This window comes from Antennarius striatus, chromosome 15, assembly GCF_040054535.1.
Source record: "Antennarius striatus isolate MH-2024 chromosome 15, ASM4005453v1, whole genome shotgun sequence".
Taxonomy (NCBI): domain Eukaryota; kingdom Metazoa; phylum Chordata; class Actinopteri; order Lophiiformes; family Antennariidae; genus Antennarius; species Antennarius striatus.
Genome location: NC_090790.1, coordinates 10311673 through 10600030, shown reverse-complemented (window position 1 = coordinate 10600030; position 288358 = coordinate 10311673). Strand labels below are relative to the sequence as shown.

The following is a 288358-nucleotide window of genomic DNA, read 5'->3' as shown; positions in this document are numbered from 1 at the left end:
TTGCCAGAGCATGTCTTAATTCTTTTTCATTTTTCTATATATTTTTATTTTTGTAGTGAAGAATGATTTTAAGGTGACTCTAAATATTGGTAATCTTCTCCATATGTATATCCAATTAACTTTTTCCGCGATACAATATTGGGAATAAATGTACTTCCACTCAACAAAAATAGTAAAAATTTATTCATTCACTTAAATTTTGAAACCCTGAAATTCCTATTGTGTTTTTATCTTGCGCAAATTTCTGGTCATGAGACTCATCAGCTTCATTCAGCCTTATTAAAGTAGACCAGGGATAGCTGGGATAGCGGTTGTAACAATGAATGAATGAATGAGTAAATGAATAAAATCGACCAAACAGCAACACGACGTCATTTTCCACGCTTCATTGAGAGAGTGACGAGTTAGTCTCACATTATCACCATGCCTCCGAAAAAGACGCAAAAGTTTGAGAAAACCCAAGTGACAATGACTGCTTCCTGAATAAAAAACAATCCCAAGTTAATGAAAAAAAAAGAGACAGGTTTTACTGTGAACAGTACAGAAGAAGATGCAGAAGAAGCTGAGCGAAACCCAGCAGAAATATGACATTTGTACCGCAATGGACGCGATTGTTTCCATGGGTGAAGCACGGCTAAATGTTAGTACCCAAGACAAAATGCAGCTTACAAAAAGTGTGTGTAGAGAAGGCTCTGTCAGCTTGGTGTAGTGCTCCACAGGAGAATATATGAATTAAAACTATTGAGTGAAAGCAAGAGGGGAAAAAACAGTATTACATCTTTCTTTACTTCTTAAACTGTCCATGATTACGTTTATGATTACAACAATATGTAATTTTCCTGTTTTTTTCCGTTTTACTGAAACAGTTATGACGTCGTTATTGATAAAATTGTTAAAATTAAGTTTGTTTAGTTTTTATATTATACTATTAGCAAAACTCAATCCTTGCATGTATGGTTTCTACTGTATATTCTGTTATTACTTCGGGGATGAATAAACGTCATGTTGGGATACGCAAATTTTTGTTGAAGAGCATCCCAGGGATGCACTACTTTCTTGAGCCAAAATGAACTTTGCTGTAAGACTGCAGGTGTATAAGAATCTTGCATGTCCAGGACATTCTATGTTGAAATTAAGTCAGTAAGTTATTTAAATTATTTATTAAATTATTTAAATTATTACGTTGTCTTGTAACCACATATTATTCATTAAATAAACACTGGGTTTATTTGTGATGCAGTGTAATTTGTTTTGTTTTGTTTGCATGCAATTAAACACTCCCCTCTCTGTCTCTCCCTCTACCAGCAAAGTGCCCATGTTTGGTCTTGAGGCTATTTTCCGTAATGGCGTTCCTGTTGGTCACCTGCGACGTTCTGAATATGGCTTCTATATCAACAAAACCATTGGTTATGGATATGTGCGTAACCCCGACGGAGGCGTGGTAAATGACTAAAACACACCTAAACGTTCAGTGCAAACTGTATCCCTGTCATTGTCCTCTTTTTTTCCAGCCCTGGAATGGATATAATTATTCTGGGTAGAAGTTTCCAACAAAACCACAACATAAACACTAGAAAAGAAAGCGTGATAAACCTGACTTTAGTAAATATCTTGATGCGAGAAAATGTGTGAGCAGAGAAGTTATCTGACAAATGCTTTTCCAGTTGGAATATTCAAAAATAAATGAGCTTCATACTTTTTTTACATGTCCCAGTTGCATTGTGTCAGCTGATCTCAAATTATTCTTTTTAGTTTCTTCTAAAGTTTTATCTCCTTTATCCCATTTTGTCATTTTTTGATTTCCTTCCTGTTTTTTTCTTCCTGTTATTTTCAGGTGAGTCCTGACTTCATTAAGAGTGGTGAATTTACCCTGGAGAGGATGGGAGTGACATACAAGGCCAAGGTCCACCTTAAATCTCCATTCGACCCTGAGAATAAACGTGTCAAGGGCATTTATGCTTGAAAAAGACCTCATGTCAATAAACCAGATGAAGAATGAGTCCGAGTCTGAGAGGGACTTCTTTTAATATTTTCTTATATAGTATTAAGCTCATTGTGATCTACAGGGATTGGCATCTCAAATGATGAACATTGTACTCATAATAGTGATTTTATGAAAATTGACGTGATATACTTTTATGGATGGTTTCATATCATGTATGAAGATATCAGACTCAGTCATGTCGTTTCTAGGCACCATGTTTTTATACCTACTCTTTTATCAGTCTTATTTCTTAATTCCAGAAAAACTTGTTGAATGCTGAAGAATGCAGTGTGGTTTAAAGTGTCCGGTCTCCTGATGTTGATTTAATGAGTACAACCAGACCATAAATTAGTCACTAATCCCTTTGTTTTGTGTAAACTTTATTCTCTGGTGTGTTTCACATTCAACATTAAATGTTTACTGATGTGGAATGAGTCACATTGCTGGAGCTTATCCCAGCCATCCATGGGCAAAATGCAGGATACTGGACGCTAACTCATTGCAGGATCTATTTGTTCTTAGTACAAAAGTACATTTCAGGACTGTATTGTAGGACTTGTGTATCTGAAACAAACGGAACTTTAAATAGAATTTTTTCAATGAAAAAAAATGCACTTAAAAACATGGACCTCAACAAATTTGATTTAAAAAATGCGACATGCAATCAAAAATGTTTTTTGAAACTGTTTCTGTGACTGTTTTAAAGCTAATTGCCAACAAAATATTGCCTTATTGCATTATTTTAGAACAGCATTAGATAAATTGTATATTCCACTTAGAAATGTTCTTAAATTGTTCAACATTGTTTACATCTATTTACATAATGGATCTTATAGATGATCAAAAAACTTTATCACACAGGGAACAGCAGCCAAGAAGTTTGTGTAACTGTTTATTACTTCACTCTAAGTTGTATGTCATTTCATAATCAGCATAAAGTGTTGATTATTCTGAATGTCAATGCGTAGTATGGAATGAATCATTTATTAATGTAGAATGAGTCATTGATTTAATCACACTATTAAATTAATTCTTATAAATGACGTTTGTCCATGGGTATATTCTGTTGCAAATTATAGCATTTCTCATAAGCGTGAATATTTCAAAAGTGCTGACTTTAGCCATTTACGTCAATTTTTAAATGGATGTTTTAATGTGACTGTTTGTGGTAATGCTCACTTCTGAACTGGCAACTCATCCAGTGTCAGCTGAGATGGGCTCCAGCAACCCCCCTGACCCACCTGAATAACATGAATTCTAAACATTTTTAATACATTTCATGCATCCAGCTGTTTTCTTGCCATCACCTCATCTTCAGCCACTTATCCGCTTTGTGGGTCACGTGTCTGCTGGAGCCTATCCCAGCTTGTTAGAGGTGAGAGGAGGGGTAGACCCTGGATAAAAGGCCAGCTCATCGCCAGGGCTTTTGAATATCTAAATAAAACAATGTCAGCTTTATACCATATATCCATCACACAGACCAAACTAAGTACAATTTTGATAGTTGTTGTATTCCCACATAACAAAAACTTGTGTACATAAATATAAATCAATACAGTAAATGACTGTGTGAACACTGCTCATACATTACTTCGGTGCCTCAGTAATACAGATCTCTGTTAATCAGTGACTACGTAGGAACTACAATAACCAGGTGTAGGGTCATTTGGCTCAGGTGCTGGGAGGTATTCTGTGTTCTTATGAAAAACTCAATATAAATTAAAAACATTATTTTGATACAAGTCAGATATCAAAGTGGTTCCGACCTTGAGGATGCAGTCAAAGGTGGAAGCTGAAGTTATGGCAATGTGCCCTTTTTAAACAGAATGGAGATCCTAGTTGTTTTGTCTGTCTACACTATACTGTAAATACTGTCTGGTTGTATGTAACTCTTGATCACATGGAGACTTTATTAAGTGACTTTATTAAGTTTATTAATGTTTCAACTATTTACTGTCAGTCACACTGAGGCCTTATCAGTCATACATTAACATACACAAAACTAGAAATCAGTCCCCATTACAGATACTAACTTGACCTAGATACATTTATGATGATCTGGAATTCCAGTGCGTGCGTGGGTGTGTGTGTGCGTGTGTGTGTGTGCGTGTGTGTGTGTGTGTGTGTGTGTGTGTGTGTGTGTGTGTGTGTGTGTGTGTGAGAGAGAGAGAGAGAAAGAGAGAGAGAGTGAAAGTGTGATCTGATTGTTTTTCTGTGTCCACTGGGACCTTCCAGACCTCACTGTGGATAATTGGCTACAGGGAATAACTGGATGTACGGCTTCTCAGTCACTTTGCGTCTGTCCTGGTATTCTGCATCTGTTCTGTCGCTTGAGACTCATTGTGCGATCAAACAGACGTTTAAGAACCCTGTTAGGTAACTGGATTATTGTGTTTGGACAACAATAAGTCGAGTGTAAGTGTTCTTACGGAAATAATAAGTGCTTACTTTTGAGCATAGACTGTACTTGATGTTATTCATGATTGTATTTGTTCTTTTTCATTGTTGTATGGTGACCGCGAATGCCAAAAAAGGACCTATGAACAAACCGGTTATTATTATGATTATTGTTATTAACCATAATGAAGTTTTTCTCTACCTTTTCTGTTCTTTGGTAATCGGCAATAGAACATAGGCTGTTTTCACCATAACACCTGTTTTTGACCATTAAACTGAGAAAAAGTCTTTTGTGACACCTCAAACATCTTAACAGCAGTTTCCTTATGTAAAATAACAAAACGACACGGAGAAATTGTTCTTGATGGTATACCAACAATTTATTTAGAAACACATGACAATGCTTGACATCTTAACATGATTTCTGCCGCTGATCGACACAGCAGCTGGGGTGTTGGATTTCCACCCATTCGTGCTCTCGATCATCTCCGTCATTTTTTTTTTTTTTAATGCAGTTGCGTAATCCTATAGCCCACAAGGTTCCATGGCCTTCTTAGGGAGAACATTTCGATGGGTGTCGTCGGCAGTGCGGTCTCCTGTGGCCCCTTTGTGCAGGACGACTGCCCGGTCCTACAGCTCAGAGCCCACCAAGGAGAAAAGTGTCCCCTATGAGAAGACGCTCCAGCAGGAGGATGGAGCCTCCTCTGGACCTACTAAACCTTTACCCAGGTTAGTCTAGTGGATTGGAAGATGTTTGCTATGTTCTCTTTTTACTTTTTGTGTCATTAAATACATTTTGTGTTCAACTCTTCAGTACTTTGTGCTAATATAAGGAGGCCATACAAATTCAGTTGTCATTTATAATCATCTGCAAGGAGAATATGTGAACTTGCTGTAGTTGAGTCATCATTATAATCACTCCTTGAAAGTCCTGTTATTTGTCATCTGCCTCAGGTCCGCTGATGTTGTGGTTATTGGAGGAGGCAGTCTGGGCTGTCAGACCATTTACCACCTGGCTAAAATGGGAGTGACAAACATAGTTCTGGTAGAGAGAGACAGACTGACTTCTGGCACTACGTGGCACACTGCAGGTAACAAACTAAAAGACACAGACAGGTCATAGGAGTGTTTGGAGCAAATTGTAAAACTCAATACAAAAGCTAAAGAATCTTGTCTTAGATATAGTTAAAAAAAAACCACTCAAAATCCACGTGGCTACAGAACCAGTCTTACTACAAAGTCCAAAGGTATCTAATCTGTTAAAACTATGTCTAGTTTAAACCGGAGGTTGTTCTTTTCACTGTTGAAACGTAGTGTAATGTGTTGTGTTTCATTAGTGATACTTGACAAGATGTTAACCACATAGCTGGAACACATACGTCACTTTTTACAAAATATTAAGAAACAGACTGTTTTCCTCCAAATCTCTCCTTCTGTTCTCCCCACTTCTGCATCCCGTCATAGAAGTACCCACCTAGATCCCACGGAGATATTGCAATGTCAGTTTATTGCTTGAAATTTCCCACACACACATATGATTTCTACTTCTACCCACAATATTTGAACTTTTTCTTCAGTCTTGATAAGCTCCCTGTACATTTTACAGAACCTTTGACTTAGTATCAGTGACGTGAGGTCAAGGGAGTCAGGTGAAGCACGGCCTCACCTGTCATCATAAAAGAAAAGAAAAAAAGAAAAATGGAAGAAATACATTACATTTGTACTCAAAATTGCTGAATTTTCACATATACTGCTGAAATACTGAGAAGAGACCTGTGGTGAGGCACCATCCAGCCGAGCCTCACCATGGATTGATCAATGGCTTGACTAGCTGTGCTGGCATGCTATACAAGTGCGATCGTAATGCTATCTCTCCATATGTTGCTATCAAACATGTTTGCTCTATGAACTAAATTTCCATAATTTAGCTAATGTATTTAATGTACAGTTTTTTTTTTGTCAACAACTGTATGTGTGTAACGTCTTTCTTGAGTTGAGTGGTCCTGAAACCGCACGGAAAAGGCATGAAGTGAAGCACACAGTTCTCGTGCCGCATGGTAGGGGGCGCTGGTGATCCCAGGGATACGGCCGAGGATATACTGTAGTCAGCGCGTCAAGCACAGCCATTCATTTGTTTTCCGCTCGCCTTGTCTTACTATAAAAATGGAGGATTACATATCTCACCTCAAAATTTGTATGTGTAAATAATTCTACTGAGACTTTAAAAATAACCCACTCACTGTTGCTTATTAAATGGTGAATAAAGTACACTGTAGGTTCATATTTTTGTAAACATGTTCATGTGATTATGATGAAGTCAGTGCCTCACCAGCCATGAACCTCACCACACGTCACTGATTAGTATGTCACCTGCACACATTCTCAAACCTTATGGATGCCTTCTTGTGATTCTTAGTATGTTACTCACTTTGTGTGTCTGTTCACCAGGTCTGCTGGGGCAACTCCGTCACAGTGATGTGGAAATAGAGCTGTTAGCCCACACCAAAAAAGTTGTTAGCCAAGACTTGGAAGAGGAGACAGGTATTCACACTGGCTGGATCCAAAACGGAGGGCTCTTACTTGCCAATAACAAACAGAGGCTGGACGATTACAAACGCCTCATGACGGTAAAGATTGGATTGCTTGGCCTGTAGGCTTTTATGATGAAAATATGGTGGGTAAAAGAATGAAAGGCTTAGCATACAGCATAATTTAAGTACAGTACTTGAGGGATATGTGTTACTGTTGTATTTTCCTGTACATTGTATGAAATATGTACCTGTTTTACATTTTTTTCTACTAACAGCCGGTCTGCAAAGGATAGAAATACTAGCTAATCTTTAACCAGTAACATTCAATCCTATTCACTCACACGTTGTGTAGCGGCTGCACATTTGGACATCAAAGTGCATAGAATGTGTGGTGTTGCTGTCCTATTTAAGACTAAAAGTTTTTCCTACTGATAATCAGCAGAAGAGTTCATCCATTTGTGGTGCTGTGTTCAAGTCAGACTCGTTGATTGTGCATAATGTCCACAAGGAATTTGGCACTTTTAACTCTGAAGCAAACAAATGAGCTGCAATTAAAGAGTACATTAATAATTTCACTGAAGTCAAGGCAGATCAGACATTTGGATAATAGTTAACTTATATAACATCAGTATAAGAGTCCTCAGACTGAGGTCCATAATCAGATAAGATGCCTTACATGCACATTCCTCACATGCACGCTGTCTCCCTGAACTCAAACAAACATTTCTCTGACAAAAGTAACATGGGTTACACCAGGGCTCACACGTTTCTCAGCATGGGAGCTACTAATAAAACAAGCAAGTCAAAATCAAATCAAATCAAATCAAAAACTTTATTACAGACTCAAGGTCCAGATATATTTTAAAAAAAAAAGACATCGCATAAATACCAAAAACAAATTCATGATTACAAATCATCTCCACTGAGGGCCTCCCCCCCTCAGTGGTTCCCCAGTTTTGTGGGGAGGGACACAATGCCACTCAGGACCGCTCAGTGGGAAAAGCTGACGGCTGTTGATCAGGGATGAGAGAGAGCACAGGACCAGAATATGTCGACAGGGAACTTCCACTGAGTATTCCCCGGACTGATGTTCAGTCTCTTGATAATAAGATGAATGTGCTACATTCCAGAACATGCACTTCACATGCACTGAATTGATCATTCCAAATTGTTCATAGTTGCGCATGCTTTTGTTCGTCTTTTGTGTAGTAAGAATAAAGGGGATTAACTTTATTAATCCCCTTAACAGATGAATTACTCTTTTCACTCTCTATACGTGACTTTTCTTGTGTCAGATACATGATATATATACCTCTCTAACCTCTCTGAACACACACTCTGACTCCCACCTGGCTTGAAACCTCCTGCTCTCAGCGTCCACCTTCCTTTTAGCTATTTTTGAGGAGGGGAGTAGCTAAATTTAATCTTCGTTCTGACTGCTGATAAACAATGAAACCAAAGCCGGCTTGCTGCAGTGACTTCTCCTACCGTTGCATTGTGGGTAATGTAGTTTCTCGCCTGCGGGCCTTGACTTTGACATACAATATGTGATTTAGATGGTTGAACAGATACAGATACAGATAATGGTGCTCTCGCTCATCCTTACTAGCAACCCCTGTGACCCACGAAAGCAGACTAGTCTTTTGTTGCAATTGGCACATTTTTTAAATGCATCAAATTCAGAACTGCCATAAAATATTCCAAAAGCAATAATATTTAGAGAATGTAAATGTTCTCTTCATGCTATTTTGAAATAAATATGGTGCTCCAATATTTTGTAAGCATTACACTCTTTTTCGTGGTTACATATTTTGGACGGAACTATCACTGTTACAGTGGTGAGACAGAATGAAAAGAAAGGTCATCACACTTTGAATTTCATCCATGTATTCAAAATTCTTTAAAGTTCAATAGAATTCAAAATAAAGGTGCAAACAATTAAGTTTTTTTTTTAAAGTCTTAAATATTTGTGCTGTAACTATTTTGAAGAAGTTGATATTGAAATTGTATTTTGTCGCTATTTGATTATTTTCTAGCTTGGCAAGGCGTATGGTATCGAGTCTCATATCCTGTCGCCTGCAGAGACTAAGGACCTTTATCCTCTGATGAAAGTTGATGACCTGTGTGGATCACTTTATATACCAGGGGATGGCGCCATGGACCCAGCGGGGGTGTGCACGGCCCTGACCAGAGCTGCCACTGCCCGGGGAGCTGTGGTAATGGGAGCTGGTCTGTCGACTTGTGTAGTTCTTATTGGAACAGCAGTACATAATATCAAAATTTTTAATTCTTCATACACTCCATTTTCATTCATTGATTCATTTTTGGTAACTACTTATTCTGTGGTGGGTCTCGTCAACCACACAGGAACAGGGAGAACACGGAAAAGTCTCAGGTTGTCCCAACACACCTGCTTGGTTTGCTACCTAAAGTGGTGCGCTACACATAATTATCACTTGTATAATGTATATTTAGACCTGAATTCTAGTTAGCCCAAGAAGATCAGGTGTTAGGAGTTTGAAAACTGACGATATGCAAGTAAAATTATACACTAGAACAAGAACAGAAAGAGAAAGTTTTGAATTTAGGATGTACATGAGGGCTGACAGAAACAAGCTCAGTGTTTCTATTAATGTTGCATTCCAGTGGTGTCAGAATACAGTATTTGGAATGATTAGTTCCTAAATGAAAAAAAGTGACATTACACAATTAAACTCAAAGGTTATTCACACAAGTTGCTGACTTTAACATATTAATTGCAGTCACATAATGGATGAAAGTAAATATTTGTTTCGTATTTAGAAACCTTTTATCAATTACCAGAATAAATACCTTTTTAAATGTATTCATAAGTATGGCAATCAACAGTGGTAAAGAAAACACTCAAGTCATCAACGAATGAAAAGAAAACTGTGCTACTCTGTCATCCTGGACAACAAAGGGGCGGCAGTAGCCTACAGGCCCCTTGTGTGTGTGTGTGTGTGTGTGTGTGTGTGTGTGTGTGTGTGTGTGCGTGCGTGCGTGCGTGCGTGTGTGTGTGGGGGGGTATGGGCCTGTACTCACATATACGTACTTATATTCGAGTTTGCTATAGTGGAAAGGTAATTTCCCTTACGGGGCACAATAACTTTCTTTTCATTTCAAAGAACTTTTCAGGGACATACTGCACATACCAAGTGTGCAGATCATTATCTGAAAATGCAAAGTTTGAAAAGTAAAACCTTGCTACTTGCTTTCTTTCTAATGCGCAGAGGGGAGAGACTGGTTTTAAAAAGAAACCTGACACCACATAGATTTAGGAGAAAATGGACTTATTCATTACCTCAGGAACAACTAAGCTTTTTACGTTATTAGTTGTAACAATGAGCTTTTTCCCTAGTCGTCATTTGTTTATTCTTCTTCACTCAAGTTTTGGTCCTATCTAGAAAGAAATAGATGACAGAGGAAACTGTTTTTAGTCAGAGACTATACTATCACAAATAAGTTATCACCACAGTATGTCCTCAGCTTAGTCGCCATATCCCATCAGGAAAACCATCATTACTTTGCTCTTTCAACCAAATGACTTGAGGCTTCAAAATGGTATTCCACAAACCAGTTGATTAGAAGGACTTCTCTGCACATTGAAAGCATCAACAACAGTCTCAGCATTATTCCCATGCTGCATATTAATAAGTCCATGCTGTCCTCTTTTAATAAGGTGATCGAGAAGTGTCCTGTGACTGGGATCCAAGTGAGGACAGATGACTTTGGTGTCAAGAGGGTGAAGGCAGTGGAGACCCCTCATGGAACTATTAATACACCCTGTGTGGTGAACTGTGCAGGTGAGATTATAGATTGAAGTTGAATAAATAATGACTTACAAACAATTCAATTTATGAATAACCTCTTGAAACCAATCATGTTCGTATGTTGAGAACGAGCTGTCTTTATATATTTTTTTAATATTTTAAAGTTTATGGAATGATACATACTGTGTGTTACACAAAGGTGCGTGGGCTGACAAGCTGGGGAAAATGGCTGGAGTTAAGGTTCCTCTTATTTCGATGCATCATGCCTACGTGGTGACAGAGAGAATTGAAGGGATACAGGTAAGACCTCAGTGGGTCACACCTGTGCAGCTTTTTTTTAAAAAATTTTTTAACCCACTGCGTAGCAGCAGGGTAGTTTAAACAAGCATTCATTTGGCATTCATTTGATAATGACATTATGGGTATTTCTGCAAACACATGTGTTTTTGGACTCATAAAAAGTGGTTAAGCATGACTTTTTCTTGTGTTGAAAATGATCACAAAACCTGCCTTTCATATTCAATACCAGTTTTATACTGAACCATACAGTCGGTGGCGCAATTTAAAATTGTTTTACTGTAAAAGAATGTTAATTTAGCTGTCTTTTTCAAAATAAGGCTAGATTAAACATTGTTAATGTTTATGCTGATTGAAAACGGTACTGTATTGTAATTTCCAACACCTTAACTCTTTTAGACAACATACCACAAATACACTTTTTCAGTGAATTTCCTTTTTAATTGATGTTACACTGGAATTGCAATTTGACTCAAATACTACAATATCTCAAGTAAAATAAACATAAATAAACATACAAAAATACAACAGGCAAAGAATGGGGCACCAAGAAGCAACAACATCATACACACGCTTCAATACTTACATCTCACAATGCTTGATTTATAGTGAAAAAAAAAACATGGTGCAATTTTCTCTGGGATTAATAAAGTATCTATCTATCTATCTATCTATCTATCTATCTATCTATCTATCTATCTATCTATCTATCTATCTCTATCTATCTATCTATCTATCTATCTATCTATCTATCTATCTATCTATCTATCTATCTATCTATCTATCTATCTATCTATCTATCTATCTATCTATCTATCTATCTATCTATCTATCTATCTATCTATCTATCTATCTATAAATCTATCTATCTATCTATCTATCTATCTATCTATCTATCTATCTATCTATCTATCTATCTATCTATCTATCTATCTATCTATCTATCTATAAATCTATCTATCTATCTATCTATCTATCTATCTATCTATCTATCTATCTATCTATCTATCTATCTATCTATCTATCTATCTATCTATCTATCTATCTATCTATCTATCTATCTATCTATCTATCTATCTATCTATCTATCTATCTATCTATCTATCTATCTATCTATCTATCTATCTATCTATCTATCTATCTATCTATCTATCTATCCTCAAAAAATTAGGACTGTACCCTACCTTTCCATAAATTCATCATCTGCCTGTAATAAGTCTGCATGACTCACAGGGGGCACTGTGACATTGTAGATTTCTGACTATTGGTTTAGGCTGCTGAATCTTTGTGGGTGATGAGTGTGTATACTTATATAGAAGAGAATGGGGGAATGTTGCTATTAATTCTACTGTACCTATTTCAATATAACTTTGTGATTTTGTTGATGTTATGTTGGATTTAGATAGTGGACATATGCGTATCTTCCCTTGTCCTGTGGGTGACAGTGATTTAAAGGATTTCAGTGTTATATAATTTAAAGGGAGCTTAACCAGCATTACTGCGACATCATGTACACTTAGTAGACATTAGCCCCATGACAAAATGACAAACAGGAACACTATGCCTTCAAGAAATCTGTTCACACCAGGATGTTTTTTTTTTTTTTTTGTCAGACCAAGCAACTGAAGTATCTGTGTGCAGTGGTTTTTCCAAACAGTATCAGCACCAGGGATTTAATGATTAATGTTGAAAATGGGACTTACTAAGTTGAACTGGTTCTTTATCTTATATTTTATTTGTTCTCTTGTTTACTTTTGAATGTCATGGGAAAAACTGGGTATCTATTATCTAAATGGACAAGCAGTACTGGTATCAATGTTGATGATATTCTGATCGCAAATTTCCAACTGCTCCCAGGATACTGCTAGACTTAAGGTTCATATGTGTTTTAAAAAAACTTAAGTGAAAAACTAATTTTTTCACTGTGGGATCTATTAAGTTCTTCTTCTTTAATAGCTATGGTTACTTTATATGTATTTAGAGGTACAGTTACTTCAAAATTTTTGGTCCAGCACTCAGTGTTGTTCAAATGTACTACATACTGTACTCACCACAGAGAGGGAAAGACTACTTTGGCTTTCATTATAAGCAATGTGCTGTTTTCCCAAATGTCAGCTTGTTCATTGGTATTTTGGGTTTTTACCCTGAGACCCACTTGACTTTTGAACAGCACCACTCAAATGAAAGAGAAATGACACAACATACTTAGGGTGTAATTATGTTTCTTCAGACACCAGTTTTAGCAGGAATTTTGGCTGTGACTCAAGGAAACTAATGCCGTATTGTACTAAAGTTTATGAAACACTTCCTTTCATATAATAAGGTGTTAATGAAAATTTGCGTTTTTATCTAATATGAGGTAAATTTGAGATAATATAATCAATAGGTTAATGTTATCATTTTAGTTTGATTTTGATTTAAATTTTAATCTGCAGTGTAAAATATATGCACAGCTGAAATTCAGCTTGTATGAAGTCAAACAAAGGTATTATTATTATGATGTGAGTGAATACTTATTTAAATGCAGTTATACCTGCTCTATAGCTTCTAGGAAGTTACGCTAGATGGTGGTTTATCTTTGATGCTTTAAAGTGTAGCACTTTATGAACAGGTAAGGCAATTAAGACTTTAAAATGTGTGAACATGAATCAATGTATTACTTTCCTTTAATGTTTGTGCAATAATTTATCCTGTACAGAATATGCCAAATGCCAGAGACTACGAGGCATCAGTGTACCTGCGTCTCCAAGGTGATGCATTGTCCGTTGGTGGTTTTGAACCCAACCCCATTTTCCTGGATGAGGTAAGCTAGAATTCTCTAAATAAATATTACTCCTGTTTGTTATTTTCTCCACCAACTTCATCTTCTTTCCTTGTTCAATATTTTATTCTGAAGCTCCTAATCATTTAGCAAACAGGGTGTCATCTATGGTAAGAATTACTTGCACATGTTAATTCCGGAAGGCAGATAAGTCAGCATAAAAATGCCCTAAAGCAAGGGCTTAGAATAATACCACCAGACACCCATTAGACAGTAATAGAAGACCCGATGACATTTTCATTTACATATTTTATTTTAATTTTAATTACTATTTAATGTTTGCGTAAATAGCGTATTTCTAATATTTTTTGACAATGTACTGGATTTCTGGAAATCTCAAATATTGTCTCCCAATATTTGATAATTTGTCTAGGAGGTTTGGTCGTAAGCATCTCTGACATTTTTTCTTGATTGATTAAATTAACCTTTAATTTAAGCAATTCATTAATTTCTTTCAATTTGACTAACAAAAGTACAGATAACCAAATATTCACCTGGCCAGTTTTTGTTGAGGGGACCAGTAAATTTTTCTTTTGACACGTCTTCCCTGTCAGACTGACTTTGTGATATTTTTCCAGTCTGGCTTCTTGTCTTTCTACAGAATCTTCAGCGGTTTTACATTTTAGAGTATTTCTTTGTGCAGAAGTATTGTTTCTTTGTTCTCAAGCGTTGAACAATGCTTTGATGTCTTGAGGGAGATGGAGAAAGAAAGGAGATAGAGAAAGGAGTATTAGCAGAGAGACACTGAGCACACTAGAAGACCAAGTTATGATGAGTAGAATTGTTGGCTTGAAAGGGATTGAAAGAAGTTTAGTTTCCAGGATAAAGAACTATACTCCGGGTCTTGCAGTTATAATTATGTAGATCACATTTTGTTCATATGAAACAACTAACATCAGCTCACACATTCTGTAACATTTGATTTCCACCATACTTAAATTGGTGTGTTGGGCTTTTTGGATATGCGGCCTGTTAGATTTGTGTAGGAGGAAGAATTTTACGGAGAGACAGTCAACATTGCTTGGTGTGACTTGTAGACAGTTTCACTTTGGCCCAGCTGACAAGAAGGGAGTTATGGAGGTCCAACTGTGAGTAAATTAAAATTATGACAAGGGACTGCAAGGAAATTTGTCTGATTTGACAAATGTTGATTCCCTCGTGTGAAATAGTTGACAAATTGGACTGAGTCTTTTAGGACCGTGTTGTGGCTATAGTCTGATTCAAAGTCTGCAGCAGCCCTAAAGACATTGTTGTAGGGAATGCTGCAGATATTACCAACAAAACAAGTTATTGTTTGCTTTATGTAGTTGGTGTTTTCATTTTTTGAAATTGAATTTAAAAGGTAAAAAGAATGGGACATTTTGAAATGGAATAAGGTATCTATAGGTAAGGTATCTATAGGCAACCTTCCTAGTCCGTTCGTTCGTCTGTCTGTTAGTCCACCAAATATCTTTGCAACTGTTGCAGATAGAAAGATGAAACAAAAAACACATTACTTGGGCGGTGAAGGGGATGAAAATGAGATTATGACCCTGACCTTGAGAAAACTAGGTCAAGGTCAAATTTTAACTTTTGTACACTCAGAAACTGGATAAGATAGAAAGATGAGGGAGAAGGCCAGTGTGAGTAAGACCGTGGATCAAAGTTACTGCTTTGATCTATGAAAGTAGGTCAGAGCACTAGCTTTTATCTTTGACCTATGCAAGCAGGTCAGGGTAAATTTTTAAATTCAGGGGTGTCGCGGGATGTTGCAGTCTTTGACTGCATTGGTTCTTGTTTGTTGTTGTTGTAGGGCAAGAACAAGACCCCCTGTAGTTTCCAGTGGGTCTCCACCAATGATCAAAGTGAACCTAGGTAGAGGAACTTTGGAAAATTATCACAAGGGAGGTTGTGTATTGTGGTGTAAAAAGTTTGTCTCTCTGTTAAAATGCGTGAACGCTGAATACATTTTAGACTCCTGTGTTTCGTTGGTGTTACAGAATGAAACTCTCACATACATTTTTGCTTCATTGGATTTAATTGACATTTGTTTTTCCAGGTGTCTGATAGTTTTATCTTCCACCTGTTTGACTATAACTGGGATGTATTCACACAACATATTGAAGGTGCGGTCAACAGGATTCCTGTTCTGGAGCAGATAGGCATCAAGTCCACTGTTTGTGGACCAGGTACACAAACACACACGCATGCACACACGCATGCACGCACGCACGCACGCACGCACGCACGCACACACACACACACACACACACACACACACACAGAGCTTTTTTCAGTTGAAAAACAACATAAAATTATCTGGAAAATATGTCATCTTGTTGGTTAGCCTGTATATCTTAAATTTCTTATCTATAATGTGTTCTCACTGTTTTCAGAATCATTTACAGCAGACCATAAGCCACTGATGGGAGAAGCTCCGGAGGTCAGGGGCTTCTATTTGGGCTGTGGTTTCAACAGTTCTGGTAAGTACTCCAGCAAAGAAAAAGTTTCAGAATAAATGGATGACAGAAGAAACATAAGAGAAAGATGAGCACAACACAAAGACAACAGAGAAGGTAGATATAAGATTGTCAATATCATAAATTGAACCTAAAACAGATGATGTGTCTCACAGTTGTATGCTTTCAAGTATTATTTGGCGTATAAGTAATTATTGATAGAACACAAAATTGTAGTGATAGTGAGGTCAAAGTGAAATAATTATCTGGTAAAATATAAAAAGACAAATGGCAAAATTGTGTTTTTCCCCTAAATTTGACCAAGTTGTTGACAGTCTCAAAGCACAAATGGATAACAAAGTCCATGGACATACAACAACCCAAGTCATTCCATTACTTACTGTGGGAGCTTTGACATGAGACAGGGAGGGAAATGTATCGCAGCCATCTGAGAGAATGTAGAAGATTGGTAGCATTAAGGGTAAAAAAAATTCCAACAGCCCTGACAGGTAGTTATAAGAGAGGAAAAGACAAAAGGTTCAAGTCAAAGGTTATGAACAAAGCAGAGCTGCAGTACTAGTAAGCAAGCATACACAAAGTATTTTTCATATTTGTCCTGTAACTTTGAATGTAGAAGTGTTCCAAAACATACATTTTGTTAAAAATCAGTTATGCCAAAACATATTCTGCATGAAATTAATATTTAATTCTTTATTTAATAAAAATGCGAGCCAGACTAATTGCTTCAATGTGGATCAAAACATGAACTGAATTTGTGGGTATCTAACAGTCTGAATCTCATCAGAGGAAGAAGGTTGACTTACTGGACGTCATGTAATTATAATTAAAGACCCATGGGTTAAAGCATAATTCTTCAGCAGAAAAAAGATGCAGCTAAAATGTGAATCTGAATTGTGAGAGAATTTAAAGAAACCAAATGAAGTGGTGCTCTGTAAGCCCTGCACACTGAGCATATTTTATCACAGAAATACAATGGTTCCACACAGGCACTCTGAGAACACCAGAGCAGTTTGCCAAGATGGCAGAAAGATTGGTGCCACATTACAATTCGTGTTAACATTTTGATCATGTAAAACTTGTTTTTAACTAGAGGAAATAAAGTTAACATTTTTTGGAATAAACATAATGTGTATGCTCTTGCATTGGTAGATAATGAAGAGAGCATGAATTGTGAAGTTGTGTTTTTTTAAGAAACACACACACACACACACACCCACACACACACCCACACACACACACACACACACACACACACACACACACACACAGTAATAATCTAGCATGTAATAAAATAAAAGTGAGACTCCTTTCAGTTTTCTGTATGTCTTTTTGTTTCTTCTGGTTTTTTTTCTCAGCATTTTTGGCTCTAGGCATACAAAGACAGTAGAGATAATTCACTGCAAGCTCAAACTCAAAGTCCACAAACTCACTTTACGATATCCCTAAAGTAGTCAAAATCTCCAGGTTTGCCTGGAGCTCTGTCTACACTGAGACTGTATGTGTTGCTTAGCAACTAAAGTTGCTTATTATTTTTCCGTCCAGTATCAGATAATCATGCTGAACTGTTAATGTCCAGTTTGTTCATTTATCCTGCCCATGGTTCTTTATTGGTACTAACTGCTGTTAATTGCACTGCACAAAAGTACCAAATCGAATTACTCTGTCTTTTTCTACCCTGACCTACTTGCGTAGGTCAAGGATCAAAGCTAGTGCTGTGACATACTTTTATAGATCAAAGCAGTGCTTTGATCTGTGGTCTTACTCATGCTGGACTTTTCCCTTATCTTTCTATCTTATCCGGTTCCTGAGTGTACAAAAGTTTAAATTTGACCTTGATCTCGTTTTCTCACGGTCAAGGTCATCATCTCATTTTCATCCCCTTTGCCACCCGAGTAATGTGCCTTTTGTTTCATTTTCCTATCTGCAACTGTTGTGAAGATATTTGGTGGAGTAATGGACGGACGAACCGACAAACACACGAACACAAACATCATCGCTTTGAAGCGGGATGTGGAAATGGATCTGTGTTTCTTCGCTACATAATTTCTTTTTTATATATCATCAAATTAGATGTTCATTGGTTTCAAACAGATGGTCAGGGAAGAATAAATGAGCAACAGAAGTGGAATGAAGACGCTGATAATCTCATCTTCCTGTTGTTCTTGGGTGTAAAAAATTATAGGAGACAAATTGATTTCTGTTCATTTGCAGGTAAAAAAAAAGCTATCAAGGAAAATACAAAAGTATTTCTGTGACTATTTTCCCAAAAATATTTGGGATATTAGACTTAGAAAATATTTTGAGTGTTTATCCTGAGTAGAAAGTTACTCTTTAAGACTTATATATTGGTAAAGTAATGCTTTGCAGTAAACAAGACATTTTAATCTTTCTCTTGGAGCCAAAGACAAGTATTTATTTAAGCCATATTAATTTCTATGTTCAGGTGATAAAAACTCTGGCATGTACTGTACATGTAGTCTTTATGTGACTCAGACTCACCTGAAAATCAACATTCTTACAGGGGTGTTATGGTGGAGGAGGATAAATACAATTATATATGTTGTCTCCCTCTTGTAAATCTTTATTATTGCTAGTGGCGTCACTGTAAATGAGTGGGGGAGAGCAACTATCTTAAAATAATCTGAGAACAATGGAGAAGAGAGGAGGGGGTGGTAGATAATGTTATGCAAAGGAACAAATGTTTGAAAAGCATAAAAGAACAATAATAGAACGAGTTACCAATGGCAGGGAAGGAAAGAGGAAGTGCAAAGCCACATGAGGTGATGATGAGAGGAGTGGAAGCATGAGCATGAGGGTTTACACACAGATACACTCTCACACAACAGTTTGGTAACCTAAGGTGACATTATCAGTGCCACTGCCTCCACATTGTCTTGGGAGAATTCAATCATCACCGCACCCTCCTCCCTCTATCCCTTCACTCCTGGCCATCTATCCATCTGTCCATCCATCCTGCCACTTAAATGTCCTGGAGGGGAATTGCCCACAGGTGAATGAGAGATGGACAGAGAGGGCGATTGAGATGGAAGGATTAAGTAGGGATGCAAGGCTGTGATCCTGCGTTGTGAGGTTTTACTGATAGTACAGTACATACACTTTTAGCACACACAAGAAGATGGTTGCTAATAGGAAGTAGCACATGAACACATGAGAGGTACGGGACTAGATAGAGAAATATTTTCCAGTGTTCATTTGTTTGTGACGTTGGTATCAGATAGATTTGTCCGACTGCTGAGGTCCGGTTGCTTAGGGGCAGCTGTGAGCAAGAGTCAAAAGATGGAAGGTCAAAACAATCCTCTGTAAGTCATGTGACGTATACGGTAGCTGTACCAGGGGACAAATGACCGTTTTCCAGATAAAGGAGATGTGACAATACTCCAGAAAGGCATTCACTGGGGAGGTCTACCATTTTTTTCTTCTTTTATTTCCCGACTTCATTTTGTTCATTTTGTTCATTTTGTTGGACCTAGTAATCAGAATTAAAAAGTTGGAAAGTCACTGCAGATAACAGTAAATTTCAAATGTTAGGTTGACTGATTGATTGACATTGATTGGGAAATTGATATTTTTACTTTTAATGTGCTAGAAAAATAGTGAAACATCGCAATCACATCGAAGTCGGTCGCGAATGACTTTAAATACTGTAATCATTGAAAATGAGGATTAATTAGCTAACTAAATTTTAAATGAATGTGTTTAGCGGAACGTCACTCTGACCTCTTTTTAATAACAAGTTCTATATCTTCTGTCAGGTATGATGCTTGGGGGAGGTTGTGGTAGAGAGCTGGCTCACTGGATCATACATGGCCGCCCTGAGAGGGATATGTATGGTTATGACATCAGGTACAGTGAAACACACAAAGGATTTAAGCTGTGGAGTTTATTGCAGAAAGTGTTAATATGGCGAAACCGTATAGTGCATAGTGTCTAGCTTTTGATAGACATTTAGTCAGGGACCAGCAAGGACCTTCGCGACCTTCTTCTCTTCTTCTTCTTAAAAGAATATTGACGAAATTTTATTAACAATAGTGTTTTATAATGATACTGAGTGATTCTGTGTCCGATCTCAGGCGTTTCCATAACTCCCTTAAAGATAATCAACGCTGGATCAGAGAGAGAAGCCATGAATCTTATTCCAAAAGATACTCCGTGGTGTACCCGTTTGATGAAACGTTAGCCAGTCGCAACTTAAGGAAGGACCCTTTCCATCAGGTGAACGTTTTGATTTCCACTGCAAATGTCTAAATTGGGTCTTTCTGGGATATCAAGGAAGCAACTCTAATAAATTTTTTGTGTGTGAATTAATTGGAATCGTTTCAACTATGACTAAAGTTGAGGCTTTTTCGTCTGTATATTTTAACCATTATTTTTATAATAGAAAGCAAGAATGAAACTAAGAATGAATGTATGGTTTATTGGTCTAAAGATACACTAATAGATATACACTGTATAATCTTACTATGAAAATGCACTAGAGTGTTTTTAAAATAAAACATTAATTGGCTTCTCCATCTGCTCCAGTATATATATATATATATATATATATATATATATATATATATATATATATATATATATATATATATATATATATATATATATATATATATATATATATATATATATATATATATATATATATATATTTAGTTATGATATTAAGTGACATTGGGGGCTTTTTCCAAGCAAATGTTAGGTAGGCAGAGCTTATATTTTCTGGTGTAATATGAAGGTGGTGTTATATATCTCCCTCAGAAGGTCACATAGACCACCTGAAAGCTAATATTTGATAACTTCTATCTTTAGAGAGTGTGTGGCTAGTTCCTGTTATCCTCTGCTTTTTTTTTTCCCTCCACCAAATATCCTTATTTCTAATTTTTCCTGCCCACCTATGACCTCTACCTCTTTTGATACTAGTCTCTTTCTCTCATACTTTCTAGCAGTTTCATAATACATGCATTTTGTTGCTCATACTTAGGTTTTTTCTTCCCGTGGCTACATCTGTTTTGGTTCTTGTAACAATATGTGCTCTGTGTTCGATAAAATCTTTTTAAAATGTATTTTATTTGACTCAGTATCCACAGCATGCTTTTGGCTAAGCGTTGTAACCTTGATAAATCACATCAACTTGTAAACAATGTGGGACACAGGTGTATGTTTTTAACCTAGTGTCAGGAGAGAGTGTGGAAGAGTTTCATGGAGACAGAGCCATTTATAACAGATGGTTTGGATCTAAGAGGGATAGATGAGACGGATGCCATGAAGTTTGTTGGAGAAGTTTGTTGTTCCTTGGTAGTGGAATGACAAACCAACTTGGAGGTCTTTGAGACAACAGGCAGTGTATGAGAGGACAACAGCAAAGTGGACCATGCAGCTACTGGCTCTGTTCTCAGGGAAGGTGGGGAGAGCAGTGTCCCCTAGGTGGGGAGAGCAGTATCCCTGAGGATAAAGTGGGCAGTCGTGGATCATATGAGGATCACTGTTAGAGAGTCTGGGGCGCCATGTTTTTGCTCAGCTGGCAGGTGCAGCCACTTGAGATCTCATTTGGTGATGGGAGGATCATGGGGCATGTTGGTGCTAGAACAATAATTGAGGGGTTTGTAGCAGAGACTTCTCCATACTCCAGTGTCATCACCCATCACCCATCATTATCGTTATGTGGCAGGCAGAATCCCCATCCGTCAGTTCAATACCAGTGCCCTGCAGAAAGCAACTCCCTGCCTCCTCAGGGCTCTCCAGCTTGACCGGTAGTCCTTCCCAGTCATAATTCTGCAGTGTTTTTTCCCACCTCAGGATCTTACCAGTACAGGCTCTGTTTTCAAACGAGGAATTGTACAAAGTGAGTGAAGACATTTTGACAGGAGAGGTACACGCCCGATTGTTGATGCTCAAAAACCATTGAGAAATTACTTTCCCCATGGCTTATTTTAACTCAATGTCTGTTTTCATCAGGTCTGAGGTGTAAAATTGCACAATACCAACTAACCAACCAAATGAGGTTTACAGGGTCAAACTCCAAACAGGACTGTACTGTTGGATCTCAGTGTGGTTTAAAATCAATTTGTCAAGCTAGTCTTGAATTGAGGATGCTAAGCTGGACCTAATCTCATCTCTGAGTGTTCTTGTTTGGGTTTTTTTGACTCTCACGTCTTCTCTGCTTAGGTTTACAGGCAAGCATCTGATGCAGGCAGACAGCAGTTAGCTCTGTATCTTCTCCCCAGTACCTACATTTATTAATGGGATTTCTGCACATAAGACAATAAATGATACACTTAAGTTTGGTCGTCGATGTGATTCAACATCATTTCCCTTCTTCTCTCGTCAGAACCTCTTAAAGGGCATCTCTATCATATTTTATGCATTAATGACCCACTTAGCTTCCTTTTCCTGTTCCAGACTTCGTTTATGTTTAAATGTTGTAATTTCTATCACCACTCATGCAATTAGTCAGTCATTCAGAAGAGATTATTTTCACATGACTTGTATTGGAAATGTTGTCAGTGTATTTGTAGATCATGTCTACTGCTTTTGTAGAGACTGATCTAATTCTCTCTCTGAAGCCTTTCGTTTTGTTTTTTTAAAAGCATTTTTGCAGAACTTCACGAAAGCATAAAAGCATAGTTACTTTCATATGGTGTGTAAGGTTGTGTGCTTCACGCCATGACAATAATTATTATGTTAATGGTACTGCTTCAAGTGGCAGACTTTATTTTTAAATAAAAAACCCCCCACTGCATTGAATTTTCTGCATATTTTTATAATTCACCACCATTTGTAATTAGTCAATTGTGTTTATACATAAACAGAATTTGCTTGCCATGTTTTTTAGAAGAAGAAGAAGGAACTTTATTGTCATTATACAATTTTACAATCATACAATGAAATTGCGAAGTCAGATTGAGAGTTGGTCGGGCTATGGCATTCCTGAGTGCGCTTACCAGTGTTGGCCAAAATGACCTAAGGGGTCCTTACATGTCTGTTTTTCATGATGTCGGAGGGGAAACAGGAGTACTCGGAGAAAACTCATTCAGACACGGAGAAAACACTTTTGTTCTAAATGTAATTTTTAAAACTTGGAGATTTAAATCCAGATATAGACTCTCAGGTTATAGACTTGTATCCTCAGAGATGGTGTTACTGGTTGGTCCAACTCCCCATTGGAAGCCCACTGAACTCCTGCAAATTGCTCCCTGAGGGCCATCACCTTGTAACCAGCCTCTCTACTGCTTGAAAGCCTCAGATAAATGCAGAGTATGAAAGGGTCTAATTAGTGTATTATAAATAAGGCTCTATCCTATGTATTATGCACTGAAGAACTTTGGTCAGCCATGGAAGCTCTTCCTGTGTAAATAATGAGACTAATCTATTTTTTTGGAGACAAGGTGGGATTATTTCAGAACACTAACAGGCCATCTTTGACACTCACACATTTTCTCCACCCGAGTAGCGTGGATGATAAATACAGCTCGGTGTGGGAAGTTCTGGCAAGAGACAGGTAGCTGCCTGCTAAGAGGAGAAATACCTACCCACTGTGGGCAACTGTCAGTTTTAACAAGGGGAATGGTGAGCACTGAAGCATCTTATTTCAACGCTGGTCAAGAGATCAAGAATTAACAAGAGAAATATGTTACCAACAGTTTGTGCAAGAAGAAGGATTTTATCATCACTTCCTTCCATTTTAATTAGGTTTGAATTGTTGAAAATTTCCCAACAAGATTCCCAAAGAATCTTGTGCTGAAGTCATAAGATAAAACACTATACCTGCTGCGGGGGGGAGCTGCAAAAAATTACTTATGCTGCTCAGATTCAAACATTGCACAACCTTGCGGTTCTGGGTATGAATGGTTGAAGTTGCTGATTATGTAATAATACATAATGAATAAAAAATAAAAAATAATATTTTCTTATTAGAAATAAATCCATTTTTTAAATCAGGCATGATTTTATGCTGCTGTTACAAAGTAAAGACTGAATAAATTGATTTTTTTTCTGCTTTGTCTTATGTGGAATTGTTTATTTTAGGTGTTGCTGGAGCAGGGCTGTGTGTTCCAGCAGCGAAATGGCTGGGAAAGACCAGGCTGGTTCAGCAAAGAGGGACCTGCTCCAGTGAGACCTCACACACATATACTGGATACCAACGATTTAGTTAGATGCCTGTACCATTTTTTCCTGAAGGCTAGCTAAAGAGAAACTATTGGATCAGACTTCCCCACGGCTTTGTCATCATATATTTAGAATTTAGAAATGCTGTTTAATTCATTATTGTCTGGTTCTTCTTTTGTCTTTATTATTGTAAAGGTTAAAGACTATGATTACTATGGGGTTTATGACATTGAGGAGCATGTTGATTACAAGTACCGTGACTTGCTGGCCAGAGAATACACCTTTGATTTCCCTCCACATCATGATGTGGTAAGTGTTCAAGTGTCATTTCCAGAACTGAACTGACACGTGATGCAGTATCAAGCTTGCAATAATTAACATAATGTCAAACAGTCTGCATGCATTTTGTCCAACCTTGCAGCCTTGTCCATTTCATCAAAGCCAATCTGCACAGTTGGCATACCATTGTTTCCTCCACCTTCTGCCAAAAATCTCCCACATTAATCCTGCAATATCGTGGATGGACTGCTTTGGTTTCCAGCAGAATAATATTATTAAATTGCACACAATGTCTTGCTTTGTCAAACGATTATGGGTCAATAGATATCAGGGCCAAATGAGTATGAACTCTCCCTGATGGGATCATGGCTTACATTTCATAGAACGTAGCAGCTAGTAACATCCACAGGGGTTGGCCTGAACATCAAAAACCCTAAATTATTTCTGGCATTTTAATTTCATGGTTGTAATGAACAATTTTTTTTGAAGGATATGGCTCCAAATTGTCATTTTTTTCATGTTTTGCAAAGAGAAGCAGAAACTGTGTTAATTTGAGGGTTTTTCTTTTTCAATACAGATTAAGAATGAGTGTCTCTCATGTAGACACAGTGTTGCTGTGTTTAACATGTCCCTCTTTGGGAAGTTCTATCTCACTGGACCAGATGCCAAAAAGGCGGCTGATTGGTTGTTCACTGCTGATGTCAACAAAAAGCCAGGTCAGTCTGCTGCAGCATGAAATTTATTGTATGTACGCATAAGCAATACAGTCCACTGATTAAAGAAGTATAATTAACAATACATTCTACTGTATTGTCTCTCCAAGTAGTTGTAGGCAAGGATCCTCAATTACAGGCGAAGGTGCAGTTTAAAACTAAATTGATGAATTCATCAATGAAGGGTAGCATGAGTAAAAACCCAAGTAAAACTATTTGAAGTGAAATTGCAGTAAAATACAGGCAGTTCATCCCCTCATAGCGAGGAGAATGAAGGATAAACAAGAAGGGATTCTCTCTCCTCCCGCTACTGGGACTTCTCTTTTGAAGATTGTTTACGATGTGTTCAAAAGAGTCTGACCTAAGGTCACCAAGGCTATGATCACCAGGCAGCACAGAACCTGGACAAAAAGATGTACCACAAGAGTTCCTGTGTACTATTATGCTGTTTTGCCATCATATACCATCAGCAGCTGCCACAGACAGCTTACAGAAAAGGGAAATACATGAATGATCCATGACAGAACAAATATCCCACAGGAAACAGGGAACAACAATACAAAATGTATTCTTATATGCAAAATTTGAGCACGGTTTTGCGACCATTTCCTAGAGAGTGATGACTTTCCATAATAAGTGTAAAGAATATGAGTTCAGCTCAAAAAAATCTTTTTTACATGTACATGTTGACGCAAAACCTGGATTATGCACAAATGATCTATCACAAACAACACTGACCTCACTTTCAGGTTTACTTATATTCTGAAGGTTGTATCTGCTGGGTTCCTAGAGACTTCACACTTTAAATCACAGAGGTCTGCCAGGAGAACACAGTGTTGATGTGTTTTCATGTGTTTCAGGCTCCACTGTGTACACCTGCATGCTGAATAAGACAGGGGGGGTGGAGGCTGACCTGACAGTGAGCAGACTGGAGCCTGGGGCTGCCAACCTGCCTCTGGCACCACATTCTGATGGTGAGAAACAGAGTGTGTGCATCAGTGCTGTTTCATGACTACCTGCTCGTCTCTTGTATTTACAAGCATTATTACATTATTTTATCATTATTATTACAATTATATTACAAGCAGAAATACTGAACCAAATGCTTCTCAAGCAGATGGAGATGCGCAACACCTAACCTGAAATTTTCTATTTGTCATGTAGACTGGAAAGCTGTTTAATAATCACAAGTGTGTGTTGGAAGTGGTCTTTCTTTTATCATATTTTTATCCGTAGAGACAAAAATAATCACAGTTTTTATTTGTTTTTCTCATTGGTGGAGGCAATCCAGTACCATGTTGTATTCAAGTGTTAATGAAGGGGATCAACTCCATATGTGCCTATCCCTTTAGGCGATAATTGAACTATCCAGTTCAGTGAATTCAGTCACCTTATAAATCGCATTTTAAAAATTTAAAATTTCATTCCAAAAATAAGTATAAAAATGCAACAATATAAAAATGGACCTGTAGCAAAACAGGAGCAGAAGTACAGAGTGGGTATTAAAACTAATTCTGTCTGCACTTCACTTTGGCTCCAGGTGGGATGAAGGACCTTTTTGGATTTCACATCCAAAGTGCTCCACAGAAAAATACTTTTGGTTATATATCTTGATATGGTAGATCTCTACATTATACAAACAAAAGACTCAAAAGAAATACTTTTCTATACATACATTTTCCCTTATTTTCAAATAGTTGCAAATAGTTTTGCCTGATTTTCAAATAGTTGCAGAACAACTATTCAAATATATAATTTTGATGTCATTGTTATGTGCTGTCGACAACATGTGGCTGTACTTAAATCTAAATGTTAAATGTTTCTCTTGTGCTTCCCCCAATGACTCGATTCCTTTTCTACCTTTGTTCCAGGTGATGTCTATTACTTGGCTACTGGAGGTGCTGTGGCTGAACACAATTGGACCCACATTAAAACAGTTTTGCAGGACCAGGGCTTTCGCTGTCAGCTGACAGACCATACAGAGGACATGGGTGTGATCAGCATCCAGGGACCCAAGAGGTGAGATTTAACAGAATTTGCTGATGAGATTTGTTTTTTAAGTCAAACATTAAAAAACAAATACTTCATACCGCAATACTAACTGAACTCGAGGTGAAAACATCAGCCATCAATTATTAAAAAATACACCACAACTAGAGGATTCATTCGTAAACAAACATGAAGCAGGACCTGTAGAGGGATGGAACAAACCACAACTGAACACAAAAAACTGAAACAAGTCAAACAAAAAGTTGAAACAGAGCACAAGAAAAGACTGGAGGTATAAAACAAAACAAAAACAACATATACAACATGAACAAAAAAGAAACAGAAAAAGCAGAACCTCCAAAATAAAGAACCCAATAACTAGGATCAGAACACATTGTAAGCTGTTTGGAATATTTGCCTGGAGTTAAGACAAGACTGAATTTCTATCTCTGACATTTAAGCTGTTAAATTAAATAAAGTATGTTCAGCTGACTTTATGTTATATATCATGACATAATACATCTACAATTACACATTCCACATTCCTGCAGTAGGAGGACTGAGAATAGGGCTGTAACAGTAACAAGTCATATGAATACTGTTAAACATAGACTGTCGGGTTTTTAGCTTAATTGTTTTTTTTTTACCCTATGTTAACCAAAAATCAGCAGCTGCTAAGATGACATTTTTATTGGCGTTTACTCCCTTGACATTAAAACTGTTAAAGATGAGTGTCTTCTCCTGGACAGACAACGGTGTAGGTAAGGTCCTTAGACAATAGAGAATCTTCTGCAGAGCAAACATTGCATTTTGTCTAATTAAGAAAAATCTTGTGATTTTTTGAATATTTTGGAATCGAGGAATAAACATGTCATTTGTGACGAGACATAGTCCGGTGGGTTTTGGCTTCGTCCCAGCACTTTGAGTTGATTTCTTCATTTGTGGCTGAGAAATTATGTAGTGCAAATATGATTACAATACAGAAAATTTAGGCATAGATGTAGTCCAATGTTGTCACTTTGTTCTGCTTTCCCACAGCTTTCCAAGGCCTACCCAAGCTGCCTTCACCCCATCTCATTCTCTGAACTCCTATCTCTTCTTCCCAGCTCATGTCCTGTCCTCTCTACATCACCATTCTCCATCTTTGTTCTTCCCTGTTTCCGGCATCAGGGTTAGGCCAGCCTGTGTAGGCTGTGTCGATTTCTTCTCCTGGAGGCTTGTCTTATCTTACTTTCTCCCAAGTTCCTGTTCTTGCTTTCCCTCTTTTAGATCACATACTGATCTCTCCTCCACACTCCTTTTTTTTCTCAGCTGCTTATTTTTAAGGTCCACTTTGTTTCTTTTCTAATGTACCTTCTGCTTTTGTATCTTGATCACACCAGAAATCAAATGTTGGGGTAAATGACATACTCTCAGTGTCTGGGTGTTTGTCAATTGTCTGCAGATATTTCCTCATGTTTGTGTGTATGAATGGATGATACAAACAAGACACAGCAATTCAATTATCCTCAGCTGTTCCACTTTGTTTCTGCAACATATGAGGATTGGCAGGAAATCAGCGCTCCTCTGTTTGGGTTTTTGTTTTCTTGAAAACAAGGCGGATCCCTCAAAGACAGAGAAAATTGCAGCATCTATTGAAACAATGCATTTTATTTCTCCAAGAGATGATTCATTCTCTAGAGAAATTGGAGTGTGTTCACTCTTTCACATTTTCTGTTAAGCAGCTCATCAGCTTGGTCCAAAGAGCAATTAATAAGCTCATACAGTATGTGGTATTCTTTTTGGGAATTATGGGATTACTAGTAAGAAAACGGTATATGTGTTTATTCATAGCTAACCATTGTCAACCCCCCTACACACACACACACACACACACACACACACACACACACACACACACACACACACACACACACACACACACACACACACACACACACACACACACACACACACACACCATTCAGTCCAGTTAATTATTTTCATTCTCGGGACCAGTGAACAAATTAGAGAGAACAGAAAGTGGGGATGAACCTGAAGGAAGTATTGGCGTGTGCATAATAGCACATACATGAGTGCCTGCAGACATGAATACAAGCAAGAAATGTTTACTCAGATACGAACCTATCTGTGAATGCAAAGCTGTACGTCAACTATGACCAAATTGATTCGTTTTTAAGAAAAGAAAGGGGCACCCACACAGATGCACAACCATGCACAGTACACACAAATGTAACCTGGACCCTTCCCCACATATCAGGACCCTGGCGTCCTGCCCTACTGTTCAAAAATATCTTCTAGGAAAAGCTTCTACCTGCCCACTCACAAACAAACAAGTAGCAAAGAAAGCAAAGCTTAGTAGTTTTTATCTGTTGACTCATCTTTATGTAATATTGATTTTAGTGCATGAGTGTGTTTGTGAGATGAGATGGGGCTGCTTTGACACAGCAAACATAATGAATGCTACATTACACAAGTTTTGTGGACCTTCAATTTTTTTGATCTTTGTAAAATGAAGGAAGATTAATCATCTGTTCTTCTGTAATAGCTTCTTCTCACAAACTACACATAGCATTAAAATTAATATTACTAATTAATATTATATTATATATTATTATTATTATTATTATTATATTATTATAATATTAATATTATACAGTATTTTGTCAATCATGAGTAGATTTACAGCAACCACGATATGTAAATTGACCATGAAACAACGTTTATTATATTTTGATACAATAATTTACACTATTCTGAGTTAATTGTAATGTACAAAACATATAGTGTGTGATTGTGCCATTTGCAGGAGATGATCTTTGATATCACTCCATAATACGTTTGGGAACATATGTTATTAGCATTTTATTGACCAACTGCCTCTGAAATTGATGTTTCTGTTTCTGTGTGCAGTCGAGACGTCCTTCAGGAGGTTCTAGATACTGACCTGAGCAACGAAGCTTTCCCATATGCCACACACAAAGTTGTCAACGTGTCAGGACATCAAGTGAGATTGCGAATATAGTACACACATTTTGACATCAATCTCTTCCCTGCTAATTTACATAAATAGCAATTGAATTAAAACATTACACGCAAATCATATGATCCCCTTTACATCTCTCATCCAGGTACGAGCTATGCGTCTGTCATTTGTTGGAGAGCTTGGCTGGGAGCTGCACATTCCAAAAGACTCTTGCCTCCCGGTGTACCACGCTGTCATGGCTGCTGGTGCAAAGCATGGCATCATCAACTCAGGCTACAGGGCCATGGACTCACTCAGCATAGAGAAAGGTAACTTTTAGCAAGGGGTAATAAAAAGTCAGCCCCAACAGAATAAGTACATGTAGAGAATGAGCTACAAATCAGCCTTCAATAAACAGTCTTCCACCTTTCTTTCAACAGTCATCACAGTTGTTGCCTCAATTCTTTTTACATCTCTTTATCAGGGCACAAGCACTGGCACTCTGACCTTCGTCTAGATGACACACCCCTGGAAGCGGGGCTAGCCTTCACCTGCAAACTCAGGAGCTCGATCCCATTCCTTGGCCGTGATAGCCTGGAGAAACAAAAGGAGGAGGGGCTGAGGAAGCAAATTGTCTGCTTCACCATTGATGAGTCAGTAAAAAGCCTGAGCTTCTTGGTTTTAAAATGGTTCAATTTCATTTAGCACAACAGGAAATGCTAAAAATGTGTAAGAGTATTTTGTTCCATTTTAATTTTCAGATATTTCTTTTGACTGTTAAGGTTGGTCTCTTTCACCATAGCATATAACCAAAAAACAAATTGTAAACACCAAACTCATAGAACTCAGGCGGCTCCACGCACCATCAGTACCTAATACCAACCAAGAGCCGCGTTAATATCAGAGGGGCTTTAAATAAGTTAGTCCTATGGGAAACAGGACTAACTAGCAGTAGCGAGCTGACACTCTGCGGAGGTTTTCTCTGTGAAGAGCCCTAGAAGTGAAGGAAGGTTGTGTGGGCTCTCACACAAGTGACCACAGGTCACCTGCTTTTCAAGTGTTAATAGAGATGTCTTCAGTAATGGGTTTTGGAAAGTGAATAGAGTGAAAAGGAACAGGAGGCAACTCTAGGCTCAGCAAAGGAGGAAAGTCATACACTGATGAATTTGTTAATGTCTTGTCTCTTTGTTCAGTTATAATGTTTCTCTCTCTCACTTTCTCGCTTACCCACCAGGAAAGTCCCCATGTTTGGTCTTGAGGCTATTTTCTGTAATGGGATTCCCATTGGTTCTCTGCGGCTTTCTGAATATGGCTTCTATATCAACAAAACCATTGGTTATGGATATGTGCGGAACCCCGATGGAGGCGTGGTAAATAGCTAAAACACACTTGTGCATACACTGCACCCTGTATCAATTGTTTCGTAATCAGTCTAGTCTCTGAGCTGTCATAATTTTTCCCTTTTTATCCCATGTTCTACCTCATGTTTCTTTGTCTTATATTTTCCCAGCCTTATAGTAATAACCCTTCTTGTTTACAATGTTTTCAGTTAGACGTTGAGAAAACATATTGATACTTCAAATCTTTCGTGAAAAGAAAACCTGCAAGTAGGAGAAATGACCTCACAAATGTTAATCTGTAATATATAATAATTTTCTGAGGACTCAATGAATGACAGATTGGGTTCATGCTTATATATCTTATGTTTATGTTTTCAAAAAATTTACCTTAAATAATACAGGTCCTTTCCTACTCCAAGGTCTTGTAAAAAAATCAACAAAACTAATTATTGGACATCTAATTTTCACTTTTCACTCTCATCCCCACGGCCTCCTCTTGTCTAAAAAATGTAACACCCATCTTTTTTTTGTCATTTTCTTATTTTCACCCAATCCCTTTCTTCCTGTTTGTTTCAGGTGACTAATGACTTCATAAAGAACAGTGAGTTTACCCTGGAGAGGCTGGGAGTGACCTACAAGGCCAAAGCTCACCTCAAATCTCCATTTGACCCTGAGAATAAACGTATCAAAGGAATCTATACTTGAGAAGGACACATATGATGTATGTTTGGCTTGTTATCTATGTGATTGATTACAAGCTGACTAGACCATGAGAGTATTTTGAAGGCTTGTTGGGGAAAAGCAGGATGAATTCTTGAATGTAGTTGGTAGTGTACAAATAGGAATCAGTGAGTCAGGTCAAACTGATATGTACGTTGATAAAATCATTTTTAATTGCCAAGTTTTTAATACGTATTGTGTGACAGAATAAATCATGCAAAGGCTCAGGACAATTTTGTATAAGTGTGTGTAAATTACACTGTAAACCCTTAAATGTGACAAAATGAAAGCAACCCAAATATCAACATGAATTTCTGTCTTTTTTCCGTCAGACTGTGATCCCGCTTAAGTCATCAACCAAATAACACGGAGCAAGATAATATTATTTCATGTCTTAATGATGATAACACACAAAAACTTAAGTAGTACAGTATCTCAGCAGGGGCCTCATGGTTTGGTGACCTCTCCTCTGGCTGAAGCATCTCATAATGCCCCCTCCTCCTGCCTTTGCTCAAACTAGGTGTCTGTGGGATCATCTTGCGGGGAGACTTCCTCCCTCACAGGGATAGCGAGGTTTGTCAAGGGTGGAGGTAACCACTGGTATGGACTGTTTGTCCCACTCTCCCTGGAGAAACAGACATATGGTGTTGGTGATGGAACATTTGGTAAAGCTGGTAAAGTCCTTGATGTTGAGAGAGCAGCAAGTCCCTGTGCAGTTTCACAATACACTATATCAAATGATAAATACGCTCAACTGTTTTAGGTTCTTACTTATTGTTGAGTATTATATAGACTCAACGTCAATAAAGAAGAAGAGACTGTTGCCTTTCCATTTTACAAGACCTATCTTGGAATCATATATGTATCAGTGTGTTTGTGCGAAATTATTATCTTCTCAGCGTGTTGCCAGTTGATCTAACAATTATTTCCTGCTTGCGAGGTTTTTGCTAATTACCTGAAACTCAATCTGTTTGGTTTTGTGTTTTTTGATGTGTTTTGCTCTTGCACAATTGACCGTCACCTTTCTCTGACAAAAAAAATTACCAAGACTTCAATATTCCTTTCGTCTGTCAGTGACAGATTTGCTCTGATCAAAACCTGAGCATGTGTTTTAGTTTTTGCAAGTTAACAAGCTGTCCCTAAAGCTGGTCTATGTACATCTCTTGTCTGAACTGGTTTAATTGTTGGTTAAACTTGCATGCATGAGTCAGAACTTACTGGAAAGAGAGTCACACTTGACTGGTTGCAGTGCATGGAGATGGGAGCTGTGCTGTAAAGAGAGTTCAGCACTTCTCCAGTGAAAGAGTCCCACTGTATTTGAGAAAACTGCTCTGTCACACTAACTTCACTGCAGACACACTGGTCATTTCCATGGAACCTGGATGGTAAGGAGGGTAAGGACAAAAGGAAAGTCAGTTGGGGGCGGGGGGTAGTTTAAAAGACTTAGAATTAACAACAGGAGAAGACGGTTTCACTTTCAGAGACAAATCTGGTTTTTCAGATTAAAAGAGGTCATTAATCTGGCTCCCTGGAGCAGCAAAGGATGGAGCCAGCACTGAAACAAAAAGATGCTTAGTCATACAGTAGATGAAGAGAGAGGTGCACAATGAAAAAGAGAATGAAGTATGCACATAACAAAATAAAAAAATGATTGAGAGCGAAACAGATGGTTTGCATGTGTTCTACCTGTTAATGAAGCTGAAGAATTTCTGCAGGTATCCCTTGTCAACATGGGTCTTGCAGAGCTCCAGTTTAGTTCGAGGGTAATAGTGGATGTAGTTAACACACATTTCCTCCATGATCCCAAACCCTCCCTGAACAGACATAGGAATATGGATGAGATGGGGCAGACCGTGTAGTAGAATGAAGGAATTATGGTGAGTTTGAAGACAAAAGATGAAGAGGGATTGGAGGAAGCAGAACTTGTGCTGTTCATGGCATTGCTCAACGTTAAGCAATATAACAAATGCATTGAGAGGCTGATGCTCACCACAGTAGGCTTGTTCCTATCTTCTGTGTTGTAAGTGCATTTTGTTATGAGGACATCACCCTGCAGGATCAATCATGAACACACCATCAGCTCTTTTTTTTTCTTCCAAGTTTAGAAACAGAGGACAAAAGATGATTCAAGGTTATGACAGAAAAGCAGATGTTCAAAGCAGACTTATATTTCATATAAGCACCTCATACATTAGAGAATATAATACCCTTTTTCAAAACAACTTTATACTTACAGGCAAAACATTTACCATTTCCCTCAGAACCCGGATTGTCTATACGCCAGAAGAGAAAACATACAGAATGTTCAACACTGTTCTCCAGAATTCTGTAAGATGTACAGGTAGTCCTCAATACACAAACACAATTGGTTCAGAGAGGCTGTTCATAAGTTGAATTGTTTGTAAGTTGTTACTTACTAAATTTCAACTTATAGTCGCCATTTAAGGTCATTTAAATGCCTACGATTCTAAATATGAAAGTACTATTCCTTAAGACTCACCAAAATCAATACCAGGACATAAAAACAAAACCTAAACTAAATCAGACATTTGTTCCCACATCATTTAGTTACAATTATGATGTGGGAATAATCATTGTAACTAACGATTACAATGACAATATATTAATTAAGAATAATAATAATGAATCCTTTGTAAATCCCTATAGCGTGTAGCATGTAGTTTACCTTTAGAACAAAGGAAGAAGGGAGTGAGAAATAATTGTCGGTCAGAAGCAGAGTTGTCATCAGAGGGATCATCACCACTACCACTACCTACACTACCCTTTACCCGTTATCATCCATGACAAACGGTAAAGTATCCTAGGTATGAAGCTGGACGCTCTGAAATGCTCAGAGATAACAAGAAACGATAAGAAGAGGGGGTGACAAGAGTTGGTGATGCACAAACATCGCAATGCTGCTCCGGTAGGGGTTATGGTAGAAAGGCCAACTGCAGGAGAAGAGTTGATAATGGTGGCGTGAGTTAGTTTGTATCTCTGAATGTTCGTAACCTGAGAACTACCTGCACTTGTTCTGATATATTTGGTGAAATGAATCCAGTCCATTTTATCCAAACATCTCCAAAAAAATTAAGTTAATAAATGAATATAAAAACAGATTTCCTTGTCCAGATAAAACAATGGTTCCTTTTGATGTTTTCCTTGAATGCAGCTTTCCACATTATTAGGTGTGTGTGTGTGTGTGTGTGTGTGTGTGTGTGTGTGTGTGTGTGTGTGTGTGTGTGTGTGTGTGTGTGTGTGTGTGTGTGTGTGTGTGTGTGTGTGTGTGTGTGTGTGTGTGTGAATCAGTTAGCTTTGCTGAGAATGGTTTAATGAAGTCCTCATTCGCGTAATGAAGCTGCACAGTTTGAAACAATGCTGCCAATCAGACATATTAGTGTGACATCAACAATGGCTGGAGAATTAGTCGAAGCTGCTAGCAGATGTTTTGTGTTTCAGTGTGTGTGTTTGTGTACCTGTAACAAAGCGACAACAATGCTCTCTCAACATTGTTAATGTCAGTTTTAATTCTTTATTGTATGAGGTCTAAATGACTCTTATAATTGTGTCTATCACTATTGTTTATTCTTAAGTATCTCAAATTTCTGCCAGGGGAACATTTCCTAATAGTCACTCAGATAATTAATAATAATTAAATTGCATTGTTACATATGCTACATATGTTTTTATTAAAATCATAGGTCATGTGCAAGCCTTATATGAAAAGTATAAATTAACGCAAATGTGTGCCAGAGACACAATGAATAAGCACATTATCGTTTGTTTCCCACGCCATTTGCACTGCAACGTTTTTTCAAGGGATCCCTATGCAAATGAATACATAAAAATGATAGTGAACGCTGAAATAGTAATGCCAAGGCAGTAGTTGATGGTGAAACTTTTCAATATCACCAAAGAATGACATCTTTGTAGAAATTCAGCAAATCTAGATGGATACATAAAACCCAACAGAGCGTGACAAACAGTTCGATGCTTGTTTTGTTCTGGCCATTGTATATCATCAATAAGACTGGTGGGGTGGTGTCTTTCAGAGAAGTTGATTTTTGTCTATTCACATGACAGTGATAGGATGGCATTCTCAAAAGATTAGATTCTGAAAGCCTGTTTTCAAAAGTTGTATTGTGTATTTTCAGGCTCTAAAAAGGCTGTCTTTGTGCAAACAAATGTTGATCAAATTTTATTTTTCTCAGTTTTTTTGTTGAGATAGTTTTCATGTCGATAGTTTCTTTCAATTGAACTCTTCATTCCTTTTTTCACAACCTTCGTCCATTTCTCTGACTTTGAGTGGCGTTTCACAAAAACATGTTGAAAGGGTTTGAGTGGATCTGATCATTAAAGGCAACTTACAGTAATTATTTTATTTTCTTAGGCTTTGTGAGATAGAATTTATCTCCCCGTTTCTCTCTATTATGTATAAGCCTGATGGACTTTGATTCAACTTGGTAGAAGTTGGGCTCATAGCAAGGACTTTCCAAGACACTTTTTGAAAAGAATGTTTTTCCCCAGCGGGGCAGAGCTCATTTTGATGTTCTTTCCCACATCCAGTGTGATATGAGATAAAATGCACAAAGGTGGATTTCTGTATTGAACTTCTCTGGGTACCCTTAAGCCCACTGCTTCTCACCTGGTAGTGTGTACTGAAATGCTTGTCCTCCTGTACCATTTCCAGCTCTTTACTTCCCCTCACCAAAACTGTCCTCACCCCACGTCCCGCCAAGTGTGTGTGCAGCTGGGATGCAAAAATATAGATTCCTCCTGGAGGCAAAGCCTAGACTGACAAAAGGGCAGATAGACAGCTTGTGCTTTTCAGACCAAAACTTAAATGAATGAAATATGAAATACAGCACCAATCCAAACTTTGTCCCAGCTTTTGACTGGTTTGTGACAATCTTAAAATATTTGTCCAATATTCCTGACATATTAACCATAAATAATAACAATAATGATGCTGCTGGTTTTTTTGTGTTCACACCGTCTGAGTACACTTGGAGGTGCAATATCCACTGAGGTAGAAGGTGTGTTGTTTGGGTGGTATGGCCATAACAGGAGTGTAGACGAGGCCGAGCTCCATAATTCCTGCATCGTACCGCCTCAGACTGGGGGTGTAATGCAGCCGTATCCCTGATGTGTCACGACGGCCTGTATGAAGAAATGTTAGAATATGTTATGCACAATCAAAGTCATACATGACACCAGAATGCCAGCCTGAGTTATATTGCACTGAACCAGCCTAACATACAAATGAGGTAAAAATGTACAGTATTTACCGTGCATGTTATTTATCTTCAAAATAAGTTGAATTTGTGATGTTAATATATTGTGATGTCAAGTCAGGAGAGTGACTAAAGTCTCACAGAAACACAAGTGTTTTGTCCAGTCCTGGTAAATACACATGCTGCAGCATTTTTAACTTCTAGGGTTTATTTTGAATTGAAAGAAAAAGCTGCATTGTAATCATTTGGCTGAACTAGTGAAAAGATGGAGAAAAAAATGTCAGCAGCTTAGTAATATGTCTGACTTGTTCTGGTGAATTCAAGGAACTTTAGAGGGAAAATTTGTACAATTAATCATAATTGAAAACAACTAAGCTAAAAAAAAAAAAATAGAGTTATATGTTGAGAATTAGAAAATGTATGCATGTAGTGAATCATAGAGGTGAGATCAAAAGTTATATCTGAAAACTGACAGATAAACCTGGCTCTCATCATGGAGGGCTTGAGTGTGTGTGTGCGTGTGTGTGTGTGCATGTGTGTGTGTATGTTTACATATGAACTTCATGTACCAGATATAAGGAGAGGGTTGTGGTAATGGACCTCCAGACGAATGAACCTCGAGGAACCTGGTCCACCTAGAGGCAAGCCTGCATCAGGAGGATAGTAAAACGCCTGGAGGTAAACACACACACACACACACACACACACACACACACACACACACACACACACACACACACACACACACACACACACACACACACACACACACACACACACACACACAAACACATATTTAAACAAAGACACTTCTTTAGATTCAGAAGTGTTTTTTGAAAAGGATCAAACGATAGAATCACACTATGACCTTTCTAAAAGCATCCTTTTCTATGGTGTTTGATAATGACATCCATTGTTAGAGGATGTCAAAGAGAAGTAGCCCACACACACAAACCCCTGGGGCAAAGGTTTCCTCAAGTGTTGAAAGATATGGAATCACTTGAGTCTTGATAGGTGTTTCTAAAAATTTCCAGATGAGAACATGTCATTTCACTCACAGCAGGACGTCTTAACCTGCAATTATGAACCCACCTGAAGGCAGCTTCACGTCTGCCTTCAGATACCATCACTTATCAAAGTAGTCCCTGCATGTATGTCTGCTTGCAAACTCCAAACCACCCACATCATTTAAAATGACAACAGTACATTGAACTGAACAAGATGTTCTAAACTGATGTTATTCTATATTATGGAAGGACTTCAACTCATCATCAGTGTCTTCATTCCAGAAGACACGTCTACTAATCCCACATGTCAGTAATGGAAGAAATAGCTGCATAACAGGAAAATGAACAGGGATGTTCTCTCCCCATCACACATCTGCTTTTCTGATGTTGTCCTCTCCAGTCCTACTTTGACGGTGTCAAGCATTACTGTTATTCTCCGATTTGAAACTTTCCACACTATGTTTCCCTCTTTCTCATTTTGTGATTCTTGTTGTGCGAGACTACATTTCCCTTCCGTGGTACAGGGGAGAATGGAACAGCACCGTGAGAGGTGATGAAAGAGGCCTGAATATTTCCCACCTAATCTTGTCTTCACCGCTCACAGCTCAGAGAAGGCATCCTGCTTGTTTTTGTTTGGCTTGCAGATAATCCAATCAGAGAGGGGCCAGGCTTGCTGCGATGCAGCAGAAAGCCAAGCAGAGAAATATGGTGACAGGCTCTCCATTCTGTCCTCTTTGCTTTATGTGTTGAACAGGCAACTTGCTCTCTCACTTGGTCAGTCCACTTGTTGGTAGCCATGGTACATTAGTGCAATTTAGTGGCCAACAGGGTGATGTTGGAAATGTATGTTTCTTCTGCATAGAATACTTAAGGAGAAGATTACTGCAAGAAGGTAACCTTTTTTTTTAATGATGACAGGTTTGTAGCCAAGATTCAATACGATTGTAAGATTCAATAAAACCTCTTGGATGCATCTGATTCTGTGCCTTCAGTTATATATAAATGTGTGGTTTTCATGTTTGTGTTGAGCAGATTTGTGAATGTTTGCATGTGACTATGCTTCCCACACACAGACGCTCTCCAAGCTTAAGATAGATTTGTGCTGCATGTAGGATCACATTTGCAAGGTTTTCAGCTCACAGTTTTAGACTTTGTGATCACTGGTATAGCAGATCTTATTCCAACTCCTTTTTTTAATTAGACACCTTTTATGCGTCTTGAAATTTGTGCTTGTTTATTGTACAAATTTGCTGTTATTTTATTTATTGTATTAGTGGAATGATCCTCATGAGGATGAAAGTGAGAAGATCTGGGTGGGTGTTTTTTTCCCATCATACCTCTGCTCCCATCGCCCAAGCAGCTAGGACATGGCGGCAGAAGTTGAGCTTGTTCGGCTTCATCTTGTCGTCACAGGAGCCGCTGTAGTCCGGGACGTTGAGGATTTCCGGAGAACATTCGAAGACTTCGATGTGGTGTACAATGGCCTCATTACCTGGAGTTATTGCTGGCTCATACTGACAGACACAAACGGACATGGAAATAGAAATGGGATAAAGTTCAGAGTTCAGCATTAGCATCAGTTGACGCTGTCAGGTAGAAACCTAACTCCAAAACATTGGTTCCTACTTATACCTGAGCACCACTTATCCCCAGAAGACCCCATCATTAATTTAATTTTTTTTTAAAAATATCAGGCAGGTTGTGATAGAGTTTTCTAACAGGTAGCCTACAGTCTACATTGATGTCACTAACTTTCACCTGAAATGAATTGTCTGCAGTCTCGATGTTTGTGAATGTCCCCATGCACATAAATGCATTGTGCGTTTGTTTCCTGCTCAGAAGTTCACAGAGATATGGATAAAAGAAGGATGAAACGCTGCAGATGACACACTGACAGGAAAGCTGAAAAGACCACATTGAAGTCTGACATCAGAGCAAATTGTTCACTCAGGCTGATATTTACTGAGTTATTTTGACATGACGTGTAAAATCTTAATCTATGGGGTGTTAATGTTACATTTTACACAGTGTTCGCATTGGGCTCAATCCTCTTGTCATGTTGGTGTGATCGTCCCTCAACCACGGTCCTGAACCTAATTAGGACATTTTCCGCATTGTGGCCAGCACCGAAAATGAAATGTTTCATGTCTTTTTTAAGATGTCTGTGAAGGTTCCAAGTGATCCAGATCATGGTTATCTAAAGCTGTTTAATCAATTCACCTTTTAAGTTTATATTAAATATGAATGTTCAGCTGTCTGGAATTTACTTTCATACAGCCAACCATTAACCTAAAAAAGAATTAGGCTTGCTGATCGCTTTATAAAATTTTTTTTTTTGACAAATCATACCCTATTTAAATCAATAAGGAAAAATGTATTGATGGCATTTATTTGTTGCGCTGTTGAATTGTTGAAATTAATATTACTTCTCTCTAACCATGGCAGAGAGTAATAAGTAATAAGTAATGGCAATGCAGCTCTTGTTTTGTGTGGTCAAGCAGGGAAAGAAGGAACAGTACCTGCTTGTGAACGATCATCTTTAACACCCACTTTGTTGTGTGTAAATAAACTCTACGTTTTGTGTTTTTGATTTTTAATCATTTATACCATAATAATGTGGTTCTTGGGCATGTTTTCAGGAAGCTTCTGTATGAAGCACCAGTAAGTGGTCTCTTGATTTGGTATGATGACATTTGGCGCCAAGACATCCAGTGTCAGCACATCAGGAGGCAGCGTTGGTGAGGGTGTGTTCGGGCGTAGCATCAGCACTCTCTGCAGCCCGGTGTGGACTCGGGACAGGTTGAGAAGCTCCAGCGAGAGAAGCGGTTGATCCAAGAAGCCGTAGATGATGTGCACAGTTCCCTCCTGGTGCACCAAAAGAAAAAAGGGACAAAAAAAGCATAAAGAACTTTTCATTATGTTGTCATGGTGACGGGCACTTGTTTGGTAGCTCCAGCTCGTGAAGTCTGGAGCAGTACCATGGCAACCATAATCACTGATAATGAATGCTTTTGTAATTGTATTTCCATACATGGAACTACATTCTCTCATCATTAGGCCTACTACTTTTATTGTAAGCACTAAAAACAAAATGAATCTATCACAAGACTGTAGACACACACACCCTCCTACACACATGAGCAGAGTGCTAGTACACTGTCATATGTTACCATGTTGAGTCTGCTCCTTCTCGCCATCTGTAAACTGTCAATTTCTGCCAGTTTTTAAAGACGGATATAATTTGCCCGATGCAGCATAAAGTAATATGTGTGAATGCACCTATATCGATTCTCATGTAACAATAAATGTCAAGCATCAGCTCAGAGAGGAAAATCCTGCTGCAGGTCAAACATTATTTGCTTAGTGATTCTCATATACTGTACTGTAGCGTCCTTTTAAGTTGTTGACCAGGGCTGGTTCTTGACAGCGAAAACATTCTGGCACATTGACTGAAAATACAACTCTTTTTATGTCAATTAAAGGCCAACAAAGATTTATTTATTTAAGAATAGAGAGATATTGTTAACATAATTATCTATGGAGTTGTTGTTACCAACCTAACTGTGAAAGAAAAGAAACGTGTGCATAATTTAGCAAGGGTTGAAGCAGATTAAATGACTAAGCACAACAGCTATATGTCACTCTGAACCTAAATTAGTGTTAAATTGCTCAACTAATACAAACTAGTTCTTAACTAAACTGAACATCACTTCACTATGATTTAATTTATTTTTTAAATATTGTTGCAGACACATGGCTAATGAAGGACGACATCTGCATCCTTTCACAAACTTCATGACGCGTCATATTTTTAATATATATTCATCATATACAAATAACCAAACATACCAGGAGTCCCAGTCATGATGCTACATTACTTATGCAACCTCCAGTGTTCCAACCACACAAACCTAGAAATCCACTGGCCACACTTAAATGAACAATTCTGACCAATCGGTGTGACTGACCCGTTACACAATGAGCTGGTTAGTGCACGCCCGAAGTTCGAAGGCAAACACAAGCCAGTTTTTTTATTTCTATTTGCTGATGCGTGGGTATGTTTGTTTTGTCTGCCAAGATGGCAGCTGTGCATTTCTAACACACCCAATTTTTATTTGAGCACATCACTGTTTCTATTTAGAGTAGAGATATAATATTAGTATTGTTGGAAAGGGCTACTATTTGTATATTGATTGACTCATGTTGTAAAATAATTTAGAACAAATTCCCGCTACAGCGGACACAGCGGCAGAAAATGAAAATGGATAGTCTTTGAAAATGGAATGCATTGGAATATTATACATTATGAGCAAACAATAATTTGACAATGTAAAGAGATGTCCAATTATCTGTTTATGCTAGAAAATATGGGGTCAGAACTGGAGTTAGAGGTAAAAGGAAAATATATGAAAATATCTTATTTTAGGGACAAATGATACTGTAAGTTATTTTTCTGTCACAAACACACACACACACACACACACACACACACAGTGTAGAACAGACTGTTCACACCTCGATGACGTAGTCTCTGGGATCACAGGTACTGAATTGTCTTCTGAAGAGAAGAGAGTATCCATCAGGCTTCTGTTTGGCTTCGATCAACTCGTAATCTTGTTGGCTGTCCAGTGAAACATGGCCTTTGTCGTCGCTCCAGGCATCCTGTCGTAAACGACAGTCAGTAAAAAAAAAATTAGAGCACATGTAGGATTCGTCACGTTTTCTCATGAGTGGAAGTTGATTAATCTTTTTTAATTGTGTGTTTAATTAATTTAAGGCAAAGCTCCTTCCTGTTTTAACAAAGCTATGGTTTGGCATTGTCAAGTGGATTTCACACAATCTTTTCATTCATTCATTGAACTCATTGGCTGTGTGCCCAATTAAAATTTATACTTGAATTTTGTTCTAATATTTTTAAAGAGTGAGAGTTTGTTAAGACGCACAAGAAGGTTTTGTGTGTAAATGTCACATGTCATATAAATATCAAAAACAAGAAAAAATTAATGCATTCATTTGTGAATAATTGTGATTTAATTTTTAAAAATGGTCTCTTTTTCTAGCCCAGCATGTAGAGTGAAACTCTTCCTCTCTGCCAGGAGGCTTTGGAACAACTCAGGCTTTCCACTTCTGTAATGTTTCTCACATTCTCATCTGGCAGAATAGCACCAAAGATCTCTATTTATTTCTGTCTCCCTCTGTGTCCCTCTTATGTAACTGTTCTTCACAAATCACAAGGAGTCTGAATCCAACAATTCTGAAAATACATACAGTATAGACAAATATAAAATGTGGCCAGTAGGCCGATACAGTCTGCCTTATTTGTCTTTGGACAGAACTTGAACTCTGCAGATGATTGTGAGGCAGCGTTGTATTTGTCGTTTACGTTTTGGTTCTATTTAAAGTTAAATTGAAATTAGAGAGGGTTTCTGTTTCAGTTTTCTGAGAAGATGGAATGTCCATTTGGTTACTCTAAACATTCCCACATAATTTTATTGGATCTTTTAGCAAACAATCCAGTGTTGTTACTCTGTAGAAAGGTTAACATGTGCACAGGGCTCTCCTGAAATGTAGTTAGTATTGTTATATAATCTTCAATTGATTAAATGGCATCTGCTATGACTAACTGGCACCTGCCAAGTACCAGCTGGTAGTTCTTAGGTTTCATACATAATAATTTTACATAGTAAATAGTACTGCATGCCAAAAAAGAATCGTAGATGTCATCCGTGACAGATGATGTTTGAGACTGTCTGTTAAATAATATTAAAAAGGTTAAGCTAATGTCTTCCAGGACTGTGAAAAAAGTTATTTCTAACAAAATTATCCAACAAATTTAATACGGTACATGAAGATCTTGTTGAAGTTGTCAGGTTCAGTGTTAATGTAGGTTTCAACTTAAAAGAAATTAGCAGGCAGCTGGTTGAGTAACACTAGCTGCAGCTGCTGCAGAGGGATTCGACTTTCAGGGTATAAAACCTGTTTTCATATGGATATGGTTCATTGGATCTTTAGGGTGGATATTGCAGCTGTGTTGAATTTTTGAACTGGACATAGTTTTTATGTGATCACTCAATGTTGTGTATTCTATTTGTTGTTTATTATAGCTGCCAAGTGATGCCTTCAATAAATCTGCTGCCACTCACCAAACTGAAGCAAAAGAGAGAGAGCTAAAGAGAAACAGAGAAAGGGACAGAAAGACAGGGGTGGGGGTGGGGGGAGGTCAGGAGCAGTGACCAAGGCAACTGAGGTAAGAGAGACAGAAGGGAAGACAGGAGGAATGGGGCTAAACAGACAGATAGCAGGGAGGAGGTCATGGGTTTTCTCCAAATCTCCACTCTAGTATGCGAGCGATGAAACAATGAGAGGCAAAACTAGCATAGAAATACTACATTTATGTAAGTTACATCTAAAAAGAATTGAAATAATTACAATACACAGAAGCACAAAGTACTATGTGTATATAATCTGAAAAATGGCTGATAGACATAATACATCTGCCTGCTATAAATCATCAGGAAGAAGAGTACAGCCTCTGGTGTCCTGCTGGTGCCCTCTGGCTTCAGAAATTCCTGGCAGAGGATTCTTTTTGTGTTTTATCTCTGCTGAGTTAGTCAACAAAATTTTACAAATCAGAGTAGACAGCTATATTCTACTATGATAACACACTCATGGATATTAGCCAGCGGTAGATAGACATTACCATAGTAACAGACAGACAGAAAGACAGACAGACAGACAGACAGACAATTGAAAATTTATTCCAAATTTTCAATCAGAGTAACTGTAGTCAGTCGCTAGCTCCATCCTCACAGTTTTAGCTATTATTATTCTGATTATTATTATTATTATTATTATTATTATTATTATTATTATTAGTTGTAGTAGTATTATTATTAGTAGTAATAGTAGTAGTAGTATACAATTTCATTAATTGTAATTATTGAGATTAAATACTGATACAGTACATGTAATCAATAGAACGTTCACTTGAAATTCTAGGAATTGACGAGCGGTAATTTGCTGTCATCAGTTATTCTAATTGTAGATAAGAAAATAGACTAAATTCATATAAAAAAGATGTTGTCCATTGAAAAACAAACAAAAAAGTCATAAAAAATTGTTTTATTTAATTTTAACCTGACCCTGTGTTTCTCTCTGTGCTTAAATCAGTAGGTGATCTGGGTGAAAGCATGTCGCACAACTTGTAATAAATTTAAAATCCTCCATTCCTAATCATCCACCTGTTGATCAAATGTCAGAATTACTTGCAGCTTCTATGATAATAATGAAAAACATATAATATTTTCTGACTAAAAAAGTTTTTCAAAAGAAGGATTGATATAAATTACCATGAATTTCCAATGAAAAGCAACATGAATGGGATTTTTAAATAATTTTTCAAAAACATGCAAGAGGAAATTTCAGCAAAATAAACCTTCGTGTGGGATTTGTGTGACAAAATTAAGCATTTTGCACATTTTAATCAGGTAGAATTCAATTTTGAAATGATAATATTTCCACACGACTCACAGATGATTACACATTGTGAAGCTGTGATTGCAAAGAAATTCAAAATTACTAATCTCACACCCCAGATGAGACAGACACTATGCCACCCCTTAAGAGCCTGAACCTTCATGTACCAGTAATTCTCATGCATTTTAAAATCTGAGGTATGAACTTTACATTTCCTGTTTGATAATCTCGTCGATGTTTTGTGTCAGTCCGACAACTCCCCATATTCTTTAAATTTTTGATTTATTGAAACATTTTACAGTCAAAACACGTTTCATTGCTTCCTACCCCAAAGTAGCTTTTAGTTCCTGTGTTCCAGAGCACCACCAGGTCAGCGTTGGTCAGCTCCCCACGGTCAGACATGCCCAGGAACACACCATGTTTGAGGTCTGCAACCTTCAGCTCCATGTAAACCTCCTGGTTGGCGTAGCTGATGTTCCAGGCCAGCTGCAGCTCCCCCAGAGGGTCAAGGGGAACGCGGAAGGGCATGGGAAGAGGTGGGAGACGGTAGGACAGGTTTGATTTTAGGCTGGTGACTTCAACAGCTTTGTTTGGTGCTTGATATGAAGCCACCAAAATGACCATGAGCGCAGCCAGGGCGGTGAAGTACATGATGGTGATGTCCTGAAGGCGAAGGTTCTTATTGTAGATTCTCATTGCCGCAATGATGGAACTATCAGCAGCGGGTCATGGATGGATTTTTTTTTAAATTCTCTGCCGGTTTTCCTCAGAATCTCAAGACAGAGTTGATCTTGAGTTCAGTCTAGAAGGTTTGTTCAGTTTTACAACAGTGCTGTAGAGGTTTGTATGTCCACACGGAAACTATTTCTGCCTCCTTTTGCCTTGTCAGCCCTGCTTTACTTTCTGGCCACAGTAGACTCTGTGTGTCCCACGCAGTGGTTAGGAGAGGTTGGTTATTCTTCTCTTCCCATGTTTTCTATCGTCTCAGGTTCTTCTTTTCTAAAACGTTTGACTTTCTTAACTGACTTTACGGATTTTTAGCTTTCTCTGTTTCCCAGTCCTTCTGGGTCCTGTCTCTTTCCTCTGAGTAAATGCTCTATCTCAAAATCCTCCCTGTTTTTTTTTGAGACACTCCTCCTTTGTGAGTTGCCTGTTTTTATACATCCTAATGGAATTACATTTGTTGGGGAAAATTGGATTGTATCCTTTAAGCCCTGGGGTCAACCATGCTTCTCCACATCTGCCAGCTTCTAATTGATTCAAATTCAACCATGGGCATTATCAGCGACAATCGACTTAGACTAGCTAGACTTTATTGCTCGCTCCATCTCTGTCCACTTCCTTTTAAAGAAAAATTATAAAATTATATATTTTTTTGGTTTGGTGAGCATGAATCATACTTTTTTCTTGTATATTTCCTAACAATAACTTTAATTTTAATGCGCACACACACACACACACACACACACACACACACACACACACACACACACACACACACACACACACACACACACACACACACACACACACAAGCAATCTCTCACCTGGCTTTCTGGATAGCACTTGGGGAAGCATAAACAAGGCGTTAATGCATTAAACCCTTTCCTGGAGCTGCTGCCTGAGGCTACAGGGGACCTAATCAAGCTGTCAGTTATGACTCGCAAATGCTAGAGGAACACATTTGGTTTGGCCTGAAAGGTTATTATAGCCTCTATAAAAAGGTGTGTATGCTTGTGCCCATATAGTCATGTCTGGCAAATTACAGCAAAACCTTTTTGTTTTTTTTTTTTTCATTTCATTTTAAATGTAACTATGACGCTTGATGTGAACATTGACTTGTATTAGAGACAGCAGAAAATCAGAAGGACTCCTGCTATTGGTCTTTAAAAAATAATAGTATTGTTCATAATGGCTGACTGTCAAACTGTCATTCTGGAACATTTGAATATAACAGAGACATCATGAATATTATTAGTGACACCGCATCACCAACACCGATCACAAGTGTGTCATTCCAGACTAATGAGCTTTAGAAAGACAATTAAAGGAATATTGTGATTTGAAACGTGGAAGCAGCAAATGTGTGTGAGGTCCTCTTCAGTTATGCAGGCTGATAGTGGGAAACATTATGGGTTAACAGATTAAAGAAAATGTGTTTAATTACTCTAGAGTAATTGATAATTTATAAGAGTACTGCCAGTTTACAAATGCATATGCAGATGCAGACATATTACCACAGCCATTGCTGCTTTAGTTGGACAAGAGTGCAGCTGAAATCTCCCAGTGCTGCCATACAAGTTTTGCAGAAGCCAGTACATATAATAATCATAATTACATGTTAATGCTATTTTTTTTTGTCTAAATGTGAGGAGACATGAGGTTATTTAAGACAACAGTGTGCTGCATGGTGAGGCTGATTTGAGGTTTATTGAACAGGCCTGAGCGAAATAATATGTGTTTCTGCAGCAGCATCAGTGGTGTTGCACAAAGCACTCAGCTTTAGCAGGGAGAAGTTATATTACAGAATAAAATTTCTAAATGAGGATTTTATTTATCAAAAACAATGAAATGCTTTGCATGTGCCATTTCAATGATCTGCAAATCAATGCATACTGTTTTTATTTCCACTTTTTTTGTGGGAATAAATTGATAATGAGGCTGTTAACCATTAGTTAATAAGTAGCTACCAAGCAATTTTGTAGAGCAGTTATTTATGACGAGTGAAAAACAGGAAAAACTTCTGACTCACAAATATAAAGTACTTACCTTAAAAGGAACAATAACCATTAGATAATGACGTAATGAAGGATCATTTGTTCAAAACTATCCAGCCTATTACTAGATTTGTTATATGACGTCAAACAATTGAATCCTGCCTCTGGAAAGGTTTTGGTTCTGTGCGGAAAACAGAGTGATAGAACAGAAAGACACAGACTGGTTGGCTAATGTAATAAAGACTCCCTGGGGCACAAAAAGAGACAAACATCCTTGTCATGTCTGTTGCCTTCATGTGAAATCAATATTTTTTTGTTTCTATCCCTCTTTATCAGTCATACCTTTGTGAAAATCGCTCTCGCTTACATCATCTCCCACACGCTTCTTTCCTTCTCACTTCTCTTATATGCTTACACGCTCACTTCTTCTTTGGCTGCCACTACTGATCTGTCAGCGAGCGTAAACGAGACATGATGCCATAAAGTTGTCTATGATCCGGAGGGAATGACAGAGAAGGAGGGGGTAAGAATGGGGGATGGAATCCGATTTGGAGAGAGGATGATGGTCCTTTGTGTAATCTTGTCTGTGGCTGTTTATGCAAAAAAAAAAAAAAAAAGTAGATATCTGACATTATCCTACTTTGAACAATCCAGATATGGCCTCCAACACTTTCCCATAGTGCTTTGCTGTACATTTGGGGGAGGGTTGTGCATGAATACACAAACAGCCACAATAATTCTGAAACAACAAACAAATGATCCATATCTCGTAAACGTAGTTTTTATATTTTGTGGGGATTCTTCCTGTGTTGCTATTTATGTTATATTTTGAGTGTGATTGTATTAATGTGTGATCAGTCTGAACACTGATTTCGACACAGTCCTTGCATTTGCAGTTTTGTGGTGTTGATAATTGGCCTTAGTGGAGTATATACTGCCCATGTGACCTTTTTTTGTAATGAAGCTCTAGTGTAAGTTCAGTGAGGAATGCTTCGCATTTGCAGTCAGTCATATCCAACCAGAGGCACAGCAACACCTTTTAATTGCCAGCCTATAATCTTGCTGTTGCTTTTTACGACTCTCTCTGGTTCTTTAGTGCTTGTATTTTTGCAAACCCTCACCATCACCACACTCCATCTTCAAAGATGCACCTTCTTCATCATGCACGGGTTCATTAGAGTCTCAGCCACCACCGCCAGTATCTGGGCTTTAAACAGGATATATACTGATACAGGTATACAGATATACAGAACATCAATCTCTATCTCCCTTAAGAGCTTCAAATACTTTGACACCAAAGACTTTCCAACATTCAAATCTTCACATTCATTTGATGTGATAAATGTCCTCATTTCTTTCAACCTCTAATCTCTGACTGAAATGTAATTCTTCTACACTGAAGATTATCTCGCTTACACTTTTTAAAGTTACATATTCTAATTGAGTTGTGAAGTTTGTCTCAAATGTTTACAAATACCAAATCGCAAATTATGCAAGACGAACAAAAGACGCCCATTTCCCTGTCACAAACACAGTGACAAGGAAATTTGCATCTTTGAAGAATCTGGTACCACAACTCTTATAGGCACAGCACCAACAAAAAGACTGCTTTCTAGTTTTTGATGTTGTGTACACACATTGAAAGCTTCATTGAAAGTCTGACATTGAATCTTATTTTTGAACCACAAAAGAGCCATAGGAATTATTCACAGTGAACATTATAGAGCTCATTCAAATCAAATCAAGTATTCATTAATTCTAAACTACTGAAAATACATGACATCATAAGCTATAAAACTGCTCAACTCACCTATAAAGCAGCCAATAATTGTTTCCCACAAAATATATTAGTACAAATTCAGCATAACAAATCCTACTACCAACTTAGAGGAATCACAGCATTTTTACAGAAGAAAGCAAAAACGACACTAAAAAACATTTTCATTATCTTTTACTGGTGTCAAACTTTGGAATAAACTGGACAGCAAAGTTAGGAGTCTAGGGTCTCTATCTGCCCTTAAAAAAGCTTTCAAAAACTTGACTTTGCAAGGTTATATTTCTGACACAAATGATGGTTAATATCTCATATTTTTCTGGCTTATTAAACTACATGTGTCATGCCCATGGAAAATATCACTATGACCTTTGTGCAGCAAACAAGATGGTAAAGGGATAAAGACATGTGCAAACGCACACGTCTATTGGAATGAATGGACAATTCAAAACAACAATGTACTAAAGTCAAATTTAAATGTGATTTGTAATGTATGAATTTGCTCGATGATGTGTTGTAATGAGAGAGATGTTGTGGATTCAGGGGACGGGAATTTTACAAGCCAATGGCTTCTACCCGTCAATTCTTTTTTTTTTTTTCCTTTTCGGATGTTGTTGTTGATGTTCCAAAACTGATGAATGTGAAGTCTGCTGTAATAACATGTCTTGAAAGAAAAAAAATAAACGGACTAAATAAATAAATATTTTCAGAAAAGAAGATGAAATAAAGCAGAAGCGTAGTGTAGATGATTTAAGCTGCCTTTTTTACCCTCTTACAGCAAGAGTGGGATGGTTTGGATAAAAGAAGATTTCACCTCAGCATGACTGTCAGGGACCAAGCAGTAAGGCAATGGACACAGGAGGTTTTTTGTCAAAAATCAGGCTTTTTTTTTTTCAATTTCCCAAAAAAACAAACAGTTAACAGAGGAGTTTAGCTAAACGCGGTAAAAGAGGCCCACTAAATATAACTAGACTCCAACAAAACTCAGAACGGAGGCAAATGAATGAACTTAACAGGACAAAAACTGACCTGCCAAACAATCAGAGGATCTTAAATACTAGTTAGGTCAAACTAAAAATTAATACAGAGGGGGAATTAAATGGCCACTATCTTCTTAACTGGCAAAAACTCAACGTAAATACCCAGATCCCTCCCCCGCCATGACACAGTAGGCTGTGGTACAGTCCAATAAAGCCTATCTGAGCCCTCGGCCACGCCTTTGCTGTACCAGGATATAAAACTCCAGGTAACTCAAAAGAAAAGAAATACACGTTAATACAAACATAATTTGAACTGCCAGTGCCCAGATGTAATACTGAAAAATATGAAAACTGAAATATTGAGTGTCTAAAATGATATGTTTAATATTGAGGCTTGTGACTGCAAAATAAAAATGTACTAGTGGTGAGGTGTGGATAATACCATGTGTGGATGGCCATCACAATCCAAACACCTCTATCTATCCTATAAATATTTCAACACACCGCACTACCAAGCTAGGTCTATATCACCTCTGTGAGTATGAATATTGATTGCAACTCACACTGCTTTTCTTAACATTATCTAAAACTTCCATTTTTCTGATCTGGAAAGGTGGGGGTGATCTGATTCGATTATTTGAGGACACAGTGAGTTAAAAGTTTGGTGAACATAAAAGGATGAATGAGAATCAGAGAAAAGGAAAGAAGTTGTAAGTTCAGGTTCAGAGGCTGACAGAAGAGGAAATCTGTGACAAAAAGACAGAAGCAGAGATCCCATGGCGGAAGTAGGAAACACTCTTTCACATCAATGATTGCATCCACATGTGTCATTCAATCAGAGACAAAGAGATGGAGACAGAATGAAATGACAATTGACAAGTTAGGTGCATAGAGAGAAAAACAATCCTTCCATGGACAGTTGTGTTCATCGTCCTAATGGAATTTAATGAAGGTTTTGTTCCAGACAGGGAGCAAGTTTGTGTTTCCACCATAACTTCAGCAGTCGATGAGACCAATGTCTTGACTCTTATTAAAGAGTTGGTTGTTGCCATTAATATACTTTATATGCCTGTATGTAAGCAGACATATTAATGCTGTAGTATCCCTGTTCCTGCATATCAAACTGGTGATACTACCATGGACCTCCTAAGATTCATCTATATGGTGACATTAATACTTTTTTATGAAACAATACAGTGCACCCTCGTTCTTTGCGGTTAAGGCGTTCCAGAAGCCACACGCGATTAATGCTCTGTTTGATTAATGAAGTTTAACAAGAAGGCCATAAATATTTGAATAGATGACCCTTGATCAAGACAATCCAGCCCCCTGATAGGGATGGCATATAAACATGTTTATTGCATGTTGATGGGCAGAAAGGACTCATGTATGTTCCCTCTTCATATATAAACAGATACACCCTTCCTTATGCGATCTATCCATCGAGGGTTTCATTCTTCCATACTTTATTTACAGTGACATCAATAAAACTGCAGGCAGTAAAGTGTCAAAGGTTTCGACATCAATAATGTGGTAACAGATGGAAGAATGTTTTCGTTTCAATTTTTTCTTCTTTATTGTGTCTGGACACATTTGTTTTGCCTTGCATGAATTGTAGCCACACTGTCCTCAACCATCCTTCTATTTAAGCTCTCTGATTATGGATTATATATGGAATTAATTCAGAAAATCACCATCTCCTTTCATCTGTCTCCTTCCATCTCTGTGTCTGTTTTTTTAGCTTAGAGCATAAATGGGTCTGAACAGGCTGCTCTAAAATAAGGATTGTTAACACGCAATCTCAAACGACTGGTGTGCCAACTAAAGGAATGAAAATGTGTTTCATTTTAAGTCTAGGTTTGGATGAGTTGTCCAATTTTAGTAATGCTGATAATTTAATTTCTGGTGATCCCAAAGTCAAACGCGAGGAAATAGGATGAGTTGAACATTTTCACCGAGGTACTCAGAGAGCACAAAACCAATGGCAATGTCACTCAGTTTGTTGTCCCCCCTGTGAAGATCACTTCTTAATGCAATTTGTGGCCAGACTTCCTTCTCCCTGTGGCACTCCTTGTTATTGTAAACAAATCTGTAATGGAGCTCAAATCCACAGTGCCATCTCCTGTTTGGAGAACTGCAGATGCACTTCTTCTACTCCGCTCCTCTTGTTGAGGAAATTCAAGCAATGAATGGAGAATTTTATAATTTTAATGTATGATGATCTAGATCTTGATCTGTATCTAATGGGTAGGTCCTTGGGCCATACCCAAGTGCAGCAACAACAACCTGAGTCCCAAGTGTTTTATAAGTCAAGCAAAAGTCATTTCATTATCCGATCAATTCCGCATATTTTTCCACTTTGTGCATGAAACAGTGATGGTAGATGAAGATTTCTGAGGATGAAACAAAACCAGATGAATTATATACTCCTTATTTTGAACCATCCCACTTTGAAACCTGCATAAATAACAAGTGCAATGACGTGACGACACCTGACTGTTCATCAACAATAGATGAGGGGAAGAAGAGGGGGGAAAAAAATGCAACATTCTCTAATATACATGATTGGATGGTTGGATGGAAGGAAGGAAGGAATGTGCTGGAATACATTAATTCTATTTAATTTTAAAAAAAAAATTCCAATCAACTTCCTTATGCCAAACAAACTTCTGCTCGGAAATGCAAATGTCGCGCCCGTGTTTTCCTTCTCCCCCTTCTCTCCTCTCTCCTCAGCACCCACGGCCAATCTGAGCCTGTGACTAAAGCGTCATCTCTCCGGCAGCACACTCCAGGCTGCGTTCAGTCAGCGGGTCTGCAGGCGCTGAGAGCCGCCTCTGAATTTTAAGCGCATTTGCACTCGTCTCCGCGCAGTGGCGGACGCCTCTGCAGAAGTACGGACATCTGACTATAGTGCAGACCAGACTAGGACTAACAGGACACTCCACTGACCGACAGGCTTGATATCTTGAAACATGGGACGCAAAGACAGCGAGACGTCGGGAGGAGAGTGGATCGCGTAAAATAGATTGATAGAAAGAATGGCGCGAAATTAAATGATCTGACCGCGCAAAACCGGAACAGAGCTGCAACAAAATACCTGACCTCGACCGACTCGAATGGTGGGGAAACTGCTCGTTGAAATTGAGATGTCGAGATTTTCGAACTGCCCGTCTCCTCCTCCGACACACATGCTGCCGAGGCTTCTGACGGTGGTGTTTGCGTAGGAGTGTGATTTGCGACAGCCGCTGGTGAAGCAGCCTCTACTTTTCCAACAAGTCCAGACAAGCGGTGGATGGACTAGTGTGTGGTTGTCCTCCTGCTCCAAGCTCATCTTTACAGAGATTTTATTATTATTATTATTATTATTATTATTATTATTATTATTATTATTATTATTATTATTATTATTATTATTTCTTTATTGGTTCGTATTTGGGATTGTTTTTTCCTTCCAGTCTGGAATTGGACAGTGAACAGAATGTGTCAAGAAAAGTAGTCCAGACCAAAGACTCACAATCATTTTTTTTTTTTAATCTAAAGAAGGCATCTCGTATTTTTTTTGTTTGACAACAGAAGCGGGGATAGAGCCCCTTTTGCCGATATTGGAGTCTTTTTTTTAATTTATTGCTGATTTAATTCAGTGATGGACACAAAATATATCCGGCAGAGATCCTGAGCTCAGACACACCACTACCCTCGATGTGACCCTTCGAATTTCTCTTATCTCTGAAGGTAAGACCCCCCTGCCCCCCAGCCTCAAAGACAGGAGGTTAACCTCCCTTCACTTATTGTTGACTCAGTTATTTTGGTTTTAATATTACCTAAATAAATAAATATACGTTTTGAATCATGTATGTTCTGTCAAGTTCAGCTACAGTAGATAGATAGATAGATAGATAGATAGATAGATAGATAGATAGATAGATAGATAGATAGATAGATAGATAGATAGATAGATAGATAGATAGATAGATAGATAGATAGATAGATTGATTGATTGATTGATTGATTGCTAGATAGATATCGCCCTTCTTCAGTTACTCAATTCAGAACCATGGACAGCACCACTTTGGGTTGTAAACCGTATTCATAATTCAATCCACAGTCCAGAGAATTAAGAATCTGAGTGTGTTTTTAGAATCTTCACTTGAACCACATCCAAGATACAGTTTTTGGAATTAACACAAATAGATGTGAAAACATGCAGACAGATATATGAGACAGGGAGGATTAAGGGGAGGTTTAGAGAAGTGCTTTGTGAGACAGACTTGCTGGCTGGCTTGTTCGCCACATGCTGACAAAACAGCATGGCTTGTGAGCCACAGCTCCTGTCACCAACTGTTAGTCGTGGCCACATCCAAACTGCTTTTTTTAGACTGGTTGGAGATGCACCTCTAACAGTTTGGAGGCCTTGCAACAGGAAGTACATTTCCAATGAATCTGGTTAAAATGAGAAAACATTTGAGAATGAAAACCTACCACCACAGTGTGTGTTTTGGATGAGGTGATAACAAACCAGATAAAATGCACATCCATGAGTGAGATGAGGAAGATGAAGTTCTTTTTTGTAGAGAATTGAGACAATATTTAGTTCATCCAAACTCAGTACAGTAAATATTTGAAAAACATGCAAAAGGAAAATAACTTTGTAAGAATTAAAACTCTGCTACCCTGTTCCAGTCCAATGCTCAGGCTCACTTGCACACTTGAATGATTTAAAAGATGATACTTATCATTAGTCTCTAACAAGCTTGTGTGTCTGCAGGAAGGAGTTACTGGATCAGTTTACCTCAGCTGAAGTGTTGCACCTCTTCCTCATGCACTGAAAAGTGTGAAATCAAATTGTGCCACTTACAGATGGGTGACGAATTAAAAGAGCAAAACCTGAATAAATGAGGAGAGGAATGCAGTGTGTGCAGGGACTTCATACAATGTCAGTAAAGTTGTGAATATGTTTGTGAATCTCTGTGCTATTCAAGGGACAACACATCACAACACTTTGCTGTGTGTTTCACTTTGTTTTAAAATTCCCAGAGTGGAAAAGAGGACTTTATGTTTCAGGCTGCACACTTAGCTTTGTGCACCAGTGTCGTCTACTATGTGTAGAAATGCAAAGACTTTTGTCAGTAGTTCGTGCCTTCCGTTTAACATTGTTAGGAGTGAATTTAAACTCTTCGAAGAAAGTATGACTTCATAAGAATAGAAGAGAGAGAACGATGACTTGTACTATATTTTTGTTGTGCACTTGAGAATGTATCAAGATAGACATTAAAAAAATGTAAGCATATGTTCTTAGAAGGCACAAGGAAATGAAACAGAAAGGCGGGGCTTGTGTTCCCATGGCGACTTCCTCAGTGACCCTTTGAACAACCTTGGCCCTGTGGGAGATCAGTCATACTGTTGTGTGCACACAAATACACACACACACACACACACACACACACACACACACACACACACACACACACACACACACACACACACACACACACACACACACACACACTGAAATCCCCCTCGAAGCATGACTATGAGTGACTGTGTGCTTCTTGTCTGCTGCTGCTCTTCCAGCCTCTCATTCATTACAGCGGGAGAGAGACGAGGAGGAGGAGGAGGGAGCTGAAGGACAAGCAGATGAGTGGGATGTGAAAGCAAATTTCAAAGACAGATGGGTGATGAAAAAAGGTGTAGAGAAAATAAAGCATATAATAGAGGGAGGAAATGAAGGAGAAGAGGAAGAGGAGGGAAGATCTAAAAGCCAGCCTCATAAATGTAGACACATATCGGCTTAATTACCTTTCAAATGTACCATCGAAGGGGGGGATCATGAGAGATCCACTGTGGGGCTAGATAAAGAGGAGAAGTGGAGAGAATGAATTGAGACTGGGGGAGGGAGTATGGCTGCCCAGTGATCATGTTAAACAGTCACCACCAGCTCCTCCCTGCCTCCACCCATCTCTCCTCCCCTCCCCCTCAGCACCATACAGTCCTCTTCCCCTAGCAGCTACATGCTGACATGCTCACACATCACGCTCACTCACAGGCGGGTTCCTGCACAGACACCAATGTCACATCCAGCCATGAGCATTCACACACATGCACACACACGTTCTGTACGTACACAGGTCGTTGGTTGGCTGCCCTCATCCCAATGAGTGATCGTAAAAAACAACAACAAGCTGAAGCTCATTTCAAAGAGTGGAGGCGCAGTTATAGAAGCTGGGATGGAGGACAAGAGCAGGATAATGAGAGGCAGCAACAGGCGACAGCTTCAGCATCACATTTATCTGCCAGTCTTCATGATTTGAACTGTACCAGCAATAGTATTTGGTATTTGTTAATACGGTAACCAGAAACCTTCCCTGTCCGTGTGAATTTAGTGCAACTGTGAGGGTTTCTTTGCCAAGATGGGCCTCATTTCCATAGTTATGCCCATGATTCATTGTGGGTACTTCTTATTCAGCAATATTGTTTGATGAGATCTGAGACAGAATGGCCTCACCACACACATTTACATATCAGGAGAGCTAAAAATGAGTTGTCAGAAGATCAAATGGGTTGTAAACAAGGATCACTGGGTCCCAATTAGCAAATTAGCTTAGTGTGATTGAAAAACTGTGTGCTTACAATAAAGGTAAGATTGGAAAGATAATCCTCAAGGTGACTTTTCTAAGGCAATCAGTGTTCAATATGGACAAGCATTTTGGGGATTTGCTCATAAGACTGCTCAGCATCTTGTGTAATCTACCTAAGTGTTTACACAGTGTGTTTTTAATTTTACTAAAATCTTACGTTAACGCAATGGCTTGACTTTTATCTACAAGTATAACTTTCAAGCATTGTCATCACAAAGACTAGATACAGCCCAAAGCAGTTTTACTCAGTGCACACCACAGGGTTTTCCCAAGTACAGCTTTATATTACTTAATCCAAAACCAAAAAGTGATTAAACAAAAAAGAATTTAAGAACAAGCAATTTCAGCAAGGTCAGGGCTCACTCTGTTATTTCAGATTGTTATGGATCACTGCATTCATCCCACTTAACTCAACGATGAGAAGCATGCAGTTTTCAGTCTGATAAAAGTCAGTAAAAGTGCAGCGACACTTGAACTTTGAAGTGTAAACCACCCGCTCAAACAAAAAAACAGAAAAAGCAATGGTAAAATGTCAGTCTGTAATAGCCTTGTCTCCATAGTAACTGAGGCCCCGGTCCTCCTTTTACACACTCTACCTCTTGAAAACTGACCATTAGCACTAACCGCCGAGCAATTATGAGCTTTGAGCCTTCAACACATTTCCTTCGGTCATCTGTCCCTCTCATTAAAAACACACATCCAGCCTCCTTCTTCATTTTGTTCTCAACATATTTTCACATCTATCTACTGCTTGCATCCTTTCAGTGTTCTTCTTATCATGCCTTAGCTTTTCCTATCTACACCCAATAGGGACTTTCATCCACACTGTCTTTGGTCAAACTGGACCTCATCTATCTGCATGTTTGCTTCCCTGTTGTTAATGATGCATGTTCGCTGTGTCACTTGCATGAACATTTATGCCTGGGAAGATGAACAACATGTAAGAAGATGAAAGCAACATGTAAATCATGTGTCCTCAGATAAGAAGACGATTGTATATTCAGGGATTTAAGATGTGCATAACTCTAATATTTTGAGATAAAATTCTTTTCTGAAATAATCTGGACCTCATCTGTATAGTTGATCTACATCTTTTAGAAGAAACTGCTGCAGAGGATTTAATCAGATTCCTTGATCTCCGTGTCAAAAGTCCTTTTGTCTGCTTGTAGGTGGGAGTAGTGGTCAAACGGCTGTTTAAAGAGAGGGTAAGAGAGTAGTGGAGAAAAGACCGGAGACAAAGACAGCAAAGTTAATGGAAGCAGAGGCTAAACAGAAACAGAAGGTCTCCTGGGAAAAAGACGTAGAGTGAACAGGCGGAGATAAGAAGTGAGACAGTGCAAAGCAAGTGAAAGATACACCAAAATCAACGTCATGAATGGAAGTGTGCCAGAAATATGGATGGGAATATAAAAAGTGGGAAAAAGTAAGAACAGCAAAGCTGTCCTGTACCCTACAGGAAGTCAAGTTTTAACATGCCAGAATAAATACATTCACAAGTAAATTCCCATTACACAAACATTCATTGAACTGCTGCTGAGGCCTCCTCTCCTCTCCTCTCCTCTCCTCTCCTCTCCTTTCCTCTCCTCTCCTCTCCTCTCCTCTCCTCTCCTCTCCTCTCCTCTCCTCTCCTCTCCTCTCCTCTCCTCTCCTCTCCTCTCCTCTCCTCTCCTCTCCTCTCCTCCCAGCAGCAGTGAGTGCTGAGATAACCAGGTTATGATGTCATAAGACCTGACCTTCGTTACACCACCTCTTGTTTCACCAGATTCACTGGGGCATCTGACTAGTGTGTGTGTGTGTGTGTGTGTGTGTGTGTGTGTGTGTGTGTGTGTGTGTGTGTGTGTGTGTGTGTGTGTGTGTGTGTGTGTGTGTGTGTGTGTGTGTTTCTGTTATATCTAAAAGGGGACATAAATCAGGCTACATGGTTGTGCTATGGGGACTAACCTTTGTTTCTAGGGACGAAGCATGAATCTACTTCATGTGAATCATTAATTGAAGCATGAAAAGAAAGTTAAGATTATGGTGAGTCTTTAGGAAATTAAAGTAAATCACTATAATGTCCTCTGCTGTGATGGAGGAAATGCAAACTTGAGTGTCTGGAATATGAGTACTTATCCCTCTGATACTTTGTGGTAAATTGTTATGCATAGATTTAGATGAAGTATCAGATGAAAGATCCATTATCCGTCAGGAGGATGTTATGATGGATTACGTTTCGTGTCCTGGACTGCCAGAACCTCATCGCTCTACATTCAAATAGTGCACAAAAGCAATTTTCTTGTCTTTCAACCTCAGTCGTTTAAGAGGTTTACAGAGTGAAGGACATCATGTTCATCTAGAAAACATTAAAAAGCTTTTTTTTACTAGATGCAGCTGACTTTCACAACAACTATCAAGGACTGTTGATCAATTTGGTAAGAACAAAACATGTTTTACATGTTCTCTTCAGCTGCACTTCAAAATAGAAAAGATATGAAATACCACAAAAGATGATATCCCACATATACATATACAAAATACATTGTATGATTTTGGTGGACAGACGAAACTGGAGAACCCAGAGAGAACCCACACAGACATGGGGTGAACAAACAATCCCCACACAGAAAATGTTCAGGTCCTTGCCAAAGTGCAAATGTCTTTTTATTCATGTAACTGATACAAATGCTAGACAGAGCTGCTCATTAGAGCCACTTTGCCATCTATAATAAATGATTAAACCCAATATGTTTCCAAACAAGAACTTATTTACATGAGTTTACGCTGCTCACATTTTATCATATCTCATTTGGCAGTTTATGTGAGACACATGGAGATGCTTCAAGATTCATTTTCAGCAGTCAACTCAAACCACTCTATCTAATTAAACCAGCCCCCGGTGCAGAGCTGAATTCTTTTTGTAACATGCTGTTGCTTGAGGAGGGAAAGCAAAGTGAGAAAATCTTAAACTGGAATGATCTCCTTGTCAAGTGTCAAGCAGAAAATTTAATTTAATGTTTTCTTTTTTATAATTTGGGGAGAGGAAAAGGTATTGAATTCATCTGAGGGCTCGGTATGGCTCTGAATAGATCGTAAAGCCGGATGGGAGGTTTGGTTTGTGCACATCCTTAAATATTATCTCGTTTTACTGTCTCGAAGGGTTGACTGAAAACGGTATTATCTGCTCAGTGTTAGTATGTATTGTGTTTTTCACACCAGGAAGCCCTAAAAAAGAGAGCCCTGAGTGTCACAACCAACTGTCTCCTGTGTCGCTGTGGTTTCTCAGCAGATATGAGCTGAACTTACAAACCAGGGGAGAATCGCTTAGAGCTCCATTACAGTAAAACAACTGTATGTTCATATGCGGAAATAAAGCATCACAAGGCGTGAGCTAAATCAGCTTATTTGTTTGTTACAGTTCATTATTGCTAATACGAAAGAGCCAATAGTTTGCAAAAATATCTCTACAGATTTGATTTCCTGCCTGGGAGATGTGGTCTGATCATGTGGGGATGCTGTTGAGTTGTAGCTTTGCCTTTGTGCAGCACTAAGCAGAATGTTTGTGCTATTAGAATGAATCTCCTTGAGATGCTGAGTGTGTGCGAAAGAAGGGGAATATGTGTGAGTAATAAATAATTTCCTCAACATGTAATCACACAAAGACAAACTTTACTATGACCTAAATACTAAATGGAAGCATGAGCATGAAGTCAACCCAGTCTTTATTCTCAAGTAAAACATCATTTATGCAGTTGGATGTTTTATTAACAATATGTCTATGGGTCTTGACACACTATGATGACATTCATACATCAGGTGGTGCTTTGGCCATTGACTCTTTGCAGCAGAGATAGAAGATTTTTAGAAGATTTGCTGTGCAAACAGGGCTTATTAATGACTGATCTTGTTGTACCAGAAGCAGATGAATCAGAGACTATAAGATAGATCCTGTCAACTTCCAATATCTATTTAAATATTTTTTCAAGCTAATGGATTTCTCTATGTCAGAGTTTGTCATTTTATCTAGATTTTTCTTCAAACATACTCCGGCCGTTGCATTTAGAACCAAAGCTAGCGCTTTGTGCAATTTCATTATTGTTTTAATATGATTTAATAGATTAAATCCTACACCATAACTGTCGCAGTGAAAACCCTCACGTGTCCTCATCTTTCCATGACGGTACCCAGAGCGAACCAAGGACACACTTTATATCACTCGCATCAGTCATTTTCAGGGCTACAAAATGCTCTTCAATCCATAAACTCTGGAGTTAAAAGAACTGCAATATCTCCAAGCCAACTTTAGCATCTGCTGGTGCAAGATTACAGCCTGTCACAGACAGACTGGTGCTATTATTTGCACAGCAGAGGTTAGAGCATTGCGTGGCAGACGGGAGGAGCAGGAAGTGTGGTGACAGTCTGGTAAAATGTGATTGTATGCCATTGTTGTAAAAATTATTTCAAAGTAAAAGCATGTTTTTTATAAACATGCAAGGGAAAAGATATGTTTTTCAAACAGTGTACTTATATGTAACAAAGAGTACTACAGATGCAGTATTTGATTTGAGGAGCTGCATTTTGTTTTTGTAGATCTGGAGAAAGCTTATGACAGGGTGCCCAGGAAGTCTGGAGTGGCAGAGAAGTATGTTAGAGCGGTGCAGGACATATATGAGGACTGTAAGACAGTGGTGAGGTGTGCTGTAGGTGTGACAAAGGAGTTCAAGGTGGAGGTGGGACTGCATCAGGGATCAGCTCTGAGCCCCTTCCTGTTCGCTATGGTGATGGACAGGCTGACAGACGACGTTAGACAGGAATCTCCATGGACTATGATGTTTGCAGATGACATTGTGATCTGCAGTGAGAGCAGGGAACAGGTGGAGGAGAAGCTAGAGAGGTGGACGTTTGTCCTGGAAAGGAGAGGAATGAAGGTTAGCCGCAGAAAGACAGAGTACCTATGTGTGAATGAGAGGGACCCTAGTGGAAGGGTGAGGTTACAGGGAGAAGAGATCAAGAAGGTGGAGGATTTGAAGTACTTAGGGTCAACAGTCCAGAGCAATGGAGAGTGTGGAAAAGAGGTGAAGAAGCGTGAACAGGCAGGTGTGTGCAGGCAGGTGTACAAACCTGTGGTGAGACCAGCGATGTTGTTTGGTCTAGAGACAGTGTCACTGAGGAAAAGACAGAAGACAGAGCTGGAGGTACCAGAGATGAAGATGCTGAGGTTCTCTCTGGGAGTGACCAGGAAGGATAGGATCAGGAATGAGTACATCAGAGGGACAGCACATGTTAGAGGTTTTGGAGATAAAGTCAGAGAGGCCAGACTGAGATGGTTTGGACATGTCCAGAGGAGAGATAGTGAATATATTGGTAGAAGGATGCTGAGTTTTGAACTGCCAGGCAGGAGGCCTAGAGGAAGACCAAAGAGGAGGTTTATAGATGTAGTGAGAGAGGACATGAAGGTAGTTGGTGTGAGAGAAGAGGATGCAGAAGACAGGGTTAGATGGAGGCAACTGATTTGCTGTGGCGACCCCTGAAGGGATAAGCCGAAAGGAAAAGAAGAAGAAGAAGTACTTACGTGTATATGTGACACTTTATTAAATGCTATTTGTTACTTTTTATGTACAAATCAAAAATTGTCAGCTTCTTATGTTTGTCCCTTGCAACCTTTGCATGAACACACAAAAAACACATATACTTTAAGGTGCTATAATTTCTTTTACAATGGCTTGATAAGAACCCTTATCTGAGCGCAGCTATGACTCATGAAAACACCCAGGTAATGTGATTTCTTCTCTGATTACAGCACTTAATTGGCAAACAATACCAGGGATGACTGTTCCCACCGGGGACTTAGGTGAAAACAGATGATAGTCGGAGTAGCTCCCATATGATTACGGATGCTGGAGTCACAAAAAGGATTTTTGTAAAGAGAAAGAAGAACAGATTACAGAATGTTTTTTCACCTGTGTCTCAACAAAGAGGATATAACAACAATGAACATACTGTAGTTTCTAATACATTTAAAATATTCCTCATGGTCCTATTACAAAAAGAAAGGACAAATAATGCTTTAAGCAATGTATAGTGGCATTATAGACTCTCATTATTGATTGTCTGTTGTGTCTATTAATGCAGGGTGCAGGCTTTTATGTAATTCATCTCGAAATATAGTTTTTAGTACCTATATTATTGTGTGGAGATTTTTTTGCAAATAATGTGCAGCAGCAACATCACTTATTTTCCTTGTATCAGTATTAACTGCATTGATGTTACCTGCAATTCAAAAGGTGGAACAAAACCCTTTCAAATCAGTCAATAACTTGACAGCACCACATTGGTGCAACATTCCCAGAATGGATTGGAAGTGCAGAGGAAAACCTTGAATAGAGATGCACAGCACGTTTTAAGTTACAGCATTGCGTCTTACATCAGCATGCAATTTGAACTGGAAGAACAAAGAAGGAAGGTCATTGGGATGGATGAGACATTTATCCAGCTGTACAATTAGATGAAGAGACCCCAGATCAGGTGAGTTTTTTCCAAACGTCATGGTGGTGCTTTATTTACACTACCTTGGAAACAACCAGTAAGAGTGGCGATTACAGATCATTTCCAGACAATAAGATGGTTAAGAATTTTTCCTGGGTTCCAAATCATTGGTACACAAGAAAGCAAGTTTTCCTTCATTTCCAATCATAAAATGGAGTTATATGACAGATGATAGAACCTGTACTTTAGACCTAAGACTAAATTCAAGTAGACATTTATGTCTATATTATAGGTGAGTTCTCTGGATTCTCCCTGTCCCATAAGCTTTTTTGGATTTCCAGACTCCTGATTCAAGGTCACGATGTGCAACAGTCTAATATGAGCTAGTGCCCTTCAGTACATGTCAGAGGAAGCAAAGTTTTGCCGGAGGTTAGCTCTGCCTTGTCATTAGTCTTAGAGATGGGTGCATGGACCCAAGGAAACAGCAGCAAAACACATTTTTGTGCATCTGGTGAAATCTTATGCCGGAACAGGGTGAGCCAGGGGCAGAATCAAGTGACACTTTTGTCGGGGTCACTGCAGCCAGACAGAATAATATTGCAACAAGGCTTAAGGAGACATTTGTACGCTTATTAAAAATGTGTACTTCGATGTATTAGTGCACAAGTGGTGGGCTGGTGAAGATTTCTGAGCGGCTGTATTACCACATGCATTGAGGCTTAATGGAGATTAAAAATGAACATCCAGTCAAATCAATGTCACACCACTACATCATGGATGAAGCTCATATTTGTGAATTGAACTCCTTGTTGGTGTTTAGCCCATCCTCTTCATCTTGGTGAATGTTTGAACATGTGCATTTTCATGAGTATAATTTGTTTCTTAAATTGTACTGACACACTGATATTCCATGCATTTGCCAGCCTAGAAATTAGTTTTTGAGCAAATCGATTTGATTAATATTAATTAATTTGAATGAATTTCCATTACTTACACTGAAGATCATTAATCTTTCTCAATTTGAATGTTGTAGTGAAAACCCTCTTCTCATCTGCGCTCATACAAATATGTGATATAGTTATTTTATTCAATAGGGAAGCAAATGATGTCAGTCATAAAGTCTTAAAGGAATAGTTCAGCATTTATTGACTTCCTTTCAGCGATTGAGAAGATCGATTCTCTTCTCAGCGCAACTAGCACAGACCTTGGCTTAGCAGGGCCATTTACTAAGTGTGAATACTGAAAGCTGGAAGAGACAGAAGAAAAAAAAAAGCATCTGTCATCATGTCTAAGGCTCAGTAATTGTGATATAAGCTATATTTCATTTGTGTTTTTCAAAGCAATTACAGTCTGTAGCTATTTATTACGACAGCCTGAGGACAGTGATTTCATGAGGTCTAGTTATTACAGATTAACTGTTCATTAGAAATAGTTTGAGCATTTAACTTCAACTAGAGCCACTTCATTATGGTTTGTCTTGATTAAATTAAATATGCATATTTCTTCACTTCCAGGGTAGGTAGAGTAACAGTGGCACTTCATGAGTGTTATAATGCATATGTAATGCAGATGTAATGCATGTGGCATTACATCTGTATGGTGGAGGATGTTGGACTGTTCTGCAGGACACCATTCAATACATCTTTAAACATAAATAAACTGCTTGTGTGTAATTTCCGTGTGTGTGTGTGTGTGTGTGTGTGTGTGTGTGTGTGTGCCACGTCGTATGTGTGGAATCACTCTTTGACAGCTACAGCTGTAATGGAGCTTATCGCATTATTCTTGGAGCATGTTATGGTCTCTTTGTGTGACTCGAACCCGCCACCTACTGCGTGCTTCTTCCCCATTGAGCTGAAAGCCTGTCAACAGCCATTATTCCTAGCAAGACCTCTGTTGTGATCCCTGCCATGTTTCATCAAAGCACAGTAGTTTATTCCAAAGCCAACTGTCTAAGCATGTTAGCTAGTACTAAAATTACTCCATTGTGTGTGTGCATGGCCCCGCTGTTATTCTTTTCTTTTTTTTGGCTGCTAACCTCTCATCTTTCTTGTGTGTGAACACCAGCGATAGGAGCCGGGCCGACAAGCTTTCCTGTTCCAGGGCTAATTCACAATGGAGCCTCAGTGGCATGCAAATGTGTGTTTAAATAATTAACACTGTTCGTCACCTCCTTGACACACTGATTGAGAAAGCTGCAGCAAATGCATGTTTCTTGCTCAACATAATAATAGACTGTGTCCACATATCTATACATTCTGCTTGTGGCTATTCTGTGTTACATCACTACTATTTTACACGTAAATATTGTGCGTGCACCCAGTACAGAGAGGTCAGAGGTTAACTGTTGCACCATGTTAACCAGCAAGTTGCTAACTGTGGCCGACCATTTGGTGGGCAGATAGGAAGCATCCAGAGGGACTTGAGAGCATGTTTAATGAAAACAGCTTCCTGATGGAAACATGGTTGATGAATGTATTGACAGCAAACCAAAACCGTTTAGAGCTTAATCGTCAAACGAAACACATGAGCTGAAAGATCCTAAAGCTGAGGGGAGCTGCAGTTTCGGATCATTCATATTGCGCTTGTCACTAGAAATTAGCCTTTTTACATTACGCATAATGATCTGATCCAATCATAAATGCCTATCAATACTTTAACGCTTGGTAAAGATTTAAGTCAAGCCAAAACCATGACGTGATAGGCCCTTAAAAGTTGAGATTTGGTTAACAATTCATGATGGGTTTGTGTCTTTATATTAGTTATTACCTATTTGATTGTTATTTGTACATATTCTAAGTTATTAAATTTGAAAATAAAGAAAAAAATAAATGAAAAGAGCTGATTTTCGTGACATCTGTGACTCTCAATGTCACCTAAATGTCAGGTAAGTTTCCCTACAAAAATGTCCCTGAAAGAACTGCAATCCCCTTTTAATTAAATACCATTTTAATTCAAAGCCTAAAATACTCTCTTCTTCTTGCTCCTCCATATTGATTTATGTGGTGGCTTGTAGATTGGATTAAGGGCCATTTGTATTTCAGCCTGAGAGGAGAAGAGCTGTTGTGTTTATAGACAGGACAGGGTAGGATAGCTAATGCAGAGACAGTTGTGTATTCTCTCTGGAGAAATATCACACAAGTTGCCCACAAAGGAATCCAACATGGGTTAGAGATGTTTCAGAGTCAGAAGGTCAGAGCTGCCAGTCCCTTGATGAGTAGGCTGTGGTATGTTGATGGAGAATGATGAGCATTACAGGAAGTGGAGGTGGAAACCGGAACACTGTCAATATAAATTGCATTCTGGCCAAGCAGGAAATAGTGTGACCATTCATTTACATTTACCTCAGAGCACTCCATAGTTTGTGTCAGCAGTGCTTCTCTATTTCTACTGAGTGTGTCCACGTCACAGTGGAGTTAAATCTTAACAACACAGGCTTGTACTGCTGTGTGCTTGCTGCTGATAATGGCTTGCACCACTGAGTCATAGCTTAGCAACAAGCATGCCGGCCTATTTTTGGTTTCAGACCATTATTCAAAATGAAATGTGATGGTGTATTCTATGACACACACCAGATTGTGGATGTAATTAAGGGAATAACACATCTGTCAAGTATCTGCGGGGTTTCTCCCTAATATACAGTGCACTGTAAGCAAGTTACTGAATCTGGATGTTTTTCCTTCACTTTTTATTTTTTTGTTTCGTGAGTAGTTTGTTGCAAAAAAGAAATACTTCATGTATCATTCATGTAGCATTCTTAATCTTTGCACAATTACATTTGTTTTGCATAAAAAAAATATGTATTCATGTCACAAACAATTACATAAAATTAAATCTGCAGCGTTTACTCTAGTTGCATTTTTCTATTCAAAATGACCGTGGTTCCTTTCACAAAATAACAGAAGAAGTAAGAATCAACAGAATTTCTATGACTGCACACTTAAGGTTGTGGGATACTGTTATATTTGAGTAGTAGTTTTGACAGTCAGAATGACCTTACAATGTTTTTCACGAATCCACATCACCCCCAAGAGTAAAATAACTATTTAATGAGGTAGAGACTGAAGGGGGGTAATTAAAAGCAAGCTTTGATTTATTCAATTAAGGAGGTCAGTGTATTTTCAGTTCACATGCAGACATTACTCTAATGAATTTTGGCTTTTAAGGTAGTGGATAGGAATATGTGCTGCAGTTCTGTAGACTTTAATGAATATGTCTGAAGCTCAGGGATCAACATCTCTGTTTGTATTTCCTGTGAACTAGTTTGAGGTCACAGACCAAATACATCTGTCCAGTCCAGTTGTTTCCTGCTTATTGATGCAACACAGTTTGCGATCTTTCTCTCGATCTGCTCTGTGCAGTTAGTGTGATGCTGCTCTAATTCCATTCTTTTCTGCACCCCTTTTTGCTGAATCAACGCTAACTGCTGAATGACATTGTTCTCACCCTGTCATGTCCTTCATCATTTAGATCATAAGACTGCTTAGATTTGCCCTTCACCCATGTATCTAACCACTCTGTCATGAAGAGATGCATTGGGTTAAGAAGTCATTGCTTTCAGAATGTTGTTTTGTTAAGGCTGACGACCACTGCCTATATATATATATATATATATATATATATATATATATATATATATATATATATATATATATATATATATATATATATATATATAATTTAAGCTCAAGAGGAAAAGGACATCCAGATTGCTGTCAGTCCAAAGTTAAAAATCCATCATCTGCGTGAGGTTGTGTCGATGTACATGTTATGATTAACTTGCACATGATTAACAGGCACTATGCTGCCATACAGTAACATCATCGTTATTCCTTCAAGAAAATGAGTAACAGAGCTGAAAGGACAGGATACTAGAACACCCGAGTCAGTATGAAGATTGAATTTGACAGAATTAGAAAAAACTTTTAGAAATGTGATAAAGGCCTCAAATTGATGGTGAAAATAAGATCTTCTTCTTTTCCTTTTGGTCTAGCCCTGTCCTTTGTATCCTCTTCTCTCACACCAACTACCTTCATGTCCTCCCTCATTACATCCATAAACCTCGTCTTTGGTCTTCCTGTAGGCCTCCTGCCTGGCAGTTCAAAACTCAGCATCCTTCTACCAATATATGGTGAAAATAAGATAAGACATTAAAATATGTTTGAATTTGAATTGAGAAAATGTTGACTCTTCAATGTTTTTTGCCATATCTATGTTTGCACTCATAAATGAACTGTATTTGATGTGCCTGTATTTTACCATAAACCAGCAAGTTTTCTGGTCATTCATTAATTGATGGGTATGAGTAAATGGGATTAGGTGTTTGTCAATCCTGTTTGTTTGCATGGAAGAATATCACAATAATCTCCAAATCGCCTTGTTTTCCTCTGTCATTATCAATCTTTATCTTTTTTCTCCCACCCCCTCCTCATCTCCATGTGCTTTGCATCCATGTTTGAGTTCACCCCATCAATCTTTCAGGCCACTGGCTTCATCCTCTCATCATTTTGTCTCCCCCTTTCATATCCATTTATCAATTCCCTTTCTCTGCATATTACTCGGTTCATCCTGACCTTTCTCTCTCTCTTTCTCTCTCTCTATCTCTCTATCTCGCTCTATCTCTCTATCTCTCTCTCTTCATATTTGTTTGCCTCTCATTCTGTCTTGTTTTGTCACCTCCCGCAGACACTTCAACTTTCCTTCCTCTTTTCATCCATTTACATGTCTTTGGTGTTGGATTATCTCTGTTCACATTGAATGCAGCTTTCCCTCTCCCATACTTCATTTTTTCATGTGTTCCAGCCTGAGACTTTATTATGAGTCGCTTTTGTAGAATGATTCTATTATATGTCCTCTAACTACTGGATAATTCAATAAGCACCTCTGTGATGACACGTAGTTATAATCTACTTAATGAAGCCACTGCACTGAAGAATTGTGTGCTTTCTCTTTTTTATTTTCATCTGTCACTATTCTTTACACTCCTTCCCGGTTCCATTCCACCCTTTCTTTCCTTCTCTTGCTCTCTGCAGGGTGTTGATGGAGAGCCATTCGAATGACAGCCGGGACAGTGGTCATCACTGGTGGAATTCTAGCTACGGTTATATTACTCCTCATCATCGCAGTACTGTGCTACTGTAGGCTGCAGGTGAGGCCTTACTTACTTATGTTTCTTATGTTTTGCAAGTCGGCAAACATTTCATCACACACAGAGCTCAAACCCAACCCCTTTATGTCATTGCTTTCCAGTAGTTGGGGATACAAATCTTTGGAACCCGGAGCCTGATGACCATCAAATTCAGTACAGATCATGATGAACTTTACGGGGACAGTCTTTAAATACAAAGGATAAAAAAATGTCAAGACTAATACACCACTGTGTGGTATAATACCCAAGTTCTGACACTTTTAATTTCATGCCAGTTAGTAAAAGAAATAAAATGGTATCACTTTGCTTTCAGCAGCACCTCTGCCTCAGTCTGAGCACTCTTCTCTACAAAGTCTGAAAGTTAAGCAAATGATTCCTTTGATCCACATCAGCCGCATTACAGATTTCACTCTCATTTTCTCATAAGGAAATCACATAGTGGTATTTTTTTTTTCTTTTTAAGTCAGTCTGGTTTTCTGTGGAATTTTGAATCGATACTCAGATTACTGTCAGTGAACAAAACGAACAAAATGACAACATAATTGAGTGATTATCCCAGCATGTGGGTTTACATCTGTTAACATTATACTGTGAAAGTCTTTTTCACATCATCAACCTGCAGTGATGCACTGGAAAGACTTTCTTGAGAAGTAGAATTGTACAAATTCAGTTTTAATTGGACCGATGTTTACTCCACTTCAGTCCATTTGTTGAAGCAGTTATTTTTGGTGAGTGTAGAGAATTTCTTTGTACAGAAGAAGACTTGAGTAGTACCATTATTTCATCTAAGAAGTTTCCAGAAGTCAACTACTGTAATTATTTTTCCAAAAATTGTAAAAGTTATGCTTGAATTTAACTTATTTTCCCAAACCTGCTTCATCTGCTGCAGCTGAACCTGTGTAAACCTCTAGAAAGTTAATATCAGAATGCATTACACTCCTCTGGGCCAAAGTGGTTTGAATTTTAAGAAATGATTGAGCAGCTGCACCGACTACCACTGCTTTTATTACAAGACCAAATTTGCTGCTGACAGGTCTTGAATACCAAATTGTATTCACGCTTGTGGGATCTTTTTCTCAACACTTAAGATGGAAACTGAAGCACTGGCTTAAGCTAAAATATGCATACGATTTAAATCTCACTGGCTTAAACTACAGACATGAAAAATATAGAATTTTCCTTGAGGGAGCTTAATGATGATTTCATCAAAGAATAACAAATTCCTGCTCAAGCACAAAGTTTCTGAAGCTCATTATGAGTATTTTTACAGGGTGCCCTCTGAACACTCTTTTTTAATGGGTGCAGTGAATTTGCAGTGTTCCGTGTTTTATGTGGACATCCAATTAGCACTGATAATAAATATAAATGAAGCAACAAATTAATCAGTTTATCCTATACTGACAAAGAAAACTCTTATCCTGGTTGCACAGCTGTCACACACAGCATTGTGTGTGAGTTCCTGATGGTCAGCCCTGAAATACTACAGAAACCACCACATTTCAATGCAGCTCTGCATTGGAAATGACAAATGTGATACCCGTACATCTAGACATAAAAGGGCCCTGAAAACAAAACTTATTTCAGTTATCCATTATTAAAATACAGATGTTATATCTAATTTAATATCTTACTGCCATATCATTTGCCCAAGGGTGTATTTCCTGTATGGATCAGATAGCAGGACTACCACGCAAGTCAGGTTGCACAAGATTGATTGTTTGCGTCTGCAAATCTGCAGATGCATCTGCAACAAAAACACCCCACGTGCCGAAATTCATTGCATATTTGTCAGTATGAGTGGGCAGTTTGAGCAAAGGAACTTGCAGCAGCTTTAGGACAGTCCCCACCAGCAACAACCGCAAAGCTATTGCAACTGCATCTTCAGCCTGTGGCTAGTGCTTTTCTGAAGCAGTCCACTCAAATAAATGTGGTTGAATATCTGTGTTAGCCAAAATATTTTTAAAGGTAACCGTAGCAACTGACTTTGTTCCTCCTTCTTAGGACAGAAGTTACAACCATAACCTTTCTGTTGATTCAGTAGGTCTAATGCTTATAGTATGGGACATGTTTTCACACCCTGCAGAGCAAACTCTGAACTTTAGTCAAACCTCCTGTGTCCTTGTGCATCACAGACACAGCAGCCCACACAATGAGCCCCCAAAAGGGGATGTCTCCTCCAAATATGTAAAATCCAGTCGAAATATGCGTCACTAATAGATACCCCTCATTCCTTGGGGCGACATGAGGCTATGCTTAAAAGCCATCTTTAGTCAGCCCGAACAAGATGTCGATGTCCCACTACTGAGTATGTTTTGTGAGATGAGAAGTGAGATGAGAAGGGGATCTTTTTTTGGGAGCTGCAGCAGAGATGCCGCATGTCCCAAAGATAGTAATGGATGAGCAGGAATTAGAAGTTTAAATTGTGTGGTCCTTTCCAATTAGAACCTATTATGATATAACAGTCTCATATTTCACAGCAAAAAGTGGTCATTAAGCAGAGCTTTATATGAGTTGGCAGGATGCAGGGAATTAATCTGAAAACTATATTGTGTGGGCCAGAAATAGCCCAAACAAATTCCCAAATGAAAACACTGGAAAGCATGCTCATAATTATTATGGCAAGAAGGCTGACCTATACTTTATTGTGTGGATAATAAATAGAAGATAATGTACCGAAGAATTAATTTTTCTTGGTTATTGCTAACACCACGACCATGCAGGCTTCTCATTTTTGCTCTATGATTCTTTTTAACTCCCTCCCTCTCCACCATTTATCTTACGTTCTACATAATGATGTACCTTAGTGCTTTGCTATTCTACCTTCTTCTCCTCCATTCATCTTCTCCCTATCTTCTGCCACCAGTATTATTGTTGCAAGAAAGAGGAGTCCGAGTCGGAGGAGGAGGAGCCGGACTTCGCCGTGACGTCCCATCTCCCACCGGTGCACTCCAATCACAACATTGTTGCGGCGACGGCTGCTGCTTCCTCCATCCCGAATGGTCCTGCACTTTTCTCCACCCCCCCTCTGGCGAGGAAACTGACCCGGTCGCAGACCTTCTGTCCGTCCTGCACACACTATGAGCTGCCTTTTTACCTGCAGCCCCCTCAGCCACAGATCCACCATCAACCAGAAGGCTACAGGAACGGAGGTGACCGGATTAGCTACCGCAGCGTCCAGCAGCAGGATCTGGACTTGCCAGTGCCTGTGAACATTTCTAACTATCGTAAACCAAACCTTGCCCGGTCGGTCACCATGCGGGAGATGTTCACACGCAGCTGCAGCATCAGTACTGATGTTTAGCTGAGTGAGATTGGACCGCAAGTCTGTGATGACCTAAACTGGACAGGGCTTGAACCAGACTATGTTTTTGTCATCTTGACCAGTTTAATCCAGTTTAGTTTGGTCTGATGTAATCTGGTTTCGTTCTACTGGTCGCATCATGTAGAACGGAGGACTTTAATGGCTCTCAGGACAGGATCTTCAAAAGTGCACTCCTCAGGTCTAGGACATCACACATGGGCCTGTGGAGAGTTGAAGCTAACAAAAGAAATTAAATGATTAATAATACGAACTCCTTCCATTTGCTTTGTTGATTTTGAATGGTTCTTTTTTAACAATAAGAATGAAAATTATTTTGATAAACTATGTGTTGCCCTTCTTTCTCTGAATTCTTCTATCCTGAAAGCTAAACACATCCCTGCCATGTCACAATGACATTATTGGCAGGCATTTTCTCTCTGCCATAGCTGCTACAAACAAAAAATGGTTATGTAAAGTTAGGTCCCTCCTATGATGGGTAAATCTGTCTGCTCCTCCATCTACAGATTACAGAGATTATATGGGGGATGTTGGGTTTCAACTGCCACCCACTGACATTTTGGATAAACTTAACTTAGGCCATACTATTTGAAGACTTAAGGGCTCACATAATACAAAAATCCCTTCTTCCTTTCCACATCATTTCACGGAGGTCTTTTGTTAGATGGAGGCTGGTTTCTCTGAGCATTTGCCTACAACACAAAGTGTATATACAGTATACTAAACTTCAGCAGACAAAGACCTCTCTTCTTGCAGGCAGGATGGACCAGGTGCCAAAAGAAGATGGATTCTTGCATTTTCGTGCATTTGTGTGACTGTGCTTGCATGCTTGTGTGCGTGTCTGTATGTGCGAGTGTATGTATAACTCAGTAACTCATAATATACAATAAACACAGTCCTTCATCCCTACTGTATGTATAACAAACCCAACAGTGGGTTGCAATAACAATTAAAACATTTACTATAAAGGGTGAAGGCAGTGTATCGGCTCCCATATGCCACTTTAATTTTATGTTACAGCTAAAATGGACCGGTCCATGTGTTGGGTTTGCAGGTATTTTCTAATGTTTGTTTTACTGACTGATGCCGTCACACAGGCTTGAGGTGTAGGTGCTGCAAAAAAAGTTTTTACCATAACTATTAACTTTACCATGTCATAGTCATTTCTTGCTCTTAATTGGAATTTAATTTTGTGGATTCTTCACTGCATTTGTTTTGTTGATTCATGAGATAAATATTAATCCACTTTCAAAGGCACATTTAGATATGTAACTGTTTATAACATACACTCCGCTCTCTGTTGATAGAGTAAGGCATGTTTTATTCTTGCTCTTAGGTACCGATAAAGTTTCTTCATGGAATTGTTTCTGCAAACGTGGCACACGATTCATGACTGAAATGATCAATGATCATGTTTTTTATAGAAGAAATGCTAAAGGCTACATGAGGGGCGTAAAGCTGGCCGGATCGTCCCTTTTTACCCTATTCTCTCCTGTTCACCCTCTTTCTTTTCAACGAGTCTATTTGTTTTCCTAAAGGGTGAAACCAAAATGTGGTGTTTGTTTATTTTTCCTCTTGTGACATGTTGTTCCCCGCGATGGAATCATGACACATAGGATTACACACAGTTCTCAGTGCTATTTTCATCTTATGTTTAAAACAAAAATGTGACAGTTGCACAAGAAATGTAGTGCCATAAAGAATTATGAGAATTTATTATTATGATTATTATTATTATTAAATATATTGATATTAATATTACTACAAGTGTTGATTCAAATGCAGTGTTGCTTTTACCCTACAGTATTTGAATTACTTGTTTTATTTTATGATCTATTTTTTCGGACTCAGTGCAACAGAAACGTTTCTGTCATTGTTTCTAATGTATAACTAACAGACAAATTGTTGCTAATAAAATGGTGTGAAAATTGTCTTCTATATTTTTTATTGCTTCCAAGTTTGGGAAGTAAGCACATTGTCATAGTAACTTCATTTAGATGACAACCATTCTGTCAAATAATTTGCAAATTTAAAATTTTGTCAACATTTAGCTTCGGTTGATCTAATGTTTTACGAATTGGCCATGACTGTAATGAGAATCTGTATTCCCTCAGTATGATCCCTCAGGATGATGTTTGTTTGTTTCCTGCTGTCACACACTGTTTAATCAAAATCATGGCACATTTTCCTGGATTATTATATATAATTAAATGCAGATCAAATATCTGCTTGGTGTGCTATATGATTTGATATCAGAAGAAATCTTGCAGATTCGTTTTAAAGTATAAGCTACAGGGTTTGAGATACAAATTTACTCATCAACCTGTCTGTTCTTTTTTTAAGTAAGGCCATTATGGATTGAAAACAGCATATGTCAATTATTTCAGCTCAATGACAAAAGATATTGTTGTAAAAATTGCTTTACAATCTTCAACAGAACCCTTCCATAGAACCACTGCCCTTTAATCATCGCATCTCTCTGTGACAGCAATTGATTTTGTTTGTTCATACAAATACCTGGGCATCTGGTTAGACAACTCACACACATTCGAAACACACATCAACATAGTGCTAAAGTTAAATCATGAATAGGCTTTCTGTATTGCAATACATCCTCACTCACTACTGGTCAAAATGATACTTCTCCCCATTTTAGATTATGCAGATATCATTTACAGATCAGCCTCTAAAACCCCTCTCCACAAACTTGATGTTATCCCCCACTCTGCTCTCCCTTTTGACACTGGAGCTCCAGTTCACTCTCACCACCGTAACCTGTACTCACTAGTCAAGTGACACTTGCTTCACTCCCACAGTGAAGGGTGACTGGCAAAAACACCTCTGTATCTTTACTCACTTCTTCAGTTTCACAGTTCTATCCATACTTGGCATTTGAATAGTTGAATTAATCTGGTTATCCCTAAAGTCCGTACTTCCTTTGTTCGCCCCTTTTTCCAATTTTCCACTGTAAGCCACTGGTATCCATTCCAGAATTTATTTAAACTTAGCTTGTTTATTCCAGTTACTGCCTACTTGAGTGTGTTACATGTAACATATTACTAGTGTAGATGTTTTATTTTACGCTCTGTATGAATAAGTATTTGTTGTTTTTGTGCTGAATTTTTAATGCTGCCTCTTGGCCAGGTTGTTATTGTAAATCAGAATAATTTCTCAATAGACTTACTTGGTTAAATAAAGGTAAGAAGTTAAATAATTTTTTTTTTAAAAATACAGATACAATAACTTTAAGTACGTTAGTTAGCTTATTTTTGTACCTGGAACAGCAGTCAAACCTGTTCCAGGTGCATGTTGGACTTCGGCAGGGCTGCCCTCTATCACTGGTTCTGCTCATAATCTTTATGGAAAGAAATTGTAGGCGCAGCCAGGATCTGGAGGGAGTCCGGTTTGGGGACCAAAGGATTTCATCTCTGCTTTTTGCAGACGATGTTGTCCTGTTGGCCTCATCAAACCTGGACCTTCAGCATGCACTGGGACGGTTTGCAGCTCAGTGTGACTCAAGTTAGATGAGGATCAATACCTCTAAATCCGAGGCCATGGTTCTCCACCAGAAAAGGGTGGTGTGCCCTCTTCAGGTCAGTGGAGAGTCTTTGTCCCAAGTGGAGGAGTTTGAGATTCTTGGGGTCTTGTTCACAAGTGAGGGAAGAACGGAACACAAGATTGACAGATGGATCGGTACAGATGAATGTATGGATGGAAGTAAGTAAGGATAAACATTGAAGACATTAATACACAGGGACGTCTTGTTGCCTTCTTGTCCAACATCAAACTTATCAAAGCTGCATCTGATAAAATCTGTCTGCATAAAGATCCATTTAGCCATGATGCGATCAGGTGAGATCACTGACAGTAAATGTATTTGAACAGAGTAAGACACAGAAAGTCCCAATGAAAAGCCACCAGCACAGAAAATCTAAAAGGTAAATTTAGAGCCTTTATTTTAACAGTAAACCGAGTCAGCCAGAAAAGCCTGCGTGCAACCATACAATAGGACAAACAACTGAGAGATATTTCAGAGAGGAAATGGAGGTAGTTATTAGAAGGATGAGTCAGAGGAATGGAGGAATTAGAAATAGCACATACCACATTATGCACAGACAGATGGAGGCGTGGAGGAGCTGAAATCAAATGGAGGCCTCTTTGGCACACACATGAATAGCCATTTTGTGATGGCATAAATACAGCACGACTTCAAAAATGAAATCCAATCAGGTTATGATGGATTTCCTTTGAATGAAATACATCCAAACTCCCACCTATTTCTACATGAATTTCCAGTCCTGTGACATGCAGTTACTGTGGCACTATTTTTATGTGAAAGACAATTGGGCTGAAAATATATTTCTGGATTCTTTTTACTGTCTGTTTCTTTTGCGTTTAATGATACAACGACCACTTGTGTTATCACATGGGATCTCAGTTTCAGGTCTGACATGAAAGTGAGACCTGGAAGTGATTCCTGGAAGGCATCTGCATTGTCCACTCTAAACACCTGATGTCTGGTTGAGGTGCATCACTTCTGTTTTAACTGAGGTGTTGACGGGTCCAGTAAAGGCTGTCACTGTCTGTTCAGTAAGAGTCTGCCTCATAACTTTAACAACCACCCAATCTATCACATGCTCCCCGTCACCTTGGCTCTGGCCCCAGCTCTGACTACTACTGGTACAGTAACAAGTCGGTTACAGCTTCATGAGAGCAGAGCAGGCGCTCGGAAGTCACGTGAGACATTAGAGACCACTGACAGATTAACGCCTGGCACAAATCAATGACCACCACACTCACATCCAAGCGACTTCAGCAGCTATATATCTTTATTGTAGCTGCTACATTGAGGATGTACAGATACTCCTGTCCTAAACAACTTATTAGAGGATCAGGACAAGTGGAAGGGCAACAGGAGCCACGATGAAACATGAATAAAAACATCATGGTAGTCCTTCACACCCATGGCAATAATAAACGCAAAGAGAAAAATAAAAGCAGGAGCTTTCAATAACACAGAAGTCCAATATATCAATGTTTCCATGCTGTCACACAAAGGCTCTTCCAGAGAACTAGGCAACAATATAAACAATACAATCAAATTATTTTGATTTATTTCACAAATTCTGGTCACTGGGCAATTTACTAGAATGAAAATGAACAGCATTTCGGTTTTATTGCTGTGGAAATGAAATGATTAAGGTAATAAATGGCTTAATACAGACATCAAGAGTGGAATATGAGCATTGTTTACAAAGAGTTGGTGCTCTTTCTAATTTTACCTGAAGAGGTGGTGGCTGGTCAGTTAGATATCAATCCTGTCAATAGGAAACATTTATGTCTTTTGTTCAAGCAGATATTAAGTTAAAACAAACAGGCAAACAAAAGGCAAACAACCACAAGACACTCTTGAATGGATCTTGAACAATTACTATTTGTCTTTATCAGTGACAACTTACAGGTCAAAGACACATTTCATATACAGAATGTACTAAACAGGGTTCTGTCTATCAGTTCCGTCCCTTGTTTGTCTGTTGTCTCTGTGAGTCCATGATTCTATTGAACGACTGGTATACGGGGTATGGATTTCCACACTGCTTCCAGATCTACACTACAGGATAAGCTCTATATGTTTTGTTTTTATTTTTGTAATATTTCTTATTAGTTGCATTTTTGTATTTGTTTGCATCAGTGTTTGTTCTGCATGCATTTGAGTACACTCTTACACGTGCTCTGTGAATTATTTAGAGGTGTAATCTCCTCCAATATGAGCAGAGCTCGTATAGCTCGACCACTGGAAGCGTATCGATGTTTTATGACATGCATTGAATCATCCACCCCTCATCCTGCTGCAGTGTGGTTTCTCCCTCTCTCATCTTTTCACTGAGTCTCATGTTGTGTCCTGCTTTCCAGAGATCGCAGTCACATCTCCCAGCCTCCTTTAGGTTCTACTGAGAATAACTCATATGTGTATTAAAGTTAAGACTGAAAACTATTGTGAACTTGAGCCCAATGAAGACTGAGATGATAAATGAGTGTAGGCAAGCGTAAGTAATATAGAAAATAATATGGCTCTATGAAATAAAATAAAAAATAGAACCACACAAAGAAACCTGTCCTATATGATGACATTTAAAGCATCACTGCTGGTATATTTTTACATTTTGACACATGACACATGAAGAAGTCATTCGCAATATGTTATAGAATTCACAGACACACAGAGATAGCATCCCTCACAAGTCTCTCCTTCAACTCTCACACAGCACATGCAGAAGCCATTAGCCATACAGCCCAGTATGTGTAATCTTGCAATTTCTAAAAAGAGAAAAGGCTATGTCTCTTGTCTGAATTTTTCATTCAGCACCCTTCTGGCCTCTGGATAACAACTGATAAATAAGCAATGAATCCTGTGGACATAACGCAGAATGGATATGTTTTTATGTCCTCCACTCCACACTCCAACGCCAGCTCTGCTGGATACACATTTTGTCCTCCTTTCTCTTTGTATGTCATTCTTTTCTTTTCTCTATGGACACTGTCTTTTCTTTGTGCTTGACCACAGAACCGTACTGGAGGTTACGATTCTGGATGCATATATGTTGAAAAGTGTGTGTGTGTGTGTGTGTGTGTGTGTGTATGTGTGTGTGTGGGTGTGTGTGCGTGTGTGTGCGCGCGCGTGTGTGTGTGGACTTAAACGGTGACCTTTTGTCTGTTCAATCCACAACCACTCCAGATTTGTTGGTGCCTTTGAGTCGATCTGAGAGGCATCATAGGTGTTCTGCAGTTCAGAGCAGCAGTTTAGCAACAACAACATGGCTCCCTGATTACAAAACATTCTTATCAGTCAACAAGTGTAGGAGAAAGAGAGAGAGAGTTGGTATTGGAAGGCTGTAAGAGATGAAGTGCCTATGTCATTTCTACATTGACAAACTCCAGTCAAACATACAAACATTTGTGCAGGCAACACATTCCACAAGGCAGGAGAGCTTCAGACTGGCTTTTTAGTTCCTTCTCCTTTCTCTTTCTCAGCCCACTTTTTGGCAGAAAGTTGGCGTTGTAGTTCCTGTGAATAGTCAAAAAAAAAATGCCGCTCCACTTTTTCCTTCTTCAATATTGAGATGGTAGACTAGCAGATAAGGCAAACGCACCTCAAAAATGTCATAATGAAAAAGAAAAAGTCCTCCTCCTAGTCCGTATGAAAGTGTTTGTGAAAGTATGAAAGTTTTTGTTTTCTTACTTGGTCCAGCTCCCCCACCCATTTTTATACTTTTCCTTAAGCTAAACAAAACACTGTGAGCTGAAAATTGACCTCTACAAGAATGAATAATGAATAAAGAATGAAGAAAAGAATGAATAAAATAACAAATAAGCACTTAATTTGAAATCTGTGTCATCAATATTTGACGACACTCAATCAAGTTGGGATTTGATGAAAAGGAGCATTTAATTTTAGTTTTGAATCTTAAAAAAATCTATGTCGAAGACAGTTGTGTATTTTGTTGCAGGGGCGGTGAATAAAATTAGCCGGTTAAGCAGTCTAGCTTGTAACACCACTTTGTATAATAAACTGCATATATATGTATGCCAGGATTCAACTGCATCATGGGAATCCTGTGAGCAATAAATGAGAGTAGTAATAAGTAACACAAAGAAAAACAAACAGCAGCAAAACCAGCAACACTTGAGTTTATTGATGATCTATTGTGATAATACTTAAGGTATTGCATCAGTGCCTAGTCTGAGTCATCTTTCCTGATTGTGTGTCCTGTGTGGTACTGGATCATGTTCCATCTCTGTGTGATGAAGTCAGGTGAGCTGTGGACTTTTCTCATCTCAGTCAGTTGACATTAAGGAGCTCAGCATCTGCAAAACACCAAAAATATAGTAAATACTTTTAGATGTGCAGATTAGGGATGTTACCTATTGTTGCTTTTTGCATGAAGACATACAACTTGGCAAGTACTTTTGTCACTTTTTTCTTCTGAATGAACACCAGAATTTAAAAGTTTTGCATTTCTCTTATTATGTCTCCTTGATTAACTCACCATCTTTCACCACGCCACAGTACTCCTCACACTCAGCCTTACTGTAGAACTTGTTAGCATTGGCTTGGCAAACATTGGCTTTATAGGGCACACACAGACCCGCAGAAGCATCAAAGGCCCAGACAGGTGGCTGGCCAGTGCAGCGTTTGGGTACCATAGGCAGACGGCACACAGCTGGTCGGACAGAAAAAAGAAGAGATTGCTGGATTTTGCCTCAGGATCACAACGGGCAACAGATGAGAAACTCAAGCTTGGCAGGCATGTAGGAGATGTTTAGCTTCAGATCTTTTCACCAGGAAGCTTTATAGAGTTTTTTTTTTAGTCAGTCAGTCAGATGTTGTAAAGTTTGAGTGAGAGAGCAGCAACATTAATCACCATAATATATCTTCCATATATGCTTAGCCCCATTAAACACAACAGTATGTGTGTGGGGGTTGGTGAAGGCTAATGTCTCTGTCACTGCACAGGTTCTTAAACTGCATCTGCATGAATTTGGTGGGCTAAGTTCTCATCAGCACACACAGTCCCACAGTTTCATCTGTCCACATTTCACCTTCAGTGCGGCATCTCTGCAGACATTCTCTCTCATCTTCAAAATTGTTCTGGTTGCCCAAACAACCTCCATACTTGAAGATTTCGCAGCTCATTGAGGTGGAGTTGTAAAAGTATCGCGGTAATATCCCGAAACATGGTCCTGCGTCTGGTGCTGCTTTACATGCCTCTGTGTGGAAGAGGGAGGCAGCAAGATAACACAAGAAACAGCCATTAGCTGCAGCGTCGGAGCCTGGATCTCCAAATGCAGTTTCACCAATGAGCCCTAGCAACCATATTATTCAATTGAGTGAGCTCATCACTTACTGGTTCCATTGAAGAAGGGTGAGTCATCACCAGAACCCTCAAGGTCTGTATCAGGTGCAGAGTCCACCACGTCTCTCCTTATCCGCTGCAACACAAAAAAACTCAAGTTCAGAGTTCTTCCTCCGCATTTGCTATGTTCTTTGATTCGACTGCAAGCACATTAAGTAGAGTGTCTGTCACCACCGAGGCCTAGTCAGGCCTAGTCGACATTCAAACACTTAACAATTGTGGCGAAAATCGATCGAGTAACTAAGGAGGGAGGAGGCCATTGAATTCTAGGGTGAATCTGGAATTTTCGGTTTTTGTAACATCGGACGACCCTTCATTTAAAATCACCCTGAAGCCAACGATTTTGATGCTGCCAGTGCCTAATTGGAATTTAAATGATTGGAATTTGATTTATCTGAAGGAGACTATCGGACCTGGCAGAGGTAGGAATTCTACTGAGTGCACTTTTCATAGTAAATGTTACAGACATTCCTCAGTAAGAAATATTGCCTGTGCTGATAATGACAACACTGCTAAAAATGATTCATTAGTAATTCTTGTAAAATAAAGCAGAGGTGATTTAAATTACCTCAAAAGGACAGAAATACAACAAATATGTCGCCCACTGGATTATTGGATTTAGGTTCTATTAATTCCCTGTATTAACAGGACCTGAGGCTTAGCATAACTATTGGGTCTTCCACCTGCTGTCCAGGAACACATTCACAACACAATGGGTCCTGAGTGGACCCTCATCTTCCTGAACAAAGATTTAATGCATCTAGTTTATTCATGATATACAATATGAGATGTGGAGGCAAAGGTCACTTCAAGTGGCTGATAATAAAACATTTTCTATTGGCTTTGGTGCTAAACTCCATCTTCCTGTTGGCTATGATAATACAGACATTACATCAGTATATAATATGTATAGTATGTAATATGTGTAATATTACATCAGTATATGTTGAGAATTTTATCTTCATCAGTATTTTTTTCTTTTATCGAATAAAAGTTTAACACACACAAACAAGTAATTAAGGTACATGAATGGTCCTAAAGTGGTTGTCACCATTGTCAAATTTCAGATATTAAAACAGTAATGCATAACCACAAATAGCTACAACAGCATCATCCCGAAAAGAAATACAAATATGATTTTATGATACATTAATTTCAAACACCACTAGAACGAATGCTCGTGAATTAAAATGACTCGTGGGAAATTTCCAGGACACGCCAAGAAGTAAAAGCTCTTCATAGTTTTGTTCATCTAATTAATTCCGACATTGTCAATTTGTAAAACTGATATATTTGTAAAACTCCTTCTAAGCCACTATGGTCAATGAGACCATAGTGGCTGATATGGGAATCAAAAACCTGAACAACCTTTGTCCAGAATTCTGTGACTTTAATTCATGAAAGTCATACGAGGTTGTATTTTCTGTTCAAATGTAATTCCTTTTCAGCCATTAACATATTAAAGGTTTCAGAGCCTCTATGTTAAGTCTGCGAAACATTATGTAGGGGGTAGTAGTAGGTAGATAGTAGGAAGTACCAACCTGCGTCAGGAATTGGGATTTAGGGAATGAAGGAAGCCCCTGGATAGTCCAGGTCCATCCCAGGACCAGCAGGGATAAGAGAATCACCGTCTTCTGCATCCTGTTCGCCTGTCTGTCTGCTTGTCCCTGAAGTCTGCAACACTGAATCCCAGGTACAAGTCCACTCCTTACCCAACTAAAACCCTTTATCAACCCTTTCAAGGAGGACAGGACATCGACCTGTGTCGTGTATACACTTTATATGTACTAACTCCCACAGAAAAGCAAAAACAAACAAGTAAAAGAGCAAAGTTCTACTTGCCTGACTCTCACTTTGTGCTCTGAATTGTCTGGAAACAGATATTTAAATATTGGATATCAGTAAATCAATACGTGTCATGATCTGACAGTCTAATGAGTAACAACTTCATGTTTCATCTTGTGCTTTGTGAATATTTAAAATACATACATGTGCAGTTTTTTTTTTTGGAATTTGAAATCAACATCATAAAAAACTAGTAAAAATATGCATTGACATTTTCTTCTTATACATCATCTGTTTATTTTATAATAAACAGATCAAAACAGATCAATCAATTAAAGAATGTTGAAAATATATATTTGTAATTTGAAATCTAGGTTCAACTAACACAACTAAATAATAACTAAAGCTAATTCATCTTCTATTTATTATAACACAGAAGTGCATTTGGGCCCTCATTTGTCACTTAGCAGATATTATGTAAAGCAATTCAGTCAAACACATTCCAGCAGGAACTAAAAGTTTCTGGTAACACGTAGGTCATATAAAATAATTCATGGTTTTCTTTTGCAACTTTACATAACTTAAAATAGAGTTTGATGTTCAAAGCATTAGGATTCCAAAATAGAAGACTGATATATAGCACTGCCATGTTGTATTCAAACAGTATACAATATAATGTATCTATAGGAAGTAAAAACATGCAAAACAGTGTTTTACCAACTTATGATAACGATTTATTCTCAGTGTAATATCATGTCAGCGTGGTGACTGTGTGTGATGACGCTCCACTTCATTTAGCTCTCATCCTGCAATGGAAGACCTGTGTTAATGTGGGCGTGAGTGCTTGTACGCTCACAGTTGCATATATCTGTGTGTTGAAGCCAACTGAATGGAAAGAGCACCAGTCAGGTCAATCATCAACAGTATCAACGCTGTAACATACAACAACGTCCAAAGATCTGTGATTGGTAACACCAAGTGACTTTGTCACTAAGGTAGTAGATCTAAAACTGGTTTCCTATGATGTCAAATCAGTCTTGACCTGCATCTCCATCACAAAAGCAGTAACAACCGTTTGAAAACAGTGTATATAGCATCACACTGTGCCTCATGACTAGTAATAGCCAACCACTGCAGAATGCAAACCTTCAGGTACATAAATTACACCTCGGTTAAAATCAAAATCCAGGAAGTGGAAGGATTCACAGAGATGTCAGGAAAAACAACTTGGCCTTTTTTTTTTGACTGTGCACTGCAGATTGGCAGGAATGGAACCCTCAGTGTAGAAGTGTTCAGGAAACCCACCCACACTCTCACCACCATCTACAACGCAAGCTAGAAGTTATCAAGACCTGACACCGTCTGGTCCAAAATAAGAAGAAACATACCAAATAATTAACATATGGATGTCCCAACAGGCCATTGGTTAAAACCACCAGAAGACCCAAAATAAAGGCAAGTGAAAAGATGCCATCAAGCCCAATGTGGTGGGGACATCAGAAATTGAAATGGATCTCTAATAAACACAACATCAAAGTCGACTTAACATTCACCAACATCCTGACAGATGTTTGTTCACCCTAAAATAAGACACCCAGACAAAAGCTGATTGGTGTAATGTATGCAGGTCAATCCAGTGAGGACTGCCTAGACATGTACTGTACATGGAGACAAAAAAAATAAAAATCAATCAACAATTCAATCAGCTTTTATTTGTAAAGCGTATAATCACATTAACAGATATTTGGAAGTGTTTTTACAGACAGAGAAACCCAACAGGAAAGACAAGGGCCATTCGTTTGACGATAAAAAGATATACATCTTGGCCAAGGAAAACAGAGGGTTTGGAAGGTTAAAAGCCATTAGTGTAAAACTCTAGTGGCCATTCCTCAACAGAGGAGGAAGTCTCCCCCATCAGCTGTCCTCCACATATAATGTAGTTTTGGGTTCCCTCCCCAGGAAGCTCAAACAAAACAACAATCATTCAAATAACTTTAAGGTGACTCTGACTTCCTGGAAGTCTACAACCCATAGGTGAAACCTGCAAGACTGGGTTTCAACAGCTCTCTTTATGACTCAACCTCCACCCCCACTTTGTTAACATTATCTGAAACTAGCCTCTTGGATGAGAGGTAACACATCTTCAAGCTTTTCTTGCAAGTCTAGTTGACTTTTTTCAACACAGAGATCTACCATAACCCACATGGCTGAGAAGAACATTGCAATGGTTCTTGAAGTTCATAAAATGACACCAATTAGATATTTGTCTCCTGATGTCTCTTGCCACATTTTTAATTATTCTGATTGATTAATACCACTAACATTTAACATATGGAAGCTTGAAATGCCCTTGATAGCTGACAGTTCTACTGCCAAATATGTGTTTTTGGGGCAAATGGTGTTTCAGAAGTAGGTTAATTTTCAAGCAAAAAATTGATAAGTGTATTTGATGTGACCTTCATATGCTGATTTGGTCTGACCTGATTGAAGACTAAATTTTACCAGTGTCATCCTCTCGTATGGATATTACAGCGGGCACGGCCAGAATCTGAATGACAGAAACACAAGTTTTCTGGAGCAGGTGATTAATTCCTCATGCAAACAGATGCCATAGTTTTAACATGTAATTTTAATCTAAGAATATTCTGGTGTGAATCCCTGACCTGAGACTTTGTCACCTGCTTGCCTGGAACACATTCACCTGAGAAGAGAATGAGACAGAAGGCGGTGTACCTACGTTGGAACGCTTTTATCATATTTGTAATGCCAAACCTGTGCAGTTCCTGCATGTATGTGTCTGTACCCGTCATCTTATTGATTATGATCACACCGTCGTTTATTCCATGTTGTCTGACCAGTGTTTTGAAGTCGTCCAGCACAGCAGTTGTCACATTCATAGTTCGACCTGAGGAAGATAAAGTTACACTATAGCTGTGTTCACATCACTAGGTTGAAGAGATATGATTCCAGTCTTGATGTGACACATGTGTGTGCGCCAAGATCGATTATTTAGATTTCAGACGACAGATGAATTGATGTGAGAGCGGTATGAAAATGACAAACAGAATGACAAACAATGACAAGCAAAATTTAATTCAGTATTGTTAGGCTGTATAAAAACATCACTCACTATAAAGCTTGACTGTGGTGGTTTTGATTTCCAGTGGTCTTTCTATGCTAATCAGGACCATCATTGCATACTCATCATAGTTGGTATGAACCACAAAGGAATCAACATCTGCTCCAAATCCTGAAACATTTTCACGACATATTGCTTGACAGATTTGTCAATTCATGTTATTTTTAGACAAAGATTTGTGCTTTAATTCAACATCACAAAAAAAAACTTGTTACCATGACATCAGGACAGAACTGCAGAAAACGTACTTGCAACGTGATGGAAGAATTGTCCTGGAGAGTCGGTCAAATCATAAGTGGTAGATGTCTGCTTACATGTTCCATTCCTGCATGAACAAAAACATAACATGTGTGCAAACACGATACGTGTTACAAGGAACACTTTACACCACATGTGAATAAATGTAATTCTGACCTGTAAGTGGAAGACATCAGTGTGAAATTTCTCTCAGAGGCAACATGCTTCAGCTCCAGTGCCAGGATGATGGGGTTGACTCTCTTGCGCTGCATGTAAAAAGGACACGTGGAAACCACCACCGTCTCATACCACGTCCCCATGAACTGCAAAGGAAATAGAATATTTGTTTTGAGGCAAATATAGGAATTACACACATAAGGAGTAACACACAGCTGCTCATAACGTAATGTTATACTAACAAACTAATATTAAATTATAATAACAAAGTAATATAGAAAAAAAACACTCACCCTGCTTAGATCAAAGTTTTCCTGTGGGAGGATAAGAGGTGCCGGGACTACAATGACCACTTGGAGGAAACAGGCCAACCCCACAACCAGTATAGACACCATACCTGCTGACTGCATATCATCAGACACCCAGAGGCCAACTAGAGATTTGATTTCCTTCCAGCTACACCACAAAATCTCATGTGGCAAAATTCTGACTATCTGTATGTGTGTTTGTCTGTCCTGCCCCGTGTGAGTGCATCACAGATTTTCTGTGATCCTGTGTGTTTGTTGACCCCTATAGCATTCATCAATCAGCAGTGGACTTCAGAATTTGAAGCTTAAACAAACAATCAATATCACAGATGAGTTGCTGGAATAATATGTATTTGTCAAAGTGTTGTAAAGGGTGCAAAATTTCATGTTGCCTAATTTTACACTCGGTGCCTTTAGTAGAACTTCTCACTGTGTCCAGTTCATAATAGTTGCATTATAGATCATTTGATATTAGTGTATATTGTTGGCTTTAGAAGCAGGCAGCTCTTCATCAGGAGACGTGAAAGAAAGCTCGGGTCTGGACTCTGTGGAGAACATCTGCCCCCTGGTGGCCATATGAGGAATTGCACTTGCAGTGTGAACCATTCCTGATCACACATCCCAAAATTTATTTGAGAGAGTCTGGAGGTTAACATTGTTTTTTATTCACGTATGTCAAAACAGTCAAACATCCCAGGTGATTCTATACAATAGGCTCAGGGGACTATTCAAAGCTCAGATATTATTCAACAGTTTTATATAAAACAGTTTTACGACTAATAAAAAACATCAACCACACTAAATAAAACACTTTAAAATTACTGTTTGTTGTCCCTGGGGGTCAGTATGGGAGCAAAGTAGAAGTGTTGTACAGAAAATAGAATGATGAGTATTTTTTAGCAACTATTTGTTAATTATCATCGTGAATCTGAAACGATGATTTCTAGGAAGAGAGACAAACTTATGTAGTATTTCATGCTTAGAAAAATTGCTGCACAGAAAAGAAAAGCTCATTTGAATATGCTGCCACCCTCGTCTTGGGAACATTAGGCGACCTGTGGGAAGTCACAAAATGTTTTAACCAAAATTGTGTAGTACTGAACTCCCTCACACTTCCAAACGTACATATTTTAAAGACAACAAACACTCACTAATGTCCAGATGCTGATGGTGGGCAATTTTCTGTTGGCCAGAATACACAAAAACTATGAAAACTTCAGTCATACACTTCTGTTTGTGTGCGTGCGTGTGTGTGCGTGTGTGTGTGTGTGTGTGTGTGTGTGTGTGTGTGTGTGTGTGTGTGTGTGTGTGTGTGTGCATGCGTGTGCATGTGCGTGTGTGTGTGTGTGGTGTGCGTGCCTGTAGAAGTGTGTGTGTTTGCCCTATTTTACCTGCAGGAGGTGGAGTTAGAATAGAATCACTGGAGAAACCCTTTGACAAGGCGAAGGCTCTAAACCTCTGAATTACACTATTTCTCACAGTGTGAGAGCGACCTGAGAAAAAAACAGAGAGACACATAATGTCTAACTTCAGGGCACACTTTTAAATGTAATGTAAATGTATATACAAATGTGTTTGTGCCTCACCGTAAAGTGCCACCTGTGTGTATTCCCTGTGAAAAACCTTGTGTTTGATGACCAAAGCATAGTCAGTGTAATTTGTGCTCACCACTGTGATGTCCTTCACCATGTTGTGACCTGATGGAAAATAACATTAAATTAATCCAAACATTAACATTGTATTTAAATATAAACTTATGATGTGAAAGTATTGGGTTTATCAGAGATGCTTAAACACCTGTGATAATGGTGTGTTTCTTGAATATTTAACACAGTGTTCATGTCATTAAACATTGTGGATGTCAGACTCTGCCAGGCTGATTTATAAGCATAAATACAGACGGTGACAAGCTTGTTGTACTGTCTCATTGTTCCACTGCATTACATAAGAACTAATCGTCCAAACTCAAGTGAACAAAGAACGGTGAAAATCTTGATCATATTGCCTGTCTGGACTTCTTCTGTTGCAGGTGGAGAATTTACACGTTGTGTATGACTGCTGTGAATTCTAATCAAATATTTACATTGTCTAATAAATATCAAAATTATAATCAAAAATCAGAATTCCTTATTAAAGACACAACCCACTATTAAAGTGAGGAAAAATTCAACAAGTAACCATTTTAGTTCTTAAATAGAAAAAGGCAACACTTCAGTACAATACTGTTGAATGTAAAATAACACTGAATAATATGTAACTCCATGGCATTATAATATCAGTGTTTTACCACTCACGTGTACTGAAGTAGGTAAACTGTCCAGCCACATTGGTCTTCTCATACTGGTACACCTTAATCCGACAGCCTGCTGGTCTGAAGCACACACCACAAGCACACTTCATCTTTTCTAAACCTCACTTCTTACCCCTGACAGTCAAACACGTACTCACGTGGCGTCCCACATGGTGAGGTTAGCATTGCCGTTTGGCAGTACGGTGATGATGCCCACAGAGGCCTTCAGTTTGTCTCTGTACGGGACAAACTTCGGAGAATCATAGGCCAGACCCACTCTGTACCATTTTCCTGCAAACTAAACACATATAAACACGCATAAACACACACACACCCACACCCACACACACACACACACACACACACACACACACACACACACACACACACACACACACACACACACACACACACACACACACACAAACACAATTAATTTGTCATATTAACGAAGATTGTGGTGATTAATTCATCTACCATTTGACAACTACCTTTAGTTTTTTGTTGGTTTTTGTTCGTTTTTACATGTTCTGAAAGTAAAATTTTCTGAAGCTTCAATAAAATGTCAGCAGTTTGTTTATTTTTAACTATTAGACAGGTGTTTTTCTCTCTGTCGACAAATCTCAGACAAAAAATTGTCCCTAGAGGTTAACTTATTTTCTAAAGTAGCTGAAGACACTTTAATTTTTCGTTTTTTGTTGGGTTTTTTGTTTTTTGGGTTTTTTTTATTTTGGTGCCTTAGTGAATAGCTATTTAAGTCACAAAGTATAGACATTGGAAAAGCAAATATTATTTTTCTTTCTGAACCATACCATGTTGTGGCTGCTTGTTTTGGATGCAAGTGTTTAAAAGTCTACATTTTTAGCCTAAAGGGCCCCAGCAGGGGACCAACTGAGCTTTATTTGTACTACAGTGCAAATTCTGCCGACCACAGCATTTCTTCATATCTGTACAGAGATTCCTTTAACGCCGACCGGATGAAGGAAATGTAAATGTTGAATCCTGATGAAACACTGACAAATAACACCTGCCTCCTTGTTCATACAGATCCATTTTACCTGCAGCAACATGTTCTAAACATTGCTTCATGTCTTGCTTGTTGAAAATTGATGGGAAAAAAAAAAGATGAAGTCAGGATTATTTCAAGTTTTACTTAATTTTTCATTGATTCATTCCATTAATAAGTCTGTGTGACCTTTTGATAAATAAAGATGAATACATTAAAATGCTTCTACTAGTTACCTATTAAACTGGTCTTGCTTTAAAAAGGAACTATTGATGCTCTACCTAACGTTGGTCACCGATTACCTCTCTTAACCTCTCATGTCCAAAAATGGAAAATCACACACACACACACACACACACATGCACTCACAAAGCAGGTTGTAGCTTGATCGACAGCAAACAAGAGAAAAACAAATGATAGAAAACGAAACGTGTTTCCACCTTACCTTCTGCAGGTTGAAATCTCTCTGCGGCCTCACATCTGCATGAGCCACCGTTGCACACATTACCATAACAACGGTAACGACAGCGATCCTCATGGCTGTGTGGAGAAAGTGGAGCAACCAGGTGGATGGATGGATGGATGGATAGACGGATGGATGGATGGATGAATGGATGGATAGATGGATGGATGGATGGATGGATGGATGGATGGATAGATGGATGGATGGATGGATGGATGAGCTGGTAGGGTGAGAGAGGATATCTGACCCGAGGCTAAAGCAAAGTGTAGGCAGTCAACCGATGCAGGTGCAGAGTGGCAAAGCCTGTGGCAATGTTTGTTTTTCTCTTATCCACCCACCCAGTTGTCAGCCAATCATCTCTGGGGATCAGGGAACACTGAACAAGTGTTGAAGATGTGTGGTTCCAAAACAGCCCCGACCTGAGCCTCACTTCAAGTAAATGCAGGAATTTATCCCGCTGGTGGTCTCTCTTCATCAGCTGGGGGTCTTTGCGACATACCAAAGAAGAAGAAGCTTATAGTCAGTCAATAAGTCAGAAAGTTGAGCTCCGATGAGACGAACAAGTGCAGTTCACTGAATAACAGGTAGTAATGTCACAAATACACAATATCAATATTTCAAATAAATGCATGATAAATATTTAGATATAAAAATAGTCCTTTAATAAACCACAACCAACACACTAAAGCATAATTGGTACTTTTGTATTGTACTCATTCAAGGTGGAAATAATTTCTAGAACTATAACTATTGTAAATAGCATCAGGAAATGAAAATAGTGGTGTGCAAATCGTTTACATTTTTAAAACATCAAGTATTTTTCACCACAGCTAGGAAGAGTACAGCCCAGTCGTGAAAAACATGTTGACTCTGCTACACTTCCAACCACAGATATTCACATGTGATGTATTCTGTGTCACATTAGCGTTTCTACAATATATACATACACCACATTTAGATGAAATGTTTACAGGCCTGAGACCACTTCAACCAATGAACAGGGTAGTTTTTCTGCCACTGGAACATTTTATAGCCATCTTTATGGCATCTAAAGTGGAGACCTTGAACGAGACGTTATCCAGTCATGTTGAGAAGACACTCACTTTAACCTCTCTTTAGTCAAAGCATCTTCTGCTAACCCCACCCAACTACTGTTTGTTCATAAACCTAACTAGATCTCAAGGACAGTCTAGCGTCAACATACAATTGAGATTAAATCTTTATTATATATATATATAATTACAGTATTAAGGAAAGTTTGAGGGGCCAAAAAGCAAAACTAAATAAATATCAATTTCTCAAAGGTTCATTTAGTGCCAAGTTCTTAAAAGTGCAGCGGAGTGAGCATGAATACAACATCCCAAAATAGAAGACTTGCTACTGAAATATCAACCATCAATTTTATTTACATTTATTTAACCAAGACTTGCTTCACTGAGATACAGAATCTCTTTGAAATCAAGTAAACTGTTGTCACCAATGAGAATATCAGGAAAGGTTGTTCAATGTTTTGGATGGCAGTCGTATTTGTTCTTCTTAGAGCAACTGAGCTATTGTTACTGTTAAAGTTCACTTTGTGTTTCTGCTGCTGCAATAAATGAAATGTCTGTCAGGTAGTGCTGGTTCCTGTGGTGCTGGTTGAGTTTATTCAGGGTTGGATGAGGCGGCTCTTATCTTGTGCTGCCTGGCAAGAGCAAGCGTAGTGGAATGACCCGAGATGACCTGTGCATTTGCTACATGTTATAACAAAACCCTTAGTGGACTTGTATTTTACATGATTCTCTGTTTGGACGACATCGCAATGGTTATATTTGCTTTAAATGTCTGCAAATACATATACAATATACAGATTAAAAACATTATGTTAATCTGCATTCTGTTCCAGTTTCGTTTAGGGTTTCTCTGAAAACCTGTGCTAAATATTTTGGCAGGAGTGTACAAAATTAATTATTCACATGCAGAACAAAAAATAACATTCCCTGTGTTTTGACTGCTTGCATGTGATGTCTGTCCAGTTATTATGGAAAGAGAGACTCTAGTACCAGTGAGGTTGGTTTAATAGCTTGGCATTGTGAAAATAAGGTAGTGAGCTCTGGCCAAAGGAAAGTGGAGTGCATGAACAGACGGAACAGGACATTTATGATGAAAGTCCTGTGTTTGCAACGTCTCACCGTTGAGTCCCGTAGAGGTATCTGATCCAGCCTTCATCAGAAGGAAGGTCATCAGAATTATAGTGAGTAATGAATCTTGGGGTCATCTCGTGTGCATTACATCAACGCTGCAGTGAACTTTAGTGTCCAAATATAATATATGTGAGCTGAGTCTTTCATGTGGTTGAAAGGCTGGTGGTGCGGTGTAACCTGTATGGCTGTCAAGCATGAGACATCTATTTCAACCAACAGACTTGTTAATTCGTTGGTTGAAATCGATGTCCACTCATGTTTGCACAAAAAACAACAACAACAACACCAGTTCTCAACTGTTTGGGACAATATATGTGTGAATTTTAAGCCAAATGTCATCCTAAACCTACAGAACTATTCTTTTGGTGTATGGATAACCAGATCATAAGCACACTTCATAAAAAAAGGTGCATATACTGTTTTCTATAAATTTGATGAGCTGTACCAAATAAAAATTAAGTTAGACTTTCTGAAATGTAGCCATGTCTTACTGAATTTACATTAAAAATAATTTTGTTGTAATAAATTGATTGAAATTATTTTTAAAATGCTAATACGTTTATGTAGAACTGAATGGTTCAAGCCCCAAATCTGCTGCTCTCTCATCCAAGTCATCAGAATCAATGCTGAAAATTTTCTGGACCTCACTGCCTTTTTCTTGATTCATGACTCAGCTCTTAAAAGGCTACCTAATAGTTTAAATTTAACCAATAAAATCTATCTGCATCATCTGAACACTGCAATAAGGCACTGTACAAAGAGCTAGAAAAAAAGTGGGAACACAATCAGACACCATTTGAACAATTTAAATATTTTTTATTAATAATGATTTTCCTTTTGTAGCACTGTTTTTATTTCATTTTATGCACACGGCATACAGCTAGCTGTAATGAACAAGAGGACATCAGTGTGTGTGTGTGTGTGTGTGTGTCTCACACACACTGCACACCTCACAGACCTCCCCTACATACTCTGCACAAGCCGAGACCACTTGAGCACCGAGAAACAAAATAATTTAATAAAAATCATTCACACACATAGGCAGATAAGAATGAACATCTTTCCTTTTTGTTGCACTGCCCGATGTTCCTGAGGAACACAACAGTGACTCAACAACGACAACAACAACAGCAAAACAAAAAGTGCAAAAAAATGAGACGTGTTGATCAGAGGCATGAGGAACAGGAAGACCAGAGACACTGATCTTAGCTGAAGTCTAGCAACGGACTGATGTTTATGAGGCTTCCTCAGAAAATACTAGATTTTTGAACTCGGTTCAACTTATTTTATATTTCACTGTAAGAACAGTTTCAATGTTCTTATTTCAACAGAGCAACTAAAAATTTGACTTGAAATTTTGGTTCAGACATGGAAAAAAGCACTCTATTCTCTATTTATAGCATAGATCAATTCTGCAGATCAAACATGCATTATTAGATCATTCATCTAAATACTGCATGGCAAAAAGATGGTAAAATTAATTAGTTAGGAGGAAACAGCGCCCCCTGTGGGCAGGTGCCCCCATAGATATGTAACTGCACGTCTTCAGCTGTTTATGCGCTTGTTTACCTTCTAAACAATATTTATTAGCTGGTAAATTACAAACTGGCTCCAACCTGACACATATGACAGTTGTGATCCAAAACAGACTCATCTTAGTGCTTTTTTTGAAATTGATTGTCCCACACTTGAACATTAATCCCATTTTTATATAAAAAATGACAAAGCTATGATTTAACACAAATAAAACAAAAGCCAACACTTTTACCCACAATCAAAGTATAATTAACAGTTCCTTCAAAAAAAATTTATAGTAATTTAAAATTTTTAAAAAAGGTGAAAATAGAAAAATGGAAACTTTATTCAGAGTGATCTTCTGTGAGGCTGTTCAAACCCAACCTCTCGGTCACAAGCATCATGACAGCCAAACTGTGTTCCCTTCGAAACATAAATCAGACTTCTCCACATCATCAACATCATTGGTCACTCATTTGCTCTTCCAGATGTTCATGAGATTTCACACTCATCATTAAAGAATAAATACAAGTGGGAGACAAATTCTATGAACTAAGACCACAGAGGAAGCAGGAAGGAAACTTCAGTTTCTGTCACAACTTTGTTGGTCTTCCCAACTACTAGAAATGACCTTGCCGACTGCAACTGTCGAAGTCAACTCAGTCAGTGCAAAGTATGAACTAAGAAAAGTCACTTAAACATACTGTGAAGCAGTCTTCACAAGACAAAGTGGCCAACAAGCAATAGTCTTCACAGGACTTGTTATCTAACCACTGTTGGTGACGGTCAGCTGGCTGTACTGTAGATGTCTCAGGCAGCAGCAGCACAGGTATGACAAGCATTCAAAGAGTAATGACAAACTACACAAACAAAAATCAGCGAAGGATATGTGAAAAGAGGTTATGAAGGTTAAGCGGGCATTACCAGAGCTGATGAACTTAACTGCAGAAATCGTTTCTCTATGAAATGCTGGAGGGACGCTAATCTGAGATGGATTCATCTGAAGGGCAGCGCAAGATAGCAACAGCAAGATAATTCAGACATGGCAGAGGAATAAAAAAGCTCTGTGCTGATAGAGATGGTGAGAACCAAATGGATGGAGCTCAGTGGGACGGAGGGACACAGACAGGCAGAGAGAGAAGAAACAGGAATCAAACAGAATGGAATGGAATGAAAGATGGCAGAAAGATGACAAAGGCTTGGTGTGAAGGTGCTGACTAAATTAAAACATGGGACAACAACAGCTATAAGACAAACCAAGAAATACATGGCAAACCGTCATGTATTTCAGGACAAATTAGGCTTACAGCTGGGACAAAGAGAAGATGAGAAGCGACTGAGAAATGGAAGATGTCCTGGTTACACATCAACACAAACTCCTTCTGCACCCAAACAGATAAAGGTGTGGGTTTCTGGACTGCTGTGGATTCTAACCAGAGGATGTTGAAAATACAAGTCAGGCTACAAAGATTTGGGCCGGCTTATGAAGGATACTAAGACAGCAACAGTCAAATGAGAGACGATGGCAGAAAGAAGCTGTACGAAGGCTAGAGCCCGACGTGATGGGAATGATACTGCTTGTGAGCCAGGCTAGTGAATCTTGCAAGGTGAACTTACAGTAAGGCACAGTGCTCTGCTAGTGATCAATGCTCCTTCATGCCGTTACAGCCTCTGATGACAGCAAATGCAAACAACAGTCGAAACACGGGTGTGTATTCTCTTCTTCTACAGATCAATTTCAGCATATTCCTTCCACAGCAACGTCAACACGTCCGACTTTTAATCTTTGGATCTTTCGGCTACATCTTCTCTCCTTAGGACCCAAGTATTGTTGAAAACATGTCCTCAGATTTGGTGCTTCTCTCTTCGGTCAGCGCGCCTTCATATGTTTTATAATATACAAAACACACAAAAACCTGCATAATACAATCACACAAACACACTGCATGTGAACAAGTCCTGTTTGTGGAAATAGCCCTATTATTTATTAGGCCAGGGTTGAAGCGGTCAGACCACGTGACTCTGTGTTCCAGCAGCTGATATAAAATGCACTCATTATTTCTGAGACTCCGAGATATACTGAAGCACGGTAAGACCAACCAGATGCATTTGCACTATAATAAAAAGGTAAAGCTTTCAAAATATAAATAAATTAAAACTACATTTTCTCAAATATGTGCGCAAACACTACAACTTCAAAATATCTTTGTGTGATGCAGACTCGAATAAATAAACAAAGCTTTGTTTTATATTAACTCCCTGTATGGTGTGGCTGATAATTGCACTGCAAATGCAGGAGCCCTATTGCACTTTAGTGAATCCTTGAGCTTCAACCACTGGTCTAATTTTAACAACCGTAACGACATGTTACGAGTCAAAGGCTTTCCAGAATCTTTCACATTCTTATATTGTTCCCTTTGACAAGAAAAACAAAAGAAAAATCAAACACCTCTCCTCACTTTCATCTCCAGGTCTGTAGGCTAAGGGATGGAAATGAGGACAGGAACACACCTGAAGTTGTCACACTGGTTTTATCGCTGCCGGATTTTTGTGCAGGTGAAGTCGATGGTAGGAAGGCCAGTCTTTCACAAAAACATCTTCGCTGACAAACTGATGAACCGATAGACAGTTTAGGTCTTTGCGCGTCCCTTTTATCCAACATGTAATGAATCCATGTTCCTCCTGAGCCTCCTTTGAGTCTGAATTTATCACATTTTTGCCTTCTGGATGCCAGGTAACCTTCTTTTTTTTCATTGCATCCCTTGAAGTTGTAACCCCCATCAACCCGTCTGGTTTGACGGACCAGGATGGATGTTTGAGAGACTTGCATGGGTTAGGGGTTGTGTTGGTATGAGGAGGGGTTGTAAGTTACCAAAGAGACCTGTAAGGTACGTTTGTGGCTCTCTGTGTGTTCTGAGGTAGCGAGAGGAGTTGCCAGGGAAATTCAAGGAGGGAGGGATGAGTAGTGCTGCGTCTTTGCATGCGTACGTGTATGCGTGTGTGCGTGTGTGTGGCTTGCATGGGTCTATTTTTAGGGGGTTTCAAAGATCAAAGTGGTTTTAGGTGATACAGTGTGTGTTTTGGGTGAATGCATGAATCCGTTGACATTTGAGTATGGGCGCATGGAGTGTGTATGGCTATTACTTTATGTGTATTTCTGAATATGGGGACAGGTCTTGCATTTAGCGATCCAGGTCACACAGATTTTTTTTTTTCCGTTTGTATCAGTGTGTGTGCATCAAAGCGTATGCCTAATGCTCAGCTTGGTCATCACAATTTGACTTTCCCCAACAGTATAGAGTGGTAAAGCTCCTCGTCCAGCCGTGTATAGCATCCTCTTCTGGAATCCATGAAGTACAGTCTGTCTGACACCGCGCTGGGGTCAAAACCGTCCCGACGCAGTTCCATCTTCTGAAACTTAAACGTTCCTGAGGAAGAGTCAGAGACGTTATGTTAGCTTGCCATTTTGAGGTTTCCAAATGAGCTATGTTTTAGAATTAGAAAATTCATTAGTAGCAAAAACACCATTTCACCTGTCTTGTTGACTTCTGGGAGGAAGCGAAGGAACACGGGTCTGGCATATGGAGGGAGCACCTTCTCCATGTCCTTCACAAACTTCTCCAAGTCAGTCGAGTGAGATGGATCGGCAATGGCTGCCATCCCAGCCTTACCTTCTGCTCCTGTGCACACAGGAAAAAGGATGTTAGAGGGCGACTGCAGAGGATTGATGTCAGACAGGTGTTTGTGAGGCCATGAACGCCAGGCAAAACCCTGCTTACATCTTTACACAGTGTTGTGTGTTAGTGTTATTACACCGTTGAAAAAAATGTGTTCAACTGTTGCCTGGTGCAATCAGTCGAAATCTAATTTGTCATTTTGTATGGCAAATTGCTTTACCCATTTGGAGATGAATCAAGTTATCTCGTCATAAGGAACAGGAAGTGGAATCTGTTCATTGTCCTGATGTGACTCACTCAGCGCAGTGAATGTGTTCTACAGTTCATCTTTAAATATGACAGCATACGCAATCCTGGAATTCATTTCATGTCAGAGTAAATCTAGAACACGCTGCACTCATGACAATTATGGAGTATTCCCTCCCTCGCTACTTTTACGCGCATGCTATTGGTTGCCAGCATCCGTGTGTGTGCGCTGCGTTCCGAGACTCACGGTTCCTCCCGCAACTTTTCTTTAATACAAAAGTGTTTTAAACAGTCTGTGACCCATGTTGTTCTGTTGTGCATGTGTTACCCTGAGTTGGCCTATGTGTGTGTGTGTTCTGCATGTGTTTGCGAGACTGGGAAAGGGGCGTGAGAGCGAGAGTGCGATCGGGAGATCGTTGGCAGTTCTTGTTTGTTCCTTGTTAAGACTGGATGCAAAATTAAGACCGTTCAAGGAATATCGTGTGTGTCATCCTTGCCCACCATAAGACACACCCAGGGTCTTATAAGTCTATAAGAACGTGGGAAAAGGTATTCGAGAAATAAGGTGGTTTAATATCAGTACGGGGAGGGTTCATAAACGTTTAAATTACTGTAAATAATAAAATATATACAGTATTTGGTCGCTATATCGCAGAATTTCATTTTTCGAAGGTGGTCCTGGAACGCATTAACCGTGAGTAACAAGGGATTACTGTAGTATTTAATACTTGATACTGTGTATGCCTAAAGATATGTCTTACCTGGTACATCCACTCCATAAACAACTACATCATTCATGTCCAGCAGTCTGCTGAGGGTTCCCTCCACCTCAGTTGTAGAGACGTTCTCTCCTTTCCAGCGAAAAGTGTCTCCGGTGCGATCCTTGAAGTACATGTGTCCGTATTCATCCATGATCAGTACATCACCTGGTGAGAAGGGAGGGGTATCACATTCCTTCAATCTGCCAGCATCAAACACAGTGACTCACTTAAGATGTGTATGAGCCCAACCAGAGAGGTAGGCGGTGTCCCCCTTCTTGAAGACACTGTGAGCGATCTTCTTGCTGGTTGCAGATTGGTTGACGTATCCATCAAACCTCCGAAGTGGGTCGTTCTGAATGATCCTACCAACTAACTGGCCTGGCTCGCCTAAAGAGAGAGACACATAAGACATTAGGAATACAAAACCATCATTTATGTAAAGTCAGATTACCATTTTTACACACAGTATATTCTTCTAAACCAGTGCTTCTCAATTAGTAGGGGGCCCGGCGTGATGCCAGTGGGGGCTGCGTGCGTGTGACCCTGGGGAACATGCTTTTTTTTTTTTTTTGGCCGTACTTGAATAAAGTGTAATTACACATCCCCTACAGTAGGTGGCAGTGGCGCTCTCATTGTCAGGTGTGCGCAGGGAGTATTTGCTCGAGGAGCCATGAAGAAGCGTCTGTAGCGATGAGCTTGACTGTGACCACGGACCGGTGTGTTTACTGTGTCTAAAAATGCTGACAGCGGACAGCTTGAAGCCTAATAAATTAAGTCCTCACTTAAAGACATTACAAGCCAATCACGCCGATGGAGTTTTTTCAGCAAAAACATGCAGAATATTGCCAACCATCATCCCGCTTTGTGAATGCTACTTCAGTAAGCCAGCGAGCTGTCAGCATCATATAAGGTGGGGTACCAAACTGCTCAGAGCAAAAACAAAACCCCACACCATAGAGGAGCTGGAACACTGAGCAGGAGCTGAGAGTTCAGTTTTATGCTTCAAACCCGAAAAGCTGCGCACTGCCTAAACGAACTCATTTTAGCCATTAATCCTGACTTCCTTATTTTGATTAAAAAAAAAAAAAATCAGTACACATTTTATTTATTTTTGTATTGTAGGTTAAGGTTTTTATATATATTGTGCTCCTCAGTTAAGGTTGCTGAACCTAATTTTATTTATTTTTTTATTTAATAATTTTATCTAATTATATTTTACAATACCAAATGGTGCAATAAGTTGGTCAAATTTTTTTACAGTTTAAAAAAGTTTCCTTTTTCATTTTGGGCAAATTAATGCACTTAAATCTTTCTGTTATTGACAAAAAACGGTAATAAAATTATTCTTTGTCATAAATTGAATTATATATATTTTTTTCTTTAATGTTAATAAGGATACAATGTTATGCAGAGGTATACTTATAACAATTTTATAGAATAATTACAGGGTATATCATTTATAGTCACGGCAGAGAGTGCGGGGGCACAAATTGTTTTCCTAAGAAGCACTACTCTAAACATACAGAACTAATTCATTTTTATTTGATATTTAAGTAGAATAATCAAAATATCTGCACATGTGCCAACTTTTGCTTGCAGTCTGAATACAAGCTGAGGGTCCAAATTTATTCTGATGCTAATACAGTACATGCGCTGCCGATGGGATTAAGTGAGCAGGCGTGTAACACTCCTGAGGTGTGATCAGTAAAACATTGGTCAGTTTACCAGCTGTGTGGTCGTAGTTTAATATGAGTTTATAGTAAACCTACCGGGTTTACAGGGAATACAGATGCCATCGGGTCCCCTGATGAGCTCCATGGTCTCTTCATCAACCCTCACTAGTCTGATGGGGTAGACGAAAGGTACAATCTGACTGTTGAACCCACATGCTCCAACCTAAAGCATCAACAACAAAAAAATGTCAGCAACAACAAAGTTTTCGCCATAAAATGAAAATAAAACACCAATACTGCAGGGCACTTTCACACCTTGTTATCGAAGTTGCCCAGGCTACAGTTACACTCTGTGGCTCCATAGAACTCTGCAATCTGCGGGATATTGAAGCGGTTCATGAATTCCTCCCATATAGACTGGCGGAGTCCGTTACCCAGCGCCATGCGAACCCGGTGTTTTCTCTCTGTGTCCCTAACTGGCTGATTCAGCAGGTATCTGCAGATTTCACCGATGTACTGCACAATCTAGACAAGAATGGAGCAGGACAGTGGTGATTTATTCCAAGCTTGCAAACATGAATATGGGATTTAAAGTGATAAATTACGTAATATCATTAAGTGAAGGAATGATTTTTTTATACAGAGGAAAAATTTGTATTTTTTGCTGAACAGTGAGGTTGCAGAGCTGAATTATATTCCACGTTATTCTTACAGTGCAGTTGTATTTAACACAGTCGTCCCAGAAACGCGATGCAGAGAACTTCCTTTTGATGACAACAGTCATTCCGTGTAATATACACTGGCCCATCCCCACAATATTACCTGGGGACAAAAATGCATCATAGAATTTTAACTTCAACAGGGCAATACACGAAGACATTAGCTGAAGCAGGAAAATAACTTCTTCACTCTTCATAAGAGCTAATATTCAAGTATACCTGTCTCCATTTTTATTTGAATTTTGCAGTTTGAACCATTTAGGAAATTAAACATGACAATAGCACCGTTGTTTTTCCCCCCGGCATCTTACTGTCATGTAATGCATTTACTTGCTCAATACATGAATCTATTTGATTTGGCAGATGCCAACTCCATCAGTGGCCAATGGCTGAACAGCCTCCACCACTCAAACTGCTTGACTGGAATTACTGATTTTGAGGAAAAAACTTTTTTTCCCCACAAAAACAAAATTGATAATTTTCATAGTCATTTATTATTTTATTTGAATTATTTGTTCATCGAAAGATTTCTTCCACCAGTGTTTGTTTGTTGGATGGGTTTTCAAGAGGGAAACTGGAAAGACTACTAAGTAGATTGATACTTTGGAGGAGGATGAGTCTTGGACCAGATCAGACTCCATTAAATGTTGGTGTGGATCCAGTAACAGGGTTTTTTTTTCTGATTAGGTCTCAGATCAAGACTTCCTGACATGAGACAACATTGAATATTGTTAAATCAGACAGTAACAATAACAATAATAATTTTACCTGCAGAGTGGTAGAGAGGAAGGCAATCATACAACACATCATCTGTTTTCATTCTGAAGCCATAAAACACCAAGGCTGCCATCCGGTAGTACCTAAAATCCAGAGTGGCGTGAAAAAGGCAAAAGAAAATGAAAAGTCGAAACCAATCCAACTGGATTCTAAGGATCGACAAATGAATGGGTTTTTTTCCATTATTCCAGAACTTCCTCTGCATCTATCGGTAATCTGTGCTGCTCCTTCCTACCTGCTGTGCACCACAATAGCAGCTTTAGGCATCCCAGTGGTTCCTGACGTGTAGATGTAGAACAGGCGATCTGAAACAGAGCAGAACCGACAACATTCACATCATAAACTAAACATTCTATCGTGTTTCAGTGTAGTTTTCTTAGAATAAACAATTTGCTGAATGATCAGTTCTGATCAACTGAATGATCAGTTCTGATCAACTGCGCGAGACTAAACACTTTATTTTGATCTAAAAGGCTTGGCTGTCTGATGGACTTGTGATAAGCAGATTGGTGTGTATCTGAACATGCATACATGCATGTTCACATTGTTACCCACCTTTATTAAATGTATTCTGAATAATCAAATCCATCTGTCTTGATAACAGGTATAATTTTTCACATTGGATGAAACTCAGCTGCTCTCTATTTAACCTTTTATTATCACCATGACCTGGATGACAGGATATTGACACATGGCCAAAGGTCGAAGGCTTTATTGCTATAGCCAGTGTGGCTGATTACACTCAGTAGCAAAAGCAGAAGTGACTGAGCAGGTAGGACCTGATTCATCACAATGAACTAAAAATAGTGGTTGACACAGTGCAGACAATAAAGAATAAATAATAACAGGAGACAGTTTAAACTGAACTACTTTTTAAACACAGTTCTCCTCATCTGCTCCCAAGTCCTCACCGATAGAAGGTGCTGTTCATGCACAGATTTTACAGTTTGTTTGGGACAACAGTGATTTAATTTTAAAATTAGAATTTGTTATGAGTGCACAATTATTCATGACATAAACAACATTTTGTAAACTTTGTAAAATGTGTGTTACAATCCAGCAACACTTGAGAAACAACGGTTTTACGTTAGCCGCCCTTCCTCATGCAACCCTCCCAATTTGTAAGAGTTTGGGAGCAACAGACCCTAACACATATCAATGTGGATCATATATCAATGTAAACATTTACAAATCTCATTTATCATTTACAATGCATGAAATATTCATTTGTGACCTGATACTAATTTGTCTCCGGATGATGGGTGTTTCTTTCTCACAGTCAGGTGTTTGACACATATCGCTGTACAGAGATGGTTTTGGTTACTGAAAACAAGGATTCAGACATCAAACATGTTTCTGTGAATCTCCGGTTCTCACCCGTGAAGCAGCGCTGTGGATGACTCGGCAGATGAGAGGGGGTCGCGTCCAGCAGGGGCTCTAGGTGTTCGGTTCCTGTGGGGACTCGTTTGGGGTCCCAGTCTCCACAGCAAAATATCTGCACCGCTTTCCCCATTGAACTGTGGACCTCACCCACAGCTACGACAGCAACAAACACATCAGAAAAAATCAGACAATATAATCTACATGAGACTTCAAGTACTGATAAAATATGGAATATTTTGTATAGAGACAAAGAGAATAAGTGAAACAACAAATTGAAACATTTTTACCCTGCAGAAACTACAGTTTATCTTAATTTGACAAAATTAATACCAGCTTATTTTAGCTTTAGAGTCATTTGTTACATCATAACTGATTTATTTCTATGATCATGTCTATTGAACCTCTTATCAGTAAATTCTCTTATCATCAGACCTTGAACTCTGCAGACTGATCAGACATTTCTGTACTTCCCATCTGTTTCCACTACTTCTCTCCTTTCCATCCATCTGCCATTTCAAAGCTACATTGAGTGATATAAAGGAGACACCTCCTCTAAAACCCATCTAACTTTTATGTCGTCTATTGCTTCCTGCTCACACCACTCTCTGCTCTCATCAAACAGGAAGCACAGCAAAGCTCATCAGCGTAAGTCGATGCAGTAGCTGCTGAGACAAGCTTCTGATGTTTAACCATGACCAGATTGTGTTACCGTTCAACAATCACAATACACAAATCCTCTAGATGCTTTCCTTCCTGTCCTTACCATCAGCCAACTCAGAGCCAAACACCACAGCTTTGGCATTGGAGATGGTGACGCAGTGGACCAAGGCCTCCAGTCTCAAATTGAAGTTGATTAGAGCAGCCTCCACTCCGATCTTTGCCATGCCGAGCCAGAGGCCCACGTACTGGGACCTGTTCTCCATGAAAAGGGCTACCACATCGCCATCCTGAAGAGAGGAGAAAAAACACAACAGAAGCTTGTCAGTGTGATTACTATTGATGAATGACATGTTATATTATTTAAAGGAACGGTATGGAGGCTTTTACGGATTCCAGCACTGGAGCTGCAGATTTCAGCAAGAGAATACACCTTGTATCACCCCTTCCCGTATTAAACATGTTGAAAACACAAATTTGCTGGTGAAAACAATACACTCCAAAAGGCCCTTTTGAGAGCCAGTGCTTGATTTGTCCTCTCTGTGCTACTGTAGATAAATTGGGATACAAAAAAAATTAGTAGCAGAGGACTTACTGCCTCTTTAGACATCAGAGGTTCATTTTCAGGTCATGAAACACATTTAATCTTAGTTACAGGTGATTCTTCACTCATAAAATTATTAATTAGAAAACTTGTCTACAAATAGATCTCCTTTTTTTGCACAAATATGAACTCATAACAACCTCTCTCCCAAGATACAAATGACAGAATTATTAAAAGTATTCAGTTTTGCTTTATCACTCTGTGATGGTTTATGCTCTATGGAATCCTGTTTGCACTCACCTTGAAACCCCTTTCCAGCAGCAGGTTAGCCACTCTGTTGGAGTACTCATCCAGCTGTCGGAAGGTCCATCTCTCCCCAGTCCCTTCGGATATCAGCGCCGTTTTGTCCCCGAAGCGACGTACCGTTTCAGCAAAGATCTTGGGAATCGTGTTTTTCTCCCTGAGGTGTCGTCTGACGTTCATCCTCACCTTAAATAATACACTTGCTGCACTGTAAAAAACAGGATGATACCATTGAAAGGAAAAAATTGCAAGCATGCACACATACAACAAAAACCTTAGCTATAGCAGTAGTATAAACGATGCATTATTTGTAAAGCATGCAAAACCCTTAGTAATGTCATTGAAAATAAATGGGCAGTAAACCTACTTTGAGGATCAAAGTTAACCAACTTGGGTTGTTTATTACCAACACTGTCCAGAACTTAACAGCAGTAGACGTGGATTATTTTGACAGACATGGACAGCAGGAATCAGGGAGCAAAGTCTTCCTAAATTCAAGGATCTCTTGATAATTTACATTTACGGTACAAAGGCACAGATATCAGCAATGAACAGTTAGATTGGATTAGATTAGATAGTAGGATGAATTTTATGTCAGAATCATAAAAAACAGAGAGTATTACTCATGGACTGCAGGTCAGTTATGTTTTATGATTATGAATTCACTATTTGGCACAACCATGAAAAGATTCTAGAACTATACAACACGTTGATTTATAAGAACTTCAATGTGCAGGTGAGTGTCTGAGCGAAGCTGGAACTGCTGTTACAGGTAGTTACTGATTACTTAAAAGTAATTAAAATCAATTAAGCCATGTATTTAGTGGGTTAATTGTGCAGTGATATATTTTATGATTTCTCAGGGGATTAGTTTCATGTTGATCCACACAATCCTAATTTATTGTTGCGGTTTTGTTACATTATTATTTATGTTTTGCTGAATGTTTGATTGCCTGCAGGATTACAGAAGAAATGCAGTCCTGATTTTAATGGGACTTGGTGAAAGGGTGTAACATTAGAATAATACTACATTACATTAGTGAACAAATCTGAATCCAAGATTCAATTCACAGGCAGTGAAAAGGATTGAGTTGCCGGTTGGCATCTCCTCTCCTCAGCTCAGCAGAGCAGCTGTGGTTGAGTGAGCTGAACAGTGAATGAGGAGAGGGATCAGCATATGTGAAAACAAAGCATAAACTGGGGGGACAAAAAGCTCTTTCTGCATGTTTCATGAAGTTGTAAAGTGCAGCAACACCTCCAAAATCCACCCGGCAGACGGAAGCCATATGGCAGGATATTGTGTGAAATCAGATAAGGCAGACATCAAACACACACACCTGCCGCTTTTAATACACCTGAAACACAGACCGAACAGACCAAGTGATGCAACCTGTTGACTACATTTTTATCATATAACCTGACCTCTACCCTCTGCCCTGAGGAGGAACACTACCAACATAGCAAAACAACAATAATTAGAAGATCTGAAAAATAAACAGACTGTCCACACACCAGCAAACAATTCTAATCAATAAGTGATAAGTGACAATTGAGTTTTGATGTTGATGCTTAAGATATGCACAACCATAATTTACCAATACTTCTAAATATACAGGTATATCCATGTACAATGGTTGTAAAAGAAGAATTGCAAGAAGTTCATTGCTTCAGCAGAGGTATGCAGTCCCCAAAGTGCATGACCACAAAAAAGCTGCTTGGAGCTGCATGAAGAATAGTTTTAATCAAACCAACTTCATTTTCCATTATTTGATTAAATACATATAAAATATGAAATTATTAAATTCTAGGCCTGGTCTCTCCATCCATGTCTATGAGTGGAGTTTTGTACTGGAAACAAACTGTCCTGCACCATTAAGAAAAAATTTTTTTTTTAAAAACCAGTTCCATCAAACAGATTTTTGAACACATAATAAATTACCTAATGACAATCTCTGACATTCACACAAACCACAATGTGTAAACTAGAGGCTGGTTTCCTTTACAAAGGCAAGAAGTTGTGAAAGTACAGCTGACTGTCTAAACGTCTCAGCCTTTAGACAGTGCTTTGTGCACTAGGAAGTATCAATGCGTTGAGGAAAAAATTAATTTTTATCCCTCAGGGTTCTCATATAGCAATAACGAAAGATGTATGGGGCCAAGGGACCAGAGGTATACGTACAGGTAGTAAGTAGACTCATGCCTAGTTTACAGGACATATTTGCAGACGTTAACAAATGCAGAAAATGCTGTTTTACGTGTGACAAGGAAGTTGTTAAGGGTGTCATTTTTTTAACTCAACACCACAGATCACAGAGGTGGCTCAGCAAATACACACGAGGAACTTTAATGAACTCAGTACAGCCTGCAGCACAAACAAAACCGGACAACATAACGTTCCATCATTGTTTTTTTGCCGTTATTCTGTCCATAAGGATGGCAGGAACAGCAATAGGGACTGACTAGCGTCACTTTTTTTGTTTATTTTTCTTCTGCCCATTGGTGTTATCAGTGATTTCAGTATGGAGTCTGTTTTCAAAAGGTTGCATTTTCAGTCCCTGAAAATGTTGTTCTCCTGTATGGCAGCAACAAAATACACAAAGACAACAAAAGGTTTCAGTTTTTTGGGGGGCAAAACATTTGAAATGTGAACGTTCCCTAAAAAAAACTTTTTAATCACAAAGAAGCAATCTTCATTACTGATAAGGGCACTGTGGCGTGTAATTTCTTAAAAAGATAGCCTTCCTGAATTTCCTGTTCTACTAGAGGAGACTACTGAAGTACCAAATACCAGAGTATTTACGACCTTATGTAAATATTGACTTGTGCTGGAAGACGTAAAATATTTGCAGATTCCCCGGTGTCTCTTTTTTCCTTTTGTTTGAAACATCTCACAACCAATACAATTTCCTCCGAGATTAATAAAGTATCTATCTATCTATCTATCTATCTATCTATCTATCTATCTATCTATCTACCTGCCATGGCCTAAATGTTCAAAACAGACATGACATGAATACATAACCTACTGCTGAGATGCACAACTTAAGCCTTGTGATTGGTTCTTCAAACAATCATTCACATAACTGCAGCTGCAGAAATAAGAATGCTTCACCTACCCATGTCCTTCCAAGCAACAATGAGGAACCCAAACGTAAAAATAAAAAGGATTTACAATGAAATTCTTCATGTCATTCTGAGCTTAGTCACTGTTTTAATAAATAATACTAGCCTGTTATGAGTCAGTCATAGTTGAAGTCCATAATATTCAGTTTAGAGGGGACAAATTATTCTGATTTAGTCCAGCATAACTCAATAATGTCTTTCTTTATCAATGGACTGAGAAAAGACCTGCAGATTACAGCTCTGTTCTGATCTCTCAACTTAGCAAATTCTGTGTGTTAAATGTGAAATTTGAATTATTTATGACAAAAATATATTTCTGCTGAATGATTTTTGACACAACTGGATTTGAAGGGGGAGATATTCCGCTTCTCTCGCAAGCATGTCAAATAAACACAGCAGGAATAGCCTTTTGCTGGATCCAAGCTTGAATGTTCACATGTGCAAATTAAGCCTCAAAGTCAACAATTTATCTTTGTTCTTATCTTTTCCCTCAAATCCAATCATCTGGAGTGCAGAGCCGATCATAGAAAATGTGTTAGTGTGAAAAACTTAAAAATGTGACTGTATTTTGATGATTTCCCCTTTTGATAGCAGACAATACAGACTGGTGTAAAATAAAAAATGTAAAAAAAAAACAGAAAAAAAGACTTCAAGATCTTCTTGAAGGAGTCAGAACATCATTCCTATTCAGTGATTTGCTGGGTCTCATTAACACTGAAACTTTGCCAAAACACACACACACATGCACACAACATCCTCACGCTTACTGTAAGTCTCTTCTGATTGTTTTGGCAAAGATCTGCAGGAACCTCCATCCTCCACTTCCCAGGTAGAAGATGAGGATGGCCGGAAAAACCTGGTACCAAGGCAAGCCCAACAGGAGCCTCAGAACAAACAGGAGGGCCGTGCAACAGGCGAGACGCATCATCCTGAAAGAATGCATGCAATTAAATCGATACAGATGATATCAGCAGTCGTTGACAGCTGGTCACACACATCGCTCGTCGTCGCTCTTTAGTCTTGCCTGTGCATGTGATTGCTGATAGAATTAAACCACAACAGTTTTCCATGAAGACATTTGCAATATACCAGTAGATTTTATGGACAATTCAAATAAAGGAGCTGCTCCAAAAAATTCAAGATACGGATTTTTTTTTTACACCATGACCATCTCTTATATATTTAAAGCACAACATAAATTTAGGATAAAACTGATGCAAGTGTGTGTAGTAAGAGAGAACCCCTTATTTGAGCGATTAATGATAAACATTAGGAAAACTATTTTTTTCATGACACATAAATTGATATATTTTCTTGGAGAACTGGTTCATTTGACCTGATCTCTAAAATTCTGTAGGATAATTAAAGAGGTGAATAAATACTGCTTTTCCAACTTCATTGAACAGTCTTTAGTCTTATCTTTTTGAGGATAATCGTTCACCCCTTAAGTTGACTTCTGTTTGAATGAAACCTGAACTCATATCTAAGTGACAGCTCACAACAACGTGTGCTGACACACACACCAGAGAAAGATGATCCATAACACCACTGATTATCTATTCATTAGCCTCTGGAAGAAAAAAAAGCAGTGTAGAATTCCAAAAAGAGCAGGACATTACTGGACTCAGTTTTAAAACTTCTTGACGCAGCCAGGGGACGACTGTGCTACCCGGAAATTTAAAATATGTGGAGCATCATATTGCGGTAGTGAATGTGGAAACGATTGCGGGCCAACCCACTGCTGGTGAGCCTACGCCTCAGGAACCTGCCATGTGCGCTTCTATTCAGGGCCTTCAGCACCTATTGGTGCCGGATTTACTGGACTAACCTGACGTCTTAGTTACAGGCGCGTCAGGAAATCAGGGTGCGCAAAGGCTTCAGGCGAGGAAGCGTAAGGACACTGTAACAGCACGATGAAAGCCGCATGCTTGAATACACTGCCCACGTTCACGACCTCTTGAGAATAAATATACCTTGATTATGAAGGATCGAGTGTCGTCACTCCAAAGCCTGACAAAGGATATTTTGGAGCCAATACCGGGTTCCCTTCCTCTTTCTCCTACCGAATATAACCGGGCTCATACGTGAAGTTGCGGGGGCGCACAGACAGCTTGGGCTGTGGCTGGGATGGCGGGTTTTTTTGCTGACATACCTTGCACCTTGCTAAAGTCGTCAAACATGTAGAGAATTCTGGAACGGTAAAGTCGTCGTGCGCGATTCCACCTTGATCGGCTTATGGGTTAGCCCGGTCCGCTCCTCACAGCAGCTCGGCCCGTCTTGACTGAGGCTCAGAGAAACGCTCGGGGAGACGCACGGACTGGAGACTGACGCACGCACCGGGTTACCCTCCCGTTGTCAGTACCGCAACGAGACGCTGCTCCGGCGGGTCTGGCGTCAGATTCGTTTTGTCACGCAATTCGACTTTGACCCTGCGATCATAATCCCTTCATGGCCACAGTCGTCGATACATTTTTCTGGTTCATCGTGGCCGATAAACTCGATGGCAAGCGTAATTCAAATGACCTTAGAATTTTCGTAGCTGCCTCCGCCCACCGCCGTCAACATCCCGTGAGTGTAGGCGGGACCAGTGCTGACGGGCGGGTGCCTGAGCCAATAGATGATTGGTATTATCAACATGTCATCCGGTAGGGGCGGGGCTTCCAAGGCTGCTGGGGAGGAAATGCGGTGCGGCCATGAATGTGGTCCGGCCCCCTGCCTGCTGTAGCCAGCAGCAGTTCAGCAGCCTCCACCCGGCAGTGATAGACGAGCTTCGCCTCCGCCCCGAGGGTCCGCCTCACCGCGGCCATTCATTCACCTCCAGCTCAGCCACACAATGGGTTTAATTAAAGACGTGTCGTGGGTGTCGAGAAGCCACGGCTCTTTAACGCGCCTGTGGTTACAGTGAAACCGAAATATCCTCCAGCTGAAGCTGCATTTCCTCCTCCAGGCTATAAACCAGTCCATGTTACCTGCACAGGTGCCAAGCATACAGGCCAATAGGGTCACATGTCCTAAATAAACCACAGAAAAATTCATTTGGGCCCAAGATGTTGATACTGAATGAAAGTACATCCTGGATCCAGATGATGATTCTAATCAGCACCAAAAATGTAATAGACTGATCACAAAGATATACTGTACCTTTCAGAAATGTCTGATCAAAGTCCTTTCAGAATGCCCTGAGACAGTCAAACTAAAACCAACCGGTGCTGAAACACAATTTAAAACAAGGATGACAACATTTTCAGCTTTCTACGAGCAACGTGTCAACTCCCAAAACACATTTCATTGACAGGAAAGTTTAAAACACATCACAAACAGCTGCCTTGTTTGTTTCCAGTGGTTTGGTGAGTTCAAATTAAAAATTTGAAAAATGAAGATTTTTTTTTTTTTTAAATTTTCACACAGTTCCCTTCATTCAAAGTACAGTATAGGCTGTCCTGTCCCCAATTTGGGACTGTAAATGAATAATAGAATTTCAAGATAAAACAGAACGAGCTTTGAACTGCAAATGAAGTAAAGACACAAACTTCATCAGACACTCAAGAGGGCAGAGCGTAATCTATGTTCGTGAAGACACATTATCAGCTCCCTTCAGACAGATAAGAACACACCCAGCGTATAATGCCTCTATTCTGTTTTCTTTGTTGGGTAAATACTGTATACTATGCTGGATTTTGATGTAAGCAAACAACATTGGGGGCTCTTTAAGAATACAAAGAAACTCAAACATGCTTGTAAAGTTTCAGACGTCCCCATGGAGACTGTCAGGAAAATGAATGAGAGTTTACAAATATCCAAACACTTTTTAAAAGTGGCACAAGATGACCTGACCTACTGTGACTATTAACTTACATGCTTGCAGAGCTTGTAAGACTGCGATATTTTTAACTTCAATATTTCACAATGTTTCAATGTCACAAAATCGACATAATGAGGAAGTATTTCTTTAATTTTCCAGTATGGAATCAGAGGTAACACTACAAATGGAAACAAATGTACATTACGGTTAGCTTACAAAGTGCATAATATTATATTAGACTTATACAAATTTTGAAGTGTGTCCTCTGAGAGTTTAGAAACTTAACAGAATTTAAATTATTGCACAATCAAGGGAGGCCATAGCCCGTCTAATGTACAAATACAGTATTTGTGTTCTGTAAAGTCCTTGACTAGTTTGCCTATTTCAAATATCAGGCCTGCCTGATTGACTAGTACCTTTCTCATTTAATCAAGGCCATACCCATCAATCAAATCTCTCAAAGAAAATGTATTCGTGAAAGCACCTCCATTACAAGTTTAGGTCACATTTATCTTCCTGTGGAAACTTAAGGTTTTTCTTTTTCTCCTCAAGTCCCCTCTCCTAAAACCATCTTCCAGCTGTATCTTCACTCATTGGTTCCAGTCTTTTTTTGTTCAGTCGTCAAGCTCCAGCCCGAAGTGGCCGTAGAGATCTCGAGTGGTGGTCCCCCTCAGTGCAGCTGCAAGACAGAGCAGAGTGGGGGTCAGTCCCCTCCAGCAGATTACAGCGTCTACTCCCTCTGGTCTGTATTTCAAACAATCTGCACGATGTTGAACAGACCAAGATCATGGAACCACGCACATTAATCACAACGCAAGGCTTGTGCAAGAGCTGCACACAGTAGTCTGATATTGCTAGGGAAAGGTAAAGCTTCCAATTTAATTAATTTCTATCATTAAAATAATGAGCACCATATACCTTCTTAAACATCATCTAACACATCTGACAACTTATCTCCGCTAACTAGCATTAGCATCAAGAAGCTACACTGTGCTGTGCCTGTTTCACATGAGAACATTCACCTTCTATGGAGTTATAGCATTTACTGGTACAGCATGTTAATATGTTGGGCTGTTAGAATAGCTGCATGAACGGATATTTGATTTATCTATAATATAAAAAATAAACTATGATAAATCCTAGGTGATCGTGACATGACCTCCCCTTAAGGAACTCTGTGGTGATATAAACATCTTTAATGTATGAAAATGAGAACATTTTAAAGACAAACAAAATCATTTCTTTCCAGATATGACAATGACCTTAAACCCCACCGACAGACTGACAGATAGACACGGCGATGGACAAAGAGACAGTTGTCTTTGGAGGGTACTGTAGGGCATCTCCTCTCGTCTGCCGTTTCATTCAACAGCCTGCCTACCCACCTCCTCCCTCTCGGAATAACAGCATGCAACACGACTCAGTGTTTAAGTTTAAAGTGTGTATGTGTGATTGAGAGAATGTAAGACAGAGAGAGCGAGAAGGGAGGCAGAGATGATGAAAGAATGTGTTTGTGTTTGACAGTTTGTGAATGTGGACTGTGTAGATGCGCCTGTATGACAGAGACGATATATGTGTCTTTGTGTGAATGACAGTCATTGTGTCAAAGGGGAACCACCTCTCCTCACTAAGTCATTATCATCCTGATTCACCATTGCACTGAGAGAGAATTTAAAGAGATAGGAAGCTTTTAACTTGTAGAAATGTGTGCTGTTGACATGATTGTGCAACGTAAGTACATCAAGTGAGGAGATGTCCATATACTGTTTGACTCCACACACAAACCCAGACATGTAAATGTAGGTAAAAAGTCATATTTGTTATGACACACATGCACAGACCATAATGTGACTTGGCTGTGTTTCTCTAAAACAGCCCCTACCAGTGTGGAATGTTTGAACCTCTCCACATGTCCTCAACCTCACACAGTTGCCATTGCATATGCAGAAATTTATTTCAAAGGAGTACTTACAAAAGATCTTTACTCATTGTTTCCTATGTACTCATACGGGTGTCACAAGACACATCATTCTAGTATTTACGCAGTATCACTAGAGCTGAAGGTTGAGTTGAATGTTGAATCTTTGAGAATAAGGTTGTTCCTGATACTGCAAGTGTTGCTAAAGTTTATTTTTACCTCCTTAGACCTCTGTTTGTCTCCTTGAAGCAGGTGACGTGATGCCAACAATCCTAAACGTGGAACGCTGGCTCAATGTTTTGACCTCTCACAGAAAGAAAAATGATGATTCTGCAGTCTGCAACTGGTCTTCTGGCTGTAATCCAATCAGTGACTAGCTAAGTAACCTTGCACAAATAGTACTGGAATTTCAGCTAAATTGAAAATCTCTAATGCATTCATCAGATAACATCCGAACACAGTGCTGATCAATAACAGTCAGAATATAACTTTTAGAGACATTTTCTTAGATGAGGCAGGGGATATCTGTATGACCTATCTGGACTAAATAGGAAAAAAACATTAACCATTACATTGTTCTGTTAAGTTTCCATATAAAGGTGTTGAACGGTTTAAGGGAAATGCAAAGGTGTGTAAATGCAAATGTGATCAGCGCTGTGTAAATACTGTCCAAAGTCAAATAAAAGACTGGCCCTGTTTGCAATCAATCCAATGGAGAGGGAGGAGAGTCTCTGCTGTCCTCTGGTGGCTGTATGTGGAACAAGTTGAATGTAAAATAACTTCAATCCACATTCATGAGGAACTGAATTTCCAAAAAGTCTGTACTCACTCTCTCCAGTACATAAACGTTTTTGAAGGAAAAGAAAGTGTTGCACCATGGAAACCATCATCTGAGACCCATTCCACACACAGATTGAGCAATCGATCAACCTGTAGCCATGCATTTGTGTGTGTTTTTGAAGCAGCCTACTGTATCCACGTTCATGTTTTTTTTTTATCACACCCTTCAGCAGTTTGTTTACTTGGTCCTTGTTGCACAGTATAGTATAACTCATGCAGTGTGCAAAGTTCATGCTATATTGTAATGCATGAGGCAAAATGCAAAAATATGAAACACAAACAAGTCATTCAACACAGGATTTGAAAACCCTGCAAAAAACAGGTGTAAGAGACAGAAATTTGATCTGTTTGTATTATTCGCATGCGATGGCCACCAGCTGTAACATCTCACTAAGCTAAAAATAAAACCATTTATAAATGGGTGACTAACTTTAATCCTGTCTGATTAATCGAACCAAAAAGACTGGATGTTTGTTACAAAACCCTACCTATGGACTCAAATTCACATCAACATTTAATTAGAAACATTTGAACTTGAAATGTTACCTCGGCCCTATACATTCTATATTACGAGAGTTATTTAAATCCACATGTGAACATTTCTCTTACCAATGCGACCCAAGAGTGACTGTCCAACGTCTTTGATGTCATTGTATTCATGAAGCATATCAATATGACTCTCCAGCTCCTCTACTTTGTATCCCCTGAATGAAACACAAAACACAAACAACCGATCTGTATCTGTGCAATATGCTACATGTAATGCTAATTCACAGGCATGCACACAGACAATTCTCTCAGAATTCTATGTGGCCACGAGTATTTATACTTTGACTCAGATAATAGATCTGCACACTTTCCTCTACTGCTCAACCAATAATATTTAACTTGGAGCTACAAGACAGAAAGACTTGAATGCCAACACACACAGCTGAACTCACTCAGCCTCCAGCTGAGCTATCTCTGCGTCCAGCTGCTCTGTTCTCCTCTGCAGCTCTGCCACCTCCTCCTCTGGGCTAACTTTAGCACTCTGGAGGACTTGAAGCTGTAAGATGCAGAGCACACAACTATGATGAGGTGTGTGTGTCTGTGTGTGTGTGTGTGTGTGTGTGTGTGTGTGTGTGTGTGTGTGTGTGTGTGTGTGTGTGTGTGTGTGTGTGTGTGTGTGTGTGACAAAGAGAGGGTACACTTACAGGTGATTTGAAGTTGGAGCGCACCTTCTTAGAGAGTGGAGTTCTAGACAGACGGAGGGATTCACTGTTAACTACAGCAGATAGCAGTAATAGCATGACTATAAACCTACTGTAACAACTTGCTACGTGTAGATTTGTTCTCCTTAGATACTGAACATTTGTCAAATGAAGCCTGGTCTTGATCTGCTATTTTTTACAGCTCATTAAAAATACTAATCAAGCAAAAGATGACTCAATGGACGACTGCAACTACATGCAACATGCTATAAATAACAGATAGATAGATAGATAGATAGATAGATAGATAGATAGATAGATAGATAGATAGATAGATAGATAGATAGATAGATAGATAGATAGATAGATAGACTGATTGATAGATAGATAGACTGATTGATTGATTACCGATTTATTACAATCAAATTTTCAGTTTCCAGACGTATATCATGTATGTGCGTTAGCGGTGAAGCTGTTACCCCTTCAGAGCTCCATTCTTCGCGTCCCTCTCCTCGGGTGTCGCACTGACTTGCTTAAACTCGGACTGGACTGAAGCTGGACTGTTGTTTGCGCTGCTTTGGATCTCAGCAGATTGATTTACGCTCATACTGTCTCGAGTTATGTGATCAAACTCAACCTAAGCACGAACACAGAGAGAATTTCTTGATTCGCGGGTGACGTCAAACAGACGCTGGATTGGCTCTTCCTCTTCTACACATGTTGTAAGGAAGTTTAGTATCTGAATACTGCCACCTGCTGGACCGGCATATATATGACAGGCAGACAGACGGGCGGACAGACAGACAGACAGACAGACAGACAGACAGACAGACAGACAGACAGACAGACAGACAGACAGACAGACAGACAGACAGACAGACAGACAGACAGACAGACAGACAGACAGACAGACAGACATTAATGATAGATTGATAGACACACAGTAATTAGAGATAAAATGTTGTAGACATTTGTGTTTCGTATTGTGTCACCTGAGTGGGTGTTGCTTTGGTTGTGTTATTTTATTGCTATTAAATAATTTAAAGGTCATCATTATTAACAACATTGCTGTGATATTTTTTGACACAGCACTGGAAGTTGCGGGATCAATCTCAGAGCCAATTCCAGCAAAACGAACCACCATCATTATTGACTGGAAATAACCTGGAGGGGGCAATGTTGTTCTATTTATTGGTGACATACAGTATTTAAACACTCAGATAAGTGTACATACATTCATACAACAGAAATATCAGCAGCACAACAGTAATTTTGTCGCTCCTGGTTCATTATTTCATCAATGTGTACAGGACCTGTTTTCTAACTGCTCAATTTGTGAACTTTATTTTAGAGCTAATGAGTCCTACAATGAGATAAAATCACCACTACTCCCTGTCTCCCTTTCTCTTGCTCTCTTCTCTGAAGGAGCCAGGCTTCCTGCTCTTAGTTCCCAGAGTTCCCGGCTGCTGGCAGTAGAATGCTGGGAATATCCGGAGAGGAAGGGGAAGTGACATCACAGCGGTGACCTTCCGTACCAGGCCATATTACCTGGTGCTGGCTGAGAGCTACAAACAAGCACAGACATATGTATACACGCAACTAACCAGAAATACACAGAAGCCTATTTGACAAATGTCTGTTTTTCCTTATGTGGGCCTTCTCCCACAGTTCCTGACACTGGTGAAGATGAGAATTCGCCCAGTAATTTGACTGACATCATCAAACGATGAACTGCTGTCAAGTCACGGCCCTCATGAGAATAAGGATTTGGGAACAGCAAAGCAGCCGGGTTTAAAATAAGATTAGAGGGATAAGCGTGAGAGCAATTCTAGTTCTGGGGCCATGGAGTTTGTTTCAATTTGTGTCTAGAGCTTAGACGGGAAGACAGAGGGACGGGAAACTTTTCCTAAGAGGGACATCCTTTAATTAAATAAAATACAATAAATAAATAATTTGGCAAAATTCTGATTTTTAGCATGAGAAAGTTATGTGAATGAATGTTTTTTGACAATGAAATTGTCACTACCAGTTTTTAATTTGGCTGATTATAACAATAAGAGGGTAATATTAATATTTTTTATTCTGTGCATTTAAAACAAGTAGATATTCACACTAAGATATGTGAATTTGTATATTAGATGAAAGTTCTGCACATGAGCTTATGTATATATTCATCTCAATATCTATATTGATCAGTTATTTACCCTGGTTGCTGCTGAGATAGAATGATATATTTTACAACTTAAAATTTTCTTTGTTTATTTGAATTGTTAAGATTTATTGATTGATTTATTGATGTTTTTGATGGTCTGCATCAACTCTCTGGTATTTATTTGTATCTGCTTTGTGTTACAAAGTTAACTGAGAGTGCTGGCAGTTTAAAGTAACTTTAAATGGACTGACATACAGCTAAACATTGGCCTTCAGCATGTCTAGTTCATTCATTAGATGCACACATTACATGACACATACATGCAAACCCACATGTTTTACATAAACACAGACACACTAAGACACAAACATAAAGCAAATTACACATGAAACAACGTATGTCTGTAGAGAAGAAGGGTTAGAGTAGATAAGGAAGTCAGTGAAATGAAAGAAAGGAAGGATGGGAGAGAATAAGACAAGGAATAAAGGAGGTGCAGAAGTTGCTTAATGCCCAATCAGGAAGGGAGGGAGGGAGATGGAGTCCAACGAGTTGAGGTGGGAGGGAAACGAAAAAGACAAGAGTGTGTGTGTGGTGGAGACGTCATTATGAAGGATGACAAAAGAAGAAGGGATTCTCTGGTCAGCTGCTGCTTCTATCTATTGTCCTGCTGACAGAGGACCCCCTTCCAACACACACACACACACACACACACACACACACACACACACACACACACACACACACACACACACACACACACACACACACACACACACACACACACACAGATTATTCTCTTTCATTGTGCATTGGACATCACTTTTTTTTCCCTCTCCAAGTTCAACTCTGATTATATGGCTGACCAACTGGCACCCCCGACATTTAAAGACCCTGCGAAACCCCCTCCTGAAATCCCAGCTGTGTCACCCGAGCATGAAAATGCTTTTCTGAAAAGTAAGTCTGAGATCCAACAGATGTTTTCTCCAAAAGGAACTAATCCAGAAAAGTGGTTCAAATGTGGGACGAGAACTCTTACATGTTTACTCAAGTAGAAGTAAGTTCAGTCGGGGAAGCTTGTGCCGAAAACTACAAAAGTAAAACTGAAAAAAAAGAAGAAGCTTTGCTTCTGAAATGAAACAAATTGATTAATTAAATAAGGACAACAGCCACTCACACCCCCATAGATATGGGTGAGTGGTTGTTTGTCTTTCATGTGGCTCCACAACACCTAACATTAACCCCTAACCTTAACCCGAACTCCTAACCCTAACATAACATAACCTAACCCTAACGGTGTCGTGCTCGGAGTGTCCCCCGCCTTTTGGCCATAAGTCCACTATAATTGGCTCCAGCAACCCCACATACACACACACACACACACACACACACACACACACACACACACACACACACACACACACACACACACACACACACACACACACAGAATATGGCCACTCTGTCATCCACTCTCATGCATAGACAGACAGACACAATAGGAGATCAGGGACATTCCTTTCCCCAGGTGGCATAAAAGAGATCAATGGCATAATGGTCTCCAAAGCAATGACCAATGATCATTAACCCCGAACAAGTGTTACCGTCTCATCCCCACATAGCCATATAGCCATTGTGAGACTGATGTATGTTTATGTAGACACTATTGTGTGAGAAGTCTTTTTTTTTCATGTAGAGCTGTTTAACTGCTGGATGTGTCATCTTGAGGAAATTGGAAAATTGGACAAGAGCATATATAGCCAAAGATGTTGAAAAGATGTGCTCAGACAAAACCTAAATAACATATGGAAATTTAGATCTGGTGTATCTGTATTTGGATCCACGTCAAATTCCACCCACTCATTCACTACCCTTAATATACCAGAGGAAGATCCTAAATTCAAACCTGATTTTAAAGAGGTCTATTTTTACTCAAACCCCTTACCACTGAATTTCATCCGCCCTGCAAATTTTTGTTAAATCCTGCTGTTAATCCAATTAATCAACTAACAAACCCATGAATGGATGTATGTAAACATGTTCCCTTCATGGTCAAGGTTATAGTTTGTATTACAATACTATTAATCTAGTAATAATTATCCCTGTGATAAATATGACAATCATTATTCATTTTTATGAGAGTTGACACTGATATTTCAGGGGGTTTTTTCTTCTTCTTTCATAATTTTTCTTAAGTAACTAATTCTTGTTTATCTGATTATCTCTTGTGTTTTCTTGATGAAAAAACTCCCACATATTTTGTGGGTTGGTATTTGTGAGCATGTGCAGTCTGGTATGAATCAACATAAAACTGCTGAGTGCAAAAACTTGAGAAACTTGCTTCAGCTGAGACATGAAAAGCATTACGAGTGTTTGAGTATTTGCAAAGGTACCATCCATCACTTAAAGTTAAAGTTAAGATCAATAGGTACCTCAGTCTGATTTCCATCCGATGTTTTCCTTCTCCCTTCTTCACATTGAACACCCCAACAGCTCTTCATGTGTCTCCTCAAGGCCCCGACTCCAATGAATCCCTACGTGTGTGTGTGTGTGTGTGTGTGTGTGTGTGTGTGTGTGTGTGTGTGTGTGTGTGTGTGTGTGTGTGTGTGTGTGTGTGTGTGTGTGTGTGTGTGTGTGTGTGTGTGTGTGTGTGTGTGTGTGTGTGTTGGGAGGACAATGGGCAGTAAGGGGGCTTGCTGAATGGGACCATTGAGTCTGCTCAGCCAAACAGAAAAGCATCTTCCATCTCACTTCAAAACCCACAGTTTCACTCTGTACAACCAGGTCTTTATTCTTCTTAATTACTCTCTGACATACAAGAATACACATATGGGCTCACACACGCACACACATACACATACGTACAATGAAGGTATGTTTACACTACTCACAAAAAAAAATACAGGCAGTGTTAGATCACAGCAGCTGATCCTTTCACGATACCCAAAAAGGATCAAACACCTGTTGTGAATTTTGATGTTTCACTGATTGTTAGAGAACAGCAAGAAGTGCAAAAAAAGTGCTGAAACATTGAACGGCAGTTTTTGCACAACTTGCTGTTCTCTAACAAGCAGCTAAATGTCAAAATTCAAAACAGGTGTTTGATCCGTGAATGAACAAATACATTTCCTGGTTCAGTCAGAATTGGAATTTAAACAGTCCTGTAAATGCTGTTCACATTTTTATATCATTCATCACTTGGTGATGAATGCCACTCAACTCCAAGTATATTTAAGTGAAGTGATGGGGACCCAAGTGTCATGTCAGAGCACTGGAAACTGTTTATATCAGACTGGACAATATGCTAAACCGCCTGCATGGGTACCTGACCAAACCACCAGACACAGACGCCATTGTCTTGCGTGGACCAGGGACCATATACGCTGGACGAGGTACCAGTGGGCCTCAGAGCTGGTAAAAGTTGATTCACAATGAGCAGAAATGATGGCCGCCAATAATGTTGTTGATGACAAGGGAAGCGCTCTACATCCGCCATAGTTGTCACCAGTCAACCCTGTAGTGGTGGTGGTGTTACATTGTGAGTAGGAGTGTCTGAACTGCCCTACACTTTATGGATGGTACAATGACAAACCCATTCTACCTGAATAACATCATTGATCCAGCCATTGTGCCTTGCCACGAACAACACAGGCCTAAATTCATCTTCATGGATGACAATGATCCAGCTTGTCAGGGACCTTTATGGAAGTGGTCGACACTTTCCACGGACCTTACTCCCACGGAAAACCTATGGGTCGGCTGAGTCACCGTGTACAGGACTGTAACTGTGTACCCTAGAACCGCAATGACTTGAGGGCTGCCCTTCAAGAATAGGGCAGCCCTCACAATAGGGCAAACCCACTTTCCACATATCATTTTGTAAGTTTGTCAGAATTCTGCGCTTTTGTATCCCCTTAGTCAATGTATGGTGTTTTTTGGGTCAATCAGATGAGATGTGTCTATAGTTTTATCAAAAACCCACCGCTAGAAAGAAACAATCCAACAAGTGTATAAGGAGGTTAATTTCCAAAGCCATTTAGCAGCTATTGTCTTTGCTGTAATAGAAAAAAATAGCCATTAATGCCTTTGACACTACATGCATTATCGGCCTATTCACTGAAAGCTTTTTAACAAGAGGTATTATCGTAAGCAGCCTGTCAAGGGCAAAGACAAAGGCAGCGAGCCTTTACAGGGATAAACGCTGTCACAGAGTGCAGTATCACCAACAGTTTTGTTACTGTTAGGCCGGGCCATTTAAACTCCTCCGAGCTCGTTAGCCTAGAAAAAGCCCCGCAGACGGCTTGCTCATTGTGTATCCGGCACACTAAATCATTGTGTGGGAGGATAATCCATACAGGGTGATTGCTACACCCTATCGTGTACCACATTAGGACGGTAGGATTGTAGGTACAGACAGACAGGTTGGTTGATCACTCCCCCCAAATCAATAATTGATCAAATCTATTTGTTTGACACTAAATTTGTTATGAGAAACAAACACAGCTCCTCATTCATCCTCTTCCCACATGGCACGAAGCAGTGTGTTAGAATGGCCGGACATTTAACACGCACATGGACAAACAAAGGGTGCAGGAGATGTAGTGTTGGAATTGTGTGCATGTATGTCAGGAAGGCTGGGATGGGGTGGGGGGGAAGAGGTGGGGTGCGGGCAGGGGGGTGAGACTCCATATGGGTGCCCCACCCTTTGCATCCCTTCTGTATCCCCATGCAAACAGACAGATGTCAAATGGGACGTTCCTCCCTGGTGGGGCACAGGGTCATACTGCACAGGGGTAAATAGCAGAACAGGAGGGACAGAGAAATGCCTTCTTGCATCCCCCATTACCATCCCCCTCACACACACAAACACACACACACACACACACACACACACACACACACACACACACACGCACACATACACACACGGACGCATGCACACACCCTCTCTCTCCTAAAGACACACCAGAGGCGATTTGTACACATGCCAGCAGAAAAAAGCTGCTGACACAAACATGCCAATACACATTCATGAGGCATGTAAAGAACAGTAATGTAACCCTTTACAGTCTCATTAACAAAAGTAGCTGCTGTATTAGATACAGACATTAGAGCTATTAGGATAAAACAATGTTATACAGACATCAAGTTCAATAATGTTCTGTTATTGTTTTTTTTCTTTGCATATTTATATCAATATATGGCATTAGCCCACTTACTCTTGATTTAAGCCCAATGCAATGTTTTATACTGTCAGGTCAAAAATATGTGCCGCCCCCAACCTAGGTTGCACCAATAACTTGGAAATCCAGTATAGACATTGTCATACATAAGTTGACGTTTTTAGCTGCCTGGGTCACTCTAAGAGGAATTTCAATTTTTATAAAACACAGCTGAAAGAGTTTCTCAAAAGTTACGTAAAGCTAAGTGGTATGTTTGAGCTTGAAGACAACACAAGCGGAAAAAAATCAGTCAATATGATAAACCGCAACTACAGCCTGCAGAAAAAATTAAACATAATGACGCTGGGTTAATTAGATTAGCATCGGTTCCAAACTATTAGACTGCATTGTTTAAATAAATGTAGCTAATCTACTGATGAAATAATAACATAATGAAGATTGGTGTGTTTACGTGGGTAAAGAATGGATTCTATGTGTCAACCACAGGAATTACTGATAAGTGTGTGGTGGTACGGTCTGCAGTCCTACACAAAGCAGGGGAATGAACACACACACACACACACACACACACACACACACACACACACACACACACACACACACACACACACACACACACACACACACACACACACACACACACACACACACACACACACACACACAGAGTTCTCTGTGCTGCACCCTGAATGGTTATGCCTGCAGGGCAGGAGTAAGGTTACTTTACGTACTGCACTTACGGCTCCCTTTACCACCAGGATATAAAATGCATTTGAATGAAAAAGAGGGGAACAGAGGGGTGGAAGGAGGGGTGAGAAGGGGGGAGTTGCTGGGGAGACTCCCTTTGTGTAACAGGAGGTCTGTTGATGCTCTGGCATGACTATGGAGATGGAGGAGCAGGGTCACTCTCCCTGTGCTCCCTCCCTCTGTCCCTTTACTATAGGCTGGCTGCTGCATCTCTCCTCCTCATCCCTCCCTCCCTCTTTCCCTATTAGCATAGCAGCTGCCTGATACAGGGCATAGGGTGGGGAATGACCAGGTTGCTCTGTGCATATGTGTGTGAGGGTGCTTGTCAGAGGGAGGGATGTTAGGGGGAGGATGGCGGGGGATCCAGTCAATGGCGGTCCGTCTGGCTGGTGAATAGAGGCTAAAGCAGGCCCCCGCAAGCTAGACAAAGGAGCCGGGAGGGAGGGAATGAGGATCGGGGTGTGCAAGGGAGATGGAGGGAGGAGGGAGGGTGGAATAATGAGGCAGTGAATGGACCGCCTTGTCACTACCGCTATGGAAAGAAGCACAGAATGAACTGGAAGAATGAAAGAAAAGTTCAAAAAGGAGCGCGGAGGGCAAGGAAAAGACCGGCCTGACCACCTGTCTCCCTCTCTCTCCCTCTCTCTCTCTCTCTCTCTCTCTCTCTCTCTCTCTCTCTCTCTCTCTCTCTCTCTCTCTCTCTCTCTCTCTCTCTCTCTTTATTTCTTTTACTCCCCTTCTTACTCACAGGCAGACCTCAGGGAAGGGGTGTTCACTTGATTGTTTTTTAGCGACAGACATGTTTTTGTCTTTTGAAAAAAAAAAAGTGTTGTATCAGCAGGATTTAAAGCTCATTGTCACCCACCAGCAGCACTGACTCTGTGCTGATTTCACAGACAGCTCCTATGGTCTGAACCTGCAGATGAACTGTTCCTATGCTCCACTCTGAGATGAATTGCACAGATAATCATCATAGTATAAACCTGTAAATGATTTCCCACAATGATTTCATGGAAAATGTGTCGATAGCTTCCAAAATGAGGCTGAGGGATGCAGTTATGAAAACTATAAAGAGAAATTGTTTCCAAGAAAACCCCGAAATTGAATTGAATTAAACATATTTATGTGTATAATTATAGTTTGCAACATAGACACCTGTTCTGCATAATGCTGGGTACATTCTCTGACTTTTTTCAGCTATAGATAATAGTTTGGTTGATTTATGCCTCTTTTACATCCATAAAATCACAGACAAACAGTATCTCTTCAGAGGATTTCTACTTCTTCCACTAACTGTCAGTCATTTCACCTGAAGATGATGTAATCAGAGCTACTGACTGGAGAGTGTTGTGGGAGGCATAAGAATAGTCAGTGCATCAATTTCCTATCTTGTATCTGTAATTGGCTGTTGTGGCACTTGGAATATAGCAAAGTTCATATGTGTTGTGGACTCATTTTAATGATGGAATTATTTCAACTTTTACACTTACATTATATGGAACAGGCAATAATTTCAATGTTGTGTTCAATTTTGACTTTAGTGATAAACTCGACAAACTAGAGAGAACATCCAGTTACCCAAACACACACAGTAGGAATCATCACAGATATATGGATATATGGATATATGCAATTTCCTCCGGGATTAATAAAGTATCTATCTATCTATCTATCTATCTATCTATCTATCTATCTATCTATCTATCTATCTATCTATCTATCTATCTATCTATCTATCTATCAGATGTTTTTCCTAGGTTTGTGGGTTAGCATCATCCTATAATTAAAAATTGATCAGATGAAGAGGTGAAACTGAAAGTCACTTGTTGAGATGAAACAACAGCTCAAAATTACCTGAGTCTGTTGTTAACTTCTGCAATTCAGAGTTTTGGCATTTTCTGAAATCCTTGGGTTTTAGATGACCCAACTTTGTTTGCACACTAACAACGTTAAAGATCAGCTACTGAACACAAGTGAATATTCCACCAACTTTTTTCTACTTTTTACATAAATAGAATATGGAATATCAAAACATAGTTAAGCACATTTTCTCTAACAGGGTGTGTGCATTGTGGAAAAGTACACAATGAGACTGAAATTCAACAGTTGATTGTGGAACTTGTCCCAGATCCATTTTTGGAAGAATTTCAGCTACATTAAGTGACTGTTAGCCATCATGGTAACAGTTATTAAAATATGTAAGGTGTCCCTAAAGAATGCATAAAAAAATAGCTACAGGGTTTGACAGAACTCCTGGTGTATTTAACAGCAAACATTATCATGTCACAAATGTGAATAATGTTTTATTTCACTGAGTATTCTGTAGTTGTTAACCAGTTTAATTTGAACAACTTTGATGACGCTTTTAAAAAGACAAAATGATGTGAAGTGGGGGAAAAGATGTGGCTGGAGTCAAGACAGGGCTCGTGAATGACTCTTAGGTTTGATTTCCCCGATGTCTTAAAGTTCCACAGTCTACATGTAAAAGATGCTTGGCATGTATTAGTCGGACAGCAGTCGTGTCGTTATCAAAGCTTGGATTATGTCCAGAAAATAAATAAATAAATACATAAAAATATCACAAGTTAAACAAAAGCTGTAATAAAATGAAGATATCCTCATTCATTCATTCATTCATTTTCTCAAACCGCTTCATCTGCTTGCACAGGTCGCAGAAAATGAGAACATAAAACCCAATCAAATTTTGTATTTTGCTTGTTTCGCAAGATGTTTGGTTGATCTTATGTTTTCTGGACCAAATGTAACCCTTCAAATGAGGGTTGCGAGCATAGATATGAATATTTTATGAGTCAATGAACAATAGCCCTTTGAATGGAGATGGAAGACAATCACACAGATGCACTTGATTGCAGCCGCTGTAACATCACTCCTTAAGATATACTTTACTCAACTTATTGACAAACTATAAAACAGACAATAGATTCACTAACACGAGAATGAAAGTGTTAACACTTTAATGTATGGTCTTTTTATGTTGTCGATTAATTTCTTGACACAGCTCTCTTCAATTTAAAGGACCTGATGAGATTCTACCCTAAATTGTTCCGGTTGGATTTTCCTGTCATCATCAAAATTCCTTCCCAAATACCTTTAGTTGTCTTCGACACTGTAACAGGTTGCCACATGCACCGGCCAGACCAAGATGAGTGAGCAGAGCCAAGGCACATGAAGAACCTATTAGGGGCCTTGCAGCCAGCAACAACCCTGGGAGGCCAGCCAACTCAGTGGGTGAACAATAGGGAGCCGAGCTCAACAAAAACATCCTGAGAAGTGAGAGACTGGGCGGGAGAGAGGAAAGGATAAGCGGACAGCATGCCAGATAGCCTGTTCAGCCCACCGTGGTATGAAAGCACACAAGGACTGGCGTATATATGATCTAACTTTCCTCAAGTTTGGCAAAACAAATCATTGGGTTTGGTGGGCTTGGTTTTGGTGGGTGCAGCACGTTCAAGGCGAGTTCATGATTGGTTCAGCTGTAGCCAAGAAAGCCGCGTTAACAGAAGCTCTCACTGCAAAACAAATGGCCTGATATAAGATAGTCATTTGCAAAAAAGCTAAAAGAAGAACTTCTGCACCGATACCTATATTGCAACTGTGGTTAACTGCAGGTCAGCATCCAGCAAATGACACAACATGAACAGGTCTGACATGTCAGTGTTAGCTGCAACTCAGAATGATCATGAAGAAGAAAAAGAACCAAAGTCAAAGTTTTCTTTAAAAACTAAGAGTCATGGACGCAATGCAAAAGACCACCATATAAACCACTGCACCTTGTGTTTGGTCAAATAGCGAGGTAAAAAAAAAAAAAGGGAAGACAAACCTGAAATCTGAAAAAAAAATCATCAGCTCCCGTTGGCAAGTATAAAATGCAGGAGGGAAAAAAACAGTACTGGAAGTCAATCCTGCTCTTTTACATTTTTGACTATATGAACATGTGAGTGTCGCCCAACAGTTCAGGCAACCATATCTGGGCTTATCGCATGTGTCGCTTCAGGAAGTTGGATAACTAAATATTTCACACACAAAAAATAACAAAGAAATATGCTGCAAATAAAGAAACAGCTTTCATGCAAAAGAAATCATTTGAATGGTCTTCACAAGCAGGTATAAGGCTCATAGGAAGGGGTTTGTGAAAGGAATGAAAAAGAAAACACATGCTGCAAAAACAGGTTGTTAGCAGAGAGCTACATTGTAGTGTAAGGATTCGGGCTCGGTTGTTAGAAGGGCAGCACAAGAGGAGTGTGAGTTGGAAAGTTTTTGAGTGTGTGAGGGTAACATAAAACCAGCTCTCCCACAAAACACACAGGGGAGGGGGCCCTTCTTTAAACTGAACCTACCCACAATGCAGTGGGCTCTTTTATACCAACAGTGAAAGGATGAGGCCAGATGAATGACAAAAGGAGAGAATGGGGATCTGGGCTGGGCTCGGGCTGGAAGACAGGGGAGGGAGGAGGGTTGGAGTGCAATTCCCAAACCAAAGTTTTCTCTGAACATTGCAGAAGGGTGGGAGCAGAAGGATGAGGGTCTGCTCTCGCTCAGGGGATGAGAAAGAAATGTATGCATACACAGAGGATTTGAATTTAATGATTTCTTTACTCGCTTGTACACAAACGTACAAAAATAATACAGCACTCATTTCCACATGACATCACGTCATCATCACAGTGTTACAAACGTTCAAAAATAAAAGAATACAAAAAAAAAAAAATCAAACATGATGGAACATCTGCATCACTCATGAAAATCAGCTGTTTCCTCTTGCTTGAAATGAAGCAAGACCAGAAACACATCTTGGTCCAAAGAAGTCAGCACTTTTTTCTTTAAAAAAAAAAAAAATCTTCTTACTCATGTACACCAATCCGGCAGCCGGCTCCTTACGTCATAAATGTTATGACCCTGGTAAGCCAAACAACCACACAATCGTGCAAGTTTTTTTTTCATGTTACAATGATCTTACCATCAAATGTATTATTCCCCTTTCAAATAAACAGGAAGACAGCACTTCAGAAAAGAAAGTGCTCCATGATATCATTATCATCAGCATCAGCTTTGATATATATATATCCTTATGTATATATACATACACCCAATCACAGAGATACACACATCTTTGTTTGAAAAAAAAAACACAATGTTTTTTCCCCACAAAGTAACACATGCATTAGGACATTATCACCTGGAGCATATATTTATACAATAGTATTTTGTTGTGTTTGTTTTTTTCTATTCAGAAAAAAATTCAAATGTTGACACATAAAAGCCAACTTCAACAACAGTCATCAGTGCAATATTCAAAGAAACAAACAAACAAACAAAAAAAATCCAGAAAATAAACCATCAAGTTTAAGACAAGCGATGCATATTTCATGTGTTGCCTGATACCAATCTATACCTTAATGTAATGGATTTATCGCTTCAGCTACTTGTGGTTGTTCCAGGTCAGTCTGGATGACTGTTAACAACACAGCGATGTGAGGGTGGAGGTGGGGGGCATGAGAAGCACACAATTTCCCATACACACACTCACAACACACATTGATTAAAAAAAACAAAAAAAAACAAAAACACACTCTGCTTCTCATGTGAGCCAGTGCTGCTGTGAAGCTTCTATACAACTATTGGCAATTTGAGCAGTAGGATTAAAAAATATATATCATCAACTTTAACAAAACATACAAGCAGCATTGATACAAATGTTAGGGTGCCATGACTTTTAAAAAAAATGCAGCAGGCAACTTTATGAAACCAAATTCCTTTTTTTTTTCCTTTTCTGTGGCATCCCGCGGCAAGTCATGTGTTGTTTTTCTGAAGCATTCATCGTCCAACAGTAATTGGGTCCTGCTCAGTAGTCGTTAACTCTTCCCAAGCCTTGGCTCCTGCAGTTGTCCCGTACAAACACCGGGGGCGCACAAGGCTCCGCGTTTTTGTGCAATAAAACTCTGCATTTCTATGTCATGCAATGCAATTCCATTATGTAAGAAAGAGACAGAATTAAACAGAAGTCTGAATAACACATACACATACAGAGAGAGAGAGAGAGAGAGAGAGAGAGAGAGAGAGAGAGAGAGAGAGAGACAGAGAGAGAGAGAGAGAGAGAGAGACTCCCTTGCAGAAAAGGTAAAAATAGGAAATAGATGCTTTGCTTGACAGGATTTGTTTGGTTGTGTTGTAGAACAAACTGACCCCCAATGAGGATGCAGGATTGTGATCCGTTACATCTTCTGAATTGAAGTCCATCATGTCTGTAAGGCTACATAGCAAATCACAAAAACATACTGGCATGTGGATGATCACAGACACATTGAGAATCACTGCAGGCTCCACGTAGCTCGGCAGAGTGGTGAGAGAGAGCTGAATAACACGAGAATACTTTATAGTCGAGGTAGCTGGCAAAAGGCAACCAAGTAAAGTCATTTTGATGGAAAGGGAAGAAGAGGAGGAAGATGGGGGGGGGGGGTGATTCTACAGGTGGTGATGATGGCGTTGGTATATGGGGTGGGTGGGCAGCGGTAGTGAGGGCAGTGGCAGATCTACCTTCACATGGGACAGTTTATACTACGATTCGGAAGCAGCTTGAGTCTAACCCTTACCCCCTAACCCCCCCCCCCCCCCATGTAGAACCACAACATATCCAAAAAATGCATCTTCTTAATGTACCTTCATAAATAAAAATTTACAAAAAAAAAAACCACACAACCTGCTTTCACAGTGATAACTAGGATGTTAATAAAATACTGAATGGAGATTATAAAGTGAATTCCAAATGTCTTTTTTTTTTTATTTTTTTTTTTACAAAGCGAAAGCAGCGGGGTTTTTTCTTGTCTTTCTTTCTTTTCTTTTTTTTGTCATAACACAACGACCACTGCCAATGTGGTCGCGCTGGCGTGAGCAGTCGGATGCCAGCATGGCAAGATCTGCAGAGCGCATTCAGCTGTCTCTTCTTTTCTTGTCAAAAAAAAACAGAAACAAAGTAAAGCTATTGTTTACAGTACTTCACAACAATGATGGAGACGATTGTTGTTTCATAATTATTACACACCTGAAGCGTGCTGGATAGCCATAATGCCACTCTTTGAGTAAAAATAACGAATCCATGAATTAAAGAAAACAGACCTATTTGCAGCCAACAGAGGGCAACCCTTCTTCTCTTGTTCACGCGTCTTCCCTTTCAGATATTCCAGCATGCAGCCATATAACATCAAGTGCCATATTTAAATAACTTAAAATGGGTTTTACAAGTGAACAATGAGGAGCAACAGGTCAACTCTGATGCCCCTCCCGACAAAAGAGACTATTGGGGGAGAGGGGAAAACTGGGCCATCTGCACTCTGGAGACCAAACACACACACGTGATACACAGACACTGGTTTCTTCTATAGTGGACGACAAGATCTACTTTACACATTCAAGAGGAAAGCTTTAGTACCAACAAACTCACCGAAATGGCGTTTCTTTAAGATTTGTGTTGAAGCGCTGTGTATGAACCATGCAGTGCTCTACTCGCGAGTACACAGAGGGCCCCGTTTGGTTTACAATGAAGGAAATGTGCAGGCCTATTTTCCTTTAATTCTTAATATATTTTGGCACAACTATGAAGATAATGGCAGTTTTTCTTTCCTTTTTTTTTTTTTTTTTTTTTTTTTTAGAATAGCCTGGATTTCCCACGTGTTGCAATTTTATGTTCGTTTTCCACTTGATGATGTTCTATTTTTTTTATTTTCTTTTAATTTTACCTGACAGCAGAAACAGATCACCGGGCCCCAGAGGAGTACTTGGCCTTGGTGATGAGGTATAGCACAATGTCTTGGTGGCCCCCGAACGCGGCGATGTGTAAAGCACTCCACCCTTCCCTGTTGGCCAGCCGAATATCTGCACCGAACTTCACCAGCAGCTTTACCAGTTCCAGGTTGCCGTCAATGACGGATTGATGCAGGGCCGTTTGTCCTTCTGGCCCGAAGGAGTTGACGTTGAACTCGCAGTTTGTCATGTTCTGCAGCAACGAGTGCAGCTCCTTGGTGTTTCCCTTCTTCACCGCCTCCTGGAAAACCCTCTGCGGCGCGGAGCAAGTCGACACATCCGCCTGGCTCATGGTTGCAGGTCGCTGGAGGGTGGGAAACCAGTAATCCTGCCTGGGATCTAAAGCTAAGGGTCTCTGGTCTGGTGACAATGCCACAGTTAGACTGGAGTATAACCAGTTAAAAGGCACTTTTTTAAAAGTACTGAAACAGAAGAGGAGCGCTGTATATATCCCAAAAAGGACAAGAGGGGAAAATAACACACGTGGTGTGAAAAAAAAAGTTTAAATTTGAGAGCTCCTACAATCCCTAAAACACAAAAAGGGTGCTTTTATGCGATCCCGGGTGTCTGGATGTGGTTCTCCTTCGTAGCAGCAGCAGGTAGTCTCCAGCAGCAGACTGAGGACCGAGTCAACTCCGACTTCACCTGGGATGATTGGATATGTGACCACTATCTCCAAAGGGCAGTCTCCGCAGGTTTTCCTTGAAATGTCCGACCTGATTCCTGTCCTCACGTCCTGGTTATATGTCGCTGCTCATGAGCCCAGGGTCTCTGGAGAAGAAGAAAACACAAGACATGACCGCATGAATCCCGATTCCTCACCGACGGACCGCGAGAGGACCCACATTCCGCCACATCCATGTCAAAGAGGAGAAGTCCTATGCGCTTTTACGCACGGCACACTGTCTTAATCTTGCCCCTAAACATACATGTAAGCGTAATCCACTGAGAATTAGTCACTTACCTGTGACAAATGGACGGGTCCGTAGCGACGAAATCGATACAAATCCTCCGTGGCCCGGTCTGTGTCTTCCGCGGGGTCCGTGTGAGTCTCTGCCTTGCGCTGCGCTCTTGGGTAATATTTTACGCGTCCTTTATTTGCATGACAATGCCATGCCAAAGAATCAACTGTGCAGGAATGGGCGGAAACCCATCGAGGTTATAGGCTGCCGGCTCGATTAGAGGGAGGGATCAGGGTCCGGTAGGGAGGGGGGGCGTGGTGTATCAAGGCCAAGCCAAGTGCTGCTGGAAAACCGCCGTACAAGCCGTTGAGCTCTGGGTCCGATCCCCGGGGGCTGAACCCAGGAATCGGTCTCACTGCTAGAGGTATGGCTCTGCCTCGGTTGTAAACTGTTGAGAGAGCGGAATGTAAAGGACCATCTACTAAAGTGACATCAGCAGGAACCCATAACGTCCATCAAGCGTCTCCACATGACAGCGTCGGAGGTTTATTTGTTATGTAAAGTTGACTTAAACAAAACTAAAGAATCGCTCTGGGGTTTCAAAACGACTGCCCCATCATTGAAAACTTAACACGGGACATTATGTATGCTGTTAAATGTTGGCTTGAGTTGAAGGTTCCTCAAAACAGTTCTGTTATGGCTTTTTATTATCGACCGAGTCAATTCCCTAAATAAAACAATAAATACATTCCAATGATGACTCGCAGATGACACTGGAGATTAATCAAAACAGGGTTTTATCATTTGGTTAAGCATGGCTGGGTCATGCTTATGTCTTTGGAGATTTATTTAAGATAGGTGCAAAAATATGTGATGGTATTCATGCTTGGGTGTGGTTCCAGCTATATTGAACGGTCCAACTTTTTTTTTGCAGTATGAACCTGAAAAGGTCTGGTGTCAGAGCCCATTAACAATGCTGGCTGAAGCCATGTGCTCGTGTGTAAAATTTATTTCAGATTCAGAGACTACTGGTGTCATTATACGAGCTGTACTCTCCAGATGGTTCTGGACGTGGATTTAACGGCGTCTGCATCACTGAACGTCCTGGACGCGTAAAACCTCAGAGAACCCGTTTGCCCCTCAGAAGTCCGAACCAAATGGGACGGGCAGTGCGTATAACACATAGCCCAGACGGTCATACCCGCTCCACATAAAACACCTCTCAGGAGGAGATTATAGGTGGTTGTTTAAATCATAAAGTGCGGATATATTCCTGTTGTTTTGAAATCAGTAGACCGTGGGACTTCACCTAACAAAAGCCCTGCGTTACTTCCTTTTTGCAAGTGAAAAGAGGTGACGCTGAGCGCGGATTGACACGCCGCTCAGTTTACCCCGCCACCGTGGGAACTGGGTGCCTGTGTGTGTGTGTGTGTGTGTGTGTGTGTGTGTGTGTGTGTGTGTGTGTGTGTGTGTGTGTGTGTGTGTGTGTGTGTGTGTGTGTGTGTGTGTGTGTGTGTGTGTGTGTGTGTGTGTGTGTGTGTGGATTGAGGAACACATGTGGAAACTTCGCAGGTAGTCACTCTCGGGCCGTTTGCACCGTTTGGTGGATGTAGGGTTACTTCATCTCGTCTGTGTAACACTTCATAAACCGCCCTTCACTCTGGTGGCTGGGTGGCTTTCACACTGTTCACTTTTTCCCACACTCTGAACTGTACATTTGGCACACGTCCGCTGCGTAAAAGTGTGTGTCAGAGTCAGCGAGGGAGAGACAGCAACGGATCGCAAACGAGTGAAAGAGCTGGGTTGGGGTTACAACACGGAGACATAATGCAATCATTTGCATACAACAACGGTACATCACTTCCAGGCTGATGCTTATCAGTATTGTATTTCTGGTGCACATGATCATGGATAAGTATCACAGAAAATAATAGACTTAGTGCCGAAATGGTGACTTTATGGAAATGGTGAATTCCACTTTGTCATTTTTTTTATAATGGACCTTGTCACATGCACAAATTAGGACTTACAAATAACTTCTCCATTTTTGTTGAATAAAGTGCGATGAGGTGCACTTCTAACATATCAAACAAAACATGAACTCGGTTAACCATTGACCTGAGCTATGGCCAAGTTTATCCTAATTTAGGTTGACGTGTAAACTGCCCTGTATCATACCTTAGATTATTGGAAACAGATTTTTTTTGGACAAAACACTTCATTTTGGAGACTTGACACTGTGTAGGTGCAGGCAGGTAACTGTCTGTGTGCAGATGTTTATTATTTGTCCCTGTAGGCCCACGGCTGCAAATGTTCCAAAGCTCTGACTCAGAAATGCGGTTAACTATCACAGACCTCTTTCACGTTAAGTTGCAGTGATATATGTGTGTTTTTTTCTTTCTGATATTTTTCATTAAAATAGTTTGTATTAAAACAGCCTACCGCCACATTAAATTGTACAACTGATGGTAGTTTTCCAGATTGGGATTTTTAGGATCAGTGTAAGTTTTTAATCATGGTTTTGAATGTAGTTTTTTTTCTTTGGGATTACTGAATGGTGCAGATCTTCTAGAAAAACAGAAACATCTGTCCGCTATCAGAGCTTTGGCTGCAGTGCGTCTGGACACTTGGAAAACATTTGAAAAGACTGCAGGAGCCAAGTTTCACTGTCTGGATGAAATGAGTTTCTCCCCCAAACTCCAGCGCCATTTCTCGGTAATGCGTGTGTGGGAGAAAGTCAACATCAGGTACAACTATGAGAATGCTGTGTAAATATTCTCCAGGGGCTGAAATAATAGTATTGAATCATTAATAAGCTCTTAATTTATTCTAAAAGGTCGAATTATTAGCAGCTGTGAATGCGAAGATCTTGTCTGCAATGATGCGTTTTATTCGTGCGTAAAAGCGCATGATAGTCACGCAAGTACAGATATAAAAATTCTTTAAAAAAAAAAAAATCATGTTTTGTGCTGGAAAACTCCCTAACAGAAAATGTTCACGCATAGATAACAAGATACAGACTTATTCTGATTCTATGTGTGTTGTCATTTCTCTGTTCTATTCCTGTGTGTTAAAAAGCAATACATGTTCTTTTCCCCCATCAACAAGGAGCGGATCCACTGCCACGCAGTATTGCGTGGTTGCCTTAAACAAAAAGCCGTGCAAAACGAGGCAGATCCGTGCGTCTGAGTCTAGTTTTGGCTCCAGCGACCAGAAGCAAACGGGGCCTCTCCCTCTCCGTACCTGGCACGTACAGCTGGAGAGGAGCGTCTGTAGAGTAAAAACGCACATGGTGCGATACAAGTCGGAAAATGACTGTAGAATTGTCAAATGTTAAAACGAGTGAATGAGAGAGAGAGAGAGAGAGAGAGAGAGAGAGAGAGAGAGAGAGAGCGAGAGAGAGAGAGAGAGAGGTGACGTTTTACCAGGAGGGATGGCCTTCTGAATCCAATTCATTCCGGGCACCACGTGTCCTCCGAGCGTGGGAAAGAGGCGAGCTTTTATTCCCAGCAAAGAAAGAGCAAGGATCAAATAACGCGGTGCTGCAGCAGAAAGCTCGCCACTATGCAGAGGCAGGGGCTTCGACCACCCGGACACGGACGGAACGAGACACACAGAGGGGCTTATGTTGGGAGCTGGGATGTTGGATTCATTCATAGCAACGAAAATACTTTCGAGTATATTAATGTTGCTGTAGTTCTGACATAGACCGGTTTAAAATAAACGCGCGGCACTGGGCCAAGATCATTTGTATTCCAGGATGTACATCTGAGAGGAAACGCGTCATCCTATTTAAACGTTATTAAAAGAAAAAAACAACAACAACACTATTATAACGCGCTTAGTTCAACCCTTGTTTCGCACAAATAGACCCTCCTGCATGCACTTAAAAGGCCCACGGACAGGTTTATCTTCCAAATTGATCTCAACGACTATCTTTTACCGGCCGGACAAGTCACACTTCTGATCGATAACAAACTCCAGGTCTAATTTGAGATTGAAGACCCTTGTTGAAAAGCAATAAAACCGTATGTTCTCATGCAGGTTTACATTGTGAAGGTGTTTCTGTCACATTTAATTGTGTCTGGTTTCCACACACATCAGCTGATTCAGCAGTGCTCTGCTATTCGAGTAAGACATATTTTACAAAGGCTTTAACAATCTTTCTTCACTTTGAAATAGTTCTCTAGTGTTTCATGATTCAGTTGTAAACCAGCACTAACAACCATGTAATGGCCAGAATCTCTAGCCGTAGGTGCATTTTACTTAAAATGTTTTTTTCCAGAAATTTTGTTTAATTTTCCTATGAGGAAAGAGTCCAATTTTCAGTATAAAAACAGTATATTAAATGGTTAGTCATTTAAAAACACATCTCAACTGCATCTCCCCACCAACATATTTGAACAAGCTCACTTGAAAGTCTCACGCTGTCACCAACTCCACCCACTACCTGTCAATCAAGAGCCAAACCAATCACGGTGCCCAACCAATCACAGCGCATCTACCAGAAGGCATCTGCTATGTTAGGAGAAGCAATAATTATACATGGACTTCCCAGTTGACATAATTTTACAGTGTCATAACTGTTCCAACAATTTTCATGTTTTGAGTAGAGTCCAAACAGCAGGAAAGAGACAGAAAACGGCAATGAATTCTGAGTGAAACTCCGACTGAAAGAGAGGAAAGGATACAGTCATAAAGAGAAGTACTACTTAGCCAGAGCCAATGAATGTGCGGGATACAAAAAGTATGTCCGTTTACACAATGACTGCTTTGGCCAAAAAGGAATTTGCGACATCCGTCCGTTTGTGAACAACAGGGTGTGAAAAGTTTTCTAAATCTTGTCGTTCTGTCGTCAAAAAAATGGGCAAAACTCAACTGAAAAGGCTGAAATCAAAGCTTCACTTTGCACGTTTATTAAGTTTCCTATTAGCTTTGCTCATGTACGCAATCAACAACCAATCTATGGCCAAAACAACAAGGAAACATCATCAGACCGTCCAGTTGTGTTTCTGCTGCAGGAAGTTTTATTAATGCTCCTCCGATGAAGACGAGCTGAATCCCTACGCTGATCTCTTTCTGTACGGATGATTTTGAAAAGTCTCTCCAGGTCAGGATGGCGTCAGTACCGCAATGGACGTCCTGCTGGTTTTGGTTCCTGGTGTCCAACGCTCGCACTAGGAACTTTTATTGTTCTAATAAAATGTAGAAATCACTGTTCAGGTAGTAATCTAGAAAGAATATGTGCGAGCATACATGCTATCACCATGTCTCACGTTGTGTTGCAGCAAAAGCTCAGCTAGCATCAGTTGGCTATTGTTTAGCTGGAGCTCTCCACCTTTAGCAGTGTAGCTCCATAGAACAAGGTAGCTATTTATCCTTTTCATATGTTTGGTATGAAGTCTGATAATTGTTTTATCAGCGAATTTCCACGGGTTCCCGGTAGAGTGTATACAGTTTTATTTTAAAAAATTGAGCAGTTTTAGAGCTAAACAATGGAAAACTTCAAATAACAAATAAAAGAAAATAAAAGTAAAGGTTTCTAAATAACAGCAGACACCTCTTCAGGATGTGATCGCCGCTGTGTAAAAAAGCAAAACAAAAACGTGATAAAACATTCCTTTATTTCCTTCCATTTGCAAATGTTTGCATTCTCAAGGAATATCGTAATCAAGGTGCTTTAATGCCAGTATGTTTCCAGAAGTGAGGGGTATTTGTGTCCCTTCACAAAATGTAGCTGCAACATGAAACCAAACCTCGGTGAATAGTGAGTGATTTGAGAACAGCTCTGGCATCGAATGTAACACATATTACCCTTGTCAGATTACACTCCGATCAACAGCAGGTATAACCTGACAATAACATCAATCCTTTACCGACTGTTCCATTTTCAGTTCTTTAATTTTAAGTTAGCTGCTAATTGCTGCTACTTGCTTTCACATCTCAAAGTAGTGTTTGCAGAAACACGTTATCAACACGTTACACCCCTGTCCCATCCTGTCAGCTCACACTTTCTTCATTTGTTTGTGTAACAGCTTTGTTACAACCTCTGCTGATGGTTCAGAGACAGAAACTCAATGCTGTCTTTGTACTTTTAACACAGAATGGAAACCCAGAGAATTAGAAACTTTCCTGTTTTGAACAGGCTGTGCAAAACGCGCAAAAAATATTTATAGTGTGACTTAAAAATTGTTGTGGCTTTTGGATGCATTTCATTTGATTGAAGTGCACATCTGGTTATGGTTTCTTGGCTTTTATGAGTGTAAAACTCAGCCTTCTATTGTATTCCTAAGAAAACACACTTATTCAGAAACATGAACGTCATCATTGCAGACTTTTCTAGATTGGAAATTTGAAAACTTTTGAATGTAATTTTCAATTGCACATATCCAGTGTGTGATTAAAGAGTAATTATGAAGGTGGTATATAATTTGAGTTAGTCTGTGACCCGTTTTCTTTTCAGCTTTGGACAGAGAAGCCCCACACCATTGGTGCTAAACCTGACAGACACCAGTGAATCTTTAATGACCTAATCAATCTGTCCCCTCCCACTCCTTATTCGTCTGTGTCTCATTGAACATTATAACAGACTGACAGAAACAAGAGGTATCCACAGACCGAGTTTCATTGAGTTTCACGAATATTCAACATTTATGTCATGTCTGGTACAAACACGCTTACACAAAGATAGACGAATGATCCAAGGGATCATGTTAAATGTGAGAGTGGCAATAATTATGATTCTCACAGATTAAATTAAAAGAATTTATATTAACACACTCAGATTACAGATGAGTAAACTAATTTTATTCAAATGCAGACTTAAAAAAAACTCTTAAAACATCATGGGACTGTCATCATTTGACTATAGCTTTAAACCCAAAATAAAAGCTGTCAATGTGAAACCAGGCAGTGTTGAAGAATAAATTTAACTATTAACATCATTCACTTTATAGTTTGATAGTTTTTTGAAAAAAAAAAAGGAAAAAAAAGAAAAGAGGGGGAGTGAAATTATATGAATTGCTTTGTTAAACAAGCAACATGAGCAATGAAAATCAAATTCTTTTTAACAACATGTTTCACTTCAAAAGAAAACAGTTCTCACTCAGTCTCCGACTCTTATATGGACTGAAATAGAAAAATCATCACCTTAAATAAAATTACAGACTTCACTGAGTTTGAACTCTACAAGAACTGTTTGGCATAGTATATGTATGTGACTCAACAAAATATTTAACAAAGGCAAGCTTTAAGGCAGAAATGCTACACCTTTTATTCTTAAAGTGAAATGAACAGTATTAATTCTTCAGCAGTTAGTGGTGCTGAGCCTCTGTGATGGCTGCTGCAGCCATTACATATTGTCTGCTATATGCAAGACCTCGTGAAACATTGAAAGGACACGGGTGAAGTGAGAGCCTTCCCAGAACACCTTGCCACATCTGGTGCAGATGTAAAAGAAGGATATCTTCGGCAGGAGGCCAGGGGGAACTGTGTGAAGCTGTATGGGTGCCCCCCCAGGAAAGGTCAAGGTGCTGGGGTCCAGACCTGAAAGAGGGGCCCATTGACACTGTAGGGCATACCTGGGGAGGTCAGAGGTCACATTTTGGGTCATCTCCTCATCCTGTTGTTGTGTATGGTCAGTGCTGTCCCAATCTTGCAAAAAACCTGCCAACCAAATGGCAAGATTTAATAATTCAGTCTTTAACACTCAAAATGTTTAGGACTACATGAGAAAATATACAAGGACACGGAAAGAACTGTCATATTATGCAAAGCTCCCTAAGGAGTCCAGTAAAAATAATGCTTCCTCCATGACATTTTGTAGTTTGACTGACCTTTCTGTGTAAGCATTGTGACCATGTCTTTATTGGGAACCACCACATATTCATTGCTGTTGCATGCCTGGACAAACAGAAAGGAAAAAAAAGTCATTAACACAGACTGTGTACATTCATTCTGTCCATCACTCTGCATAAATGCAATGAGGTGATGGATGGTCTCCACTGTTCCCTGGCAGAACAAACTGCAGTATAAACCCAAGACAAAGACAGAATTGACATGTACAGTGGTGTTTGGATTATGTTTCATAATGGTGTGCCACAACTGTAGAATCTAAACAGCCACTAGTAGCAGTCAGCAACTAATTTTAACTCAAAGTTCTATTGTGGCAGGTATTTCTCTCATTCTGACTAGAGGAGAGGGTCAACCACCATTTAACTGGGGCTGTAAATAATCCACTGTTAACAAAAATGCTGCTCAATTTACCTGTATATGCAAGATGTCATGGTATACACTTATGACACTGTGCTATATGTCATGTCTCTTTTGCTTTCAGAATTCTGGCTTGCCATTTACATGGATGAACTAGAGCACATTTGTGCCACTGTCGGCATCAGGAAGTTTGATTTGAAAATTCTTGTCTCGGTAATGTGGTTCCCATGTCTCCTTTACAGAGACTGTTTGCTTGCTTTTATTGTACGAACTAACACACAGACTTATTATAGGGAAAGAACAAACGCATTAATTTATTTCTACGATTTGTGGGACACACCCTTAAAAGTCTGGCCATGTGAGGTTTGTGTCAGAGCTGTGAAAAATGTTACACATAGTAAAAGAGGACGCTGGCAGCGTAACCACAAAACCAGCGATGACAGTGAAAGTCTGACGGGTGAAAAGAGAGAGAACTGCAAACAAACAGGAGACATTATCAAAAAAGACCAAGAATATATACACTGTTTTGTTTCTGTTTTCTTAAAAAGCTTCATTTGATCATGCTGCCACATATCCGCTTCTGTACTTTCTTATGCTTTTCAGCAATATGAAAAGTAGTTAGTTTGAAGTACCCTGATTCCTCAGACCGATCAGAGCACGGAGGGATTTGTGTGCTAAATTGTTAAGTGTACATTAGTAACACCACCACAAGGACTTGTGACCACATTTAAGCTGTTCAAGTTCAACAGAGTGTAGTCTATCGTTAAACCAAAATCATGGAACTCGAAAACTTGTGTTGTTTTATTTGCTGTCGCTTTAGTGTGAAATGGGCTAAGTGCTGATGAACAGTAAAGAGCAAATACTGTCTCTGTGTGTGTGACTTTGTGAGTAGAGATGGCATTTACGCCTCAGTAAGGTTCACATGTCTCTGCGCTCTGCCCTTCATGGTAAAGGTCTCCCTGGTGGGACATTAGTGACCTCTTGTTCGCCGGCCCCTAACGGGCACACACACACTTGTCTGAAAGCCGTCTTGACAGCATGTCAGTGCTAAAAGACTTGTCAACACACCTGAGCTCCACCCAGCATACATCATTCCACTTAGAGGTGGGCTGTAAATATAACCACATTTGCAGACCTCACAAAGCAAAGTTTGCTTGGAGTCAGGAAAAGTTTAATGAAGCCTGAAAATCAGCAAAAAGCATGCCCTCGCCTCTGTCTGTGCATGCAGGGTGATGCTTCTGTGGTAACTGAGGTCAAAACAGGAGAAAGCGGCTAAAAAGTAGAGGTGTGGGAATTGCAGAGGTGTCATCTCTCGCAACGCCTGTGGGAATTAGGCTCCTCTCCTGCTCAGCACACTCTGTTTTTTCCTCTTTACAGTGTGCATTAACCACATGCATACAAGACTTCACAGTGCATAGACATGGCTCACACATACAAGTGTGGTGGCAGCCAGGAAAACAGACCTAGTTATTTGCTCAGCTCAAAGTTTCCCAGAGTTGAACAAGCCAGAACCTGCTCTGAACTCTAAAGCCTAAGCCTTGGACTGACAAACACACCACCTAACACATGCAACGTGGATGGAAATAGAAAGGCTTTATATTGTCACTATACATGGTATAATGATTTGTAATTAATCAAAAGAAAGATTGATGCAGAGGTCCTACAGGATCTATCAAAAATAAAGAAATACAATGAGAAGAGTAATATAAATACCCCAACATACAGTGGTACCTCTACTTACGAATGTCTACTTGCGAAATTTTCTACTTACGAAATTTCTCAGCAGGAAAATATTGCCTCTAGTTACGTAGAAATTTTGACTTACGAAAGGTAAAAATACAGTATGGGCTGATACTCGCAGCTCCCACAGGTTCCTGAACGCAACATTCTCATAGCTGCTCTGCCACTGGCTATTACCTAGTATCTTCCTGGCATCCCATTGGCTACGAGGGAGCTCTGTGTGGAGCTAGATCGGTGTTTATTCAGGGTCCTCGACCCGTGACGTGTTCTGATAGTTTTGGGCAAATATATTAACTTTTTGAGTATTCACTACTCAAAAGAAAAGATGAAGAAAAGAGTTTTTTTGTCTGTACAAACAATGCAAGAGATAATAGAAAAGCACGAAAAAGGGATGCGTTAGTTTATCTCGCCAGAATGTGAATATGGCCATAATGCATCTACAATTGCCACTTTATTTAAACAAAAGGAAGTTTAAGGAGTTTAAGACATCGCATGGGTGTTTGGAGAAGTTCAAAAGGTTCAAAAGGAGGACTGGAATTCACTCTGTTGTTCGGCATGGTGGGGCAGGAGCGCATGAACCGAAGAGGGCAAAAAACAATGAGGACAGCAGTTAAAAGGTAAATGACCATCATTTTTATTCTTTAGTCTATTCTTTGTTTTTTACGTTATACATAACTCTCATTTATGTGTAATAGTCTAATTGTAACATGTATTTGTTTCATGTTTTGATGCATTTTTATGCTTTATAAAAAATGTATGTCCGAATTTTTGGGGGCTTGGAACGGATTAGGGCATTTGCATGGAAAACGCATCTCAACTTATGAAATTTTGTATTTACATAATTTCTTCTGGAACCAATAAATTCCGTAAGTAGAGGTACCACTGTATAATAAATTAAGTGTGGAGAGAATAGTTTTGATGTTATGGTTGCTGCACAAACACCTACTGAAGTTAAGAAGCTAACTAACTAGACTGGCCCATTCAGTCTTGTAATAACACTTTGTTAGAGAAGATCATTGGTGTAGTTTAAGTGGGGAGAGGTAAGAGAGCACTGGAACTGGAACATATGAGCTCTTTCAGTTTGAGAGAGAAACTACCAGTAAATAAAATTGCAAAAATGTTTTGTTTCTTACAAAACAGAAAAATGCAACAATTCAGCTCCTGAATTCACATTTCTTTTACTATTAGCATGCCTGGCGACAGAGAGTGTTACAAAACCATCTCAAATGCGTCAAATTTGCAGAGGCAAACTCAAGATGGCACTGAATATACTGGCTGTGGATTCAGGCTTTGCTCATAGTTCAACAGCATTTACAAACATAAAGTTATACTCTAGTACATTGAAGTCAGTCATTAAAATTGAGACCTTTTCTCTAATGTTTCTGAATTTCAATGTCTATAAAGTTTTACACATTTGCTCCACTGATGCATATCTTTACTGTTTGTTCTGGTTTTGAGGGAAGCTCCTGCCTTCTCACACTCCGTGTGGCCATTCCGAAGAAAGAACGCTCCTTGCAGTGACAACAAAGGCTATCTAAAGTGTGATACTGTTTTTCAAAGGATGGGAGGTGGTGGAAAAAAAGGAGAGAAGGGGGATAGTGGGTACGAGGTAGGAAAAAGAAGGAGGGGAAATGGGGAAGGAGGAGGGTGGGAGATTTTTCTTCAACACACACGCACACACACACACACACACACACACACACACGCACACACACACACACACACACACACACACACACACACACACGCACACACACACACACACACACACACACGCATGCAACACCGACTCTATAGGCAGCTCCCATGGGAAAATCCTTAACCAATCTCAAAAGGCGGGTCGATGTAGGTCACATGACGAGAGCAGCCAATTGAGGACTAGTGATTTGATTCAAATTGCGGTAAGTCAGGTAAAGGGCAGTGTGGGAAAAGCAGTGGAGGGCAAGATGTAAAGCCAAAAATGCAGATGTGGTGTTTTTCTTCTCAATGCGAGTTTCAATTTTAAGTTAAATTTAAATATATGTAACACCACTGTCAAATGCTTTTGTGGTCAAAAAAAGGAATTTATTTTAGGCAGACTACAACAATCAATATCTCTAAAGAACACACACACAACATAAATTATTCATAATTTCACATAATCCCACATTTGGGATGTTGTGGATGTTGTGGCAACTTCCTGTTGAAACTGCTGCATGAAAGGATGCAGGTCTGTGAGAAATGGCAAGCTGAACCGGAGGACAAACAACCCTGTCCTAGAAATGATGACCAAAGGGAAGTAAAGCAGCCAAAAACATTCATCATTTCCTCTGATTTCACACACAGTCCTGAGGTCGTGCCATGTATTTTGGATCACATCCCACAGTGATGGACAACGATATGATAGAATTGCATAGAATTTGTACTGATGGACATAAATTGAGTTAAAGTGACGCAATTTAATTTTCCTCAGGAGAGATTGGACGGACAGAAAATCGAGGACCTTGACAAGATCTTTGGTGCCTGTCATTGTGGCAACCCCCAAACCCGGTGGTGAATCCTGAAAGTCAGGGATGCCATTAAACTGAAGAGTCTTATCGAATCACGTTGAATTGTGGGATTCTGGAGGCAGCTGACAGATACAAGCAAGCCAGGTCTGAGAAGGATTCGGGGAGGCCATGAAAAAGTGCTATCAGTCAGCTTTGAAAAATTCTGGCAAGCCATTTGGCACCTCAGGAGTGGAAAGCATTGCACCATCAACATGGTTTACAGTGGAGGCGGGGAGCTGCTGACCTCGATTGGGGATATTGTCAGTCAGTGGAAAGAATACTTTTGAGCGGAGCCAGCTGAGGTGGCTCAAGCATCTGTTTTGGATGCCTCCTGGATGCCTCCCTGGGAAGGTGTTCTGGGCTTGTCCTACCAGGAAGAGGCCTCGAGGAAGACCTAGGACAAGCTGGAGAGATTATGCCTCTCGGCTGCCCTGGGAACGCCTCGGGATACATATGATTTGCATTTTTGTAGTTGGTAGATCTTTTTGACTTGGTCATTTCATAAGTAGCTCGCATGCTACAAAGTGTGAGCACCCCTGGTATAGGCGTTACTATAGATTGATCCACTCTCCATGTCAAAAATCTATTTGGATACGCTGTGGGAATAGGGTAAATCAAGCATATATAGTAATTTAAAGATATGTATTATCAATATACAGTACATTTTCAGATGTATTTGTTGGTTTATCATGAGGACGATTGAAATGCCTTTTATGCAAACACAAATACTGTCAAAAGCTTGGGCTACGGTAAGAAGCATCCATCAACATTTTGATGTGGAACCAGAATTTTATTCTACTTGATCATTGTGTGTGTTTTTCTTTTAAATATTCCAAAAAGAACTGAACTTATCAACACAATCAGTTAATGGATATTTTACTTCTTATTACTGTATTTTTTATATATTCTAAGCTGTGACATTGGTCAGGACACCTTAATAGAACTGTGCAATTATTTTGTTGATAATATTTCTGGAAGTTGTGAACAATGTGCTGCAGTTCATCACATTTTGTCAGTTTTTTTTTAAGCAGGTGGGCAGACCTTTTAAAAAACAAATTCTTGTGTATATACCACATTTAAACACCTGGAGAGGGGTCACTCTTCTGTTGCAGCAAAAACACCAGGGAAATACAGCAGTGACCTACTAAATGTACTTTCCCACAGTATCCTGAGGGTATCTGGCCAATGTCTCCGCCTGACAGTCTGAGGTAATTACCAGCTCTGTTAACTAACTACTACCACCTGACAGCAACCTGAACTTGGACCACGCAGAGCCTGTCTGGGCTTGACATTACACACCTTACTCTGACTCACACATGCACACCCTTTCCACTTGCACGTACTTAATCGGTATGCAAAAAGATGTAAAAATTCACATGCAGCTTTAAGATACACCCCAAACCATCCCCGACTCACATTTACAGCCAGTCATTTCACCTCTACCACAAATTACTGTCGTCACACTCCCAGGAAAGTTAGGAAGGAGATCTCCTTTCTGGCTTTCCTGGGAATGCTAATCATCCAGTTGGATTACAATAAAAATGACAGTGAAAGTCTGCCGCTTATTTGATTTTGTTCAGACATATCAAGCATGAAAAAAAAGCAAAAAAAGCTAAAATGTGACAAAAGTTCAAGGCTTTAATTTTGTAGTAGTTTTGAACTACTATGGTGTAAATGTCCCCTCAGGGTTGTGGATGCATTTACCTGTCCACCAGCATCCATTTTTATTGGCGCTAATATTCATGAAACTAATTCTCTCAGCTGTTTTGTACTTTTACTTTTTACTGCATGTTTTTAAAAAGCAGCTGGCCCAGTAAAAAAAAATCATAAAAAAAAAATCAAAAATCAACAAACTGCACAGATTTGATTCTACCTTACCTATAAGAACAGACTTCATAACACATCATCAGAAGAGATAGTACAAACAAAAAAACATCATGAATCCTAAAACAGACCACTTGTGTCCCTCTCCAATAGTGTGTTGAACTGTTGTTTCATTTTTTCCCCAACAAGTACGTTGTTGTGCACTTTCAATCATTTTCTCACCCTCTACCTGACCTCCACATTTCTGCTTTTTCTTTTTTCAGTGCTTTGCACCTTTGCCTGTCTGTTTTTACAGGAGCTTACTTTTAAAGGTAATGAAGACCAAAATAGTCTAGGGTCTGACAGATAACAGTCTAGCCAATACACAAATATCACAAAAGCTTTCTCTTGGCTCAGCACAATCAGTTCAGTCTGTTTTTTTTTTTTATCCACCCAACCTTCAACCTTAAACTAAATGTATCGTAAGTTGAACTTTTGTGTTCTCCCATGATTCTCGTCTTAATTGAAGTAATTTCTCTTTAGTAAACCTTCCTCCTTACCTGTGGTTGTCCATCACCTCTTTCTTTACTTGCCAATGTTTTCTTTTTTCACTCTCTTTCTTCAGAGACCAGATACAGTAGCTCAGGTCAGTCTAATGCCTCTATAAAAAAGCACTGAAAAGGAGCACTGACAACATTACATCCAGGTCAATGGGCTCTGACGATAGAATAAAACATCTTTAAAATCTTTAAAATTGGTAAGAGATAATGTTTTTGACAGCTTTGGTTTGTTTCCTTACCTGTCTGTTGGCAGTATTATTCAAAACTATCTGACATGATTATGATTTCCCTTAGTCATCAGAAAAGTAAGATCAATTAGATGGTGGAAACCCATATCATCAGCTCGATCAATTAATAAGAAACTAATTCGAGCTTAAATTATGCTGGATAATCATTTGTTCTTTCATGTGTCAAACTCTTTCATCAATGTTAATTTGGGTCAAACCTGTTTCCTCATTGGTTTTGGCTCAGCCTCTTATTGTGATGACTAAGAACTTTATGAGTAACTCAAATGAAGAGTCCTCAATTAATCCAAAAGTTGACTATCCTCACAAAAAAGATCTGCAACTAAGGTATTTTCCAATAAAAATATAATTTCAGTTGTTTGACTCTTAAAATGGACCAATTTTCAAATGCACTGTAGGTCACTAATTATCATTTTTGTCTTTTGGAAATGACAATCAAAAATCTGTCGGTGTTGATTTTTGTTGTGACTGAGTTGTGTGGAGCTGCAATTACATATTTCTGTTTGAAGATGAAATGACTGATTTATTAATTAAAAAAACAAAACATATTGACTGTAAAAACAGTCATTGGATGCAACAGTAATCACTTGAAACTTGCCATTTATCCTCTGCACTGACCTTGATTTATTCAATTACATAATATTCTTGAAGATTTACATTGGAACTTGGGTTTCTGGTTTTTTTTTTGTATCAGAATGGCAACTGAAATAATTGACAAAAACATACAGATGCTTAAAAAAACATAGATTGTTGATACTGCTTATTGATCAAAAATAAACTGAGAAAGCTTCGGATAATCAAGTGCATAATGCTGGAAAAACCCTCAGATCCTTCGTTTTTGTAAAACACATTTGCTGAGGAGACACATGATGGCTTTTCTTGTGCTCTTATAAGTGCAATGAAGTCACATCTGGTTAGATGTTTACACATGTTTGCACACTGAACTGCATAACATGAAAGTTGTCCCATTCCTTCAATGCATCCATTCAGCACAATGATACAACACACTGCTATTACACCCACATGCCGCAAACCGTTATTACACCCACTCAAACTGACTTCATCAACCTGAAAAACACACAAACACACACACACACACACACCCTCGTCATGGGAGAGCCACGGGCGGATTCTTCTGCTCAACGTTTATTGTTGCCAGCACATATTTCAGTATCCACCCCCCCCCCCCCTCCTCACCCCTTCTGTCTCTTTTCCTTTTTATTCTCATCTCTTCCTGATGTGAGGCATGCAGGGAATGTTATTGTAATGCAGAGTGATTCATCCAGGACTGTAAATATTGACAGTCATGGTGGTGATGGCTGCCGCTGCCGCTGGTCTGTTCGCACCCAAGTTGTGAGGGAACAGAGAAAAACTTCTCTTCTGTGTGGCGTTTTGTTAGACAGTTGTTAGCATTTGTGTGGGACAGCATCAAATCATTCTACATATCAAATCATTTACCAGGCACTGCATTGATGGTCAATACTGCATCAACAAATGTGGTTGCCCACACAGAGGCATACACCGTGGTGAATCATAATAATGGAAGTTTACTTCCATTATTATGGTGACAAATATTTTAAAATGTACATTTGTTCAATAGTGGAAACACAAAAGTTTAAAGTCGAACATAATAAAGTTGATTTCACTTCATAATTACAAGAACTGCGGAGATCAGTCAGAAGAAGTGTATCCATCCATCCATCCTCTTGAAGATGAGACGACCACAATCATTTTGTCTTTAGCCACATTTCCGCCTTGCGGGTCATGGGTGTTGCTGGAGCCTATAGCAAAAATCTACATGCCAGATGGGGGGGTATACCCCGGACATGTTGCCAGCTCATCATGGGGCCACATAGTAGACAACTAACCACTCATGCACATTAACATGCAACCTCTGCACAGAACGAATGTGGACCAGGAACCTTCTTGGAGTGAGGCAACAGCGCTACTCACTGCGCCACCATGCCGTTCTTTATAAGCAGCCTTTAGAAGATAATTCATTTAGAGGCAACGCTTAAGATACTCAGTCAGAACTGTAGCATGTGAGGTCACGGGGTTCATCAGCCGATGGGATGAAAGGCCAAGACATCAACACACATGTGTCTCTACCAGAGTCACCATATTTATTATCAGGCCTCACACACACACACACACACACACACACTATCACACACACACACACACACACACACACACACACACACACACACACACACACACACACACACACACACACACACACACACACACACACACACACACACACACACACACACACACACACACACACACACACACACACGGAGAGTGAGATAAAGGGAAATAAAGAGGAAAAGGGTTGAGGGTTAAGTGGCAATAATGATCAAGAATAAGACGTATGTGTGTGTGTGTGTGTGTGTGTGTGTGTGTGTGTGTGTGCAAAATAGTCCTCTGGTAGGCCTGTTAATGTCAAAAGGGGATACGGGAGAAAAATGCAGCATTATGAGTCACAGAGGTAGCTAAAAAAAAGGGGGGGTGAGAAAGGAAGTTGACCACAAAGGCTGAGGGGGAAGACAGGATCGAGGTTGGAGGAGGGTGAGGGAGGGTTAGGAAAAGTAGGTCGGAGGTGAGAGGTTGGAGTATTAGGGCAGGAGAGGGGAGGGTACTCGTGGTGAAGAGTTCACCTCTTGTGTGAACGCAGTAAGGTAAAAACTAAAAGGACGATGGAGAGAGTTCCTGTGTCATACACCCTTCCTAATTCCTCTCTTCCTTCCCTTCCCTTCCCTTCCTCCCCTCCGCTGTCCCCTTCGCTCTCTGTGATCGAACCCAGCAAATTCCCTCGAGCCAGGGGCAGTCCCTTTTCAGTCTCCAGTGACACAGTAATTAGAAGTGTGGGAACTGAATCTGTCCCTCTTTCTGAGCCCCGTACTCCCTCCCGCGCTCCCTCCTTTCGATGGCCCTCACCCCCGACCCCCTCCTGGCCTTTCCCTCCATTTCCTTTACTACCTCTCTTTTCGCACCACACCTCATCACTCAATCTCAGGAAGTGGCTTCTGTCCACTGGAGATGAAGAAGATACCATCTATGCTGATATTCAAGGCTGATAATGACCGGCAGGTCTGCATCGTCCAAAACCACGAACGCATTCAATACATAAAAATAGGTTTTATTATTGATATAATCATTAATGCTGGAATATCATAAATTTAATTATAATAAAGTTATGATGTTTACTATTATTACACTCAATTATCACACATATGAGGAAAATCCATGAGTCAAATTCATTGGGCCACCTGTGATGTTCATGGGAGCCACACATCACACACACTCACACACTTATACAGACAATCCCATACTCTTCATCCCGCCCCAACCACCACCGTCACCAACCCACCCACCCTGTTTCACCCCCGCTCGCTCGAGTCCCCTATCTCTTAGAACAGAGCAACGCTGTCTCTCCTGCTCCCTGTCAAGCCTAGCGCCACCACCACCCCAACCCCCCCATTCGCTATCTCCGCAGTGATAACCATGGGAACAGAAGCACTGTGGGAACGGCAACCAGTTGACTAAAATAGACAGGAGGAAAATGGAGGGAAATAAAGAATGGGTTCCCTCTATCCTACCATCCTAAAAGGCCTGTGTGTACATGCAGGAGATCCATGGGATCAACCAGACAGACAGGTACTCAGGTGCTCCAGTCACCTCTGGTCGTCACCGGCAACAAAAGAGGACACTTGTTGGCTTGAGTTGCCAATTTATTAAAGTTACAGCGTTTCAGTTGGAATGACACCCTGGAAGTCATCATTCTTTCTCTCTTTTCTCTCTCTCTCACACACACACACACACACACACACACACACACACACACACACACACACACACACACACACACACACACACACACACACACACACACACACACACACACACACACACACACACACACTTTACATATCTTCAGAAAGTAGCTTCTAGCATCCCCTTAGAAAGACCTGCACCCTTATTAACAAACACACACACCCGCAGTACACACACACACCACTCACCCAGTCACACCTACAAATACTCACCACAGAATTCAGTCAGGAATGAGGTGACTTGAAGGACCGGCACTTAAACACATAAAAGCCTTGCCGAAGACAATGAAATTAAGCAGTAAGTCTTGTAGTATATCACTACTTGTAGAATTTGGACTTATAAAATGTTTATCATTATCTTTCATTTTAAAATGACAAAGGATACAGACATTTTGTTCCATAAATTATCATTTGATTATCCGCAGATGCAACACTGTTTTTATTTTGCATGCAGACTCCCTTGATCATTAGAAAATGGATGTGAACCAGTGATAGGATTCCACCAATGCAAAATATATTGCAGCTTTCTTTCATTGTACCTTCTGTAAGTTTTATGAATAAACAAAGCCACTGTACATATTAGTTGTTGTTGTTTTGGAATCTTGATGCTGCATTTGGTGCACCAGCAATGCTGCATGACAATCAAAAAAAAAAAACAAGGATGCAAATAAGGCACTGCTTAAAATGCTAGGATGCAGTTCCTATGAGAAACATTACACACTGGTTTTCCTTGGCCTGAGAAGGGAGGAGAAGGAAATGGGGACAGACGCAAGTTGTGCTTCATCATCATCATTTTTTTCAAACCTACCTCTGGTCTAATTTTCCATCCCTTTTATATCCAGTAAGTTCGAAGTCAGAGAAATCCAGGCTCCCCCCCCCCCCCCCCAAACGTGCACGCACGCATGCACACACGCACATCTATATTCAGTTAATCTCCATCTTTCTCCCAATGCTCAGTGTATTTGCCATGTATAGTTTTGCACTCTCTTTGCTCTTTCCTCTTCTAATCTCAATCAATCCATCCATCTACCCTCTCTATCCTCACTGCCCCCTGTTTTGCTCTCACAAGGCCTTTCCCAGGCCAAGCAGCCTGACCTCTCCAGCTTTCTACCTCTTGTCCCTGGGGGTAGGGGGTGACTGAAACCATTCCCAACCCACAGGACTTTCACTTTAATCTGAGTCTGTTAGTCAGAGAGAAGAAAGAAAGAACCAACTAGAGTTTCTCCGTGTGTGTGTGTGTATGTGTGTGTGACTGCTGACATCCTGATACCATCATATGCCACAAATTGCTTGCTTTAGGAAGAACCACAGCAAGACATGATGTAAAGCTTTAAGGTAGAGCAGGCCTCAGCTTCCCAAGACCTTCTCATGCGAGGAGTATGGCATGAAAGCGGCATTTAAAGCAGACCTGGGCTCCAGACACAATCACAACTCTAAAAACACATTGTGCTGGAGTTCACAGTTTCACACATATACTAAGTGTCAAGGAAAAAAAACAGTAATACAATGGGGCCGCAGCCTAAAACTGCACAAAGTATCAAAGGAGGGTTCACAAACCACAGACTATGAGGGGGGTTATCATCCATCATCTCCGTCTCCATGAGGTTTAAATTTAATTGTTGACACAACTCATTCCCTAAAAGTGCATGCATGCACGCACGCACACACACACACACACACACACACACACACACACACACACACACACACACACACACACACACACACACACACACACACACACACACACACACACACACACACACACACACACACACACACACACACACACACACACACACACACACACACACACACACACACACACAAGCTTAAACTAACACACAGTATATTACAACACAGCCCACAATGGATAGTCTTATTTTTGGAAAAGATATACAGCCCAGTGTTTCCCAGACTTGTTGGTTTCCTATCAGTCCACTAACTCCATTCCCATGACACTGAAGGTGTGAAGCTGCAGGCAAACCAAACCAACATCAAAGACTAGCGGGGTTTCAAGACAGACTCTTGTGGTACCTGAAACAGGACCAGGAAGCAGCACTTGAAAGGATGACCCTCGATTTGATGTTTTAGGACCCTCAATCTGTTGGTGACTAGAATGAATCCAGTAGGGCTCTGGTTCTAGTAGCTTAGGATCTGAGATACATTCACACCCCAGGATAATAACCAACTATGAAGCCAACAAGCACCCACTATTTCTTGACTCCAACTGTTTACCACGTGATGACACATACATTTCCAGTTCTTAGTCTTAGTGTGTCTCTGAAGCGCCCAGACAACAGACCACACACATTCATCATGCAGAGAGATAGCAATCATGTGCTGAAAAGTAGCTAAAATTATACAGTTAATAACCTAACATTACCAAAATCACAGGAGGGAAGAAAAGCATAATTTGTCTGAAAAACGTCTCGTGTCGTGCAGGATGTTGTTACAAAACCTGTCTAGGATGAAATACCTCTGATTTGCACATACTGTTTCATAACTGTCAAATATCTACCTGGGTCATGTTGTGGTGTCTGAACTTGTAGAATAAATTTTGCCACATAATGATTAAACTGTAGTCAAAAAAATCTAAGTCTGGATGCTATGATGTGATTTGGCTATGTAATTGAACTGGAAAAAAAAATCCAACAAACTAGGGACTAAATGTGGTCAGATGGCAACTGCTGGGTAATGAGCAGTAAACAAAAGACGGGCTCCAAGTTGGTCTGTTAAGTAACCCTCAAGATTGTCTCTTCTGGAAGTTGAACCAATCAAATCTCAGTATAAAAACAAGATGAAGAAAATAAAATGGGCTCCTGCCAAAAGGACTCATTTGTGATATCACATGAGAGGAAAAAGCATGACCACATGTGGAAGGGTTACCCCAAGCTGATGAATTGGGTTTTAGTGCAATGGTGTTGCGATAATAAAAACGTTGAAACATCTCAGCAATTTCTCCCTGACAGTTAATGGCAAAGTTGACAAGAGCTCTTTATCACCTACCATACCTGCAGTTTGGTTTAGATAGTCTTGCTATGTTGCACTGCCTGTTGAGTGTGAGAGAATCATCTATGATTCACCAAGCCCCAAAGTCTGAGGATCGCATTTCACTATCACAAGGGAAATCATTATACCATGACCACAGACACAAAGACAGCCATACCAGCAGTATCTTGGTTTCTCAAAACATGATTGCTAGGGCAGGTTCTCACAACATTTTCCTAAAGTTACCTATTGAGTTTTATTTCCCTGGTGGAACCAAAGTTGTGGGTAAATCCAGATGACATGGTTTCATGACAACACGCACTGGGAAAACAGAGTGAAATGATTGTTCATAACTACTTTCATATTTCTAATCACCAAACATCCAATGCATTCTTCAAACACTCAGTGTCTTGGCATGCACCAATTCTTTTCAGATGACCACATTGCACACACATTATCCACTTTCAAAGGGTGTATTTCAGTTTTCAGTGTGGTAATGCTGTCATTAGCTGACCCGAGCTTTGCCATTTCATTGCAAAGTATTCTGGCTCCCTTAGGAGACTATTTAGAAGCAGAGGGCAATCACTCACAGCAGCGCAGTCTGGTTGTGTGGCTACTGTGCTCCAAAAAACATGAGAAACTTCCTCTTTCTGTGCGTATGTTAGAGAGGAAGGCATCAGTAAGTGGTTCCCTCTCCCTGAGCGGCAGGGGAAAGTAGACCCTCTTGAGTGCCTCTCGGTTTCCCCACCTCCCTCCCCCATGAGGCAATAACGCAGTCAGACAGAAATACACACAAACACAATCACACACACACATATACACACACAGACACACACAGTGTGGTTTCTCCTCTGGAGGGGAACATAAACAGGGCTGTCTGTCTGCGAGCGGAGAGCTAGTTCTCATGACATCACCACCCAGCAGGAATGCACTGCTCTGCCCCGTCAAAACCCCTTCACTCGCCAGCGACTCACACACACACATACGCACATGCACATACAAAAAAACACATGTTGAATGATTTATGCATGTCCACATATTCACAGAGACGTGTACTATATTCACAAAACATGGCCAAATTGCATTCTGAACTATTTTCTCACATCTGGCATTATCATTCTTTGCAAGTGTTTTTCATTTCTCACAGCTCACATTGTCTTCCTTTGCATCTCTTGTTTTATCTTTATCTCTGTGTTTTGCTCACTCTTTGACCCTAATTTCTCATCCTCTCATGTCTGTAATGCCTGTACAGTCTGCAGGGTCAGACCACACGCAGACCGCAGAAACAGAGCATGACAGTCAAATGGCAATGTAATCAAATATAAGCACCGGAATATAGTGGTAGATAACCAATTATATATATATATATATATATATATATATATATATATATATATATATATAATCTCACCTAGAAGACAGAGAGAGAGAGAGAGAGAGAGAGCGAAAGAGTATGTGTGTGTGGTGTATGGGAAATTACGCACTACTTCATGTTTGGAGTAAAAGCCCTACTGAAGCTCTCCCTCTTTCCTTCTCACCTCTCTTCCTCAGTCTCTTACTCTTTCCTCCCTGCTATATCTCCTCCTGTCTCATCTTTCTTTTCCACCCCCCCCCATCCCCGTGGTGCTTATATATTTGTTCCTCCTTTTTCCATTCTCATGCTTCTCAACCTGTGACTGTAAATTTCTGGTGAATTCTTTCTTCTTCCTCCTCTGTCTCAGGCTTTTGGGGAAAGGAAGCAGCTTGGCTCTCAGACAATGGAACACATCAAAAAGCAGCACCAGCCTCACCAGCTTCACTCCCCCCCGCCACCACCACCAGCACACAAACACACACACACACACACACACGCACACTCATACACACACGCACACTCATACACCAAGACAAACAGGACATTCCAGCTGCCGGCTGCACCGGATTCCTCGCCTTGGCTAATCTGAAACGGAGGAGAGTGAGACTGGGAGTGGAGTGGCACAGGGAGGCAGGGTGAGAACTATGGCTGAGGGAAAGAGCAGGAGAGATGGAGAGAGAGAGAAAGATATCTGATTTGATTTTTAACATCACGTTTATTCATAAAAGTCAAATTACAAAATAATCACGTTGACACAAAATACAAAAGAGATTCACGTAAAGAGGATTTTCAATAGTACTGTGCGTTTTCTGAACAAAGAAATGTCTAACCTTTTAACAATTATCAAACAAAAAAAACAGACAAAATTAAGAAAAAAACAATTATCCGTTCTCCACAATCATCTCTTCTACAATCATGTCTTTTACTTTTTTCCTTACTTTTTTCAATCTATAAAGCTCTTGGTCTGTAAAAAAACTGGTTTGCCACTTCTTGTTTTACTGTTCAAAGACAGACTTACAGAGACAGAGAGAAAGAGAGAGAGAGCAAACGAGAGAGAGAGAAAGAGGGCAAGCAGAGGGTGAGAAAGACAGTAAGAGAGGGAGAGGAAGAAATATTGGGGTGCAAAACAGGGGAAATTTGAAAGTGGGGATTACAGATGGTGAGGTATGACTGGAAAGGATTTGTGAATCGTAAAATAATACGATGCTCCCATGGTCGACTGATGAAATATTCTCTTACTGGATACAAGTAGCATGCAAAATTAAATATGGTTCATTTCACCTATTTTGACAAACTCAAGTCTGGCATGTGTTAAATTCAATTGCAGCATAAAGACCGACTTTGACAGTGAGGATGATGTGATTCCATTGCAAGATAGCCTTTAGTTCTACCTTATATCCTGGAGTATGTGGGAATGCGATTAACTATGGCTTAAGGATCCATGTCTTATGGTTATGGCCTCCATGATTCCAGTACTGTACTTTCTCAGACCACAGCCATCACTGAACGCAGCCTCTATTATAATCTCAAAACATGCCTTCAAAGTTTCATCAATTTATCTTGTACAGCCATGACATGACAGCAGTGACAAAAATGTTCTTGCAATAGCTGACTTGATGTGTCTCCAAGGTCACACTGCCAACAGAGTGCACTCAAGGCAAAAACAGCACCACCAATTACAGTTGGCAACTTGAAGGGCAATAAATGTGATTAAATCAAACCTCATCCAAAAGGAAACAAAGACATGTGAGGCAAAAGTTCTGTCCTATGGGTTCTGTTGAAATACAAACAAACAAATATACAAACAAAAACAACTCACGTATCATCTGGATGTACTCCAGAATTTAACAGTACCATTTTTGGGCACATGCACCACACCTGGAACCCTGTCAAGCAGTTTATGAGTAAATGAGGCGTAACTTAACAATAAAGTTTGTGTCTGGAATTCACGATCTTGTGATCGTTGTCTGTTTTATTTTCTTGGGAATCCAGTCATTCATGTGTAATTGACAAACACAGTCCAAAAAGAGCTACACAGTGTGCCCTCGTTTCTCCCGTTTAATGGTTTCAGGAACCACACGCGATAAACAAATTCCGCGATAGAGCGACAAACTATTTAATTATTTACAGTAATTTAAACATTTATGAACCCTCCCCATACTGATATTAAACCACCTTCCATCTGTATTACTTTTTCCCACATTCTTATCGACTGTTTTTGTGTCTCACGTAAGTCCCGACACTCAAGGAACAGAGCGCACTTCCGGATGCTGTCAGCTGACCACCTACCAAAGATACGCGATGAGGTGAAGTCGTGTGTGTTGATGCCCAAATGCGCACTTGTTGAAATGTCTTCTTCTCCTTTTGGCTTTTCCCTTCAGGGCTCGCCACAGCGAATCAGTTGCCTCCATCTAACCCGGTCTTCTGCATCCTCTTCTCTCACACCAACTACCTTCATGTCCTCTTCCACTACATCCATAAACCTCCTCTTAGGTCTTCCTCTAGGCCTCCTGCCTGGCAGTTCAAAACTCAGCATCCTTCTACCAAAATATTCACTATCTCTCCTCTGGACATGTCCAAACCATCTCAGTCTGGCCTCTCTGACTTTATCTCCAAAACCTCTAACATGGGCTGTCCCTCTGATTTACTCATTCCTGATCCTATCCATTCACTGTATTGAAATGTAAACTTTAAAAAAAACAACAACACACTCCTGATTCCCCCTCTGTATTTAATGGACTAAATGCATGCATTTCAAACTAACTCCAGTCTATCAAGGGGCAATATGCGATTAGGGTTAGCATGACAAAAGAACTGGGGTGTGCATAACTGTAAACTCTCACAAGATGTGCAACACCCCCCCCAAGGCGGAATGGAATCACCCACACCATTCATAGCCAGTCACAGAGAAATTCACCGTATGTGCCAAATGTTCTAAAAAAATGTAATTAGTTTTTGTGTACTCAAAAAGTAAAAAAACTGTATTAAGAGGTTGGCTGTTCTCATAGTCAAACCAAGCCATCCCAAGGAACGTTGCAAAGGGTGGAATACAAGCTTCTTGACTTATAACTCACACATAACACATGCACACAGACACACATCATGCATGCATATGCAAACACAGGTGTCATTGTGCTGCTATGCTATCCTGGGGCCATCTAGACTGTGGGAAAAAAGAAGCAAGCACGATTTCTTAAAGACGAGACACTCGGTGAGTGACAGCTCATCTTTTTTCTTATCTTTCCATGTGTATGTGAATCTACTTATGAACTAGTGTATGTGCCTGCTCAGACAGCCATGAATATCAGCTTCAGAATGAGACATGAACATGAAATATACTGCCAAGAAACATCTAACAATTCTGTTCCGTTTCCTGAAAATAAAAATATTACATTATAATAGTTCACAATGAGCTGTAAGATCAAAGACAGGAAAGAGATGACCATATGTCACAGATGTCCTTAAAGCCTGGGTTTTATAATTATTATTATTATTTCAACCACACATAATCGGCATATAGACTACTCTGCTCATCATAAGAAATATAACAAATATAAAATATATACAACTACACAGAATGATCACTTGGTGCAAGACTTTTTCTCCTTTAAATGATTTCTTCATGAACACCGGTGTGTATCAGAAAACTGCACAGGTATACAGTCATGTCTCTGAAGAAAACAGAGACCACATTTCATTCTAGAGAGAAATCTTTCCTCATCCCCTGAGTAATGCATGGAAAGATTCATATCTGTGCTCATGTCTTCCTTATCCATTCACAATAAAATCTTGTGTTGGAATGACAGAACAATCACCATATCTGAGTGGACTCCCCTACTGATGGACGCACTGCTCTGTCACCAGACAAGATGCACATGAGTCGCCCATAACTGCACCCATTAACCGTCACATGTAGCTGACTGAGTGACTTTTGGGACACTTGAGCATAACTTTCTCCCACTGGAAGGGGGAAGTCAACGTGTGCAACAAGATGCAAGGCCCTCACCACAGACAGAGGGAAATATTTGGGATGGTTTCATTTGGAATGTCTCGGCGTTCCTGTAGAATGCCCCCCCCCCCCTTCTTTTCCATACCTCGTTATTACAACTCCCCCCCCCCCCCCCCCGCCGCCGGAAACTCACTAGTGTGAGAGAAAACTGAAACAAGCTGACAGGCTAACAGTTTGTGACTAGAAACACCATGTGCATGTGAGGACGTATGCAGAGGTCTGTGTGGTGTTTCTGTTTTCACGCATGCTAACATCCTCTCACCGACTACCCCTCGCTCACTCACACACGCACAGAAATACACACAGAGCCAGTTAAGGATAATTTTAAACATGTCTCAACCTCTCACATTCCTCATGTTTCTCAGCCCGCGGCTTTCTCTGTAGATCAAAGGACAGACAAGTCTGTCTATCGCCTCACCCTCCTCCACCCCTCCTCCTCTGTCAATGCCACCTTTCTCTCCGTCACTCTCTCTTCCTCTCACACTTTTTTTCCATCTACTCTGCGATCATTTCTCACATAATCTGTGTTATTCCATCATCCATCATTCTCCACCACTCCCTGTTGTTTTTGTCTTTCTCCTCATGTCCAACTAAATTGGTTCTTCTCTTTGGTTTTCCGTGCCGTTCTCCTTTTCTCTCTCTTTCTACCTCCCTGCCATCACCTCTGTTCTCATTTCTCTCCCTCCCTCACCCTTTTCCTTCCCCCAAAGCCCTCATCTCTCCCACCCCTCCCCTTGTGGTGTGGCAGTTCCTGTTGCTCTTGTTTTCACTTCCCCAGCAGTCTGGTGCGTGGGAACCAGCATTACTGCTGCATTCATGTCTGCGACTGTGAGTATGTGCATCTGTGAGCGAGTCTGTGCGCTCTTCACTGCTGCTTGTGTGCACAGAACTACTGAGGTGACTCAGTTTGTGAATGTGTGTCAATATTTACTCGTCAACTGGGTTTTGAGTGTGCATATTATTTCAAGAGATAGTATTTGGTTTCATGCTACATCTCCGAACATTAGTGTACCTGTGTTTGTGTGTAAAATATAAATACAGTAGACATTAGCTGTACGTACAGGATACAGCTGAAACAAGGAAACTGTAATGCACCTGCTGCACCCTCTTCGTATGTCCACACATGGGGAGTTCACACACATAAAACATTTCTTCTGCGCTTATAAATGTCACAAATAAGTTGTTAATAGCATGCTCACTTCTAGCATCTTTCATTTGTGTTAAAAGGAAGTGACAAATGGCAGGGTTGTGTACTTACAAGAATCCTGAAAGTGAATACACACCACAATGCATGCATTACACTGCAATATAGCTTATTGTACTTTGTAAATAATCCTGGTTCATAGGTCTGTGTTCATCTTTCTACTTCCTCTTTCTACTTACAAACACTTAGGCTTGTAAGTACAATTCTCACATGTAAACTATTAATAAAATAGTGTATCAATAATTTGTTAAACCTGAATATGAGACAATTATCTCATAGTTTGGTAACAATGTCATATTTCACTTACAACTCTTTTGCCATGATGTACGTGTCTCACTGAAGGGCATGTTCAGATTGCTGCGTGGTTTACACTGAAGAACTTTCTGCCTTGTATTTTTGAATGTCAAAGTTGTGGTTTGCACTCTTCCGAAATGACAAGGCCTGACTGGGGACATGGGGTGTGCACTGATATGCAGCAAAAAACACTAACAAAACCTGCAGGGTGGAAAATCAGGACCATGATTCTGTCACCTGAACTCAGGATTACTTCAGTGGTAGCCAAAAAAAAAAAAAGAGAAGAAAAATTAATGTCACAGAAAAAAAAAACCTATATGCCGATATAAATGCAGCTTTATAACAGATTCATGCATTTGGACATGTGTTTTGCCATGATCATGCTTATTCTTAACACTAAATATGACCATCTCAGTAAGAATTCATTCAGATATACAAATGTACACCTATTTAAGAAATCATCAAAACTGAGTGGAGACGTTACTGAGGAACACATCTTATGATCCCTGTAGCTAATTTGTCTGAAAATTCTTTATTCCTACACTAACCATTTCTTTTAAACATACAAATTTAAACAAACATTTAAGTTGTTATACATCGTGATTATTGTTATTATTATTATTTATTATTATTATTATTATTCAGATAAATTCAAACATATATACTCTTTCCCTTTGCTGACTGAGATTAATTTCTTCCCGAGTTACTCTGACGATGAGGAAAGTTGTTTAGTAGGTGTAAGTGTGCAAAAAAGAATACATTCATACGGTGACAAACATCCCTGTTGGTCCTATTGATTCACAGGGAGAAACAATAACCCTTTCCTACTTTACACACATGTACTCAAAGCTATGGTTAATATCTTGTTCCATGTGCTGTTTTTTACTTCTCTTTTCTAATGACATTCATCTGTGGTGTGTGTGCATGAGGGGGAAACACACAAAGGGAGAGTAGAAACCGACCCATCTATTGATAACCAGCAAGCTTTACAATCAGATAACAAAGGGGTTAACTTCGCCTGGGTGGGCCACAGAGAAGCTCTCAGGGAAATTCATGCAACCCCCCCCCAAACACACACACACACACACACACACACACACACACACACACACACACACACACACACACACACACACACACACACACACACACACACGTATTAATTAATAATATTTTACAGCACAAATCTTTTAAGAAGAGCGCTTGAATATAATCATTGTCATAGTTGATGATGATTGACAGTTTATGGAATCAAAGGTTGGTTCGTTTTGATTCATTTTGAAGGTCAAGGATTCTACATTAGACTAAGGCAGACATGATTATGATCTGGTAAAGGTTGTAAAATATTACCCAAATGCAGTGTTTTCTCAGGTTTGTTTTCTGAGATGATGGGAAAGATCAGAGGCAGGCGTGTCTGGTGGTATGTCACACGTAATTCACATTTGGCCTTACTGTAGCCATAATATCAAAGTGCCAGCTGTCAAGTGTGATAATAGGAAAGGTATTTGAGTCACCATTTGGCTACTGGCAGATTTCTTTTTTTTCAATGCTTGTGAATGAGTGTGTTTTCACCATCATTTTATCATCAAGGCAGGAGGTAGAAATCAAGGTGGTCCAGGGTGTTCACATTTTGGTTCAGAGACAAATGCACCCAGCGGTGTATCTCTACACATTTGTGTCACCCCCCACACAAGGAGCCTGCCAGGACACCCACGTTTATTAACGTAAGCACCTCTCTAACAGACACGCAAACATAGTTGGACATGCAGGTTTGCCACCCATTGAGAAATTTATAGGTCAGGTACCGTAAATCTGCAGCAAACAACCTGAAGAACAAACCTTTTTTCAGGCTCCACAAACATGGTCAGGCGGGAATTTATGTGAAAGAGTAAATTCAAATATAACTATTTTTCTCCTTTATAAAATATTTCTCTCTCATTTGCCTGGTTAAATTCCGTTCTAAATGCTTGTGTACGAATTGTCTAAGAAATGTTTAATTCTTAATTCACTGATAGATTTGTCTAAAAGTCAAATATTCTTTCTTTAAATTTTTCACCAGTATGGTCCAGGTTGTGAAGGTAACTTATACATCCTTCTTTCAGTTATACCCTGGAGATGCTCCTGGCGTCCCAGGGCTACTCGTAGGCCATAATCCATTTCAGCCTCTACTGGTTCAGCTTCTGGTGTGGACATCCAAAGAACACCCCCACAGAGAGGTCACGCAGAGGGTGGACTGATTGCATACCCAAACACTCAACTAGCCATCTTGATATTTGCACGTTGTTATGTCACCATAATCGTCAACAGTGTATTAGTAGGAAAAAAAGCCAGACCTCATGCAAAGATGAACGTCCTAGCCAGTTCATTTCAACAAGATATAATAAGGAAGTTTTATTTTTTTTACCTGGCAACGGCTGAAAATATCACCAGGAGTGGGCTGGACATTGAAGTGTCTGAGGACTCGGACAGCCTGGTCTCTGGCCTTCTCTGAACAGTCCAGGGACAGACAGCGGCCCTCCCCAACCTGGGACCGAAGCTATCGGGGGACAAAAAGACAGCATGTGAACACAGCCTAACAAGAAAAAAATTAAAAATTACAAAATTACAAAAAAGAAGCTTGGACACACCTAATGCATTGCAATTCTATAGAGTGGAGTTCACATTAGGTAGTACTTACACTTTGGAACGGTTGTCCACAGGTGAGTATGACACGGCCTTCAGCTTGTGCCAGCTGACACACACCAAATATTCAAAAGAACAAAAGGCAGGAATCATAAAAAAAGTTTTGGACACAACAAGATTGATAAAACATGCAGTATTTTGCAAATTAGGCAATCTTGTTTTTGATAAAGATTTTTCCTCCATTGGTGACTACTACTATTTTCACTATATTTAAATATTGTATGTTTTTTTGCTTAGCTCTGTGTTATATGATTATTGCTGTCAGTTTCTACAACTTGTGGTGCAGGGTATAAATCCCATTTTTTACAGATTCTTACAAAATTGCTGCATGATCAGTCATTTTGGATCTTTTTATTTCTTTAAAAACCAAATGATGTCTCCCCACCCCCATGGCTAGGCTCTATTGCCAGATTTGTGCTTTGGTGCGATTATCTGCATGTAAGGTAATCTTCATCTTTGGCTGCTAACTAACCTTTGCAGCTACTCTGTGGTCATCAGTGTTCTCCAACATGATCACATCAACTCCTAAACAGCGAAGGTACCTCCCAAGTCCTTGCAGCATGTTATCACACACCACCCGCAACTGCTGGGGGGCTAGAGGCGGGGACTCTTCTGAGGGCTTCTCCCCACATAGGAGGCCTTTCTCTGTGTCAGAGCGAGACTGACTGACCCTTTGAGCCCTCTGACATTCCTAAATGGACAGAGACAATAATGTGATACTTAACTGATCCCCACAGGGGGGGGTTCTTTTCACTTGCAGCTAAATTTGCAGAGGTCATTGTACTGGGTTAGCTATACGACTTCACCCTGGAGCAAATAGGAGCTGCTGAAGTTTCTTGGTCTAATGCATACTGTCTCTTGATTGAGCTGGAAACTTTCTTGGAGAATCTTGGAGATTACCAGAAACAACTACTGTACATGTTGCTAACTGTATTAGCACAATAGTTATTACAATTTGAAATGGCTTTGCTCTACATCAGGAATGCATATGTAGTCACAAACACAAAACAACCTACCAACATTCCACTGACCAATACTGGAAAGATGTGATGAAACATTTTCGAATGGAAGTTAAAATCTTTTTTGGTGTTCTTCAAGTTTAGTCAAAGAAAAGTGTACATGTGTGTTTACATGATTTAACACTGCAGTATTGAGAGTACAACTATTATCCAAACAATATGAAACATAAACTCATCAAAGTCACAATCAAGAACAGACCAAATAGCAGAGTAGCAGCCACAATAGCAGACTCTGGCTTGTATGGCTTTAATTGTAAAAAAATCTAAATGTATGGCATCTGACCAAAAAAACAAAAGAAGAACAATCTGTTCCCCACATCACATGCTATACTTTGTGTTGATCTGCCTTAAAACTTTTATTTGTGTATTTTCACATCCTAGCCTAATAAAACTCATGGACAATTAGTAACTGGACTTCTCACGTCTTTCACTTGGGCCTGATCCATTTGCTCAGTCTGATTGGCCTTTTTCTTCTTGTCTCCACTATTCCCCAACTGACTTGAAGTAATACCGCGCAGGTTAGCTGGTAGGCCAAAGCATGCTGGGTTTCTGGCAAGGACCGAGTACACATCCAGCAAACAGTAGGCATCGGCCACTACAGTCGAGTTAGGAAACATGAAGAGATGGGAGGTAATTATTTGTTGGACGTTTCTTATAACAGAATAATCTTTGACATTTGCTAATGAAAATAAAAATGGCAGTTTGGGCCTAATATCTTACCTGCATATCTAATTTGACTGGTGCGCAGTGGTCGTCTCTCCCAGTTGGACATCTGTTCAGTCTTGTCTAGTGGCTTTCCTAAGATTTGTTGGACCAGCAAACTGAGACCTTTTTCTGCAGAGTCCTCCCCTACAAGCACCTCCTTTGGTCCATCTTGAGTCATTTTGATCTTATTACGCTGGATCTACAAAAAGCATTATAGACATGAATGATAGACATAAATAGGATTTCTCCACTATTTGGCATAATCTTGGGCCCCACAACACACATTTTTCAACATTTTATCCTGCCACACATCATCTTTGAACCGGACATTCCTTGTGAGTATTTTTCGGACTCCTCAAATCCTGCAACTTGCAGCCTACACCAGCAGATGGTGAAGTGACCATAGCAGTTACAGTACCATATCGCCATTTCCACATTCTTATCCATCTCAGAGACCATGAGTTCAGCTACATGCATCTCAAAAAAACCCACTGGAACACAGCTGCAATATGTACGTGAGTTATGACCAAATACAAACAACAGCAGCAAACAAGAAACCATTGCGGCTGTATTAAAAATACATTTGGCTTAAATAATGATAAAGCATTACTTTGATAAACTAATAGTATCTCCACTATTGACATTTCCAAAAAAATCGAATCAGATGTAATTTGTTTGAAGTTATGTAAATGACAGGATATGTTACCTTCTGGTGTATATTAAGAAGATCAAGCGTCCCCTCCAGCTTCAATGGCTCCTTTAAAAACTGCTGCCAGGTGGCCAAAACACATTTGATATCCCCTGACATACCATAACCTGAATGGGAAGACACGAGAAAAGTTACAGACAGAAAATCAAACAGGCACTTCAGAATTGGTTTTTCATGTTAGTCAAGTCTGTTTCTTACCCAGTTTAAGAACATTTTTCCTGGAGAACAAGTTCCTGATGAAGCTAACAGTTTCAGGGTGATGACAGAATCCCTTTTCACAAAGGTCTAATAAGAAAACTTGATCAGAAATCGCAAGCTGTATAAGGGAAACTTGAGTTGGGTTACAGCCAAATTTGGGCGGCCATTCCATGTCAACTCCTACTATAGTCTCTTCCTAAAAAAGAAACGAGACAGTGGTTAACACAGCGAACATTCACTCATGATTAAGTTAGACAAGAGACTCAAAACTTAATCAAGAAATTACCCCTCTGTACCTTCAGCACAATGTTTTGACATTTCTGGAGGGCTTCCAGTGTGTCTACAAAATGAACTTTGTCTTTGGCTAGTGGCACCTGGTAGAATTTCTCACAGTGAGATTGAGATGGCATCCACTCAGTTTGTACTGAATTGCTGGCAGATATTTGTCTATGAAGAAATGAGAAATGTATCAATATGTGTGTATTCAATGAGTATGTGAAATAAAAAGCACATAAATCACTCAAGGCAAAAATAAAAGAGCATAGATTGCAAAATTTAAATGATGGGAACATGCTGCAACTCTTCCGCTCCTCAGTCCGTTATACCACAAGTTGCCTCAGAGGATATGTTTGTTACTCACAGTACATGAGGAGGTAGACTCTGTTGGGTCTCCCAGACCCCAAAGGGAAGTTGATTTCTGGGAATGCTGTATCTCACCGACCACTGAGCGGCAGTTTGGATGGTACAATACTTCACCAACATCTTCACTAAATGAATCTGCAACTCAAAGTCATCTGCCACCACATACTGTAAATACATGTTATTAATTAGGATTAATATAAATATGACACATGGTATCTTTACACATTAACAGACACACACACACTTGCATCACCCACCTGTACATGGTCACACCAGTTCTCCTCTGACATGCTTCTCTAAAGAAAACCAGGAGACAGAATGTATATTACTTAACTATGTGAGAGCACAATTAAATTACCAGGTGAAATTATTTTCACTTATTCCAGAGCTTCTTTCAGCATCTCTAGAATCTAAAATCGTCCCATTATTCGTATTTTCAGAAAATGATATGTTAACAGCTTTTATTGGCTAAAAGGGAAGAATTACAAACATTTTGACAATGATTTAAGGTGACAAATTTGGAATTACATGACTGTGAAAACAGTGGGTGTAGAGAAGTCAGATTTACTTGTTTTTAATGTAATGAAACCACATTAACCTCTGTTGCTTAAATATTAAAAACTCTGTGAAAAGTTTTGTATTTTCAGCAACTTGAGTTGGTGTACATTCTTATGCATCCAGGCCAATGTAATCCTTGAAGTTTGAATCTGAATCTGCTGAATTTCGCTTTGTCCTCTGAGCAAATATATGAGCCAGCCAGGTATGTCTCATCTCCTCGAGTTTAAAACCTTTATTTTAGACTTCTCTTCTGTCTTGTATTCATATAACACTCGTGTCAGGGAGGTCAAGTCCTCACTTTCCTTTCACCTCGGTTTTTTCAAGAAGTTCCCACCACAGAATTGAGGGCAGATTCTGCACTCATTTCAATGCTGGGAGTAAGTTCTCACATTCTAACGAGAATAACGAACTTGTGGTTGAGTGTGTCTGTAAGTGACTCAAGCTGCATGACAATACTAGAATAAAGAGGATGAGATGTTTGGGAAGTTAAAAAAATTCAGAAAATGAACATGATGAGGTGTAATTACATGACAAGGATTTTTTTGGTGCAATTAATATCACCTGAAGCTCAAAACAGTATCAGCAAAACCAATGAACTTGTGTGTGTAGGTTCACTCAAAGGAACACAACATCAACTAAGTCTGATTCCATGTACTGTATGTGTTAGAATATGTTCTTGAGTCAGAGCAATCATCCTTGAAACCCACTAGATGTTAGTGTCAGATTTTAAGACAGTCCCTCAATGTTTTACTCACCTCCACAAATCTTGCATACATGAGGAAACGCAAAGAGTCCAATCTCCTTTTGTGAACAGCATTGGGACACAGCCCTGTATCAAAAAGACAATGAAAAAATTACTCCGGTCTGAGGTGTCCACCCAAACCTGATCAACCACAGATTTGCACAGTAACACACCTTGCTCAATATTAAATTTCTCCATTAATCTGAAGACTTGTTTGGTGAGAACTTTGGGATGGATCTGGTCCTTCCACACTTTCAACAGAGACAAATTAGGGAATTTCCTGTGGAAAAACATGCAGACACAGACCATATGAGATTGTGCAACATCACTCTATGACACATATGGTTCACATGTTCAAACATGAACCCTACTTGGTTATGTCCAGCACACTGAAGGTAGGGTGGCACCACGAGTCTAGCAGTATCACCAGTTGTTTTTCTAGATGACTGTGGCCTGTAACATATGACTCTGCCAATGGAAATTTATTCTGCACGATCAGTGGCACACACATCTGTAGAAGATCAGAGATGATCATTTCAAAAACTTGATGTTCAACACATACCATGTATGCTTATATAGTACTTTCACTACTCAAACACAAACAAAATAAATGTTACACAGAAATGTCTTCTGTGATTGTTTCATCTCACCTCCTCCATGTCCAGCTCTTTTTGTAACTGCAGCTTAATGCTGATCACTGCTGCCTGTGGAAAAACATGACGTGCAAATGAGAACAGAAAATCTGTTTCAGTATTCATTTCACTTTTGCTAAACATCAAGTGAGGCACACACACCTCTTTGTAGCACATGAGACCCTGCAGCCTCATGATGTGTAGTCGGAGCACAGCTGGGTCCAGTGATCTGAGCTGGTAGATGTTTATGAGGCTGTCTATAAAGTTGGACTGGGCATCCACTAACAAACTCAGGGCCTGCCTTTGGAGTGCCGCTGACTGCTGCTCCGTTAAGGAGCTCAGGGTCACCTGGCCGAGAGACACAAGAGGTGACAAACCAAAAATCAGGATTACAAACATGGAAAAGCGATAGAGGAGCTCGGACACAAAGCAATAACTGCAGGAACTAGCAAACCTGATCTCACATGCCTCGGCGCTGCACATATTATATAAAGGGATGTAGGTTCTTGCCAGCTTGCTACGACAGCAGTTTAATGAGGATTTTCATAAGATAGTTATTATCACACAACCAAATCTGATTGGTGCATAAGCTATCAAATAAAATGCATATAAACTTTGCGTGCAGGTGGAGCATAATGAAATGTAATAAAATGTAACTGAAACTGACGTGAATATAACTCGATGAGGCATTTCTAATGTTTGAAAAGGTTTGTTGGATCTTGTCTACCTGTGGATGTTGCTTCATCCATGTTTGGAATTCCATGACGATGTGTTGGCCGAGGGTGTGGCTCCGACCCTTCTGTTTGCCAGGAACACACTCCAGGATGGTTAGCAGGGCAACCAGGGGCTCTGACAACTTTGAAAATCCCTCGAGGGCTTCCAAATGGAGCTGGATGGGAGGAGTAGTGCAAATTGTACTTAACATATTAAGGATGGAAAGCTAGAAATATTAAATTTTACAGCTTATCAGTTAATCCTACTTTTAGGAAGATTTAGTCAAATCTGAACATTGAGCATTTACATCATTTGTATTCCAGACACACAAGCTGTTCTGCCATTTGGTCTTGTCAAATTTTTTATATTTAACTAATGAACATTTATATTTACATATATGAATTGTGCACACAGTGTTTCTTTCTTATTGTGAGTCTGAGGGGGGAGTATTAAATCACCCCATCCTGCATATCCCATGCTTTTCGTTATCTTTTGTATTTTAACATATTTTGGTCAACTTGCTGATAAAATGAGGTAAAAGACAAGTGCGATACAAAAAATCTGACACAAAGTAGCTGCAAGAGGCAAACAGCTTACATATTTCCCTAGCACCGGCAGAAATAGTGACTACGTCTCTCAACTAAGGAATGCAAACTCTGGCATTAGAAAGCAGAGGAAGAAAATAATATCTGTGTGAGAAAACGTTTCGCGCCGCGTCTTAATTTGCAAAACAGATGTCATCCACTCAATATCCTCCTCACACAGATCTCAAGTTCATTCAGTGCAAAGCAAATTCCTTCCTTCCTGCAGGCAGACACTCTGGTTTCCTCATTAACACACTGACACACACTGACACACACTGACACACACTGACATACACACACACACACACACACACACACACACACACACACACAATTTTATCACATAGATATCCCATCCCATCTATTTCTTGTGTTGCCTCTATTGAGAGTACTTCTTACAGTCCCGCAAATATTCCATCTCTCTACATTTCTAAACAGATAAATGTCGACACACAAACATTCACACATAGACACGCATACAATAGTGGATGTGTGGAATTGATACACGCTGTGAAAATGGCTCTCACCGTCTGCAGGTCTTTCCATTGCCATAGCTCAAAGAGTTTGTCTCTCAGCACGGTAGGGTCAAGACCTGTGGGGATAACACACACACAGAGAGACAGACAGACAGACACAGACACACACACAAAGATGAGGTGGGGTTTCTCTCTAAGCGGTGACCTCCATCAACCTGTCAAGGAGTCAAACCTGTTTGACTTTTAAGCTGTTTTTCTCTTTTTACCATATGTGGCAGCTCGCTGCTCCTCCTCTCTTCAGGGGCCTTGAAACTTCCAGGTGTGGGAAAAACTTGAACTGGAAGATGATTACTTTCTACATTCAACTTTCATGGATGGAATTCATAAAAAAATATGTACAGAATTGAGAGTCATGATATTCACAGTATTGTGAAACGTACACTGCGTATTTGTCATTGATATTAAGCAATGTTCATGCTATTAAGAGGTCTAATTTTTTGCCTCTTATGTACCCAAACCTAAATTTAAGCCAATAGGTAATGTAATATACTGAAATATATTGGGAATATTATTTGTTTCTTTAAAAGGCATGGCAGAGCAGCCATAACATCGGATTAACAGCTCTGAGCCTGGTTGGGTAGGAGAAGAACCTAGCATTAGATCTGCATTCCGCTCAATCTGCAGCCAAAATACTCTGGAGAGGATTCTGGGTACAATTTTTCTTTTTTTGTGGGTAAAGGGCCTGGAAGAAAGAACACATGTAAGCATGCATGTGTGCTCCTCGTTTTGTGTCAATCTGTCGCTGCATGTGTTCCACTGTGCTCCAGCCTCATTTTCTGTCACCAGGGCTGTGTGGGCTCCCCCGTACCTGCCCCCTACCTCCCTGGCTCCTTCCCAGGGCTAGTTTTCCTGCTCCCCTCTCCCTCCCCGCAGCAGCCTCTCTTGATTTCTTCTCGGATTTCCCCAGGAAAGGACTATGCAATGGTCATGGTGTAAAAAAATACAACCTTCCTGATGTGCCTGGGAAAGAAGACCAACTGGCCTCCCTCACCGTCTGTCTGGCCTATTTCTTTACTGCATCCCTCCCAGCCTGACCTGTTGTCTCTTAAATATGAATTTAACCCGACACAGTCCAGTGTCTTAATTTTGAAGAACGCGTTACATTCCAGACCTTCCAGACATTTACTGGTTTTAAATAATTTATCAATTGTTATTAAAAAAGTGATTATAGTTAATTAGAAGTTGCTGGAAAAAAAACGTATGCAAATCAACCTGATGAATTCTAATTCCTTTTCATTGTTGAAGATGGTAAACTGATGAATAGTAGAGGAGGCAAGACATCAAATTAAATGAGACTGCCTCAGTATCTCATTATCCCATAGCTTTGACAGCAACACAACAGCATGTGATGGACAACTGCAAACTAGACCAATGCTATAGAAAATCCTTAAACACCGCTATGGTCTACTGAGAGATGCTTGAATTCAAGGGTGTCCTTTGCTGTTCATGGTTTTTTGCTGTTACACACCTCACTCTAGCCGATTCCTGCCCCCAGTAAAACATGCATACATGCACAGAAACCCACGAAAAACACAAGCTGCATAAGCCACTCACTTCAGTCTGACAATATTTTGTGTGAAGAGAGGAGAGGAATGTATAGTATGCAATTTCACCAGTCTTGGCTGGTGAATGAACAGCAAAGCTGAGGCTCCTCATTCACTACCACATAACAGCCTCCATCATGCACACTTGCACACAAACACGCATGCACGCAAACACACACACCGCTGGGAGGTGATTTGTTTCTACGTTTGTTGAAACAGGATCATTTGAAATGTGACAAAATGCTTTTTACACTAAGTAGAGTTTCAAGTAAACAGACATGATCTCCAATTATAAGAAAATTTCAGTAAAATTAGAATGAGATTAAAGACAGAGGCAGGTCTCGCTGCCGGTTGCTGGGCAGCTGCCAAAATAAAGGAAACAGAAAGATCAAGTGTCTAAAAGGATCATTCGGTGTTTCTAGAGCCACCAGAGCAGCTTCAGAGCCACTTGGCAGAGGTTCTGCATGTGACTCAACTCTGCTGGAAGGATGCCACAACATTCTTCAACAAGCACTTCTCGATTTTTGTATTTCCTTGAAGGTGTATGGAAAAGGTTTGAAAAGGTGCCACGACAAAATCTTGAAAATGAGTAGATTGAATACACTTACAAAATCTGAAGCTTTTCCAAGCAGGTTTTTTCATGTTAATTACTTCTCCAGAATTGACCCGCTGCAACCTGGACTTGGTCTCTATCCAAATGAGGCCTGACAAAATTCCTACAGGCTCTACATGATAAGGATGCTGATATCATTGTATACTTCCTGAGCTCCTTATGTTCAGTAAACTAGTGTTGCCAAGAGATATGTGTAAAGCTACAAATTACAGATAAGTGAAAGACAAATGGTATGCTCTGGAAATACATTCATCTACACTGCAATGGTGAAACTAGCTTTAAAGCATGATGTATCTGTCAGTCCTCTTTACCTGCTGCTAAACACATGTATTATTGGGGACACAACATCATGCAGAGTCAAATATGGTGCATTTTGAACCTGTGATACATGGAGTATCAATAAAGTAGGAAGCACCAAGTAATTACTGCTCAACACAGCAATAGATGAAGCTTAGGATTTGACTGAACTTAAAAAGCAATTTCATGAGTTGTTTTCTGGAGATGAATAGACAATTAGAGAAAATGGCATTCAGCATGCCTCCAGTTTACCCTGTTCTTGTAGGACTAACGTAGATAGTTGTGATGCACTGCTGGGGACAGAGGCAAAAGCAAAATATAATCAGCCACCTATAATCCCAGCCATGTATACTACGGTGTGTCCATAGTTATGTCACAGCACAGGTTATATGAAGCCTCAGTTAATTTGAGATTTAATGTTAATATTTTGCCAACGTGCAACCAGTGTGAAGAGTGAGGTAGTGTGGTTGACTGACTAAGGATTCTGACCAGGATTTTTTTGAACAATGACTGCATTGTTCCTTGCATTACTTCCAAGAATACTGCCATTTCTTTAAAAAAAAGAAAAAGAAAAAGAAAAAAAGAAAAAAGAAAAAGTAGTATACAGATGGCTAATGAACATTATATACCATGATATCTGGTGTTTTTTTTAACATTCAATGTACTTCAGTGATTCAGTGTTTCACATCATGAAATTCCATCTGTAGTTCAAGAGTCATACAAATGCAGAGACACACAAAAATTTATATCAGGTGTTTTTCTTTTATGCTAATTACATACATTAGCATACAATATCAGTGCGGATATTTGTCCAATACTCAACCATTTTAACAACATTAATCGGAATTTTTTTTCTAGTCAATATTACATAAGAACTATTTTTTTGTAAAACTGTAATACACACCTGCTGCCTCTGTACTGCTGCTCATGTCTGTCCAAAGGATGCGATGCTGCAGTCACTCTTTATATAGAATACAGAACAACACAGTGCATTAAATAGGGCAACTCTACTTCAACTAATTATTCCAACGTTTCCAATTCCAACTAATAATACTCCACATTCAGTAAAAAGAGGAAGATGCAGAATACCGTAGATTTTCAGATTATTATTTTTCTCTCAATTATATATTTATCCCACAGCACTTACGGGAAAAAGTAAAATCAGAATCAAACCAAAATCAAGAGAAAAATAGAACGATTCTGTCACAACATTCTTGCAAACACAGAGAAATCAGAGGCCACAGCAGCCTGAAAAAGATGTCAGCTGGCTATCAGACTTGACTGCATATAAAATCAGTCTTATTAGACCCAAACCCTGTTTCTTTCAGTCTCGATGTGTCAGACGGCCTGCAGCACTAAGCGCTTCAGACGCAGCATCACTTTTTCATGGGCAAGGATCGAGGAGTCAGTTACGTCACTTGTAGTCAGTTTTTATTGTATTCTATCGCCACCTAGTGGTGATATAACACCACTCCACTTCCTTGTTTCACTATTTCACTATTAGCAAACATTAGCTTCAGAGGGTGAGTAATCCTATAATGATAACTCCTGTAATTCTGTATTATTTTGGTGTTGGAGACACTTTAATGTTTAACAGTGTTTGTTTTATGCCAAAATCGTTCGCTGCTGACTCACGTCGGGCCAGCTCGACGTTCCGACTTAAGTTGTCACGTTCGGCTAAGAATCAAAAGGACACTTTGTTTTGTAATGTTCACAAATTAAATGGATTCAATAACAACAACGTCATGTTCGTTATTAATGCAAATTGACTCACCATGAATTATCCACCTCCAGTTAGCTATCTTCCGGGGGTTACGGAAATGATAGCGGGTTATATTTATGGACTTTGGGACGAAATTAATGAGGTTCTTTTTTTCATGAAAGGATTTTCGCTGCGTCTCATCTCACAGGCAGGTCCTGCGTTCACGCTGCATTCCCGGCTGTATTTACAAGGACCTGGCGGCGGTCGAGATTCATAAACTACACCAAATCGTAACAGAAATACTAAATTTCGACTGCTTTTGAAAAATTCCTAAAGCTGATCCTTGAACTCCAACTTCATTTTCAAAACGAGGCTGTCATCCAGGTTTCAAGCCCACTACCGCCACCCACTGGTCAGGGAACGCAAGAGCAGACAATATTTTTTTCCCAACAAGTTTGGATTGGTATGGAGCCCCATTGGAGACTGCGACAAGATTGAAATTATTTACTTAACGTGAAAGTGAAAATTGATTTATTGGAGTTTAATATGAATGAACCTTATACAATCATGTTAGACTCTCTTACTGTAGTGTTGGAGAGGAGAACATTGTCAAAACTAAGGGCCGTCTTGGACAATTAGCTCCACCCACTGTACAGGACACTGATGAGACAAAGGATGAGACAAACACCATCGGGGTGTTGAAAAAAGATTATTATTTTAATTCATGGGAGTTTGCCCAGCTAGTCTACATGTGTTATGTGGATCTGGAGAAGGCATTCAGTTGTGTCCCTTGTTGTATTGTGTGGGAAGTGCTTCGGGAGTAACGGGTGCAGGGCCCTTTGCTGATGGCTGTCCAGTCCCTGTATGACTGAAGCTGAAGCTTGGTTTGCATTGCTGGCAGTAAGTCAGACCTGTTCAAGGTGCATGTTGGACTTCGGCAGGGCTGCCCTCTATCGCCGGTTCTGTTCATAATCTTTATGGACAGAATTTCTTGGCGCAGCAAGGATCTGGAGTGACTTCAGTTTGGGGACCAAAGGATTTCATCTCTGCTTTTTGCAGACGATGTTGTCCTGTTGACCTCATCAAATCTGGACCTTCAGCATGCACTGGGACGGTTGGCAGCTCAGTGTGACACCAGTGGGATGAGGATCAGCACCTCTAAATCTGAGGCCATGGTTCTCAAACGGAATTAGGTGGTGTGCCTTCTTCAGGTCGATGGAGAGTCTTTGCCCCAAGTGGAAGAGGTTAAGCATCTTGGGGTCTGTTCACAAGTGAGGGAAGGACGGAACGTGAGATTGACAGACGGAACGTGAGATTGACAGACGGATCGGTGCAGCTTCAGCAGTGATGCAGTCGCTGTGTGGGTCTGTCATGGTGAAGAATGAGCTGAGTCGTAAGACAAAGCTCTCAATTTACTGGTCAATCTACTTTCCTACTGTCTCCTATGGCCATGAGCTTTGGATCATGACCAAAAGGACAAGCTCCCAGATACAATCAGCTGAAATGAGTTTCCTTCGTAGAGTGGCTGGGCGCACCCTTTGAGATAGGGTGAGGAGCTCAGTCACCAGAGGGGAGCTCGGAGTAGAGCCGCTGCTCCTCCACCTTGAGTGGAGCCAGCTGAGATGACTCAGGCGTCTTTTCCGGATGCCTACTGGACGAAACCCTGGGGAGGTGTTCCGGGCATGTCTGGGGACGACCCAGGACCAGGTGGTGGGATCATATCTCAACACCAGCCTAGGAACCCCTAGGGATCCCCCAGTCAGAGCTGGTGGATGTGGCCAGGGAATGGGAAGTTTGAGGTTCCCTGTTGGAGCTGCTGCCCCTGCGGTCCGACTCCAGATAAACGGTGGGAGATAGATGGATAGTATATTTATCTATGTGTCTGTCTGTCCGTCCGTCCATCCATCCATCCATTTATCTGTCTGTCTGTCTGTCTGTCTATCTATCGTTGAATTTGTATTGTATCATATACAGTGTATTATACATTAATATCATTAATATACATTAATCACTCACTCACAATCCATGAGGACATTGGTGTTGTGTCTTTAACCAGGTTTTGTTCTGGTCACATTAAAGGCCATTCTCAGACAAGAAAGGCCTTTAATGTGGTGGGAGTACTGTGTATGTTCATCACGATCCCTAATCTTAAAAATATCAAATGTTTTAGCCACGTGCACAATTGAAATCCTTCTGATAGATAGCATATTTGTGATATTGTTCTGTAATTTGTATTTGATCCCGTCTTCAGTCTGACAAGCAGCGTGTACGAATGATACTGTTCTACAGTTTTCTAAAATCTACGGGACGTGCGTAGAATTGAGAATTCGCTGGACCGTATCACATGGCTAATGTTTTTTTACGGCGTGATGACGTCACAGTCCTTAAAGTGACACATCTGTGGTCCGCACACGCCACAGTGAGAGATCAGACGATAACGTTTGCTAATGTAGCCAAACACACAGATTTCTTCATATTCGTCCGTCTGACTGGTCAGACTGGCATTCAGATGAGACTCAGCTAGCAGACAGCTGATAAAAGAGCAACTCTGTTACTGTTAGCTAGCACAACAGCTAGCAGGAGCTAGCTTTAGCTAGCGGCGTCCCATCAGGGCTTCGTTATGGAGTGGCTTTACAACGGAGCTAAAATTTACCCTGATGAAGAGCCTGCTAGTCATTCGTCTTCAACATCAAGGGGCTTCAGTGATATTTATCCTAACCAGCAGGTAATTACTTCAGCACTTGTTATCACATAATTTAAAAAACAAACACAGGTTTTTGAGGCTTGCTAGCTAACTGTTTGAGGTTCTTCGAAGTTTGTTCATTCCAAGTTCAAGTGCTAGCCAATGTTCATGTCTTCCAAGGTGTCTGTTTTTCTACTGTATTACTTGTTTTATGCCTGTTTTGTGCTTTAGTTAATTTGAAGAAAACCGCTCCCTTTGCTCTCACCAACTACCCTGCTGCATGCTAGGATGAAATTTACAGGTGCGCTGTTACTCGGGCTATTTCCCACTTCTTGCTCTGGTAACAGGGTAAACTTTAATAATTATATCGTCATGAATGTCCAACTAGAAGAAAAAAAAAGCGTTTGGTTGTTTGGATAGCAGCAGCTGTGGTGGAAACAAACATACTATTTTTAGCCCTTTCGCCCCACCTTGTATCAAATGCAGCATGGATTCGTGGTCCAGCCAGCATCGAAGTCAAAAGGCCTGCATTTATTTTGTGATCAGACTGAGGAGGCTGTCTGTAGATGGCAACTGATCCTCCCTGCCAGAGCCCCTCTTTACCAAAGGGCTGCTCATATATCTGTATAGTATATTATATCTGATCTTCATTTTAATAAGTTGTGCTGCAACAAATGTAGTGGTACTCGAACACAATAAAACCCATGTACTGTATACCATTATGAAATATTTTGAGGAATTTGAGATTTTTTCAAATACAACACAAATTTCATTCTCACAATCATTCCACTGCTTATGATAAGAGTCTCCTGTATCTTACAGCTTTTGCAGCTACTACCTGATGCAAATATAGCAAGACGGCAGCTTCTGATTTAGATCCTGGTGAATCTCAAAACATTCTTTATGGGCAAAGTGTCCTTAGTTCGGTAATATTCCCCTTGTTTATGTGCTGCAACTGTCTTCTTCAAATCCTGTCAGAGACTTTCTATGGCGTCGTTTATGAATGTTGTCCCAGTGTTTTAACATCAACCGATTAGCAAGTATGTGCTCTTTTGCGGGAGACAATTTGGAAGGTTGAATAAATTTGACACTGTAGTTGTATAAGTAGCCCTTTCTGAATGTTTACTGTTAACTCGAAGGCCCTTCTTTGTTTGACCTTGCACCAGTCTTCATCACCACAACTGTGCACCATGGAGTCACTGTGCCAGAGTCAGCAGCGTTGTGTGAAGGCTTCTATCGTATCCAGCTGGAGACTGGCTGAAGCCCAGGATCAGCTGTGTTCTCTCGGCGTCCACAGCTCGGAATCCCTGGAGCAGGAACGCGCTCGGACTCTGGCGTGCCCCACAGAACTCACACACACTGAGGAGGAGTGGCGCCGCAAGGAGAGCCTGTTGGGAGGTCAGGAACCCAGCCGCAGTCCTGTACTCGGAGCTTCTGGAAGTTGGGATGTTTTTGATAAGGTAGGATTGATACAAGCTCAGATTTATTTAAGTTGAGACATGATGAAGCTGATATGGAAAAAGCAAATAACAAAACAAAACAAAAAACAGTATTTTACAGGAAGGTGGCCCTCAGATGCATTATGCTAATTTTTTTCTCTGACATATTTGACAGTTTGTACCTGCTGTCTACTGACCATTTAGGAACATTATTTACACTAATTTAATTGATGTTTTCCTCTCCCCCAGAGTATCATTAATGTCCAAAGCCAGCCAGCAGAAATGGATCAGGACAAGTGTACAACATTTGTTCAAAAGTATGAGAAGGAGCTCAGACATTTTGGTAGGTGAAATGGTAAATCTAGACTTTTACCCCCAGAATAATAATGAAGAATAGGGTAGGTTGTTTTTCATATGGAATCATTTAGTACTAATAAGATGTTCCAGTTCTGGGTGAAAGTTAAAAAGGATACTTCTGTGAGCCAATATGTCTCATGATACAGTACTCATATTCACTTGTGTTCTCTAGATCATTTTAATTAACATCATAACTTTACTACAAAACCATTATATGAAGCTGGACATCAGTTGATAGTAGTCACACACATGTACAGCATGCATTTGGCCATTTTTTATGTTTTCATAATACATTATCTAATGTCTATCAATGTGTCAGGTATGTTGCGGAGATGGGACGACAGTCAGAGATTCCTCGCAGACATGCCACAACTTATCTGTGAGGAAGCAGCGAACTTCTTAATGCTGTGGTGCATGAGACTACAGCAAGAAGGGGTAAAGTACTAAAATACCTCCAAAGACACTCCCAACTGTCCTGCTAAAAACTGATATCTGTGTTGTAGAGACTTGAGATAGTTTTTCCTGTTTGAAAAGTCCTGGAGTTTCAGCGGGTGGTGTTTTATCAGTATGATGTAATGTAATTCACTCCTCTCAGCCTGTCAGACTTGAAAAGCAGGGTAAAGTAGACTCACATGGCCAAGCTTGTGTACCGATACCATAAGTGCAATTATTAATTATCATTGTCACACAAGTGATGTATCTGTTCTGTTCAAGTGAACCAGGACTTTTTGGCAGTGAGTCAGTTTGCACTGCAGCAAAACCCTGATGTTGCAAGAACGTCCTCACCTAATTTGTTAGTCCCACATGTGATTCCTAATACTGTACTGTACAGACATTTAAAATTTATCACACATTTGAATTTGAATGTTCACCTCTTGATATGTGCACACAGTCTTTACAACAGCCTATATTGCATAGATTGTAATGGGGCTTTTTTACATGTATGAACTGGCTTGAACTTGCATTCTATTTGAGCTGTGCTTCCGGCTTGAAGGTAAGTGATGATACACAGCAGCTGTTTGTCTTAATTCTCACTGTGGCTGTTGATGCTTTAGTTCTTCCTCCCTGTAGTTGTTTTTATGCTGCATTTTCTATACATTTCAGAATAAAAATTCCTTTGTTATTTTGTGTTTAGGAACCGTACGTTTATGTAGCAGCAAAATCAGGAAATATGAGGTTTTCATCATCAGTATGTTAACACAACTCGCAGTTTAATATAAAATAACTGTAAAATAAAACCATCTCAAACAGGGTCTGTTTTGGTGGCTAGTTTGTTTTTCACATATTTTGGAGTTGTTGAAACAAGGTTATTGAATTGTAGCATTCCTACAAGTGTGTGAAAAACATTGTGACACAGAAAATCTATCTTCTCCATCCCTGCGAGTAGATGCTGCCTTGCCTCATGACCCACTAAGACTACCAGCCCAACAGTTATGTTCATAATAATAGCAGAGTGTGTAAAAATGTGAGTAAACCCTCAAATTTCTTCAAATAATTTTTATTTTAATGCACACAAATGCATTGGGGACACTTTACATTATATTTCAAAGCAAGAAAAGTGGGAAAAGTCATTGAATATGATATTTTACAGAAATTCAACAAATGTAATGTTAAAAAAAATTGCAGTTTTGGCATCTTCCTTTAAAACTCAAAAATGTACTGTGTAAAACTAAGAAATGCTTTAAGAATCAACTTTCCTGAGAATCTTAAACATATTTAGTTGCATAACCAGAGTTTTTGATAACTGCTTCACATCTATGGTACATGGAGTTGACCAACTTCTGGCACCGGTCAACAGGCATTCTAGCCAACGACAATTGTAATAGGTTCCACAGTTCCTCTGCATTTCTTGGTTTTGCATAATGAACAGCATTACTTGAGAAGTGCTGGCGTACAGCAGTATGACTACTTCTAGTATTCTGATGGACTCAAACTGATCCATGATCCCTGGTATTTGATAAATAGTACCAATACAATAGTACGAAAAACATCCCCATATCATAATGCTTGCATCATCGTGCTTCACCGTCTTCACTTTGTAATGTGGCTTCATTTCAATGTTTGGGGAACATCTGACAGACTGTCTGTGGCCCTTGAACCCAAAAAGAACAATCTGACTTCCATCAGTCTACAAAATTTTACTCCATTTCTTCTTAGGCCAGTGGATGTGGTCTTTGGCAAATTGTAACTGCTTCAGCACATGTCTGTTTTTTAACAATGGGACTTTTGGGGGGCTTCTTGCTGGTAGCTTGGCTTCACGTAGATGTCCTTTGATTGTTGCATTACTCAGAGACCACCTTAGATCTTCTCTGATCCTCCTGGAGATGATCGTTGGCTGAACTTTTGCCATTTTTGGTTATTCTCGAATCTATTTGAGTAGATGTTTTTCTTTTTCTTCCTCATCTTTCTGGATTTGGCTGCCACTTTAAAGCATTTGATATCATTTTAGTTAAACACCTATCATTTGTTGCACTTCTTTAAAGATTTTCTCCTCTTTCATTCACTTCTCAATTGAAGAACGCTCTTCTTCTGAACAATGCCTTGAACGAGCGTTTCAAGGACAAATGCACAGCCAGCATCCATAGCACCAGTTGCCTTGAATCTTAACCAAGGGCCACCTGTTTAAACCCTATTTTTTCACAAAGTCAGTGAGGTAACTAATTGAACTCAGCACTGCTATTTTTCTTAACATTGTTTGTTGACTTTCTATAAAATATGATCATATTCAAAGACTTGTTCCACTTTTCTTGCTTTGAAATATGATGTAAAGTGTCCCCAATGGATTTGTGTGCCTTAAAATAAGAAAATACTTGAAGAATTTTGAGGTTTACTCACATTTTTTAGACACGCTGCTATTATTATGAACATAATTGTATGTGGCACACATGTCAATTTTCCCCATCCTTTTCCAGTTGTTTCAACAGTTCTGAAAACCTTTGAGAGCAGTTATTAGTCAGCAATGCTTTCAAGAACTGTTTACTTTGTGTTTGAAACACTTTGACCCTGAGCCGTGGGGGTCTTGGTGCATGACATGTGAAGATGCACCTGATGAGAGAGTAATAGTTTCATCTGAGGTGAATCAGTAAGATGTTTACTTCTTGTGTGACTGTGATTTGAACTACTGGGTCAAAGATGACTTGAAAGTCTTTTTACCCTCGTGGTGTATATCGTTCATGGAAATATGAATAAAGGCAAGATTTCTTTTCAAATGTTGGGGTCAGTTGTTGAGCGTTTGAGAGTGGAAACAGACACACACCTCAGATACTGAAAGGTGCACAGACATGCTAAGAGAAATACTTTTTTTGTCCTTTGGTGTCTTGCAGAAAGAAGCATTGATGGAGCAGGTGGCGCACCAAGCTGTTGTAATGCAGTTCATCCTGGAGATGGCGTCAAACTCCCAGCAGGATCCTCGGGGATGCTTCCGACAGTTCTTCCACAAAGCCAAAGTAAGACATATGAATAAGTCCCTGTGAATAGAAGAGCATGTGTCTGCTGATCTGTGTAATATGAAAGTCGACAGCTCTTACAGTGCAGGTTTGTGCAGGTCTAAATTTTCCTGTGTGTTACAGTTTATGACTGAAATTTCACTGTTATGTCATGTTTTCCTAAACTTGAAGCTTCTGTTTTTATGTAGGACGGACAAGACCTCTACTTAGAAGTCTTCCATACAGAGCTTGAGGCCTTCAAACACAGATTGAAAGAATTCCACTTTAGAGGTGAATCTGTTCACTGTGTTGAACAGCAGAACACCGGCACAAACTGCAGAAATGACCCAAAGGAAGCCCTGGACTCTTTACTACCAGTAAGAACTCGTTCTTTTCTCTTGCTGCTAGGGAGAGTTAGAAAGTGTTGCTGTTGCTCATCACAGCAGAGAGGGAGCGCTATTGAGCCAATATGTTGCATTTCTCATTAAGATGTTTTAGGTAAGCTAGACCGGCGTAAATTATGCGCAGGCTGTATCTTTGCTGCTCAGTGTCATTTGAAACTCCATACAGTAGTTACATGATCCTATCTCCTGACTCTGACAATAACCTGCTCTATTCCCACATGTGCTCCTTCAGACTGAACAGAATTTACTCTAGGGAGCTGACGGTATGTCAGGATTCAATTCTATTTGGTTCTCAGATGGTTCCTCTGGATGTTTTCTTGGCTGCTATGCTTGTATCAAAGAGGCCTGATGTAACCAAACCCTTTCAGCCTGTTTAAGCAGACAGGAGTGCTGTCTATTAGTGTAAAATAAATATTATTCTTAGCTGTATTTCAACGCCTTCTGGTAAACATAGCACTAAGAGAGGACTTTATTACATTTCTAGATATTTCTCAAAAATGCATTAATTTAGTATCTGTACAAAAGCTCATGTTATTAAAAGCGAGCATTCATGAGGTATTCCAGATATTCCAGGATCTATTTTTCCTGCAATGAAGCCTTATTAACCACTATAATCATTCTTTATTAGTCAGAAAAACAAATGAAAAACAGCATTCGAGAGATTATCTGTCATCAGAACATTTCCTCGATTCATGAGTGAGTCTTTCATTGTTCATGAAATTGTAGAACTAATAACTGACAACAAACACACCATCATTATAAGGGAAGCACCTCAGTATTCAGAGGAAGTAGAGTGTGAAAGTCTAGTTTGAAAGCCTTTTGTAAACAAGAGAGAATGAGACCCTCCTCCTTTGGCCCCACAGCTTCACTAGCTGCCAAACATCTACATACTCCAAGACGAGACAAACTGCTCCTCTGCTCCCAAATGGGGGAGTTAGCCAATCAAGAATGCATGTTTAAACTGAAATTTGACTCCTCAGCTCCTGGTGGCATTTCTTTCTCATTGCTTCAGTCATGACGCTGAGCTTGAGGTTTAGGCTCTGAGGAATGTTTGCAGGAATGTGTTCAGAGGAAGACTGAACTCTTGTTCCTGAATTGATGATCAAAACTCTTGAGTAGTAGTTAGTGTTTAAGAGACCGAGTGTGGTTACCATACATAACATTACAATCCTTTAACTGGTCTATAGTAGCTTTATCTCCCGTCTCTCTACAGTTTGATTAAAACTTGTTTGATTTTGAGTTCTAGATGACAGTTCTGATGTGAGTGATTTCTGATGTGGACCTTTTTGTCTTTCTTTTTTTCCCGTAAGGTGGCAGATTTTCCCACAAAGCGTTACATAGAGGCTGGACTGTGGACAAGCACAGGAAGGTGGACAAAGGATGAAGTTACGGAAACGGAAGATATGCGTATGATGGAAACTTCGTAGGAATTTGTGATTGATCATTGCTTTACTTCCATCTCCATTGTCTCCTCATTTAGGGACTACTTGAATTTTACTCCTCTTTTGCCCAGACCACACTGACAAATGCCTTGGTAGAGCAGGAATAAAAGGAGAAAGGATTGAACTTTTATACTACAATTATGAGCAAAGAACCTGCAGGATACAATTTGCTGATGATGAGTAAATCTGTGTTGTCAAAATGATGCCGGATGTGTCTGGCTTCTTATTAACCTGCTTCTTGCCGGCTGAATCCATGTGTTGTGCTTTAACCCTGGTTTAACTGATGGTATTCTTACATCCTTCAAGCTGGATTTCTAAGAGAAACATCCTTAACTGCAAGATAAAACTAAATCAAGGAAACAAAGAACACTAGAAGATATGGGCAACAGTCACCAAATCTGATGCCGGAGAATCATGTGCCTGCTGAATGTCATGTTAAAAAGGAAGGATGGCAGATAAATGGGTAGCATTTTTTTACTCACTGTATTGTCTGTGCTATACTAGCTTATAAAGGCAAAGTGTTTTTAAGTGAAATTAAACGCCCTGATTGCTCTACAGGTCCATTATAAATTAAATCCTAAAGAACAGCAGGTGTCAACAGGCTGGTAAATAAAGGATTTCAGTCACAATGAAAAAATCTACATCAGGTTTCTAAGCATGTTTATAGCAGTTCATCTGAAGGTAAGCTCCTGATGTCAAAATTGGAATAAAACTGAAATCTTTTAACATGACAGTTTGGACTTATCCTTCTCTTTAGATGTCCTAACTTTATATTTGGACAAGCATGGTCTCAGGTCACTTTCAATTGGCACACGTTAAGCTAAACCTCCGCTTTGCTAAAAAGCAGAAGCACTGTTTCTGTGTTACATGGTGTCATGTCTGAGTCCATAGTTAACAGAGGGCATGTGGACTGGTCTTTTCAGAAGTACTTGGCAGGCTGAAATGAAATGTAGCAGTAAATGGATTGGATTAAATGGTCTGTAGGTCACAATTGACCTACAGGTTTTGACTTTTTAAGACCTGGCATTAACATCTGTTCTAAGTAATTGATCCCAAAATAGACAACTTACAATCCACGTGTAACTCTTTGACCACATTCATACAGCCTACAGAATTTACCCAGGTCATCTTAGAGCATTGTCTACTCAACTGATGTCCTCAAAAAGCAAAGTGGATGAATTACATCTTTGGATGAGATTATATATACATACATATAATGCAACATGAGTCATAGATGGCAGCATGGCGGATCAGGAGCCGAAACAGGATTATTTGTAATGTAATGCTGTGAATTGAGCTAATTTGAGTATGGCTGTGATGCCCAAAGCAGTTGAAAGACAAAAAATACCAATTAAGCATGAATCTATGATTGCTGATACCAACTGAAAGATACTTTCCACTACATTTGTATCATTACAATGTAGATTGTGTAAGCAAATAAACACTACCTGAGTTCTCTCCAACTTGCCAGCTTGCAGAGCCCACACTTATTTGCTGTTATGTCATGTGGAGTTCCTTTCTAGCTTCAGGGCAGTATCAGTTCATGCAGACTGAGTGAAGTACTATACTCCTGTAGGAAGTTAACGGAGCCACACTAAATAGCTCAAATAATTCTTAGTTCATGCAAAAATAATGTTTCAGGAGTGAAAAAAATACTGTTCTTTAGTTGTTTTAATGAATGCGGTGATTTTTGCCCACAAAAACTAGAATTGACTGGGCAGTTAAGATTAGAAATAGATTTCCCACCTTTAAGATCTGGTTAAGAGATAGAGTACTGTATTACATCAACTATTAAGGCCTTTAAGTGCATTTTCGTGACTTGCAGTGCATGATGTCACAGTTGCTTCAATAATTGTTTCACAACAAAACCGTTCTCCAACCCGTTTTGTTCTCTCTGATCATGAATCAACAATTTCAGTTTGCCTTCCACTGCATAGTTCAGTTTTGTGAAAGGGCCACCAGTACTCCAGTCAGACGTCTGACTTTTTTTGCATTGCCAATATTCTGATGCATCTATATTTTATCCAGTGATTAAATCTGCAGACAAATGCAAGAAGTCCTTAACAAAATTACGCGGTTAATCCAATTTTGACGCATCCCACAGCTTTTGTATTCTCCTCCTCAGTGGAAGAAACACTAAATTGAAAAATGAATTTAGACAACAGTGTGTTCTTTCAGTTGTTGACAAATGAGTATTTATTGCAGCGAGCTTTTAATGCAAACTTATCATTCATGTCCTGTTTATTCACCTGGGTTTTATTTGACCAACCATTCACATAATAAAAGCCTGAAATGTCCACTGACACACAGCTGAGTGTTCAAATCAGTTCGCATCTGATAAAAAGGATTTGCACTTACTCGTACTTGTTAAGCGAAGGGCCAGGGTAAAACTGATTTAGATGTTTGCCGTCTGTCTTCCGGTACTGTGTGTGTTTCTGATCTCGACTCTGGATCTACACCTGAGAAAGAGCTATGATGAAAAGAAGGATTCAAAGGGCTGATCTCTCCACAAAGACTTGCTTGTGTTGAATGTGTTCAGCACTTTATTTTTAAAACCGACACTGTTTAAAATAGAAGCCAATGTCGAATTAAAGAAATTGGCTGCATGATTTTTGTCTTTTGTTGACTTTATTTTACCCACAAAATAACGCAAAGCTCCAGTTTCAAAGTGTGATTTTGCTTTTTGTCTTTGCTGAGTTTCTGTTCAAGGGGTGCACCAGAGACCGACTTCACTGTCACCTTCACATATATTGTTTGCTGGTGTAATCACTGATAATACCGTTAAAAAAAAAAAAAAAAAAAAAGCAACAAAACTGACATTGAGGTGATTTTATTTCCTGCTGTATTGGCACCAACACATGAATCAGAATGCCAGAAAAACTGGTCTTTGACCCCAATAATGAGTTCAGATGCTTCAACGCATTCCATTCTGTAACTGACAACCAGTCGGTATTTATTCTCCACATGCAGGTGTAACCTGTGTGGGAGGCATCCACTGGATTTAGTTTTAATAGCTGTTCTCATAACCAATGCAGACATAATACATGACAACAATGCCCAAAAGAGTGTCAGATTTTTAATGTGGTTCATAATATATATCATTGACACAACTGTGATGACTACAAGGAGGAGATGTGCATTTAAATATTCAAGTGTGCAGGGAAGCATTCACAATGGGTGAATGCAGTAATCTACAGTACATGGTAAGACCCCTTAGACAAAATACAAAAGCACCGATTCATCTTGAATATTTCAAACAAGACAACTGCTTTAAGTGTTTTCCATTTCTCAATAAAAATTGTGTGTATAGAATTGGTGGCCACAAGGAATGTCAGGTTAAAATGGGAAAGGTTTTTGTTTTTTTAAAGCTATCAAGATATCAGTTTATACATATTTGCCTAGTCTCCCTGTGATCCATATAAAAGTATTTACATTCTACATTCAGTGGGCATCCTCTTACATTCTCAAAAGTGGCGAGGGGCACTTGAATGCACAAGTGAATTTATGAAAATTGGAGGACACTGCACAACTCCCTTTAGTTCAACTACACCCTGCTTAAACAGTCCCAATCTTAAAATACCTTGTGTGTCACTCATTAGCTGAGGACACACATTATGACTATGATTGAAAAAACCTAACAGCTGCAGTTTGTGAATTATAAATATCTTATGTGATTTAGTGTCTACAGATTTTTTTAAAGGCACCTTGTGGAATAAAAGGTTTTAACACAACATTGTGAAACAGGGCCAGAAGAGAGACCAACAATATTTTACATCTTGCTATGGTTCCTCATTTTCAATATTCCAAACATAGTCTTACGCACATAGTTCTCTTTTTCATAAGAACTGGCATTTGACCAGCCAGTGGAGCTTCTCCTGGTAAACTTAAACCCTTCTTGGGCCTTTCTGTTCTGGCTTTCTATGCTTTTTTCTGGCTGACAGATGGGAGTTTGCGATGGAGGAAGGCTTCAACATGCGGCCAAATTTTGTTGGTTTCTGTTCCGGAGAAAGTCTGCAGCACGCCTTTACTCCTGGAGGAGAAAAGAAACACAGGAGTGAGTTTATATTCTCGCAAGACACCTATTCACATACATAATAATGTAAAATAATATCTCAGTGGTTTGAAGGAATAATAATCTTCCTCCTTAATTAATCCCAGAATAGCACAAATGAGCCATGAACTTCCAAACAGGTTCCACGGACCAACTCTTATCTGTAAGAGCTTCTTGTCTGGATTTTATTAATTCTGGTAAAATTTTAAAGGGAACAAACAAAAGTTTGTTTTTTCACAAATTTCTTTAAATACTTGAATGTTTGCACTTCTAATGTTTCACCCATTAAATTAGTTTCTTAATAATAATACATTCTTTAATGATCCCTGTAAGAAAATTCATGTCAATATATATTGTACAGACTTTTACATGCGTGTGCGCGTGCGTGCGTGCGCACGCATGTGTGCACACACACATCCTGTAAGCATGGAGATAATGAGAGGTTGGGTGCTGGGCAGCTCTCACTTGGAGCGCACCAAATGAGCAACTTGTTTAGGCATGGCTTTTCTTTTATCATTGATTTCCTACCTGTAGAACTCTAAGACCGGCTCAGTCTGGGTTTCATAAGCTTTTAGTCTACGTGTGACGGTCTCCGGAGTGTCGTCGTCCCTCTGGACCAGAGGCTCGCCCGTCACATCATCACGGCCCTGTTAAAACACAGCAGTAAATGTTGATAAGTTCGTTAAAAAGCTACAGTACTTACTGTACTTTAAAACCAGTTAGAAAAGGCAATTTAAACTAAAATAGTGAAATGAATGTTAACTGAAAGAAGGTCTTTCTTGCAATAAATAGCATTTCTGTATGATTTTTGTGTACATTTTGAGTGTGACCATAAGAGCCATGAATGGGGTCTTGGAAAAGTTTTAGCTTGCAGGTTGACTTGCAGTCAGAAGCTTCACCCTCTGGGGACTATGAATGTCTTAATCTGACAGCTTGGAAATTAACCACCCAGCCACCCCCGGTGGAACGGTTAAACATTAAACAGGAGGTGTGTTGATGTGACTTCATCAGAGAAGAAAAGGAGGTCCGGCGTGAGACACACCATAGAAACACACACTGTGGTGATATAGTGCATTCACAGACACCAGTGGCTACATAGCACTACATAAAAGCCACATCCCCCGTTAATCAGTTTGCCTCAGGTGTTGCTGTGAAACCTGCTATTCTAGGAAACTGACTACACCCTCAGTCACAAGAGAGCTTTCATAATCCACCAACACCACCGGGTTGAGGATTGGTTGCATGAAAAGTCTGTCCAATCATCAGCGAGACCCAAACCGCTGAAACCAAATATCTTTATTAGCACGTTGTTAGTCGTAAACGTGTTAAATCAGTAACATTGACGGCTTTAACTGCACGAGTCGCTTTTCATTGGTATGTTCACTGAACGAGAGCGAAGGATTTATCCAGTGTAATTTGTTTTATCTTTGCATTTTTTCATCTTTCAAACGTTGTGCCCCTTGTGATCTTCACTTCTGTTTTATGAATTTGAATCCATCGTCCATTAATTTGGCATCATTTTCTTCGGGGTTGATCCCAGTGGCTTTGAGCTTTTTGTGGTTCAACATTGCATTGTGTTTCCTTGGTAACAGTCTATCCCATTTATTTAGTTGCTGAATTCTTTCAGTTAGACATATTCTCTCTCTCTCTCTGTGACAACCCACCCTTCCCCCACACAAACAACAAGGGTTCCTTGAGGTTCTTCCTTCTTACAAAATTTGCCAGTCAGATCTGTATTTGTAGTTTGGTTCTGAATAAATTCATCACATTTTAAAGGAGGTTCAAAACTCCCTGTGATAAAATTTGATCAAAACTCAAAAATTTAGGATAAAAAACAGGATAAAAAGCAGTGACTTTTTCTTTCTTGTATTTTATAGTGTGTGTGTTTGCATCTTTCAATGTGTTTTTTAAAAAAAATGAGAGGAGAAAAGCAAATACTGAGCAGCTGCTGTTTGCCACAGGTTCAGAGTGAAACCCTCGTACGAGGCCAACTCAATGACATCTGCTTTGAAGACAATGTTTGTCAGTGTATTTCCGGTCAGTTTATTTCCTGGTCTGACAAAATCCACACACCTGAAACTGCACCCATAACAGCTGACCAGGTTACACACAACATACTCACAGGGACTTTAGGCGGGTTGAAATCTATGTTGTAAACTCTACCACTTGGAAGGTGAGTCCATCGAGACGTTAGCCTCTGTTTGATGGTTTCGAAAGGTACATTGAGGTTAATGACTGTATCCACACTGTAGGCTTGATCCAGAGACTCTGCCTGGGCCACAGTACGAGGGAAACCTGGTAGAGACGGACGGATGAGTTACCTGATAAAAAAAATACACCAGCAGCAGTCAAGAGTTTTACCAATTAGAGGAAACTTACCATCAAGCAGCCAGCTGCTCTGATCCAGTGCTCTCAGGTCACTGAGGATGAGACGAGACATGACGTCATCGGGTGCCAGCCGACCTTGGTCTATACAGGACTTCATCAACAGACCCAGTTCTGAATCACACACACAGACGAACAAATGTAGAGAAAATATTCAAATGAAATATTAGCTACACTGCATGCCCAGAAGCACGGGATGACACCGTGTTCACCTGGAAAACAAACAACAGTTCAAAGTTTAAAATGAGCGCGTGTCAAGTGTGAGACATTTTTTAACTACATAATGGAAGATGATTCAGATGGATGATCTGGGTTTGGATGTCATGGCTCTGGATTTTTTTTCCTTTCCCTCTCTTCTACTTTAGCTGGTTGGATTCCAGCTGAGAAAGGAATTTCCTGACATGACTTGGATGTTTGTACTTCTGTTTATTTCCCCGAGTGTGATATAACTTTGAAAAGAGAGCATCAGCTTGAGCTGACTGTTAAGCTATAATCCAAATGCTGTACAGGGAAAAAAATAGGATTTCACACAGATGAATATTCCGTCTTCTCAAATACAAAACAACTTTAATTCCCTTGCTTTTATTCAGAATTGATACACATGGATTTCATTTCTGAAAAAATTACTGCAAATATATTGACGTGAATATGAACACTGTTGCATGGCCACTAGTTTAGCAAGACATGCATTGGAAAAAGACAACTTGAGAGCTCGGCTACATGTGTATTATTGTCTCTTCATGATCTGAGTTTATCTGAATGCCAACATCCCCCAAATATTGTTCATTTTTCTGTGATGTTCATTTTAACTTGAAAACCCATTTATGTGGAAGGAAGCCGAACCAAGGTCAGTTTGAGAACATTTGCACAGAGAAAGTCAATATAAGACCTGCTTTGACTGCCAACTGCTCTGCTGGTAACAATAATGGGATTGAATAGTTCAATTGAGGAGCTTCAAGTGTGTGTGTGGCATTGTAGTGTCTAATGCAAATGTGTGGGTGAATAAAGGCCAAGTGTTTAACATCATAACTCCAAACTTAACTGAATTCTTGCATTTCTACTGTGAATTTTTCAAACCTAAAACAGTTCCAAACTCTAAGTAGATTGCAGTTCTTCTTATCTTTACAACTCCCTTTATCCTCATCCAAGGTGATATTGAGGAAAAGTAGGTCTCCTTCCAAAGTTCAGGTAACGTTGAGTTAAAATGTTTCCAGTATAAACATGAAAACAATCAGTCTAACACGTTGCTATCCACTGTGACCTTGCCAGAAAGAACACTTTCTTCAGTCCCCTCCCAGTTCAGTCTCTTAGTCAGAGAACGAATCTAACTGTTCTAGGAGTGGCAGCGTTATCACAGAGGTCCAGATTATTTCAAACACTAGAATCTACAGCAGAACAACAGTCATTTAATGTTCTGGTTGTACCCAGGCCAGTAAAAAGGCAAGGCACTAGAAAAATGATGTGGAAAAAAAACACAACCTAAATGACACTAACTAGACGGAATATCAAATTAAGATCATCTTTATTCAATCAATTTCATCAATCACACACAATATGACCAGGACAAGTGCAGAAAAGGCCTTTTCACTACACAAAGTGGAGTCACACCTTGATATTTACCAAGGGTGGCCCCTTTCTGGGTTTTCTTCTATTTTTGTGCCAAAAAACAGAAAATATGACTGTAAATTGTGCGCGTGCACACACACACACACACACACACACACACACACACACACACTTCAATTGTGAGCCAAACTGCACCCCTCCCCGGGTCTCTTCCTCTGTCGGGGTCACATCCCAGGGGACCAGCGAACATGGGCGAGCGGCGGTGGCTGGCACTGGCCGACCAAAAGAGGATCCGGACCTCACTGACCAGAGATCCGTTTCCATTCCCTCAACAGCTGCGATCGAATCCCTCCTTCTGCATGAGAGTTTTTCTTGGGCGCAGCCTCGACGCACGACGCGTTTACGCGCTCCAGGCCGTTTTTAATTCACGAGTTCTATCGATCAAACACACCTGAATTCAATGAGTCCACAACTTCGCGCACCAGTGATGGTGGTGGGATCACTAGTGCACAACGACACTCACGTCACCAGCGCAGTTCTTCAGCAAAATTACGACGTTAAATAGGTATTACTTAAGTGTCCCGTCATTAGATTTAGCGCGTAAAACAGAAGCAGACTCCTACCAGATTGTTTGAGAATTAGTTGGAATAAAATTGTCTTACCGGTTTTGGCATTTATGTTTGCTCTCAAGATGTCTCCACTTGAAATGTGTGTGAGTCCAAAACTTTTGGTTATGCGCCCAGACACTGTTCCTTTCCCTGAACCAGGTGGACCCATAATAACAGCACAGAATATTCTACGAAGAGCCATGTTTGGGTGATTATTATTTGTTAAACCTGTCTAGTTAGGTTCTGGATCGTCGCGGTCGTCCCATGTATCCGCTGTCTGGATGTGTGGCCAACAGCCAAGACGGGCTCCAAATGGTCAAGTAGGTTTTCTTTCCCAAGAAGTGCGCCGCTTTCTCCAGAGTGGGCGCGTCTTCTGCAGCCAGTCTCTATTTTTATTGGAGCTGGCTTTAATTTCGCTCGACCCTGCAGAAACAGACGGAAGAGGAAGGAGGTGGGGTTGAAGGAGGAGGATTTTTTTCTTTCAGTGGTGAAAGATGAGGATGCAAAACCTGCCCCCATCCGTGCATTCTGTGCAAAGTGAGGCGATTTTTTTTTTTTGCAGCGGATTGACGAGCTTCCCCGAACATATCACTGCAAATTGTTTTCTTGAGTTGTGTCCATTGTATAATACGGTTATGCAATTGGTTTGTAGGCTTGTTGGAAAGGTTGCGGTGATTAATCCCTTTTGAGCCTCAATCTCCTTCAGCAGCCCTTCAGACTGGCGGACAGACAGACTGTTTTGAACAATCAAAAGCATCTTTCCGGTTGTATATGAAAACCTGTTATGAAAGGGGCAGTGAGTTTCGATTTAGTAAAAGAGAAGGAAATAATAATAATAATAATAATAATAATAATAATAATAATAATAATAATAATAACCCTGTGTTGGTGGTGACAGATTTGTTTACACTTTGATCGACAATTATTGATCCTGTAGCGTCATCTAGTGGACAAAATGAGTGACATACCCATACTTAGCATTTTTGACCCTCCGGATATGCCGTAGCTACGCGTTTGCGCACACTTCCTGGATAAATACACGTGGATTTCCACTGACGCCACACAGAAACAACAATAACATGGCAAGTCACGGGATGGTTTACGACGGCTGCAATTACTTCAGACAGCGATTGGTTTTGTCCACTCTCAGCGGGAAACGTGTTAAAATCAAAAACATCAGATCTAAAGATGACAACCCCGGAGTTCGCGGTGAGTTGCAAGCTTCACTACGCATGTGGCGTCGCAGTTAGCTCGGTAGCTAACATGCTAGCTGTTACGCAGTTGGGAGTGTGGTTGCTCACCCACCGTTGGTGGAGGGAGGGAAACGGTAGCACAGTACTTGTATTGTGTTTGCGAGTTAAATGAAATTTTACATTTCTCTACAAAGTTAGGTGATTGTTTTACTTGTACAAAATATCACCTCGCTCTCAGTAATATTTTTTTTCCAAATGCGTTGCAAGCATAATCTGTAGTTAATTGCAAGAGCTGTAGAACGCACATGTATGACTCGCGTTAGTAATGCACAGAAGTAAAATAATGCATCAACCCCATTCTGCTTGTTAACGTGATCAGAAGTGTGTGCATACGCTTCTAAATTCAGAAAACTTGACGTTCACAATTTAATCTGTTGGAAAAAGTTTCAGTTGTTTTACTGCTTGTCCGTTTTCCTCTTTTTTAATCCAGATTTTGAGGCTAGCTTCATCAGACTGCTCGATAAAGTGACAAATGGATCTAGAATAGAGATTAACCAAACGGGTGAGTTCTGGAATAACGAGGACAAATCTGTAATGTTTGTCACTGCCAATGTTTCTTAATCTGTGGACCGTTTAGATTACCTGACACAGATTAAAGTAATAAGTAATGATACATTCTGAGTAATTAGTAATCAAAGATACTTAATATATGTGTAAGAATACTTTAATTATTTGGGATATATTTACTGTTATTTCACATGTGGCATTAATGTCAGGTTTAAATGCAGTGATAGAGATAACATTTAAATATCATTATTAAAACATTTAAGTAAGGTTTAATTTGTCTATTGTGGGAAATTATTCGATTTGATTTCCGAGTCGGTTATCATGAGGCCACAAACCTTCCATTACGTACTTTGACTCCCCTGTTTGTCTGTACCAGGTACTGTGTTATTTTACCAGCCTGGCTTGTTATCTGGTGGGACTGTTGAACATGACTGCCACACACAGCGCTCAATCGGCTACTATCTGGAGGCGATACTCATGCTGGCTCCCTTTATGAAGACACCTCTCAAGGCCACGCTGAGGGGAGTAACCAATGGTCCTACTGACCCAACGGTGAGGACACGCCTGAATCTGTTTTTGTGTTCTCATTTTGTTTTGTATACAGTTGAAGCATGTGCAAAGAAATGCCAACGTTTTTATGATATTGTAGTATCTGGGTTTTATTCGCATGTGTCTGTGAGAGTGACCAGGATGGATAGGATCAGGAATGAGTACATCAGAGGGACAGCACATGTTAGAGGTTTTGGAGATAAAGTCAGAGAGGCCAGACTGAGATGGTTTGGACATGTCCAGAGGAGAGATAGTGAATATATTGGTAGAAGGATGCTGAGTTTTGAACTGCCAGGCAGGAGGCCTAGAGGAAGACCAAAGAGGACGTTTATGGATGTAGTGAAAGAGGACATTAAGGATGCAGAAAACTGGGTTAGATGGAGGCAACTGATTCGCTGTGGCAACCCCTGAAGGGAAAAGCTGAAAGGTAGAAGTAGTGTCTTGGTAAAATCCACAAACCCAGATACTTAACGCTACCCTCTACTGCACTTACCACCTAGAGATGGACAAGATGTAGATAGTAGAGAATTAGAAAGACAACCATTGTAAAGGAATGGTCTTGTAGATTGAGGTCACAGACGAGTCCCCTCTCTGCATCATTTCTGAATGACCAGCATCACGTATCATAGCATCCACTACTGGCACAATGCTGCGGATGGTCCAGGAGTTGACTGATACCCCTATTCCTGGTCTCAATGAAATACACTATGGAATTAAGTATTTTAAAGTGGAATATTTCATTCATGGAGATTGAAGTCTTCTTGATTCGAGCTACCCTGTTCGGTCTTGAATGTCAACAAAGCACAACTGCGACGGCAGTAAGCAGCAATGGAGAAATTAGAGGAGAGGTGCTGCCATGGAAACAGTGAATAGCGTCACTGTGATGTGATGAGAATTTATTTTACTGGCGTTCTCTGCAAGTGAGTTTCTGCTTTGAACTCATCGAACTGCCTCCCACAGGTCGACCTGCTGAAGTCCACAGCCCTCCCTCTGATGAAGAAATTTGGCATCGATGGGGAGGGTTTTGATCTCAAGGTGAGTCCACAAAAGTGATCTGTAAATAAGTGACATGTAATAATTTCACGTTGAAATGTGGTGCAGTGGCTCAATAAGGACTCACTCTCTATTGCTGCTCTCCCAGGTGGTGAAGAGGGGGATGGCACCCGGTGGAGGAGGAGAAGTAATCTTCACGTGTCCTGTCCGCAGGACCATCAGGCCTCTTCAGCTGACTGACCCTGGAAAGATCAAGAGGATCAGAGGAGTGGCGTATCTTTCTCATGTTGTTTTTTTTTTTTTAACCCAAATTCAACAAAGCTCAAGTGATGCAAAATATTTCTATTCTGTCAATTGAATCTTATTGTCTTGTGTACATCTGTTGTCTTTTCATTATTTTACTGTTTCCTTGATTGTAAAAACGTCAGAAAATATTTGAATATCAAACACTCATGTTCATTACACTTGAGCCCAGAATAAGAGCGTCAAATGATTTGCTTTTTCTGACAGGATGACATCCTGAGGTACGAAAAGATATCTGGCTAAAGAAAGAGAAAAACACAGTTAACCTTTTCTCAGAAAACACTTAGTTTAGTTCACAATTCAGCTTTAATATAGAAACTGGATAAATTACTTTTGACCATTCGTTGATATCTTTTAAGTCTTCCTCTCTCCTGTCAGAAATTCCAGAGACGAAACTTTTTTTGTTTCTTTTTGTTTTTTTAAAATTCTGTGTCGCTCAGTTTGCACTGTTCAGCTTCAGATGGATCTATCTGATTATTTTCTTTTTTTTAATATATTCATTATTGATGATCTGTACCAATTTTCTCACACAGCAAAACTACTGTCCCTGTGTCGCCTCTGTATGAATCATCAAAAGTCCTTTACAGTTGAAACTCAGATATTCGGTGCGAGTTTCTCCTCAGATGGCCAACAGGATGGTGGAGTCAGCCAGGGGTGTACTCAACAACTTCCTGCCAGACATTTACATCTATACTGACCACATGAAAGGAGCCAACTCTGGCAAGTGAGTATCTTAGCATTAGTGTAATTACAGCTCCATCAGAAAACAGTCATTTCTACTAGTCTGAGGAAAACACCAATCAGAGCGGCAGCAGCACCTCCTGGTGTCCATGTAAAGTTTTCTAGACATCTTGTGTCTGTGAAGAGTCTCAGCCATCCAGGTCGTGATCGATTTGTGTTGAAGAAAGTTAACCGAACTTGTAAGAAAAGCTTGAAGATGTTTCAGATTTGAGAATTATCTTGTGATTAACATTTTCAATTAGGATTCATGCAAAAAATTTCAATGGAGACAGACCAGCATTTTTAAAAACTCTTAATGGAAAGTCAAATACAATGAAAGTGCAATAATTAACAGTCAGTAATTACCAACTCTTCAAAGATAAAAAAAATCTTATCTGGACAGTAACGATGTTTAAAGTTTGGGGTTCTTACACTGTCGGAGGAACTCTGACATTGCTGTTCTCCTTGTTCTGAATCATGATCATTAAAATGTAAAAACATTTATAAAATAAAGAGATACACTTTTAGGAATAGTTTCAGTTGATTATGTGTTTTTGGAGAATCAGTTTTTTGTGTTGGTTAACTGCAGGTCTCCTGGTTTCGGCCTGACCTTGGTGGCAGAGACGCTTAACGGCTCCTTCCTCAGTGCGGAGATGGTGTCCACGCCACAGGGGCAGGGAGAACCCGTTGTACCAGAGAACCTGGGCAGGACCTGTGCCCAGCTGCTTTTGGAGGAAGTTTATCGGGTAGGTACTACGCAGACACTTAACGCTCAGTGTTGTGTAGTTTGAGGTAACGGAGCTCCTCACTTCCTAGGTTCATATTTTACTGTTCAATATGAAATTGGATTGCTGTGACAACGGTGAGCGAAACGGCTTGCATTAGGAAGAATGTTTCCATCCTTTGCACAGACGAGCGTAATACTCATGAAGATCCCAAAATAGAATTTTTAAATCAACATAGGAAATTATTTACCATGGAAACACGCTTCATGTTTATGTTCATGCTTTGGTTTAGAGAGTCAATCGGGGGAAAAAAAAAGAGCAGAGGTGGTCATAAAGCCATTTATTTGAGGTTGCTCATAACTTGATCAGCTTTGGCTGCTGAATGTGAATTCTGTTTTGGTGCTTCGATCGATCTTTCCTTCTGATGTGAAAATCAGATTTGCAGGTAAAAATGTGAATTATTGGCCAAAATTACTGAACAAAGGATAAAATGTTAACAAAATGAGTGGTCTCTGTTTGACAAACAGCATACAGACGTATCTATAGCTGTAAGCTGTCTCGTAGCTATTGAAACTTTGCAGCACTGAGCTGGCTGTGTTGTGCTGTTCAAAATCAATTTGATGTCTCAAGTTAAAACTAGATTATATGTCTTTTTTCCTGTTAATATAAAAAGGATTCTTTGTCTTCATGGAATCGTGTAACAATCTGAATTTAGGAAAAGAACCAGTAATCTGTGACCCCTGTCCCAATTTATAAAGTAATGTCCCTAAGAACTTTTGACCTTTACAATCATAATCGTCTAATGTAATACATCAGAATGCATAAAGAATTATAGTACATTATGAACGACATCCTAATGTGCTTAAGATGAATTTTTGTTGTGAGTCTTATAATGAGTACAGTATGTTGGGGTTTGAAGAAACGAATAATTATACTACAGTTCTAAATTTACACCAGTATGTTCTTGTAGTTTATCCCTGATGATGCTGGAAATTATGACTCCTTTGAACTGTGAAACGGGAAGGTTGTTGGATGCTTTGGAATTGGTTTGGTGTTGTGTCAGGAATTACATCACGATTTGTGTGGCATCGTTATAGCGACCAGCTACATTAACCGGTTCTATAGATTTAGCGGAAATGAAACTATGCGTACAAAAAATGTAGAGTTTCTGAGGAAGAGTTCCAGAGTGCAGAAACAGGAGCTGTACCCACGTTGCTGTCCAGACTGTTAGTTATGTTCTCCGACAGTAAACCACTCAACCCTACACTCATTCTTGTCTGAGTTTGTGTGGATGAGGACTTAGTCAGTCATTCACATGAGACAATGTTTGTTTTTTTAAGGCATACTTGAAAAACTGAATTTTTGCATGGAGCCTCACTGTTTTGTGATGAAAGCCACATTTTATTTCTCATATTTTTACTTGTATCAATTTGATTTATGTCAGTTGCTTATAGACAGAAAAACTCTGCTGTTGAGTTTTAAATGCACAGCTAAATTCAGTCACACAAGAAAAAGCTCCTCTTCATTAAAATTTATCCAATTAGATCCAGCGAATCTGTGACTTCAGTTTGTTTCCCACATTCTTCTGCCCCTCATAGGAGCCATGTGAGTCCAGTTAGCTGGTCGAGGAAGTGCTGATTAACTCTGAATCAAGAATGTTGATGGATCCATCCATTTACCAGAAAATGTCTAGCAGCCTCGGATCGTGGTGGATTAAAACAATTGCAGACAATATATTCCCTTTTCTATAAAGCCACAGACAGCTGGTAAAATTGGGAGATTTTCACCAATTTGGACAATAATTTATAACGCAACTCTTTTAGTGGCACTGAGTGATTGCTCCAACAGAGAAGAAGGATAAAAATCAACTAACCTCTCTTCCACTGGAATATCTACTTTTTGAAAAGGAAGATCAAGAGTTTGCTGGATTTGTATTTAAAGGGTATGATCCCTCTGTGTGTGTGCGTCTGTTTGTTTTATGGTTAATCAGTAAAGTTTTCTTGTAGTAAACCAAAGCAACTCGATGCGCGGTTTGGTTTTAGAAGTCACATCAACGCTGAACAGGAACTGGTTGATGTAAGTGGTGCACATTTTAGAATTTAATGTTTTACTTGTTAAATATAATTTGATTTCCTGTGTGTTTGCCCACATCGGTGTCTGCTATTTGTGTGATTATACTCTGAAAGCTCTATGTAAACAGTTACACCATAGTAATGGTTCTACAACATAGTTTAAGTGTTGTTTGAGTGTATTACGTGTGACAGTGGGTTTTTATTTTGAGAGAATTTATGGGACTTTTCCATAGTCAGTTTGTGGCTGCTGGCCTCTTGGGAGATCGTAACTGTCTCATCTATGAAAGGAGGAACCTGAAATTAGATGTCAGAATAGGTGGTAATGTGTTACCTTTCTTGTAATAAAAGTAGCTGCTTGCTGGAAATGCCATTGTGAACTAGACGTTGAAAAGCAGAAAGTATTCTGCAAACATTTTTGCTGCTGGAGCTTCTGTGGTCCAGTACAGCAGCATGGAAGGTAAGGTGCTCCGAAACTGCTGTTTTCAACAGGCGATCGAATCTGCTCAACACCTTGTGGAAAATATTAAAGATATTGAGGGTGTGCAAAACCTTACTTGAAAGCATTTGTGGTTTTTAATGAGCACCGTGTTTATAAAATACTCTGGTGCTAAATAAGAAACGTATGTCTTCAGACTGCAAGAAGAAAACGTGTAATAAATGTCAAGCTGGATTTACTTTGTGTAATATTTGATCAAACATCCCATACTTTCATGAAAGGCTTGTTACCTGTGCAGAAATGTAGCGATGCGTTCAGATGGAGATATTGTTTACAAGTCTTTTGGTATTATTGTAGCAGAAAACAGGATTTAAAAACCTGAGCCCAATGGTACAGGGAAACAAAGAAGACGTTGTGTCCATACTTCTACTGTGATTTCACCAGTGTGGTTGAATATTCTTCCTGACATGCTGTTAGCATGTTTCAATTGGGCCACATGCAGCTGCACTTCAAGTTAATACATTATGATAAATGGTTAAAGTTTTACTATGAATTCAAACTGTCAGAATCACGGAAAAGAGCCATTTTAAAACTTGTGGTTTTATAAACTGTTCTTGGGTGTGTCCGGTCTTGCGTAGCTCCCCTCGTGCATCCGGCTGAAGAGCACATAACTTGTTACCGAGTAATCTTGATGGCATGCGATCACATGAATTAGCAGAGAGGGTCTTCTGTCTTCACGTTCCTGTGCTGAAGTAAAGTGGAGCAATAGACAAAGACGTGGAATTTTTTGGCAGGTGAAGCTAAAAAGTTTGGATGATGAGTTGCGGGATGTATGAATTTATAGAGCAACCGTGATGGTCTGTGTACCATAAACAAGCCATGTGTCTTGTTGTGGGCTCCTCCTGACCCCAAAAATATATGTCGTTTCAAAATGTTTTTTTAATGGTGGCTTTTTTTTGTTTGTTTTCAATTTGGATCAGGGGAAAAGTTTATTCAGACTTTTGTTGAAGTCGAGTTGACAAAGTTTGACAACTTTTTTTCCCTCACCGACAGCCACAAGCAGCTCCTCCAGGTTTCCAGACATTTTAATGTGTAGAGCTAAAATCGTGCAGCTGGCTATGAGTGCTTGACACGAGATAATTAATCCCAATTTCAGGGCTTGGCGAGTTCTTTTTAAACATCTCCACCTCCATGACGTCTTTGCGTGTTTTTGTTTTTAACATGTCACCCCTGTCCTTGTCTGTTTTAGGGTGGCTACGTAGATTCATCCAATCAAAGCCTGGCGCTGCTTTTGATGACCCTTGGCCAGCAGGACGTGTCGAAGGTTCTGCTTGGAACTCTCTCTCCATACACGTAAGTCACTGTCATTCAGTAATCTAGCTGCTTTCCATCCCTCTGAGCTGCAGACAGGCCCGTGGTATATTCACACATTGTTCAACAGACGCACTTTGTCCAAATGTATAACACACTTGGCCTGACATTTTGTTATTGTGTTACTTGTCCACTCTTGTTCCAAAGTTCTCTTCCCATTGTAGGCATAAAATGCTGAACTAATAGGGCAACAAATGTCTGTTTTGTTGACATAAGCCTGTTAGTTTAAACTGTCAAATACTTTTTTTTTTTTTTAAATCTCCCAATGCACTCAAAAGTTGTTGCTGCTGCTTCAATTCATGGTGAACAAGGTGACCTGACACAGCTCAGTTATTTTGTCCCGTTTTCTAATGCATGCAAAAAAATTCTCTGCTTAAAGTCAAGTGACTTTAGTGTCTTTTTTTAAACAAATTTTTCACATGCTTTGGAGTGCATGAATAATTTGAGACTCTGCCAGCTATACATCTCTTAGGTTCTTGTCAGATCATCCAAGGTTACGGGGAGAAAGAACAGCGCATTTAAAAAAAAATTTAGTGCACTAACAAAAATGTTGGGGAAGAAAAACCAAGAAAGTAATCGAACACAAAGTTGACTGGGATGTGGCCATTGTCTGGGAAGAGGAGAAAACTATGAACTGTCCATTTTCAGTTATCATGGTACCGGTGCTGTGTCCGTCTCAAGTACAGTACTATGATAACTGAAGATTGGCAGTGCCATCGCAAAACACTCCTCACTCGGGTAGTGCTGGTGATTGTCATGTTGGCTTAAAGAATAGGTCATGTCTAACCTCTGTACACTGATCCATTGTGTACCTTCGGTACATCTCATCAAGTTACTAACTTTCTCCCCTCTTTCTGTCTGTGGTTCTAGGATCGAGTTCCTCAGACACATTAGAGATTTCTTCCAGGTCATGTTCAAGATCGAAACTCAGAAGCCTTTAGAAGACGAAAGGAAAGGAGGAGACAAGGTCCTAATGACCTGTGTGGGAGTCGGCTACAGCAATATAAATAAGACGCTCAAATAAAGTCAGTATATTTGTAGAACCGTCTCGTTTCTGACTACTCACTTCACATTGTAGAGTATAGCATTTTTATTTGCTTACGTTACAGGTTTGAAATGTGGATGTGTGCATGCTGATGACTTTTAGGCTTTGTGATGCAATGTGCAAGAGATGATATTGAAGTGCACTGCTGATGGCAGCTTTTTACATGGAATATAAACAATTATTAGTTAAATGTCCCTTTGAACACTAACTTGCAAGTGTTAGTCTGTATGGAACTGCTGTTGAACCTTATAGATGAAAAACTATCATTAAGACTAAATACAAGTTCAGCAACTGGTCATCCTCTTCATCATCTTAGGATCTCATATCTCTGCTCCGTCTATTTACTTGTCTTGGCCACACAGACGCATGAGGGTGTCTCCATAATTGCCTGATACTTCAGACTGGAAAGAAAGGACAGAGGGAATATTTTTTTAAAAATGCCATGTTAAAAGTAGGGTAAACTTTGTCTAGTGTCTCATGTTTTCATATAAACGGTGTCCTGACCTCTAACTGAGAATAGAGGGAATTTCCAAACAGCTTCTTGTACTCCGCTCTGACATCCAGCAAATCGACCTCTGAGCGACTGACTAGGATCCTGGTCAGAACAGATTCTGTGGTTCCGGCACCCTGAATGATATAGCAGATAAAAACCAACCTCATCGTTTGTTCACACACTTCTCTGCAATTGTGACTTCTAATCTCAGCCTGTTAGCACATTTGGTCAAAGCAGAAATAAAACTTAGGCTTAACATTCCTTTCCACGCCACTGGTGCCCAATACAATTACATGATGCAGCTAAAAAAGGACAGTGTAACCTCACAATACGTCTATTTTGTTGTGAGAGCTGCTGAAAAAGCTGCATTTATGGTTCTAAAGGCCCTCATAGTGTTAAAATGCATAACTCACCTTCATGCTTTTGAATAGTCTCTCAGCAAAGAATGCAGGAACGCTCTTCACACATTTAACTAAAAAAAACAACAACCCCAAAAACATTTCTTAGGTAAAAGGGTTTCAAATGTGATGTAGTTAATTTACCCTTTATGGGAAACAAGCAACATGAATAAAAAGTGACAACTTTTTTTCCCTCACCAACAGCCACAAGCAGCTCCTCCAGGTTCCCAGACATTTCGCTCTCAATGCTCTCCTGCAGAGTCTTCTTGCTAATGGCCTTGTACTCTACCAGCGCTGCAAAAACACCACAGATCTGAATAGAATGTAATCTCAATGGCTGTCAAAAGCCTTCCCTGCTAAGATTATATTTTGACAACAAGACTGATTACTGTTCCCTGGACTTCTTAATCCATCACTGGTTTGTTCTTCTTTCATGATTTAAAATACGGATAAATCCCTGCAAAATTTGACTGTCCCAGCGAAAGCTTTATGATAAGTGATGGTGAATGTGGGGAAACATCTGCTTTGAAATTGGTTGTACACCCACAACTACAAACACTAACTGTACTTATGTAAAGAAAAACATCTATCGGGTGTACCCACTCTGACGAAGCTGGGGAATACTCCTGTGGCACAGGATGTCAATGAACTTGTCTTCATCGGTCCCCCACTTCTTCTCTCCTGCTTCGTACAGAGCCTGGGAGGAATGACAACAAGTCTGAAAAGAGTACAGGAATTTCATGGTTCCATCCATCCTGTAGACGACCGTAGTCATCTCGTCAATGGAGGCTTATCCGCTTCGTGGGTCACAGGTCTGCTGGACCCTATCCCAGCTAGATATGGGCGAGAGGCAGGGTACATCCCGGATAAGATTCCAGCTCACTGCAGGGCTGGTCGCATCCGATGGATGCAATGCAAGACACAACTTTGACCAGAAAAAAAAGTAGATGGTGCTTCAGAAAAAGGCTTATTGTGCCGTACCTTTGCATCTGCTTTTGCTTTAGCGGCATCCACGTTGGTGCTCTCGTCTCTCTTACCCTGCAAGGATTACCAGTGGAACGTGGGAAGAAATACATTACACCCAAGGCATTTGCATTTACACAATGGGCTTTTTTGATTGGCAAATTTTCCTACAGCATGACAAACTTCCCAAAGATGCACAAAATCTAGTAGGAAATATTTCCTCGTACTGAAATTTTGTCTCATATAAGACCATATGTTTTCTGGCAACAAGAAATGTATTGCTTTTGCTCGGATTATCAGCTGGGAATGTGTCATACACTCTTTGTACCTCAGCCAAGGTGAGCAGAGCTTTGCCATAATGTCCAGACACCTCAGACTTCAGATCATGAATAATTGATTTCCCAGTTTCTAGAATTAAACAGCACAAGAGAGAACATTTCAGAGAGATTTTAAAAAACAACAACATTCCACCAGAAGAAATAATTCTTAAAACTCTGATGAAGATGCCAACCTGCTAGATATGCTTCAGACAAGGCCTGAATCTGTCTGTTTGATCTAGAGGCAAAGATTTCTGTCAGTGTGGTTTCTGTGGTCCCCGCACCCTGAAAGCAACACACAGAAAATTATTTTTGAAACAACATGCTATTGTACATCAATTTAAAAACCCTATTACCACAAATACACAACTGCCAACTGTGAAGTCCTATTGTAATAAAATTGAATTGATGAAATGAAAATCAGAAACAAAAATCAGAACCAAACAAGTAGAACTCTTTTTAAAAGTGCAACAAAAAGCAGTCATGCTGAAACACTGTATTTGTGCAGGCTCAGTGTATCAACGGGCCTTTAAAGATTTGGTGAAATCCACATAAATTCACCTTGATGGCTGCAATGACTTCGTGACAATCGTAGAGTCCAGGAGGCTTCGCCAAGGCAACCAACAAGTCCTCAAAGTCTCCATGGGTGTCGCCCTCAAGGTCATCTATTAAAGTCTGTTGGAGGAAGGTTCATAACACACGACTCAAGTCAGGCTTTGGCACTCAATAATATTTGGTAATTTTTTTCATTCATAAACCTTTTACATACCCTTCCTGTGGCATTCTCATAAGCCTTAGCAATGAGCTGGCGCTGCGCATTACTTCTCTGGGTCAGCACCTCAATCAGAGTTTTTTCCGTTGTACCTTAGAAGAAGAAAGACATCATCACTGAACTTAAGCATCACTAATACTGGTAATGGGAGCTGAACTTACCAATGCCCTCTATGGCCTTCCTCAGTGTAGCCACATCTTCTTCCACTTTGAAGTTTGGCTTATCCTTCACAGTTCCTCTAACATTGGACTAACAAACACACAAACACAGATTTACACATGGTAATAAATTTAACACAAACTGCGTGGAACATGGCAAATTACCTTTATATAATGACTAAATGCAGTTTCCTGCACATTTTTTATTCTTTACTGTCCAGTTTGGCTCCACTTAAATCAACATCTCCATATTTATTTGACACTTACTGTCACTGTTAGTGAGGAAGGCGAGTCTAAGAGAAGGTCCAGGTCATCCTACAACATAAGCCAACAAAGATACTTCAAATTCCATTACAATCCCTTTACATTAAACCTAAAATGTAACTCAAAACACATCATCCCTAATCTGAAGCTCCTTCAGATTCGGCCTTGAAGGAAGTCTGACTAGGGTGGGAAAAAAAAGTTTTACCACATAAGCATCGTCATATCGGCGAACATTTCTTTAACAAATTTATTTCCAATGGTTTATTTCTCTCAGTGCATCCTTATCAATCCACAATTTCCACCCAATTGTCGGTGATGTTTGAGCTAACTAACGCAATCGTCTGGAGCGTTCAGCTGAATCTGAAACCAGACACCTGACCACCGACGCGTAAAACCCACAACACAACGCAGGACAAGGACGTCTGCACACATCAAGACTAAGATCAGACGTCACATAATTACAATTTTGGATCTTACCTGAGCGAGGAGACAGGATTGATGTCAGGAGAGGTATTTCAGGGGACAAATTCGCCACACCCTTCAGAGAAAGCGGGACGTCAGCGCACACATGAAGTGGAGGAAGTTGAATCACGAAGACCTCCTAAACTCCTCCTTTGTCCCCACTAACAGTTCACTGCTCCATCACACGCGTCACGGCACCAACCAGGAATTCTGGACTGAGTTGTTAGATGCAGAATAAGTAAAAAAAAAGAAAGAATTACGCAGGTAATTCTAAAAAAATTGCCTGCGTAAAATGCGCATTTCATAATCACTGTGCACACCCAGTCGTGTTATAACAGTCATGTTTGCTCACAGGTTAACGTCAGTAATATGAGTCAGATGAGAAGATGAAGGAACATGTTTGCACAATGACTCTTACCTCTTTATTCAGTCAGAACATCAGGATTTTCGATAAAAGTCCGCCCCTGACGACCTTTATGAAGACAGGCAGAAACATATATTTCCCTAAATCCTAAACTCGTTTACATGTACATTATTTAAATAATGGATAATTGTATTAAATTAAGTGAGAGTTAAACTGATAGCCCAACTTCATATCATACTGATCTGGCAATAACTGTTATAAATAAATTAATCTCCAGGGACACAAAAGAAAGAGACATTGGGGAGACATTTAGCTGCTGTCGGACTAAGCGGTGAAGTGTGAAAACTTTACAAAGAATAAAAAACTAGAGTATGAAGCATATATCAAGAGGAGAAGGCAGCTGCGACACCCGGTGACAAAATGTAGACACTACATTTGAGTTGAGCCAGATTGAACCTTGGATGGTTGCTCGGGTCTGGATGAAGGAGATTCTGCACCATAACAGAAAGTTAGATACTGCAGGAACGGATGCAAGGATTTATTGTTTAATCCAGTGTTCCTGTATCTTGAGTCATCTAAATAGCGTTCTGTCACCCCCAGCTCGTGATTGGATCCAGCTGAAAGGGGCGTGGACCTCGGCGTCTCGCTCCTGCAGTGGTGCGGCCTGATTGGTTACATCCAGCCTCCGTCCACCAATCATTGGGATTCGGCAGGAGCCTAAGCTTGAAAAGCTCCATCAGCGTGACAATCGGGGCTGCCGCCACTTTGCTACACAGTTTGGGAGAATACTGCTGAGTCTGTGATAACTGAGGCACTTAGATTTACGCAAAGAAACGGGCCAGGGATACCAGTTCCAAAAACCGATGTTGTCATTTATGACTGTCAGGAGTAGGTAATCCCCTGTTAGTAAACACTAGGCTAAGGGGTGCTGACTGCCCTTGTCTTTATTCTTGTTTTGTTTTTTTGTAGTAAATAGACCGAGTAACGTTTCGGAGTTTGGGTTTCTCCACCTTGTTTACTTATTTATTCTTAAAGTATCAGCTCCATTGTACTGAGTCCTCCTTTTGTTAGATTGTTTCTTTGTGTTGAACAGCAGCCATCGGTCCGTCATTCTTAGTTTGGTTTTTACACCTCATTTTGTTTGTTTGTCAGTTAAACTGCACTGTGTTAATAAATAACTTTACTTTAACCATCTTAATCTGGTTTTATGTTCCGTTCCCTTTTCCATCACGAGCTAAGGGTCATAACACCATCCATCCATTCACCCATCTTCTTGATTTATAAGGGACTCTGCTACATTTCTGGTCCCGCAACCCACATACAGTACTGACAGTCTTGATTCTAAATGTGGAACGTTTGATAGGTGTCAAAGATTCGACGTGTCATATAAAGTGGAACACCTGGTCCGCCAGACAGCAGTAACGTACTCGGGTCTAGTAAGACCCTTTGTGAGGACGCTCACTCCGCCGTAGCTGTGAATTTTTATAAACATTTTCTCCTTGACCCCGCCTCCCTCTGGCGAGTAGTGTGTTTCAGAGTGTTTTTTTTCCTCGGCTTACTGTCTGGAAGGTGGAAGGTGAAACGCTTTCGCTTTGGATTGGCGAATCATCCGCCGTCCTTTGCACAATGAGGTTGAAATGTTAACACAATCGTAATGTATAATTTATGTAATGACACACAAAGCATAATAAATGGTAAATACGTCATAATTCAAACTTTAGTCGGACTTCGAAAAACGGGCAAATCTCCTGTCAGTTTAAGATCTGTGTGAAATTTAGTCTCGTTAAGGTCCTTCCCGTTCTTTGACAGCTCGGCACTCGACATCAAAGAGGCTCTATTGATACTCTACGTGTCATCGAGAATTGTAACTACTGTATATTCCAGCAACTTTATACAATTCACAAATTTTGGAGCAAGATGAGGTTCGACATATTTCAGTCTTTATTCATTTGTTAATGTACCGAACTGAGCTGTACCACTGACGGCAAATTCTCAACTTGCGAGCTGACAAGCAATAGGGAACCTCTCAGCTTTGTGATGGCTAGCCGGAGTTAGCTGCCTTGTCTCATCATGCCATCGATTTGGTCACGACTTTAATAGTTATACTAGTTTAACATTTCTTGGTTCGACAAGGAGTGTGCATCATTTAAAGCGTGAACGTTTTTTAGTCTTTGTAGGCTAACTTCAACAACGAGCGTTGATTGAGGCTCCGCTGTAATTAGCTAGCTAGCTAGTTCCATTGTTTACATTGATACGATCAGCTGAATTGGTCGTTGGGCATGTTGTGGTTGTAGTAACAATGGACCGACCACACTACAGCCACATTGGATACAGCAACATGGAGCTGGGAGGTAGCTAACGTTTATCTCCATACGATCCTACCAAAATGAGGAGTTTGTTTGTCCTTAGTAACTCTTAACCCAAACAAAGGATATATGAAGAAATTAGGACATAACTTGCACCAGGAACTAGTCCAGAGTTCTGAAACCAGGATGATACTGAAGACCCTGCTGATCATCAGTCTCCTTGGCTGTGTGAAATGTCAAGAGAACCAGAGTATGACACCAGAGGAGAAGAATGTCATCAGGTAACCATTTTATTTAAAAGCATTAATTATTTTGTTTATATACAAAATGTGACATTTTGTCCTTTCATTAATTTTGTTTTTTTGCTTTGTAGGGATCAGATTATTGAAATGTTTGATCATGCTTATGGCAGTTATATGGTAAGTTGTGTATTTTGATTTCAAAATTGCCATCATCACTACATGCCGTCTGCATGTGGAAAGCTAAGACAAGTTGAAGACACAATTTAATTGTAGTGCTCTTTATTTCTGTTATATGTTGCTACTGGGAATTGAATTAGTTTCTGCACATTTTAGAACTCGTGATTCAGCAGTAAGGCATTTAGCTGTGAGGTGTGCGTTCCTTTTCTGTCTAGAGAATTCTCAACCCTCTGGCTGTCTTCCATCAAGAGTATCTCAACTGTTAAATGAAACTTGCACACAAATGCTGTTTTTCTTTTATTGTAGAAATATGCCTATCCAGCAGATGAGCTTATGCCTCTAAGCTGCAAGGGCAGAGTCCGTGGTGAGGAGCCCAATAGAGGAGACATTGATGACTCACTGGGGAAGTACGTTTATTATCATAAAACACATCATATATCATGATACATGAATTAATTATCATTGTTATATTTTCAAGCAGACAAAAACAACCGACTTTGTGTGCTGTGGCCTCGTAGTCTTCCTTCATAGGACTGAGTTACAGCTGCTTTTCAAGCACTCAAGTCACAGTTTCCAATAATATGACTACCTGTACATAAAATTATGCAAATATAGTCATTTGAAAGGGTACAAATACATTTTTATGGGAGCAAATAAGTCAATATAAAAATAAAAGCCAATATATTTGTAAATTATTGTATCAATAATCAGAAGACAGACATTTCTTTTTATAGTACTCGGCTTTTTCGAACATGTAATTGAAAAGTGTAGATGCCTGCGTTACAGGAATGCATCAATTACATGCAAATTTAGGTCAGTGAAATGATGGCAGTAAATCTAAAACTTAAAATACATTCCTTTATGTAACACACATGCTGCATAATGGAATTTCATTCAAATGTCATTCTTTGCAAATGATACTGGATCAGATTCTAAAGGCTCTTCCTATGCCTTCTTTCTTTTCTGCAGGTTTTCACTCACACTCATCGACACCCTTGATACCTTGGTGGTGAGTACTTGCGTTTACTCTCTAAGTATAAAAATAGTTTGATTTGCTTGATCTGCATTTGTAGTTTCTTTCCTAACTGACAGAAGATTTTCTGTTTGTTTGTGTTTCTTCATGTGTGCAAGAACAGGTTTTAAATAAGCTTGATGAGTTTGAGGATGCCGTAAGGAAGGCTGTGAGGGATGTACGTCTGGACAATGATGTGGTGGTGTCTGTGTTCGAGACAAACATCAGGGTTTTAGGGTATGAAGCTGTGGTTTATTTACTTGATTTCTGTGTCTGTTTCTGTGTGTCTGTATTAATGTATAGTCCATTTCTGTTAGTAGGCAGCATTGTCCAGCATTGTGTCTACCTACAGTATCTCTTTCCGGCTTGTAAATCTATACAGAGGGCTTCTGGGAGCACACGTGATGGCTGACCTGCTACGTCAACGTGGGGAGAGGATGCAGTGGTATCAAGATGAGCTCCTACACATGGCCAAAGAGCTGGGTCATCGATTGCTGCCTGCCTTTAACACTACAAGTGGCCTTCCTTACCCTAAGGTATTCCTAATTTGATTGTTAAATGTCATAGGACTTATTAATATGTGTATTGCATGTGTGTGCTGGTACCTCGTTCTGAATTAAAAGGAAGATGTGTGTTTCTTCTGAGCCAGTTATGAAGTTGAGGCTTTTGTATTTTCTGCAGATTCATCAATGAGTCGCACACATCATAACAACTTGCATTTTTCAGAAACAGCTGTCTTAAAAATAAGGCTTATGCAGGCCATAGTTTGTCCTATGTGATGTTGAGATAAAATTAACTCCAACAAAAAGTTTTAGATAATTTTAAACTAGAGTTTCTGCAGTTTAAATTCAACATCTATTTTGTTAACGATCTACTGAAATTAGGCAGGACACCAGATGAATAATTACAATTTGTCATTTTTATCTCCATTTTGACTGTAAGCCCTGTGTAGTGCTGTATTTACTAAGTACACTCTTAGTTTATTTAGAGACTCACATAAAATAGTTCCACATAATCAGTCAGTCACTGAGGAATTACTGAACTATATATTACTTATGTAATAAGTGACTAAAGGGAGTTTAAACTGATTATGGTGACAACGTTAACTTACTTTTTTGTTTTTCTAGGTGAACCTGCGGTATGGAGTCATAAACCCACTTTCACGCACAGGCACTGAATCAGACACCTGCACAGCATGCGCAGGAACGATGATCCTGGAGTTTGCTGCCCTCAGCAGATTGTCAGGAGAGTCTGTGTTTGAGGTACAACCTCTTGCTGCCTCCACAAATTAAGTTTTTTTGTTAAATTTGGTTTATATAAATATGCTGTATATTATTGGTTTTCTCAGAAATTGTATCAGTTGCAGAAAGATAAAACCACAACATAAATAATGTCTGCGTGGGTCCTTTCGGGGTTCTCCGGCTTCTTCCCACCTCCAAAAAACGTGCTTCAGGTTGATTGGCCGTTCCAAATTGCCTGTAGTGAGTGAGTGTGAGCGTGCATGGTCTTCTGTCTTTGTGTGGCTCCCCAGCACACTGGTGTCGTGGCCGGAGTTTTCCCCGCCTCAAGTCCCATGACAGCTGGGATAGGCTCCAGCTTCCTGTGACCCGCTACGGCAAATAAAGCGTTTCAGAAGATGAATGAATGAATGAATGAATAATTTATTTAGTTTCATTTAAATCTCCATGATTATCCTACAGGCAAATGCAAGAAAAGCGCTGGACGTTCTGTGGGAGAGGAGACAGAGAGGAAGTGACCTGGTGGGAACTGTCATTAATATCCATAATGAAGAATGGGTCCGGAGGGGTGAGGCACTTTGAATACACACATGAAATTTAAAGTTTGCTGTCTGAAGCCCTTTGGGGTGCATATTGTGTAAAAATAAAACTGACCTTGTTTTAAAAGTAAAGTTGAGAGAAATCCATCGCACATTTAAAGTGAAAACACATCTCTTCAGTGGATTAAAAAAATCCGTACATGATACACACACGCACACACACACACACACACACACACACACACACACACACACACACACACACACACACACACACACACACACACACACACACACACACACACACACACACACACACACACACACCTTCTTTGCCATCGTGGCATGTATGTATACATAGTAACACACTGAATCTTTATCAACAGTCTGTGAATGAACCAGTTTGTTCTTTTCCGTGTTTTCAGATAGTGGTGTTGGTGCCGGTATCGACTCATACTATGAGTATCTGATGAAAGCTTACATACTTCTAGGAGACGATGTTTTTCTGGACAGATTCAACATAGTGAGTCATCTGAACGTCTACTTCGAAGCATTTTGAATGTGTTTTCTTGTTCAGCGGGCTATATCAGTGGCTCATTCCTGGCCATGCTGTGTACAGTTTAATTTTGACTTCAAAATATTTTTCAGTTAATACTTACGTATTTTTCATGTTTCTCAGCACTACAGTGCCATTATGAAGTACATTAGTCAACCTCCCCTGCTGCTCAGTGTGCACATGCACAACCCCACTGTGAGTGTACGCAGCTGGATGGACTCTCTTTTGGCATTCTTCCCTGGTTTACAGGTCAGTGATGTGTCACAATATACACTCTGTTAATCCCATTTATCCCTGTTAGAGCACTGTAGAAAGGCTGGAAGCAGACTCATTTTTAGGGAGTACCATCTATTTTTTCACACAGGTTTTGAGAGGAGACCTGAAACCAGCTATTGAGACTCATGAAATGCTTTACCAAGTCACCAAACAGCACAAATTTCTCCCAGAGGTAAAGATTCTCTGCAGTCTTTTGCCCCGTTTCCTCTGCTTGGTGTTTGCTGATTTCTTCTTTGGTCTGTTCGCTTCTTTGTGTTTCCAGTAGGTAAAAACCAACTGGTACCTGATACTGCTTTTTTTTTTTAAATAACACCTTGTTTGCAGTTCCAAGTTAGCCCAGCAGGTACTAGAAGGTCATGTAAATGTTACAGATCTGTGATTGGTCAATGTCTGGTGAGCACAAAGTATCCTGTACAGCACAAATCAATGCCACCACATGTGGCCGGTTCTAGTGAATGACGTACTGTTCTTGCATATTGGCAAGTTAAAGTATTAATAACATTTATTGGGGGTGGGTCATAATGATGATGGTATATTTTACACAATTGTATATCACTGTGCTTTTACATAGTAATGGTTTTTCCATGAATACAAATAAAAGTTTTTAAATGTAATCAGATGGGAGTATTCGATTAAATCCATTTGATTAAACAGTGTAACAAATAAAGGAGCTCCTGAAAAAGCCTCTTGGATGAGAGGTGGAACATCCTCAACTGTTTTAAAGCAAGTCCAGTGGATTATCTTTTGCTTGTCTTGATTTACTTGGACCTGGAGGGCTGAGAACCTTAACATGAATCAGAATGGTGGAAAAATATTCTAAGTTATTAAGCGGTCCTTCTCAGTGCAGTTTGTCTCCTATAACAGAATCATAAGTACTAAGGGGACAAAACAAACCTGAATATCATCCTATCATCAAACTGTAATGTGCAGCTCCTTTTAAGTTCCAATGAGAATTCTATATAAAATCCAGCATCACTGAAGTACTTTTCTGTCTTGGCCTAATTTCCCTGCAGGCGTTCACCACAGAGTTTCGTGTCCATTGGGGCCAACACCTGCTCAGACCAGAGTTTGCAGAAAGCACTTACTACCTCTACAAGGTGAAAAACCTAAAAACATGAACACTTATCCTTTTTTTGACAATGTGAAGCTAGTGGCCTGTTAGAAGTGAACTAATTAATCACTCAGCACCATGATTGCACTCTAAACACAAAGCATATTTATAGCAAAGAGGTCTGTGCAGGATGTGTTATAGAGCTGTTCTGATGATCTCTGCAGGCCACTGGTGACCCTTACTACCTCAGAGTGGGACAGTCCATTGTGGAAAAGCTGAATGCCTACGCCAGGGTGCCTTGTGGGTTTGCTGCTGTGCAAGACGTTCGTACAGGGACACATGAGGATAGGTATGCAGAATAAATACTGTTAGGCACATGTTTACAGTGGGGGGAAAAAAAATTCTTAGATTTTAGGAAGAGAAACTTTTGAGGTAGAAGTCTGTTAAAATCCTGGAAATGACTTCTTACTTCTTGAAATATATTCTATGAACATCTTTTTTCTCTCTTCATGTATTTTTGTCTGCGTATAGGATGGACTCATTCTTTCTAGCTGAGATGTTTAAATACCTCTATCTACTATTTTCGGAGGAGAGTGAGCTTCCAATCGATATAGATGACTACATTTTCACCACAGAGGCACACCTTCTCCCCGTATCTCTGTCGACTACCAAGCCTCCATGTCAAGGCAATAATACGGTAAGAGCTCAAGTTAATTTAAGTGGTATTATATATGACCTTAGTCTATACTGTATAATGTTTTACAAAAGTGTAGTGTACTACAGGTTTTTTTTAAAATGAATTTTACTGAAATGATCTCTGCCTTTCATGAATTGTCATCAGAATATAATGGCCATAATGTTAACTACTGGTTCTGCACTTTAGGAGACTTTTCCTGCTTTCCAAGATGAAGATTTGTTCACACACTCCTGCCCCAGCATGGAGACGCTGTTTCCAAACAACCCTTCATTTGCCAAAACCATCCGGGATGGCTACAAGTACCTCACTGGAGTGGGGCGAGCCTTCCATCCCTTACCGTTCAGGTAGAAGGACCCCAGTGGGCTTTTAATTTTAGAGTCAAATCCCTAGTGAAGCGTGTTAAGTCAGGATTACTTTGAGTTGTAAACTGGGTCTGTTTGTACTTTACAGGGAAATTGAATTACCATTCCATGATAACGGCATGGAGCCTGTAGAGTTCTTGAAAAGCATGGGCATTTCTCTGACTCCACTGAATGAGGCCATAGAAGGTAGCAGGGGGAATCACAAGGTATTTTAATTTTTACTCCCACTAGTTCTGCTGTATCTTAGCTAGTCACATGTTTATCTGTACATATTAACCTTCAAGTCCTTAGAACACAACACTGTCAAGATAAGACATCCCTATAAAAATTTATTTGGTTCAAATCTTTAAAAATCCTAGTTCTCAGAGCAAACGTATTATTTGATTTTAAAGTTGAATAATGTTTGTGTTGTGCAATGCTGCACAGGTTTTTCCTCAGAGCATTTAGTCATCTCTTAAATCCTTGAGTTGCAGCTATTTAAAATTAAAATTTTATTAAACAAAGTTTTCTTAAATGGTCTAAAACAGAAAGTCTTGTTTTCAAGTATAATTTGTGCCATAATTACCTAGTTAGAAAAGCATATAAGTGCTAAAACAGGCATTTTATAAATGTTTTCATGATTTCTATCATGCTTAGTCGAAGTGGTAATGACTTAAAAATTCTCTCCCTGAATTTACTGAAAAATTAGTTGAATTTGGTAAAACAATGGAAAAAAGATCATTCATATGAGTTAAATGCTTGTAAAAAATGTCTAGATTTGAAACACAATTCTGTTTATGTGGTTTTAATGAAGGCTTCAAACAACCAAATGATTCTAGCATTTTTATAATGTAGGAATGCTTCAATGGTGCCAAACAGGTCAATCTTAGAACCTGTTGTTAAATCAATTCTGTTTCTCAAATACAAAATATGCACAAAAGATCTTAAACTGTGAATTAAAAAAATACCAAAAGAAAACAAATCCTCATCAGTCAGTAAGCCTTTTTAAATGGGTTGATTGCACTGAATTAATAGGAATTTTAATTCTAAAACAAAAAGGTTCCTTTCTAGACGTAAACATGCCACTTGTTTTATTCACGTGGATCCCTACAGGAGCATAAGGGAGTGTATCGGCTAAAACTTGTGGCAGAGGTAAACCAGACTCCGGAGGATGAGGTTGTTCCACATATAGTCCAACTCATATCACCCCCATTTCTGGGCAGGACGGTCCTCACAGCAGGGCCTGCAAAGTTTGGAATGGACCTCGCCAAGCAGGAGCATGGGGTGAGTTACCAATGTGACACCTTCTATATCGCTATAAGAAACTCAATGACCTACAATAACACATTCAAACCCCTGTGCTGCAGGTGAAGGGTCGTATTGTGAAAGCATCACCCTACACTGCATGTGGGCCAATAGATAATACAGTCGAGCTTAAAGGCCACATCGCCTTGGCTCTGCGCGGTGACTGCATGTTTGCTGCAAAGGCTCGCCGACTGCAGGAGGCAGGAGCCGTCGGAGTCATCTTTATAGGTGAGGATGATTCCCACTGGAGTTGATCCACATCAAAGCTACATACACAGAGCGTATAATACCTGCCAAATATAATATATTTAGACCTAAAAAACAAATTCAGTGATTCCATTTACTTCATTATCTCCTCCCAGACCACCGTGACGGAAGCAGCAGCGAGGAGACTCCTCTCTTTCAGATGGTTGGAGATGGAGACTCCACTGCAGACATTACCCTGCCTTTGGTCTTCCTGTTCAGCCATGAAGGTAGTGTGCTCACAGCTGCTCTAGAGGAACATCGTAATGTGGATGTGCTGCTGCTGCCCAAGGAGAGGCAGCTGGGACAAGGTAAGGACAAGGAAGGTGGTAGTATTCTTTGATTTCATATTCTAAACAAACCCTATTTAAAGGCCAGAACCACTAATATGTTGGACTTCTATCTAACTTACTTTACCTGTGTGAGCACACAGCTTATTCTGAGAAAATAAATCCTACATTATCTTGGTTATTTCAACATTTCTTAGTTTTAAACTTTGATGTAATGATGTAATGTCCGGATTTTAGTAAGCAAACTTTAACTCACTGTTGAGAAAAAAAACTGCAATTACAACAAAAATAAAACTGTGTGGAGAAATCTCACCTATTCCTGTGTTTTCTTTCATCACGATTGGGTAGATAATCCAGAAAAATCATTTGGCATGAACATCAAACTGCGCCTGACGGAGGAGGGGGAGCTGGAGGAAGGAGCCGCTGGAGGACCCACTTTGGAGTTTGTCTTTGAGAAAGAAGAGGTGCTACTTAAGGAAGAGATGCTTGGAGGTCAACGGAATCAGCAACGGTTGTGTGCAGAGGTGTCAGAGAATGACAGAACTGAACTGTGCACCTCAGGTTCATCTCAAACCCAGAACTCCGACAATGGACTGGACTCCAACCCTTGATCACTGCTGATTTCAACGCAACAGAGTTTTCTGACATACGTTGTCAGGTTATGGATAACATGTGCCTCAGAGCCCCTCACTGCCCTTGATGGAGCCCCAAATGACCAACCTTATATGTTATTGTTAACTAATGAGGGTAGGTTTTGAGGGGTGAAGCGTGCGCTTTCGTCTTACCTCGACTTATAAGAGTCAAAGTGAAGTGTTTCCTCTCTGTGGCACAGGTCTCCTGGCAATGTTGCTTTATGAGACTAAACTTAGCAGTTAAAGGCTAAAAGCTGTAGGCTACGATAGCCAGGCAGGTGGTGACCACACCACGGCTGCTGTGTTGCTAATGTTAGCATATGCTCTACACTTGGTGCTTTTAATTTTTTAAACATACCCCTTCTTTGCCATCGTGGCATTTAAAAAAAAAAAAAACTGTCAAATGTACCTTTACATGGAGCTTCTGCAACATCATTGATGGGTGGAGCCAAGAGGTGAGCAGAGCAAGAGGGGGCAGGTTAGCGTAATGAAAACCCGACCAGCTTCCACTACTTGTGTATGGTCGGCCACTTGATGTTCCAATTCAAACCCCTGTTACTTTGGAGTGGAAGCGGGTCACCCTCACATATCGAGTCACACTGATGCTGACTTCTGTTGCACTTATGCTCTCACCTCTGAAAATGGAACTGTACTGTTAGGTTTTATGCAACGCAATTTGTTTTTACTGTTTATTGCAGATTTCACTTCACTAATGTAGAATATTCAGTAACACTGGTTGAATTGTCACCTTGCCAGTAGGGGTTAACCACACTAACTTCTCAGTGAAACAGTGGAACCTGATGAAGGAGAAGACCCTGGGCCAATGTGGAGTGTTGATTTTATTTTGTAATTTCAGGGAATTTTAAGAGTGAATGCAGTTTGTTCTGTTGAACGAATTAATGAAATGTGTGCAGGTGGGTTTTAGATTTCACGCATATGTGCGCGTGGGCGTGTGTGTACACTCATCACAGCCAGACAGATCATTTCAGATGAATTTCATCATGTGGTGAATTAAAATTGTATAACCATCTTAATTAAAATCTAAATTATCCATGTCATCTTTAACACAACATTGACCAAAGTTGTTTTTTTGTGTGTGTTTTTTTTTACAACTGAAGCCTTTGTGTAACCCTGGTCTAAATGCACCATGATAAGTTGTTCACAGTCCCAGAATTCTTTGCACTTTAAACCCAAAATTATTAAAATAAATAAAATTAGAAATATCCAATAAGATATGATCGCTGGTGTAAAGCCAGGTTTTCTATGAAATGCTGCCAAATTGGAAAAGGCAGTTGATTTGATCTCCAAAGATACAGTTGTACTCAAATGCTCTAGATTGTTGTCTGGCTGAAGCGAACCTGCTGCTGACAGGACTAAATCACACAGTGGGCATTCTTACCTTTAATTTAATGCAGCATTTCAGAAAGATATAGAACATTTTAATTTCCTCATTCTCAGTGATTCACCATTTTTGTCTTGCGTTAATGAAATGTGAGCTGTTTGTGAAGAAAAAAACACTGTGCCAGTGTATTTTTTTTCTTTTAAGTTTGTTTTATTGACTTAGTTTATTTGAGTTCTTAATGCAATGTAACATTTTATAGGTTTTGTTTGCCTGTATGAGACATTATGAACTGGTATACCTCAGGGCTGTGGACTGATATGTTTTCACGTGGAGAAAAGGACCATGGCGGAGTCCGTAGTATTTAATTTAAATCCAGCTGGTTTTTGTTGTTGTTTTTTTTGACTCTGTTAAAAGATCTAACACGCCAAAAGAGATACATGATAAGACTTTTCTGCTTCACATCTTTATTGTTTGACTGTATGTTGAGGTAGCCTCATTAAAATATTAAAATCACAATTTAACCAGTTACCTTTCATCCTGTCTTCCTATATTGCAGTTCTATGACATTTTCTGTATCATTTTACTGCGCCCTCTACATTTTCAACAATTCCCCCAAAAAATGTACCGTATATTCATTCAACATGCATGTGAGCAATAAATATTCCATCAAAATGAAGAAGCAGAAATCAGAAAATAAACTATACATTGACATTACCTCCACTAGTATGTCTTCCTTTTAAGATTTTACTTTATAAAAGATGTATCTGTTAATGAGCCGTTTGAGTAGTTACATCTAAGATTAGTGATTTGCGGAGGCCTCTTAGAATATATGCAGATAAAAATCAACTGAACTAAAAGGAGGTGCAATTTTTCTCTTTCTTGACAGTTCAGTTTTAGTCTAGTGTGTATGGAATATTTGCATTGTCAGGCACAGTGTCAATAAACTTTGAACAAGAGAACCGTGCTGTCTGTAGCATTGGGGCAGGGCCTCAAGGCTCGACACATTTCACCCACTAGAAGGTTAACGTCTAACGGAAAATCAATATGACTTTAAGTGAACAATGTATACCAATCTTGAAAAAAGGCACTACACTCTAATCACACCACATTCTAAACATGGATTCATTCTCTGCGTTTTGCATTATGTCTGCACTGGTGCTTTTATTTTACACATAAATCTTACTTCAATGTTAAGTACCAAAATGAAGTACCAGAGTCTTCTTCAACACAAAGAAAGCAGAGAACATTACTTGTACATCCATGATTGTCTTCCTGTGTGTGAAAGGAACAACCTGGGAGCTACCCAGCATTTGAGGTGTGCTCATGTAGGGCTTAAAACACTTGTTTGCTCTATATCATTCTGTAAGTTCACCTTTATCACATGGATCTATCTACTGTTTACACTCTCCTAGTCAGTCAGTCATCGTCAGATTACCACTGCTATATCGGGTCACGGGGAGCCGCAGCCTATCTCGGCGGCATAGGGCGTGAGGCGGGGGACACTCCGGGCCCGACGCCAGTGTACCGCGGAGCCACACACAAAGACAGACAACCATGCACACACACACTCATTCCTAGAGGCAATTTGGAACGGCCAATCAACCTGAAGCGCATGCTTTTGGAGGTGGGAGGAAGCCGGAAAACCTGGAGAGAATCAACGCAGACACGGGGAGAGCATGCGAACTCCGCACAGAGCGGGAGGTCGAACCCGGGTCCGCCGTGTTGTGAGGCGGCAGCGCTAACCACTGCGCCACCATGTGCAGTGGTTAGCGTGTTACAGTGCCGTGTTACAGTGCCTTTTTTTCTCTCATGTTATTTTTAACATTCTTACATTTAAAGATGTTTTTAATAGGTAAAGCACTCTGAATAGACTTGTATGAACGATATGAATAAAATTTGTATTGCAATATTTCCATACTTGGGGAAGAGATCCTGAGAGAAGCGATGCAGACACAGGGAGAGTCTCCAGGAATAGATTCAAATCCACAATCTCACTGTGTGACTGACCTACTGACTAACCTTGGGGAGAAATTCTTAAAAAATACAGGCCTTTCGTAGATAAGCCTATTCCATTCCCAAGGAATGATTGGAGCTCATAAGGCCAAAGCGGTGCTGCTTTTATCGAGATCCAACCACACTGACCCATTCCCCTTCCTTGATTTTAATTGGACCCCAACGTGAACAAATGGAGAAAGAAGAGTGTGACCACTGACCTAAGACTCTCATATTGTCCCTGTTCTCATATTTGGTCAGTTGATTCCACATGGAAGTTAACAATCCTGACCCTGACGTATTGAAGATAATTAGGTAGTCAATATTAAAGTCAAGCCAAAATTTAGTTTTGTGGAGCCAAAGCTCTCTGATATTTTCCCTATACCGTACTGCGATTCACAATTTGTATTCATCTACCTACCTTCCATTCCTTTGACAAGGATATAAACTTTATAGGTATTGTGTAATTGTGATGTAAACACAGAGCAATTTCAATCACTTGAAGGCCTGAAGATGCAGCTACTGCACGCACGCTCTCTGAAAGCTTTAAAACACCTCTTAGTGGTGATTCGATTGCGATTCTTCAGGGGAGATGTAAAGTGATTTAACAATATTATGATCTGTACCTCTTGGGAGGGGAAACTGTACGCTCACTTATTGTAAAATTAAAAATGCTCTGCCCCGATTTTGCTCCCTGATTAAAAACATCAATATTATCTGTCTCCTTCATTTGTCATCTTCCCTCCACGCCCCTCTCACTTAACTGTTCTACACACACACACACACACACACACACACACACACACACACACACACACACACACACACACACACACACACACACACACACACACACACACACACACACACACACACACACACACACACACACACACACCATTCCCTTCTGATGCAGCAGTGTTTTAAAATGAGTATGTGCTCAAAAGCCATTATAAGAAATGGGGAGTGATGTTGTCCCTGGAAGGAGTTTATGGAACAGCTCATTAACCTTGTGGATATTTACAGAACAGCTCACAGGTACAGGAATGGAGGCCTTCCTTATCTTAATAGTGTCTCGGCTGATAGGATCAACTCCTCTGTTCATACCTGGACTTTTAATGGGACCTGCTCTACCACTAATTACCTTTATTGATCCCTATGGGGTGGCTGCCTCCTACTGAGAGTCCCTTAGAAACAGTTAGAGCAGCCTGCTGGAGCTGGCAGAGACTGGAATGGAGGAAACAAACTGCAGTGGGGGAAATTAAGTTCTGTTCTCTTAACCATTACATTTCTGAGAATAAAGGCAACATAGGATCGTTTTGATTAACGTTCACTGCCTCCCTCTGTTGGAGTCAAAGAAAGATGCTGCCAACACCATGCAAATAATTTTATCACAAATTAATATATCAGCTCCAGTCACTCTGAAAGGAGCATTGTGGGACATACTGTAGTTATGCTATGACGGACGCTGTAGATTAGATGGGATCATGATTAAATGGTATGTACGACACAGATCATTGTGTCAGAGTTAATGGTTTCTGAAGATACCCATTAGAGAAAATACAATTGTGTCCCGTGCTGGATCTCAACTCATGTCTTCGTGCATATGCTGTGAGCTCACCCTGGCAGAGAATACGGCCTCTCATACTGGTATCACGTGTGAGAACTTTCGTTGTTTTCGTGGCTTCTCGTGTTTTTCCTAAAGGCAGAATATATCATACTTTTGCAAGACTAATGCAACAGCACCATCTCCTCTGAAATATTTAACCATTCCTTCCACCTCTCAGCTGTTAGTGTGAAGTCTCTCCCATGTTCTCGGTCTCCTAACCTTGGCTTCTGTCAGAGCGCCTGGAGGTAACGTTGTTGAATATAAAGCATTGATGACCAGCCTCACTATGCCAGGATACATTTCAAGTCAAATATTAGTGGAAAAAGTAGTAAAAATCTCTCTGAGCTGTCCCTGAAACACCTTCGTATTTAGGTTCCCGTAAGTATTACAGAATGAGGGGCTAATAGTTACTTATCTTTGTAAGCTTAAGAACTCTAAATTACCAATTTCAAATTTTTTGACATTGAAAAAAGGCCAAATCATGTCTTCGATTTTCTCTGTTTATAACATACTCGCAGTTTCTTGTTTGGACAAATACACCACTGCAAAAAGGATGATGCCTCTGCCTCTGAAAATTAACTTTGGGACAAATTAATAGTCCCACTGTATACTTGCCTTTCACACATTGGCCTGTTGAGACAGCCATTAAAATGACACCTGCTAGTGAAACGTTTCCTTTTAACACTGCCCCCAACTCCTTCCTTGACCTTTCAGTGTGACACTCCTGAGACAAAGAGACTCTGTCCACAAAACAAAAAGTTATTGCTATTGTATCGTGCATTAGTTTGTAGAAAATCCTGACAGTTACTGCACGATGTAATTCTGAATTCTGTTCCAGCTTCTAGAATAATGATGAGTAACATCTTCCTTTTTCCTTCTGTGATATAAAAAAGTTAAGCTCTTGCAGCAGCACTCTCCTCACAATCACTCTCCTCTCCTCCTGTTATTCACTCTAACTTTAACTAATGAGTGTCTGGGCATACATCAAACTAGTTCACGGCATAATAAGCATACATTAATCCACGTAAATAGAACATGATTGCACCTCATGCTGTCATCCTTCAGTCGACACAAAAGAGTAATTTTACTGTGTTTCAAAGGGACAGGAAAGGGATACATTCCAAGTGCAGCTATTTTGTCAGTCCGAACTCACCATGAACAGATGCCATCACGTTTTCATGGAAATCCAAATATTATGTGGAGAAAATGTTTTTATCTAAATGTAGCATGGCAATTTAATGGTCCCTACTGACATATAGCTGCCAAAGCGAACCCAGAGGAGGATCGCACATAGGGAAATGAATACATGTGATCTATCCTGGACTGGTTTGCAAGCAAAAGACTGAAGAAAAGTGTGAAAACTATTATTCCCTATGAAGATAGCAAGAATAAGAGCCAGAAAGGGAAATGTTACAAATGACAGAGGCATTTTTATTTGTTTTTGTTTTACTGTGTTTTTATTGTGGTTTTGTGGCATAACTGAAATTCACAAAGTTAATGCTCAACATGAGAAATTAACTATATTGCCAGTAAACCAGAAATCAGTTAAGGTTTTAAACCAACAAGGTTAATATTGTATTAAAATGTGTCTTTCTTAAATACTTAGCTGAATTTTCTCCACCATTGACATTGAATAGCGTGTTTGAGTGCTTATCCACAGATTAATTGTCCGGAACCTTAACTGTTGGCCATAACTTTTTAGAGAATAGAGAACAAAACCCTCGAGGCTGTCCTGACCTTAAAATCCAATTACGAAAGGAGCCATCACTATTAACCAATGCTCGTGCTGGACAGCTTATATACAATAAATAAATAAATGAATAAAAAATAGATGAGGAAAATCCAATTAAACAAATGGATTTTTTTAACCTGCATTATTGTAGCCTTATCCATGTATTAGAGATGTTTTATCTCAGGGTGAGCCAATTGATTGAGACATGAGCCCAAGCCACCTCTGGTAGCCATGACAGAAGCTCAGATAACTGACCCTGATAAGTCACTGCTGGTGCTTGTGAACTGAGACCAGCTCCATCAGAACAAGAAGTAAATAAGTACATGTGAGAGATGACACGCACAATGTATAGCTGCCTCCATACAGGACCAATGGTATCTAAGGCTACAGGGATCGATGACAGACGAAGAGAAGACATTTCACTCTATGAAACAAGTCAAAGGTAAAATAAGAGGAAGATGTCAACAGATCTGCTTCTGAATAAATGGTTGAACACTAGATGGCAGTTTGACACAGTTTGAGAGCAAAAGCTGAAAGCCGTTTGATAACAATCGACCATTTGCTGTGTGTTGATGCTGAATCTGTTCAGCTCAGTTTAAATTCTCATCAAGGTTTATCCCATCATCATCATCATCATCATCTGGTTTCAATTTTCCAGACCCGTTTACAATTATTATTAAACTTAAATCACTTTCAAAGTGTGACTGAGTGTGAGGAGAAATCTTTGGTTTCTTGAAATCCAGAAGTTGTTGTGATGAATTTCAAATTGAATATGCATGTTCCCAGCTCTGACAGTATTCTTCACTGTTATCTGTTGCTAGCACATGTCTACCATGTGTGTATGTACATGATATAGGCTTAAAACTAGATGTTGGGCTGCTGGACCTTCAGATTATGTAAATAAAAGACAGGGTTTCTACGGTTGATTGTGCGTTAATGTCTAAACTTACCTGCATTCAATAAAATAACTGGAACCCATTAGTATTGAACATATACACCAAATGTAATCATTTGTACTCCCACTTTATTTAATTAACTGTTTTATCATGTGTTATCATTTAATAACTCAAGGGGACTACATTTAAATGTTTTTATCATGAAACCTTGACATCATTATGTTCTTCCCCATACACTGGGCTCCAAGATGTCTGTTTTGCATTCTATTAAATATCACAACATGTCCATGTTAGAGAACATACTGTTCATAAAGCCATGTGGATCTATTTTCATTGTCGATTGAAGAGAAAAAAAATCCATATATTTCACCTTTCTGCTGCAAGACTTATTTGAGCTCATTTATTAAAGTTACAAAGATTATTTCCACCTTCTCACTCTTTATTTTGTATTCATATTAAACTTGACATAACTGTATTTTTACGAAGAAAGAAGAACCTAGAAGCCTGAGGCATGTTGGTAAGTCAGTTGGCTATTAGTGGTGCATTAGTTGGACACAAACACATTTAGCTTAACACAAACCGGTGTTTTGGTTTTGACCTACAGTAATCACAGGGGCCGTATGCAACTCCTATCACAACAGATTTGAGAGTCACTGCTCCAGTATTAACCTCTAGTACCAATATTCAAGAGAGCATTGAGAATAATCATTGTAACTGCAGTGTGGTTATTCACTGCTGAGCTGGAACCTGACTAAAACTTTGAGATCACCATTGGTTTTATACACCCTCATTGTAAACTCTGAGAGTTTTGATAATGAAAACTGTAATGGCACACATGGGGGGGGGGGGGACCAGGAGGGATGATGGTGTCTGAAGAACATAAAAAATTGGTTTGCTTTTCCGCCATCAGCCTTCACGTGGATATATTTCATTAAAAAGGAAATTGCTAACAATTCAAAATATTGAGTTTTAGTCCTTCACACAAATTACACACAGATATGTGTATCCTTGTCCCAGATACAGAGTTAATTTGTGTCTATTCAGAACAAGCATGGACTCACATGAGAAGCAAGACAGTGTGTTTACAATAGTTAATCAAAGTGAGATAGGCGTACTTGTGTCATACATATCGTGGGTTGGATGATTCAGCCTTTAATCTTGAAAAGGAGAATACATTACTGACTACCATCATCACAATCATTTCAGTGTGCAGTGTGACAAGATTGTCTCTGTTTGCTTCTAACTCATGATGCTGTAAATATAACATCAGGACAAACCCGTTATTTTGCGCTGACCGATTCTTCTTTGTGCTCTTCTTGTCCTTGGAGTTTCTTTTGGTCTGAAATTTGCGTGCAGAGAAAGGTTTGTACGCACTGTAGGTAGTGGCAGCAGCTCCTCTATGCAGAGGAAATTAAGACCCATAAGATGATCTTTACTTTAAGACTGGAGAATAACGTTTGATGGAGCAGGAGTAATGGCCTCATCTTCTTGCTTCACAGAGTAATCATATCTTGCTGATAAACCATTTTTTATCCAGCCATTTGTAATTTCTCCAATTACAGTATTATAACTCCTTTATTATGGTACTGTACTTTGAGAATCTTAAACATAAAAGTTTGTCACCAAGTACTTTACCTGAACACAAACTAAGTATTCCACTTAAACCTATATATAAAAAAACAACCTAAAGTAGAACAACTTCATTTATAAAGAAAAGCTTTAATATACACAACAGCAGGTAAAATCACTGCTTTCTGATTTTTCCTTCATGTTATTCGTGCTCATCACTTTGCCTTGTATTTGTTGTTTGTGCAGATAATTAGAGCCGACCAGGGAAAGCAGAGAAACAAAACATGGTGGAGAACATATGAACAGATTTACCTGCAGGTGTAAAAGAACAGATGGAGTCAGTGGGAGCACAGACAATACGTTTGTGTGATTTTGACCTGTTGGTGGCAGTATTGTTTCTTTCAAATCTGCGACCCGTAGTTCATAAATGACAAACCATAACTGTTATACATAACAAACTACAGTAAGTAATGCAAAAAATAGGATTAAAATATTATGTAACCAATTTATAAATTTTAAGACATTAAAAAATATCAATTTTGCCTGCAGTCTGTTTCTGCAATTTTCAACAAGACACAGCACACAACTGGACAAAATCCTCTCGTTCCCCTAATATTTCATGCTTTATGATGAACTGACCACCTGGACTGACAGGAGTTTTCCCGGCAGGCAGTGGTTCTGCAGTAAGTCAGTCCACACCGATAAGGACAGATTAAGAAAAAGTCCTGTGCTGTTCAATCCTGTGGACTGATTGGCTCCATCCTGGTGTGTCCACTGAAGAGCTGTAAAAACATCGCATCTCATGAGTCATCCATACAAATGTACCCTGTGCTCCCTTCTGGGAAGACAGTGAATGAATTTCAAGATAAAATGCACAAGGAATTGCATATACAAAGAGGTGAATATGAGGAAAACCAGGGTTTTATGGGCTTCCATTTTATTTATTAATTTGATTTTCTCATTCTGAGAAATCTCCCCTCAAGATAGAGACTATTTATCATATGACCATAATAAGTGATAAAGACGTATTACGTGTAGAACAGCAGCAAGGTTTAGATATAAAACAAGAAGTAAGAACTCATCAGCTTTTAACAAACACAAGTGTGAGAGGATATAATCCACAGCCTTGCTAACAAGATATCTAACACAGACTTTGATTCCTGAGTACTACAGAAATAAACCACTGTAAAAATAAATTGCCTATTTTGTCTCAAATTAGTGATATATTATTGATATAATTCATGTCAAAATAGTGTTAATTTATGAAAGTAACTCTTACATTGATAGACCACATAAGTGTAACTATTCAGATTTGTCCCTTTAGAAACATGAATGAAGAAATTTCATGACAGTGTTTTATATTTGACCAAATTCCCAAGAAAAGATGCCTCAATTTGAATAATACAAAAGTTATCATTATGATCTGCAGTTATTTTTAGACAACAAAAGCAGTTTGGATGGCCAGTTAAATGACCTGGAAAAGAAATATTAAAAAAACAAACATGGCAAGTTAATTATGTAATCTATTCTGAACAATGTAGCAACTTTCATGTTAACAACATTTTGTTAATAGAAAACACAATTGATCAGAATTATGTTTTTTTGTAAAAATGTATTTGGTTTCGCAGTTTACTTGTAATATAAATGTAAATTTTCTGAGATGAGGCTTCGGTCCACCAGTGATGGGCAGAAAAACAATCTTTATACAGGTATGGGGTTTCATTGTCACATGTCAGCTGCCGGATTCTGATGATTTGTGCAGATTAGAGGTCAGAAACCGCCCTGAGCCAAGTGTAGTCTCTAAAGAAGAAGTTGGTCAAACACAAACAGAAATATATTTGAAATATGGGTATAGTAAAAGCACCTATTCCAGAGTCTTTTGGTGAGAATTCATATCGTTCATCCTTGACATTTTTTAATGCTTTGTTAAATACATTCAATCACTTTCAATCACAAAACTATGAAGCATTTTATAGGACTTTCCAATTTTCATGAAAAGGATATGACAAATGCATGAAGGTCTTGTCTTAGGAAAACACAGGACACCACATGACTTTTCTTTTAATGGTAGAAACCTTTTGACAACAAAACAACTCTGACGACCCCTAAAGTGTGCTGTGCTATCTGTCAAAAAGCTGCAGCAGATTAACAGAGACCCTGTGAGCTGTGACTCTTTGGAGGCCAAATCAACACCTTGAACTCTTTGTTGTGTACCTCAAATCACTGGAATGTTTTACAGTGTGGCAGGATGTACGACCCTGCGGAGAGTGCACACTGTTGTTAGGGAATACCATTGCCATGAAAGAGTGTACTTGGTCTATATCAATGGTAGTTTGTACGTGTTAATCTAATATCAATGTGAAAGAATCCAACATTTCACAGTAGAAGAAGATAGAAGAAGAACACACACACACACACACACACACACACACACACACACACACACACACACACACACACACACACACACACACACACACACACACACACACACACACACACACACCTACAGAAATCCCTCGCATATTCGCGAAAGTCAAGGCTGAAAACCAACATTGAACGCCCGTGACCTTCAATCCCTTCAGGCGGCACTGCATTAAAAACTGACATCAATGTGTAAAAGATATCAGCACATGGACTCAGAAACACTTCAGGAAACCACTGTCAGTTAACACAATTTGTCACTACATCTAGTTAAAACTCTACCATGCAAAGCTAAAGCCATATATCAACAACACCCAGAAATGCCGTCGGCCTCTCTGAGCCCGAGCTCATCGGAGACAGACTAACACAAAGTAGAAAAATGTGCTGTGGTCTGATGAGTCCACGTTTCAAATTGTTTTTGGAAATTATGGATGTTGTGATCATCCGGACTGTTAGCGATGCAAATTTCAAAATCCAGCATCTGTGATAGTTCGGGGTGGTGTTAATGCCCATAGCATGGGTAACTTGAACATCTGCGAGGGCATTGTTAATGCTGAGAGGTACATGCAGGTTTTGGTGCAACATATGCTGCCATCCAAGCAACTTCTTTTTCAGGGACATCCCTGCTTATTTCAGCAAGACAAGACCGCACGTATCACAGAAGTGTGGCTTCGGAGTGAAAGGGTGAAGGTAGTAGACTGGGCTGCCTGCAGTCTAGACGTCTCCCCATTCATGCCACATCATGGAGTGCAAAATACAACAATACAATACAACTAAATTCAACCCCAGACTGTTGAGAAATTCCACCTACAAAGCTTAAACAATTGCCATTCCTCAGTTCCCAAATGCTTACTAAACGTTGTTAAAGGAAAGGTGATGTAACACATTGCAAACATGCCCCTGTCCCAGCTTTTTAGAACGCTTTGCAGGCATCAAATTCAAAAACCCAGTAATATTTATAAGTTTGAACATTAAATATCTTGTCTTTGTAGTGTATTCAATTGAATATAGGTTGAAAATGATTTGTAAATTATTGTGTTCTGTTTTTATTTACGTTTTACATAACGTCCCAACTTCAATGGACATATTTTTTGACAGTATATCCATTAAAGCTGTGCACCATCAGAGTACAAAGATCTTTTTGTAAAGGAGGGAATAACCTTGAAACAGATCTACCTGAAAAGGTCAGAATACTGAGCATAAGGCCTGAGGTGCTGTAACAGCTGGGAGTGCTAAAATTAATTTGGAAAGTCAGTGGGCATCAGGAAATCACTGAAAACCACCATCTCTTTGGAATATTGACCAACTAGGGATGACAGATGTCAGAGAGTCCCAGCTCAGATGACACCTGTGGAAAAAACATAGAAGAAGTAACAAATGTGATTCCACTGTTTATCAACAGAGATGCCATCGATATTCATTTGCATACATGGACTGAATTGCCAACTTATTTTGGGTCCTACAATAGCTGTAGGACCCAAAATTCCATTGAGAGATATTGAAAAAGGAATTTAAACTGATTCTTAGTGCAGTTGTGATTTTATGGAAAACATTGCCAGTTGTAACCGCTGAATTGTGACACTATTATTTTGGAACAAGAGATGAGAGACATGTCAAATGTACATCCTTGACTAAACATCTACTTAGGTGTGCAAAATATCATAATGAATATCCAGTTTATGGGTACTGCATAGATTGCACTGTACTGTGCTGACAGTGTGGTGCTGACTGGTGCTGAAAATAAACTCCTGAAAATAAAATTAAAGAAATTGACAGAAAATATTACAGAACATGGTGGAATTATCACTAATTTTTCATTTGTATTTAGTAAGTGTGTCCTAAACTAAAGTCATTTGCTCACTTTCCTTCTCAAGTTCAAGAAGAGTACAATGCAACATCCCTAATGGCAGAACTTCAAGAAATAATGCAAATTCCCCAGGCAGCTTCTTAGCACTTAGCCCTAGAATGACCAGAAACAGACGGTTCCCAAGGCAATACAGTCTCCCCAGATGGTACCACTTGACTAGCTATAGCAGCGTCCACTGAAAGGTCAATCTCTGCTTTGAAACAACCAAAAACATAAAGTATAGATGGAATCAAGCTTAACAACGATGCCAATTTATGACTAAAGACAAGACTGCCCAGTATGTTTTCTTTTGCATTGAATGGATAGGCCCAGTGTGACGAAACATCAATGACAACATGGAACAGAGGACAGAAACACACAGACTTATGGAATGCATTTAGACAGGTAAAAAGAAGCAGGACAATCACCATTGAGAGAAAATGGAAAAATGGGAAGCTCACAGGGTAACGCAGATGATAAACTAACGTGAGATAAGGGACATATAAGCAGAAAAAACAAACTGACAGAACAATTGATGATGATAGCATGACCTCCTGAATGGTTATCTCCTGGAATACTAATCTCTTTTTCATCCGGTTTACACTCCCTCAAACCCCAATTTACTGACATCGTTTCACCATAATGTATAAATGTTTTACTTGTTTAAATTGATTTCCATATAAAAATGCTCTTGTTAGTTGGAACTACGTGACTGTTTACAATGTTTTTCCTCCAGCAAAGTCATAACTTTGTGCATCAACACGATTCATTCATAATCATAATTTATCCATCATAATTTCTAGGGCAGATAATACATTATATATATTTTTAGATGCTATGTTGTGTTGCTCTGAGCCTTTCGGTCCTAAAGTCTGGGAAGAGAACAGGCAGCAGGTGGATGTCTGAGCCTCCCAGGCTGCTCACTGGGTAGTTCAGACTAAGTCAAGGCCCAAGAAATAAAGGACTTTATTTGTAATCACTTAAATCTTAAAAACAATCCTTTAACAAACTGCTAGGCAGTTTAAGGTCCTTAAAACAGTAGTAGTTTGAAGAAATCTAATAGTGTCACAATTTCAATAGGTATTTATTTCTGTCTGTTTGGGTTTGAATTAACAATCAGAAGAAAGAAGTGATCAAACATGGCTAATAAATGTTAATCTTAAAATGTAATCTCATGTGATCTTAATTTCTCTGTTTGTAATTCTTCCAGTTTGACTTTTGTGATTATTTAAGTGAGCTTAATATATTACACACAGGAGTATGCCTACTGTAGACACAGACACACAATGTACAACCAAAAACAGTCCTGGAACAGCTTGTCTGTTGTATTTTCTGGAGTGAGCGCAATCAAAGCAAGAGCTGCCTTACTATAGCAATCGGACACTAATAGTGTAGTAAAGTTAATTAGATTACTTCCGTGAAGACGTTCTTCAAATAAAAATAATTAAAACGATAGCTCTGTCTTTCCAAGCTGTTTATAGATGTTATGATAGCAAGTAGAGAGCTAACCCTGCCTTTTTCTTTTTTTCCATAACTCTCACCACAACAACCCAATCTGACTATTTTATTTGCACTTTTCTTTTAAAGTTCACTTTATGAAGTGTTGCATTTAGAAATGGTTCCTGAGTGGCAGGAGGTGAATGTTCAACATTCAGGGCTGTCAAACCAGAATGTAGGGTTCGTCCCATCTGCACTTCAGTTTTGGAAGCTCTGAAAAAAATTGTGAAGCAGACAGTCTTTATGGTTCATGTGCAAGGATACATCTTTTCAATCCCAGGAGAAATTTTGGCACGAAATCATTTGTAGTCTTTACAATACAATGGAGATCTTATTTTTCAGAGCGGTGTGTTATAAATATACTGCTTCTCTTCAGTATGTGAGGACTGATAAATGGTTTCCACTTAAGACATCCCCTATGACCACTAATGATAACTGTAACTGTCATTTCAATTCAACATATGAATCCCCAATCACACCGCTAGTGCAATTGCAACCAAGGTGGTCCAAATTCAATTTACATATTCAACAGACTGAGAGCAATTTGACAGGCTTTGGCTATGTCTCTGCCTGATGCACACATACCCACCTCCAGCATCATGACAGAATTCAATTCGCTATAAGTAATGACAGCAGCGATACAATCCACCGTGCTGTTATTCTAGGTGAGCATAATCACAGACTGTGAGACCGTTCGTGAAAGTTGTTTTCTCAATGATTTTTCTATTTTGTCTGCTGTTTTCTTGAAAACAGAGAGACACGCGGTAAAAAAATTGACTTTTCTTTTTTTCACTGTGTACAAAACAGTCTCTGAGACTAAATTTTTTTTACTTCAACTCATCTCTGTCTCTACATTAAAAAGAAGTTGTTTATGGGTAAGGAAGCATTTATGTTTGCCAGAATGATGTGTTAAGTTGTAATGTAATTTTAGTTTAGCATAAAGCAGAGTGAAAAACAATGGATATACAAAAGAAAAAATATTTGATATTCAAATATATTTGAATATATGATATTTTAACATAGTTAGACATAGAGGTTTTTAGACACACAACCAATAATAGAACAACTATTTCAGACACAATAACACACATACATGTACATATGTGCGCGCGCGCGTGCACACACACCATGAACACACACACACACACACACACACACACACACACACACACACACACACACACACACACACACACACACACACACACACACACACACACACACACACACACACACACACACACACACACACACACACAAACACACAAAATAATATCTAGTAGAATTGTATTTGATAGCCACTCATTTTTGGAGAGAGTACTTTAAAAGAAAAATGAATTAATGGTCTTTAAAACACACCTCCATTTAATAAACTCATCTATTGTTTACTCCGGAGCCCATAGCCACCACTCAAAAACCAATCACAACACCTCTGAGGCATACTGGTGGTATAATCTCCTAGCTGACATTGGGCTGGCAGGAACTTGACACATTTTCTCTGTTTCCATCGCCAAGTCTAGGAGATTATGTTTTCAGTCCAATTTGATGGGGTTTTTTTTCAGAAGGATTATGGGAAAAATATTGGTCTAATTTTAATGGTGGAAGGGCATAGCATTGGCCAAGGAGGAACCCATTAAAATTTAGAGTGGTGACACAAATTCACTCTTTCTTTTGCAGAATGAACATAATATTCAACTGAGGGATGACGCCTCCTTCCTGGCTTCAAAAAGCAGGAGTGAGTTAGACAGTGACTGAAGAGAGGGACGCAGGTTTGTAAAACAGCAATTAATTGGAGGCATTAAAAAGGGCTTTCTTTTAATCAAGTCCACACTGTCTCAACAACTTCTATGAAGACACCACATGGATTTTGTGTGAATTCAGACAAAATGCAGGTCAGGTACCTACAGCTTATTAAGAATTTATGCCACAGGCAGAGAAGAGGAGACAGACAGACAAAACTCTATTCTACAGCTGTAGCCTATAATCTGGATTCAACCACAGAATCATGGGAAGGAACTTCCCTCAAGACAGAAAAAAAATCATAGAAGAAAATACACAGACACTAGCAGGATCTCCGTAGTTTTATCTCAGAAATGCGTGGCCATATTTAAAAAAATACTTACATTCATGGTCTAAGGCCATTGATGGGTACAGGCCGGTGTGTGTGCTGTAACAACAATTTGGATTGAAACTGTCATACGCCATCTCGTCTTCAGCCTCTTCTTCCACATTGCAGATCACTGGGGCTGCGACAGGCTAATAATATGATATTATATGTTTTTATTCTTTTTTGTTGTACAGTAAAAGGATATTGTGTATTTAACATTTATTAGTGATTTTATGATTCCAGTTTTGTGGGGGACAGCCATAAAGTTGAGTAAAATGAAGTAAACTTGATTTGTATTTTTCTGTTGGTTTTTTGTGTGTGAAAATTGACGTATAATTGAAAACGATGTAACTCAAAATGTTGCAAGCCAAGGTATGCCTGTATGGCAGGATTGGTCTGACACACAACACACACAATGGTACATTATGTAGAGTGAACATTTGTGTCCATGGACCCAGATGCCCCTATGCACCCTGTAAAAATAAAGGTCTTCTTTCGACAAAAGTTTGACACAAAGACAAACCCCTCAACTGTGAAACAGCAGCCTCCCCCATCCACTCCTCTCCTCAGGATGCCTTATCTTTGTCGCCAAGGGGAACGCTCTAATGTCAGCAGCTGAGATAAATACTCCTATTTCGACTTGACTTCCCTGCAGCTTTAAACTGTGTTGCCATTGTCAAGATTGGCACCTCTGATGAATTTCATGTTTTTACCACCTGGCATTCGTCAGATTGTATTCACAGGTAAAGGATTATTTCTGTCAGAATACAACTGTGGCTAATGACGATTGTCTTTTTGCTATGCTTGTATGAATTGTGTTCTTGGTGCAAAAAATACCAGCATGTTTTCAATAAATTTCCCACACAATGTCTCAGGCAGGTAACGCCTTAGTATTTCATGCTTTGCCACTACATTTAATGTGATCTCACAATCTTACAAGCAATAGCAACACCTGCTTCCTTTTATTGCACATTTTTACTGATGAATTGTATTCATGTCTTGGTAGGACTTCAAATGTTTCTTGTAAGTACTAAACTAACAGCCAAGAAATTAAAATTATTATGCTGTCAGCTTAATTTTTTGTACTTGGTACTCACACTACATTCTGAAGACTTGAATGGCTCTTAACAAGAATAAGTAAGTAAGTAAGTAAGTAAGTAAGTAAGTAAGTAAGTAAGTAAGTAAGTAAGTAAGTAAGTAAGTAAGTAAGTAAGTAAGTAAGTAAGTAAGTAAGTAAGTAAGTAAGTAAATAAGTAAGTAAGTAAGTAAGTAAGTAAGTAAGTAAGTAAGTAAGTAAGTAAGTAAGTAAGTAAGTAAGTTAATAAGTAAGTAAGTAAATAAATAAATAAGTCAGTGCTGTTCTCTCTCCTCTGAGAGACAACTGAGTTTCTCCACTTCTGTTTCTTTTCATCTTTATCTCTGCCTCTGTTTTTGCTGCCTTGCTCGGTTTATTTCCTGCACATGTTGTTTTATCTCTTGTCTCTTTACTTTGGCACATATTATGTCAAAATATTTGTATTTCTTATGTACTCTACTTATACTGTATGCTGCTGTTTATAACCCTCCCCTCCCCTTCTCTCCCCTCCCATCTTTAGTCTTTTTTTATAATTTAGATAAACATATGACAATCTCATTTTACTAATGAGATCTCAGCAGAAGGAGGGGAGAGCAATGACAGGACAACTGGGTGACATTTCCCACCTGGAAATCAGGTATTAATGAGGGTTTGGCATAATTTTCACCTCACTTTGCGGGAATAAAACTGGATATTTTTAACGAGACAATTGCACCATGTTCAGTTTTAGAAAACATGATAACTTCCCTACTGAACCAGGAGGTTTTTTTTTTAGTTCAAACCACAAGAGCACAATATAAAAATTAACTTGAGTTGCGTCTTGATCTTACTGTATATTATCTGTTGTTTTCACAAAAATACATAGCTGTTAAGGTAGTTAAAGTTGTGTGTGTATATATCTGTGCATATGTGTACAGATATGTGTTCGCACGCAGGCACGCATGCACGCACGCACGCACACACACACACACACACACACACACACACACACACACACACACACACACACACACACACACACACACACACACGAGCACCATGACCAGCATGGACATAGTGAGAATAAATGGGAGACCCAGCAGTTGTTGAGAAGTGGTTGCTTGAAAGCTGTGTTTACTATCAGCTGAGTGTCTCTGATGCAAGCAGTCACTCTCAAGTGGTCGCTCATGCAGCCGCTGTGGATATATTTCCATTTCACACAAGACAATTGTTTACCTAGTGATTCCCAGATCTTTTATTTTGTTGCTATTTTTCCTTCCTCTCCTCATTTTTTCTATCTTTGTCACTGTCACCCACAGTCATTCCCGGTACAGAATGTATCACACAAACGTGCCGTGAGTGTGATTATCCCCCTTATCACTGTCCTCTCTGCTCCGAGCACTGCTGCATACATATGCAGGTAAATTCAGATCAACACCCTTGTATCTGTTTTTCGATTGGGTGCTTGTACCCTCACTGCTCAGCAATCAGCATGGAAATGGATGATGTAACTGATCCACAATTAAGGTAAAGTGGTTTTAAATCAAATCGTCATAACCGATCAGCTGAAAAGGACTCTGCTTGTGGAACCCAATTTCATAAGGGCATGAATATATTTTAATTTTTGCAGCAGTCAGGGATTTTTTGGATGGTAGCCAGTAACAACCAGAGACAACTTGTAATAAAAAAAATATCAACCTTGGCTTCTTTTTTTTTTTTTTGGTCTGCATGTATTCTCATAGTTTAACCCCATAAAAGGGGGTCAACCTTTTATGAGAGCAATGCTTATTTTAGTCTTGCAGCAAAATCTTTTATATATTTTAATGCGTGCATGTGACCGTCACCAGTCCTCTCTGGGAACTAAATTGTCAGTCTTTATTAGAATTTCCTATTGTGAGCCAACTCACCTCTGTGAGTTAAGGAGGAAAGCAAAACGAGACAGGGAGAGATAACACAAACAAGGTAGTGGATAGACAGGCAGTGCTGTTGGAGTGAAAAAGGTTTAGGCTGTTTTATCCTATCTTAGAACTGATATCTCAACACCAATGTTACAAAACATCAGATTAGTGGAGCACCTGATAGTATAGAATAGGCCACCAGAGGAAACCAGTGTAGGAGGAAGATAGAGGGCATACGATTGTGATGACTGACGTGAGACTCATCACATTCTGAGGGGACCCAATGGTTCTCAATAATTGGACTCCACAGGAGCTGGTAAGCCCTGACCCAACATGCATGTGTGATGAAACCAACACCCAGATAAGCTACCAGAACTCAACAGTGCCATGCTAACCGATCACTCCCAACCCCGGCAGCCAGGAGCATCCATAAGCCATCACCCCAAGACCCACCGGGGGCACCGAGAATCACGTGGACCCAGGGACCCAACCCAACCTTGGCTTTTGAGTGCTGAATGCTGCTCTTCCTTCTCATCACTGTTTTTATTGCTGGTAAAAATCCTGATTTTGAGCTTTTAATTCGAGATTACACTTGGCTATCTCTTACTATAACATAATCTTTATTAGACTTTGTTCATCACTTTTACAAACTTAAATACAGAAATAGAATGGAGTCATTATGTTTTGACTATTTTGTAGTATGCAGTCAGGATACTTCTGTTAAAAAATTACAAGATGCTTCATATTTGCCATACTGTTACGTACTTGTATTTGCGGTTAGATTGCTGTATCTGTCAAAAGTCAAAGTCAAAGTCAGCCTAATTGTCAAATGTACCATATATTGTTGTGACATTAAATAGTGACATGCCTTACAATGTAAGAAGTGTGTAACTTACACACCATGTGGGCCTCCTGCTATCTTCACCTTCACTTTCATTTTTTATTATACTGTATGTTATAGTGTTTATATTTTAGTTTAGTATATGTCCTGTTAGTGCTGCATGTGTCTGTTAGTGTAGTGTATGTCTTGAGGCATGTCCTGTGGTGTCAGTGTTTCTTTTTCTCCTGGTGTTAATCCAGTATTTATTCATTTTAAGAATTTAACACTTTGCTGGATTCAAAAAGAGAAAACACTTCTGCACAACGTAAAAGTTATTATCAAAGACAAAAAAACTGACAAAGCCTCTAGGTTGAGAGGTAAAATGTTTTCAGTCCAGTGGATTGATTTAAAAAGCTTTGGATAACCATGACCTGGATAAGTGAGAACCTACACAAATATCAAAGACAAACTTGGTGTAAAAAACATATGATTAGTGGAGAAGAATGTAGTACCAATTTAGCAATACAGTGTACACCCAACCAATAAATCCGGTATTTAAGAAGATGATGTAAATCATATTGCTTCTACACTGGATCCACTTGCAAGAATCCCTTCTTCTCTGGTGTTTCTTCTCAGTATTATGTTTGCTGTCTTAGATACATTGACTTTATGCTAGATATAGATCAAAATAAAGGAAAATGGAGTGAAGTATATTAAAGACTTATGAGCATGACTGTAAAATTCAAAGGAAAAATCTAATGTGGAATTGTAAAACTACAGAAAAGCAGGAAAATACATTATTTTTGCAGGGTTTGAATGTCCAAGTTATTGAGGAATACAGTTATCTAGGAGAATTAACCACAGAGATGTAATATAATGGCTGTAAATTGATGCATCGAGGCTTGACACTCCACTTAATCTATAGTGACAGTGCTGCCTCTCATCAATTTGTCACAAATGTACGCTCATCTGGAAAATAATCATACACAAATAGCTACCAAGACTTTTGCAAAGAAGGACATTGAGATGTCATTTCAAATTATTTACTCATTAAAACTTTGTCACCCCCCACCTGGAAAATACAATGGTCAGCCAGTCATCTTCAGATTACCACTGCTATATCTGCCGCAATGGGTCACGGGGAGCCGGAGCCTATCTCTCGGTGCCAGTGCACCGCAGAACCACACACAAAGACATACAACCATGCACACACACAATCATTCCTACGGGCAATTTAGAACGGCCAATCAACCTGAAGCACATGCTTTTGGAGTTCAGAATCTTGCTGGGATGGAAGAACAAAGAGTTAGAAGATCCATTCTAACAGGCAAGTTTTATATAACAAAGAATGCATATTATACTGTACATATAATTAACAACATTTTAATCTCTACAGCTAAATCACAACTGACGTTTATAAGGAACATTTGTCTGAGTCCCTTTCATAATTTTACCTGGAGTCTTGGTGCATCGCTGTACTGGTAAGCAGCTAATTGCAAGCAGGGAGACAAAGTTCAGTATTCTGCTCAAGTGTGAAATAGACTTCAAATTAGACCTAATTACTGCATAATGAGCTTAATGTGTTCTATACAAAACCTTTACCATCACACTGAATTAATTTAAATTTTAATCACAAATCAATATGGAGTATTTACGTGTAGAAGAGGATTGAGAAGTTTCCAAACTGTTTTTAAACCTAAAACTTCTCATTTACATACACATTATTTTTATGTTGAAACTGATAGCATACGCTATTCAACGTTGCTGCAGAATAATTCAAATTATATAACTCTGTATTCAAATCTGGGATTTGTATAGACTTAATCAAAATCATTACTGATTGCTGACGACACCACTGAATTAGAGAGTTTAAAGTAAAACATCCACCTATATTATTATCATCTATTATTATTTTTTCGCACGTCACAACCAAACAAAAGACGCTTTGTTTTCACCCGTTTGTTTGTCTCAATAAAGGCAAGATGATTGTCAAACAATCTGGTGTAATAGCTTATCATGTGGTGGACATTCTACATTGGAGGTAAACTGGATAAAAGAAAAAGAAACATACTTTTATTATTTCCTTGGGGAAATTATTTTTCCACTCCAGCATATATTTTATACGCATACAGTATGTATAAGGTACACGCCCCAAAAAACACTGACACAAGGGGCCTGTAGGCATGTAAGTAGAAAGTGAGAGGTAGAGTGGTGGCCAGCTCCTTTTCTGGTGCGCCCTATGAGCAAATTGTAGGGGCGATGTCTTGCTCAAGGGCACCTCGGTAGTGCTCAGTAGGTGAAATGGCATCTCTCTACTGTCAGTAACATGTGCATGAAAGATAAGAGCTATACAATCAGTACATAAGAAGCTTTGTAGGTTCAGTCCAGCCAATGATGGAGTACACCCAAACCCAATCCAGGAAGATCAGAGATGGGGAGAGTACCCACTATACATTGCTGTTTTGTTCATCCAGATAAACAGGTCCTTGTGTTCACACACAGCAGTGTTTGTGTAAATCACTGTCTCACTGCATCACAGATGTAATTAGACATCGCTCTTAAGGAACAGATGCTGCTGAAAAGAAGTCTATGCTTAATATTTACACAACAACCACATTCTAGGTTCCATGTATATAAACCTGGGTCTAACCTGCTAAATTCACATAGTAAGTGTTCTCCTAAGAGAACCTGTGTCCTGACTGCTGTTAACCTGATATCTAACAGCCTACCTTTGGATGCTGACTACTGGGTTGGCAGGGCCACGAAGTCTCTTGGTAGAATGCTTCACCTTAGTGGCAGGGACATGCCATACCCTTGTGTCATGTGTCATGAGTGAAGTGAGTGAAAACTCACGTTAATGCTCTCTATTGTGTGTCCATGTTAAAGCTCAAAGTAAATGTGCCTTAACGCGCCAACCCAAAACAGCAAGTAATAGAATCAAGTGATCCACGTGGTCTCAGCTAAACCATGTAACGGCACACATCGGTTGGAATCAAACCATGAGGGAATTTGTTCAATATGTGGTGTTAAAAAATCACTTCATCACTGTCAAAGAGATTGCTCTGTTTAACATTGAGGTTGTCTCTGGAGATCCAAATCAACCATTAGAGACCTCAACTCCTTCATATATCTAACCAATCTCATCACACATCCCATCTGAAAGCACAGATCTCTATGCATCATGTTTAAACATTGACGTGTCCCCAAAAGTAATAGGGGCAACATAATTAATTATTTAAGAGTATCACATTTTGTTACCCTGAACCTCAATTTCTCTTATTGGTAATCCCCCTAGGTTTCTTAGTCTTTTGGCAATCTAGTACAAACCGAGACACTGTTTACTGAGGATGAGAAATTGCTTTCTGTTCTTTCAGGATATTCTCCACCTCCCAGTCCTTTGCAGACTTTTGATTTACTCATGCCGTTGCCACAGAGGTGTAATAAGCGGTTTGGGGCACAAGACAATAAAACAGAGGCAAGTATTACAGAATCATTTTTCTTGTAAAGCAATATTTGTGAATGGTCTTTTGTATCTAATTAAACTGTTCCTCTCTTCTTCTTTTTAATTTATGATTTTTTTTACTGCCTGTGGGCCTGAGAGGGCTGTAAGTTCATCTGTGCTGTATGTCGTGCATATATGGTACATTTTACAATAAAGTTGACTATGACTATGACTATAGTGTGCTCTCACAGAGCCTTTAAAAAAGGGAAGTGTTGTTGAACTGAGATGCAGAATCAAAGCAGGCATTTTATTCACTTTTTATTTGATTTGTCTGCCTGAAATTATGACCTGCAGAAAAGAAGCATGGAGCAAGTATGGCCTGACAGGAAAGTGGGGATTCGTACTGATACCTGCAAGCTGATTGTTTACGGACACATGTTATGGACAGAGGCACACAAACACTGGAAAGAATGTGGACATGCACCTTGTCACTATGTTTGGTGCTACTGAAGTCAGATACAGATACAGATACAAATAGTGGTGTACTCGCTCATCCCTACTACAACATAAACATAAACAGTGATTTGCACATTTAAATTAGAACTTATTACACCCACTTTACATATTTGTCCTGGTTTTTGTTTTTGCTTTTGTACCATGTTGATGGTAGAAAATTCAGAAAGCATGACTTCATTAAGTAAAATCCAAGATAGCCTGTCTTTGTTCTCTTTTCAATTTAACTGAATGTTTGGGATGATTAAATTTTTTAAAGCCATTAGTTTTAAAACAGGGTTTCACAAAACTCAGTGGTTGACAAAATGGTGAAATGGTTGAAGTTAGATTCACATTCATTGTTGTGCTTTGAATACAGTTATATCACTGCTGTGCTGACAAACTAGCACTTTGCGAGGCACTACTATGATGATTTGCTTCTCTGTGTGTACCTGAAAGCCCCCTGTGAACATAAATGAATACATTTTACACACAATATCCATCAGTGAGAGTAATATCTTTAAATTAATTACTTACCCTTCAGGCAAAATTTTATGTATCTCTAGGAAGTGTATTAAAGCTTTCAGCATTTATTCTGTGGTGATTAACAGTTGTCCTTCACCCATGGGGGGCTGATGGTGAGTGACTCAGCAATCCTGCACATGCATTTAATCTAAACAAGGGCCTTAATATATGAAATATTTTTCAGGGAATTGTTTTGAATCAGGGGAAACATTTGTTTTTATGTTTTAAAAACTTGCTATTCAAGAGTTGCTGTAACTCAGGCATATTAAAAGTGATAAATATTTTCTGGTTTGAAGTATTTTTTGGAAATTCTAATGCTGAGATCCATAAGGACCCTTTACACTGAAAATGGAAGCATAATCTTGAGTCAAATTTAAAATTTTCTGATGTGACACACAACGGAATCTTTCCGTAACTTTTAAAGATAACTAGCACAAGAAAATCCAGAGAGTGAAATAATCTGTGCAGTATTACCTGTAGACTAAATAAGAGAAATCCAAAATCAAATTGTCAATCATACAATATTTTGAAGTACAGCAAAAGCTTTCACAAATCTAGCTGTTTAGAGCATGTGATTACAGATAAGTGACCATCCAAAAATAGCCAACAGTGGTTCTTTAGTTTCAGGCACAGTCATTAAACCTGATTTGTGACATTCAGCTGCCCTGCAGCAAGGAACACTCTCCTGTCTTTCTCTTAAATCAGATTAAACCCCTGCCAACTACCCAATTGTTTATTTATGTATCCCATAGCCTTTGGTGCTGGGGTTGAAGCCAGCAACAGTAAACACAACAGATGCTGTAAGGCATGTCTGTTTACGAGCCGGACAAGAAGCAAGATCTTCCTCAGCCATCACTGTTTCATCGTGTTTGGTTTTGTAAGATGGGACATTTTTGTTCAGCGACTGCAGTGGTGTCATGGAGTTTTAGAGTAGATGATGTTCCATTTGGACAAATCAAGATGACATGGTTGGTAAAGCAACAAATAAGTTTGCATGAAAGTGTATCCAAGCTGTCACAAGGCAGTCACAGACTGCAACATCCCGTGTCACCCCTGAATTCAAAATTTTACCCTGACCTACTTGCATGGGTCAAAGATCAAAGCTAGTGCTCTGACCTACTTTCATAGATCAAAGCACTAGCTTTGATCTACAGTCTTACTCACACTGGCCTTCTCCCTCGTCTTGCTATCTTATCTGGTTCCTGAGTGTACAAAAGTTGAAATTTGACCTTGACTTGGTTTTCTCAAGGTCAAGGTCACCATCTCATTGTCATCCCCTTTGCTGCCCGAGTAATGTGTTTTTTGTTTCATCTTTCTATCTGCAGCGGTTGCAAAGACGGAGGGACGAACGAACGAACGGACGAACGCTGAAAATTACAAAACATCACCGCTTTGAAGCGGGATGTAATGAAAAATTATTAATAAAATTAATGCAAATAACAGCTGTGATTAATCACAGTTGATGATAGAGAGAGATGGATGGATGGATGGATGGATGGATGGATGGATGGATGGATGGATGGATGGATGGATGGATGGATAGATAGATAGATAGATAGATAGATAGATAGATAGATAGATAGATAGATAGATAGATAGATAGATAGATAGATAGATAGATAGATAGATAGAATAATAGTTAAGAAATAAAGTCACAATGCTCTGCGTTTTGCCCATCCTTACAGCCGTTACCAGCCTCAGAAAATGCTGTGTGCTGCAGTGCACTGGGAATGTGACTCATGTATTATTTTCCCTTGGTTGGTTTATGTGGAGTTGGTGGTTAACCTCTGCACCTGGACTGAGAGTGGTTGAGTGGTACTGACTGACAAGTGAAAAGAATGTAAGAAGAAAGCAACAAGACGGGGTGAAGACGTATGACCTCATATGACTTGCCAGTTTTCAAAGTCGCAATCATAACTCAGATTTTAGAGATTGCCGCTGCTGCTAAATGACATTATTTTCACTCTGCTGCTGAGTAATATGTGTTCTCTCATGCAGAAAGCCATATTATTATTAGGTCCTATGCCAAGGAGGTAATGTTTTTGCCACCATTTGTTTGTTTGGCTGTCAGTGACTTTTACAGTGATCACTCAAAAAGCTCTAGACAGATTTTTATTTGATTTTCAGGAGAGGTGTGGAAAGGCACAGATATAATTTATTTTTTCAGATTTTGGTGGAGATCTGCCTCTGAATAAAGAATAAAAAATTGAACTTGTGGATAAGTTTCAGTTACAAGATTGTTTATTGTAACTTCATGGGAAAAATGAAGAAATCACATTGGCTCTTCAGTACCACACATCAAAATGGGATCTTGATTGAAGTACAATAATTTTCTGTATCTGGTAATGACAAAAAAAATAGAGCTACAGACCCGCAACTATAAGACTAAACTGTAGCTGAAACTTTGTCTACATTCATTCAATCATCTTCTTGAAGATGAGGAAAAGCAATTGTAATATGTGCCTTAAGTGAAATTGCCTCATCTTTAATAGCCTATCCAAACAACTCTTTTTCTAAAGTATTGTTCTTGAGTAACTATCAAACTAATAATGAAACAAATGGGATTCCAAATTCTTGGAACTATTAATGGTGAATAGGTCATTATAATGGTAAAACCATTATGGGACTTTTAGGTGCAATAACATGAAAGAGAAACTGATCTGATGACTGTCTTGGATTTAAATACAGTATATATTTTTAAAACATGTTCTAAAGGACTTATGGCTGATGATGTAAAGAAAATAATGAAATTTTAATGTTCAAAACATTAAAGGCTGTAAACTATTACATGATGCATGAATAGCACCAAAGTATTTGTTTTATCCTGGCACATATTGGGTGAGTGAACGCAAAAAAAATATGTTCACACCATAACTTTATGTCTCAATATTTTAAACATACATGTATATGTCAAGGAGCTGAACTGTGTCTGCTCTTGACTTGATTGCCCACAGCTTTTATGCACAGTCAAGACACAACAAGTTCTACAGTAAAGCTTAGCTTCGGTGTTGTGGTACCCTCCCACGTGTAGAGCATCAACTGCCTTTAGCTTTGGCAATATCAATTTGCTTTTTTACTGCTGGAATTCTTCCTCCTTTCATAATGGTGCCTGGATCAGTTTTTGTTTCCTCTGTGTTTTGTTTCATTCTGTCTCTGATTCCTGAATCTGGGGGTGGCTCCACCTTCGCCAGATAGTTCCATCAAATATAGCGGTACTCTATTGACAAGATTTTGGGCTTTTTCTCTGTGTGTTTTTTGATCCATGTTTCTTCAGATCCTGTCACTCTTTATTTTTCCTTGTGCTCCAGTAATTCCCATGTAAGCTGCTTTCATAACCTGCTTGCCTAGCGTCACCAGCTTCACTTCAGTTTGGACATCCGGACATTCCCCATTTTGCTGCTTCACTCTTCTCAGCTTCTTCAATAAATCCTCTTTTTGCAGCTACATTCTCTGTGCTGCATTTGGGTCAACTAGTTGTCTCACAAGTTAACACGTCTACACCGGGGACAAATTGTACACTTGTACCACAGAAAATTTGTATGTCTTTGAGCTTGCCTTAACCAAAAAACACGTTAGTTATCTGTCTGAGTCACTAAGCCCCTTAGTTACTGTTATGTCTCTTGAGCTTTTGATTCTCATACAGAATATATCCAGTTCATAATTATAATTTTAGCCAATTCCTCTATTTTTGAAAGATACACAAAGGAAGGCTTTTAAATCCTGTAGAACTGGAAGCTTTACCATTGACTTGTGAAGCCCTTGTATATGTGTGAAGTCACTTACCTTTGTGCATGTCCTGGAGGGAATATCTGACATGGGAGTAAGCACCTCATTGGCATGAGGACATCATTTCAGAACATATTTGATCTATATTTGGAACAGCTTTTTGCTGTGACCTTTAATGATACTACAATCTTTAACACAGAAATCAACTAGTGGTTCAGTGGTCTCCAGGCTTTTATCTTGCATCTTTACCCACATATGTCAATGGAAGCTGAGAGTAGCCACAGCTGCAAACATTTTCATGATAACAATGCTTGCCATAATGTGTCAAGTGGTTGTAAAGTTAGTTTACAAGAAACTTTTGCAGGATTGGCTGGTCAATAACTGACAAATTAGGTACTTAATTTTAACAATGGTTTTCAGCAAACAGAAGGAGAAAAAGACACAGAGATACAGAGTTCATGTCTGTGACAAAAGGTTAACAGATTTGCTGCTGCTTAACAACAATAATGAACACCATTTACAACAGTTTGTGTGTTTATTTAGTCCAGATCCTCCCATTACTGCAGTTGTGGGAACAGTTAAAGGGAAAAGATAAAGACCAAGAGGATCAGCACCTCAGAGGGCGTTGTGATGCCCTGTCTGGTCTCATGCTTCATCCTGACAATTGTGCTAATATGCTGCATGAAGACAGAGGCTTGTGGGTCAAGTCAGATTTAGGAGGTTGATGTGCACATATTCTTTTGACTCTCTAATAACATGACAAGTGGGTATGGATATTAAAATTCATGAGCTGTGTTACTATATAATGTACGGAATGATTATTAAAGCTTTTTCTACCGTTGAATCCATCACAGATTTATAACACAACACGCTATATAACCAGTAACTTTTTAGAAATGCTTTCAAAGGTCTGCACGGAAACAATACATCAATGCATGAATACATATATTATTAAGCATTTAAATAAATATCCTTATATACAGATAGTTGGGAAAGCTTTCCTTTGAAGCTTCCAAAAGTCACTCCACAGTGTGTATGACACTGTCAACTATTGCAAATCTTTTCTTTTGAACTTGTAAACAACATTTTAAATAAACAATCCTAATATTTATCCCCCTAACACATAGACGTATTTTCCTGCCATCAATGTCTGAAGCTGTCTATGGAAATAGTAGTTGCTCTTATTAGATAGTTCTGTTGAATTGCATTACAGTACTGCATTTAATGTTACTAACTGACTGTTGTAAAGCAAGTAGTTGTTGATATCTAAAGATTGCTCAAATAAATGGTCCCATGATCTAAACACTTCGAACAAAATCCTTCCTTTTCAACATTCCAAGTAACGATAATAGGAAAGACCAATTCACAAAGTCACATTTTTGACCTGGTTTACAGGTGGGAGATGGTCCAGATGCTTCCAGATTTTGCGGTAACATTGTGGGTGGAGCTGGACTGATGGCATAGCAAACTTTCCATCTTGAATGAATGACATTCGTTCACATTCAGTGACATTAATATCCAGACTACATCTATAAGTCGAAGCTCTTTTTGCAACCTTGGGCCACGATCATTCCAGAGCAAGTTCTAATCATTAACTCAGACATAGAATCTTTCACCTGCATCTGTTGCTGTTACCATATAAAGACATACACATAGACACTGATGCATGATAGGATGCTCCCTTCCTCTGAGGGTGGGAGCTAGTTCTACAAAACAATAGCACTGCCTTGGTTCTCTGTTCTTCACAAGATTATTCTTAAAATTCCTGTCAGAAGAAACCAGCGCTGCAATACTTTGTGTGAATATCACATATTTCCTCAGCCAATTAAATGTTCTAAGAGATATTTCTCATAGTGTGATAATTCTTTAAAAAAACAGTCTATAGCACAGAAGTTCTGGGGAAATCAAAATCACAACATGAAGCTTTTTCAAGGAAGATGGGTGAAATATTTGCTCGTGAGATTGAACGAAGGTGCCTGGTTGGTTGGTTGGTTGGTTGGTCACACAGACATTTGAATGATTCATACATGCACAGACAAGCAGACATGTATTCTTACAGTATACACAACTACACAGTGTAGACATATTGTGAAAGATTAGATGAGTTTAGATGTATGCACACACATCAACCATGTGAAAACAAACACAAAGGAAGACACAAGGCAGTGCTTTCTGAAAAAACGCCCAAAATGCGTTTAAAAAACACAACCAGGAATTCAAGAAGACAAAGTTAAAAATAAAGGGTTCAGTCTTGGGGATGTTGATTTCTATTTACATAATGTCTGTGCAGTTGGACCATTGTCAAGAACTGTCTGGCTCATCAATGATGGTTGTTGGGAGTGTCGGTGAGGGTCATTGAATAACGAATTTCACAGATGTCACTAAGCCATCATATGTTAATGTTGGTCGTTAAAATGAGCCACTTCACAAGTCAATCTGCTGAGTAGTTCTTTTGGGGAGTTATGGAAGGACCTGATTGTAAATAGGTGAAAGTTTATGCCACAGTGTGAGAGGTGAAACTTCCTCAAGGAACTTTCTTAAAATCCAGTTGATTCTATTTACATGCTAATAATCAAAGAATAAGGAAACCAATCTGTGTGAATTAGTTGCTTTATTGTGTTGACAGACCCTTCTTTTGATCAAGATCACTAAGAAGGACAGTTAACACTTAAAATGTTATACATTAAAGTGCTGGCACAAGGATACTTAAGAAGTATCTGCTGAAGTGGAAGTGTATGGGCTTATGTTAAATACTGTTGTGCTCCAGTTCTGTGACTGAACAAGGATGCACTGTTTCCCAGTCCCAAATGTTTTGGCGGAGATCATCAGCAGCCATTTCTGGGCTATCCAAAGTTTCTAGGTCATCCATCAGCTGTTGAGACCCCTACCCCTCTTTCTTATACTCCAGTCACAACCACAGCTTCAAAATATTTAGGATTTCCAATTTTCCGGCTTCAGGCTTTCTAAGTTTTGTCCAAAAGTTGAGTAGGAATACTTGTGTAAAACAACAATAATTTCAGCATAACTAAGGTAAAACTACACAAGCAATTTGGCTCTCTATCTTTTTTTTAAATGTTGTGTATATCCATTTGTCAAACAGGATGTGATCATTTTTAAAATGGATGGTTTGGACATGGTTATTCATTTTTCTGACAAGTCTGACAAGGTATCATTCCTGCAGTGGTATTCCAGCACAACATTCATCCATATACAACACGTGTGCATCCATCTGGAGGAGAATAAATTGAGTGAGTGAGCGTGACATTATGAATATCCAACACAGACTCAGAGGTAAGTCTGTGCGGCTCTGACTGAAGAGTGGTCCACCATCCCAAAGGATGCAGGTTTCCTGATCCACTGGGAGCAGAATTAGAGATGTGATCACTGGTGAGGGGGAACTCACTCATCAACAATGTGTGAAATGATGTACACTCTAGTTGTGTCTGTGAAATGTATGCTTTTCGAATAGCTTTTGTCATGTTTCTGTCTGTAATGGGCAAAATTAAGATCCTTAAAAGAAAAAAAAAATTTTTTTCATACAAGTCAAACTATTTACAGTATATATGTAAACAAACACAGTTCTGTTTTTAAATCTCTTGAGTGTATATAGCATTGATCTCATGATCAGTTTTCATTTTTTTCGATTCTGCTAGGACAAAATTGGAGGTCATGCTATGTAGGCTAGCCTGAAAGGTAACTTTAAATAATCAGATTCATAAATGGCTTAAATTATGTTTTTAGGTATAGTATAGAACTTTTTCAAAAGCAAAAACTTTGATGAATAATCTGAAGTTGAATGACTAATTGAAACAAATTAATGTGTGTAATGATGCCTGAGGTTGTTAAAGCATCAGCCTAATGTCATTAGTCAGCCTGCACATTTAGAAATGTCCTGTGCTTCACTTGTGGCTTACTGTCGGTTCTACCAGCTAATAATATTTGCGTGTGAACTTGAACTGTTTTTGAGTTGAAGAGTTGAAGCATCCCAGTAGCATTTTAATTATTTTTGAATAAAAATAAAGTTCTTATTTAAACAGATATTAATGTAATAAAAAAAGACAAGCCTCAGTGTCTAAATCTGAATCTAATCTTTGCATCTTTGTCATACTGAAGCTGCAGATCTTCACATTTGTACAAAGCAACTGCTTTTTCATCAAAAGTGGTTTGCAAGGACTGAAGTTTTTGAAAAAAAAGTTTTGTTTTTGTTTGCTTAATTAATATAACTAAATATTATGTATTCAGGCAAGTCAATAATAAAAAAAAGGAATTCTATCACTGACACACAGAAGCTGAAAGCTTTTCAAGGTAACCGCTCAGCTTCCATTCTTGTGACATGAAGCCTCTTCTGTCTTATTCACATGGTGTGATGGAATTCTCCCTTTTGAATAGCATCTAGCTGTAGCTGCTATCAGTCACAGTGGAGAGCCTGAGAAAAACAATATATACTGTTTTGTATGCAAGGATGTGCCCTGCTTACATATTCTTTGGGTTTTAATTATCAATGAATATATGTGTTGCATAATTAATGAAGTGTGACAGTGTCCTTGCTTACGGAGGTTTTAATCCCTTGAAACACTGCTATGTTTCACCCAGCAGTACAACGTTAACTGGAACACAAAATGATATCATTGGTACTAATGTGATATAGATGAGGACAAAGGGAGTATTCTTATGTAGGAATCAGGAAAGTAATTGTACACACAAGACGACACAAAACCAACAATTCATAAAGCTTATACTGTAATGCTCCATTGGAAGTGGTAATAATGTGACGCAGCAGTAAAAATAAAATAATGAGTATTGTTATTAACACGTTTTAAACATTCCTCTCCCTTGTGGTCTTCTTGTAGCGCTGATATTTAGATTGAGCATTTGTAAAAACATAATATTGCTTATTTGTAAATATGTTTTATTGTTTTCAAAACTTTTTACAGGGGTATAGCACACGCACATACCAATTACATCACCAAGTCACCTTCAGAACATTGTGTGCATTGTTTATCATGTATATCTGAAATCATCTCTCCAGGGGAGATGTCTTGAAGACAGATCACCCAGCCATCAGTGGTTTGAGCCCCGGTCCCACTAGGACATCCCTTGGAGTGTGGGAGGTGGGAGGTGTCAACCCACCTCCCAGCCACTGCCTAGGCGCCCTTGAGCAAGGCGCCCTCCCCCTACAAGCTGCTCGTTTGGAGCGCGATCCCCCATGAGTGACCCGTCACTCTCTGCCTCCCCCTACTGTTCCTTGTGTGTGATGTTACTAATTGCATGCCCACAGGCCCCTAGTGTGTTGTGTTCAGGGGCCTATATTCAACTATGTGTCTATGCATCACCACCGCATATGTAACTGCATGCAAGTGTAGTGTGTAGAGTGTAAAAAGATAATTTCCCCATTTGAGGGACAATAAAGTGGACTTTCTTTCTTCCCATTCCGCCCTCTGCAGTCAAGCTGCAAGCCAGGGTCCCAACTCCCACTCACATACAAAAAAAATGGAAAAAAAAGAATTGAAGTAAAATAAAATAATTAATAAATAAATAAGAAATTAAAAAATAAATACAATTAAAAGAATAAATAAACACATACACAACACCACAGGTCTTGCAAAAGGTCGCTTCTACTGATTGTCAAGGGGTTCTTGTACAGCGTCATAATAGTCAAGGAAAGGCCTCCAAACCTTGAGGAAGGTTTGGGAGGACCCTTTGAGTGAGTATTTAATTTTTTTGGGGTCTAAACAAGTCCCAAAATCTCACTAAGGGCTTTAAAAATACTTGTCCAAAAGGTCTAAAGACTCGGACACAGCCAAAACATATGGATTAAATCCGCAGGCTGGTTTCTGCATCGAGGGCATAATGGATCCAGGTTCAGATAGATCTTTACCAACCTAGCTTTGGTAAAGTGAGCTCTATGTATGATTTTCATTTGGATTAAGCTATGTTTCGTGGATGTAGATGACGCATGTATCCAGTTCAAGACAGAGGTGCACTGTCTATTTATGAGAGTTACTCCAAGATCAGCGTCCCAGGCCTTCCTTAAGTTCGCAGGGAGGGTGAGATAATTTGCTGAATGAGGTCATTGATCTGAGTTATCAGTCCTTTGCTGTCTGATTTCAGTTCTAAGATACGGTCTGTTTGTGATTGACCGGGTTTATCTGGAAAAGGGTGAAATTTCTTTTGTACAAAGCTTCTGATCTGAAGGTAGCAAAAGAAATAGTTCTTAGGCAAATTTTATGCTTGAGAGAGCTGGGAAAAGGATGATCAATATTGCTTATTATATATAAATTCACCATGGGGTTTTCAAGTTTACTTGATTTATATGTAGATATAGACATGAGACAAATAAATACTCAAAACTGCATAACAATGTATTGTATTATAGTAGTGTGACCACACGCGATCAACGAGTGCGACTACACCTCATCACAGATTTTTGACGGCAGTCACATGGTACCGTATGCGCATCCTATTGGCTGACAGCATCCGGAAGTGCGCTTGTTCCGCTAATCTTGAACTTTAGTGGAACACAAAAGTGTTTTAAACAGTCGATAAGAGTGTGGGAAAAGGTAATACAGATAGAAGGTGGTTTAATATCAGTATGGGGAGGGTTCATAAACGTTTAACTCACCGTAAATCTCCGCGATCTCGATTACGGATTCCTCAATCGCATGTGGTTCCTGGAACGCATTGAACGCAAAGACCGACGGTGCACTTTACTGATAAAATTAAAGCGGACTGTATCTTGTGTGAACAAAAATTTTATTTTACAGAGCATGCAAATGAACTTTTTTTCTTGTGTTATTGATGCTATAATTGGAAATGTTAGGAGAGAAACAAATTAAAATTGTGCTGTAATCGTTAGTCATCTGAAACAAGAAACTCTGAGGGCTTATCAGTCTCCGAGTCACGGAAGCCTCAATTAACCCCTTTCCTTGTTTTTTTCCTCTGTGGTGTCATGTATTAAACTAAGCAGAGACTCACTGGTGTCAGCTACAACGGATGTGATCGTGTCTTCAAGTACTTATTGCACATCGTTTGCTGTCTAAACAGAAAAGGAGTGATAAGAGGAAACGCGTACCCTCTTAGGGAGAGTGAGAGAAGCCCACCTTGACAGATAATTAAAGAAGGTGATCCTTTTTACTTCATTGTTATAGAAGAAATGACTAATCTCCAGGAACATATAAAATGCGATGAATGAACGTATTATATCATAATAAGGGTCAGCCATACTGTGTGTGTGTAGGGGAGAATGAGACATCCACAGAGAAATGTGCCTTTAATGTGAACATCCAGGGTACTGTTTGTGCACTAAAAAACATAATGCTGCACTTAATGGGACTTTCTTCTCCTGTGCGTCAAGTTTCTACAGTTCAGAGTTGGTCCCCTGTACAAACACAAGTCACAGACAGAAATTACACTTCAGAGAATTGAATAACATACAATTCACAAACTTACAGAAACAAAGAAAAAAAAGCCCCAAAGCTAGAAAAACGAAAGTCTAAATAAACAGAAAATCAAATAATTGCAAGCAAGCAAACAAGCCAACAAACAAACAACCCAAAAACAAAACTATACATCATGGCTATGGATGAACCAATTGAAAGAAAGTAAAATAATCACTGCTAATTGATCACCAATAATTACTACCACTACAATGAATACTTTGACATTCCCAGCTTCTCCGTCTGCATCAGATTAAACAACCAACATATTCTGATGTACACTATTATGATCTGGACTCATGCAGAAAGAGATATCACCAGTATTAATTTGTCACTGTTTTTGGAAAGTCAATGCATTATTTATGTGGCCTGACTCTACTGCACAAGATTTAATTCCCATATGACAAGCAAAGTAGAAACTGCTGTTTCTTACACCTGCAAATCACACACACTCACATCACATTAGACTTAGATTTCTAGATCAAATAAGGTCCATCCAACTTCAATCCCATCTGGACCACAGCATTTAATTGCCCGCAATTACAGAGCAGTCAAGCGCGTAAGAATATGGCATCACCCGAACATCACTGACCTTGGCTTGATTGCCATACAGTAAGTAGTAACTCAGGGTGTGACTGACATAAATAAGTACACCTTGATACCATTGCAGAAGCATAATCTATCTATCATTTAGATGTGCTTTATCTGTAGAACGTAATCGCAATGTACCAGAGTTCATTTTACCTCTAGAAAGTAGTGCATCCCTGGGATGCGCTTCAACAAAAATTTGTGCGTCCCAACATGATGTTTATGCATCCCAAAAGTAATAACAGAATATACCATAGAAGTGTAAGCAATGATTGAGTTTTGCCAATAGTACTATATAAAACATAAACAAACTGTTAATTTTAACGATTTTAGTAATAACGATGTCATAACTGTTTAAGTAAAAAGAAAGAAAACAAAATTACACATTATTTTCATAAATATTGAAGTCTGGTAGTCATTCTTAGAAAAAAACAGTTTAAGAAATAAAGGAAAATGTAATACTTTTTTATTTCCCTTTTGCTTTTTACTCAATAATTTTCTTGGCCTTTAATTCATATTCTCCTGTGGACACTGCACCAAGCTGAAAGAACCATCCCCACACACATTTTTTGTAAGCTGCATTTTGTCTTGGGTGCTGACATTTAGCCGTGCCTCACCCACGGAAACAATTTCGGCAGTTCCTCTCCCTTTAGTCATGAGGTTTATGACTAAAAAGAGAGGACCCATGAGCCATTTTGGATTTTTGCTAGTTTTCGCTTGGCTTCTTCTGCATCGTCTTCCGTATTGTCTACAGTAACATCTCTTTTTTGTCATTAACTTTTGATTGTTTTTATTCAGGTAAGCACTCATTGCCACCTGGGTTTTCTCCAACTTTTGTATCTTTTTCGGAGGCATGGTGATAATGTAAGACTAACTCGTCACTGTCTCACTGCAGCGTGTAAAATGAGCAGACGTGTTGCCATTTGGTCGATTTCATGTATTCATTCATTTATTGTCACTAACTGCTACATCCGTTGTCGCAGGGAGCTGGAGCCTATCCCAGGTGACTGAGGGCGTGAGGCGCCGAAAACACCGGGTGCAACGCCAGTGCACCGTGGAGCCACCCAGAGACACAGACAAACTCGCACACACTCACACCACAGTCACCCTGGGACCGGCCTTTTAACCTGAAGCGTACTGTTTTGGAGGTGGGAGGAAGCTGGAGAATCAGGAGAGAACCCACGCAGACACAGGGAGAGCATGCAAACTCCACATAGTTGCTATGTGGCGACAGCACTACCCACTGCGCCACCGTGCCACCCTTGGTCGATTTTAATGAGGATGAATCATGCAGATGAGTCTCGTGACGAGAAAAATGCACGAGATCAAAACACTGGCGATTTGAAATTTAAGTGGAGAAAAGGATGAATTGTAAATGTTTTTGTTGAATGGAAGCTTAAAGCTTGCGTCCTAGGGATACACCTTGTCTGATGATCGTGCATCCCTGTCAAAAAATGTGCACCAAAGATGCAAGGACGCACGCAAACAAGAACGCTGTGTACCAGTCAAAACAGCTAACTACTACTGTCAATTTTCCCTTTCTGGCATCTGTTTTCATTTTAATAATGTGTAACAGAGAACAGATCTTGGCCCTCATTCTAGGCAAGGCAGCAAAAGAAGGTTCAATGACTGCCAGAAATTTAACAAAGAGGACAAGTTGGTGAGAGATTGGTGAAGAAAAAGGACATCAAATATTTCAGAAAGAGAGCTTGAGCACTGAAATAAATCAACAAACTAACAAAAAAAGAGAAAAAAAACATCCAGATTTTAATGCCAGAAACGATCAGTGTAGTATAAAGTCCATAGTGTGTCACATGGACAACAACGGTTCCAGATCTGTTGAATTCAAATGTCATGGCATCAGCTTTAATTCACATTTTTTATACTAATAAACAAGAATGAATATCTCATTAAAAGTAAACACACATTTTAATAAATAAAGAAATGAATAATGAATCAGTCAGATAATTAGTTCTGTTCTGTGGGCTGGTTCTGGAGTATTTGTTTATCCATGCATACTGTCTTGTTTTCTTATGGTGCATCCAGCAGCATTCCCACAGGCCGCTCTCTTCTATGTGCAATGTCCCATTTGTCCAAGCATCCCGAACACTGAATTATTCACAGTCCCTCTGTGAGGCACAGCTGCTCCACTGTTATTGTTTTAACTCGGCTTCCAAAGACAAGAGATACCACAGGTAAGCCGTACCAGGAAGTTCATCTGTCATCTACCAGAGCTGACCTCTGACATCTTTCATTTTTCTCTCGAGCTGTAGCTGAATCCCGCTCCTCGTTTTGTGAATATTGTAGTTTTGATGTGGGGAATATACACCAGAAATTGGGCTTCTTTTGCTTTTTGAACCTGGGGTATTTGGTCCCATATGCATGAAAAATATGAACAAAGTCACATTTGCATGACTGCACCAGAATGAACCTGAAACTCATTTAAATTTTCACTTTTGTCGACTGTAAATTAGAAATCTAAATTCTATTCCTTGTGGAATTTATACATTGAGAAGGGACCATAATGCAATGTAGTGGTCGGTAGGATAAACAGCAAAGAGTATCCTTGCTTAGAATCTGTGGGAGAGAGCATAAGCAAAAAAAAATATATAGAGGAACAGAGATGAGGATCCAGCTGAGTGTTTAAGCAGGCGAGAGAGGGAGGAAGCAGTGAGAATAAATGTGCTTTTTCTGTCATCCTGTCACTGTCTCTTCTCTGATGTGTGGGTATGAGCAGAGCCGGGGGGGGGGGGGGGGGGTTGCCTGTGGTGAGCAGTAATGAGATAAAAGATAGTTCTGAATACGATTTGGATCTTCTTCAGATAGTATGTGGTGTAACAACATTGTATGGCTTTAGGTTGTTGACATGTGCCTGGCATTAACAACAGCAGCGTCGTGATCTGTCGACAGAGTTGCTAAACAAAAAAAAAACAACGGTAGCTGTCTGCTTTCAGTTTATATGATTTGAAATGTTTTCAGCTTTTAAATGGAAGCAACAAAGACGATTAAAAAAAGAAATCAGGAGAAATGAAAGCTCCTTAAGCTGCATTTAAATATATTTATAGATTAAATAAGAAGAAGAATTGATGAAGTCACTACAAACATTTTATCAATATAAGTTATTCCCAATGTTGATCTGACTCTTGAAAGCAAGGAGGGCCTAGGTTTGATTCCACCTTTCTGTGGAAGTCCATCGTCTGCGTGGATTCTCTCTGGGGTGTCCGACTTCCTCACACCAACAAAAACATGGAATTTAGGTGAATTGGTCGCTGTTAAATTGTCCGTAGGTGTGAGTGTGAAAATATATGGTTGTCTGTCTTCTGTGTGGCCCTGTGCTGAACCGGCATCTTGTCTGGGGTGTACCCCGCATCTTGCCAATAGTAATAATTAATAAGTAATAATTAAAACATTATGCATTAAGCAAACAAGCAAACAGACAAACAGAAAAGCAAAAGTCAAACATGTCCCACAGTCCTGTAGGGAGTTTGTTCTGATGCAAATTTCAACATGCAAACTAACGGCTTTTCTCTTCTTATCAAAACTGCACACATGCACAAAATTATTCATATATTCCGGCTTTCATATCTTTCACTGGCGTACAAAGAGCAATGCAAACACTGCCTCCCTTGCAATTATGTGTGCCATCATGTGTTATGACACAGCTGTCTTGGGTAAAGTTTTTTTTTTTTTTTATCACATTCATCACTCAAACTTGATTTAAAAAATAACAAAAATGAGTCTAAACACCAAAGAAAAAACAGCCCGAGGGTGCTGTGAAGCAAACTAATCCCACCATAGAAGTTTTATCGAGAAGTACCTGAAAAATAAATGAAAATACCGTCTGAAAAAACAACAACAGAAAAAACAAAATGGGAGCACTACAGGGTAGAAAATGTTATACAGAGGTACAACAATGAAGTGGCAAGAAGAGAAGAGAAGGAACAGACGGACTTCATGCTGATGGAAGAAAGGAAGAGGAGACACTGGTGATGAATGAAAGAATGGTGAAAGATTAATGAGCAAGAAAGGAAACAAAAACAGGAAATGTAACAGGAAATATGACACATGGGGCAAGGAGTTACAAAATACAGCAGGAACTGACTAAGTAAACCACATTCTATGTCATGAAATTAATCTCTAAAGCTATCACGTATTATCTTAAGAGCAGCTTCTTACTTCCTGAGAAACATAAAAGATGAGAGGAGATAAACATGATAGACAATCTACCATAGCTAAACAAACAAAAACACATGCTGTGAATGTAATGTGAACACTACATTAACATATGAGGAAAAATGAACTGGTATGTATGCAAATATGGTTCTTTATTTTATTTTGGTGTGCAGCTCTCATTATCGTCTATTAGCCCCACTCTGCATTAAACTACCTTCATTATTTTGTCCCACTGCCTTAATTAAGCTGGAGCTTGTGAGCTATTGCCAAATGCTAATATAGAACTAGAATTAACTGTACCATGAGCAGTCTGGGTTTAAAGATACATCATTGTTATGGATAGATGCTTTTAAGCTGATTCAATGCAGCGCTGAGGCTTCTAAAAGCAAGGCCAGTCATTTACTTTGTGATGGATCTAATTCTTTGTCGACAATACAAATGCTAAAAATATGGAGAAGAGTGTCAGGAGCAGTGGGTCACGTTTTCTTTAAAGTGGGGCTTTATGCAAATCTATCAGGGCTGTGGGTGGATTCATCATCTATAACAGGATGCCACTGTGCTGCTGAGTCGCTGTCTTCCTTGCAGGGTCTTATAAATGATCTCAGGATCTCACTATCGGTTATTCTCATCTGGCGTGTGGGTGGGCGTAAATATGTTTACATATGTATTAATAAACTGGGAGGACAAACTGCACAACTGGAACAACACACGGCTTGTGTGTGTGTGTATCTGTGTGCATGCATGCATTTGCATTGGCTATGCTTCTCAGCATCACCTCAGTCTATCGATGTTTGTTTATCTATTTGCATGTTGCATACTTAGAAGAAGAAGATGAAGAAGTATACTTTATTGATCCCTGCAAGGGGAAATTACATGGCCACTCAGGTTAGTTGACAGTATACAGGGCCCCTGAACACAGCACACAAGGGGGCCTGTAAGCATGCAGTTAATATATTCACATCAAACTACACACACACTGGGAGGCAGAGTGATGGGCAGCGGCTTCGGAACGTGCCCCAAATTGAGCAGCTTGTAGGGGGGATGGCACCTTGCTCAAGGGTGCCTCAGCAGTGGCTGGGAGGTGAGCTGACACCTCCCATCATCAGCTCACACTCCTGGTGACATCATGGTGGGAGCAGGATTCGATCCACCGATGGCTGGGGCGATCTGTCTACGAGACATATGCTCTACCGCTGAGCCACTGCTGCACCAAGGACCAGCTCTGAGCCCCTTCTTGTTTGCAATGGTGATGGATTGGATGACAGATGAGGTTAGACAGAAATCCCCATGGACTATGATGTTAGCAGATGATGTGATCCGTAGTGAGAGCAGGGAACAGGTGGAGGAGAAGCTAGAGAGGTAGAGATTTGTCCTGGAAAGGAGAGGAATGAAGGTTAGCCGCAGTAAGACAGAGTACATGTGTGTGAATGAGAGAAACCCAAGTTGAAGAGTGAGGTTACAGGGAGAAGAGATCAAGAAGGTGGAGGATTTTAAGTAGTTAGGGTCAGCAGTCCAGAGCAATGAAGAGTGTGGAAAAGAGGTGAAGAAGTGTGTACAGGCAGGATGGTACGGGTGGAGAAAAGTGTCAGGTGTGATGTGTGATAGAAGAGTTTCAGCTAAAATGAAATGAAAGGTGTACAAAACTGTGGTGAGACCAGTGATGTTGTTTGGTCTAGAGACAGTGTCAATGAGGAAAAGACAGGAGACAGAGCTGGAGGTAGAAGAGATGAAGATGTTGAGGTTCTCTTTGGGAGTGACCAGGAAGGATAGGATCAGGAATGAGTACATCAGAGGGACAGCACATGTTAGAGGTTTTGGAGATAAAGTCAGAGAGGTCAGACTGAGATGGTTTGGACATGTCCAGAGGAGAGATAGTGAATATATTGGTAGAAGGATGCTGAGTTTTGAACTGCAAGGCAGGAGGCCTAGAGGAAGACCAAAGAGGAAGTTTATGGATGTAGTGAAAGAGGACATGAAGGTAGTTGGTGTGAGAGAAGAGGATGCAGAAGACAAGGTTAGATGGAGGTGACTGATTTGCTGTGGTGACCCGTGAAGGGAAAAGCCGAAAGGAAAAGAAGAAAAAGGTAAAGGAAATAACAATAATAATACTGTTAAGTACTGGGTTTTCCTCATTTGGGTGAAGTCCACCTGACGAGTTTTGATCAGTCAGACACAATGTACCTGTAAATCCTTTGTTTCTCATTTGACATGACATTTGTTTTCTGAAAGAAATGCCAAATGTTAATGGCAGGCAGAAATGGTTGTAGAGACGCAGAAGCAACATCAGCTGTGAAATGTTTAGAAGGAGAAACCGATTAAAAATAATGAACTATGCAAAAATGTACACAAAGCTTCATGAAAGATTATCCTCAAGATGGTTTTCAGCTCCTACAGTGATTTGAAGGTGATCCAGTTTGCATTTGGACAGTTTACAGTAGTACACAGGGCTGTAACTGGTGACATTTTTGATGGTGCCCCTCCGTGTCTAATGCATTAATTTTGATAGCTTGGCATGTTCACAAAACAACACTTTACAACAATTAACCTGCATGACCCACAGTCTGATCCTTTTATAATGTGCTTCTAATATGAGCTCAAAGCTTTTCGTTCACATCTGATATCATTAATCTGTTCTGTGAGCCATATTTTACATCTCATCTCACAGATTGCTTCATTATGCAAGCTTTTACAATTTAAGGCAGGTTGTGATTGTGAATACGATCTGCCCACGTCAACATGGATTGAGATTTTCTGTATGTGAGTAAGTTTATGTCCTTTGATTTCCTAGTTGGTAGTAATAAGATCCCGCTTCAAAGCAGTGATGTATTGTAATTGCTAGTGTTCTTGTGTTCGTCCGTTCGTTTATCCGTTAGAATGTCCACCAAATATCTTCGAAACCGTTACAGACAGAAAGGAACCAGATAAGATAGAAAGATGAGGGAGAGGGCCAGTGTGAGTAAGACCATAGATCAAAACTAGTGCTTTGATCTACCTATGCACTAGCTTTGATCTATGGTCTTACTCACACTGGCCTTCTCCATATGCACTAGTCTATGCACTAGTCAGGTACTACTTTTAGGGTACCCTAACCTACCCTGAAAGTAGGTCAGGGTAAATCGCGGGATGCTGCAAACTCTGTTGGTAAAGTGGAAAAAGCAAACCATTATCCACGTTATTTGTACTAGTACTAGTTGTGTAGTTTAGCAATGACAGCTTCTTCTCAGCAGATTATTGGAAAGTCTGCGTTGTATCAGGTTGCATCTTGCCTAGGATAGTAACCCTCGAATATGAATGAGTAAATGCTAGTATGTCACTCAAACAAGAGAGGTGTTTTACTGGCAGAACCATGACCATTATTGTGAAAATAGTTGCAAATGAACACAAATACTCCAGTGAACTTTATATTTGTACGTAGGCTTGTGAGTAGGTTCACAGTACAAAGAAAGCTGTTATGAAAGCCCATACAGTATTGAGTAATTCCTCTCTGTAACCTCTTAGCTTCCATGTATCTTTCAAGTAATCCCAACAGTCCTCAAAATGTTCATATTCAATATCGGTTCATCTCCAACCTTGTTAAACCACTAAAGTATCACTTTAATGTGCTTTAGGGCTTTCCCAGTAGCAATGGAGCAATTAAGATAAAATTCTAATGATCAGCTTACACACTTTAAATTGGAGCATTTCAAAATTATACTGACACTGCAAAAATGGTGCATTGTTAAACATATTCAAATCGTGCTCCCTGAGGCCACTGGCGCTGCACAAACTGTTTAGGTTGGAGACTGGGATAAGATGATTCCTGAACTCTTGGCACTGTGTTTGAAGCTCATCCGCTCCACTGAGACCCATGAAAGAAAAGAGGGGAGAGGGCTGTTTTTCTGTCCCACATCAACTGGCCTACTTGATGGGGATGTAAAGGATGAGAAAGAATGAAGATGAGGGATGAAATTCATACTGGGATTCAAACTGAAATGGATCGTTACTAACTCCTAAGAAATCTCTCATCATGTCTGAACTGAGCGATTTTTCCAAAATTGCTCTGTTTATGTTTTGTATGACCATTATTTAAGTTTTGTAAATGCTGTTTACATTATCTGTACTTTTAGCTTACAATATTCAATCATTCATTTTCTAACCGTTTCATCCGCTGTTGCGGGTCACAGGGAGTTGGAGCTTGTCCCAGCTGACTTGGGTGTGAGGCGGCCGGACACTCAGAGTGCGACAAACACGCAGGAACACACTCATACTTAGGGTCAATTTGGGACTGGCCGCTTAACCTGAAGCGCATGTTTTTGGAGGTGGTAGGAATGCGGAGAACCCGGAGAGAACCCATGGAGACACGCGGAGAACATGTAAACTCCACACAGAGCGGGATGTGAACTAGGAACCACCTTTCTGTGCAGTGACATCACCACCCACTGCGCCACCATGCCGCCCAGCTTACAATATGTGATATTTAATGCACAGAGTAGAAGAAATTACAGTCAGAAAATGAATCTCAAGTTGTCTGTCAATGATTAATTACAGATTTTAAGCCTTAGAGTTTCAGGAGTACTCAACTAGTTCCTACTGGAATATTTACAGAAGATATATCTACTTAGAGTATCCACCTCATGAAACCTATAAGCTAATTCTTATCAATTTCAAGACATGCAGCCCATCTCAGATGACGTCACTTGTAATTTGAAAGTCTTCACACACTCCTCTTTTGCCACAAGAGACAAAGATACAATTTTAAACACATTGCAGTATTCCTGAAGACCTGTAAACAAACTTAACAAAGTAAACTGAGTTTCCCTTGAACTCAAAAGTATTGAACTTGTCATCCCTCTTGGGGCAGAAAGGACTAAAGAAAGGGTATTTCCTAAAATTTCAAAGTGTTTCGTCAAGAGACATAAAAAGGTAATTATTTAATTGTCATAATACGCTAGTATCACAAATACATATCTGAGTGATCCTATAAAACCAAATGGCTGCTTTACTTTTGATTAGATTTTTAATCAACAACCATCATTTTATTGTGGTCACGGTAAAGGTCATTGAGGTTCAGATCGTGTTTTCTTGATTCAAGTTCATGAGATAACACACAGTAGACACCTGAGCCTGTATGGGATTACTATCAATCAATCAATCAATCAATCAATCAATCAATCAATCAATCAATCAATCAATCAATCAATCAATCAATCAATCAATCAATCAAATGTTTATCCCTTCTCATCTTCATTATACTGTAGCTTAATGTATTTAATTGAGAGGCAGCTGACGGCCAGTTTCCCACTTTGTGGTCCACACAGTAAATACATTGGACGCCTGCCTTGGTGTCGTAAAAAAAAGGAATCAGCAACCTTCTGGTCACAAGCCGGCTTCTCTAAAGGTTAATGATAAACAAATTATACACACTGAAATCAGATTTCATCACCCAGGCCAGGTTTCCATCAGGGAGCACTCAAAACAGGGGAGAATGGTCTGTTAAAAGGCTGTTTTGCTTTTGCGTCAAGAACTAGATTGTTATTGGCATTTGTGTTTAAACAGATGGTCCTGCCTCATTTAAAGTTAGAAATGGTGGACTTCACAGGACTCCTATGGACCTCTCTGGGTTTATTATTTTTTTATTTTTTACTTTTTTGCATGGTCAGCTCCAAGCTGTTGGCAGCACAACATGCGTGTAGCTGGTCCTCCTCTCCTGGGCATCTGAAGGTGGTTATTGTTGGCCAAACACAGTTGGTATCCGGTGGTAGAGAGTTAAGAGGCATGTGTCAGTAGGTGTGCTCAATGGCAAAAAGACGAAAAGTTGTTTGTGCACACCAAAACTTACAGGAGTAAACCAAGGAGAGAACAGGCATGAGTACATAGCTTTCAATCATTTATAGAATCAGGTAACCTCTGCAGACACAGGGTGATATTCTGCTAAAGTAGTTTGTGTCTTACAGCAGCGAGCCAGAAACTTGTCAAAAAGAAAGAGAGGCAGTACGCAGTGCAGCCAAAGCCAGTAGAATCCGACCATGTCCAGCACAACCCGTTTTTTCCCATGTGTTTCTATGTGGAAAGAACTTTTAGGCTTTGCGTGCTCCAGTGACACACAGGGATATTGTATGACTGTGTTGAACTGAGCATTTGAGAGGTCAAAAAATGAAAGTGAAGAAAAAACTAAATAAAAAAGGAAAAAGAAAGAATGAAAATAAAATCTAAGTTAAAATCATCTTATGTTGCAAAATACACTTTTTAAAAGTATTTGGAAAATTAAGAGTATTTCGAATCACTGAATACAAGCAGACATTCTCATTTTCAAATCAGCCGGCCCTAGTAAACTAAATTTATACTACAGTGTATCCCCTCTTCATCACCCTTTGTTGACCATTTCTTTGGACTCACAGCAACACATTTGAGAGGAATTTTGACAGAATGAATGAATGAAGATGTAACTCCCAAATACACTTCTAGTGTGCCTGCATTCTGGTGCCGGGCTTTGTCTTTCATCACACTGAAGAGAGACAATGGCACACTGTGTCACTGGTTTCTAAAGCATAATTATATTTTCATTGCAAACTCTCAGCTTGAACCCTCAGGTACAAAGTTTCTTGATTGTTGCTTGGGTTTTTCTGTTCTGATGCATCTCACCACTCTTCAGTTACGTTTTCAGTAAACTGGTGCTAGCCACCCTGACTTGGAGACTCCAGTCTTAATCCACAGCAATTCCACAGGCTAGGTTATGAATTAGTTGAAGGGCTCAGAAGAAAAACAACAACTTAATTAGGAAACAGTAAGAGGAAATGTGTTTCTTTCTGTTCCCCTGTGAGACACACATACTTTGTGTACATGTTGTGTTGGAAGAGCCAGAGAGTTAAAGGGAGACTTCTTAAGATGCCATGTATCAAAAAGTGAATATTGAAAGTATGTAGACTGCAACGGGCCATCTAATAGGTCATGATATGGACAGATCCTTGGTGTAATGAGTTGTACTATACTGATGATTTTAAGAATACATAAATGAAATAAAAATGCTGCATTTAGGTCTCTTTTCATCCAAAATTGTCACCGCTACCCGTTTTTGAGAAATTTGCAGACACTGAGGATGTCCTTTATCCTGGAATTAGAGCAGACACAAAGTCAATTAATTGATCAAACAAATCATGTCCAGTCCACCTATCTGTTAATACTTTCGGACCAGGTATATTATGGGCAATAAAGAAAATGCCCTCTGCCCTCAAATGACTATTACTGGAAAAGTTTTCTCCTCAATCCTCCCACTGCCCCTCATCAACCTCATGAAGTGAACATAATTACACACGGTCTGAAAACTTCATTATACCCACCTCCATCACAGAATACATAAAATGCTATTTCTCATGGAGAACACATCTCTTCATCTCTCAGGCACAGAGAGTCTTTCTAGATGCTTCATCTCACTCTGGTTGATGGATTAATAATGTAGACCTTAAGACACGGTGGCAGGTCAGACTAATCCATCGCCATCTCTGAAGTTTGTGTCGTACCCAGAACAACCAGCGACCATAACTCATGACTGGAGGAGTCAAAATGAAAACCAAGGTTTAGTTTACGGCATCCAGACAGGCCAGTAATTACTCAAATCACCTCTTAATGTACTGGGAGTGCCGACGGTTGATGGATAGTCATTATCTCATTTGTGCTGTCATATTATTTCAATCCTTCTTTCGTCCCAGTTTTCTCAGTGTTGTTTGTCATTTACTCTGTATTGCATAATTTTTTTCTGTTTGGTTCTCTGTTTCCCATCAATCCCTCTATCTCAGAAGGTACCCTCTATTGTAAATTAACTTCACTTGCATTTCCTGTTTACTTTGTCAAATAGAACCATTTTTGTGTTGATGGCTGAGATCCGTCTTTTGTTCTTTTGATCCATTGGGTATAACATCAGTTAACTGGACAGGAGAAGTAAAATTTATATTTAAAGTGAGCTAAATCAACAGATCATGGATATAAGTCATGCTAAGCTTCTATCACATTGCTCTATGCTTCTCACTCCCATCAAATTATCGCTGCTGTGTCAGCTGGAATGGTTTGTCGTTTAATGGCATGACCAAAGAAGGACTTGTCATTATCAAGTGCACGCAAAATGAACGCTCTTCAGAAGAGGTGAAATGGATGAAGTCAAAGTCTGACCTTATTAGTTCTAGTCCTTTTCAGCCAATCACTGGCAGTGATGGTGTGCTGAGAACTGGTATATGCATCACCCAGGCACCACTTGAAAGTTTGGGAGCCCACCCAATTATTATGTTGAGTATATCACACAGCAATTCTTCTCATTTGCACCATCATGAATGTGGGAAACATCAAGGCATACACTTCATTTCGTGCTAGTGGCCTGTTGATATTGAGAGGAACTGCAGCTGTAGCCACAGGTTCACCAGCGAATGGATATGTCAATAAATATCTAGACTTCCTGTGGAACGCCAATGAATGCACCTGTTGGTTTCCTACATGGGATCCAAGTTGTTGTAGTTTGAATCAAGGGTGGCCAAACCAGGGACGAGTGAGTTCTTCAAGCCTCAGATGGATTTTTTTCTCCAGTAGGGTCTGAGAGAATCAGGTTTAATCTGACAGTGACACAAATTAATTGAGTCTGGTGGTCATTTGTTATTGTGATCCAAGCATAAACGATTTCCCTCGACAAAAACAAACCTGCTAACTTTAACTCTTCACACGCCACTCTTATGTGTGCTACATGACAATGCATGACCAGTATCATGCAGTAAATTCTAGATTCCATTCTAGTTCAGGTTCAACCTTTAAAACTCATGATCTCCTTACCGCTTGGCATAGATCTTAACCATAGTGAATGACGGGCCATTCATTCCCGTATTTCATCAACCCAGAGATCCATTGATTCTAACACCTTCCATAATCCAACACAGAAAAAGGCAATATCTATTTCTCAGGCTGGTGAGTTCTCAAAGGAAGCTTTGCTAGAGAGCCAAAGGGATAGTTCATGCTTTGGAAAAGACATTCTGGCAATTCTGGTTTATTTATGTTATTTCTTAGAGTATGCTCCAATAACAAACAACAAAAAGATGCTGATGGGAGGTGCTAAAACACATCATTGGCTTTTGAGGACCTTCAGCAGCTACCTAGTTTTCTTTTTGGTTTAATTAAAGGGATGGATGTATGAGCGATGAACTTAGCACTTGCAGCCTTACAGTACAGACAATGTCCCCAAACTGCTTTGTTCAAAGCGATTTAAGGTGGGGTGATAATTTTTTCCTCTAATAAAATGATTAAAAAAGAGAGAAATATGAATGTAAAAACTTCAGAAATTTCAAACCTAATTTACATCTTTTACATGGTAGCAGTAAAATAAAAATAATGCATTGTCATGTAAAATTTTACTGCTTGATATTAAGTGGGGCTGATCCCTCTGTCAGTGAAAATATCGAAACAGAGAGGCCCGAGTATTGATCCAGAGACTTCAGAGTTGGTCCTAAAGTGCCACAATTATTTCTTGGTCCTCACTTTCATCGTCATTTGTGAATTTCAATGTGCACTTGACAATTTGCTCACGCGCTCACTCTGTCTGTGTTTGGGCAGTGGAGAGAGACTGAAAAGGAAAGTGGGCTCCAGACAGAAGACCTGACGACTGAGCATGAAAGGATGCTAGACACAGCAAAATGAGTTTGGCAAAAAACAAATGCCCCTTAAGGATAGGAAAATAAAAATACCTAGTCGGCTCAAAATGGGGGCTAGTGGCCATTTATATAATACTTTATGGCACATATGCGGTATTAAACTCCCTTTGGGCTGGAATGCTCTGTTAAATAGATCTAAAGCACTCTGTCCTCTATTTCCGGTCATATTGGGAGACACTACTCTGTAAAATGTGGGAGCAAAAGATCAAATTGGTTATGGATCAGGAGGTAGAAGGGTTTACGTGGAAATACAGATCTCATAGCTTCTGGCTTTCCAGCCTTATTAGAAACTATTAAAAGGCATTTTGTAGTCTTTCTTTTTAATGTCATTTCCTTCCCCCTGAGAAGAGACTCATTTTTCTAAATGGAGCTCCAATCAGAGGCTTGATGCTTCCCTAATGAAAAGTAAATTAAATGTAAACAAATGAGAAAATATTGACAGTGACACACACACACGCACGCACGCACGCACGCACACACGCACGCACGCACGCACGCACACACACACACACACTCACACATACTGCTTAAACATGTCTCTATTCATTTAGTAATTTAGGTTGCTGGAAACTTTAATTTACAGTTGCAGGTGCAAAGCCACAAATAATTTATTATTAAGACTGCTTATTTATGGTGTTAGAATAATTCAATTTTCAGAAAGGCAAAATAAACATGGCACTTTTTATGGACATCTTGACTTATACTTTACATAATGGCTGTTTTTGATTATAGAAAAAGCAGACTGAGGACTTTCAATATGTAAAGAAAATGAAGCTGCATCCAATTTCTGTCTTCGTTCGTCCTGAAGTTCTCTAAAAGCGGAAATGTAGGAAGATTGGTATCTCTGTCCACAAAGCAACACCAACCTTGACCCAGTAAATGCTCACAATTGTGGAGAAAAACATTAAATACACATCTATCTGATCTTTAAGAGTCTGTGCAAGTCATCCTTGGAATCATACAAGGATTTCTTTCAGCCCAAGAGGAAAAAAACAAAGACAAATAAAAAAAATGTGCACAAAAATCAATTCTAGTCTTAGATAACACAAAATCCTATTTGTACTGAACAAGAAAGAACAAGAAAATCCATTAAATTACCCTGAAGGACACACTCCTAAGTGAAGACATCCGATCAATAATGTAACTACCAAAAATCATTTGGACTGGTAAAATACCTTGGTTTAAAATATTGGCTGTTTAATCTCCAGGGTTGAACTGGTGCTGCAATTTTATCACTTGTGACTGATGAGAGTGCTGCTCGCCCAGATTTACACAGCTGTCCCAATATAGGACGTTTGATTAAGATGGTATTCTAGCCCAGGGTGAGGTGGAATGATCACTGGGAGCTGTGCCATGTGCAAGTGTATTAGAGTGGATGCACTTGACAAAATTAAAAAGCAGATCCCAGGCTTTAGCTATTATAGAAATGATTCTCAGCAAGTGTGAAAAAGTGGGCAAGATGTCTGTAGCATTTTAAGAGCTTTAACACTGAGCTTCATATAAACGAACAAAAATTTAAAGAAGGGCTCAATGTTCTTAGCTGTAGCCAATCAGCTAAAAGCAGGGAATAGATGCAGAAAGCTTTCAGTTTTGTTTACACCACATCCTGTATTGATCTTTCAGAATGCAATGTTATGTTTATCTTTTTCACTTACAGCTATGATAAAATGCTTGAAAATTCAATGAAATAAGATTTAAACAATTTTTCATTCATTTGCCCAGGCTAGCATTTGTAACTAAAAACGCTGCCACTCTGCTGACTGCAGCTGAGCTCGGTTTGACATACAGATAACAAAAAAACAAAAAAAAATACACTGGCAGATTTATAAGTGTGAGAAATCCTAAATAAATGTAACTCAATATCTAGAACAGAGAAAATGACAAATGAATATAATTTCAATCATTCATTCATTTTCTCTATCAGCTTCATCCAGTGTCGCAGGTTGTGGAGTGCTACAGCTTATCCCAGCTGACTGGGTACGTGAGACAGGGGACACTACGGGCACGACGCCTGTGCACCGCAGAGCTACATACACGACAAACAGACACTCATGCAATAACTCACACCTATGGGCCAATCGCCTGAGGTGCATGTGTTTGAGGGTATTTTGGAGCTTTCTTGGAGTGTACGATGGGGGAAACTTCGGGTGCAATGCCAGTGCACAGCGGAGCCACACAGAGTGAGACACACACGCACACACACACACACTCACTTCTACGTGCAATTTGGAACGGCCAGTTGACCTGAAGTGAATATTTTTTGGAGGTGGGATGAAGCCGGAGAACCTAGGGAGAACCCACGCAGACACGGGAAGAACATACAAACTCCGGGCAGAGCGGGAGTCGAACCGGGAGCTGCCATGCTGTGCGGCAACAGCGCTACCCACTGCAGTGAGACACTCTCGGCATCGCGCCTGGAGTGTCCCTTGCGTCATGCCCCTAGTCAGCTGGGACAGGCTCCAGGAACCCGTGATCTGCGAAAGTGGATGAAAGCAGGTGTAGAAAATGAAATGAAATGATTTATCATTTACTGTATTTATTGCCAAATTAAATTATTAAAGAATTGGTTCTTTCTGAGAGGACTGTGATCAGAAGAAAACAGTTCAGTTTGAATTCAGTAAAACCTGCCACATGGTCCCTGATCTAGTCAAACTCATTAGTAGCTTTTTTGCTGTTAAATGAGGCCAATGCAATAATACTTGAAATTTTTCAAATATTGGTTAACCACAGATTTAGCAAACAGTGAAATGTTCTTTCTAGAAAAGTTTTATAAAGTAAGAGGTTACCTGGGATTTTCAACAGCATTCACTGAACTAATGTTTATCCTCTTGTTAAATGTCCACACAAAGCCAATGTTTGTGTGCTGTGTGAAGGCCGGCGCATCCTGAGGAATGTGTTTTTCAGCTGTCCCTGATCCTGTGTGAGCGGAACACTCTTTATCTGTCTGTGAGTGGTTAAATAACTGGGGTTTACATTAATGTGCTTTGAGAACATTGCCGAATCTCTCTTTTTAATGTCTGAATAGCTGGCAAATATCCAGAGTTCTGTCAATGATACCTGCTCTGCAAAGAATTTGAAGGATGATGATTATTTCTTTTTTAAACTTGAAAACTAGCTGACATGTGAATGGTTCAGTCACCAGTTCGTATCAGAAGTCTTAAGGAAACAAAGCAGCTTCAATGCTGAAGGATATTAATCCTGATTCTCACCCAGTTATCATGTGGGTGGACTGTGGGCGCACAGATAAATTGTTTTCAAGAGCAGATTTCATTCTACAGGTTTCTTGTCATTAACAGGCTTCTCAAGTTTTCCACATGATATTCATCATCAACATTTACTGTCTTAGAGTGCTTCTCATCTCAATGCAGTGCTGCCATTTGAAACAGATAGACCTGTTTAATTTCACTTATAAAGAATGTCTGAACCGCAAATTAAAAAGTGCCAAATATTGATTAATAGCTGACTAGGTACTAGTGGAACTTACTTATAACAACATCTGTCTGAAACTAAAATGTTAGAATAAGATCATATATATTGTTACAACTTATACATAATATTGTGCACTATGTAATTCTATCAATGATATGGAGATGTTAAATAGAAGTTATGGTAGACATTAGCCTTTCTCCAGATGATGGAATTCTTTTGTTATTATGGATTATGCTTTTTTTCCCCTTAAGTATCTTTCATTCATTTGTAATCTTACACTCCAGCTGATACACATTTGATGGATCACAAAAGTTGCAGAGCAAACTTCAAATCATGATATGTGCCTGTGCTGCTAGAGCAGCCTCATGCTCTTTCCAAAAATCAATATGCAACTTGAAAAAGATTTATCAACATTCAGTACCCATGGCAACGAGGTGAGAATCTCTAGTGACACATCCTGAATTTTCTCCAGTTTCAGTCATACATATTGTCCAACATATTATGACCTTAAAATCTAGTCAGCTGTTCCACAACCTAAATCTGTCAGCAACAAAGTTTATTGTTGTCTCTGCAAATAGAGCTGCTTACATTTGCTGTTTTATTTTTTGTTTGACCAAGAAGAATAAAAAAAATAGCTAAGGAATAATCAACAGCAGTATTATAACTTTCATAAAATCTGCTAAATTTATACATATTTAGGAATCGATTTATTTTAGAGACAAACCTAGCTTTGGTTCTGTTAGAATTTTGAACCTTGCAGCAGAGAACTAGTTACTGAGTTTTTGAGACCCACAGAGAATTCCACTAAACCTGAAAGCTGCTCCTATCGATCTTACTGGTGGGATGGCTTTACTTGTTCGCTGGGCTAGGATTCTACTGAGGGCATTTGCAGTGGTTTCCAGTCTGAGAAGTGTGTTTGCCCAGAGGACTTGTTTTTGCAAGAAGTGTGGCCGGAATAATGATGCACCTGCAGGTCTTAAGTTTAATTTTCTGGATTTTTGATCAATTCAATATGACCACATGGCGTCATGACATAGACATTAATCACCAGGACAGCGCAGCGGCAATGCTCATAATAATCCCCAGATGTAACCCTTTAGGTGTCCATAATTTCTTACTCTCGCAGGAGCAGAACTGACTGAAAATGAATTGGTTCCAGTCACGCCAGCACCTCAGGGAAGGTTTATCAGTTGCCAGAATTGGCTGTGGGACTGATTTATTTTCCACCAAATGTAACCTGGGAGCTCTGTAGATGTGCATGCACCATGTACAGTAATACGCACAAATAAGTAACATTGCTGTTTGTTTTCCTGTGAGTCCTTGCGTTTATTTTCAAAGGTTGTAAAAGTGCAACTCTGAACTTGAAAACTGATGTTGGTTGGCTGATCTCCCTACTGGCCATTTGAACCTCTTCATCTTCTGCTTGTGTTCTTGCAAATCTCAGTTTTTACATGAAAAAAATAAATAACTTGAAACCTAAGGGGCCGCTGCCTCGATACGCTTCAAACATTTACAAATGAATTAAGATAAAATTAAATCCTCATATGCTTCTTAACTTTAAAGGTTACTAGGCTTGCTGTATGGATACATGGCTAAACTTCTTAAGGCAATTTATGAGTGTTACAACAACAAAAAATCTGTTAACACTGCGCGATGAAATTTGTGAAATAATACTAATTCAGTAGTTTTTTAATCAAATATTGCAACCTTAGCACTACTCATTAATTCAAAATGGCATCTGACTTGTGGCATTGTCAATTTCTCCAATAAGTTAGTTTGAATTTATTTAATAAGTAGATGGTATTGTCAAATTCAGATAGAGATTGTGTATAAACAGTCACACTGTCTTGGGTAAATCTTTCTAAGGTCTTTATCATTTATAAGCTACATAAAACTTTTTAAGAAAAGCTTATGGACCAACACTTTGGGGATGTCTGTGGTTCAGAAGGTTGAGCATTCATCTGACCATCAGATGGTCCTGGCCGTGCAGGCTACATGTTGAAGGCAAGATATTGAAGCACAAATGGCTCCCAATGGCTGTTTTTATTGGTTCGTGGGTGACTGTGAGAATGGTTATTGCTACTTTGAGCAAGAGTCACTGCCATTAAAGTACGAATATGTGTGTGAGTGTGTGAATGCTGGCATATAGTGTTTTAACAGTAGAAAGGTACATTCAAAGCATATACAGTATGCACATATTCTTCAGCACAGCAGTTCATTCACAGTTGTGTCACTCCTATTAAATTTACTTTCAAGTTATTACAACTGTGCTTCACTATAATTCCAATACTTATTTATTTTTAACTGTGTCAATAGATTGAAGAGTAGATATCAAGTCTGTGCAATGCCAAAAATTTAACTTTTGGAAGTCAAACGGTTTCAGCAGTGGAATAGTTGCATTCGAGTTATAGTATTGTATTCTGGTAGTGGCAGCAGAAGAATAAATATTTCATTGTATCCCTAACATTTATGTCACTTTGCAGTTGTAATTCTACTTTACGGAGAATAATACAAGGTAAAATTGCAAAAGATATCCTGCATCCTGAATGAGAATAGTTCCAGATATCAACTTATAAAATATGATAGTAATGTAGGTATGATAGTATATAAGGTTTGAATCGATTGTGTGAACAGCATACTATACTATAAAATGTGAACACAACATGAAAGGTCCCTCCTATGCTGATCTATCCAGATGTGTATTTCAGCCAAGACTGTAGAAAGCCTTCCTTTCATTACCCTTTCCGCAGTCTTCCTCAACTTCTTTGACTGTGATCTATAACTTTAACATCTCACCGAGTATCCAAGTCATCAGCAACTTCAGAGTTCTATAGCTGAAATAAATAATGCATCATGTTTTGCTTTACTGACTCTTCTACAGCTCATTATAAGAAGGCTTGAAGGGAAACCGGTCCAAGGGTAACGGTGAGACAAGACAGATGAATAGATGAAAGGGAGGAAAAACAAAGATAGAGATTGACAGAAGTAATGGTAATCTGAGTGACTAGCCTGAATAAACTAGTGAAATGGAAAAATCATGATTTAGGTGCAATATGAAGATTTGTCTTGCTGTTGTGAGCTGCCTGTCCATAAACCTGAAACTAATATTGAAATCGCCAACACCTGCTAAGTAGCTCCTTATATACAGCTCAGGAAAAAAAGTTAAGAGCTCATTCAAAACTTTTCTTAATCTCTACATATATGACATCTGTTCAATTGTGGCATCTGTTGGATTCCAACTCAAGTACACATTGTTGTGCTTATTTTACTTATTCTACTCAGGACCTGACTAGGTGATTCCCATTGCTGTGATTATCACTATCTTATTAGAAAGGACCACCTGGAGGTTATTCCTCAATTCTGAGTGTTTTTTTTTTTTTAACAGCAAGACAATGCTCCATACCACACAAACATGTAAATCAAGGAGTGGATGAAAGACCAACAGCTCAAGACCCTGTCATAGCAAGCCCAATTTTCAGACCGAAACCCCAGTGAAAATCTCTGGAATGTAATTAAAAAGAATCTGGATGCTCACAAGCCATCAAACAAAACTGAGCTGCTTGAATTTTTGCACTAGGAGCAACATGAAGATATCCAAGAGCAAAGTAGAAGTCAGATGGAGAGCCTGTCAAAATACATGAAAGCTGTAAATGAAAAATCAATATATTGCATCAATATGAATAAAAAGGAGATTTTCTACATTAACCTATACGGACTAATGTTGATGGAAATAGAATGTTTCCGTAATGTTTGATAGTAAAAATGTTTCCATAACCGTCATGCAAGTGTTTTGTTTTCTTATCACAGACCGCTGTCCTGTGCTTGGTACAATCCAGGGGTCTCCAGCATCCTGTCCACAATGCTTTCTGCTGCCTGGAAGTCTGATCAAAGGGCTGATTATCTACTTCTGCCTGTCAGTCCTGGGTCAGATTCAGGCATTGGTGGTGGTTAGAATGGTGGAAATGGTTCCCAACATTTTCAGGCATAACTGCCAGATCAACTTAAGTACGTTTTCATCATCATCATCACAACTTCATGAGAATCTGTTTTTGTTTTCATGAGACAACTAAATAAATGTTTATTATTCTGAATTAGATATTTAAAACTCAAGGGAAAATCTTTGGAAAATCATGGTCGGTCCTTTTGTGGTAAATGTGGAATCTGTAGTCATTTCAACCATTAAACTTTTTTTTTATTACGTTAAGCTGCAGGGTTGATCAATTTTCTCTTATATTTGTAACAATTTCCAAAAGGAACCAGGTGCAACAGTCAAGGTGTCAATTGATCAAAAGCCTTTAATCAGTTCGTAGTCCAAAATCCAAGCGGGGTCAAAACCAGGAAATCAGGGAAAAGACGGTACAAAGGAGGCAGGCAAAATCGTAATCCAACAGACAGGCAAAAGGTCATACACGGGGCATCAAAAGACAAAAATCGTGTTCAACAGGCAAAGTTCAGAATCCTGAAAAAATAGAGACAAGGTAAGGAAAAACTCATGGTCGTACGAAAGCGGTCTAAGAACAACAATAACGATCAGGCGTACAAGAATCTCTTCTCAGAAGGAAACTGTGTTACTCTGTGACAGACCTGAACTGAAGTGAAGTGTCTTAAATAGACAGACCAGGGTGCTATATGTAGTTGGAACTAATGATCATCTAATTGACTAGGGGAAGAACTAAACATGGATTGGTTAACGACCAAATGAAACAATCAGGGGAAACAAACCAGGTACAGTGAATCATGAATGCAGTGGTAACAGAAAACCAGAAAAGTACATAAACTGAGAACCAATAAACAAAAGACAAAGTCAGGAACAAATGAATATGGCAAAACAGAACACGGTAGATGCAGATCATCACAATATTCAGTTCTCAATTTCTAGTTTTTTAGGAAAATTATTCCTACCTATTCATTAAATTGAAATATTTTTGGAGCTTCCAACTCATGCATTGACTGCACGAGTCGGAATTACTTTACATCATGCAACAAATCAATTTTCAATGCTGTGGAAAAAAAAAGTCACTTGAAATATGACTGATGATGCATGGGCATGCAAAACAGTAGCTGTTTGTGAAAACACAATCAAAAAGAATTACTTTACATGCATTTGATGAGGATTCTCTCAGGTTAAGTCCTCTGGCATATAAAAGCTATATGAATTAGAACTTTACTGCAACATGTCTGTGAGACTGAAGTAAAACCCTGCAGACATTCTATACAGGCTGTCATCCAATAAATATATAATGCTGCAATTATGTATCATTCAGTGATATTTATCAGACAGTGCCTCTGACTAAAACCTGCCAGCATCAAAATATTATATTTATAAATTTGTATGGAAAGACATAGTTATGTAAAAACAAAAAGTCTGTTAGGAACTCTGTCTCTCTTTTCAGTTCTAACTTTTAATTTTCTTTAGTTCTATTCTTTATTTAACTTCATAGATTTTGATGAAAGGTTTCTCCATAAACCACAAAAATGCATGAAAACGGAAATGACTCTTGCAACTTCTCTGGAGGAATATTCAAAGACAAGCTGGTAGGTCTTCCAGCTGCAGCTGTGATTTACTGTTTGCTGACCACCGATTTTCAAGATTGAGCGTTATGGATATGGTTTAAAACATTTTTTGCAATCTACTAGCTAATTATTACATAATTATTTTAACCCTGTATTGTTTACTTTATGAATTATATTATTCCATTACTATTTCCACTGCATTTCTCAGACTATTTCATTCATTCATTTTTCATTCCTCTGCTTTCGTGAGTCACGGGGAGTTCCTGGAGCCTATCTTAGTGGACATAATGGATATAAGGCAGGGAGATGCTCCCAATGGCAGCGTATCGCAGAACTACAAGAAAGACGAAGAACCACTCATGTATACACACCTACGAACAATTTGGAACTGACCAATCCATCTGAAGTGCATGACTATTTTTTTAACATAATTTCAAATTCTGTATTCATTCATATTTAAAATATGTGGTGATCTGACTAATGGGCACCTTGGTGATTAGCTCTAAATTTATAACTTCCTTTTTCTATAGTAAACTAAATTAATTTATTTCCCCTTGCTGCAGAAGTGCCTTCAGTTAGGAATCATTCTTCTGGGGCTTTTCTATATATTGGTCAATTTGCATTACTTACCTTCATGGACAAGTGGAAATCTGCTGTTACTAATGTATACCATTAATATTTGTCTCAATAACATATGAGCTATGTAGACAGTTTTTAAATGGTTGACGGCATTACATTCACCTGCCAGAATCAGGTGAAGGTAAATTATTTTGAATAGATATAAATTTCATTCCTTTTCTCCATCTTTTTCTAAAGGGGACATGTTGTCTTCCTCGGAGTATTTATTAGTGACGTCATTCAGCTTAGAACACTTTGACCTCTACAGAAATAATCACTGTCAGAAATAATAATGCAATTAATCATTTTACTAAATTACACTGTATCTGAAAACATATGGTGTGCAGCTAAGATCAAGGGCTGGTTCTCCACTGGATACTGAATACTGATGGAAAATTACTTCTCTGCTGATTGTTCTTGGTGTTATTTGTGCTACATGCAGGTTTTGGATGTGCCTGTTTCAAAAATATACTGTTCTACAAAACTGGAAACATGACCATAGTGACGCTCCTTATGTAAAAAATGTCTCTAGACCCTTGTGAGAAGGTTATGGTCTCATGGTCTTTTGTGGCACAAATAATATAAAGATAAAGAAACAATTGTATTTGGTTTCTAACCTATTTCATGAATTATTTAATGTGGAGCTGAAGTCACTCAGCAGCCACAAATAAGAAATCAGTGCTCAGGAGAGTCCCCTCTGAAAATGAATTTGACTTCCTTTCATAATGAAATGCTTGCTTAGAGAGGAAATGCAGGATGAGAAGTGGAAGTGGGTGAATGAAAGTGAGTCTGTGACACACTATGAAGACGCTGATACTGGATCCACTTTTCATTTGGCCTATTCCCATGCTTTTCTCATGTATGGATTTAGCAGGTATAAATTTAACATACAGTCATCTACAGGGAGAAGGTTCAGCACCAAATCCAGTTTAAAAGTATAAAAGATAAACATTACTTCTAAGAATGAGTATGGGGACGTGACAGAACAAAAAGACTTACAATAGCTCAATTAACAGCTATAACTATAAACTACTGTACATTCAAGATACAAAAACATATATGTGCCCATCATGCTTTTAAAAATTTGAAAATTGTAAAATTAATATAAACCTGTCAATAATTCCAAAAATATCTCATGTATACAGATTAACTAATGTATACAGTAATGTGAATATACTAAATGTATATACTGCCCTTTATGTCCAGTCACATTTCTAAAAGTTATTACAAAATTCTGGTATTGTGGGAGGTACTCAACAGAAAGTTGGTGTAGAATAAAATTGCTTTTAAGTAAAAAAAGTAATGGAAGGAACAATAAATTGAGAATCATCATAGAAAGTTATATTTATGGGAGGTATGACTTTCTCGCTTACCTTCCGATCATACATAGTTGGGAGTCTATACTTGGACAGCCTTATTCATCCACAATGATAGATGATTATTTCCTATAACTGAACAAAGTTCTCCCTTTTCACTTGCTCTTTAGTTTTGCCTTGTTAAAAACAGTTGGAAAAATTGTAGCTCCAGTGCTCTCAGACCTTTTTAAACAGTCACTTATAAATTAGTGCCTGTTTACTTTTAGTTTTATTCATTGTGTCTGACAATGACACAAGATTATGTTTTCACTGGTTGTTGTTTTGTCTCACATCAAGAAGGTTTGATTCCTCTCTGTGTGGATGTACAGCATGTTCTCTCCATGTTTGCATGGGCTCTCTCTGGGTTTTCTCAGCTTCTTCCCACCTTCGGAAACATGTAAGTTAGGTGAACTTGTCCATCAAATTGTCTGATGTTCTTGATGACGAGATGATTATGATGAATGAGAGAGAGAGAGAGAGAGAGAGAGAGAGAGAGAGAGAGAGAGAGAGAGAGAGAGAGAGAGAGAGAGAGAGAGAGAGAGAGAGAGAGAGAGAGAGATTTAGTGTGGAATAAAGACCTTCTTTGATCAAGTTAATGCTGCTCTACAGCAGGCATCATTAACCGGCGGCCCCCAGGCTACATCGGGCCCACCAAAGCTTCACATTTGACCTACAGAATATTGATGAATTTTGAAAATACACACATCGAATGCGGCTGAATAGTGCAGGAGATCGAGTCTGTCCTGAGAATGACTGTCAATTAACTTGTCAACTCCTGGCAACAATTTAAAACAAATCTGTGATTTATGTCTGCATCTTCAATGAATTGTGTTCTAGGATGATGATCAACCATTTATCATGGGTCACATCCATCGCATGCCCAGGCATTGCCGCTCCCACTTCATCTCATAGATCTCTGCTTTGACATACAGTGCGATAGCTGTCTGCTCAAGTGTGAAAGTCTCACACTTAAAATTGATGTAAACAGTCTTTAATGACTATTAGATAGACCTCTGAGGTTTCTTGTTCAAATGATGACAAAAACCATTTAGTATCATACAGTCTGTGAATGTCCCAATCACCCCAAAGTTTAAGAAAAATTATTTCACTCCTGGCTTGATTTGATTCTGACCTCTCAAATATTTAGTACACTAATTCTTTTATATCCTTGCAGTACAGAAAATGTGGAACTCAACTTGTATACTGCAAAAAATAAGAATCAAAACACCAACAAATGAATGGTTAACTCCTCCGTCTCCTGGTCCACTGCTGCCTGTCTTGGTCTGGGCTGTTGGCACTCAATGTGCGGAGATCTTCAAATAAAAGACATCTGCACACTGATTAAATTGATCTTATTTTAAATTGATTGGGGAAGCCTTTTGATGTGAAGGGCTCCCTTCTTGTCAGGCTTGCAGGATATATTACAGGATACAATCCATATACCTGTATATATACCTGTATATATATATATATATATATATATATATATATATATATATATATATATATATATATATATATATATATAAAATCGCATAATTCATTATTCACTTGTGGTTTCTTGTACATGTGGCCTGATCCTTACTGGAAGGAAGCATAGACTGGACAATGAACATGAAGTTGGGCGAGGCTGATCTGGAATCAATCTCTTTTATGAACAGATCCAATATCAGTTTCAAGAGCTATTGCACCTGAGAGCGAACAAGCACTGCGCACTAGAGACCAGTAGAAAGAGCAGACCAGTTACGTGTTCTTCAGAACTTTTAATAACCTTAACGACACTATTTCAGTTGAGATCATGGTCCATTGGGCAGGCACTCTCTAATGGGCTCATTTTCATCACACCTAGTAGTGACATTTTAGATCTTTCCATGTTTGTCAGTCCCTCCCCTCATCCACCTCCCTCTGATCCACCTCTGACTGCCTCTGTCTCTTCTAGGTGTAGATGAATAACCCCATTGAGAGAACGCATAGAACTATAGAAATCCTTTTTTTCCCCATTACTTAAATGCTTGGATATCTTCAATGAATATGTAACGTTCACACTTCGTGGCAGTAAATAAGTTTTTACAGCTTGACAATACATAGTTAAATACTGAATTGATTTCTGCGGTGAGGGACAGTGGAAGGACAGTGTCCACTACATAGCAATGCAGAACACTCTTATGCTTTGTTCACAGAAAAAAAGGTGCTTTTGAAAAAACCTTACAAGAACAGCAGGATAAAAAAATAAGGGACAGCCCCGAGGGGAGAGGAAGGATGGCACAAATGAATTGAATACTTAACAAAATAGAAGCTTTCATGCCAGTAAAAACATATGCTTCTCATGACTGTAATTAGTTAAAGAAGACATTATGTGTCTGGCAGGATATCCACCCACATCTGTCTGATTGGCAGAGCTGCTTACAAGGGAAATTTGTTTATGAGGCTCCCAACAGGGATACTTATAGACTCTTATTACTACAATTATGTGTTATTTTAATCATTAAAATACAGTTGGATTGTCAGAAGGATTGGAAGTAAAATAACTAAATAACATTTTCAAACAACGAAAGCCACCTGTCCCTCATTGCATGTGGTCAAGACTATCATTTGCCAAGGCCGTTTGCCATCACTTGTTGTCCAATTGTGTACCTGGCAAGCAGTAAACAAGACTTAGCTGTGCCAAGAGGAGGTATTTGGCCAGACACGTCCTTGAGTAAGTAATGGAGCACATATGGTGACAGAAAAGATGAGTGCCACTAGTGACTGAAGAAGCTGTTCTTCTTTGGTCTGGATGTATCGCTTGGCTCTGATCAAACCCAATCGCTCTCTGTAGGATTGTGAAAAACCCCAATCAGAGAACAGACTAGAGTTTACTCATCACCCTGAGGCAATCTACCAAGAAAGGCAGCGCAAACATGAGAGAAGCTTCTTCACTCTCCACACCACTTCTATTGGAAAACACTTTAACATTGTCCTCTTTGTTTCTTTTTTTTTTTTTCATTTTTGTGCCGTGCCATTTATACATATATGTTTTTAAGGAAGGACAGATAGTTTTAAGATTCAGACTCTTAAGTTCTACCTAATTATTTGCCTAGAGCTTGAAATTTTGATTTTCATCGTCTGTCCAATTAGTGGCGAGAAAGAGTGAAATACGAAAGGATAAAAAGGTTCCACTATGAGTACTAATGAGAGATGGTTGGCAATTAATTTTTTTTTTCTGTGAGGATATTTACTACCTTCAATATTATTTTTGTTGTGGCAGTTAAAATTAACATGATGCAAGACGAAATTTAAATTCTTTAAAAGAACATGCAAAAAAAGATGAATGGTGAAAAAATGAAAAAGATGGTGGTTTCATTACCTTTTAACATGGTTTCCGTAAGAGAGGCCTCCACAAAGTTACATTCAGTCTTGTATTGTGTGCGTATGGTAATGCCGCTGCTTTGTGCGGCTATGTTTTGTTCAGATGACTGCAACCCAGCATGAAAATTAGCTCTAACAGGAACTCGACATTCGGAACTCGGAAAGCACAAAGCACCTTGGGAAAACAGACAATCACAGATGTGATTGGAGTTAGAAATTCTCCCTTCTTTCATATTTTGTGTATTCCGAACTGGGATACACAAATCGATGCAGCAGCAGCCAATTCATCCACTCATGCTGTGTTCTCATTTGGATTACTTTGTTGATGTGACTGGATAATTGGACATTCCAACCACATAAAGCAAGAAGGCAAATCAAATGTATACTATGTTTGTGCCTGTCTGTCTCTTGAGCTCCTCATTCTATTTACACTAACTTCTCTATTTCGCAGTAGAAGTGATCATAAAAACTCTGCAGCTAGCAGATCACATGCTTAAATATTTCGACATCAAAAACGTCTCGCATCACTGCATGATCTGACATTTTTATCCTTTAATTAGAATCAGCTCAAGCTGTTAGTGTTAGTTGACCATATGATAAAATTATCAAAACTGTACTCAACTAATTGACTCTTATTTTGTTATTTTTTTCTTTGATCTATATCAGCAAATTAACATTAGTAATGTGGTGTGTCATATTTCCACCTCTGCTGTGTAACAGTAGAAGTGTGAAGAAACAGAAAATGGAGTAAATTAGTAATAATTAAACTTTATTTAATACATATGAGTACAAGTCCAACTTGTGCAGGAAATGTATATGACATGAAATTGTCATATACGTTGTTTAAAGTATGTTACACTATGATGAAGGCTGTTTAAAGCACATCAAACATATCAAAGCAAAAGATGAACCATTTACAATTTGCTTAAATTAATCGTAATACTTGTGCACACATTATATTTCTATTAAGTCTACACATACGTCTACATTTTAATTTGAAACGCATATTTCTTTTATATAACATATTTGCACGATTAATATATCATGTTAGAAACAAATGTAACCTGATGAGGCGAGTGAGGAAGACGTGTAGTCAGTTTGTTGGCTGCTTTTGAGCAGGTATCTGAAACAAGGGTCAAACAAAGAACTAGAAATGTTGAATTCTAGACTTCTAAAAACTGAATATTAGAACAGGTCTTGTGGGAGCTCAATGTTCCCCCTCACATAATTCCTGTGGGATCAGAGAAGATCTGCTGCATTAAAATGTGACACAAAAACCCGCCTCAGTCATATTTTTGTCTGAGAAGCGATAAAGATCTTTGCTCGCCTTCCTTTCATACTCTTGTCTGTCATTGCCACTTTCCACTACTCTTTTTATTTCCACTTAATGTCATCTCTGTCATGAATAGACTGGATCTCATTGAGCTGATATCCTCCCAGCAGTCCTGTTATCACAACATTTTCAGCGGTGTACCTTGAAATGTAAAGATGTGCTTGGCGTGTTGCCTGGTTGTCCTCACCTTTGGGTTACAGATAGAAATCTCTGAAGTGGCACATGTGACCATCAAAATGAAAGGAGGAGACTTTGAGCACTTAATTTAACTGAGTTAACTTCAGACTACTGTCAAAGATAATATATTCACTCTGAGTTGAGTCAACATTTAACCAAGACTGCAGGATGACAAATGAGCCCATCTTCTGCCTCTAAGGACTAAATGAGATCTGCAGTTACTTAGTCAATCATCTGCACAGTTGTTTTTCTCCTTTTAGTTTATTATAACTATTGGCATATACAGGAGGAGTTTTTTTTATTTTTAATCATAAAAAATAAGCAATCAACAGGCCTCATTTTCATTATGTTGATGGTAGGCCCTATGAGCCTTACGTTTGTAGAGTTGAACATTCATATTCTAAATTTTAAAAGACATGAAACCTTTAATTTTCTGTGCCAACCACAAGTAGAAGATGGCCTGATTAGGATTCAGGACCATGGATAAGGGTTGATCATGCCAACATGGCATTTAGCTGAATGTGAACGATCAGTAAGATGTAACATTACCACCCCATAGATAAAGATTTCAAAGTTCATGTCAAAAGAACTCTGCAAATATAAGATTAAGTCAATAGTTTGCTCTGAAGTTGGACTTCATGCGGCCTTTTCAGCTTTCCTGTTGGTGCGTCATCTGCAGTGTTTCCTCAAGACTGCTGAAATTCAGGTCAGGTTGAAAGTTCGTGCCAGTAATGTAGTCTATAGACTACCTGTAAGACAACTCTGCCTAATTTTGTAAATCTGTTAAGTGTTCATCTGCAAAGCACTACAGTATATTAATTTTGACCAGTGCTGACTGTTTAACACCATTAAACAAAACGCATACAATAATCTGATATGAATTTTTAATTTAATTCAGTGTTCCCTTTTGCTGCTTTCACATGTTAATGAAGTACTATACTAAAGCCAATAAAATTAAATAAATCAAAGATGGAAGAGATCAGTTATGTGAAATCTATTCTATTTTGATCAAAAATTGCTAATTTATTCTTTTCACTTCATGAATGGAGTAAAATTCAGAAGAAAGTAAAACTTGATTAG

The 288358-nt window shown here is 39.4% G+C and overlaps 16 protein-coding genes across 26 annotated transcripts in view; 6 read left to right on the top strand and 10 right to left on the bottom strand.

Annotated features, from left to right (window-relative positions):
* LOC137608715 (sarcosine dehydrogenase, mitochondrial-like) overlaps positions 1 to 3027 on the top strand; it is a 24807-nt gene extending 21780 nt beyond the window's left edge. The window contains exons 21-22 of the mRNA XM_068335260.1: positions 1306 to 1441; positions 1835 to 3027. Of these exons, the coding sequence (XP_068191361.1) occupies positions 1306 to 1441; positions 1835 to 1963 (265 nt within the window). The 3' untranslated portion in view covers positions 1964 to 3027. The remainder of the gene's footprint in view (positions 1 to 1305; positions 1442 to 1834) is intronic.
* Positions 3028 to 4260: 1233 nt separating this feature from the next.
* On the top strand, positions 4261 to 32904 carry sardh (sarcosine dehydrogenase). Its single transcript, XM_068334619.1, has 22 exons — positions 4261 to 4397; positions 4897 to 5110; positions 5336 to 5472; positions 6830 to 7008; positions 8949 to 9128; positions 10613 to 10736; positions 10903 to 11003; positions 13699 to 13803; positions 15860 to 15989; positions 16197 to 16283; positions 20054 to 20144; positions 20372 to 20513; positions 24324 to 24407; positions 24600 to 24713; positions 25261 to 25399; positions 26257 to 26370; positions 27268 to 27415; positions 30299 to 30392; positions 30517 to 30679; positions 30835 to 31003; positions 31585 to 31720; positions 32267 to 32904. The coding sequence occupies exons 2-22, from the start codon at positions 4926 to 4928 to the stop codon at positions 32393 to 32395; spliced, it is 2751 nt and encodes a 916-aa protein (XP_068190720.1). The 5' UTR covers positions 4261 to 4397; positions 4897 to 4925; the 3' UTR covers positions 32396 to 32904.
* A 3-nt stretch (positions 32905 to 32907) lies between these two features.
* dbh (dopamine beta-hydroxylase (dopamine beta-monooxygenase)) lies at positions 32908 to 46852 on the bottom strand. Its single transcript, XM_068334620.1, has 12 exons — positions 46455 to 46852; positions 43167 to 43313; positions 41259 to 41516; positions 39989 to 40165; positions 38214 to 38316; positions 37404 to 37570; positions 37056 to 37199; positions 34645 to 34683; positions 34401 to 34460; positions 34097 to 34224; positions 33629 to 33788; positions 32908 to 33035 (listed from the first exon to the last, which is right to left on the bottom strand). Exons 1-12 carry the CDS (start codon positions 46821 to 46823, stop codon positions 32943 to 32945), a joined length of 1845 nt encoding a protein of 614 aa, XP_068190721.1. The 5' UTR covers positions 46824 to 46852; the 3' UTR covers positions 32908 to 32942.
* Positions 46853 to 55228: 8376 nt separating this feature from the next.
* fam163ba (family with sequence similarity 163 member B, genome duplicate a) lies at positions 55229 to 75893 on the top strand. 2 transcript variants are annotated; one of them, XM_068335234.1, is made up of 3 exons: positions 55229 to 55330; positions 70725 to 70840; positions 73704 to 75893. In XM_068335234.1, exons 2-3 carry the CDS (start codon positions 70748 to 70750, stop codon positions 74139 to 74141), a joined length of 531 nt encoding a protein of 176 aa, XP_068191335.1. In that variant the 5' UTR covers positions 55229 to 55330; positions 70725 to 70747; the 3' UTR covers positions 74142 to 75893. The 2 variants fall into 2 exon arrangements, with proteins under 2 accessions (XP_068191335.1, XP_068191334.1); XM_068335233.1 differs by lacking the exon at positions 55229 to 55330 and adding an exon at positions 69703 to 69823.
* Positions 75894 to 81829: 5936 nt separating this feature from the next.
* LOC137608479 (protein AMBP-like) lies at positions 81830 to 84823 on the bottom strand. Its single transcript, XM_068334895.1, has 5 exons — positions 84616 to 84823; positions 83066 to 83150; positions 82761 to 82928; positions 82208 to 82381; positions 81830 to 82025 (listed from the first exon to the last, which is right to left on the bottom strand). The coding sequence occupies exons 1-5, from the start codon at positions 84712 to 84714 to the stop codon at positions 82000 to 82002; spliced, it is 552 nt and encodes a 183-aa protein (XP_068190996.1). The 5' UTR covers positions 84715 to 84823; the 3' UTR covers positions 81830 to 81999.
* LOC137608478 (protein AMBP-like) lies at positions 84732 to 88953 on the bottom strand. Of its 2 annotated transcripts, none has more exons than XM_068334893.1 (8): positions 88706 to 88953; positions 88413 to 88558; positions 88247 to 88323; positions 87990 to 88109; positions 87663 to 87764; positions 87523 to 87560; positions 87362 to 87407; positions 84732 to 84944 (listed from the first exon to the last, which is right to left on the bottom strand). In XM_068334893.1, the coding sequence occupies exons 1-8, from the start codon at positions 88820 to 88822 to the stop codon at positions 84862 to 84864; spliced, it is 729 nt and encodes a 242-aa protein (XP_068190994.1). In that variant the 5' UTR covers positions 88823 to 88953; the 3' UTR covers positions 84732 to 84861. The 2 variants fall into 2 exon arrangements, with proteins under 2 accessions (XP_068190994.1, XP_068190995.1); XM_068334894.1 differs by having other exon boundaries at positions 84828 to 84944; positions 87340 to 87407.
* A 416-nt stretch (positions 88954 to 89369) lies between these two features.
* Positions 89370 to 92726, bottom strand: ptgdsa (prostaglandin D2 synthase a). The gene is made up of 7 exons (XM_068335281.1): positions 92462 to 92726; positions 91169 to 91308; positions 91015 to 91091; positions 90307 to 90417; positions 90112 to 90213; positions 89872 to 89902; positions 89370 to 89775 (listed from the first exon to the last, which is right to left on the bottom strand). Coding segments are annotated over exons 1-7 (555 nt in total). The 5' UTR covers positions 92555 to 92726; the 3' UTR covers positions 89370 to 89774.
* A 101-nt stretch (positions 92727 to 92827) lies between these two features.
* Positions 92828 to 112553, bottom strand: slc27a4 (solute carrier family 27 member 4). 4 transcript variants are annotated; one of them, XR_011038220.1, is made up of 15 exons: positions 112193 to 112553; positions 110808 to 110969; positions 106915 to 107125; positions 106177 to 106360; positions 105408 to 105566; positions 104266 to 104335; positions 104022 to 104113; positions 103247 to 103356; positions 102850 to 103059; positions 102631 to 102757; positions 101111 to 101248; positions 100862 to 101026; positions 99711 to 99857; positions 98689 to 99605; positions 92828 to 92965 (listed from the first exon to the last, which is right to left on the bottom strand). XR_011038220.1 is itself a non-coding variant. In XM_068335237.1 (14 exons), the coding sequence occupies exons 2-14, from the start codon at positions 110966 to 110968 to the stop codon at positions 99448 to 99450; spliced, it is 1932 nt and encodes a 643-aa protein (XP_068191338.1). In that variant the 5' UTR covers position 110969; positions 112193 to 112553; the 3' UTR covers positions 95473 to 99447. The 4 variants fall into 4 exon arrangements, 2 of the variants coding, with proteins under 2 accessions (XP_068191338.1, XP_068191340.1); XR_011038219.1 differs by lacking the exon at positions 92828 to 92965 and adding an exon at positions 95473 to 98093; XM_068335237.1 differs by lacking the exon at positions 92828 to 92965 and having other exon boundaries at positions 95473 to 99605.
* Positions 112554 to 113980: 1427 nt separating this feature from the next.
* On the bottom strand, positions 113981 to 129144 carry swi5 (SWI5 homologous recombination repair protein). The gene is made up of 6 exons (XM_068335232.1): positions 128979 to 129144; positions 118270 to 118427; positions 117794 to 117836; positions 117542 to 117645; positions 117210 to 117304; positions 113981 to 114521 (listed from the first exon to the last, which is right to left on the bottom strand). The coding sequence occupies exons 2-6, from the start codon at positions 118395 to 118397 to the stop codon at positions 114457 to 114459; spliced, it is 435 nt and encodes a 144-aa protein (XP_068191333.1). The 5' UTR covers positions 118398 to 118427; positions 128979 to 129144; the 3' UTR covers positions 113981 to 114456.
* Positions 129145 to 130463: 1319 nt separating this feature from the next.
* Positions 130464 to 134801, bottom strand: nrarpa (NOTCH regulated ankyrin repeat protein a). Its single transcript, XM_068334481.1, has 2 exons — positions 134652 to 134801; positions 130464 to 134458 (listed from the first exon to the last, which is right to left on the bottom strand). Exon 2 carries the CDS (start codon positions 133977 to 133979, stop codon positions 133641 to 133643), a length of 339 nt encoding a protein of 112 aa, XP_068190582.1. The 5' UTR covers positions 133980 to 134458; positions 134652 to 134801; the 3' UTR covers positions 130464 to 133640.
* A 5410-nt stretch (positions 134802 to 140211) lies between these two features.
* Positions 140212 to 177614, bottom strand: exd3 (exonuclease 3'-5' domain containing 3). 3 transcript variants are annotated; one of them, XM_068334654.1, is made up of 21 exons: positions 177317 to 177614; positions 176447 to 176503; positions 173080 to 173144; positions 171982 to 172143; positions 171417 to 171602; positions 171273 to 171326; positions 170994 to 171133; positions 170796 to 170902; positions 170636 to 170709; positions 169580 to 169618; positions 169321 to 169487; positions 168977 to 169127; positions 168681 to 168876; positions 168480 to 168589; positions 167789 to 167972; positions 167491 to 167663; positions 166522 to 166740; positions 166045 to 166098; positions 165772 to 165903; positions 142425 to 142491; positions 140212 to 142254 (listed from the first exon to the last, which is right to left on the bottom strand). In XM_068334654.1, the coding sequence occupies exons 2-21, from the start codon at positions 176469 to 176471 to the stop codon at positions 141941 to 141943; spliced, it is 2619 nt and encodes an 872-aa protein (XP_068190755.1). In that variant the 5' UTR covers positions 176472 to 176503; positions 177317 to 177614; the 3' UTR covers positions 140212 to 141940. The 3 variants fall into 3 exon arrangements, with proteins under 3 accessions (XP_068190755.1, XP_068190756.1, XP_068190757.1); XM_068334656.1 differs by having other exon boundaries at positions 142047 to 142254; positions 166592 to 166740; XM_068334655.1 differs by lacking the exons at positions 176447 to 176503; positions 177317 to 177614 and adding an exon at positions 173295 to 173365.
* On the top strand, positions 177000 to 187197 carry cdc37l1 (cell division cycle 37-like 1). Of its 2 annotated transcripts, none has more exons than XM_068334661.1 (7): positions 177000 to 177065; positions 181094 to 181387; positions 181616 to 181709; positions 182043 to 182158; positions 185047 to 185169; positions 185358 to 185525; positions 186863 to 187197. In XM_068334661.1, the coding sequence occupies exons 2-7, from the start codon at positions 181118 to 181120 to the stop codon at positions 186977 to 186979; spliced, it is 888 nt and encodes a 295-aa protein (XP_068190762.1). In that variant the 5' UTR covers positions 177000 to 177065; positions 181094 to 181117; the 3' UTR covers positions 186980 to 187197. The 2 variants fall into 2 exon arrangements, with proteins under 2 accessions (XP_068190762.1, XP_068190761.1); XM_068334660.1 differs by lacking the exon at positions 177000 to 177065 and adding an exon at positions 179621 to 179969.
* A 2853-nt stretch (positions 187198 to 190050) lies between these two features.
* ak3 (adenylate kinase 3) lies at positions 190051 to 195983 on the bottom strand. The gene is made up of 5 exons (XM_068334662.1): positions 195659 to 195983; positions 193425 to 193544; positions 193168 to 193340; positions 191574 to 191692; positions 190051 to 191024 (listed from the first exon to the last, which is right to left on the bottom strand). Exons 1-5 carry the CDS (start codon positions 195804 to 195806, stop codon positions 190913 to 190915), a joined length of 672 nt encoding a protein of 223 aa, XP_068190763.1. The 5' UTR covers positions 195807 to 195983; the 3' UTR covers positions 190051 to 190912.
* Positions 195984 to 196628: 645 nt separating this feature from the next.
* Positions 196629 to 205576, top strand: rcl1 (RNA terminal phosphate cyclase-like 1). 2 transcript variants are annotated; one of them, XM_068334657.1, is made up of 9 exons: positions 196629 to 196813; positions 197288 to 197359; positions 197741 to 197916; positions 198874 to 198948; positions 199055 to 199179; positions 199808 to 199933; positions 200519 to 200675; positions 204412 to 204515; positions 205404 to 205576. In XM_068334657.1, exons 1-9 carry the CDS (start codon positions 196684 to 196686, stop codon positions 205555 to 205557), a joined length of 1119 nt encoding a protein of 372 aa, XP_068190758.1. In that variant the 5' UTR covers positions 196629 to 196683; the 3' UTR covers positions 205558 to 205576. The 2 variants fall into 2 exon arrangements, with proteins under 2 accessions (XP_068190758.1, XP_068190760.1); XM_068334659.1 differs by lacking the exon at positions 196629 to 196813 and adding an exon at positions 196938 to 196995.
* A 264-nt stretch (positions 205577 to 205840) lies between these two features.
* On the bottom strand, positions 205841 to 210469 carry LOC137608847 (annexin A3-like). Its single transcript, XM_068335438.1, has 14 exons — positions 210364 to 210469; positions 209421 to 209431; positions 208947 to 208994; positions 208683 to 208770; positions 208519 to 208613; positions 208311 to 208424; positions 207944 to 208034; positions 207761 to 207840; positions 207451 to 207507; positions 207073 to 207166; positions 206668 to 206763; positions 206485 to 206543; positions 206083 to 206205; positions 205841 to 205979 (listed from the first exon to the last, which is right to left on the bottom strand). Exons 1-14 carry the CDS (start codon positions 210467 to 210469, stop codon positions 205920 to 205922), a joined length of 1122 nt encoding a protein of 373 aa, XP_068191539.1. The 3' UTR covers positions 205841 to 205919.
* A 971-nt stretch (positions 210470 to 211440) lies between these two features.
* On the top strand, positions 211441 to 222542 carry si:ch211-282j22.3 (ER degradation-enhancing alpha-mannosidase-like protein 3). 2 transcript variants are annotated; one of them, XM_068334477.1, is made up of 20 exons: positions 211441 to 212356; positions 212449 to 212494; positions 212801 to 212901; positions 213464 to 213503; positions 213631 to 213743; positions 213889 to 214042; positions 214634 to 214768; positions 215207 to 215312; positions 215709 to 215806; positions 215963 to 216088; positions 216204 to 216287; positions 217129 to 217212; positions 217391 to 217515; positions 217698 to 217863; positions 218050 to 218207; positions 218314 to 218431; positions 219318 to 219488; positions 219572 to 219737; positions 219872 to 220063; positions 220391 to 222542. In XM_068334477.1, the coding sequence occupies exons 1-20, from the start codon at positions 212205 to 212207 to the stop codon at positions 220651 to 220653; spliced, it is 2598 nt and encodes an 865-aa protein (XP_068190578.1). In that variant the 5' UTR covers positions 211441 to 212204; the 3' UTR covers positions 220654 to 222542. The 2 variants fall into 2 exon arrangements, with proteins under 2 accessions (XP_068190578.1, XP_068190579.1); XM_068334478.1 differs by lacking the exon at positions 216204 to 216287.
* The last annotated feature ends 65816 nt before the right edge of the window (positions 222543 to 288358 follow it).

Bases quoted from the DNA above. Each gene is read 5' to 3' on its own strand.
- dbh (XM_068334620.1), bottom strand. From the start codon at position 46,823: ATGAGAATCTACAATAAGAACCTTCGCCTTCAGGACATCACCATCATG. The intron at 37,571-38,213 runs GTACATGAAGTT...TTCTTCATACAG, and splicing joins CAACCCTCTCCTTATATCTG to GCCGTCGTGACACATCAGGG. The intron at 33,789-34,096 runs GTAGAACACATG...CTTACCATCCAG, and splicing joins TTCTTCAGCTTCATTAACAG to GTTCCATGGAAATGACCAGT.
- exd3 (XM_068334654.1), bottom strand. From the start codon at position 176,471: ATGAGCAGCAGTACAGAGGCAGCAG. The intron at 169,619-170,635 runs GTGAGTAAAACA...GGTTTTCTTTAG, and splicing joins TGTATGCAAGATTTGTGGAG to AGAAGCATGTCAGAGGAGAA. The intron at 168,590-168,680 runs GTAAGAAACAGA...CTTCCCATTCAG, and splicing joins GAAAAATGTTCTTAAACTGG to GTTATGGTATGTCAGGGGAT.
- slc27a4 (XM_068335237.1), bottom strand. From the start codon at position 110,968: ATGATGCGTCTCGCCTGTTGCACGGCCCTCCTGTTTGTTCTGAGGCTC. The intron at 104,114-104,265 runs GTAGGAAGGAGC...TCTGGATTTTAG, and splicing joins GCTATTGTGGTGCACAGCAG to GTACTACCGGATGGCAGCCT. The intron at 103,357-104,021 runs GTAAAATTATTA...TTTTGTCCCCAG, and splicing joins TCCTCTCTACCACTCTGCAG to GTAATATTGTGGGGATGGGC.
- si:ch211-282j22.3 (XM_068334477.1), top strand. From the start codon at position 212,205: ATGAAGAAATTAGGACATAACTTGCACCAGGAACTAGTCCAGAGTTCT. The intron at 212,357-212,448 runs GTAACCATTTTA...TTTGCTTTGTAG, and splicing joins GAGGAGAAGAATGTCATCAG to GGATCAGATTATTGAAATGT. The intron at 216,089-216,203 runs GTCAGTGATGTG...TTTTTCACACAG, and splicing joins CATTCTTCCCTGGTTTACAG to GTTTTGAGAGGAGACCTGAA.
- fam163ba (XM_068335234.1), top strand. From the start codon at position 70,748: ATGACAGCCGGGACAGTGGTCATCACTGGTGGAATTCTAGCTACGGTT. The intron at 70,841-73,703 runs GTGAGGCCTTAC...TTCTGCCACCAG, and splicing joins TGTGCTACTGTAGGCTGCAG to TATTATTGTTGCAAGAAAGA.
- LOC137608478 (XM_068334893.1), bottom strand. From the start codon at position 88,822: ATGCAGTCAGCAGGTATGGTGTCTATACTGGTTGTGGGGTTGGCCTGT. The intron at 88,324-88,412 runs GTCAGAATTACA...TTGTTCATGCAG, and splicing joins CTGATGTCTTCCACTTACAG to GAATGGAACATGTAAGCAGA. The intron at 88,110-88,246 runs GTACGTTTTCTG...AAAATGTTTCAG, and splicing joins ATTCTTCCATCACGTTGCAA to GATTTGGAGCAGATGTTGAT.
- LOC137608479 (XM_068334895.1), bottom strand. From the start codon at position 84,714: ATGCAGAAGACGGTGATTCTCTTATCCCTGCTGGTCCTGGGATGGACC. The intron at 83,151-84,615 runs GTTGGTACTTCC...TTTGTGTTGCAG, and splicing joins AATCCCAATTCCTGACGCAG to CGGATAAGGAGAGACGTGGT. The intron at 82,929-83,065 runs GTAAGTGATGAG...TCTTCCACACAG, and splicing joins ACCCTTCTTCAATGGAACCA to AGGCATGTAAAGCAGCACCA.
- nrarpa (XM_068334481.1), bottom strand. From the start codon at position 133,979: ATGAGCCAGGCGGATGTGTCGACTTGCTCCGCGCCGCAGAGGGTTTTC.
- rcl1 (XM_068334657.1), top strand. From the start codon at position 196,684: ATGGCAAGTCACGGGATGGTTTACGACGGCTGCAATTACTTCAGACAG. The intron at 199,180-199,807 runs GTATCTTTCTCA...GTTGAAACTCAG, and splicing joins AAGAGGATCAGAGGAGTGGC to ATATTCGGTGCGAGTTTCTC. The intron at 199,934-200,518 runs GTGAGTATCTTA...GGTTAACTGCAG, and splicing joins AAAGGAGCCAACTCTGGCAA to GTCTCCTGGTTTCGGCCTGA.
- ak3 (XM_068334662.1), bottom strand. From the start codon at position 195,806: ATGGCTCTTCGTAGAATATTCTGTGCTGTTATTATGGGTCCACCTGGT. The intron at 193,545-195,658 runs GTAAGACAATTT...TGTGTGATTCAG, and splicing joins AAACATAAATGCCAAAACCG to AACTGGGTCTGTTGATGAAG. The intron at 193,341-193,424 runs GTAAGTTTCCTC...CGTCTCTACCAG, and splicing joins GAGCAGCTGGCTGCTTGATG to GTTTCCCTCGTACTGTGGCC.
- ptgdsa (XM_068335281.1), bottom strand. From the start codon at position 92,554: ATGAGGATCGCTGTCGTTACCGTTGTTATGGTAATGTGTGCAACGGTG. The intron at 90,418-91,014 runs GTGAGTGGTAAA...ATTTTCCATCAG, and splicing joins GTTTACCTACTTCAGTACAC to GTCACAACATGGTGAAGGAC. The intron at 89,903-90,111 runs GTAAAATAGGGC...TCTGGCCAACAG, and splicing joins TCTAACTCCACCTCCTGCAG to AAAATTGCCCACCATCAGCA.
- LOC137608847 (XM_068335438.1), bottom strand. From the start codon at position 210,469: ATGATTGGTGGACGGAGGCTGGATGTAACCAATCAGGCCGCACCACTG. The intron at 208,614-208,682 runs GTAAGTTCAGCT...TCTTCTTCTAAG, and splicing joins GAAGGCCATAGAGGGCATTG to GTACAACGGAAAAAACTCTG. The intron at 207,508-207,760 runs GTACAAAGAGTG...TAATCCTTGCAG, and splicing joins CTCTGCTCACCTTGGCTGAG to GGTAAGAGAGACGAGAGCAC.
- swi5 (XM_068335232.1), bottom strand. From the start codon at position 118,397: ATGAGCGTAAATCAATCTGCTGAGATCCAAAGCAGCGCAAACAACAGT. The intron at 117,646-117,793 runs GTAAGTGTACCC...TGCATCTTACAG, and splicing joins GCTCCAACTTCAAATCACCT to CTTCAAGTCCTCCAGAGTGC. The intron at 117,305-117,541 runs GTGAGTTCAGCT...TGTTTCATTCAG, and splicing joins ATAGCTCAGCTGGAGGCTGA to GGGATACAAAGTAGAGGAGC.
- sardh (XM_068334619.1), top strand. From the start codon at position 4,926: ATGGCCTTCTTAGGGAGAACATTTCGATGGGTGTCGTCGGCAGTGCGG. The intron at 11,004-13,698 runs GTAAGACCTCAG...TATCCTGTACAG, and splicing joins AGAGAATTGAAGGGATACAG to AATATGCCAAATGCCAGAGA. The intron at 26,371-27,267 runs GTGAGAAACAGA...CCTTTGTTCCAG, and splicing joins TCTGGCACCACATTCTGATG to GTGATGTCTATTACTTGGCT.
- cdc37l1 (XM_068334660.1), top strand. From the start codon at position 179,865: ATGGAGTGGCTTTACAACGGAGCTAAAATTTACCCTGATGAAGAGCCT. The intron at 182,159-185,046 runs GTAAAGTACTAA...GGTGTCTTGCAG, and splicing joins TGAGACTACAGCAAGAAGGG to AAAGAAGCATTGATGGAGCA. The intron at 185,526-186,862 runs GTAAGAACTCGT...TTTTCCCGTAAG, and splicing joins CCCTGGACTCTTTACTACCA to GTGGCAGATTTTCCCACAAA.